The 281496-nt window shown below is 40.1% G+C and overlaps 18 protein-coding genes across 32 annotated transcripts in view; 10 read left to right on the top strand and 8 right to left on the bottom strand.

Moving 5' to 3' along the window:
• LOC112553607 overlaps positions 1-17188 on the bottom strand; it is a 20575-nt gene extending 3387 nt beyond the window's left edge. Inside the window, 10 exon segments of the mRNA XM_025220949.1 lie at positions 4014-4090; positions 4092-4161; positions 4163-4518; positions 4520-4682; positions 5166-5287; positions 5582-5687; positions 8726-8850; positions 9547-9636; positions 15299-15442; positions 16725-17188. Of these exon segments, the coding sequence (XP_025076734.1) occupies positions 4014-4090; positions 4092-4161; positions 4163-4518; positions 4520-4682; positions 5166-5287; positions 5582-5687; positions 8726-8850; positions 9547-9636; positions 15299-15442; positions 16725-16757 (1286 nt within the window). The 5' untranslated portion in view covers positions 16758-17188.
• A 186-nt stretch (positions 17189-17374) lies between these two features.
• LOC112554050 (ubiquitin-conjugating enzyme E2 R2-like) lies at positions 17375-25786 on the top strand. Its single transcript, XM_025221630.1, has 5 exons — positions 17375-17696; positions 19699-19785; positions 20931-21028; positions 22230-22364; positions 23344-25786. The coding sequence occupies exons 1-5, from the start codon at positions 17520-17522 to the stop codon at positions 23552-23554; spliced, it is 708 nt and encodes a 235-aa protein (XP_025077415.1). The 5' UTR covers positions 17375-17519; the 3' UTR covers positions 23555-25786.
• Positions 25787-27125: 1339 nt separating this feature from the next.
• LOC112554049 (methyl-CpG-binding domain protein 2-like) lies at positions 27126-31555 on the bottom strand. The gene is made up of 5 exons (XM_025221629.1): positions 31375-31555; positions 30434-30591; positions 29714-29856; positions 27974-28064; positions 27126-27845 (listed from the first exon to the last, which is right to left on the bottom strand). Exons 1-5 carry the CDS (start codon positions 31461-31463, stop codon positions 27586-27588), a joined length of 741 nt encoding a protein of 246 aa, XP_025077414.1. The 5' UTR covers positions 31464-31555; the 3' UTR covers positions 27126-27585.
• Positions 31556-37971: 6416 nt separating this feature from the next.
• On the top strand, positions 37972-41684 carry LOC112554723. The gene has a single exon (XM_025222704.1). The coding sequence runs from the start codon at positions 38197-38199 to the stop codon at positions 39448-39450; it is 1254 nt and encodes a 417-aa protein (XP_025078489.1). The 5' UTR covers positions 37972-38196; the 3' UTR covers positions 39451-41684.
• Positions 41685-44600: 2916 nt separating this feature from the next.
• Positions 44601-71784, top strand: LOC112553663 (flap endonuclease GEN homolog 1-like). 5 transcript variants are annotated; one of them, XR_003097094.1, is made up of 14 exons: positions 44957-45051; positions 50668-50904; positions 51687-51867; positions 55113-55202; positions 56172-56258; positions 58450-58643; positions 58839-58945; positions 59263-59447; positions 62028-62233; positions 62712-62773; positions 64093-64266; positions 64649-64928; positions 65773-66115; positions 71205-71784. XR_003097094.1 is itself a non-coding variant. In XM_025221023.1 (12 exons), the coding sequence occupies exons 2-12, from the start codon at positions 50741-50743 to the stop codon at positions 64744-64746; spliced, it is 1548 nt and encodes a 515-aa protein (XP_025076808.1). In that variant the 5' UTR covers positions 44601-44914; positions 50668-50740; the 3' UTR covers positions 64747-65344. The 5 variants fall into 5 exon arrangements, 2 of the variants coding, with proteins under 2 accessions (XP_025076808.1, XP_025076806.1); XR_003097093.1 differs by lacking the exon at positions 71205-71784 and having other exon boundaries at positions 64649-64923; positions 65773-69261; XR_003097092.1 differs by lacking the exon at positions 71205-71784 and having other exon boundaries at positions 65773-69261.
• LOC112553606 (survival motor neuron protein 1-like) lies at positions 68566-84196 on the bottom strand. The gene is made up of 9 exons (XM_025220947.1): positions 84164-84196; positions 83498-83554; positions 81689-81763; positions 81182-81292; positions 78578-78811; positions 71791-71967; positions 70045-70113; positions 69518-69643; positions 68566-68825 (listed from the first exon to the last, which is right to left on the bottom strand). Exons 1-9 carry the CDS (start codon positions 84194-84196, stop codon positions 68760-68762), a joined length of 948 nt encoding a protein of 315 aa, XP_025076732.1. The 3' UTR covers positions 68566-68759.
• An 878-nt stretch (positions 84197-85074) lies between these two features.
• On the top strand, positions 85075-102366 carry LOC112553665 (SURP and G-patch domain-containing protein 1-like). The gene is made up of 14 exons (XM_025221029.1): positions 85075-85342; positions 88003-88178; positions 89271-89354; positions 89754-89802; positions 91101-91195; positions 91607-91730; positions 94312-94430; positions 97194-97382; positions 97728-97822; positions 98262-98436; positions 99085-99182; positions 99841-99995; positions 100617-100746; positions 101483-102366. The coding sequence occupies exons 5-14, from the start codon at positions 91150-91152 to the stop codon at positions 101507-101509; spliced, it is 1158 nt and encodes a 385-aa protein (XP_025076814.1). The 5' UTR covers positions 85075-85342; positions 88003-88178; positions 89271-89354; positions 89754-89802; positions 91101-91149; the 3' UTR covers positions 101510-102366.
• Positions 102367-102583: 217 nt separating this feature from the next.
• LOC112553664 (adenosine kinase-like) lies at positions 102584-131716 on the bottom strand. 5 transcript variants are annotated; one of them, XM_025221028.1, is made up of 6 exons: positions 131615-131716; positions 129956-130228; positions 106400-106495; positions 105939-106045; positions 104442-104581; positions 102584-102775 (listed from the first exon to the last, which is right to left on the bottom strand). In XM_025221028.1, exons 2-6 carry the CDS (start codon positions 130205-130207, stop codon positions 102639-102641), a joined length of 732 nt encoding a protein of 243 aa, XP_025076813.1. In that variant the 5' UTR covers positions 130208-130228; positions 131615-131716; the 3' UTR covers positions 102584-102638. The 5 variants fall into 5 exon arrangements, with proteins under 5 accessions (XP_025076813.1, XP_025076809.1, XP_025076811.1 ...); XM_025221024.1 differs by lacking the exons at positions 102584-102775; positions 104442-104581; positions 105939-106045; positions 106400-106495 and adding an exon at positions 108480-114626 and having other exon boundaries at positions 131615-131710; XM_025221026.1 differs by lacking the exons at positions 102584-102775; positions 104442-104581; positions 105939-106045; ... (1 more) ...; positions 129956-130228; positions 131615-131716 and adding exons at positions 108480-114626; positions 121383-123459; positions 123616-123665.
• A 47-nt stretch (positions 131717-131763) lies between these two features.
• LOC112553667 (transmembrane 6 superfamily member 1-like) lies at positions 131764-143410 on the top strand. The gene is made up of 9 exons (XM_025221030.1): positions 131764-131897; positions 135493-135720; positions 135962-136163; positions 136835-136917; positions 137464-137573; positions 138322-138432; positions 140806-140895; positions 141300-141419; positions 143108-143410. The coding sequence occupies exons 2-9, from the start codon at positions 135522-135524 to the stop codon at positions 143345-143347; spliced, it is 1155 nt and encodes a 384-aa protein (XP_025076815.1). The 5' UTR covers positions 131764-131897; positions 135493-135521; the 3' UTR covers positions 143348-143410.
• A 6169-nt stretch (positions 143411-149579) lies between these two features.
• On the top strand, positions 149580-153527 carry LOC112553662. Of its 2 annotated transcripts, XM_025221020.1 has the most exons (4): positions 149580-150045; positions 150849-151010; positions 152233-152333; positions 152770-153527. In XM_025221020.1, exons 1-3 carry the CDS (start codon positions 149902-149904, stop codon positions 152284-152286), a joined length of 360 nt encoding a protein of 119 aa, XP_025076805.1. In that variant the 5' UTR covers positions 149580-149901; the 3' UTR covers positions 152287-152333; positions 152770-153527. The 2 variants fall into 2 exon arrangements, with proteins under 2 accessions (XP_025076805.1, XP_025076804.1); XM_025221019.1 differs by lacking the exon at positions 152770-153527 and having other exon boundaries at positions 149582-150045; positions 152233-152555.
• Positions 153361-158947, bottom strand: LOC112553660 (cAMP-regulated phosphoprotein 19-like). Of its 2 annotated transcripts, none has more exons than XM_025221017.1 (3): positions 158787-158947; positions 156127-156243; positions 153361-155557 (listed from the first exon to the last, which is right to left on the bottom strand). In XM_025221017.1, exons 1-3 carry the CDS (start codon positions 158943-158945, stop codon positions 155369-155371), a joined length of 465 nt encoding a protein of 154 aa, XP_025076802.1. In that variant the 5' UTR covers positions 158946-158947; the 3' UTR covers positions 153361-155368. The 2 variants fall into 2 exon arrangements, with proteins under 2 accessions (XP_025076802.1, XP_025076803.1); XM_025221018.1 differs by having other exon boundaries at positions 158811-158946.
• A 28-nt stretch (positions 158948-158975) lies between these two features.
• Positions 158976-167733, top strand: LOC112553659 (GPI ethanolamine phosphate transferase 3-like). The gene is given in 7 exon segments (XM_025221016.1): positions 158976-159392; positions 159395-159887; positions 161386-161545; positions 161708-161850; positions 163143-163813; positions 166003-166397; positions 167041-167733. Coding segments are annotated over 7 exon segments (2331 nt in total). The 5' UTR covers positions 158976-159127; the 3' UTR covers positions 167245-167733.
• Positions 167734-170710: 2977 nt separating this feature from the next.
• Positions 170711-174163, bottom strand: LOC112554300 (neugrin-like). Its single transcript, XM_025222028.1, has 3 exons — positions 173844-174163; positions 171653-171874; positions 170711-171318 (listed from the first exon to the last, which is right to left on the bottom strand). The coding sequence occupies exons 1-3, from the start codon at positions 174083-174085 to the stop codon at positions 170859-170861; spliced, it is 924 nt and encodes a 307-aa protein (XP_025077813.1). The 5' UTR covers positions 174086-174163; the 3' UTR covers positions 170711-170858.
• LOC112554299 (m7GpppN-mRNA hydrolase-like) lies at positions 174139-184123 on the top strand. 4 transcript variants are annotated; one of them, XM_025222025.1, is made up of 9 exons: positions 174139-174313; positions 174546-174697; positions 176312-176439; positions 177236-177334; positions 177583-177735; positions 178306-178418; positions 180567-180825; positions 181492-181540; positions 181771-184123. In XM_025222025.1, the coding sequence occupies exons 1-9, from the start codon at positions 174234-174236 to the stop codon at positions 181896-181898; spliced, it is 1161 nt and encodes a 386-aa protein (XP_025077810.1). In that variant the 5' UTR covers positions 174139-174233; the 3' UTR covers positions 181899-184123. The 4 variants fall into 4 exon arrangements, with proteins under 4 accessions (XP_025077810.1, XP_025077811.1, XP_025077812.1 ...); XM_025222026.1 differs by having other exon boundaries at positions 181421-181540; positions 183273-183409; XM_025222027.1 differs by having other exon boundaries at positions 181421-181540; positions 181771-181885.
• Positions 184124-185265: 1142 nt separating this feature from the next.
• On the bottom strand, positions 185266-203150 carry LOC112554301 (coiled-coil domain-containing protein 112-like). The gene is given in 15 exon segments (XM_025222029.1): positions 185266-185382; positions 188576-188700; positions 192186-192275; positions 192634-192783; positions 193439-193534; positions 194045-194185; positions 194942-195091; positions 195864-195950; positions 199160-199243; positions 199246-199351; positions 199666-199741; positions 201611-201700; positions 202346-202467; positions 202664-202761; positions 203093-203150. Coding segments are annotated over 15 exon segments (1464 nt in total). The 5' UTR covers positions 203114-203150; the 3' UTR covers positions 185266-185354.
• Positions 203151-203278: 128 nt separating this feature from the next.
• LOC112554297 (peptide-N(4)-(N-acetyl-beta-glucosaminyl)asparagine amidase-like) lies at positions 203279-212047 on the top strand. The gene is made up of 6 exons (XM_025222022.1): positions 203279-203555; positions 203943-204063; positions 204494-204708; positions 208466-209651; positions 210313-210423; positions 210887-212047. Exons 1-6 carry the CDS (start codon positions 203334-203336, stop codon positions 211057-211059), a joined length of 2028 nt encoding a protein of 675 aa, XP_025077807.1. The 5' UTR covers positions 203279-203333; the 3' UTR covers positions 211060-212047.
• Positions 212048-215248: 3201 nt separating this feature from the next.
• LOC112554298 lies at positions 215249-228976 on the bottom strand. Its single transcript, XM_025222023.1, has 11 exons — positions 228802-228976; positions 227955-228048; positions 227444-227552; positions 226435-226536; positions 226023-226087; positions 225121-225195; positions 222866-223041; positions 222489-222711; positions 220459-220604; positions 216750-216918; positions 215249-216025 (listed from the first exon to the last, which is right to left on the bottom strand). The coding sequence occupies exons 1-11, from the start codon at positions 228843-228845 to the stop codon at positions 215960-215962; spliced, it is 1269 nt and encodes a 422-aa protein (XP_025077808.1). The 5' UTR covers positions 228846-228976; the 3' UTR covers positions 215249-215959.
• Positions 228977-229148: 172 nt separating this feature from the next.
• On the top strand, positions 229149-273921 carry LOC112554296 (probable ATP-dependent RNA helicase DHX34). Of its 2 annotated transcripts, XM_025222020.1 has the most exons (29): positions 229149-229884; positions 230733-230818; positions 231427-231558; positions 231713-231804; positions 236688-236825; positions 237131-237265; positions 237585-237639; positions 238053-238120; positions 242119-242268; positions 244167-244295; positions 244851-245006; positions 245520-245627; positions 246060-246156; positions 247834-247981; positions 248368-248434; positions 251403-251510; positions 251720-251806; positions 256856-256930; positions 258036-258146; positions 258949-259104; positions 260793-260885; positions 261773-261919; positions 262089-262234; positions 262443-262556; positions 264566-264687; positions 265400-265567; positions 266192-266300; positions 267269-267426; positions 272424-273921. In XM_025222020.1, exons 1-29 carry the CDS (start codon positions 229340-229342, stop codon positions 272603-272605), a joined length of 3882 nt encoding a protein of 1293 aa, XP_025077805.1. In that variant the 5' UTR covers positions 229149-229339; the 3' UTR covers positions 272606-273921. The 2 variants fall into 2 exon arrangements, 1 of the variants encoding a protein (XP_025077805.1); XR_003097230.1 differs by lacking the exon at positions 272424-273921 and having other exon boundaries at positions 265400-265536; positions 267269-267408.
• Positions 273922-281496: the final 7575 nt, after the last annotated feature.

Here is a 281496-nt window from a genome sequence, read left to right as displayed (position 1 = left end):
TTTGTTGCACCGAGACGCATAAAAATTTTATTACAACAAACAACTATAACAAGAGCTAATAAAACAGATCACCGAATAACTATTCTGCGAATTTTTGTTTTTGCATAGCCCGACGCTGAGTGGGGGTCCTCTGTTTTTTGTTTTTTTCAATTCTACAATGGTAAAGTTAACTCACATACTAGAAATTAGCAAACGCAAAATCACCGCACTATTAACCCAACCAAACTCAACACTTGTTGGCATCTCCAAAACAAAATAGATTGCTGACCCACCCCCTAACCCCCCCACCCCCAACACAAATCAATAGATGATTATGTTGTTTTAAAAAACCCAAATCTATTATATTACTTTTTCAGGTAAAGGAAAAGAAATATTATGGTCGTTGTGCGTTGTCAGTACAGTCCACAGAGTCAGTAGTTGGAGCTGGATGAATGTGTATTCATAAGTGTCTTGTAACTACATGTGACAGAAATCTTATTGGGGGGCCCCATGTCTGCAATCATGACCCACGAGGGGCGGGGAGGCTTCCTTATCACCAACATTAAAAAGTATTGCGACCCAATACCCCAGGGGGAAAATTCCCCCCCTGGGCTGAGCACGCATGCCCGGACAGAAGCATCTATAAAACACATTCACACACAGTTGTGGGTACACTCCATCAATGATAGGATTTAAACCAGGACAAAGCAACATCATTCGAATGCCAAAAGAGTGCTGACAGATCTGTGTAAGTATAGACTGATCTACAATATCACAATACAAGCTGACCAAGCTAACAAGGCCAGAAATGGACACTTTTCATCATCAGCCACTAAAAGTTACATCATTTACAACTTAGAAGTGCAAATAAGTACCATGGCCCTTTCTATAATCGACAGGAGAATTAAGGAGATGATTTGCTCCACCGTGCACAATAAGCTGGAAGAATGATCTTCTCCAAACCTTAGACAGAAAGACAGTTTGAAATGGTCTGGTAAACTGTTTCCAAGCTGTTTATGATCTAAAGTAGTTCTTTATTTATAAGTGGACAATCAATAGCCACTTGAACTCGAGAGGAAAGTGCCCGAGACATGAGCAGAAGCATTAATCACAAATATCCCTGGACCTGCTGGCAGACGATTTCTTTCAGACAGTTTACGCAAAAACGAGCATTAGACGACATAGCTTCCTAGTTTATTCACATTTCAGTATTAAATACTAAAAACGAGCAAGTTTAGACAAACATGGGTTCCAGTTTTATTCACATTCTTTGTTACGACGCGAGACTAACAGTGGATCACTTCGCAAGAGGCCAGTCTGAGCTGAGTCTCGGCAGAACAGACTCCGTCCAATAAATAGACGTCCATTGGCAATTTAATGATATAGTTATATATTACAATTGGTCAAGCAGAGAAGATGGAATAGGCATGGAGTTCATCGTTTTGGGGCTATACTCAGACAAAGTTCCTACACAAGCTGTTACTAACTGGTTCAAAGCCACTAACGTAGGATCATTTGTTTAAACTGTATCTGACACAATGAGTTGATGCACCATGACTTTTAGTGACTAAAGACCGGTTATTAGGCACAGTCACAGCATCACTACGGTTGTCAATCAACACTATTAGCTGTTTGCACCATTTTGGGGCTGTCACATCATCACTAGCCTGATGGAGCACATGCACAAATGTAGCTCATTCAGCCCTTGGATGTCGAGACTCTGTAGAAGCATACAGTGACAAACATAAAATACACTTGTGTGAAAAGCAACCAGCATTAGACCCAAAATATTATAAGTATGTTGGGACCTTGATGGAGCATGAGAAGATTTATAAGCATGTTACCCTGAGTACAAATGTAGCATGCTTTGATTATCCTCAACCAAATTAGGCTTGACTGTAATCAGGAGAAGATCATCTGTCTCAACCATTGTTGAATGACCCTGAATATCATAACAAAGACATCGCTGTAGCGTTCGTTTGGCCAGCGTTCTGACGTGCCCTACACAGAACTGTTTTTGATTAATTTACAAAGATACGTTGGTAGATTTCAATAAAGCCTTTCAACCAAAACCAGATTATAATTAAATTGGCAAAACTAACTAAAGTATCGATATATGTCTCTTCAACAGCAACTGGGCATTATCCAAGGCATAAGTTCAATGCAAGTCTGTTTTTAAGAGCACAAGCCTTTCTGCTTAATATGGTGCCCAACCTTTTTTTGCACGAGGGCTGGACTGACATATATAAAATCTCACGGCCAGAACATGCGTTTTTCTGTTGAATCCCGACGTTAAAAAATTTATGTGATGTGTGTTGGTTAAAATGAGTGGGCGGTAGGTTGGGCACCCCTTGGTCTAATGTTAGCCTTCACCTTCTTTCTTTATCCTATTTTTTATTACTTCTACCTAGTTACACCAAATCTATGCCATGCCCAAATATAAAAGCCAACATTTCAGAGATTTGTTGGGTTTGTTAATGACGATGCTTGTCTACTACAGGGTGTCCCACATCAGGGCTGACCTTCAAAATGCTGAATAACTCTGAAACATTGTGATGTAACCACCACTCAACCAGGTTCAACAAATATTCCTTATGGAAATGCAAATTTCATAAAAAGCGTAGCAGGCGTCGCGGTATGGCAGCACATTAGCAGCAGTGGCCCAAGCACAGATTAATGAGAATATCTGACTAATAAAAATACCCCCAACCTGCGCATTTGGGACAGACTAAGAACCTTCGCAGTATTGTCAGAATGATAATGAAAACAACCAGACAGAGAAAGCAACGAAACAGATCTTAGACAAATATAGAAGCGGTACTAAGCATAAACAGAAACAGCTGCCTTACACCTACCAAAAGAGCTCATGAAATACAATACTTTCATCAGTGCGTAACATTGGTGGCTAGCTATCTCAATTCCAGTACTAATATAATTTAAATCTTACCAGTAATAAAGACTTAAAAAAAAAAACTAAACACTCCAGGGAAAGAGGTAGTCAATCATCTAAAGCCTAGATTAAAAGTAACACTAAAATAATACCCCAAAAGCTAAATAAAATATAGAATAGAACAACATAAAGGGATTTCGTAACAACATAGTTCACCAACACACGGCAGACTTGACAGGCTCCCTAGGAAACTGAGAACAAGTGACAAACAGCAGGTAAAGAGCACCAACCAAAAACACAGTTCAGCAAACTTGGCAAATCTCCCTGACAACAGGAACAATGAGGGCACTAGCAATAGTAGACAACATCTCCAGCATCACAAAACAAAACAAATGAACCTTCTCTCCTATACCCACAATCCCCCAAGATTCCCATCCCCCACAGTAAAATCACCTCTGGGTAGAAGCACTTTCCCTTCCAAAATCAACAACTCCTGACACTGATGTTGCTAGCAGTGACATGAACAGTAAATCCAGATGGGAAGGAGTATGAGAGCTACTACCAAAACAACTTTAGGTTGCTTGGCCCCACAAGCCCTAATCAAAGTAATCAAAATGCCATATCTGTAAACTAAAAATATCCAGATGTGCAGGAAGTATGAGAGTTACTGCCACAACAATTTAGTTGCCTGGTCACACAAGGCCCTATAGAAATATGTGAAGCATCACCTCACCTGATAATTTTTTCCAGATAACAACACCAGAAAACGAATAAAGAAGTAGAAATAACCAAGATATATCCGTGTCGTGTCTTTTTTACTTCAGGAAAACACTTATAGAGAAATGAGACAGCTTTTAAATGCAGCATTGCTATCCCCATAACCTAACTGTTGGTAAATGAAAAGAAAAAAAAAACCACTTGATACGTTTTCCAGGCGCTGTAGCAAGGATCAAAGAGTTGCATCTCGTTTTAGTTTAATAATAGTTCAGGATAGAGTACTCATTGTCATAATAATAAGGTGATTTATACTTTGCATTTACAAAAAAACCAACCCTGATGTGCTTTACAAGTAAAAGTAATTGGGAAAAAAAAAAAAAGCATCTCTTTAACAATGAGCAACTGTAAAAAAAGCTGTGAAACTGACTTAGACTGGTTAAAGGTCCCTGCAAGTTTCTCCATCTTGATGTGAGCATACTCCTTCAACAGCCCCTTCTTTCTTAACTGTCTGCACATGCTCAATTAGTTGAGTGATATTCAGTCCACCTTTGTCTGGCATGTGAATGGAGTCATCCGATGTTGGAACCTGAGGAGAGAGGCCGTTTTTTGCGAGGCAGGTCTCTTATCTGGCCATCGGGAGAATCATCATGAGTTGAGATTCCGACAAGCGCTTCCGAGATTCTAAATTGTGGCGAGCTGTGGATGATTTCCTCTTTTTAGCCTCCTATATAACCATCCTCTTTGTCTTTGCCTGAAAATAGGTAATCATCTTCATCCTTCTCCTTTTCTCTGTCCTCGTGATTGTGCTTTTCATTAACGGTATCCTTGGAGCTCTCCGAGTCCAGGTCACTGATGTGTAGATCGGTGTCGCTGGACATGCTGTGTGAGACAGAACTAGAAGAGCCTCGAGTGCAGGAGCAGCGTAAATCTTTGCCTCATAAAGTAAGTGTCCAGATCTGGCTGCTGATTGTACAACACTTGCTGACAAAGTTCCAGCCACACTGAGTGCACTGAGGTTTGTACTCCACCAAGACTGCAGGGCAACACCTCTTTAGGAATATACAGACTGAGCTCTTGAAGACTGACAGTATAAAACCTGCAAGAGATCAACACATATTTACTTCCATTGTTTCAAACTAAAGAACCATGCTTTGACTCAGTCTGGGTACCCAGACCTACAGATTACTCATCTTTAAAATACTGCTTTATAGAGAAAATTTTAATTTAAAATTAACTACAATAGTAAATATAGAACCAAAAACTTTTTAAGCTTTGCAAGGGTACAATACTTTCAGAAAGTTAAATCTTTAAATCTAAATAATGCTGAGCAAGAATAAAAATCATTCAATCAACAAACATTGTTAGAAAACAATTTTTGGATACACATTTGATTATCAAAAATATATTTTATTTCACTTGTAGTAAATATACATGAAAGAGGACCACTGGAGAAGTCAAAAGACAGTGGGTTTCTTTTTTAATTTATCTTACATTATCAAGTAAAAAAGGAAATAATTAAAATATATGCTGCCCTTTTTTGTGTAAAGACTAACCAGAACCTTCTCGTGTAGCACCATGCACAAGACTCACCCGATCCCTAAGTTTCTCTTTCACAAACAAGCGCAGGATCTTGAAGGGAGCTTTGAACCATAAAGAGCTGTGACAATCAGGACACGTTTTCAGACGAGCAGGATATGCCCCCTGTCACAGTAGATCACATTCTTCTTAAGATAAAATTATTTTTAATATCAGATGATAAACAGTTTCCTGCTCAAAGTTAGTGAAATCTAGTCACTTTAAAGATGCAGTTATAACAAATACGAAAGGCAAGGTTTGCGTTCATGCAAGTTCTGAAAACCTTTCTCTCTTGCTAGCCCCCATCACACACACACAGAGTAGAAGAGTTACTCAGACCTCCATGTAATCTCTAAAATGACATTAATTCTATGCAGTAAATAAAAAGCAGTCAACAAAACTCTTTGCAACTATTCTCACCTTAAGCAGTGACAAAATCTTTATGCTGAGTTCATAGTCAAAGTTTGCATACTTGGAGTCTGTCATATCATAAATGAATACAAGGCCATTGCGCTGGGTTTCATAACTGTAATCACACACACAAAAACCAAGGTTATCAACATTCCACTTTCTTCCTTTTGCATTTAAGGAATCCTGCTTGTCAGACCAGATATTTCTGTAGTTATCAAAAGGGCTATTTTTTCGTGCTTTCTTTGGTGCCCCCGAGTTTTTCTTCCAGTGTGGTTTTTACTTTCATGATATAAAATAAAAGAAGTGCACATGCAAAATGCTACCCATCTGGAGTGCATGGGAACAGAGCAATTGAGTATGCATGATCAGGATGGCCTCCTCAGAACTGCTTAATGAGCTATTGACAAATGTCTATAAAAATAATTTCTTCTGTTATAAAAGACACTAAGCAAAAGCAACTTCAAACATTTTGGTAAGAAAACATCTGTATACTGAATACGCAGGTCAACATTGAAATTATTACTGACTCCTAATCTGTAGTATCTTGTAAGCTGAACACGAAATATGACCATGAAACACTTGTATTGGCTCTCATTTTGAAGAGTTGTTATAGTTCATTTTCATGTTTCACCGTGTAAGTGTATCCAGTAGGACTGTCTATCTATTCCTCTTCGGCATTAGGTTTCACACAAGGCCTCAAACAGGTCCGCCACCGATGTTGACTGGCTGAAACCCGCTCCAGGTGAGCCCTTTCCTTTCATCTCCCTTTCCACTGTTCTTCTCCAAGTTTCCTTTGGGCGACCTCATTTTCTTCGGCCGTCTGTAGTCCATCGTAGGCGACTCTGGAAGAGGTCTGCTGTCTGCTGCCAATCCATCGCCAATGCCTTTGTGAACTTGCATGGTGATGGACTCGTTTTTCAGGTGGAGTTCTTCGTTGGTGATGGTATTTGGCATGAGAAGATGTTAAGTACGCACCTGAGGCATCTGTTTTGTGGAAGACATCAAGTCTGTTACTGATGGTTTTGGGTCATCTTCCATGATTCTGATCCGTAAAGGAGGGGTGCTGATCACATTTGACTTGAAGATTCTCAGCTTGATCTTCTGGCTGATGTTTTTGCCTTCCATGTGGCTCCTGAGTGAGGCGAAGGCGTGGTGGCTTTCGCCAGTCGGTCCTCGAATCTCCACCTCCACATCCCCGGTGTTTGCCATTTTTGACCCAAGATATGTGAAACTGTCAACTTCCTCAGTCTCTTCTCCATTTAGTTTGGTGCTGTCTTGGACTCTGGCGTTCACTCTCATACTTTTCGTTTCTTTGTGCTGACCTTCAAGCCAAGGTATCCAGCTGTTTCTGAGAAGGCCTTTTGTTTTTTTTCCTGCATGTCTTGGTGGCGGTGTGACAGCAGGCAATGTCATCAGCAAAGTCCAAGTCTTCCAGCGTGTTATTGCTGTCATAGTCATGGTCCATCTGATCCCTCTCCTCTCACTGTCAGTGGAAGTCTTCATGATCCAGTCCATGGCCAGGATGAAGAGGAACGGCGACAGAATGCAGCCCTGCTTCACCCAGTTCTGACTTTAAAGGGGTCTGGGAGCAGGGACTCCGTAATGCCTCAGGATCTTCCATAAGGACTTGCGGTGAATGCTGTCAAAAGCCTTCTCCAGGTCAATGAAATTGATGAACAGCGGTGTGTTCCACTCATTGCTCTGCTCAAGAATCTGTCACAGAATGAAGATGTGTTCAGAGCAGGATCGCCCAGGGCGAAATCCTGCTTGTTGTGGTCGGAGGTCTTTCTCAAGAGTTGCCGTCAGTCTTGACAAAACAATCTTGCTGAAGACCTTGCTGGTGAGGGAAAGAAGTGTTATGACCCTCCAATTATTGCAGTAGTAGGACTGTAACAACATCCTAAATAAGCCTAGAATGTCATATTGCATCACATTGCATAATACAATTATGCACACATTATCCAGAGTTTATTGCATCATTTTCTGATGAAATGCAGTACTACTGTCAGGCAAATGCTGAAGTAAGCTGATGTCAGCAATGTACTATATATGGTGCGGACAGAGCCAAGCAACCACACAAATGACTGTTACTTTTTCTTGGTTCCTCCTCTTTCCGATGAGATAACAAAGGTCTACTCCAACATTCCATCTGCATTGAGGCCAGTTCCACATAGTGAGGGACTTCCTATTCCAGAACCTCCAGCAGAATATTCTCTTGATTCAGCTGATGAGGACGAGGGTGAAACAACCTGTTCTCCTGGTCAGTTAGCATGCAGTGATCCAGATTTCCACTGTGGTGCATCATCGACCCCACACAGAATAATGCAAGAAGAACTAAATGGTTCCTGATTTGGACTTATCCAAGAACAAGGCAGAATTGCTAGGTTAGAACTCCAACAATGGAATCTTCTAGAAGATGATATAATTACTTTATATGAAATGCTTTTCACCTAGTGTCTACAACCTTTCTTGGGAATGTTAGGGCAGAAAACTACTAGGAACTAGTAGAAGACATGCTGATGCAGCATCAGAAACTTGGCTGCAATGTGTCTCTAAAGATCCACTTCATTCCCATCTGGATTTCTTTCCTGACAACTGTGGTGTGGTTAGTGATGAACACTGCCAACATTTTCATCAAGATAGCAGGTAAAATTGTGGACTACCATGCTGGCTGACTACTGCTGGACACTCCCCACAGATGCTCCCGAGCAGATGTACAAGAGATAGGGAAAGAAATCTTTACATGTATTAACCAGAGGTCAATTACTATCAGCATGCATTTCGTGATGTACACAATATTTATTTCAGATTACAAAAAAAAAAAAAAAAAAGCTAGAGCCAATTGGCCATTTTGATTGTCATATTCGTGTTGAGCACACAAAAATTGATAAGAAATGACTTACTTTATTTCAGTAATATGAGTTTTGTAAAAATTTGTTGACTGGTGATATCTGTGTGTACTATAAATGGACTGATCAAAAAGTCATGTTGTGTCACTGTGGATCGTGTTTTACACAACTTTTTCCTTAAGCATTGATAATAGTCATTCATTTCTGTGTCTTTCATGCCCATTGCAGTGCATTTTTTGCTGAACTGGAAGATCTAAGTATCTTGCAAAGCGTTCTGCTCAGCCATTAGTAAACAAAGCCTAACCTTTCTAAAGCAGCATCTAATTGGTAGATAAGCCCTTTGAGCACTATCTGGTGACTGGTTTGGGATGGGTGATGAAGTCGTGCTGTGAAGAGAGCAAGTCCAGCACCAGATTTGTCGCGACCAGGCTGCCAGTAACCCAAATATGTACAGCACAAATAACATTCCTCAAAAATACATATAAATGGTTTACAAATAATACTATCTTCTATGAGCAAAATTTAAAAGCAGATTACAAGAATAATAATGATAATCTTCCCACCATCAAGGTGGAAAATTTATACTTATAACAAAGAGAACACCACACATACAAAATAACATTTATGCAATTTTTCAGAACAGAGACTTACAGTGACTCTGTCCTGACCATGAATGTGCATAATGTGTGTCTATATTTACTTTTCATACTACGTATATGAGTAGGTGTGTCTATTGTGAATGAAGTTAGTGATTCCATTTATGTGGCTAGGGCTGTCTATCCCTTCTGTAAACCACTCCGAGAAATCATTAGAAAACCACTATAAAAATGTTCATTAATCTGCCCACCATTAAGGTATGCTTAAAGTACTTTAAAAAAAGAGCCTATCATACACAAAATAATAACTGCTAGGAGCACAAGGTCTTCAACTCTGGAATCAAGGAAGTATGGCAGATCAAAATTCACGACTGTCTATAATTATACTCTACAAGCAGCTTCCAAACAAAAAGAATTTCTCTGTTCTGAATCATTTCTCTGTATAAAATGTGCAAGCAGCTTACAAGAATGGTGATTTTCTCTGTTGTGAATCATAACTGTTAATACACACAATGTACGAGCAGCTTACAAGTATAGTGAATTTCTCTGTTCTGACTTCCCGCTGAAGCAGCTTGTCAGCTGGATCTATATGTTGTAGGTCTTCTCGCTCTCTTGTTGTCTGTGGGATAAAATCAACACATTAAGCTAATCAGACTTTGTTGTTTACTTAACATTACATGTACACAATATCATATATACATCAATAATGTGTTGACAGCATTAATCAAGCAATATTTCTTTTCAACAGTTATTTGAATTATTGCAAAACCACTGTAAACTATCTATCTATTCCTCTTTGTGCATCAGGTTGCACATAAGGCCTCAACCAGAGTCCGCCACCGATGTCGATCGGCTGAAACACGCTCTAGGTGACCCCATGTCCAGCCCTTTCCTTTCATCTCCCTTTCCACTGTTCTTCTCCAAGTTTCCTTTGGGCGGCCTCGTTTTCTTCGGCCGTCTGGAGTCCATCGTAGGGCGACTCTGGAAAGGTCTGCTGTCTGCTGGCGGAGCACATGTCCAATCCATCGCCAACGCCTTCGTTGAACCTGCGTGGTGATGGACTCGGTTTCAGTTCTTCGGTGGAGTTCTTCGTTGGTGATGGTGTTTGGCCAAAAGATGTTAAGTATGCGCCTGAGCATCTGTTTTGGAAGACGTCAAGCTTGTTACTGATGGTTTTGGTCATCTTCCAAGATTCTGATCCGTAAAGGAGGGTGCTGATCACATTTGACTTGAAGATTCTCAGCTTGATCTTCTGGGCTGATGTTTTTTGCCTTCCATGTGCTCCTGAGTGAGGCAAAGGCCTGACTGGCTTTCGCCAGTCGGGCTCGAATCTCCACCTCCGCATCCCCAGGTTTGACATTTTGGACCCAAGATAGGTGAAACTGTCAACTTCCTCAATCTCTTCTCCATTTAGTTTGATGCTGTCTTGGACTCTGGCGTTCACTCTCATACTGTTAGTCTTTTTTGTGCTGACCTTCAAGCCAAGGTTTCCAGCTGTTTCTGAGAAGGCCTTTGTTTTTCCTGCATGTCTTGGTGGCGGTGTGACAGCAGGGCAATGTCATCAGCAAAGTCCAAGTCTTCCAGTGCTGTTGGCTGTCATAGTCATGGTCCATCTGAGCCCTCTCCTCTCGCTGTCGGTGGAAGTCTTCATGATCCAGTCCATGGCCAGGATGAAGAGGAACGGCGACAGAATGCAGCCCTGCTTCACCCCGGTACTGACGTTGAAGGGTCTGTGAGCTCCGTGTCACAGACAACCTGGGATTTGAAATCGCTGTACAGCATTGCAATGACCTGAACAAGTTTTGCAGGGACTCCGTAATGCCTCAGGATCTTCCATAAGGACTCGCGGTGGATGCTGTTCAAAAGCCTTCTCCAGGTCGATGAAATTGATGTACAGCGGTGTGTTCCATTCGTTGCTCTGCTCCAGAATCTGTCGCAGAATGAAGATGTGTTCGGAGCAGGATCGCCCAGGGCGAAATCCTGCTTGCTGTGGTCGGAGGTCTTTCTCAAGAGTTGCCGTCAGTCTGACAAAACAATCTTGCTGAAGACCTTGCTGGTGAGGGAAAGAAGTGTTATGCCCCTCCAATTATTGCAGTCTCCAAGATCTCCTTTCTTGGGTAACTGAAGATGAGCCCTGTCTTCCACGCAACAGGGACCTGCCCTGATTCCCAAATTTGCCTGAAGATTTCAGTCAGCTTGGGAGCTGTCACATTCACGTCTGCTTTCAACATCTCTGCTGTTATTCCATCTGCCCCTGGTGCTTTGCCGCTCTTCATTGTCTTGACTGCTGCTGTCACTTCTTCCAGGCTTGGTGGGTCTGTGCAGATGTCAAGGTCTATAGCTGCTGGCTGGATGTCTGCAAGCTGAGGGGATCTGGTCTGTTCAGAACCGACTCAAAATGTTCCTTCCAGCGCTGTAGTTTTCCTGCCTCCCCTCGACGACATTACCGTTCACGTCTTTCACTGGCACATCACTGTTCTTAAACCCGTTGTTTAGCTGTTTGTTTATCTTGTACAGTGTCTTCAGGTCATTTTTACTTGCTGCATTTTCTGCTTCATCTGCCAGTTTCTCTATGTGATATCTTTTGTCGGTTCTTGTCATCCTCTTTACCTCTTTGTTCAGTTTTGCATATCTTTGTCTGTGTTGTTCCTTCAGGCGTTCAGATCTGGTGCTGTTGATTCTTTGTTTGGCTGACTTCTCTCTTCTATCTTCTTCCATGTCTTCTCTGATCCACTGTTCTTTCTTTTTCCGTTGGAAGCCCAGTATTTTCTCTCCTGATTCCTGTAAGACTCGATTGAAGTCGTCTAAGGTCATCTCTTGTTGGTCTCCTAGGCCTGGAACCTGTTCTTTACTTCCATAGCAAAGGCCCTTTCGGTGGCTGGATTTTTTAGTTTGCCGGAGTCCACTCTCTGCTGACGTGCCTGTTTTCCTCGTGATCGACGCAGCTTCAGAGAAACTGTGGCTATCACAAGAGTGTGGTCACTGGCAATGTCTGCTCCTCTGTAGGCTCTAACATCTTGAAGTGAGCTCCTCCATTTTCGGTTGATGATGACATGGTCTATCTGGTTCTTTGTGATCCCATCTGGTGATGTCCATGTTGCCTTGTGGATGTCTTTGTGTGGGAAGAGTGTGCTCCAATCAGTAGGTTGTTTTCTTCACAAAAGTCTGCCAGTCTCTCTCCGTTGTCATTGATGCTTCCGATTCCATGTTTGCCCATGACATGCTCCCTGCAGGTGTTGTCACTTCCCACCTTGGCATTGAGATCGCCGATGATGAGCAACATGTCGTGGGCTGGAACGCTTTCTGAGGCTGCCTGGAGCTGATCGTAAAAAGCATCCTTGTCTTCTGCCTCAGAGTCATTTGTTGGTGCATAGCAGGCTAGCACTGTCAGCTTGGTGTACTTGGAATGGAATCTTGCTCTCAAAAGCCTGGTCCATAAGGCTTCCATTCCAGCAGTGCCTTTTCCGTTTTCTTGTTGAGGAGTAGAGCTACTCCTTCAGAGTGCTGAGCGTCTGATCTTCCTGAGAACAAGATGGTATGTCCTGACGCTAGTCTCCTCTTTCCCGTGCCGGTCCATCTGACCTCACTGACTCCCAGGATGTCCAAGTTGTAGTTGTCAAACTCCTTGACTAATTGGAGCATCCTGCCAGTCTGGTACAAGGTCTGGACGTTCCAGCACCCACCCTCAACTTCTGCCTCGGCTTCAGTAAATCCGCTGTCGGGGCGCCAGCTCCCTTTCGGGTTTGGCTGTCGTCCGTCATTAGTCCAGTCTCCTGGTGTGCTTCATTACCTTCGCCATCTGTGACGAGTTCTCTGGTTTTAGTTTCTGTAACAGGATTTTTTTTACATGGTGGGGTTGTTAGCCCTACCACAACCTATTTTACCTCTAGGTGAGGTGTCCACCTTAGTCGCCTCTTACGACATGCCTGGCTGGATGGCAGGGACCCTATTCTTGCAATGCTTGCTAGGCAAGCATACCCCGGGGTCCCACAGGGGACCACTGTAAACACTTTTTATAATTATACTAAACTAAACGTAGCCCGATCAGCAAATCCAAATGTTACTAACTTCTATGTATATATGTGTGTGTGTGCGCAAGTGCACACACGCATGCAGAGGTACGTGGCTTATGTGTCCAAATGCAGGTGTGCATGCTGTTGACCAACCACAGTTCTACATTTCTGTAGTGTTCAGCAGATATGAGGTTCCACTTGTTAATCTTTATTGCTGGAAGTTGGTGAAAGTTTGATAAAAATACTTTAAAATTATTTCTATGACTTTTTTTCTTTTCTTTTTTTGCATTTCAGTTCTTGCACTGCCTTATTCCTGTAAAGCATGGAGTTTAGCAATGCACTGAGATGCCAAGCAATATAAGCATATGTTTTATTTTCTGCGACTTATCTTTATAAATTTATGTAGTCACAAACATGTCTGAAAACACAATTTTATAGGCAAACTGGTCAAGTGTAGCCTGTTTATAATGTCATTTTAGCTAAAATTGTCTTAGTATGACTGGATTTCAAAGGCCAACTATACTAATGTAATGCTCTCATCAAGCGTGGACTTAATTCTCTGATCTTTTATCTACAATCCTGCCTCCACATCCACCATTTCACTGAAACTGCAACTACAAATCACAGCTACAGCTAGTAGTATAACTGAGCTGTAATGACTACATCTATACTGGCAGCACTCACTTCGAAAACACATTGAATTATTTGTTTCGAAACCATCATTATTCTTATATCTGTGTGTTTATTATATTATAAGTGCCTTTAGTCTGGCTGATACTGGAAAAAAGCACTATACAAATGTGCTATTTAGACCACCGCCTTGATATTTTTGTCATTACTAAGACAAGGCTTAAACAGAAAGACAACGACAGCATGTGTGTCAATCTAACTCCAGTGGGCTACTGCCTGAAATTGTTCCCCCGTCCTACACTGCTATTATCTACAAATCATCACTTGCCAAATACTTGTCTTTTACTACTGCTTTATCGCTCTCACTTATCTCTTTTGAATGTTTGCAAGTCTCTTTTTCTGCTTTTTATTGCTCAATGTACCCGTTCTGCATCTATAGACCCCTTACGAGTGCTGATGACACAACTGTACTGCTCCACTTCACCGGCTAACTCTCACTTTGCTACCAACACCATAGAAGCCCGAATTATTAATGTCAAGGACTGGATGGTAACAAATAAACTTAAACTCAACGATGATAAAATGAAAGCTCTCCTATGTTTGAGAAGAAGAAATTCATCTCCACTCGTTTGTCCACCAAATCACATCAAGGTGCACGAAACCAACATCACTTTTATATTATCCGTCAGGAATCTGGGATTCATTGTCACTTCAGACATGACTCTTGCAAAATAAGTCACAGCTATCTGTCAGTCTGTCTATTATGAGCTACGTAAGATCAGCGCCATCTGTCACATTCTGTCTATGCGTGCTACCAACACTCTTGCCTGTATTTGTTTTATCCAGGCTTGATTACTGCAACTTCTTGCTTGTTGGCTGTCCTGCATACCTTCTTCACAAACTCCAGAAAGTACAGAACTCTGCTGCATGTCTGGTGCTTAGAGTTAGGAAATGGGACCACACACTCCTCTCCGTTTTCTGCACAGGCTACCCTTTCGTTCTCGCATCCACTACAAACTGTCCGTGCTATGTTTTAATTTCTTTGCTGGCAGCTGCCCTGATTATTTTTCTGGACTTCTCTTCCCTTACATCCCAGTTACACAACTCCGCTCCTCATCTGACAATCGTCTCCTTACTCTTCCTGTCACAACAACATATGGCCAGAGGATTTTTAGTCATTGTGCAGCCAAGCAATGGAACTCTCTCCCTTTCCATCTCCCCCACCTACCCACTGATGAATCCTTTAAACGTGCACTGAAAACGCACCTCTTTCATAAAAATTACTCCTAACACTCTTTCCCACAATGCTAGTCATTTTTCACACCCTTCCCTGCTCATCTTAATCATGATACTCTCAGTTCTTGTTATTTTGTTCCTGTTTGTATTTTCTGTACTTGTTTGTATTCATCATTAGTCCTGTTGTTTATTCTTTCTTAGTTCATATGTTATTTGTTTTCCTGTCCTTTGTATGCTGTCCATGTCTTATTCTTGTTCTTGGGCACTAAGAGCATGCTCCTTAGGGGTGTGAATATGCGCTTTACAAATTTTACATCTGCACACATCTCATGACCAAAGCAAACTAGTTCAAAAACACATTATGAAGTGTCTCTAAAATAATATATTATAAATAGTACACACCTCGTGAGCAACAAACAGTTCACATGCCCTTTTGAGATCAAACTTTCTTGCCATCAAAAACTTGACAGCAGAAGGCCATGACACAGGATCCTTGCATTGTATCAGTCTCTCATTGTTCACTGCTTCCAAAAACTGCTTAACCAGCTGCAAATAAAATTATGATTCACAAATATTCTTTGTTTTCTTGGTATTTATGATATCCTCTTACCAAAGCTTGAAATGCAACAGCTTATAAGAATTTCTATCCCCTACTACAACTTGTCCACCCTATTATCCCTTCTCCCCTACGCTCCTATCTCTGTGTTAATGTTCTTGTATTATTAACAGGTGCATGTTCATGTATGTATTTTGTACTTTTTGTATCTTGAGCACAGCATGTGGTTCACCATCTCTTGAGAATTTGAAAAGATGAATCTAAACTCTCCTTCCACTTCCTTTATCTCCCCTGATTAATCAGATGTTTATTTCTTTTTTGCTGGCAATGGAAGTTTTCCTTTTATAACCCAAGCAGTCTTAAATCATCTGGCACCAACTTGAACACACTAATCACCAAGCTATGGAAGGGAAGGCAGTGTGCACAGATTGTGTAAGTGTGCAGTATCCAAGTTGTTTGAAATACTGATATCATCCAATTTTACAACAAAAAACCACAAAAATAATAATCTCACGTTATGACACTTTAGCGCACCTGAATAAGTTTCAGAACTAGCCAGGGACAAAAATTAGCTGACATTTTACTTACTTCTTTTACTAAAGCTTATTGCAACAACACAGCACAAAAAGTCCAAATAAAGATTTATAAGCTCTTTCCCATTTCACCACTTTAAACAGCTCAATCTATGTTAATACTATGAAACTGTTATCAGAACTATGTTTCTGTGAACTATGTTTACAAAATAAACAGCTAACAATCTGATACAATCATGTCATTAATTATATAACTTTCTCTGATCCACTAACAACTTGGAATCATGTTGACATTCATTTTAATTGGAGAATTTTCTTAAAATTCGAAATTTCAGTAAAAGACTATTGGGCTAAAAACTTTGCAGCCAGAGTAATACAAAATGTCGTTTCAGTATGAATGCTATTTTCTGTCTCTAAATCATTCAGTATTTTTAACCGACAATCAGACCACGGTCGCTTGATGATACTATACACAGACTTTTTCCTTTCATGAAATCTCTTGTACCTACTTTAGATTTGTTTCCAATTCAGTCTACGCAGTTTACCAAACATCGGTGACAGTAATCCAGGGAGGCGGCTGAAGAGAATAACCTGGGGTGAAAATCTGTGAAGCTCTGGCCTTACCCGGTAAATTTAAAGTTACCATGATGCAATGTCATCGTTTACACTGAAAACTGCCAGAGCCGTTTAAAATATTCATAACAAGTCCCTGTCTCAAATATTAATTGTAAGTACCTACCGTTTCCTCTTCTTCGGTCAATCGGCCTGCCATCGCTTACATCGGAAATCGCTAATGTCAACACGTTAATGCGGACTGGCCACAGACTTTGTAACTGTTTATCACCGAGCAAATGGAACATCGACACAGAGAAATTTTACGATTTATGTCTTCAGTTTTGTGCAATGAAGCACACACACACACACACAAAATAATAATACATCCTTAATTATAACACTGAAAGTGCGACTAAAACTTGCAAGTATGAAAGTGATCCAACACCTCGATCGTTGTATCTAAAAGAAACTCTTCTCAGAAACAACTGTACTGCTTTTTCTAGAAACTGTTGTGTCGCTGTCATCGTGAAGATAACGTACATAAATTAGAATAGTTAACACTGTGCTTATTTAATCACGAACTAATGTCCATTACACGTCCATGATTTAATGACACGCAAAGTGAACAATCTCCCAGAAGAAATTCCAAACCAATTTTTTGTCGACTTTTTTTTTTTTTAATGTCGCAAATATTCGTAATGTTTTTTTTTTACTCTTTGATAGGAAAATTTTGTAGAGACGACGAAAATGCCCTTGAATTATCATTGCAATGCTTATTGTAATAATGTTGATAAACGCTCATGCTTTTTACGTCTGCTGTTGAGAGACGACTAACCTGTGACGTCAGACTACAAACGCCATATTGAGGTGCGCATCGCAAGTTCACAAACAATACCCTTCCTTTTTTTTCTTGATTTTCATTTCTTCTCAGGACCCAAAGAAGGCTTACAACTGACAAGGTGCCAAGAGGGTGTCAAAAATGGCACAGAGTCCAGCGGGAGGTGCTGTAAAGGCTTTGCAGCTGGAACTAAAAAAGATTCAAGCCGAGCCTGTTGAGGGGTTTCAAGTCAAGTTGATCAATGACGACAATATTTTTGAGTGGGAAGTCGCAATATTTGGACCTCCAGGCACGCTTTATGAGGGTGGATATTTCAAGGTACATAACATCATAAGTCTAAACTCCATGTGAGGGTTTTAAACTTATAAACAGTGTCACGTGAATACATTATACGGTTTTTTCTTTGTTGCTGCATCATGTTTTTCATTGTTTACATCTTGATCATGAATACATCACGCATGTATCACTGGAATTGGAATTACTTTAATGAAATCTCTATCAGGAATTATTACTGGTTTGTACGATATATTTTTCTAGCATCCGTTTGTTTGTTGTTTTTTTTTTTAATAGCCGGATTGTTTTTCCCCATCTCTATCGGACTTGCGTACAGAGAGATCTAATTATCGAGCATTCTCCGTTTGTTACATAGTTTCACTTCATTGAAATTCTTCTGTTGAGATTAAAATAACAAACAGTATTAATATATTTTCTGTATGCCTCTCCAAAGGAGTTAAACTTGTTACCAAACGGTCCATATTATGTACATTTAGCACTAAAAACTCCTTAATCCAACTATCATCACCAACACTGATCATTCTCTGTCATGTTTATGTTTTACACCTGCATATTCAAAGGTAGAAAATGTATGCAGTTGCAGTATCATTATACCTTGAAACAGAGTTCGCAGGGTTCTTACATAGAGAAATGTTGCCGTAAGGCCTTACAAGTCCTTATATTTGCCATGCGGTCCTTACAATTCCTCACACACATCCTTACATTTTCTCTGTGACCCTTACAAGTCCTTATATCCATAAAATATTACCACAGATTTATTTTTCATGCCTCTTATAAATCCACAAATTTATTTTCGGAGTCGACTTTGGCGCAAAATACAGACAACTCTTCGTCTCACCGCTATTTTAATCACACAACTGCCAAGTCTTTTTCACGACAAGAACTTACGTTTCGCGAGATTTTAGTCTTGACGGCTGACCACATTTCTTTGTCTTCAAAAAAATTTCAAAAAATGCCGGGGAAGTCTTCTTTTCAGGAGAACTGGCTAAAGGAAGAAAAATATAAAGACTGGTTGATAAAAGACTCTAAAGATAAACATTGTGTATAATGTGCTACCTGCGGAATATCCTTGAATCTTTAGTCAATGGACGAAAGTGTTTTGAAGAAGCACATTCTTACTGATAGACACAAGAAGCGCATGAAAGTATTTCTGGAAGATGCGTTCGTGTTACGGATTACTTTCATATAATAAGAATGCTTAAATAATATCTCAAAGTTAAAAAAAGTTATGCTTGACAGTTTTGACTCATTCCATCTTTTGTTCAACATTAGGATCACACTCTCACCGAAAAAAGTTTTTTTTTATCTGAGACATTTTTCTTTCCCTTTTTTTAAAAAAAAATGGGCATATTCTACCTATCTCCTTTTGTCCTGCATCCTTTGTGTTTATCCACTGTTTTCCTTGTAGATATCTTAGTCTTCCATAATAACCAGTCATTCAGACAGTGCCAATACTCAAAACAGGAAATCCATTTTGAGAAATTACACTACAGTATGTTTGCCAGAAGGTGGTCAAAGTAAAGTATATTTATAATCTTATCAGGGTTTGTTGTACATGTGTAAAATTGTTAGTTGTAAGACACTAGAATTGAAGCATCGAAGGTTAAAATACCTTCTGAGGCAAGAAATTTGCATTCAGAGGCAATGCTTTCACCACATTTAGCTCTTTCTCAGGTTTATGGGAAAAAAGCTCTGTAGTGTCTGTTAAGTATTTTAACCATTATCACTTCATTGTGAAGACTTTTTGTCCCTTAGCCATTACTTGATGTCTATATAATGATCAACAGTTTGCTTACTAATGTTATTTTAGGCCAAAAGCTTGCACAGAGTACACACTATGATGCAAGATCATAGAATTGTTAAAGTTATAATGACGTTACGTCCTGAGGGAAAACGATATATGTGTAATAAGCTGTTGCAAGAATTTAACAAGGAAAACCGATATAATGATGGGCTTAGACTTGTCACTATTTGTCAAGCACACATGGAGCTCTGACTAATCCTGATGTCATTATTTGTCATGCAGGCACACATGAAGTTCCCAGCTGACTATCCTTACTCTCCACCCAGTGTTCGCTTTATCACAAAAATGTGGCATCCTAACGTTTATGAGGTAAGGTGCTTTTCAGTAAACCTACGAAGGCAGAATGAGCAGATACACAATTCTTTTGTGCACCATATTTGAGCATACTGTTTGGACTAAATGATTGGTAATAGATGCAGTGACTGAGGTCAAAATGACTCCTTTTAAAAGAACAACTACTCTTATTGCATTCTGCTATTTACTGGGACTGTTTATACACATTACTCAAATCAGAAATTTTAACTTGGTCTTGACAATCGATTCTGCCCATTCTGGCAAATCCATTTCTGTTAAAATGTTTTTATTGCTGTTTACAAATTGACATAAAACAGCTTAAGTGATTGATGAAAGTACATTACCATTTTCATCATCAGACAACAGTTTACCAAATAGTTTATCATCTCAAATAAGAACTAGAAATAATGGAAGCTTGCTGCTACTTTACAGCTTAGAGAAAAGCTTTGTGATTCACTGCTTACAGACAATGCACACAACCCTACACAGTGAACCCTGGCATAAAATTATATAAAAATTTCAAATAACACCAAGGCATATCCTGCACATCAGGTAGAACAGATGGTACATAACCTGGGTACAGTACTTGAATACTTAAATAATAAAGATATATTTTGAAGGAGAATTCAAGCTAAACATTTTAACAATAGGCATAAGTATAACAATTATAAGTATCAATGATTGCACTGAAGTAATAATAAGTGGGAATTTATAAAGCACAATATCTCAGCCAAAGGCGGACTCATTACACTGAACAAAAGCAGAAAATAGTAACAGAGCTGTAGAACAAATAACTGTGAGAACTCACTGTATTCCGATAGTAAAGGGCAATCGCTGTAGGTTTAATGGTAACAACTCCAAAGTGCATACAAAGTCATTGCAGAAGACTAACCCTTACAGAAGATTGTTCCACAATCGTCCAAAAGGTTGCATTCTAACCTAACCTGTATTGGTTACAAGCATTGAGTAGTGTTCCATTCAGTTTCTGACTTCCATACACAGGTCTACATATTAGGAAAAAACTTCTACATATATTCCTCCTGTGTAGGTATTATTTTCTCATCTTGTTTTTGTAGCATTGCGATTTACATATTACAAGCGCTTGTCTTTGGACGCAGCCACCATTTAAATGATAATGTTGTGTTTTGTTTTTTGCGTAGAATGGTGAGGTTTGCATTTCCATCTTGCATCCTCCTGTTGACGACCCTCAGAGTGGAGAGCTACCATCAGAACGGTGGAATCCCACACAAACTGTGAGGTCAGGACTAGTAGTTTTATGCAAGGTGGATGGTAATTTACAGACAGTGCAGTATCAGCTAAATTGTTTAATACATTAACTAAATTATATTAATACAGTGGAACCTCGGTTAGCGAACGCCTCGGATAGCGAATATTTCAGATAACGAACAAAAATTTCGTTAAAAGTTTGTCTCTGATATTGAACAAAATTTCAGATAACAAACAGCCACGTGACCGACCAGCATGTCATCATTCGCGCTCAAGACACAGTTACGATCGGTCGTTCCTTATCTATGCGCATCCTTCTTATTTAGTGATTTTTGTGCTTTATTTTAATAAGATAATCCTCAATCATGGCTCTAAAGAAGATTAAGAGCAATTAATAGTAGTGAGGTAATGACAAGGAAGCGGCCAACAAATGAATTGAAAAAGGAAACGATTTCAAAGTATGAAGGTGGCATGCGTCTGTCGGATATGTGATGTCGTATTACTAAAGAGTTTTACAAAAAAGTCAGAAGGAACAGACACTGGACAAGTTTTTTCCTTTAACCTCAAAGCTACAGAAAAGGGAAGTCACAGCCGATTTTATAATGTCACGTGTGCTCATGGAGGGGGAATCAAAGCAGTAATTCCACCCCTTCCTCCCCTCACCTGCTTCCAACCACGTCGTCAATACGGCAAGTGTTCTGATGTTTAAATGCTTTCGTTAATGTTTTTATGTTTATTTAACTCCATTTATATTGCATTATAACTGTTCTCATTAAAACAAATACCTATATAGCCTGTAACTTTCAAATATTAGCAAGTCAACAGGGACTGGGAACCAATTAAATCTATTTCCTTTATTTCTTATGGAAAAAAATTGTTTCGGATAACGAACAGCTTTCCAGAACGGATTAAGTTCGTTAACCGAGGTTCCACTGTACTTTGTAGCGTTCCCTAGAGGTTTAAGAAAGTATTGTAGATAAAGCATTGAAAGGCCTTGTAACTGTAGACATGTTTCAACTTTATTCTTGACTGTGCAAAACTTGTTTATTCTTATTGCTTCACATTTGCCCATCACAAGCAGGCATTCTACAATTACAGATCCTGGTTGGTATGTAGCACACCTTTCAGTTCCCAGAGTGCTTCAGTATACATTTATTTACATATAAAACTTACCATTGTCATCCTGGGTGCACAGTGTTAATAGTACACATTTGTTGCTTTGCCATCTGCAGGACAATACTTCTGAGTATTATCTCTCTTCTAAATGAGCCCAACACATTTTCACCAGCTAATGTTGATGCATCTGTCATGTTTCGCAAGTGGAAAGACTCCAAAGGCAAAGAAAAGGAATACGAAAATATTATCCGGTAATAGAGCAGTTTTTTTTTTCTTTTTCCTTTTTTGCTACTAATTTCTGTCTCTCTCTTTCTCCCTTTCCTTCACTTACACCCACGAAAGAGCTATGATTTTTTTTCTGTTGTGATAAATGTTGTGACATTATTAACAAACGAGTCCTAAAATTTCATTGCATTACTAGAAGCTGTAATAAATAAGTTCTTATTTTTTTACTGTCTGTTCTGTCATAAAGCTTCATGATAAAGAGCAAAGGTACAGTAAAATCTCCTTATTAAGAACTTTCGTACTGCAGCCCCATTTCATGAACACATTTTGCTATGACCAGTCCTGCTTCGTTGCTATCTCTCTACCAACACACGTCACTTGCGCTTCATTGATGGCCCTTTGCATAATTCACATTTATAAAAATAAGATTCTTGTGATGGACTGACTGTGATTTATTTCAACCTTCTGCAGAAATCAGGTTAAAAAATATAAATAATAAATGTTAACAACTCATCATTGTCTACCACAGTAACTGTGTTTTGATCGCTTATCTGGAGAGTTAGTTCCCTTATAAATCTTCACTCATGACTGACAAGTATTATGATGATGTTTTACGAGCTTTATTAAAACATTTAAATAAATGAACTTGAATTTATAGGTGTTTGAAGTTATAGTTCCTAGAATAAAAGCAGATTAACCTGATAGGATCCTGCTCAGTTGTGTCCCAATTTTGGTGAGTTTTAATAGGGAGGTTTTAATACACAAGTTTCACAGACTGAAATGCAAAATATTTTGGCACTAGATGAAAGTTGCAAAAGTATTGTCTAAGCTGAGCCAGTAGAATAGCCAGAAACTATGAGTGGTTAAATAGTGTCAAATTCGTTATTAACTATATACTTGTTGGTAATTTCAGTATCTATTTGGTTTAGCGGGGTTTTATTAGACTAGATTCTCTGTATTTGATTTTATGAGTTTACACAAAGGTTTGCTGTGTATTGTGTGCAGAAAGCAAGTGCAGGCAACCAAGGAGGAAGCAGAAAGAGACGGAGTAAAAGTGCCCATGACACTTCAAGAGTACTGTGTCAGCAGTCGCCCTCCACAGGACAATCAGGTGGATGCTGACTTCTATGATGATGATGACTATGTAGATGATGTGGAAGATGAAGAAATGTATCAAGATGAGGATGACATGGATTCAGGCAATGAGGAATGCTGATGATATTCCAGTTTGGTTTATTCAAGCAGAGTGGACAAGTTTCTTAAACAACCATTGTGCATGTCTGGGCCATTTTATTCCACATAAACAATTCCAAAGGATGGGAATGGAAAGTGGTGTGTATGCTCACACCCGAAGTGCAGCATTCAAGATGATTGGGATTCTTTCTACAGCAAGTCACTTTGGATGAAATGATGAGAGCTGGCTCCAGCTGCCTGGCTCATCTTGTCAGAGGGAGGTCATTCATATCGCCGTGCATTTCTGGTTAAGGAAGATACATTTCATTTTAAACAGACAAAAATGCTTCACTGCTTGAAGATCTTTTTTCTTCTAATAGCTTTTAATTTTTGCACAGTGATGATTTTCTGTCTTGATTCTGTAAAACATAATGCAGCTTTAGTAAGTTGATTTTTAAAATAAAAATTGAGTCTATTATCTCTAGAAAAATAATTTCAACAGCATTGGGTATGTTGAAGTGTTTGTAATGTAGATAAATTAGCATTGGGTTTTAGTAAGTGCTTAAAAATAAACACAGGGGACACTATTAATAGTCCTGAAATGACTATGTCCCTTGTGCTAGTGTGAAGTATGAATTGTTTGGTTTGCAAGTTGATTGGTAAGAGTGAATGGGGTCAGTGTTTTAAATCAGTTTTGAAATTTGTTTTGACATCCAATAGAATGACTAAATCTGTCTTGCTGTGTTTGTTGTTGGTCTTTGTGCATTAAACTTGTTTGTTCATCAATTCCTTGCTGGCCCATAGAGTGGATGCTTCCTGCATTGCAGATGGAGTGATGCTTATTAACATTAACTGCTACCTTGATGTACACAAAATTCATTCTTTCTGACAAAAATCATAAGTAAACAACAGAGGGGAGCAAAACTAAGTTTGAAAAATACAAAAAAGTTTCCTTCCTGCATCCCTCTTTATACATCACTTTCTGGTAAATCCAAACAAATTCCTTATATCTACTTTATCTATCTTGTAAACAGTTATACAAACCAAAAGATAATCTAAATGTGGTGATGGAAATTCCTTGAGGACTGATCTTTGCACTAGTTAATGTAAAAATTGCCATCTGCAGAGTAAGAAATATCTTCTGCAACAATTCATTTTGTGGTTATTTAGCAGTGTTGCATCTGGACCATGTCAGCTCGTCCACCTTGATCTTTATCCACCCTTTATGCTTAGTTAAGGAATTTGCAGAGCTAATATGGAGTTCTATCCCATTATGGATTGTTTTTGTGTAAAGATTGATTTAAGTCACCATATTTGGATACATGCTACAGCAAGTCGACATAAGAAGGTTTACAGTATATTTCCAGAGTTGAAATTTTAACTTGGAGTTTTAGAAACTTTTCCCATGTATGCAGTAATGAAAAGGACTTCAGTAAAAATTTGTCTGTAAAAGTCATTCTATAACATCACTGGGCACAAGCAGATTGTGTGGCCACCATTATGTGGTGATGATTTCATTTAATATCACCAAGGATCACTTGCCAAATAATGTTGAAGGTGGGGTAAATTTAAGGAGTATATAAGGTATCTTCACTGTCATTCCACCCAATGTAGTTTATAATATATAATACATTGATAATGGCTTGTTACAACTTGCAGTGATGACTGCAGTATCCTCTTTGATTTCAGGGATATAGTATGTGGTAATATTATCATGTTGCAGCCTTATTCTCTGTTCCTGTCCTTTGGTCCGTGGGATGTGTAGCATGGTCTTCTCAGCTGCATTATTATTTTCCTATTTCTCATTATGCCTGCATGAGAGTATTATCATCCATTTGCTTCATCTTTTAAAATCAGTAATGTCTGCATGAGTCAGTGGTTGATCTGTTGTAGTTGTGTTCTAAGTTGGTATCTGTTCATCTCATGCATACCTGATGTTGCCAACAAATGTGACATAATAGCATTTCCTCATATCATTTATACATCATGTGATCTGATTGTGTAGCATTTGTTCACTTTGCGTGTTATGTTGCCACATGGCTGATGTTTTGGGGTTTTTTTTCATTCAACTTGTACATTTTATAAGATATTGTGTGTGGTCCACTTTCCCGTCAGAGCTGCCTGTTTTATAGCTTGGATATATTTGTTGTTATTATAATGGGAAGGTTGGGTTTTGAGTGGTTGTGGACAGAAAGTTGAGCTTTTTAAAGTATATTCAACAAACCACCCATCCCCCACCAACAATTTTTATATTAAAACTTTTTGTTAATAATAAGATTTGAGAAGGAATTCCATTTAATGTAGTGTGCATGCACATTATCCTTGACCTTTGAGGTTAGTGTACAAAACACTTATTTTTAATCAGTATTTTACAAATGTGGTTGGGAGGTTTTGCATCTCTCTGATAATTTGACATATCTGGTTTGTCACAGTGATAGAAACACTTAAGCATCTTGTCTGGGCAATCCTTAATGCAAGACCTCTACTAATTGAGTTTTTAATGCTTAGACTGATTTCATGCTTCCTTAACTGGGTTTGTAGATTATAATTTGGATTTTTTCAAGGCTTTTTTTTTCCCCCCTTCAGAAATCCATGCTGTTCCTCATTTTCTCTTTTCATGACATATAATGATGTGCAAGTGGTTTCACAGTTGAGTTAAAACACAAAAGTAGTTCACAGCAGCTCATCTTTCCATTTATGAAAGTGCCTATAAAAGAACAAAGGGTTTGTAAATGTAGTTTTCGCAACTAGAAAAGAGATGGTGGCAGGTAAACTGCTACGTTCAAGAAGAATGTTCCAGATATCAGCATCCATCTTTGTAGTGCATGCTTCATTCATCATCAACTGCCAACTTTTGGAAATGGAGTCTGGTGAATTCTCCTAGGGAAAGTAATGAAGTGCAAAGAAATTTTCCTGGGTTGAAGACTAATTCATAGGACTGGCAGAAATATACCTCCATCTTCTTTGCCAGATCTAGAATAAAGTGACATATCACATTTAGATCAATATGAGCACTTAGTATTTATTTGATGCTAAAATCAGATTTTATTCTAGTTCTTGCTGATTCACCTAATCCACATTGCTATTATGAGCAATCAGTGGTATCTGCCATAGCTGTTTTCTTTTAAAATCTATACGAAAACTTACTCTAAAATGACATATTGATAACAGAATAAGTAGAGAAATAACATTTACAGTCATAAAAGTCATTTATTCTGCTCTTTAATTCTAGTTCACCTTAATATGCAAGAAGTGGAATGAAAGAAAAAGTTGTTCTTGCTGGTCTTTATCATAAATTTTGCATATAATGCAAATTAGATATTAAAAATTTAATGGGATTATCCAGAATAAAGGCACAAAGTTATATATGTGCAGAAACCTAAATGGTTAAAGGTAAAAACTTAGAAACATGACAAAATCTTGTCATTTTTGGTTTACGGTTTAATTTTCTAAATGCAGGGAAAAATGTAAAACCACAGTGTCTGGACAAAGTTTAAAAAGCTGCAGTCTCCACAGGGTTCCCACTGACAGATTCAGATATTTGCAAACATTTTCATTGCACTGAAATATAGCAGGAGGCATGACAAATGATCAAATATACAGAATACAAAAACTTTATCTTTCAGTTGAGTTTATTACCAACTACCTCAGCCAAAAAAATACAAACACTAAATTGCAAATGTCATCCATATTGCTTTCTATTACACATGCACACGTACAGGCACACACACAGTTTCAGCATTTAAAAAAGAAATTTTCAGACATGCTATTAGAGGTTGGCAGGGAAGGGCAAGGGGGACTTGTGTTTTACACAAAGCCAGCAACTAAGGCTATATCATGGCAAAGCAGCCTGCCTTGTAAACAGATGCCACATGCAGAACAAGAACAATGTGCTGAAATGAGACCTGAACCCAGGGTAGCCAATACTCTATGGTGACAGCTGCCAAACTGCCTTTCCTATGGGAGGAATGCTAAGCACATCTATTAACTTTAATAAAACACCTGTAAAATCAAGCCTCTTTGAAAAACAAGAAATTGCTTTCCACTGTTTTTCCATCCCATAATTACACTGTCTTAACAGCTGACACCTTCATCTTTGAGAGCATCCTGTAAACGACGCCGAGCTTCAAGGACTCGCTGTTCTTGTCGCTGAATGTCCTCATCAGAGACTAACATTTGTTGTATGTGAGGCTGACTAGCATCAATGTTGACCCCAGGATTTTTCTGAATAGCTGTGCGACTACTGCTCTGACCTGTCACTGGCACAGCATTCAGATGCAGGGCAGCTGAGATGCTCTGGAGAACACTCTCGGTAGCAAGCTCTGGACCAACACCTGCAGCAAACCATCATCAGTTCACTCTTTTTCTGTTACATTTTTACATATCAACAAATATGACTGCGTGTCATTTAAGCCAGCGTAATAAAATGAAATCTGCTATTTGTAGGCTGAAGACTGCTTACCATTCATGTTACGAGGTAATTCCATACACTCAATTTCTTCTTCATTGCTGTCACAGGCTCGCAGACCCTGCAGACGTTTCTCCCAAAACAACTGTAACACAATCACCAGCACCTGTTAGCTTTCCCTTCTTCTCCACCTAATCCTATACTTTTAATGCAGATTTCACTGGTATAAGTTATGTGACCTTGACCTAATATCCTGATTTGTGCTAATAAGCATTTTCAAAAAAAAAAAATCATAAAAACTAAGAAGATATAATTATAACTAAAGTTCAAAGTTGAAATAAATGTTTCTAACTCAGCCTACCTTAACAAAGCATGTTCTGGCAAATCCAAAGATTGGACACATCTAAATGGCATTTCCATAATATATATTTTGGACACATGGTTAACAAATTGTATTATACAGCATTGTCCAGTACTATATGCAATAGATTATGATAGTCCCATAACATATAAAACTGAAAACAAACCACGATGATGCAAAGAAAGAGTATGAAAAAAGGCTACAAAATGATTTTTTTTAATTACTAGCTATTTTCACGTGCCCTTTTGGAAAAGTAAAAATTACAAATCTTCAAATTAATGTCTTGTGTCAAGAGATTAATGCCATTCGTTGATTTACCCTGAAAGATTTTGTCCCTGCTTTGTTGATGTAGTTTCCAAGTAAAAAAATAATGACAGATTAACTGCTGAAGGTGTTGCACACACATGTATACACTAATGGAAATGAGCATGGCTGTCCAATACATGAATGGAATCTGAATTTATACAATTTAAATGCAAAAATAACATAAAAATTGCAACCCTTTTAATGGTAAATATATACTATTGGGTTTTTTTTTTAATTTTGTCAAAAAAATTGCTGAACAGCATCAAGAGTATATATGCATAATGTTGCTCCTGAATGCCAAAGAACTGTGGTGGTACAGCCTGTCTGCTGGTCAAATTGACTCGGTGCTGGTTTGGAAAGAACAAGAACCCCTTTTATGCTGCTGACGTGGAGAAATTAATAACTGATTCCCATGCTAAGTGTTATATATGGGTCAGCAAAACTGATTAGTGTGTATTTATGTGCATACACATGCATCTGTGTGTAATTGCCTGGTGTTCAGTCACTGATCACAAGATTACCAAAAAAATCAAAGTGAAAATAATGTATTTACCTCTACTCCCAACCCCCTCCCAAACTGCCAAAAATAAACCACCACACATTCTCGTGTAGGGTCACTGAACTTGTATTTTATATGCAATTACTGGATATCTTGTTCATCCGAGTTTTACATATTTTATACCTCCAGTAACTGCCAACTTTTTTAGCTCTTTGAAAAGTTACAACCACTGTTTTCCAGACCAAGAAGAAATATGGTAAAAAGCCTTGCCTAAATACAGCCTTCACCACATGGCTTACCGTTCTTCACATTCATTCCCCTACTTGCACATTTGTAACATCAAACATGTCTACTAATTAATACCTACTTCTTTAATAAATCTTTCATAATCAAGCGCACTGTTCTGCTCACTCCTCAGTCTTTTATCTTCATCCACATACTTTGTTGATTTGTTTCATGACACTTGTACTTCCCATATGATGGACTGTCAGTTTCATTGGTGATATTCAATTGTTGTTATTAAAATTGTCCATTACTACTATTAAACAGTGAATCTTAAAAGTTTGGATTCAGCATATCTAGAGATACTAAAATAGAGACTCTACAATTCTGCATGTCAAGCACCCACCTGTCGAGGCTGCTCCTGAACACCATGTTTAAGGTCTGTCTTTGTTTTGCTTTCTGGGCGATTTCTGATTACAGTCACTGGCTGTTTGAAAATGGAGGCTGTCTGGCGTATAGGCAGCACCAAACTGGTGTCTAACCGCATGCCTGCAATGTGTTAAGTTTCCAGATGTTGTGAGTCATTAAAGAGATGCATTTTGTCCTGCTAGCACAGTATGCTAATTAGCAATTGTCAATCAGTTGACAAGGGGGTTAATTGTTATTATCACTGCAAGGCAGCCAGCCCTGCCACATGCAGAGAAAAAGTCAGCCTTCACTATGTTGGTGACAGGTGCTAACTGTTGTGTCACTGGAACACCCTAATCAGGTGACAAAATTTGATATGTAAGAAGCTAAATTTTCATGGAATGCATATATGCTAAGACAGCTACAACATTGATAAACATGGAGAAAGAAATGAAAGTGTGTTTTATGTCGTTCACGAAAACATTAGTTTAGATATACATTCAAAACAACACTGTCTATGCTATGTCTCCAGCCCATTCCACTTCCTGAAAGGAAGAAAGTTGTTGGTTTTTTGTTTTATTTTATTTTTTAAGATAGAACTTCATGTCAAGAAAAGCCTGTGTCCAAAAGAAGGAGGTTCTATGTTAATGTTTTAACAATGGTATTATTATTTAACTTTAGTCATACACCTAATACAAGACCTTTGATTTATGCTTACCTCTTGCAAAGTCAAAAGGGGAGCCTTTCTGACGCTTGCTTTTACGCACAGCACTATAGATGATACGCCCTGTCCGAAAATCAAATGCACTCAGATCAAAAGCATCACCAAGAAGGCGAGCTAGCTGAGGTTTGCTCCTTATCTTCTTTCCATCAGGACTGGAAAAAAAATGACGTTTTACAGTCTATAATTTTCAGTTGTCTGTTGTGTACTTCCTTGTGTTTCAAAAACATGTCTTCTTAAAAAGGTTCCTAATAAATTGAAGTGTAATTAATAAAAACTTAGGATTTCTTTCCCACCAATGTACTATTTAAGAATTAAAGCCTTGATTCAATTCAATATTTACGAGGGGTAAAATAAGCAGCTGAGCGCTTTTTTCCATTTAGCCCTCGCCCTTTACAGGGAACGAAATTAACTAAATAAATGAATTAATTAAGCATTAGAAAAAATTGAATAAACATAAAGAAGGGTGGATATTTACAAGGTGATGGTTAAGAATATATATTTACAAGGTCACCTGGAATTGAAGGAATCTCTAGATCCTTAACTGCAACAAGCCTTATACAAAAGTATGTAAGGGATGTATGTGCTGCAAGTGTAAAATAACACGATTTAAAAATGACGTGTTTTATATGTATCGTCCTGTTATTCGTGTGGTGCGTTACTCTGGGAGTTACATAAACAGTGAATATTATGGCGGTGACGTCCAGTTTCCGTAATAATTTACTTAGTTTCATTGGTTGATGTTACACACAAAAAGAAAATTTGTTTGCTTTGTGACATGATGAAGACTAGGTCAACACAAAACAATATGTAATTATCTTACAAGATTTTGTATTTGGTTAAAAAAAACAAAAAACAACAACAAAATTCCTGTGTCAGCCTGAAGTATCTCACTGCTAAATTGCTACTACGGCCACATATTACACAATACTTCTCACCTATAATAATACACATCTGTTTTACCAGCAGACAGACCAGATTGTCTTACAACTTCTTCTCTTTTCCATCCATGCGGTAAAGCAGACATTGTCCAGTGAGAGAAAAGGCTTCTGAAACTTGTACACAGGTCCGCGTCTCAAAGAAAGCGACTGGCGACTGCAGGCACAAGCGCACAAGCGCGCCGTGTGAGAACTTGGCCACGTGAGAATCAAACCGTTTGAGTTGTCAGTAGGTGTGGCCACCAACACCACGTACTTGGCCTCAGCGTGTTATTATTAAATATATATTAAATACAGAGGTTCAGGTAAGGTAAAAAAATAAATAATAATCTTCGCAAGGATTTTTTTTAAATAGGCGGCTGTTAGTGTTTGAATAACGTTAGAGTCTGTTGATAATATTTGCCGTTAATAATCGTCATCGATGATCGATTCGTCTTGTGGCCCTTTGGTGTTGGGGCCTTGATTGATGGAGCGACTGGACTCAGGCTGTGAGGCTACACGGTCTTGGAGCTAGTAGGGAGTGTTCCTGCTCTCTAAAATGACCCCGCCACCAGTATGGAGTGTTCATGCTCTCTAGAGGCTAGAATGACCTCCGCCACCATCGAGTGTTCATGCTCTCTAGAATGACCCCCGCCACCAGCCCACCACCATGGAGTGTTCATACTCTCTAAAATGCCCCCTACACCAGTATAAAGGGTTCCTACTCTCTAGAATGACTTTCGCCACCAGTATGGAGTGTTCCTACTCTCTAGAACAGGGATCACCAACCTTTTTGACACTGCAGAACTACTTGTTTGATACAAACTAACTGGGGCGAGCTGCACACCTTCAATGATGACAATAATTAATAATAAAGACGTATCTGAAGAGACTGTATGATCACTTTATTGTTATTGATTTCTCAGTAAATATTAATAATAAATGACAAAAATATATTTTAAATGCAACATTATTTGGTGCTATTTTTGAAACATGCCCCGTGGGCGACACACCTGGTCCGTGCGGGCACCGTCGTGTTGGCTACCCCTGCTCTAGAAGGACCCAGTTTTTTCAAAAGACTTGCAGTGTTCCAAACATTCTCTGTTTTCACTAATTCTGAGCACAACAAGTCATTGTCTTCAGTGACAAAATATTCATATTTCTTTTATGAAAAATCCATTGGAAAATGGAGGGAGCAAATTTCAACATTCATAATAGCCATAATCTCAAAATGGCTGAAAATTGCAATTTTCGTCAAATTTCATTGCCGTGTCTTGTCTTAGTGGTTATTTATGTTGCAGTAATAAATTTAGAGAGGGCCTGCGTGACAGAAGAGTTGTCTGTCATCCATGTGAAAGTACTTGCGAATGGCTTATTGTAAGTGAAGTGTGTGGTGCACGAATGTTGTGTTTCTCCTGGCAAACACAGGTACAGTCCTCAAGTCCCCGTCGTTCTGCTGATCATATACTACTCACAAAAATGAGGAAGATGTTTGGCTTTTTTGTTTTGTTTTTGTTTATCGTGGAGGTTGGCAAACTTCATGCTGATAGTGAAAGAGTTTCACATTCTTGTTCCCTCAGTATCTTTTTTGAGGGGGGCGGCAGTACCCCTGGCCCTCCTGGTTCGTACGCCAATGTAAGGGTCAGTTGCACCTTTGGAGTACGGAATATAAATTGAAGCTGGTGGGAAGCTAAAGCACTGTGAAATGAACTGGAAAATGTTGTGCGATCTACACTTGTTTGGCTGTTACTGCTTTTGTTTGGCTGTGTCCTACAAATACTTTAAAATGCATGGACATCACGGAAAAATAAAATGCAAGTGTACCGATGAACCAAACCTTCCACCTCACAAAATATATGCACCATGCACGTTCAAACCATGGGTGGTGTGAGTACGTTCACCGATTATTCAGCAGCAAGTGTTAGAGTTAGGTAAATGGGGAGAAATGGGTAGGGTTAAAACAAACATGCCCCCAAGATGTTTGAAACGATTCCAGAGAACAAGTAGCACAGAGCAACCTTCTCAGTCAGGACGGCCCCGAAGGACGGATCACCATGACGACCAGCTTATAAGGCTGACCGATCTGCACAGCAAGAATCTCTGAGAATGAGCACGTGGCATGTCAGTGGCTCTCCGATGGCCTTGAGAGATATCTCTCTCCATGGCAGAACCACTCTTCATCTTATTCATGGACCTCTGAGTGGCATCCAAGAAACAAAGATTGTGTAGCGTCTCCTTGTGTCGGCTTTGCAGGCCATGGGGTCAGTCGTCAGCACCACTCCCATGGTGAAGGTGAGGTGACCGACTTCTTGCAGCAAATTCAGCAGCTTGAGTGGATGTCACCTTCATCTGACATGTGGCTGTCATGGGCCTGAGACGCCTCATTCAGCCCAGCCACTCACTGGCAGTCACAGTCACAGTCACGGTCACAGTCACAGTCGGTCACAGCCAGTCACAGTCACAGTCACAGTCACAGTCAGTCACGGTCACAGTCACAGTCACAGACACAGTCAGTCACGGTCACGGTCATGGTCACAGTCACAGTCACAGTCACAGTCTCAGTCTCAGTCACAGTCAGTCACAGTCACAATCAGTCACGGTCATGGTCACAGTCACAGTCTCAGTCTCAGTCTCAGTCTCAGTCAGTTACAGTCTCAGTCTCAGTCTCAGTCACAGTCAGTCACAGTCACAGTCTCAGTCAGTCACAATCACAGTCACAGTCACAGTCTCAGTCTCAGTCTCAGTCTCAGTCAGTCACAGTCTCAGTCTCAGTCTCAGTCTCAGTCACAGTCAGTCACAGTCACAGTCTCAGTCAGTCACAATCACAGTCAGTCACAGACAGTCACAGTCACAGTCAGCCACAGGCACAGGCACAGTCTCAGTCAGTCACAGACAGTCACAGTCACAGTCACAGTCTCAGTCATTCACAGTCACAGTCTCAGTCAGTCACAGTCTCAGTCACAGTCAGTCACAGTCACAGTCTCAGTCAGTCACAGTCACAGTCAGCCACAGTCACAGTCACAGTCTCAGTCACAGTCAGTCACAGTCAGTCACAGTCACAGTCTCAGTCAGTCACAGTCACAGTCAGCCACAGTCACAGGCACAGTCTCAGTCAGTCACAGTCACAGTCAGTCACAGACAGTCACAGTCACAGTCAGCCACAGTCACAGGCACAGTCTCAGTCTGTCACAGTCAGCCACAGTCACAGACAGTCACAGTCACAGTCAGGCACATGGCCCATCGGCTCCAGTTCTTGCAGCAGCAGTGCCGGCCATCCTGACTGTAGTGACACGTGTTCATTCTAGGCGAGACAGGCTGACTCTAGGATTTGTGGGGCTGGCGGGGGAGGGGTGGGTCACTGCCTGTCTTTCGGTTGACACACACACACATATATCTGTGTACAAACAATGGCTAACTATATGAACATGTCTAGAAACACGTCTGCGCACACTGACGCAAGGACACATAATTTAGCATTTGTGTAGATGCACATAAACATCTGCACTCGAGCGTTGGCATCCACGCACACAATCTATACATGCATATACGCACACTTGTAAACTCGCAAGTATACACACAGAGTGTGCACACAATATACATATAACTGCTCTGAAAAAGCAACATCGTAACAGGAGACTGTGCAGTAAATGATGTCTGGAGGTCAGCGATGTACTGGACTGACTCCTGCTCGTCTGGTACACGTGGCACAGACCGTGTGAATGGGGAAAGCAAGCTGACGAAAGGAGAGACGAGGACAAGAAAGTTGGTCACAATGTGTGGGACTGTGTGTCGGTCACAATGTGTGGGACTGTGTGTCGGTCACAATGTGTGGGACTGTGTGTCGGTCACAATGTGTGGGACTGTGTGTCGGTCACAATGTGTGAGACTGTGTGTCGGTCACAATGTGTGGGACTGTGTGTCGGTCACAATGTGTGAGACTGTGTGTCGGTCACAATGTGTGGGATTAATGTCACCTGCCTCTCTGCATACACCTGCCAAAAAAAAAAAAAAAGAGAGAGAGAAAGTTCCTACAGCGTTCTCCCTCAAGTTACTGTGCGTGTATATATATATAGATAGATGAAGAAGACAAAAATAATAAAATATAAGCAAAGAAGGGAGGTCAGAGTACAGCCAGTGAGATAAACACACCATCATCTACTCGCTCGTCACAAGCGAGGATTGCTGTAGAATATCTGCAACTCATCCCATCACGTGACCCGACAAGCCACGCCCCTGCAGGCAGGGTGGCTCCTGGTGTCGACAGCAGAACGTTTGTCTGGCACCGCAGTCAGCAGACTAAACTCAGTACCCGCCCTCACCCCACCTACCCACCTCCTTCCGGTGTGTAAAAGCACCCCGTTGTACCGCCACGCTCTCCATCAAGCGAGGGCAAGAAAGCAGTCGGTGCTGTCAGGTGCCGATACCTGGGGAGGGACTTGAATGCTGAGTTCACTCATTCCTCTGTGACCTTCAGGTCTGAGGCATATTTTCTTCTGTCAGCCATAAACGTTCCTGTCTAACAGTACACTTCAAACTCGTGGGGAGCCCCAGGTAGTCCCCGCAGCACACGGGATTCAGTTGTAGAGAAACTGGTGGCCAGGAGGTGATGAAGGAATGCAGCTTCACTTCCGACATCTTATTTATCCTTGAATATTTCTTCTTCCTGTTGTCCTAAGTAGATTTTTGAAACTTTTCGATCTTCAGATTTTGTCGTGTGTGTTCTCTTGTACATCTCTGATGCTATTATGCATGTTACAGCCCACTACACTGAATATCGTGTGTGTGTGTGAGTGAGAGAGGTGCTAGGCACAGAGGAGGCTGACTGACATATCCCATCATCTTCACCCCGAATTCCATCCGCGTCCATAAAGGCAGCAGCAGAAACAGGTTTGTGTCAGCAGCAGTCGCTGTACTGAACACAACGGAGCGCCCCCTGTGTGCAGCTGCACGTCATCGAGTGGTGGGCCGATATGCGTGCGTGCGTGCGACGGCGGATCTTGCGTGGATGTTGGGCGCATGTTGGGTGGATGTTGGGTGGATCTGGCGGATCCAGAGCCGGTGCTAGGGACATAGGGAGGGGGGTGAGCAGGAGCCGCCAAAAGAGGCCCCACTAATGACATTCCCCCGAGGCCCCGCGGAGCCCCGCGTACTCCTGACGCTGGGTCTGGCGGATGCCGCTTGACCCGTGATGTAGGGGACACGACAACACGTGACTATCTTGTGATACACCATTCACATCCTTAATGCAAACATTTCCTAATTACTTGTCCGTCTTATTTATTCCTGTGTACTTCCTTACACCTTCATTTATTTTAATTCAAGGCAGCGGTGTATCACCCCACTGACCCCGAGACCCCACAGTCGCTAGTTTCGTTTTCGCTCCAGCTCCCATCATCTTGGTGGGGGGGGGAGGCAAGTGGGGCTCCAGTGGGATGTCAGACGGAAGATACGAAACTGGATGGTTGCTAGGGGCCCTGAGTGCAGAGCAAGCGGTAAAAGTGTTAACCTGTTTGACCTTTCCGCAGTGCACGCTACATTAGCTTTTTTAGAGAGCAAGCAGCATCCACCCTGGTTAACCGACACCTCTGGTGATGACCTTCACAGACACACCGCCAGCACCACACAGCCTGCAGCACACCTGTCGTGAACCAAGAGGGTGGGGAGTGGGAGGAAGTGAGGGATGAATGCACACAGTGGCGCCACCTACAGCTGAACATGTGTGGGTAGCGGGTAGCGGGGTACTTCCCGCCTGCAAGGCGTTTGTGTGAAGTGCTAACAGCGTGCGCGGTCTGTGTGGGGGGATGGGGAGGGGCGGGGACACAGAGTTAGTACCCCTGTGACATCATTTTCAGACTTGAAGCAAGAGGTTCACGTGGATTGTTCCAGTAGATGTAAAACTGATGTCAGACAAGCGGAAACCGATGAGCACGTGAGAGCACGTGCAGGTTGGAGCAGACGATCACTGCATAGCTACGTCAGCGACTTACGCTCCTCCTGGTGTCATTCTACGTGCGCGTGCTTGTGTGTCACCAGTCTGTGTGAAATGACAGTGTAGGTGTGCAGTTACCAGCAGTCTCTGTGTGAAATGTCAGTGTAGGTGTGCAGTTACCAGCAGTCTCTGTGTGAAATGTCAGTGTAGGTGTGCAGTTACCAGCAGTCTCTGTGTGAAATGACAGTGTAGGTGTGCAGTTGCCAGCAGTCTCTGTGTGAAATGTCAGTGTAGGTGTGCTGACTGCAGTTACCAGCAGTCTCTGTGTGAAATGACAGTGTAGGTGTGCTGACTGCAGTTACCAGCAGTCTCTGTGTGAAATGACAGTGTAGGTGTGCAGTTACCAGCAGTCTCTGTGTGAAATGACAGTGTAGGTGTGCTGACTGCAGTTACCAGCAGTCTCTGTGTGAAATGACAGTGTAGGTGTGCAGTTGCCAGCAGTCTCTGTGTGAAATGACAGTGTAGGTGTGCAGTTGCCAGCAGTCTGTGTGAAATGACAGTGTAGGTGTGCTGACTGCAGTTACCAGCAGTCTGTGTGAAATGACAGTGTAGGTGTGCTAACTGCAGTTACCAGCAGTCTCTGTGTGAAATGACAGTGTAGGTGTGCTGACTGCAGTTACCAGCAGTCTCTGTGTGAAATGTCAGTGTAGGTGTGCTGACTGCAGTTGCCAGCAGTCTCTGTGTGAAATGTCAGTGTAGGTGTGCAGTTGCCAGCTAGTAACAGACATACTAGTTTTGGAGTGATCACGTTTTCCCCATTCTTTGTTGTTGTACGACTCAGCCCTCCTTCCACCACCACCACTACCACCAACAACACCACCAACACCCCAGAACATAAGGCAGTCAGATGGGGCATGCGGCATGGTGTAGTCACCGCCACAGTTACTGAGGGGAAGTGTGTTCTCACCCAGTTCAAAGTGGCGACAGTGTGTACAATGAGAGGGTCTTTCCCACACATACCTCCAACTGTGAAGAAGCTGCAGCTCTGTCTGATACTCGGCACTTTGATTATCGTGCTTAACATCATCGTGCGTCACACCTCACTCGTTTCATCTCCCGCAAGAGAGAGCTGTCTGTCGGCACTCATCGTTATGCAGGCGTCAGGAACAGCCGACAGCGAGACCAGCAGACAACCGGCGCTCTCTGGGCACAGGAACCACGTGACTGCCCGACATGAGCATCTGACGTTAACGAACCCCATTGCTCATCACCACCATCGGACGTCACAAAGGCAAGTCACCACAGCTCACCCACATGTAACTTCATCACACCCCCTGACCGTCCATCATTGGTCAGTGAATCCCTCAACGCATCTTGAAAGTCTGGGGTCCGACAGACAGTTACATAAACTCACTCCGTCCTCTCGGCTGGACACGCGACTTGATGGCCATCTTCGAGCCTTTGCGACCCGGCTGAGTGCCAGGAACCGCCGCATCACGCGCGATATCGTCGCGACCTTTTCGGCGGCCATGACTGAGGCGTCCTTGACCTTCTTTCTCTACAGTGGCAGTCTGCTGGGCTCGTGGCGCCATCACGGTCTCGTGCCCTGGGATGATGACGTGGACATGGCTGTGCCCCGCTGGCAGGCTCAGGCCGTGTACCGCGCTCTGGGCCGCCTTAAGCCACTCTATTATCTCGACGTCCGCCAAAAGACTCGTTGGAAGCTGTACTCCATCCATTCGCACCCCATCCACCTGGCCACGTGGAGCTGGCCCTTCGTCGACATCAGCTTCTACGAGTCCAACAGCAGTCACGTGTGGGACCATGACCCCGCCTACCTGGCCTTCACCTTCCCCATCAAAGACGTGTTTCCGCTGTGCCAACGGCCGTTCCTGGACTTGCTGTTGCCCGCACCTAGAGACACGGAAGCCGTGCTGAGCCGCACCTTCAACCTTGCCATCTGTAAGGTGGGCAGGTACGACCACCGCACCGAGTCCATCAGGACTGGCGACAGCGACCTGGCTTCCGTGCCGTGTGAGCAACTGCAGAACGTCTTCCCTTTCGTCAGGAGGCAGGCTGCTGTAGGCGGGCATGGAGGTTGTAACGAGAGTCTCGTTTTGGATGGAGCTGTGCTAGCCTGGAGTTTGCTTGACAGTACACGGTGTTGAGCGCGGATGGAAGTGTGCTCGTCTGAAGTCTGACAGTACACGGTGTTGAGCACGGATGGAAGTGTGCTCGTCTGATGTCTGACAGCACACGGTGTTGAGCAAGGCTTGGATATTTAGAGTCTGTACTAAAGCCTCTCTAAACAAATAATCAGAGGTCCGAGAAGAGGAGAGTAGGATGGGTGTAGGGGATGTTAGGGACTGTAGTCATTGTAAGGCGCTAAAAGTTTTATGGTCAACGCAGTGGTTTTCATGTAAAGTGTTTCTACCTCAGTACCTACCAGCTGTCTTTAGCATCCTTCTTACTCTTTTCCTATGTGTCCCTTTTTGTTGCATTCCTTCCTCTCTCTCTTAGTCTTTCCACCTCTACATCTAAGTGCGTGCACATGTGTGTAAAGGAGAATTTTGCAGACATGTGTGTGTCAGCGGCAGGGATGGCATACGTGCGTACGTACGTGCGTCACTTGCCATTGTCATCAAGCTGAAAAGTTCCCAGGGCTCAGAAGCTGGAACACGCGCTGTATCTATCTAATGTGTATATGTGTATGTGTGTGTGAACTAACTTGTAACAAGACTATTTTTAGGGTCTGTTTTATACGTTTCCAGATGAAAGTATATCACTCTATGCAATATTTTGAAATAAATTTCGTCAAACTCAGGATCATTGGCTCTGGTTTAGACATGTGCAAGCTTCTTGCTTCATATTTAGCATATGATTACTTCCATTATGAACTATCTGGTATTCACATCGACGCTGTAAACCCCGCATGCCAGAGAGATTAGGTGAGTCCGTCTTTATTGCACATTACATCTCGAGAGGTTAGAGTGATTTCGTCTGTCTTTACTATACATCTCCAGAGATTGAGTTCGTCTTTCTTTACTATATATTACATCTCGAGAGGTTAGCGAGTTCTCCTCTTTAAAGACGTTTCATATCGAGAGGTTAAATTTGATTTGAAGAAGCTGCAAGGCCCAAAGGTTGAAGAAATCTTCAATACTTCCGTTGGAGGAAAATTTGTGGCACTGAACATGATGAGTTGTGACGTAGACTCTCGCCGGAAACACTACAGCTGTGTGACCTCAACCGTGCAGGAAGTGCTTGTGCAGCAAAGGAAGAAGAAACAGTCCTGGGTCACGAAAGATAACCTACACCTCTATGATCAAAGGATGAGATTGAAGAAACAGAGGAAAGGTAGCCTAAACGCAGCTTTCGAGTACAAAGCAGTGAATTCTGACATTAGCAAATGGATAAAGGCAGGGAGGAAGAAAGAGCAGTATGCAGTCTGAAGCAATTACCTGGCGTTGACAACGTGCCAGGTGAGCTCCTCAACCAGGGCAGGAATGAAACAATAGCAGTCGCAGCTCAGTGTCAGAGAGTCTGGGCATTAAAAGAATGGACCAAAGAATGAGTGCAATCACTATCCCTATCCCCATCCAGAGAAAGTAAACAAAAATCAAAACCATAAGCCTAATTATCCACCATAGCAAAGTAACGCGAAGTATCTCATTAATACTACTGGATTACTCATTACTAGCTTGCTAGCAGACCAGGCTGGCTTGACACCAGGACGGAAGACAGGTCACCAGATCTTTCACTGTCGCATGTGGTAGAGAAGCATCTTCGCCATCAACGGGACCACTATCACAACGTCCTTTACTTTAAAGAGTCTGGTGCGAAGGGTTATGGCATGTGATGTTAGCATTCAAAATCTTGTACAAGTCATGGAAGTGCTGTGTAAGTGCTCAACGAGTGCATTACTGCTGGATGACCAAACAGAAGCTTTTCTACTCTCGCACTACAGTAGGTGCAGGTCAAGGGTGCCCCCTACCACCAGTGCGACTCACCTTAACATAGATATAGGTAAACGACAAATATATCAAGGAAAGAATCTGCATATATTGCAAGTCCTAACCTATCACGGCTGCATAAGAGTTTAGTCACAAAATTAAGTACTACCTAATTTAAGATCACTTTTACAGATTTCAACAGTGAGTACATTATACATTCTTGTAGCATTTAAGTCTTATCTGCTCAGGACTTAACACCACAACAACATCCAGGGAAACTGTCAGGTTCCTTTGGAAGAGCACTCCAGAAAACAGCAAACAATCACTCTTTGCCTCGGCCCTAACTGTGGATAGGTGTCACAGACAGTGTTCCGACAAGAGTGAGAGTGGGCGCCCTGTCCAGTAAGAGCTGAGCAAATTAAATTAAGACAATAAACAAGAGCAATAAACAGATGTGTGGCCCCAGGGCCAGAAGGGAGCAGATTGGCATTAGTGCCGTGCAGGTCGGGGATGCTTCCATAGCCTTTGCTGACTGTGTACGGGACCTAGGGCTGTTTATTGATGCATAGCTCTCCATGTGCAACCATGTCAGTTCTGTTGTGGCTAAGTCCTACTACTTTTTGAGGACTTTAGGTAGACTACGGCCCATGCTGACTCAAGCTGCTGCCAACTCACTTGCTGTGGCTACCATCACATCACGATTGGACTACTGTAACAGTGCATTGTGGGGTATACCTGCTACTCAGTTGGATCGACTCCAAAGAGTTCAAAACACAGCTGCCATGATTGTCACCCGTGCAAAGTCGTCCACTGAGCACATCACAACTATCCTACAGAGCCTTCACTGGCTCCCAATGAACAACAAGCGCATTGACCACAAAGTACTTTCCATTGCTCAGTCCTGCATGTCTAAAACTGCTCCTGACTATTTGCAAGAGATAGTTCCTCCGTACCAGCCGTCACGTGGCCTGCACTCAGGCTCCCAGTCACACTTCTGTCTCCCTGCAGTGACAGACACCAACAAGAAGCGCACTGGAGCCAGGGCCTTCAAACACGCGGCACCTAAGCTGTGGAATGCTCTGCCATCGTCACTCTCCACCATCACCTCACCAACCACGTTTCGCAAAAGACTGAAAACCCATCTGTTTCTTTCAAATCAGTCTTAAACTACCATGCAACACTTCTGTCTTTATTTTTACTTTTCTGGTGTTTTATATATTTGTTCACTTTATCTTTTTCTTCTTTTTTTATTTTTTTTTTCTTTTTGTTTGTTGCTGCGCAATGAGCATTCTTCTGAATGGATACCTGCGCATTACAAATAGCCATCATCATCATCATCATCATCATCATCATCAGATCTCAAGAGTGCAATAAAATAAGCATCTTGCATATCAAGCATTGGGCCTTGAAGACAGAAAACAAGCGTCGTCTGCTACTGTTGTTCACTGTCCTTGTTGAATATGTCATTATTATAGATGTAACATGATTCTTTTAAGATATATAGTTTTAAGTAAATATGTCAGACAAATTATTTGTATAAAAGGATGCGACACATGTTGTAATGTGTTTATTTTCATTCAAGTTCTAGACAAACAGTTAAAAATGAAAGAGTGGATGATGGCCCCGAATTCAGACATTCACTACCTCAGAAAATCAAGTTTGATTTTCCATTTCTGACGCTTTTTATAAAGTAATGATTAAAATCTTTGCATCAGTGGTTTTATGTTGATAAAAATGACAGGTGATAAAATGTGTGCGTTTTGAGGCTGCTGCGATGAAATGCTTAAATTACTGAAGCGCCCACCGCAGTCTCATCAGGGCGGCTGGCGGTGGCCTCTGGATGAGGGTTGCTTTACAATAAAACAACTTTATTATTCACAACGGAAATTTCAGTTGAATGCTTTTTAAAAAGTCACAGATTGGTCTAGAACTAACAGGCTGATGTTGACATCCAAGTCTAGTAGGCACTTTACGAGGAGATGGGGCAGGACCGTGTTGAAGGCGCTGGAAAAGTCCATGAACAGGACCCGAACTCAGGTGCAAGAGGTGTCCAAGTATTGTAGGATAACATCTAAAGAAGTGTGAGTGGCTTGTAGGCAAACTGCGGAGGATGCAGGCGATCAGTGGATCACTCCACAGTGGAGGTTATCAAACTTCCCACAACCCTCTCCAAACACTAATTGGCCACAACAGTGTGTGTGTGTGTGCTGACACTATTACCATTACTAGTTATCTACTAACTACTTGCATTTAATTCCTTGCTGTACCTTTATCTATGGCTGAACTAGAACACTTTTATTATGTAATCATTTCTGGTTATGGTGTTTATTTGTTTGTGTACTGTGTATTTTGTTTTGGTCGGGCCCACGAAAATGTTGGCTAATGGCACTGGTTAAGGACTGTCAAACTCCATTTACAGGCAGTCAAGTCCAAACTGCTTCCGTTCGTCGAATCATAGCCGTTTGTCCAAATAATCTGCAAGGCCCGCATTCTAACATGTATTCAATGGCGATTAGGACATCACAGGCTCGACAGATGACGTTATAACTACAGAGACACACTTTAACAAACTGCATGTGTACTTTATGGGTCCACCCCTTTGTACACTGATCTCAAATAAGGACACACATTTTAACGACAGCTACAGGTGTTCAGCCTATTTTTATTTTTTTTACGCTGACATGACGGCAGTTTCTTTAAAAAAAAAAATACCGAAAACTATACCTGTAGTGCAAGACTGAGAAACAAACAAACAATAATGCTTCTGTTTGAAGCAGAAAGGGTTAATTGTACTCGATCTTTCCACGTGGACAAATGCGTCTAATAATAATTGCAGCTATATGTATGTTTTCGTGATTTCTCAACTCTCTCGATCTTTAATTCCATATAGTATTAAAGGATGAGTCATCCAACTCATTTTTTCCCCAACCTACCCCAACACTCTTCTCCGTACCCTGACAGCCTGTTTACCCATTCCCTACCCGACACCAAAGCAAGATTTTCGTTGTCCCGTGTAGACATGACGTATATATATAATATGACATGTCATAACTATATACTCGCGCGCGTGTTCGCGTCCTCATTAGTCACATGCAGTTAATTACAGTGTTTGTTTGCTCTACTTAGAAAATACACGAGAAACAACGCTGCGGCATTTGAAAATGATGTATATATAATGAATGTCGTTTGCCGATAATGTTTCGACAACAATTATTTGGCAGTAACAACAAATTAATGTTGAGACATTGCACGTCGTCATCAACCAACACCGGCAAAGGTCAAGGCCATAAATTGGGGTGAAGGTCATATGCATGCATAATTCTGTGACGTCGCGCGCCACAAGGTAGATTGGTTTGTGTGTCTCGTATCGACAGAAGTGCAAATATAGTCAGCCTCTACGGTCTGTGTTACTTGTTTAACCTGTATGTTGCCCCCAAAGTCAAATGGCAACTAATCCTGCAAAGATGGGGAAACGTTGTTGTAAACAACCCGTCACCTTGCGTGCACGACGGGAAAGCAAATTATTGTTATGACACTGTGTGGCTACCATATATAGCGACAGCAGACCGCCACCTATTTACATATATTGATGTGCCAAGCAAAGAGTGCTCAGGATATACTCCAAGAATTGCGTGATTGCTGTTTACTAATCAAATACAGATACCTACAACTAGGTGAGGTCAGTCTTTAGAGATATTCTGTCACTCGTCATTCCCTACATGTTCTGTCTGAGAGGATCTATTTAGCTATGTCATGTACACATGCGCCACTGCCATAAAGGGCCGAGACTTTGTTTTGAACATCGTTGAACTTTCAGTGAGTATTTACATTTTCTTCAAACACCAGCCACAGCGGTCGTCTAAACAATTGTTCTTGCTAATCTTGGTGCTCAAATGATCAGTATTCATACGATCCGTGATCAATTAATGATCAATGATTGATTAGTGATCAAAAGAGATTTTCACTTCTGCGCTCAACATGTCTTCTTTCTTTTTATTTATTTTGACCTCCGAACGGAAAAATGTTGTCAATTACAAATGCAATTGTTTAACAAAGCTCAGTTTTAAGGCCCACGACAAGGATAAGTGTGCTGATGTTTGCCGCGAGGTGACCGACAGCTATAGATATGCCTGTACGTGTGACCACTGTACAGTTACAGTACAGACGACGGTCACTGCGCTATTTATAGACTGGCATCACCTGTAGCTAGTCCAGTGCCACAACCGCCCATCGGTCTGTGTTGCACCGCCAATTACCTTTTAAAACATTACATATATAGATATTACTGAGGTAGCCCGATTGCTCCGGTGCACTCGAGAAAAGTCTACACCAAGATATTTGCCAAAGATACGATGCACTTTACCGATATCATAAATTATGTTGACATATTCTCCTATAAACTTCATTTCAATGACATCAGTGACGATTGAGCACATAAATGTAAAAAATACATAAATAATAAATGTGCAAGTACATGCCATCCCTTGCGAGAATGTACTGTTGTTGTTCCCGTGTGAGAGAGAAAAAAAAACACGTACGCCATGCATACAGCGATCAAGATCGAGTGTGAGTGCATACGACCTGTACTTGGGTGTTAGTGTGTGCATACGACCTGTACTTGGGTGTTAGTGTGAGTGCATACGACCTGTACCTGGGTGTTAGTGTGAGTGCATACGACCTGTACCTGGGTGTTAGTGTGAGTGCATACCACCTGTACCTGGGTGTTAGTGTGTGTGCATACGACCTGTACTTGGGTGTTAGTGTGTGTGCATACGACCTGTACTTGGGTGTTAGTGTGAGTGCATACGACCTGTACCTGGGTGTTAGTGTGTGTGCATACGACCTGTACTTGGGTGTTAGTGTGTGTGCATACGACCTGTACTTGGGTGTTAGTGTGTGTGCATACGACCTGTACCTGGGTGTTAGTGTGAGTGCATACGACCTGTACTTGGGTGTTAGTGTGTGTGCATACGACCTGTACTTGGGTGTTTAAGAGAGAGTGGCTGTTGTATGTGAGTGTGTGCACGTACGACCTGTACTTGTGGGTTTAAGAGAGAGGGAGTGTTGTGTGTGTGCATACGACCTGTACGTGGGTGTTTGAGAAAAGGAATTGCGTCAGAGTGTGTGTACGTGTATACGATCAACTGTTCGTGGATGTTTAAGAGAGAGAGAGCTAGGGAGGTGTGTGTGAGAGAGTGTGTGTGCACGACCTTATATGGAAAAATTGCTGTTAAAATAATGGTTGGCTGGTAGCTAGACAACAGCCCCCATTCAGCCAAAAAAGAAAATGAGAGAAGAAGTATTCCTCTAAGAACTGTGGTAAAACTGCTTTGTGGAGGAAATAAGGAAAAACAATTCTTGAGTATGGCAAATTCTCTGGCATTATGAAAAATGTGCTGTCTGCTGAAATAGTATAGCACCCGAAGGAATTAATTACATGGAGATATTATACTACAATGCATCATTAGACTCTAGATTATTAACCCCCACCCCTTCTTTTCTTACAGAGATACTCAAGTATACTTGCAATTAGTCCTTTCCACACCCTGTAGGCTTCCCACATATGCCCTGTGCTTGTCCACACCCTCTCTAGGCTTTCTACATATGCCCTGTACTTTTGTGAATATGACCTCTCCTCTACAGATCTTCAGATAGTCTTACACTGGTATTTGTGTGCAGCTAAAGGATGATAATGATCCCAATCTACAAGATGAAACAGTTTGTTTTGAGTGGATGATGTGATGAAACAGTTTGTTTTGTTCTTTGCTATAAAGTATCACTGCCTAAGATTTTAGTGATTCAAAGAAACTGTTACACACACTCCAGAAAAATGCATGCAAACCAGGGCATTCTTTAGTTTCCAGATTTTGAAAATTTCATTCAAAATCACCAACTGTTTTTGAACGTTGAATTTCTTTCAAAATCACCAAATGTTTTTTTGCATAAAACTGCACCTGGGCACCCCCTGTGGGACCCCGGGGTATGCTTGCCTAGCAAGCATTGTAAGAATAGGGTCCCTGCCATCCAGCCAGGCATGTTGTAAGAGGCGACTAAGGTGGACACCTCACGTAAAGGTAAATTAGGTTGTAGTAGGGCTAACAACCCCACCATGTAAAAAAAAAATGACTGTTACTGAAACTAACATCAGAGAATTTGTCACGGATGGCGAAGGTAATGAAGCACACCAGGAGACTGGACTTATGATGGACGACAGCCAAACCCGAAAGGGAGCTGGCGCCCCAACAGGGGATTTACTGAAGCCTAGGCAAAAGTTGAGGGTGGGGTGCTGGAACATCCAGACCTTGTACCAGACTGGCAGGATGCACCAACTAGTCAAGGAGTTTGACAACTACAACTTGGACATCCTGGGAGTCATGAGCTTGCTATGCACCAACAAATGACTCCGAGGCAGAAGACAAGGATGCTTTTTACGATCAGCTCCAGGAAGCCTCAGAGAGCGTTCGACCCCACAATATGCTGCTCATCATCAGTGATCTCAATGCCAAGGTGGGAAGTGACAACACCTGCAGGGAGCATGTCATGGGCAAACATGGAATTGGTACCATCAATGACAACGGAGAGAGACTGGCAGGCTTTTGTGAAGAAAACAACCTACTGATTGGAGGCACACTCTTCCAACACAAAGACATCCACAAGGCAACGTGGACATCACCAGATGGGATCACAAAGAACCAGATAGACCATGTCATCATCAATCAAAAATGGAGGAGCTCACTTCAAGTTGTCAGAGCCTACAGAGGAGCAGACATTGCCAGTGACCACACTCTTGTGATAGCCACAGTTTCTCTGAAGCTACGTCGATCACAAGGAAAACAGACACGTCAGCAGAGAGTGGACTCCGGCAAACTGAAAAATCCAGCCACCAAACGGGCCTTTGCTATGGAAGTAAAGAACAGGTTCCAGGCACTAGGAGACCAACAAGAGATGACCTTAGACGACTTCAATCGAGTCTTACAGGAAACAGGAGAGAAAATACTGGGCTTCCAACGGAAGATGACAGAACAGTGGATCAGAGAAGAGACATGGAAGAAGATAGACGAGAGAAAGTCAGCCAAACAAAAAATCAACAGCACTAGATCTGAACGCCTGAAGGAACAACACAGACAAAGATATACAAAACTAAACAAAGAGGTCAAGAGGATGACAAAAACAGACAAAAGAGACTACATAGAGAAAATGGCAGATGAAGCTGAATTAGCAGCAAGAAAAAAATGACCTGAAGACACTGTACAAGATAAACAAACAGCTAAACAACGGGTTTAAGAACAGTGATGTGCCAGTGAAAGACATGAGCAGTAATGTTATAGAGGGAGAGGCAGGAAAACTACAGCGCTGGAGAGAGCATTTTGAGTCAGTTCTGAACAGACCAGATCTCCCTCAGCTTGCAGACATCCAGCCAGCAGCTATAGACCTTGACATCTGCACAGACCTGCCTACCCTGGAAGAACTGACAGCAGCAGTTAAGACAATGAAGAGCGGCAAAGCACCAGGGGCAGATGGAATAACAGCAGGGATGTTGAAAGCAGATGTGAGTGAATATGACAGCTCCCATGCTGACTGAAATTTCAGGCAAGTTTGGGAACTGGGGCAGCTCCCTGATGCATGGAAGACAGGGCTCATCTTCAAGTTACCCAAGAAAGGAGATCTTGGAGACTGCAACAATTGGAGGGGCATAACACTTCTTTCCCTCACCAGCAAGGTCTTTAGCAAGATTGTTTTGTCAAGACTGACGGTAACCCTTGAGAAAGACCTCCGACCACAGCAAGCAGGATTTCGCCCTAGGCGATCCTGCTCTGAACACACAACCTTGGCTTGAAGGTCAGCACAAAAAAAAACTAACAGTATGATAGTGAACGCCAGAGTCCAAGACAGCATCAAACTAAATGGAGAAGAGATTGAGGAAGTTGACAGTTTCTCCTATCTTGGGTCCAAAATGTCAAACACTGGGGATGTGGAGGTGGAGATTCGAGCCCGACTGGCAAAAGCCAGCCAGGCCTTCGCCTCACTCAGGAGCACATGGAAGGCAACAAAAATCAGTAAGAAGATCAAGCTGAGAATCTTCAAGTCAAATGTGATCAGCACCCTCCTTTACGGATCAGAATCATGGAAGATGACCAAAACCATCAGTAACAGACTTGACGTCTTCCAAACCAGATGCCTCAGGCGCATACTTAACATCTTTTGGTCAAATACCATCACCAACAAAGAACTCCACCAAAGAACTGAAACCGAGTCCATCACCACGCAGATTCAACAAAAGCGTTGGCGATGGATTGGACACGTGCTCCGCCAGCAGACAGCAGACCTCTCCAGAGTCGCCCTACGATGAAAACGAGGCCGCCCCAAAGGAAACTTGGAGAAGAACAGTGGAAAGGGAGATGAAAGGAAATGGGGTCACCTGGAGTGGGTTTCAGCCAATCAACATTGGTGGCGGACTCTGGTTGAGGCCTTATGTGCAACCTGATGCACGAAGAGGAATCGATAGATAGCACCTGGGCACAGTCCTCAGTTCGCACACATCATCACCTTTCACCCATCAAATTCTACAAAAATAATTGTTTTTTACCAAGAAAACCACCAAAAACCAAAAACTGACATGCCTCCCAGATTCACCCCAGCCCAACACACAATATTTTCCAAGCCCCAGTTCCTAGACTGAGCCTTTCAAATAACACTAACCCTAAACCAAAGCATTGAGGTGTAGTTTCCATAAAGTACATTTTTACCCACAAACACAAATGCTAACATATAGACACACACGCACACAAAAGATAACTGCATCATGGGCACATCCTGACATCACTTTGTTGCCATGGAGAGAGACACAATAACCCTTGACGGGTCATCACTTTAAATGTGCAACTGTTCAATGCAGAATTTGATGAGAGACTTTAACAAGAAAGGCTGAAGACAGATGTGCAGGCAGCAGGATTCAGACATTTATAAGTGATCGAAATGCTTGCAACTTTTTTTGTAGGTATATCATTTAGCCAGATTTGAATGTAAAACTTGCAAGATAAACATAGCTGAATATAAATGTAAAGATCTTTATCACAGCATTTTAATGGCATATAATTGCATTATGTAATAAAAAGAGATTTTTTTACAGTTGCTTTTTCATGAGTGTCTATGCTTAATGTCAGAAATGAGGAAGTATCACATTAGCCAACAGCAAGACAAAATCCCAGCAATAACATCACATCAGGAAGATACTCCAGTATTAACATTCAGATATCCTCCAGCATGTTATTTTTATTATTTTGCCCCCCTTCAAAATAAATTGTCCCTTAATATACTTAAGCATGCATTGAAAGATATTATTACATACTTCCTAGAAGAAAAAGAACAGATATATTTGTCTATTTTTAAACCCTTTGTATTTAAAAAAATTGAAATCTTCATTTTTCACAGATGTAGTTGGAAAGATTTCCAAGATCTGTTGACACACACACACAAGGAGAAGACTGATACTGTTGATGTGCAGATGGGGGTGACAGGGTTGTGGGACTTGTTGGGTGGTGGGGAGGAGCTGGAGTTGACCGACTGCAGTGGGGAGACCTGGGCAGTGGACTTGACTGCTTGGATGGTCCATGCCCATGCTGCAAGCTTTAAGGCAAAGGGTGTCAGTGGAGAATATGTCATGATGATGTAAGTTTCATTAAGGCCAGGCCAATGGATGTCAAGAATATATTCAGCTATTTAAATTTTGTGTAGATGAAGCCAAGAATAGATGTTAAGAATATGCTATGTAAGTTTTACATAGGTCAATCCAAAGGTGTATGTGGAGAATGTCATAATGCTATGTGAGTTTTCCTTATGCCATACTTCATATGCTCCTCATTTAGTTTTCAGTGTTTCCTGTTAAAATCTTAGTTTATACCTTATTGCGGGAAAAGGTTATGGTTCTACCTTAGAGCAGGAAAGAATGGTCCAAGCTTGCGTGAGGGGTTGTCCAGCTGTTCATTCTCTGCTAATTGCTTCTATCTGAGGTGACAAGTACCCTCACCTCCCTTCACCAAATTGAATCCATTCTTCCCTGCTGGGTGGTGGAAGCTAGACCTGCTCACCTCACCTCTTAATAATGACAAATGTCTTTTTTTAGCTCAATCCATTAGTTGATTTCTCTTTAGGTAGCTGTATACCTCCTTTATCAATTCAATGTAAACTGTAATAGCCTGTCTGTGTTGACTCCACAAACTACACTGAATTATTATAATGCCCTCATTGGTCAATTTTATCTTTCAGAGTATCCCTATCCCTGGCTGTCTTAATGTGGTCTGTTTTGTTGTCCAGTAGCATGGGGTCATTCCTGTGTTGGTAGAGTAGGATGTGTTAAATGGGTACTCTTGTTATAAGAGATTTTTGTCCCACATAAATATTTATATGTAGGTGTATGATTTATCATGCAGTAACAATTTTTTCCTTTTTAGAACTGTTCTTCATCGGGCTCTTGGCCTGATGAAATGTGGTATTCGTCCAGTATTTGTAATGGATGGACAGTTTGCCCCAGCTATCAAAGAGGATACGCTGCAGCATCGTAGTCTGAAAATGAAAGACTGCACTAAAGAAAACCCTACTGACAGGTCATCCATGAGTCATGCAAATATCAAGGTAATGACCAGCGGCCTTACTTCTCTCTGAATAATTTTGTGAACTTTTCTTTATTCCTTTCTAAAGAACATCAAAAGCAACAGCTTTGCACTTCTCCTCTCCCTTGGCAATATTTTCTGTAGTAGTCCAGTTAATGTCCTGAAAACTTGATGATGGTGACCCAAACTCCATTCTACCCTGCAAGTTTGCAAAAAATTGAAGATACATATGTGACTGTTGTGTGATGAAGGACAGAAAGTCCCGACTTGTTTTACTACTGTCCAGCATAGACAGTCCCAATATGTTTTGCTACTGTCTGTCCAACACAAATGATGTGTGAGAAAAGAGGGTTGTGCCATAAAGAAAGTAAATATGATCCACAACTAGAGATAACTTGAGAGTACTTTTAGGGGAGTTCTGTCCTGTCACAGAGTGTGGCAAGAAATGGGGTTGAGGAGATAATGAATTGAATTTCACATGCTTATAACTGGAGTATATGAAGCTTAGTCTAATAATAATCAGCACAAGAAGAAGGCTTGTACAGTGCAGTATCTCAGCATGCAGCTGGGCTCTCCACACTTCACAGCACAAGGCCATGAACACACACAGAGTAGACATCACTTGGCCACGAATATGCAATACAATCAATAGGGGAAGGGTGTAAAAATAGTTCTCTTTCTCTCACCACACATACAGAGTAGACAGCTATGCAGGACTGCTGCAAAAATGGAGTCACTAAGAGGTATTTCCAAAAGAAGAAAGTCTTTAATGCTTTCCCAGAAATTGGAACAGGTTGAATGGTTCAGACTGAGAACAGCAGCGAGTTGCACAGTTCGGGTACAGTGTAAGAGAAGGATTGGTCACCAGCCCTTTTGGTATGATTTGTTGGTAATTGTAGGATAGTGTGGTCTTCCAGGGAAGGAAGGTATCTTGAAGAGCAGCCCCACCTTTGACATATCACAGCCAGCTTGTAATCAACTCCATCTTGAACAGGCAACCATGAAAGTACAGAGAAGAGGTGTTACACATTCTTGATTTGAGAACAATTTGTTACTGTCTATTCAAGATTTCACATCTGTGATGCAGCATTCTAGCCTGTCAATACTGTTGTCATTGTCAGAGCTGTAGCATGAGGCAGACAGCTGTGTCATCAGCAAATGAGTGGTTGGAAACTGCATGACAATTAGTAAGGAAAATGGGTGGTTTGGTGTACATGATCATAGACATGCTGCACAGTCCTCTTGTTTTGATAATGTTCAATAACACTGGTTAACAAAGTTTTACAAAAGTTGTGTTACTAAAATAAAATTAATCATTTCTTATCAATTTTTATGTGCTCAACACAAATATGACAAAAATGCAATATTGGTTCTAGTTTTATTTTCAGTCTGCAATAATTATTGTGTACATCACGAAATATGTGCTAATAGTAACTGACCTCTGATTGATACCTGTAAACAATCAAGTCATAGACTACGTCTTAGATGTCTTTGCCTGTCCCTTGTACATCTGATGGGGAGCATCTGTGGGGAGTGTCCAGCAGCAGTCACTCAGCATGGTAGTGCACAATTTTCTCTGCTATCTTTTTTTCATTGTTGCACTATCTTGATGAAAACGTTGGCAGTGTTCATCACTAACCACACCACAGTTGTCAGGAAGGAAATCCAGATGGGAATGAAGTGGATCTTTAGAGACACATTGCAGCCAAGTTTCTGATGCTGCATCAGCATGTCTTCTACTAGTTCCTTGTAGTTTTCGCTGCTTTAAGTTATCACACGTCTCTGTCATGTGGACAGCATGCGCTACTGGAATAAATGGAAGACGGTTTCCATTGTGCAGAAGCACAGCCTGAAGACTCAGTTTGGAAGAGTCTACAAACAGTCTCCATTCTTGTGGGTCATGAGTGATTTCTAAGGCATTCATAAGGCCCTCCCTCAATATCGGAGCAGAATACATTACCTTCCTTTGTGAAGAAAGGCTTCAACTGCTGGTGGCGCTTTTGATATGAAGTAATTGTGACATCTTCTAGAAGATTCCATTGTTAGAGTCTTGAACCTAGCAATTCTGTCTTGTTCTTGGATAAGTCCTAATCATGAACCAGGTCATTGAGTTCTTCCTGTGTTGTTCTGTGTTAGGGTTGATGATGCACCACAGCGAAAATCTGGATCACTGCATGCTGACTGACCAGGAGAAGCACACGTCCAGTCACCCTCGTCCTCATCAGTTAAATGAAGAGAAAATTCTGCTGGAGGTTTTGGAATAGGAATCCCTCACCATGTGAAACTGGTCTCAATGCAGACAGAATGTTGGGGTGGACTATTCTGGACTTCTTTTGCTTCATCATCTCACTGGAAGAGAAGGAACCAAGCAGAAGTAACAAGTCATTTGTGTGATTGCTTGGCTCCCTCCACACTATGGGGACCACAAACAGCATTGATAGTCTTTTGCCATTCAAGCGCTTGTGAAAGCTGTGTCACATGTAGCACAGCTGAGCATATTTGCAGGGCCCAAGGCTTGTCATGGTCGCCAATCTTGCATCCAAAGCAAAGATGATATGCCTTCTTCCCTTGAAATGTGATACTTTTCTTCTGGTTGGCAAGTGTCACTTCCCCACAAATACAGCAAAACTTGTCCACAATATTAATGCACTTTGGAGGCGTTAGTGTTGTGTATTGTAACTAAATGGATAAATAACAGATTATGTAACAGTAACTTAAACTGTAACCTACAAAGTCTGAAATATTTTAAATGCTTAGCCTTTGTGACTGGGCTTTATATATAGTAAACTGTGACATCAGCTTACTTCAGCAGCCGCCTGGCAGTAGTACTGCGTTACATCATAAAATGATGCAATAAACTGTGGATGACGTGTGCATGACAGTATTATGCAATGTCATGCAATATGGTGTCAGTCTAAGCTTATTTAGGATGTCCTTACAGTCCTACAGGAGACATTTTCAGGTCAAACATAGGCAATTAACTATATCAAATATCTTAAAAACTAGAGCCAATAAAAAATGTTCATGGTCATATTCATTCAGCACACCAAGATACTTCAGATTAGGACCTTTTTAAGTCAGTAATAATTTCAGTGTTGACTACTGTAATCTGATCTTTGTTCTTCACTATCAACAATATTTGGCTAGAAGTAGAAAACAAGAACGTCTAACAAGCAGTGCATCTAAAGCCCAGCGATATTTCAGAAAGTGTTAAGAGGCAGCATGTTAAGTGTCTTTTGATCAGTTGATGGTGTCCTGCTGTTGCAGTGTCAACGTTTGTTGGAATCCCTAGGCCTGCCAGTAATAGCAAGCATGGGGGAAGCTGAGAAGACTTGTGCTTATCTCAATCAGAAAGGGGTAAATATTTATATAATCTAACCCCTAAATATCTCTCTAACCTCAAACTACCCACCAAGTGGATGGCTTGTTAAAGTGAGCTCTTGTAAGTCATGAAGTGTGATTACTATCAAGGAGCCATAGTCTTGAAAGAATATTATTAGTTGTTTTACTTGATCTTTAACAAAATTTTTTTGAGTGGATGGGATGTCAGAAATTTTGCTGTGCACTGTTTTGTATGGGTTTAAAACAAATTAGCAATTGAATAAAGCATCTTGGATGCAGAATAATCATTGAAATCTGTTAAATTACTTAAAGTCATTTCAATCTCTAGTGACATTTTGTTGGTGGGGATGGGGAATAAGTTTGCAAAAAAAATTGAAATAAAAATTGTTTGTTGTCATCTTTCATAGTTATTGCGTATGCATGTTTGTTAAGTATTATCAATGTATTTACAATCTCCAGCAAGCTCTTGAGTTTTCTCTCGATGCCATAGGAGACAAGGATTACATAGGACAAGTTATCATTCTCATCATTATCATCATCATGAAGTAACATCTGTGATAAAGCCCACTGCTCCACTGATAAAGGGAAGCAGTCCGGTGGCGCAATGGTTAGCGCTGTTAGCGCCTGTCACCAATACAGTGAAGGTTGCAACCCTGAGTTCATTTCTCGTCTCGGGCACGCTGATCTTTCTCTGCACGTGGCATCTGTTTACAGGGCTGGCTGCTTGCCGTAATATAGCGTTAGCTGCTGACACGGCGTAAAACACCAATTCTCCCCCCAACTGATAAAGGATATAGTCAGATATGGAGTCATGTTTACTGGCAGGTAGATAGACTGTAAATGAAAGTTAGTTTTCCGTGCAACTACTGTCGTCAGTGTACTTTTATTTTTGTAGTTTTGTGCTCATTTTTCCTTAATTTTGAACAGAATTTTTCGGTAAGTTGACTTCAGTTGTTCAACTGTTGTTATTGACTTCTCTTTCAGATCGTTGATGCCTGTCTCTCTGATGACAGTGATGCCTTCTTATACGGTGCAAAAACAATCTACAGGCGCTTTAACTTGGACCAGAAGGTAAACTATGACTCTCAAGCTTTTGCCTATTATTGTGCATGTTGAAGTGAAATGATAAGTGGGGAAATAGAAGACATCTGAAATTCTAATTAAACAGCTGAAATCAAATGAGTTTTGTCAATAAAGCACAACCAGAAGTTTCATTGGTACGACAGGCCCCATAAAATCAATAGGTGTGATGAGAGACCAAAACTAATGCCTTTATAAGACATACTTCAGCTCATGCATTTTCAACAGGCAATGATTTTCAAAAATTCTTTTTCCTAAATAAGCTAAGCTCTAAAGCAATAGTATTGAACTGTTATCCTGAAAATCTACAATTATTAGTTTGAAGGTAGATGTTAATGAGAAAGTGACCACAGACAGCAACCACTAGAGGGCAAGACTTTGGGAAGGACTGCTCTTTCCTTGTCTCACAAAGTATCACACACACTTCTTTGATCCAGCATACCTTCATTCAAAGAGAAAGATGGCAGGGTTTGTGCATCAAGATGAAATTATACTGTTACAGGAGAGAAATTGCTGTCTAAAATGGTACTGTATGTTAAAGTCTATTTTAATATTCTCCGGTATGAATTGTCTATTTCCTTTCCTTTTTGTTTATTGTTGATGTGTTTACAAGTTTTAACAGTTAGGGTTACAGATGTTACTCTTCTTAAAGTGTTACTTGTTTGTGTTGCAAAATAATGAATGTTCTTTCTCACATTAATAAAATTTTAAAGAGATCCAAATTCTTGATAGATCAGTTAATTCCATTCAGTCGTCATAATATCAGGAAATCACTCAAATTAACCCAGTGAATTATAACCTGCACTCACTCTTGATTTCATGTTGGCTAAAAGATTATCGTTTTGTTAGCAATAATTGGCAATCAACATTTATAACAATATTGAGTGGACATTGGGTGATAATTGGGTATAGCACATTTAACTTATTCAGTATCGAACGAATCAACACAACTGAGCTGTAGCTATGAAGACATTTGCATCTGAGGTTGTGAACTGTATAGGAAGAGTTAAATCTTTTTCATCCACATTTTTCTGTATAAAGTGTCTAGTTCCCTCTGAGCAAAGTGTCATTGCAGACTGCATAACTCCTCTTTTCACCCAGTTTCATTACTGCAGCTTTATAATAATAGTGTGCCAGAGGGAGGTGGGGTTGTGCTTCCTGTTATGAAGTCTTTTCACAGTGAAAGATGAATTTGGCATTCATAAAACTTCTCATATTTTTATTTCAGCATGATTATTATTTTTTGTTATATGTGATAAAAATAATGTAACACAGTTTTGAGGTTTTGTTGGGTAAATGTTGGGATGCATACAGTTAACAGAAATCACCGTTGGTTTTTGTGAGTAAAGTGGTTTCACTGTTGTTACAGTGAATTATAACCTGCACAATATTTTCCTTTTTTCTTCTTCATGAAAAGGTATGAGTATGCCCACAGATAATGTAGGTTTGTGCTATGATGAGTATGACTGTGGATAATGCAGGCTTGTGCTATAAGGAATATGCCTATCAATAATACAAATTTGATGTGAAAAGATTATACTAATAGTGTGTGTTTTTCTTTTCACTCAACTACTTTATTTTTTAAACCAAATTATGTAGATTTATGTGTGTGTGTATTAAATGCATATTTTATTTACAGCTTTAACATCCTAATCTGTTTTGTTTTTTATGAAATTCCTTTTGTCCTTTTATCACGCATGATAGTATTAGGGTAAGGATTAAATTGTTCAAAAATCCATCTTCATCCTTTGCATACTAAAATCTGCTGGATATTTCATCCTCTCTGATGAATTAAGCCAGCATATGCTCAGTCTGATATAATCTGTAGTGTTTAAAAAAATTGATTTTATTCTGGTTTTACTATATTTATTTCAACTATATTTTTGAAAAATAGTTGGATATCTACATGTGCATTTACTCAAAATCAGTGAGAGCCAAGAGGCAAGTTAAAGTCAAGTTGCTTAGGCCAGCAAGAGATCAGCCAGGAATGGACCATTGAATAAATTCTGGCTGGGGTCATCCTTTCTATTAGAAAAGGCATGCCCAGGTAAAGAAAAAGGAAGATGTTCAGAGCAGAAATTAAATGAATAATCTGATGTTCTTGAGAGATTAGTTCTGAAATAACATTCCAAAAGGGAGGTGATCAGAACAGAACCAGCCTGAGTGTTTCATTCCAATGTAGACTGCAGAATGCTACAGAATGTGCGACATTGAGAGCAGCCTAAATCTCCAGCGCTCTGATTTGGTTGTGTTGGGGCTTCTCAGCGGCTGTGATTACAGCAAAGGCGTAGAAGGCATTGGAGCTAAGAAAGCATACAATCTCATCTGTAGCATGAAAGAAAACCAGCAAGCAGGACAGGAAGATGTTCTTTCCAGGTGACAATTTTATTCCATTTAAATGTTTAATGTCACAAAAAATGACAAAGTTTTCTTCCTTTCTTTCTACCTGTCTGTCCATGTAGCTATCTTTCATCTAACATATAAATTTATTGAAATATTCTTTATGTCCAGGGCAGTGTCTTCCAGAAGACTGTATGCTAGGCATATATTTCAGTTTACAACTGTTCACAGAATTGTTAACTGGAGAAGCAATGAAGAACTTGAGAAGATGGTTGAGAAACAGAGGCTGCTAATGGAGCTCAAGAAGCCAGCACACTGCAGCATCTGTCGCCACCAAGGTGAGGGAAACAGGTTTTAATAATATATTGTATATCACATCATGTTACATTGACTTGCTGTTTTGCATTTTACTGAAACTTTCCCTTGTTTCCAGTTTTCTACAATGAAAATTTAGGATAATTTCTGAGGTAAAAATTCAACTGAAAATCCAAACTGCATTTCCAAAACTTGATGACTCTGCTGAAAAGGCACTCATGGTAACTTAACGAATTAACAGTGTGTAGTGGTCATCTCAAAATCTTTATGATGTTTCTTTCATGGGACAAATTAACGATGTGCAATTGTCATCTCAGAATTTTGATGATGTTTCTTTCAGGTGACAAGCAGCATCATTTAAGCAGTGGATGCAGCATTTGTGGTACCAAATTGTTATGCTTGCCAGAGCCTCGCCGGGACTGTAGTTGTTTGTATCACCAGCTGGTCAGTGAGGTAACTCCATACAAACTAGAGCTTGACGCCAGGAGAAGAGCACTGAAGAATGCTGATTTTCCTGACAAAAAGGTCAAGCATTATGGGATGTGAGAATGCCAACATTACCAGAGCCTGAAACACAGCTTGTACAACATAAAATAATAATACGAAGAAGATTTATACAGCACATTTCCCCAGAAGTAGGCGAGCTCGAAGCGCTTTAGAAGTTTTAAAGGGCAGGAGGTAGTGATGCCTTATATGCTAGAGAAGGGCATCACTATCAGCAATTGTACACACATGCACATCGAACATCAGTCATCATTGTACAAACACGTGCACAGTGACTATCACAATTAGCAATCATACAAAATCATGCATCATGAACATCACAAGCAGCAATCATAAAAACACATGCACAGTGAATAACACATATGGCAATCGTAGAAAATTACATTCACAGAAAATCAGGGCCGTGCTTAGGGGCAGGCAGACAAGGCATTTGCCTATCACCCTGCGCTTTGATAGTCATCAGGGGCCCATTGCTTTCGATTAAAACCGCGGTGTCGAGGGTCTCACTCATGCCCTATGCGCCATCCCCATGGGGGCTAAGAACGGGCCTGGTGAGCATCACAATGAATCGTACAAACACACACGCACAGTGAACATTGGCAGGAATATAAAAGAGAGGAGAAGGTAGTGGGGTAAACCTAGTGGGTATTTCTGAATGAGATGGATTTTAAGTCCAGACCAGAAAGCATGTAGCATCTCCTCTAGGGTGAGAAAGAGGCAGGGCATTCCCAATTACTTTTTAATTGGGGCCAGCAAAAGACAATGAGTGACAGCCAAGCCTCTCCAGTCTGCATATATGGAACAGAGAGAAAACTGGCCTGAGCCACTCAGTCCGCATTGCTATTACCAGTTCTCTAGCCACTGGGAATGATGGCAGGGACCCATTGTGTAGCTTGCTCTGAAGCTCTGTTACTCGCTTTGTATATATTTTGGACAGTTCCCACATCCAAACTACAGTTGCTGGTATCACCAGACTGTAAACCTCTCTTCTTGGCCTACATTCAGTCCCTATGGCAATGCCACTGGGACACTCTGGGCCAGAATAAATTATATGCCACTCCGACCACCTGCCTTCATGCCATCCTGTGAGGCGGGAGGAGGTGGTCCTTGCTAGATAAAAGTTAGGACACACCTATGCCATGCAAGGACACCTTGTACGAGGTGAACTCCCCACTCGCTTGTCCATGGTGTAGGGGAAGTTTTAGTGTGGTACATATTATGATTGATTGTCCTGAACTCCAGATTATCTGTCGACAGTTTTTTTTTTTTACAGAAAATTCTTTGTTTTCTTTGTTCAGGTCCGGCCCATTGAAAGCAGTCTTTACTTTTTTAAGGATTATAGGACTTTACCATCAAAATTAAGAAATTTTGTGACCTGATGATTGTTTTCTCTTGACTTTTGGTTTGTTGGTGGCCTTTTTGGGCTTCACTCCATTTTACACTTGACCAGGTCGTTTATGTGTTATTTATTTTTTGCGTTGACTTTTTAAAAAGAATGTTATGGTTATTTCACTCAGGAGGTGTTTTCCCTAAACAGTAGTCACGGTTGGGCAGTTCAAGGCTGGCTATTATAAACGCAGCTGGCATGAGAAAGGTACAGTCCTGGGAGCTGTTCGACCCCTACCCTTTACAAAGATATAACTCAGTACACAAGGGATAGTCCTGGGAGCTGTTCGATCCCTACCCTCAACAAAGAAAGACATAACTTGGTACACTACAAGAGTGCTACATATTCTTTGATCAGCACAACATCAGGCTCCAGCAACTATAATTAACAGTGTAAAAAAACAGTTTCAAGTGTGAATTCTATTATTCATTGTTAACAATCAACCGTAGAAAAGAAACTTTCTTTTAGGACGTGTTGACAATTACAGATATTAATAAGTAATAATTAGAGATAATAGTAAGGATTGTGACCCTATGCTCCACTGGGGGCGAAAAGGAATAAGAAGAAGTAAGGATTGACTGATGTGTAATGAGAAATCTTTTTCTACATTTATCATGCATTTTTATTAGTTACTGTTGCATAAATTTAGTTAATATAATTGAATGTATACAGGCGTGAAAAGAGGCAGAGTTAGTAGTCTTGTTTTTGTGAAGTAAACAAATGTGCAACTGTCCAGACAACTACGTGAACGTGAATGTTTGTGACAGCGTTTTGTGCTTGTTTGTACTCAGTTGTAACGACTACATTACAGCCTATTTCCCCACTCCCCCTGGTCTCTTGTGAAGTGCATCGAGCTTGTCTACATGTAGGAAAATACACCATACAAATCTTATTATTATTCAGACAGCACAAAGAATATGACATGTAAAGAACATGATGGTTATATGCACTTTATAAAAAAAAGTTCATCCTACTCTCTTGCACAGATGCATACATAAACATATCAGTAAACAACACATTTGTAAATAGCATATTACAACACTAAGTTACAGATCGTGTGGATTATTCAATGACTAGAAAATCCAAGTACACTTTAATTTTTGTCAAGAATATTTATTATCTTTTTTTATAAAGTTGATGGCAACTACTTGTGGCTACTATGCATTTAAATGTTATACACATTAAAGATATTAAGATGATTGTGTGTTTTACAGCTGATGGAGGAATTTTTAAACGAAGACAGTGAGCTGGGCCATGACTTTTGTGTTCAGTTGTCACTTCCCGACTGGGAGAGACTTGCTGAGGCATTAGGACAGCACTTTAATATGAATCATGAACAAATGATGAAGAAGATGATACCAGTGCTGGCCCACATGCACTTGCATGATACTCTGCCCTATACCAACACTTCTCCTAAACAGTCAGTATAATGGGCTATTCATCCCTTGCTTCAGAAAATAAATTTTAACTGTTCCAAGTAGCATTTTTGTTGACAGGGTGGAATGAATAATACAGCCAGGCCTTCTTGTGAAAAAAGTAGGTACTGGAAGTTGTGGTGGTGGTTTTTGTCTATGTAATCATTTGCACAGCTACAAGGTACTGGAGAAGAGATGTCAGATGGGTCATGTCTTCATATTGCTGAGACTGCAGTTTAATTCTAGATGCTTCTGAATTAAGTGGGAAATAAATGTAAGCTTCAGTGAAATTATGTGAAGTTGAATAATCTCTAGTCACCTTGACTGTTTTGACGCGAGATTCACATGCTTACATAGGTTTTGTTATGTGCATTTTACTTGCAAAATCTGCTCTTATGTTTTTATCAAGCATTGACCTTTCTTTCTCCTTTTCCCTGGAGATGTCTGCAGATTTTAACATTGCTGTTTCTCCATGTGCAACAGGATTTTAAAGAGCTGTATAAGGAAAAGGGTGCCCTGTTACCAGATACACTGGCAACGGTTTGGTAAGCATTGTGCAGTTTAAGTAATGTTGATACATGCTGTGCAGTTTAGGTCATGATAAGTATTGTACAGTTTAAGTCATGTTGAACTTTCTGACCACACACCTTGCATTCTTAGATGCCCCTACTTCCCCACCCCATTTCCATACACAATGCAGAGCAACACCAAACTAAAGGACACTTTGGAATGCGTTCAAGAACAGGATCTGATAATTGTCAGTATTTTGTTGTAAAGCTATCATCACATTAACCCAGTACATAGTGAAAGTACATGATCAACTTAATTTGTGTCTTCCACCATGTGTATTATTTCACCAACCCAGGTTGTCACTAGCACAAGAATTCTCCCTTAAAAAAATGTCTTTCTCTTATAAGGTGCCAAACATTGCTGTTCTTACAATGTGTCATGTGCACTTTGACCATTTTATGTCACCAATCTTTCTTGCCAGAACACAATGGACGACCATGCCAGTCAACACAAGCACACACTGATGCTGTACAGTCACATAGACTGAATGTAGGCCAGAATACAATGAACAGTTTTGACATATATCCTGGCAGTCAACACAAATATACACTAATCCTCATCATTCCATTTATAGATGGATCTGTAATCACTTAATGAACCATGCATATTTTCATCATTATTTCCAATTCTAAATTGTGCTTTGTGCAACTCAGCATTCAACAGTACTATTTATACTATTTAAATGCTAGTTACTATCAGATTAAAGTGAAATGTCAGCTAACATGATGATTAAATAGAAAAGAGAAATATGTTGCATGCCTTTTATTGATACAATACAATATAATCATGGCAAAATGAAAAGTCACAAAGTTTTGTATAGTGCTTTGGTTAGACTTTCCTGGTAATGAGAAGAAGTAGAATCAATAACCTAGAGAAATATACACATCGTGATTGCCAGCTTTACGTGCCATACAATCTATAACTGCAAATAACTGTAAGGGATTGTCAAATATAAAGCAAATGCCAGTTTGTCTTTTGCTAAAATTGATGTTGGATGGATTGATCAAGACAGTGAGGTCAGCTATTTTGAACTCACATATGCAGAATTTCCTCAACACTTTGACATTTCCATTTTAACCTTTAGTGCCTTCAGAGTTTGAGAGGGCACTTTTTCTTAATCCCCATGAATGTCAGAGACTTTTATTTCACTGCTGAACTTTTGTGTTTACAGATTTTAACAAATGACACTCACTTCCTTGTTTCTTGAAATCATGACTGTATCTTCATACGATCCAAATTATTTTCTAACTCTATGAGAAGTGATCCAACTCTTATTGAACTTGTATGTCTGCAGACTTTGACAAGTGGAGCCCAGTTCCCTCCCCACAGGTTGACCTTCAGCTAACCCCTAAAGCTGCAGACAGCAAGGCTGACCCATACATTATTGATGTGTCACGGACAGTGTTCAGTAAGAGATACCCTGAAATGGTCACTTTGTTTGACTCCACTCCGGTCAAGAGAAAAAGAGGTAACTTGAGAGTCAGTGTCCACATGGCATCAGTGTCCACAAGCATAAATAGCCTTCCTCTTGTAGCTCTGTGTCATACACAAAATTTTTGCAGGCAGTGAGCTGTTATCTGTTTGCAATAATGCTATCTGGCAGGAAGGTATGTCAAATGATGTTAACCGATGCATCCTGCATCATAATTATATAGAGTAAATGCAAACCTAGTCAATTATCAAATGCAGTAAGAACTTATTAAAACTCAATAGATGTACACTGTAATAATCATGGTTAAAACATGCACTCTTTTCTCACCTCATCATACTAAATAGTTATGGTGATGGTGGGGGGCAAGGCACTCTAATACATGTCTACCACTGCTACTTTTACTTCATGTCTTTCCAAGGGAGAATACCATTCACCCCATCCTGTCGTGAGCAGAAAGAAGAGTCAACAGGTGCTAAGAAAAAGCTGATCTTTAATGAGGGGGAGAGTGTCAACTAAGCATCAGATTACCTGGAGCTCTAGTCTCCCATGCAAAGGCAGCCAAAATGACATCATATTTTTCATCCCCAAGCACAGGCAGCCAAACATCCGACACTTGCAGTTCCCTTCAGCAGCAGCTTTTCTCTTGCATCATGAGAAAATAGAATTGGGCCACAGATGGAAAATAATTTGAAAGTGAGGTATTACTTAAAGATTATGTACTTGTTAATTTGGTTGACATCAATTTATGGTAGTGTTTGTGGTGAAAAGTGTTTATTGGGAGTACTTATGCAGAGTTGTATGCTGGGACTGTCGAATTGCTTTACTACTAGAGTACTAATATTCAAGAGTCGATAAATGAGAACCATGCAGTATTGGAGCATCCACAAACCATCATTTGCAATGTAGAGTGGCATCCTGTCAGCCCTTCCTGCCTGTTTTGACATCCACAGACCAAACACCCCAGCTGACATTTTTCAGTGGTAAGTAAAGGTGCGGACACACGAGAAGCCAAAAGCGGCTTCGCAAGCTTGGCTTTCGAAGCGGCGCTTTTCCGAGCCCGCTAGCGGGCTGCTTGATAAGCCGGCTTGAGGGGGGCCGCTGGTCACACACACGAACGCTGTTTCGGTCTTAAATTGTTTGTGCCTATATTTAGGCCGTCTCGAGTCCCATAGCTCGCTATGGGAGTTAATTAATTCGATCAAATGAAAGGTCTGGTCCTCGCTGAGGCTCGCCAGAGGCCCTGTTGCTTTCACAGCCATGTGGAAACGCGTGGAAAAGTAGAACAGGTTCTAAAGCGCGAAGCAGGCCGCAAGCTAAAGCCAAGCAGGCTTACGAAGCCGCTTTGGGGATAGCTTGCAGTGGTGGTCACACGGCAAGCAGGAAAAGCAGGGTTGCTTCGGAAAAGTTTCGCGCTTTTTGCTTCTCGTGTGCCCGCCGCTTAACTCTCCATTTCAATTACTAATAAATCAGTTTTGGTTACTTAGAGCTGTACATGAAATATAAAGCAGGTAAACTTACAGACATTACACTTGGATGTTACAGAGTAGGCTGTTTAAAGTACAGCCAGGATGACATTTGCCAGAGACAAGATTTGTACAAAAACAATTTATCACCTAATTTACCCAACATATGAGCAAGTTTGTGCTGTGCAATCTTCAAACAGAATATTAACTGTACTATTACTAATCCCAATCGCATGCCACGCGGATCACATGTTAATAGTATTAACAGTTGTATTTGATATTAAAGCATATTTGACACTTGGTTGGTGGTGATGGATGCACCCATCATCACTTGCATGAAGTGGGACTGATTCCACTGCCAGCAAGGACTCATGGAGAAACGGAATACATCAGTACTGATATTCTGCTGCCAACGACCTACAGTAAGTCTCTTGTGGTAGAGACCTAGATCACATTTGTTCCACTTGATGTGTACAGGTTTTTTGGACTGCCTGCATTATTTTGTACTACATGGTTTACAATAAAGTGAAAAATTACTCCAAAATTGAAAACATATGCCATTAAATTGTTAAATGAATAACCATTTTAAATCCAGCAGCACAATCTGTAGCATACCCCAAGTGAAGGGGAATGTTACTTAAAATCAAGCATGTACTGCAAGTGGCCAAATGATTTACTACAGTGTATACTGCAAGTGGCAAAATCATTGACAACATACTAGCTGTTGCAAGATTGCTTACGCAACACTGTTTATGGTAGAACTGTTGAAACTACATGTTATGTCAGTGTTCTGTGAAAGAGTAATGAAGGTGAAGGTAAGAAATATGAGATTTCTTTTTCCTGCCATATATCAGGAGGGTGAAGGTGAATATGAACTCTGATTTTTTATCAGCAGTTGTATTTTCATAAGGCAACTGTATCTTAATCAAATGGCAATTGAACACAAAGTTTTTGGAGAAAATCAATTACTAATTTTGAAGTTCAATTTATACTCAACACATTTTTTTTAAAAATGTGCCTGCAGGAGGAAGAACACAGCTAGATGAGTTGCAGTTAGCATTTTTTGCTTATTCTATGTGAAAATGTAGAGGTCATGTTCTTTCATTTAGACAATGGTGACAAGCTGTGTGGTGAGTGTTCATTAGATCTAGGTAGGCTTCTGAATGGCTTTCTCTTATTCTTTCAAGATCTTTATGAGTGTCAACACACATGTACAAAATGTTGTCAAAATCAATGTAAGTTCTCCCCATCTGTTTTCTCTCACAATCAGAATATCAGCTGCATACTCGTATCTGTATTTTATCTGACAGGGTTTTTTATAACTCAGGTACTGTGTGTCCACATCACAAAATTTAGAGTAACTGCCATTCTGCTGACACACTCCAAAATCTTAAAGCTATTTCGTCATAGTTTCAAGACCTAAAGCACATATCTCAAAATATTGGCTTTTTATTTTTTTTTGGTTTACTTTTTGATACTTCGCTATTTTTAAATTCACATACTTTATAAGTTTTTGGAAATTGTTGCATACAGTGCATTTGGCCTTGTCATGATACCCATAGCGATGTCACAGCCACTTCAGATTGATTGGTTGTTTACCTTTAGAGCTGTTCCAGTAATACAGATTGTATAATGGCAAGAAATGATCTAATAGTAATACAATTCAAAGGATAAATAGCCACAAGGGGTTGAACTAAATGACCTTCTATATTACTGGTTACTAGGATAGTAGAGGCATTATTCTTGATGCCTGTCTGCCAGCATTCTGTCATTGGCAATAGTCTTCACTTTTAACATTGTTGATGTTCTAAGTTGAATTTTCCTTCATGAAAAGGTCAGCCATTTACATGCTGAACTTAATACCAATAACTCAGTCCAACTATCCACCCATCATCGGATACATGCTAGGATATGAACCAAGATGGTTCAACTGTATGGCTTTTTTTTTCAGAAGTTGGGGACGGAAGGATGTTATTGACAGAAATGCATAGTTTGGCATTTCATTTGCTTACATTCGTTGATAGCTGAAATTTAAAAATGATCACAAACCTTTCTGTTTTTACACTTTCAATGGCATTGGAAAAAGTGTCTGTAATTTTAACAACCCTTGCAAACCCTGTACACATTATTGCTAGGCAAGGTTATCATTTAAATTTCATTAACACATATTCTATTAGTTGAAAGTTATTATAGTTTAACTTTGGTAGCCCATTGAAAACTTCATTAGAGTTTTACTAGTGTGATGGTATTATGGCTGTGGCTTTGAAGAGACAGTTTGACTACACTCTGGTCAGCATGCAGTGGGTAGCATTCTGAACAAGTGGCACATCCTAAAATTCTTTTCAATCTCTTGTAATCTTGCCCCATCTAACTTGAGGTCTTGACACTAGACAAACATCATCATTATCCATTGTATAAACTTTTAAGTGAGCTTTGTTTATTCTTCTCAACCTTATCACCAGTCCCTGGCATTACTGGAAATATCTGCAAAACTGTCCCTTTTAAAATTATGTAGGATCTTGTTTAACTGAGAATTTTCTTGTTTTCAATGTAGACATTTTCTGTGCTTTTCAAAATGATTTTACAAGACATCTTTAAAATACACCATGTTATGTACCTTTGACTTTTCACAAAATGGAGTACGTGATCATGCCTTCATTAATGGTGGCTTGTGGAGTTTTAAATGATGACGTCATCATCGTTTTAATGTTGTTTGTAGAAATGATCATGTTTGTCAGTATTCTTGTCTGTGATAGCATGTTTTATTGTAAGGCTTGATAAGGAGCTTCTTTGTGTGACAAATGCACTCTAACTATACTCCATTTGGTTGAGTCATTCAAAGCATGTTTGCTACTTCTGATGCTGAAATACATGCAGTTGAAATTCATTTATTAACAATCTGGCATGAGCACACACACACAAACACACGTTCCCGTCTCATTCCCCAAATTTACTACTGGCATGCTGGGGCATTCACTAGTCCCCACTCTCTGCTAGTTGCAAGACACACTGGTCATGTGTGGATCCATAAAGTGATGCTTGTTCACATGCTGCCGCACTTGTTCACTATCTATGTGTCATTGACGCTGAAGATGCACTTGCTGTGTAATCATGTTTGCAGTAGCGTAGTCCCTGAAGATACAAAAATCAGAATGGTGAAGAAACATAAGGACTTGTAGCAACAGGACATTGTTGAAACAAATGTGCTTAATAAAAATTACACCTGGTTACGGGGAAAAAAAAAACAAAAAGCAATCCTCACTTCATCTCTTATGGTAAATTTTAATATACTTTAAAATTATGACACGTCTATTTTCAGGACTATTTAAAATAGGAAGTCTAAAGTTTTAAATGAGTTGTCTTTTGTACAAATTTTTTAAAAAAATGATAAGAAAAAAAAAACCCAACTGATCTTGAAAGTTTTTTGGTCCACAACCAGAACTATCATTGTAATCACTGTAAATGCATTATATATCTGTTTGCTGTTGTACTGTTTGTCAGCACTTTGAGGAACACCAGCCAGCATTGATTAACAATTGTGAGAGATAATAAAGCTTTTTCTGTATTATTTTTGTATTTTCTCTTCTATGTTAAGTGTGTACTCCTATCCACTTTCATGTTTCATGAAACAAACCACCAGTTTGACATGCAACTCATGTCTTCAAAGTTTAAAAATATGCCTTTCCGACTCTCTAGCTGCTGTCCAATGTTTTCTGCAAGTCTGCTAGTCATTCTTGTATTTTGGTGTACTCACATTTAATGATCTGGGTCACTCTCTGGTGTTTAGAATCCTGCACTAGATTCTCTGTTAACAAGTATCTTACCTGATAATATCCCGTGTGATATCCACTCATGTACCATGCAAGTAACATGCTGCACAGAGCTTCATTTTCATCCTCAACAACATCCTGCAGCATTGGTGGTGGAGGAGGAGGCACCATCATTGGTGGCTGAAAAGATCCAGAGAATACTGCTAAATTTGGCAAACAGCTACATTACCGTTCATCTAGAGAGGATGAAAACTCTGTTGTTATTAGTCTGAATTTTAAACAATGGGAATCCTTCATACATGCAGCAGATGTTTTTTACACTTACTTTTCCTCAAGACCTGTTAAGGATTGTGTTCTAAATGCTGCAGTTATCTATTTCTTTCACCCACTTCATAAAGTCCTATAGGTGTGTATCCCTGACCATGCAAAATATCTACTCCTTTTCTCTTATCCCCATCCAACTCACTTAACCACCTATACATATCCTGTCACCCCCATATCCCCCGACTCCCATTCTCTCTCTTGCACACCAGACAAACACCTCATAAAGGCAGAGTTTGAGAAGTTTGAGAAGGACTTACAACTGATGAGGCACATCCACCCCCAAATGCTGGATGGGAGAACCCTCCAAATGGGCCAAAGGGTGGAACCTGAAAATACAAGGAGGACCATGGCAATAGGAACTACACACCCAACAAAAATATAAAAATGATTTTCTTTGAAGGAAGCAAACTTTGAGAAATCTACAATATGCAGCTGAGTAGACACAGTAGTAGCTAGTGTAGCTAGTAGAAGTATCCTGAAATTTGTTGTCCTGTCTTCTAACATTGCCAGCTTGTTCCTTTTTTATACACTTTCTTCTAACTACCCCATCCATCCATCCATCCCCCCCCCCTAATTCACCACTCTCATGTTAAAGACACTTTTTCCTCCCCTAGAACACTTCAAATGTCTTAGTAGGAAAACTTTCAGCAGTATTAGCCTTTGTGACAACTCATTTACTTAATAGTTTAATGTAACTACCAAAGTGCCAAAACCCCAGCCAGGGTGTAGTGAGTTTTGAAGGCTAACCCAAACTAAAAAAATCATTTTAAAAATAGCTAGGTTTAGATCTTTACAATATGCTAACTGCCCTAGTCTATACAAATAACACTATTTCATTCAAAAAATGCCCTCTTTTAATATCACAATCATTTCATTTTTGTAGAAAGTTATTACCTCCTTTCACAGCTATTCACAAAAGTAGGCTTACTATTATGGCAATATATTAGTGAACATCAAAGCCTTAACACTGCCTGCAGCATTTAGTGAGGGTAGGTCAACATTTATGCATTATTCTTAGCACTGTAGTCTATTAACATGCAAACAACTTTAAGTTTTTATTTGGATGAGCCTTTAAATTATTCACAACATAAGGATGCTAGTTATCTTGGAATACATGAAAATACCATAGTGCCAAAAGCTATTTTTTTTAAACTAAAAGAAATAGAACAAAAGAAGCTTATACAAAATAATAAAAAAAATCAACTGTTTCTACCTTCATCTATCATGCATGAAAGTGCACTTGTTGTCAATTCCAAAAAAGTGAGGTACATCTAATGGAATGTTTAAAATCTTTTACCCACTACGAAATGCAGACTATGATAGTCTAGTCCAGTAGGCCGTAAACTTGAACAGTCATATAAGTAGAAACAAACAAACATTACTCTAGGTGATGAAAATCAACTACTGCATTTAATAGGTACCACCCTCATCCAACGTCACGAGACAGTCGCTGACATGGAACCCTCAGGGAAAGAGAAAGCGAGGAAGGCCGAGAAACACCTGGAGACGGGACCTCACCGCCGACACCAAGCTCACCGGACTCGGATGGGGGCAACTGGTGACGGTAGCCCAGGACAGGAGGCGTTGGAGGACTGTCGTCGATGGCCTATGCACCAGGAGGTGCGAAGGGCCTAACTAACTAACCCTCTGTGGTTTAGTGCTTAATCTTTGACTTGCTGGCTATTGCCATTTTTACAGAGAAAGGAAATTTCTTAACTTTCTGTCAGTCATTTATAGTCTAATACAGAAAGTTGTTTGAGAACACCTCTGACAGCATAATTACTAATTTTATCCATAAATGGACGTCCATGATGTGTAAACAATAGTCTGTCCCATATGCACTATGCTGCTACAAAATACATGTCATAAATGTGCACAAGAGAGCGAGTAAGAATGAAGTTTTACTCATTTTTACTGCAACAGTATATTTATCCTGAACTGAGCAACACAGCTACAGCTGTCATGAAAAAGCCTCCATTTTTGTGATCTTGTTTAGCCCTCACCCCTGGAAACATTGGTGGTGCTGGAGGTAGATTACTGCTGCCCAAGTGCGAAAAACCAGGCCAGTTCCAGACATTAGAGCTAGTATGAGCCGACTTATGACTTGCTGAATCTTGTTTTCCACTCTTTGTGCCTCTGTTACTGCAAGCACTGTGTCTGGACGTGTCCATGCTATCTGTCTGGTTAAAAAAAAAATACAGAGTACTGGTAGGTGAATTTAACATTATGTATTTATTTTGACATAAAATAAACAGTATTCTTAACTTGAAATATAAGGACAGGAGAGATACAATACAAAACATCTTTATTAATCCTTTGCAGGAAATTATTTGATTCAACGTGTGTACCAATCTGTTCAGATTGTAATATAACAGGGTTCCCAGGGATCAGGGATGGTGCCAAAAAAGGACCTTAAAAGGACCTTAAAAGTACCTTTCATGCATTCGTAAGGACCTAAGTGACAGTCATCAATGCTTAAGTTTTTCTCTTGTGTGGTCGGAAAGATGTATTATTTATGAATCTGTGGTCTTCTCTATGTTCTCAAATACATGTATTTCTAGTAATAAATAATCAAAGAGTTAATTTTGATGCCTGTCTGCCATATTTAGATTAGATAACTTAAAAAGTGTCCTTAGCGTGCTGATAAACACACCGTTAATGTTCCAAGTTTTTTAGAAATCTAAGTAATAATAATTGCAAAACATGAAAGCCATTCTTTGGTGTAATACAAAAAGTCAGTTCATGTCTCTCTCTCGCACACACACTCTAACGGGAAGAGAGAGAGAAATAGAGCTATGCACAGTAGTACTAGAAGATCAAAGTTCAAGAAAGTGTAAGTTTCTAAAGGCCTTTTGAAAAAAGAGTGTTTTTTGCGAATACGGAAGGGCAACTAGTGTTGTACAGATGTGTAGACCAAACATGCGGCGAAAATCGTCGTATTTTGTGCCAAAGTCAACTCCGGAAATAAATTTGTGGTAATATTTTATCGATAAAAGGACTTAAAAGGGTCACAGAGAAAATGTAAGGACCTGTGTGAGAATTTGAAAGGACCGCATGGCAAATAAAAGGACTTAAAAGGCCTTTCGGCGAAAATTCAATATAAAAGGACTTAAAAGGACCTTGCAAGGACCTGGGAACCCTGTATAATAGTGAACAAAGCCAGGTGCACAATATATTGCCAGGCACTAGCTGGAGAGTTACAGCCAATAATAATGACTTATACAGCACCTTTCCATGGACTTGCTCAGTACGCTTTACATAAATATATATAGACTAAATATTACATAAACAAATCAACAACCATGTACCCATATTCACAAATAACAGACACACCTACTCATACACAAAGTAAATTACAAACACATGCATGCTCAAGGTCTGGACAGGGTCACGGGAAGTCATTCTGAAAAGATGCGTCTTAAGTTTAGACTTAAAGGTGGTCAGCATCAGAGTGTCAAAGGCTGATGGATAATTTATTCCAAGTTGATGGGCCTTGGTAGGAGACATTCATCTTTGTTTTAGTGGGACTCGCAGAAGCTTTGTGTCAAAGATGAGCGAAGAAGTCGTGCAGGTGTACAGATGGCAGTGAGTTTGGAGAGGGACTGAGGAACAGTCCCAGAAATGGCAGTCAAAGTGGAAAGTTTGTAAGCTATACGGTCTACAACTGGCAGCTAGTAAAGAAAGCGTATGATAGGTAATGTATGTTCGTATCTAGATGGTCTGCAGATGAGGCGAGCAGCGTTATTCTGGATCCTTTGAAATCTGTCAAGAAGATACGTGGGAATTTCAGCTGAAAGAGAATTACAATAGTCCATCCTTGGTACCACTAAGGCACAGATTAGAATTTTAGTTGCATCAGTGGTGAGATAATGACAAAAGGTACTGATCTTATGAATTTAAAGGTAAGCAATTCTGCAGACATGGGAAATATGCTGATGAAAAGTCAAACTCTGATTGAAAATGACACCCAAGCTGCGGACGGAGGTGGAGAAAGAAACAGCTGAGATGCTTATTGACAGAGACTGAGGGAAAGAAGGATGACTAAGAAATTTCTCTAGACATGTTAGTAGCAGTTCAATCTTGTCGTCACTCAGTTACAGTCTGTTTTTAAGCATCAGTATTCAGCTAAGGTGTCTATTTAGAAAGAACCAAACAACCAGCTTAAATAACTGTTTTTCATTAACCAGCTAGTACCAGCAAGTACCAGCAACATGAGGTGGGTTGGCTATGTTTTACGACCTGCCACAACCAAGGCCACATCACAGCAACATAATCTTACTTTAAAAAGTTTAGGGGCAAAGCTCTTGATACAACCACAAAATCTTAATAAAAGCCAACTCAAGCAAAAATGATGTAAAAAAATGAGTAAAGTGTAAAGAAAGCGTTGTGCCCCAAAAAGACAACCAACAAATCAAAACCCACAGCAAAAACTATCAGACCACAAAACGCTTAAATCTTATGATAAAGCCCTATTCTTCTTAAAAAATGCAAAAAAAAAAAACCAACAACAAAAAAACCTGCCAATGGGACTGACTTAAACAAGAACAAAGAAAATGCTGTAAAAAAAACTGCTGGCGGATACTCTGGAGTTCAGGACAAGTATTTAAAACACGTACTACACTAAAATTTCCTTAACACCACAGGCAGATTGGTGATGATTCACCTTGTAAAAGGTGCGATTACATGGCAAACGTGTGTCCTGAACGTAGTCTAGTCAGAACTACCTCCTCCCACCGCACACGACAGCACAAAAGTAGGCGGTCGGAAAAACAGGGACGGATGGCATGTCATTTATTTTGGTTCAGTGGCGTTGCAACAGGGACTGAACGTAGGCTGAGAAGATAGATTTACAGTCCGATGACACCAGCGAGTTAATTTTCCAGCAAACTGACATGCAGCCTTGGCAGCCCAGCCCATTTGTTTGTGTTTAACGTAGTGCCAGCAACTAAGGCTATTTCACAGCGACAAAAGGTAATCTTACCTTAAAAAGTTTAGGGACAACCCCCCCACCTCCTCCCGAGTGATAAAACCATTAAATTCTTCAAAACCAACATCAGAAGTAAACAATAATGTAAAAGAGTGGATAAAGTGTAAAAAAGGAGTGTAAAAAACTGCCGGTGGATACTCTGGAGCTCAGGACAAACAAAACATGTACCACATTAAAACTTCCCCTACACCATGGACAAACTGGTGGCGGTTCACCTTGTAAGAAGTGTCCTTGCATGGAATAGGTGTGTCCTAACTTTAATCTAGCAAGGACTACCTCCTCCTGCCTCACAGGATGGCACGAAGGTAAGTGGTCAGAAAGGGTAAGATGGCATGTAGTTTATTTTGGCCCAGTGTCCAGGTGGCGCTGCCATAGGGACTGAATGCAGCCCGAGAAGATAGGTTTGCAATCTGATGATACCAGCAAGTGTAATTCCCCAGGAGACTGACATGCAGCCTGGTTTGCTCGAACATTGCCTGAGATACCAGCATGGCTAGGAGCCCAAATAAAAGCAATGTAATTGTTACAATGAATGAGTGCTGCATGAATTTTATGAAAATTGGACCATGAGAGGGTGGTCAAAACTGTTGGAAATAAGAGGTAGGAGAGTAGAGAGAGAGTCTGAAATAATCAAAAAACTGTACTCCAAAGAGCAGTGAACATGCTGCAAGGTAAGCAAGATGGCGTTAAGTTCCGCAGTGAAAATTGAACAGCCATCCGCCAGTTGGATTGAAGCAGTCTGTTGTAGTTGGCTGGACGGAACTGCTGCTGTAGCGACAGGGCCACCCCTTGGGACTTTAGAACCATTTGTAAAGTTAGAACAGAATCCAGGATAGAAAGAAGTTCCTAAAAGCGTTGGAGAAAAATGAGGTCGTTAGTGTCCTCTTTTTCAAAAGCTGTAAGATCATGCCAAATCTCTGGAACAGGAAGGGTCCAAGGAGGAGCTGGTAGTAGAGAGAGAGAGGCTCTACCTGTTCAATATCTACTCTGGCAGCTTGTAAGTGAGGTGAGATATGGAGTGATAATGGCTTTTGTTCCTTGGTACGAATGGCAAAGAGGGCAGCACGCTGAGGTCCTAAAACAGCAGGGTACGCAGGGTTTCCAGGATAAACTTTTAAACGACAGACAGGATAGCATGAGTTTCAGACGACGGACAGAAAGTGGAGGCTGACCAGCTTCTGGGTACAAACTCTGTACAAGAGTGGTGTGGAAGGCACCCACACAGATCCGGACCCCTTGATGGTGAATAGGATCAAGAATTTTGAGGTAGGACTTTCGAGCAGAGCCAGAGATGATGAATCCATACTCTACCTAGGGATGGACCAGGGCACAAAGCAGGACCATATGGTCTGCTCCCAAGCTGACATGGCCAACTTCTCGGAGAATGTCCAAGGCTTTCTGACAAGAAAGGCGTAGAGATTTGATATGAGAAAAAAAGACAGTTTACAGTCAAAGATGACCCCAAGGAATTTTACTTCCTGGACCACTTTGAGTACCATGCCATTAACAGAAATAGATGGGTTTGGAAACATACCTCACAGTTTGCAGAAATGGATGCATACTGACTTCGTAAGAGAAAATTGGAAGCCATTTTCTGTCTACCATCTTTGTACAGCGTTTACGCACAGCTGAAGCCGGCATTCGAGGCATGGTAGGGATCGGCCTTTAATGCTGAGAGCAAAGTCATCTACATATAACGTCATCTACATATAACGAGGCCCCCAAACCTGGACAGACAGATTTTAAGATTGAATCTATTTTAATATTGGAGAAAAAACGCTGCCCTGAGGGATCCCCATTTCCTGCTCCTGAGGATCAGACTGGGTAGACCCCATTTGCACTTGAAAGAGGCTGTGTGAAAGAAAATTCGAGATGAAGAGTAGCACACGGCCCCGGAAGCCAAGGGAGTGGAGGTCCAACAGAATACCTTGCTTCCAGGTAGTGTCGTATGCCTTCTCCAAATCAGAAAACACTCCTAAAACATGTTCTTTGTCGACAAATGCATCCCTGACAAAAGTTTTAAAACTGACCATATGGTCCAGGGTGCTACAGCATTTTCTGAAGCCACACTGCAGGTTGGAGAGGAGACCTCGAGACTTGAGATGCCAGATGAGCCGGGCATTCACCATGAGTTCTAGAGTTTTGCACAGACAACTAGTAAGAGCGACAGGACGGTAAGAGTTGTTAGTTGAAGTAGCGCAACAGTGATGGTATAAAAAGAGAGATTCTGACCCGCAAATACCCAACCTCAATGAAGTAAGCTATTTTGGGCAAACAGAAAGTTAGGAAAAGTGCATTTGTAGGAATAGACTTCCCGTCCTTCTTCAGTGCATTGCTGAGACTTCCTGGCATACCAGTTCTGACTTTATGTCAAGTTCTGACATCCCAGCAAAGTCAGAGCAATGAATGGCCCCTCTGAAGACTTAAGGGATCGGTGCAGAGTTACTTTTATGGGTTGGTCGATGAACTGTTTCCCATCCCATCAGTGCAGGGCCTTTGAAGCTTTCTGATTTGCACACTGGACAAAAAATTTCCCAAGTGCAAACATTTAATAAAAGAAAAACTAGAAGAAATGTTCTTTAAACCTTTAACGACAGTAAAAGGTGAGAGGGAAAAAAGCGCCCTCTACTACAAGATGGGGCCAGGCCCCCCTCAACCTTCTTTCTCACGCTCTCTCTCTCACCTCATCATCTGAAGATTCATTCTCTCGTATGCATTTTCCCAAGGTTTTTTTTTGGTGCCATAATTGACAGAATAGGGTTTGTTCTTTATGCTCACCACCCACCATGGAGTTGAACCAGGGTATGCGACAGAGCAGTACCATGTAAAGCACTTCGAGCAGAGTTGCACCAGGGATACAGAAGAAATATATTCTGGCCTTCTGAGTATGAAGACCAGATTGATCCCAGCCACAGGCTTCTAGCAAAGCCAGGGCAGTAGACAACCAGCCGGTTGATTGGCATGGACCGCACCAACCTCCCATCTAGAAGTCCAGGCCAAAGAGGTGTGTTGATATGATGGGCTGCAACCAATCAGGAACCTCAACCTCCAGGATTCCATCTTCCCCCAACATGGGTCGACCTGTACACCAAGCGCAGCGGGCCTAAAGGAGGCCCTAGAGAAAAACTGTGTCAAAAGAAAGGCATGATAAGAAAAAGGCAGGAGAGACCAGTGAAGAAAGAAGATAGGAAAGATAAAACTAAAGTAAGTGTTACAGTGAGATGTTTGTTTAGAAAAAGAATACAGATGAAAGGGCCACGTAAGGGAGAAAAGGAAAAGCATAAGAGAAAAGAGTGGGCCAGCTTAGTTACCCAGCCAAAGATAGGCACCCTGTTGAAGACTGTCCTTCAAGGCACCTTGGAGAGTGGTTGACACCGCGGTGGTCAGAGGAAGAACTGACTTACGAAGGTCAAAGACTGGACTGATCATCCTGTACAGGACCTGCTGACAATCGCCCACTATCGGAAAGAGTGGCGGGCCGTCAGCTGCCTCGTATACCCTTGTAATCCCCCCAACCATAGCTACGTCAAGGGACGACTGACTTACTACTTCCAATGTTCTTTTTTAACTCTTAAATGCAGCTTCAACCAATTGAAACTACTTGTCTCTTTTCTGCTCCACATTCTCCAAGCTCTCTTCAAATGATGCAGCTTCTAAAGAGCTAAACAAATACAGACTTGGCAAATTTTCTCACACTTATTACTTTCTTTAGTTACTCCTTGTTACTTCTTAATGAGCATTGGTCTGCAAATTACTTTATTTACTAGCATAATAGTACCAAGCACCTCCTCTTGCTAACTTACTTCGCTTGCAGACACTGTGTTGTTTTCATGGTGCTTTGGTCTATGTTTTTTACTGCCAGAACTACTGCTTGGTATTAAATCTTCCAAACTCTGTTCCTCTTCATTGCCATAGCCAAGGTAGCGCACTACACATGTCCTGTGTTCAGCGTTGATAGATATAATTCGTGCTTCATACACCTCACCATCCTGTGTATATACAGCTTGACAGTAGTCACCCACTGCCCATCCATTGACCTATAAAAAGAATGGGAAGAACAATTCATTAAACATGCAGGTGCTAGCATTAATGCGATATCTCAAAGTTTAGGCAAACAAAGATAGCATAAAGACAATGTTTGTTTGTTTATAATGCCATGGCAGCAACTGAGGCCATATCACAGCAACAAAAAGTAATCTTAGCTTTAAAAGTCTAGCGACAAAACCCCTAGAAATATTAACCAAAATGCATAAAAGAATGGGTTGTAGTAGTACAACACAATAATGGTTCGAGTTCTGAGAAAAAAAAAACACTTCACAAATATCATGTGATACAGAACACTTTGAAAAGTCAGCAGAAGATGAGACTGGAAATGATGAGCAAAACCCTTTACTAATGAACCACAATGATATAGAATTTGCTGAGCTATAGTAAATAAAATAGAAAATGTGGTAACTTGAAAGATAACAAAGCCTGTGGCCTTGTTCATCTCAAACAAATTTGTAAAAGCTGCTAATAGATTGCTCATTAAGTCATTTAACTTGACACTCTGGAGCCATAGTCTCATCGGGCCGCTAGGTCACTTAGGGGCCATCAAAGGTCCGCACACCCTTTATGTGCGGCAAAGGCTGAGAAATGTCTCGTCTTTTGACTGCGCTAATGGGTGATGATGATGTAGAAGTTTTATAACGCGCTAGTATCCGCATCACAAAGGTGATTCCAGCCTTAAGTGTAGAGACGGCCCTTGGTGCCTGTAACTCACGTGGGGCTCACTAAACATGGCTGCTGTATACTCGATGCTGTGTGACGTGGACAAAAATCTTCGCAGAAACAAAATATTTCGTCATCAAACTAATCCCATGGGATGATGTAGCCCTCTATCAACGATTAAGATTTTGATGTAATGACATCCTGGAGATTGTCGAAGACATACAAGTGGACAGTAATTACAAATCGGGGGCACAATGTCACACCTACATTGCAAGTGTGTCTGGCCCTTCGTTTATATGTAACGGGTGCCTTTCAGAATGTGTATGTGTGGTGTGTGGGTGTGGTCTGTGTTATCTCTGTGTGTGTGTGGTCTGTGTTATCTGTGTGTGTGTGTAGTGTATGTGTGTGTGCTGATCTAGCAGGTGTCTCCCAAAGAACGGCTGGCCGCAGTATTAACCGAGTCACAAGAAACTGAAAAAAATCCAAAGCCTCCAGTGACAGTTGCTTAGTTTTGACACAAGTGACGCTGTCACTAGGGACAGTCTTTGAAGGCATATCTACACAAATAATAACAAGTAGGAAGTACCTGTACACAACTGCTTGATATAAGGAGCAGTGTACACTGATGCAGCTTCTAATACACGTTGTACAGTGCATCAGTCGAGTCAACATGTATCAGGCTAGTCAGTATATTTGTCCAGTTCGCCTTCTCGGCTTTTTATATGGCGGTATATTATCTTCGTCTCTCTTCCCTTCTGTTGCTGACAATGACATAAACATAGACATGTGTGGCCTATTTCACCTGAATTCTAACGGTACAAATAAACAAAGGTATGCAGTACCACTGTTGTCATTTTATCTACAGACTAAGGACTTCGTACGTTGTACTCACGAGCATTTCTCACAAACACTCGGTTCTTTTTAGTCATTAAGACGCCTGCTAGTCGCTGTCATGACACTGATCTTGTTGCCTTCTCAAATACTATTTGTAACAAAAACTGAAAATTACGGAAACATATCAAATGAATTTTACTATAACATAATACTGCATATAAATTGCACACAAAATGCAGCGTATTTCAGCTTGTCGTCAAGAGCACGATGTGAAAAGATGTTAAACTGTCCGCCGCAGATTGCTGTGGAAAACCCGCGCGTGTACTACAAGTTGGTTCGCGCATGCGCACACGTGGAGTTCCCTAGGTATTCCCTCAAGGTCGGGGTGTGGACGGCCCGATTGCTGACCTGTGGTCAAACAGGGGACTTGTCTCGCACGTGTGGCACTGGCTTCGCGGCCGGCCAGCTCTTGGGGAGTTAGAGGTTAGCGACGAGGAAAATGTCGATGCGATGTGACTATGGCCCCTGGTCTGGGAAAATGCCAAAGGATTAATCAAAATATTATTATTAAAAAAAAACAAAAGAGTGATCAAGCCGACCCACGGAAAACTCTGCAAGAAATAGCTAAAACAACCTGTGAACACATTCATGAAAATGTTATATTTAGGATGTTTTTACACTGATGATACTCAACAACACACAAATTTCTCTCAGAAATGCAGATTTCTACTTAAAAGTATGCAACTACTTTTGGCAACTTTAGAAAGTAAAATTATGCATCAGCAGAAAATTTATAGACATGTCTTCAGTTAATGTCAAATGAAACTACAATTAACTGCCGACCATGGCAACTACTGCCATACTTGCTTCTTCCTTGACTTCTTCTTTTTTTTCTTCTTCTTTTGATGAGTCTGCATCTGGGCCTTATGTACGTCCAGAAGAGAGGTGTCGCCTGTGCGCTCTGCTAGCTTAGCCTGAAACAAAGATGAACTTTAACAATGCAGCAGAATCAATAGTGACGAAATTAATTACACCAAAATTCCACACACACACACATATGCTCATCTACATTTTTACACGGTCTGGTAGTTTTGTAAATTGTACAACCTATGGTGTGGGGTAGAAAACCAAGTAATTAAAATGTTTTCATAATATTATATTTCTCCCTTCTATTCTGCAATATACTTGGAAAATATGTTTGATGTCATGCTCAGCACTTATGATAGCATCCAAATGGTCTGGACTGAAATATTTTGGCCGCTGTTCATTTGATGTTGAATACTAATGACAAAGATGATAATTGCTGTTTACCAAAATATGAAGTCTTATCTGCAGAGGTGCAGCAGTCACCTCTATCAAAGTATTCTTACCTTCAGAGGTGCAACAGCTGCGTCATATGCTGCAATCAGGGCTGTGTCATCCCATATGTCACTGTCACAATCCTCCTGCCAAAACAAATCCCATAACTTCAAATGCATCAAAGATGACACATCATCATAGATCTACATAAAGTATCTAAGACAACACATCATCACAAATCTACAAGAACTGAGCCTCCTTACTTTGCGAAAAATGAAGAACAATGTCTAGCCAGCATTGTGGTGTGTGCATGAAAAACAGTGAATCTGCCAAATGTTGAATAAATTCTATAGGCAAACGCTGTTTTTCAACAGAAACCTTTAAGAAAACTATTTGATTCAGGAGAAAAAGATGTGTATTAATAGCTAGAATCTGATACATGTTTGGCAGATCATTCATTCTGCCGACATACACTACAATATCTTTATCTTGCGCTAACTTATAACAAAATTTAAAAACATGTCGACTTCATCAATACTAAAACAAATCAACTATTGGCACCAGCTAGCACAATGCTGAAGTGATGAGGATGAAGGTTATATCAAAAAGATGTGAGATGAGCAGTTCCTGCATGCCTGTTGAAACCATCTGGGTAGTCATGCATAACAGGCATGTCAAACTGAATGTCCCCCAAGGGATACATGGGTCACATTTGTGTTGTCACGAGGGCCGCACGCAACAACTAATTCAAGTCATTTAATACAAATTATCACAAAATATTTTTATTACATTAACTTAGAAACATACAATGTGCATACAAATGGTTTTGTGGCTAGCCTCATTCACAAATCCAAAGTAACGAAGTAGTTTCACAAAAGAAAAAAGACTTGAAACAGCAACATAGACTTGGATGCAACAGTAACAAATACAGTGTACAAAATTAGCACAGTTCAAAATGAACATTTATTTATGACTATTTTTTGTTTAGCGTTTTGTCTTGAGGCTTGTCACCTTGTTTTAATGACAATTTTTGCTATGTCTTCGCAGTTTTGACTTTCATCTGAGATGAGAGGTGTTGATCAGTCAGTCTTGCTCTTTTTGAAGTGTTGATTTCATGAAAGAAAATAACTGTTCATACATAGAACGAAACATTCCATAATCCTTGTGGAATTATAAGGACCGCATGGTCAATATAAGGACAGGTTCCCAGGGATGGTGCCAAGTAAGGACCTTTCATGCATTTGTAAGGACCTAAGTGACAGTAATCAACGCTTAAGTTTTTCTTGTGTATGATCGGAAAGAGGTATTATTTATGAATCTTTGGTCTTCTCTATGTTTTGAAATACATGTATTACTATTCTAGTAATAAATAATTAAAGAGTTAATTTTGATGCCCATCTGCCATACTTAGATAACTTAAAAAGTCTCTTTAGCGCACTGATAACATACACCGTTAATGTTAATGTTCCAAGTTTTCTAGAAATCTAAGTAATAATAATTGCAAGACTTGAAAGCCATTCTTTGGTGTAATAAAAAAGTCAGTTCATGTCTCTCTCACACACTCAAAAGGGGAGAGAGAGAGAAATAGAGCTATGCACAGTACTAATGGATCAAGGCTCTGGTTCAAGAAAGAGATAAGTTTCTAAAGACCTTTTGAAAGAAGAGTGTGTTTTTTGCAAATAGGGAGGGGCAACTAGTGTAGTACAGATGTGTAGACCTTTGGTTATTTTTTAAATTAAGGTGACTACAAGGAATGCAAAGGCTTGGAGGATCAGATGAGGAATGAAAAGGGTGTGGTCCGTCTGATTTTGAGCGGGCTTGGGAGGTTCTTGATTATGAAAGTAATGTGTAACGCAAACGCATGTATCTTCCCGAAATACTTTCATGCGCTTCTTGTGTCTATCAGTAAGCATGTGCTTCTTCAAAGCACTTTCGCCCTTTGACAAAAGACTCAAGGATATTTCGCAGGCAGAACATCGTGCACAATGTTTATCTTTAGAGTCTTTCATCAATCAGTCTTCATATTTTTCTTCCTTTAGCCAGTTCTCCTGAAAAGAACACTTCCCTGGCATTTTTTGAATCGTCGAGAAGACAAAGAAATGTGGTCATCCATCAAGACTAAAATCTTCCAAAACGTGAGTAAAGTTCTCATCATGAACGAGACTTGCCAGTCGTGTGATTAAAATAGCGGTGAGGCAAAGAATCGTCTGTATTTTGCGCCAAAGTTGACTCCAAAAATAAATTTGTGGATTTATAAGAGGCACGAAAAATAAATCTGTGGTAATATTTTATGGATATAAGGACTTGTAAGGGTCACAGAGAAAATGTAAGGACGTGTGTGAGGAATTGTAAGGACCGCATGGCAAATATAAGGACTTATAGGGCCTTATGGCGAAAAATCCCAACGAAAGGACTTGTAAGGATAGGTAAGGACCCTGCGAACCCTGATTACATCTCTACACTGGCACATACCCCCTCTTTTCTTGCACAAGGGCTCTTATGCTTATCAACAAGTCACCCTAGATCTTAATTGGGGCAATTGTTACTTCTCCATTTAAGTTACCACATGACACTCCCATGCTAAAATGGAAATCCTTGATTTCACTCAATTTGGAGACGTAACAATGCTCACAATTACTTCATCTTATTTAGTTTGCTGAATAAATCAAAACACCTACATCAGGGGATACTGGTAGAAAATTCAAATCTACTTCCCGTACACAGATTGCCTTTAATCTAGAGACTAACCTCTCTCTATTTCACTCCCATCCCCCCACCCCTTGCTAGACTGGGATGTTTTATAGGGTTAAAGTCTGTCCCTTGGCATTAGTTTTTATGGGTAGCACTCAAAGTATTACACGTCCGTGGGTAAAAGTTTTCTGTTCAGGCGCATCAATAGGAATTCCCCAAATCAGAGTGTTAGTCGAATTTCTAAATTTACACCGCCAGTTAGCTATTTCGGATATAGTCGTAAATTCGCGGGACGCGCTAGTTTTACCGGCAGATAGCTAATATGGCTTACGTGTTTTTTTGGGAGGGACCTAAGTTAAGCGTTCGACATGAAATCCATCCCTGATCTGTGGTATCCATCTGGTCCTTCAAAACTTCACTCCGTGCTACCATGGACGTGTATTCGTGGTGCTACTTCATGGTACGATGTATACTTTACTGAGCAATGTGACAGAAGTGAACTGTAATACTCTTTTTCCAAGTAACAAATAATAAAATTATAAACAAAATGAAATGTATTCATAGTCATCAAGTACAGAACATTTCCATTTAAGCTAAAGGCTTTAATTTTGAAAATGTAATTGCTGACTACCTCGTTTCCCCGCTGAAACAATACAGCGCCGCTTTCATCCCCGCCATCTTTACCGCTTGGCTGGCCACAGGAGAAAGGTCGTTGTGGATTCGTCAAGAGCTGAGAGTCTCGGCCAATCACAGTCGCTGTCCTTTCCCAGTTGCTCGGTAGCTGCCAGCGGAAGTTGTGTTTGTGTGTGTGACACACGTTATTTTACTTGCAATCCTTTTTATTATGCACTATTCATTATTTTAGGCCACAGTCGCAAATGGCTGATTTTAACAACAGATTTCAGAATAGTCACGAACAGTTCATCGAAGAAAGAAAGAAAAGAATTCAAGAGAAACTTGGTCGCGGCCCAAAATAAACTGGGATCGTCATCAAGCATAGCCTCAAATTTAAGCGGTCAAAGGTTTTCCTTACAGTAAGTATCCCTCTTGCCTTTTCTTTATTGTTTATTTACCTTATTGATGTGCTGGTACTGAAGTATATTTATAATTCTCTTTGCTGCTATGATGTAGCTTGGTGGTACATCGCTAATTGTCTGGGGGAGCGGACAACGTAGTGGTTAAGGCAACGGCGTCTAGAGACAGAAGTGGGCACACTTAATTGATGGTTCGATACCCGTGTGATGCAGCATCCTTCGCCCCAACGCACCCATCCCAGCTGACCCAGCTGTGAAGTCAGAGCCAAACTGTATCAAAACGCACAGAATTATTTAACAGTGTTGATAAAATATTACGTAGAACTGTAGTTTGAAATACAGATCCAGACGATATTCAAGTAATTTAAAGTAGGTACCGGCACGGAAAATTAATTTTTTGTTAAATGAGTAATTTTTTAATGTTCACATGGAAGTACAAGAATTGAATTATCTATTTGATGGGTCGCCGAGCCTTTTAACGTAGGGGGTGGTTTACATTTTGTCATCGGCCGTAGATCATACACAAAGATATAAATTACATGACGTACATAAATATCGTTTCAACCACTCATTACTTAGCCCTTACACTCATGCCAACCATTCTTTGTTTGCCCCCTCTCTCTCTTACTTACATATACAGCTCACGCGCATATACACACATATACGCACTCGCTCACACTCTACTCACATAGAAACCATTTTTCATTTGCCCTCTCTTATCTTCCACACCTACACCTGCGCTTGCATGCACTCACACACACATTATTAGGCCATCGGCCCCAGCCTGCTTTACATTTTGGCCAGTCCTATGAGTCCAACCACTTGGGGTCATGTTGTTTGTCCAGTACTTCCAACGTTCTTGTTGTGCCTCTTTAGGGCATAAAAAATTAACATGGCTACATTTCTGATATCGTTTATTTCCCCTCTAGACAGCAACACAGCCAACGTCATCTGCTGGCATCCACTGGGTATCAGGGTGCAAGATACTTGGCCCTGATATTAACATAGGTTTGACACTGTATCCACTGGGTATCAGGGGTGTAAGATACCCGGCCCTGATATCGGCATAGCTTTGACAATGTAGCAGAAAGTGTTCCTCATCTTCCGTTTTGTATTGGCACAAAGTGCAGTTTGTGATCAAAGTGTTAGAATATCTATTACAGTGGCGTAGGAAGATGTTCGGCGTTGGGGGGGCAAACTCCCTGCTGACAGTGAACGGCGTTCGCACTCGCACGGTGATGACCGTCTCCTCTCTACGTTCCCCTACCTTTCTTCTGTTCTTTGCTCTTTGTGAGGAATTACGTCTCAAATATTGGGGGGGGGGGGCAAAAGGATATTCCTGCCCCCCCTGTATTTTCCTTGGGGGGGCGGCTGCCCCCCTGCTTCCTACGCCACTGTATTATTAATGTTTATTTTGCTAATTCCTAGTCTAAATTGTATTAGAGTATTTCTGAACTTTTTTATGGCTAACACTGAAAGATATCTTTCTGGTTCAAATTCCTTTTCAAACTGTCTGTAGGATGAGTACCTATCACTCGTCTGCATTTTTGTACAAAGTTATCTTTCAGTCTTTGTTTGAGCAGTAAGATAACAAGAAAATAAAAGACTTTGTATGAGAAGTTTAAATATTACAAAATCATCAATTTTACAGGCAGAAAAATTAAAAATTTTAGGGATAACGAGCTTAAACAGCTGTTTCTAATCTACTAGACAAAGTGGGTTCAAATTTGAAACACTGATAGAAAACTTATGTCTGTTAATCTACATTAATTTATATTCATTATAGAAGTGAGTAGTGGTTAAAAATGAAGAGTAAGTATTTAATATGTGCTTGGGACACCCAACTCTTCTTGGTCAACCGAAGCTTTTACTTGATGTTGATGAGAGAAAGAACACACACAAGCGCAATTCCAAGTAAAAAAATAAGTTAATACCCCCAAAAAATTGTATGGGTAATACAGTCACCCTCTCCCCCTTTTAATTAAAGTAGGTGCTATTTTTTCATGTTTTCAAAAAATAACAATTTTGGAAAAATGTAAATGTACAAAACCTATTAAAAACCCACAACTCAGGTCCCACATTGCGACATAAAAAACTTTAAACTGGATATTTAGTTCATAATTTTGATATTTTTAGGTGAAATTTGTGTTGCTTCTCTTCGTATGTGACTGCTAAGACAAGCAGAAATGTCACAAAATAAATTACATTTAACACAAGCATTTATCAAATTAGTGTTCAAATGAATATTCACTTAAGTACTTCTGTATATATGCATCAATGTGTCCTGCTGCCTTTGAGTAGGCAGTCCGGTGGCGTAACAGTTAACGCCTGTCACCAGTACGGTGAAGGTTGACTGTCCTGGGTTCAGCTCTCGGTCGCGTTTTTCTTTCTTTACAAGTGGCATCTGTTTACAGGGCTGGCTGCCTTCTGAGACATGCAGGTGCCTGTATCATGGGATCATACAATCCTGCTTACTGGATGAACCTGTAGCTTGTTATGCTTAAGTACAAAATTCTGCAAAATTTTAATTAATCGTCCCACTTCATCTCACTTTAGTTTTAAAAAGAAGGTGAAGGTTATAATGGGTAGAATAGGCATGAAAATGTTGACACTCCCATGCTGAAACTTAGTAAAAAGATCCTTGTCTTTAATTACATTAGTGTAGGAAAACGCCCAGGCTGTGCTGTAACAGACACCACTGCCTCCAAAGTTATCAAGAAAGAGGCAGATTCCCCACCAGCCAGTACAAGCACTCCCTGTGTCTCAGCTACACTCTTTTCCAACGATGGTAACTTCTTGCAGCGCTTCAAACAGCTACAGGAGATACAGGCTGCAGGTGAGGATGTTATTTTTCTTGAAAGAGATAACAATGACACAGAAACAAAATTAACAATCCTTACAGAAATGCTGGCCTTGAGTGCAGGTGAGGACATTACAATATTTAGGCGATAATAATGACACATTAATAATCTTTACACTTACAGTAATATAGATGACAGTGACTTTAACAATCCTTTTACTTACAGTAATAGAGATGCAGGCTGTAGGTGAGGATGTCATAATATTTTCATGTGACGATGATAGATTAACAATCCTTTTGCTTACAGTAATGCAGGTGAAAATGCCAATAAAAGATTCTTCCATTTTCAAAAGATAACTGATAATAATATAGTCGCTGTGTTAAGGATTCTTATAGAAACTGATGCAGGCTTCAGAAAAGCTTTGTTTTTACTTTTTCATCTGTTTGAGCAGAAGACAGTATTTTGTGTTGTACTGACAGTCATTTGAATTGTAAATTTTATGTTCCAAATTATAAAAGTCATAATATCTGGTTTAAGTTATAGCAAATCTAGATAAGTTAATAAAGTAGTTGTGCAATATCTCGTTTAATATTTTGACACTAATGACATTGAGAGATATGCTTTGTGAATCTGGTCATATTCAGCAACTTGGTGGCATCTTACACCAGTTCAGTAGTCTTCTGATAATGCATCTTACACCAATTCCATAGTTTTCTGATTATGGTTCTGTCGCAACACTTTTCCAAACTAACGTAACCCACATGAAAATTCATTAGTGTGATTGATGATTAGATCATAACATGTGTTATACATCATTAAAAGCTTAGGATCCATGTGGGTAGAGGTGTGCTTTCCCATTGATGATTCTGTGGGGCTTGACATGCTGACAAGTGGGGGGCACAAAGGCAGTAAATTTTTTTTTTAAAAATGTTTCTTATATCAGTATTAGTGAAATTAGCTGGCTAAGGGAGGCGCGCAGGCGTACCTTTATTCATTCTTGGGTGGGTGGGGCGTTACAAGTAAAAGGTTGAGAAACGCGGCAGTAAAGAAACCAGAAATCTTTTTGTCATTTTTAACCCTTTTGTTGCATTGCATAATTTTCAGTAACTGTGTGCTTTTATCTGCAGGAGCACCACAACCAGTAAAAGCTGTAAAAACAGAATCTTCCAATGAGCGTTTGTCTCTGCCACAGGCTGCAGTCACAGCTTTAGGTAAGAAGGTGTGTGCATAGGTGCAGCCCCAGTGTTACAGCATTTAGGTTTTTTTGTGCATTTGAGTCTGTAGAGATGAAAATATGTCGTCAGTTATGGCCTCATGTTTTTCAAATTGTAATAGCTTTGTTCTGTTCACTTGATTTGTAAATAATGAAAAAAAGTATACATGTGTGAGAGAAAATTACCTGTAGCTTTAATAGTTGTGTAATCATGTGGAATTTGCATGATTGCAACTTTAAACAGGTTGTTCATTAGTTATGCAATCTGTCGACATTGCAACAAGAGACAAGGCAATGCCGTTTGTTATTTTGTGCATAGTTTTTTGTAGTCTTTGGCTTAAACACTGCATGCTGCTTTCCTGCTGCTTCTCATGGTTTGATACTGTCTTTGTGGCAGGAGCAGCAAAAGAAGGCCTGAAGGATGACAGCAAATCAGGGATATCTTTGTAAGTTTGACTATAACAGACAAATGATCCTTGATTCTGAGAGAAAATTGCAGGTGTTGGAGTTTCATCATCAAGTGTTTTTATCCACTTTCATTGTCAGACATTTTACAACATTAAAAGCCAGAATTTGCTGTTTTTGATTTTCATCGTGGCAGTCATACATCTAAACCCATAATTTTATTTCAGGTTTTTTGTAGTTTACGACCTACAACAAATGCAAAAATGTGCTCTAAAATTTCCGTTCTTCTTACTAACACCTCAAGCTCCTCTTCAGTGCTTTCGAAATCACAAAAAGAAAAGAAACTTGAACTAAATAGGCTGCTGGCTTGTTCAGAAGCTGCCTCAACTGAAGTATAGGACTGAAGTCAGTCTGGTTTGCAGCTAGTCATCTGCACTTTATACTAGTATGGCTGACAAATGAGGTACAGAAATAGCAGTTGTTGAAAGTGCAATCTTAGAGAACTTTGCTGTGCTTTTGCTGAATACAGATGACCTAAGCTTTAAATATTTTCCAGATGCATAAATCACTGAGAAAACAGGAGCCTGATATTTAGAGTCTGTGACTCATATAATAGGTACTTTGCATGGGAATGTTTAGTGAAGGACAAATATCTAGGTTTCTTTAGTTGCCATATTGTTACCATGTGACCCAGTTGTTGGACAGGACAAGCTTTTTGTTTTCATACTGTTTTCTTTTATCTTTTCCATACTTTGTTCAGCTGACATTTCACATGGGCATGCTGACATAACATTTTGGAACTGAGGGCTGCTGACCTAAGTTATCCCATTCTTTTACTGTGGGTTGCTGAACCTAATCTATCCCATTAACGGAAACACAATGTAAAATGTGATCAGCATGACACCAGTGTGATGTAGTATCACTTTCCCTTGTTCCAGCTCACATTAATAACAATCTAAAATGCATACTCTGCAGACTGCTGTACACAAAATGCTGTAATATACTGATTGGATATATTTTGCCATATTGTATCAATATCTGTTAAAAAAAAATTTGAACCATTTCATGAATGGTCTATAATGTCAGCCTTTAAAATTACAACTTTGTAAAATAATCAGACATACTTATTTTCTGTTCTTTTGGAGCTTGTCATGACCTGTTTGCCCCAGCCACAAATTAGTTCTTTGCCATAGATGGGAGCTTGCACAGATCTATAGTCTTGGCATTAATAAAGGCAGAGTGATTGCCTGTGCTGAATGCAGGTCAATGTGCGCAAGAAATAAGGAAAGAATCTGCTTAAGATGACTTTTACAAACAGATGCATTTTCTTCCTGTACAGTGCCCTTTCACGGAGTACAAAGCCAAAGTCCACCCCGCCCAGGCCAGCCATGACTGTGGCAGACGCGTTCAGAAATGAAGAACATGAAGCTCCTGGTAAGTAGCTGTTTGAAAGGTTTATGTGCCAAATTGTCATTTCAGAGACGTTTAACTTGTAGAGAAAAGTCTACCTTTAGATCTTCAATCTGATGCTCTGCCAACTGAGCTATTGCCACATCCTTATAACCCACCACCACTTTGTCCTTTTGTATGCAGCAGTGTTCTTACAGAAATCTTATCTCAAAGTTGAATGCGCCAATATCAAGGTCGATCTCCCTTCCCATTTCTTAAAAAACACAGAAAAAACCATTTTATCTGCAAACCCGAGACCTTTGTGCCCATGTGGAGTTGGCTTCTGCTGCTTGGTGCTCACCCTTCCACAAGTTTGCAAATGTGAGCTAGGGCTTCTATGATATCATCAGTCACAAATGACAGAGCTCCACTAGGTTCTGATAGTCTTCCTTAAAGTCTCTCCACCAGAAGATGAAGACACCCTGAGCGCCATTGAGAACCTGGCACAGGAGGTGGCGTGCTGGGGACAGGAGGCAGAACAAAAGGCAGCAGCTGAACATCGCAGCAACCCATTGTACTGGTACATGCAACTTATGCTACTTGTTCATTTGTTTTTGTTATTATTATCTGTTTCATTCTAACTTCGTAATGCTGGTGCCAGCAAAGCCTCATTCCCCTTCCCTCCTCCTATTTTAAACTTGAGTAGTTAATAGTTCCAGTCAAGGCTTCTGCTAAGTGGTCATTCAACTTGTGGGTTGATGTTGGCCAAAACTTTTCCACTCACGCTTCTCATTCCTAAATAGCTAGATCCTGGTCACTTACCGGACTTCATCTGGATGGCTGACTTGGACCTCATAGATATGCTTACTCCTGTGTGGGTAGTTCTGTCCACTCCCACATTCTATCCTCCCTTCCACAAAGACAGTCACATACTGACGTCCTCCCTCTGTGCTGCTAAGCAGTGGAACTCTCTTCCTCATCACATTTGCCACTCGAACTCCAAGGCTTTTCGCTCTCTGAAAACATATCTGTTCACAAAAATACTATCCCTGAATTACTATTCTTAACTCCCTGGCAATACTGTCATGCTAACCATCATATAGCAACTCCATCTGACACTGTTTATAGTATCTACATCCCTTCATATCTTCATCCATTGCTTTACATTCTACTCTTGTACCTCATCTTGATGTTGTTCAGTGTGTCTGTATGCACCTCACTGTCCCCTGGCTGTTATCTTTCATTTATCATGACTGGTCTGCACATCTATATTGGTCGTGATGCTGTGCGTTATAAGTTCACATTATTATTATCATCACATCTCTCTAGATAACCATCTCACTCTTATGTTGGTAAATTTTGGTCACTACTTTTCCAATTATCTATGCCAGTGGTTCACAAAGTATTTCGGACCGCGGACCACTTTACTTAAGTAAAAAATATGGCGGACCACCAAGGCCTAAAAATCACTCTGTACTATGAATTTCAAATTTAAATTGCCGCATTTGTTTCATTACAATTCAAAACTAAATGTCCTTCTGTGACAGTAGTATACAGGTAGTCCTCGACTTACGACGGGGATCCGTTCTTAACGCGGCATCGTAAACCGAATTTCGACGTAAGTCGGATCATACGTTCATACAGTACTGTACCATAAGAACAGTACAGTACTGCAAACACTTAGCCTATCCAAACACCTGTCTTAACACAGTACCCTACATAATTATCAATAAACATGAGTACAGTAAAATATTGTGCAGTACAGTACGCTTTGTTATCACTGTGGCTTTCATAGGAGCAGATGCTGTCACGTGTTCAAGGATGCGGTCTTTATCCTGGATAATCGTAGCGACAGTCGAACGACTAAGTCCTAATGACCTGCTAATTTCTGTTGCTGTTTCCCCTTCTCAGACTGCCTTATGATATCCACTTTCACCTCCATGGTGATGGCCTTCCTTTTCTTTGATGCGCTGACCTAGTAAGTCGGAATGAGCGTCGTAACCACGAAACGACATAACTCGAGACCGTCGTAACCCAAGGACTACCTGTAGTAATAAGTTGACATAAAACTACGTACCTCGTTCTTTGTACTTAAAATGTTAAAGCGAGGAATGCATCACTTTATACATCACTTTGCTGACATATGACGACTGTCAGCCGCGGACCACCTGACTTACAGCAGTCCGGTGGCGCAACGGTTAGCGCCTGTCACCAATTCAGTGAAGGTTGGCTGCCCTGAGTTCATTTCTTGTCTCGGGCACGCTGTTCTTTCTCTGCAAGTGGCATCTGTTTACAGGGCTGGCTGCTTGCCGTAATATAGCCTCAGTTGCTGGCACAGTGTAAAACGCCAATTTCCCCCCACCCCCACCACCTGACTTATGCCCACGGACCACTAGTGGTCTGCAGACCACACTTTGAGAACCACTGATCTATGCAGTTGACTCCTATGTAGGTAGATTTTAGTCACTGAATTGACTCCTTCTAGATGACCAGTACTCATCTTTCTAGATAACCACCTCACTCCTGTGTAGATCTTTTAGCAACAAGATACAACTCCATCCACTGTCACCAGTTCTGGGACTTGAACAGGTGCTACATGGGCATAAAAGAAGATTAAACTGACTGCTTAAACCTCTCTTTATGATAGACTTTGGTATATCTGATCAGATGTGTTTACCATTATAATTTGTTTGGAGAGGTTTATAGCATTATCATAGTCTTCAGGCAGTGCCCAAGTCTTTCAATGACATGCAGAGAGGGTGTAAGCATAGGTGTATTGGGGTCCTGGTGACGTACAGAGAGGGTTAGTATAGGTGTATTTTGCAGTCTGGGTAACATAGTGTGAGTACGTGTATTGGGGCATAGGTGACATACAGAAAGGGTGTAAGTACATGTGTATTGGAGTCTGGGTGACATACAGAGATTAAAGTACAGGTGTATTGGGGTCTGGGTGACATACAGAGAATAAAGTACATGTGTATTGGAGTCTGGGTGACATACAGAGAATAAAGTACATGTGTATTGGAGTCTGGGTGACATACAGAGAATAAAGTACATGTGTATTGGAGTCTGGGTGACATACAGAGAATAAAGTACATGTGTATTGGAGTCTGGGTGACATACAGAGAATAAAGTACATGTGTATTGGGGTCTGGATGCAGGTGGCTTAAGGACAGCAGCAGTGACACCTACAAATATTATCAGTGGCGTGTGGAGAAGTTGAAACAGAGAATCAAAGAAGAGGGCAATGATGCTGATACTGAGGATGGACCTTCTTTTGGTGAGGACATAATGTATACAGTTCTTTCTTTCAACATATCAAGGGCCAGTTACATTGAGGATAGATATTTACTATTTTCACGTTCTTACTACTATTTTCTCATGTAAATTGCTCAGTCAGCTTAGTTCATAGCATTGTGTGGGAGAGAGGAAGTGTGTGTGAGAGACTGTTTTAACATGTACATTTACATTATCTCTTTTATATCATGTATATGTGTATATTATTGCTAGTATGAGCACCATCTTGAATTGCCCTTGGGGATCAACAAAGTTGTGTTATTCAGTCAGCATTATTAATCTACTCACCTCATGAGTTTTGAAGGACAAAAAGTAAAATATGATAGATATTTCAAATTAGAAACAAGTGATGATAGGTTCTTTTTCATGCTAAAACAAAATTCAGGGTGTCACAACAAAAAGAGGTATTTTTTTCCTTGTGCAAACTCAGTGTAGGATGTAGAGAGCTATATTTTTAGTGTACAGTCCTTGCGTTTGTGATGATCTTTGGATTTTCTTTGGTGATATAGGTTTAAACTTTGTTTACAAAGATTCCAGACAATAGAATTTCCTTTAGATTTAAAAGTGCACATAGTGGCATTAACAAATAAGTGTCAGCTGTGTGATTGTGCACATTTATCAGACCAATGATTTTATTGGCATCATTTTGCCAAAGTAGAGCTTTCCATGGATTCTGGACAGATTACAATTCTATAGCAATTGTGATTGCAGCAGTAAGAATTAGTTTAAAACAGTTTTTCAGACCCATGACAAACTTAGTTTGGTGTTGCTTGTGTTTGAAAACGTTTGCAAACAGTGACATAAAAGCTATGCCTTTCTACAAAGTTTGGTAAATGCAAATTTTATATTGCTCTTTATTAAAATTTCAAAATACCAAGTTTCTTTGTGATGATAGTGTAAAGGTCTGGATGTAGGTCCTGCTGCGCAATGAATAACTTTTCTAACATACACTCATCAAGCATTCGCCCTCACGACTATTTACAACACATTCACTCAATAAAGATACTTTAGTATGAATTAAAAGAATATAATTAAACAAAAGAGTATATATATATAAGAATAGTTTACAAGTATTGTTAGGCATAATCTTAAAACGTAGCTCTTTTGGTGTGTTTCTTCTCGTTAGTGTTCATCACAATAATAATTCCACGTTCACTGTTCACAAGTTCACAATTCACAATTTCAGTGTTCATCAGTCCCTACTTCACTCCAAGTCTAACCACGCTGGCATAAACTTCCAATGCACTATATATTCTCAATACATCGACTATAAATTCTCCAAGTCCCGCGGACACGTTAGCGTCTCTACAAGGTGGACTCTCCGTCGGCCACTCACTAGCCTGCCACCCGGAAAAGTAAAGTTTTTTTCTCTGTACCAGACTGCCTAGTTTCTTCCTTCTGGTGGGCGTATCTCTGGTCACCCTTCTTCCTTGAACATGTAAGCAGGGTCTAAAGACATTACTGAAGGGGGCGTTGGTCGCCTTGGGCAATGCCTGGCTATAGCTGGTCAGTAAGGGGTCCGACTGTTACACCGTTATCTCCCCTGGCTGTATGTGAATCACGGCTGCTTACGCTAGAAGTTTTCGCCTCCCCAGCTGGACACCAGTGCTAAATAGGGCAGCTAGACAGCTGTTGCGGAAGTTGGGGCCGATGTGGTGCCAGCTTGCCCAGTTCGCGGCTGCTTGTTCCTACACTAATTACTATAATCAAACTTCTTTAAAAAGTAGAAAATACGTTTTCTACAGATAGTCATCACGAAACCTTTTCTCACTTCACATTAAAGCAATAGTAGTCAGAGTTACACAATATTAAAAATTAGATTTGTACAGCACATTTTCCCACTTTAAATTAGGCTCGTGGCACTTACAAAAAGCATAATATACAAAAACATACAAATACAGATTCAAAATAAAAGCAGTGTTCTTACAAAGACAAAATATGACAAGTTAACAAAATACTGAACAACACAACATTAAAATAGCAAAGTAAGCCAAGGCATGGTGGAGAAAAGTAAATTTGAGAACTTGGTCTGAAGTTGTGAATACACTTCCTGTAGCACCTGGTTGGCCATTCCTGGCACTGAGGATCAATCAAAGCATTAGCCAACAGAATGATGATGTAAGAAATTCATGGAGCACCATGACACACAAAAAAACATTTCATTGGGAGCTCAGTTGACATTGCTGGTATGCAGTTCCAAAATCTAATCACTGCAAAATTTAGCAGTTAAGTACATGGCTAAGTGAAGATTTCGTGGTCCGTGAATGAGAACAAGTTCAATAGGCAGTGAAATGGAGACCAGTTATCCCTTAAAATGAAAATCTTCTGGCAAAATGACCAAACCAAAGAATAGGCAGAATCGACTGTTTGTGGAAAAAGTTGTTGATTGGTGAAAGGATAATGCAGGCACAGAACAACATAGATAAAAAGCTCAACAAAAAACACACATGAAAAGGAGACACCAACCTTTATACAGAAGAGATGAGACAAAACAAAGCAGTCCCTTCAAGTCAGTTAAGCAAAGTGACACTGCACTGTGTAAATGAATAGCCCAGGGCCAGTGACTTACTAGTTATATTTGATTTCAGTTTTTTTGTATAAAGAATATTTTATAACGTTTAAACCATTAATCTTATGTGCATGTATTGGTGCACAAAGAAGTTTCCAGAGCCTACGTTTCATAACATATGAGTTGTTGTCTCTTACCCTGACCTTTCCCTAAATATCTGCTGCCTGAACCATGAAGAGGAAAACAGAGAAAGGGTACGTCGCAAAAAGAAGAGTCGTTGGGGCAGTGAGAGGGATTCCCAGCTTATACAGTCGATCCCTGTTACTCCTGCAGCGGCTGTGGCTGGCAGGTCAGGTCTTGCTGCGCCTGGTGTTGTCACCAACGTCCAGCTTGGTCAGGGAGCTATTGTCAAACCACTGCATCCAGGTACAAATCTGCAGGCCATACAAACTTTTGACATAGTCTTTCGTTGCCATCACTTTCACTCACAGATCATGGTCTTCTCATCTGTTTATTCATAAGAAGCGTTTACTTATTACAATTACATTATGTCAGATCTTTCAGTGTGTGATAAATCTTCTTAGTGGTTTTATGACAAAACTGATCGCTGGAACATTCAAAAGGAAAACAATGGCAATGAGAAGAATTGTTTAAGACATAATTTTTTGTGAGGATAGTCATAAAGTATGAAAGTGTGTAAGAATTATGTTAATATTTCTGGGTTTAACCATTTAGTGTGTGTTCAGAGTTATATTTCTTGGTTTTAACTAGGAGGTCATCCTACTCTGCAAGATTTTGCACGACGTATGGTTGGGAGTGATACAATCAATGAAGAGCAGCTTAAGCAGATCCGGGAGCAGAGAGAAGTACTGTCACATTTTTCCTTCCACTACACCCTTGACCTCTCTCTTTTAAAACTTTTTGTAATTTTGTCTTCTAAGAATTTTTCAGGTCATTTTTTTTCATGCTCCCCCATTTCTCACAACGCCCACAGTTGTAAATAGATTTGTACAGCACTGTTACCTCAATATGTTTCATTTAGCATGGTGAAGTGCATACAAACCATGAGTAGTAGTTTTTTCTTTTTCTCACCATTGAACCAGAACTTGAGGAATAGAGACTTGTAGCCCTGCAACATGATATATTTAGCCAGTCGAGTGAACGGCTTTCTGCTTTGGAGATTGTGAAACACTTTTGTTGTCACTTCAGAAACTGTTAGTAGTTTATTGTTAAACAGTTTATAAAAGACTGGTCAATTATTCGTTTACAGTGTATTGACATCCCTGTTATGGGACTATATTGCAGATGAACATGATGTATGAGCTTATCATTGCCCAGAAGAAGGCCAAGGAAGCCTCACTGATGACAGAGATAGGTGGACTAAAGGTCAAGCCCAAATATCAGTATGACTCTGATGAGGACACAGAGGGTGGTACATGGGAGCACAAGAAACGTCAGGTGGAGATGGAGGCCACCAGAGGTATTTTTTTACCCCAATATTGTGTACATAAAATAGTCAAACAAAAGTACTGGTGCTTCTTTCATTTGTTAAAAAAGAAAAAGGCACCATCCGGGTGATTTCAATTTAATGCTTGTAAATATGCAATTATATCTGTGATTTGAATTTTGTCATTTACATGGCAATACAATCTTTAAATCATGAAAGATGGTAAAGAGTTGTTAAGGCAATATATTTCACAGATAAATTATGAAAACTATGCATTTTCGTATTTTTTTATGCAAGTACAAAAAAACAGGGTTCATGCTTAAAGTTGGACAAGTTTTGGGAAAATGGGACACCATGCATGTGAGCAGCTTTTTCTAACAAAAAAAAAAATGAAAATCCATTACCAGAAAAAAAAAATTCAGTCCAAATGAACTGTAGCAATTGTCACCTAATCTAGATACTGAAGGCTGTTACTGTTATTTTAAGATTAGTCTCTCATCAGTATCAGTCAGAAGTGTATTCTTTGATGCCGCCAGTAAATGTTGACGTTAAAGTAGCTCTGGACAAGTCGGAGAGCTTGGGAAGAGCATGGACAAAGTCAGGAATTGTGTATTTCACACTAGCATGAACCCTGGGGAAAGCAAACATCTTTTCCATTGCCATGTTGTCACTGTATGACAGAGTATGCTGAAAAGCTGACAGAGGCAGGGCGAGGCAAGCATTTTATTGGAGACTTCTTACCACCAGAGGAGTTGGAACGCTTCATGGAGACATTCAAGGTAAGTTTTTGCTCCATTGATACATAATAATAAACACATGATTTGTATAGAGTATACAAAATGAGGGCTAACAGCACCCTCCTTATGAGTTAGTGCTCATTTCCATTTATTTTATTGGCTATAAGCCCAGGGGGCATTTTTAGCTTGAGACAAGAGTGAGACATGGACAACATACAAAGGATGGGAGGATAAACAATAGTACTGATGACTTAAAAAACATGACTAATAAAAAACAAATATGGAAAATGCAAAGAGGAAGAACTAAGGGTTCCAGGATTCTCCAGAAGAAAACAAGTTGGGAAGGTTGAAGATGGACTAGCATTGTGGACTGTTGTCAGGCGTAATACTCCTCAAGCAACGTGTCTTGAGTACACATTTAAAGGATTCAATGATGGTTAGTTAGGTGGCATGTCAGGGCATGTCAATTGATACATTTCAGTAGGACAAAACTGTTGACATAATATTAATATTTTAAAATTTAAATCACAATCAGTTTATAACTCCAAAGCCGAACATAAAGTGTTATCAGTTAATGATTTTGCAATTTTGGGGGGTTATCATTTATTTGATTAAAGAATCATTTATTTTCTCCTAAATAACATTATATATTATAAGTATTTACAAGCTGGAAACTTCAGTGTTGACATTTGATTGACAGGCTCTGAAGGAGGGGCGTGAGCCTGATTACTCTGACTACAAGGAGTTCAAGCTGACATGTGAAAACATTGGCTACCAGATGATGCTTAAGCTGGGCTGGAAGGAGGGTGAAGGGTTGGGGTCAGAAGCTCAGGGTATTACAGCTCCTGTTAACAAGTGAGTACATCAGGGTTAGTGACTACATCAAGGTTAGTATCTGGGCTAATAAGTTCATCAGAATTATCAAGTACATTGGCTTGGAGCCTGGTTTGTGTATAATCTTATTTGGATGCTCCTTCCTGAGATCTTAATGTTCTTGTTACATTATCTGCAGTCCCCAGCATTATGTCTGACTTGGAGCACTTCTAGTTGGTTTTAATCTCCAGAATGTCCATATAAAATAATATCAGATAGCCATATCATCAAAGAAAGTACATTTTTGTAACATTTTTACTTCTCTGGAGATTATAAACTCTTCTGGAAAAAATAATAGAATTGGAAAAAAACAAAAGTGCATCAAATTTTTATTTTAAAAAATTGGGGTGGGAAACTCATTTCACATTTTTATATTTGAAAATGGGGTTTATATATTTGCTTTTATTCTTGTTGTCTTACAAGAGAAAGTGTTTGCATGTCCTTTAAATAGCATTCCATATTTCGCTGACACTAGCATTCCATTTAGTAAATAGTGTAAGGTGTGCATTGTTTTGTTTTTTTTTTTTTGTTCTTTTTTTTTTTTTTTTTTAAAGATGCGAAAACTAAAACACAAATGAGATGGATAACTTTCCCATCAAACAGGGGCAACGTATCTCATGATGGCCGTGGACTGGGAGTAGAGAGGCCTGCAGAACTGTCCAAAGATGATGATGAATACGAAGCATACAGAAAGCGCATGATGCTTGCGTACAGGTTCAGACCCAACCCTTTGGTAAGTATAGAGCCTTTACAACATACTACTTCAAGCAGAAAAACCAGCAGGTTTATACCTAAACCTCAGGTGACGTAGCTATAAAATAAATTTATCGTTACTGCAGAGTGAGAAAGGCACAAAGGGGGAAACCCTGTGTACCCTTAAAATGAGTGCTATACACCAGATGTGATCCAGAAAGCTGTCTTTACTGTATGCACCAGATGAAACCCACTAGGTACTTTAGTGTGTACACATTAGTTGAGTAAAAGGAATGCAGGCTGGAGCCCAGCCTTCTGTTAAACAGAGTCTTAGTTGAAAGTAGTGCTTTGGAATATTATTCTGAGACCATGTTTAGACCATATATCTGAATACCTGAAAAATAACGTTTTGTGTCTAGACTGCAGCGGTCACACAAACATGCACCTTGTTTTATAGTGCATGATAGGATCTTTTGCCCTGATACAGTAGTCATGCATACATACACACATTAATGCAGATGCCCCATTTCATTGCTAGTACAAGCACATATTTTGGGAACATCCCCATGAAGTGCTGACCTTACTTCTCATTCCTTTGCCTGGGAGGACTAGCGAAGCCACTATATTTTCAACTGTTTGTTAGACTTGTGGAAATAATTACTTGCATGTTGGTTTGTTTACCCCCCATTGAAAATTCAGTAGAAGTATTGAAATGTGTGGACCATTTTGAAAATGCACAGCATGAATGTAACATGCTCTTTTGTTGTGTGTTGTAGAACAACCCAAGACGTCCTTATTACTAACTGGCTGGTGATGGCAACAATGAAGGTGGTTCCTTGTATCCTGTGACTCCTTGTTAACGGCACCACTGTTCTTATAACTGCGCTCATAGACATTTTCATGTCTTAAGATATTTTAGGAAGCTGTTTTAGAAATCTGATTTTTACAATTTGTGATGGCATAGCCAGTTGCCTCATTTATCAAATTTTACAGTTTAAATCAATTGAGCTTCATGCCTTGAGATTTTTATTTAAGTACTTGCACAGTTTGTGCATTTATGTTGATGTGCATGGTGACAAGATGTTTTTAGCATTTTATTGGGGAAAGTTTTTAGAAACAACATAAATAGCACATTTATTTTTCATTATCACATCATTTTTTTTGCATGAAACATTTTATTGGCAGCCATTTTAGCAGACTTCTATTGTTCCCTACTTGAACCTATTTGATGTTGAATGTAATGCTTAATTTTAAAGGTTTTAATGTTAAGGTTGAAAAGGGTAGTCAGTTTGCAAACTGTAAATGACAACAAAAAGTATAAGTTGTAGATGAGGGCACAAAACTTTGTTCAGCTGTGGTTTAGTAATTTTTGTTAAGAGCATCCCATGTGTATTTCATGGTTATTTAGTATTATTACTAACCCTGTTTACTGCATCTGTCCATGGCCGAGTACTATTGATAATAATTTTACTTCTACAGTCTGTAGAAGGTACCAAAACCAGTTGATCTCTTTTTGTAAGCCCTTGCATTGAAAAATGTTCCTTTTCTAATAAAGAAACTTAAGAAACACTTGTGAGGCATTTAGGCCAGTAGCGGCCAGTTTCGCTACAATGGCGAGTGTACTGAGCATATGAATAAAGCTGGCCATAGGCATGCAGAACTTTTGTTACCATGCCAGTTTGTATGTGTGTGGATGTGCGGGCGGGCATATGTTTAAGACAGGAGGCATGGGGAGAAGTGATGATTGAAACACATTCTATGTTTAAAGGTTTGTGTAGTTCCTTACATTTCAGCCTCTTCCATGAGTGATGTATTGGTCTTTGCACCACTTCAACCTCTCAGTTTGACAACAATATAAAACTTAAGTAACTAAGCAGTTGTGTCTCAAATCAAAATTTTATTCACAAGGAAGTCGTGGCTGTAATGACAAATTTAGTACCAGAATGTTGGTGCCCGTTTACGAGGGTCTTTGACACCCATTAGCTGTTTAATATCATCCTCAAATGTTGACAGAGCTGGTTTAAAGGTAACCTTTTTAAGATCGTCAGCTTTAGTGTCCCAGTCTTGTTCTGAAAACAGCAATAAACAGCATTACAAAACTAAAAATATCATCATATGCATTAAAAAGAAAAAAGAAAAGAAACCCTGACATCAGAAATGTACACTGAGATGCCTACAATTACATCAAACAGTTGTATTTGTGACCTAACATCTTTTTTAATTACGCAGGTATGTGTAACCAGGGAAATGGTTAAACCACTGGCATCCAAACTGGGAGGTGCGCTTGGTTCAATATCTAAGTGGCAAACTTCAACCACACACACACACACTCCCAGTTGACCTAGCTGTTGGGAATAGGTAACTCCAAAAAGAGGGAGGCGCAGGGTTGGGAGACCCAGACTGACATGGAGGAGATCGGTCCACAGTGATGTGGAGGCAGCTGGCATGACATGATCCAAACTGGAAAGGGACACCCAGAACCGGATCCGTAGTTGCAGCCCTATGCTCCACCAGAGCGATTAGGAACAAGAAGATGAAATTCCTAAAAGGTTTTGGAAAGGCAATGAGGAAGAGGAGCTAAGGTTAGGGGACAACTTTTACCTTTTTAACCAGGTAGTCTACCACAGAATGCATCCTTGGTTATAACGTATCCTGACATTAAAACCAATACTGCAACTGCTTGCTTATTGCCTGCAGCTTCTAATGTGATTGTGTAGCCTAAAACTATGTCTCCAAAGCACTGTACACTACCCCTGTCTGGTACACCATGCAGTGTAGCATATCCACAGAAACAAATGGAAAAGCTGGTTTAGCATACAAGTGCCCATCCACTGGCTTGCTTTTTTCTCATGCAGGCTGCTGGTTGAAATGCCGGCTTTCTTCTGGGTACAATCTGACATCTCTGCTGGCAGTGCTTTGACTTGAGAGCTCACACTGAGCTCGTGTACTTTTTTCAACTGCCTCCACCAAACCCTTTCCTGCCAGATTAGTACCTTCCATTTTATTAAAAGGAGAGGGGGCTCTTGTGCTGAGCACCATCAGAAGACAGCACTGTTTGTGCTGCACTCTGCACCAAAACAAACTTTTGCTGACCAAATAACCTTCAGCTAATGTCTCTACCAGCTTCTGCCACACGTGTATTTCAACATAAGTGTGGTATTCACTCAGATTTGGGGAAATAAAATCACTTCCATTCTTCAACTACTGGCAATTCATCCCTATAGTGATGCCGACTACCACTTGTTAAGCTAGACCACAAGAATATTTCGGCAGGGGGATCAGGTTAGCAGCTGACAAGGCTCACCAACAGTACCTGTATTAGCGGCCTACAGATGATATAGATTATAATACCTGTCTTAGCAGCCTACAGATGATAAAGATCATAGTACCTGTCTTAGCGGCCTACAGATGATACACAGCCATATAGATCATAATGACACATCTTAGCACCCTACAGATGATATAAAGCCACATAGATCATGATGCCTGTCTTAGCAGCCTACAGATGATAACAGAGCCATATAGATCATAATACCCTCTTTATGTCACCACCCTCTCGTCTCACCCAACATTTCGCTGGATGGATGGCGGTAAGATGATGTTGGGGCTGTTTTTGTTTTTTGACAACTATACTGCTATGATTGTGCTTGCATTTGAACATATTTTGATGTGTAACTGCAATTCTTGTTATCTGGGAAGACAGTTTTTTAGCAATAAGCTGCTCTCATCATCCACCTGTATAAGCACTTTTCATGACCATATCCTCTGTTTCATCTTCAGCTATCTTGGAAAGAGGGATAATTCGCCCAGAACGAAGTGACACACGTATTCTCTGGCCCTCCTCTGTGAAGCGCCACTGGACTTTGGTTGCTTTACTGAAGAAAACAAAAAAGAAATGTGGTCTTAATATTCTATCATGACAGAATATGAAAAAAGACATCCTACTTTATATTTTACAAAGGTCTTGAGATCAGTTAATAATCACCTTGACAACTTGTTCCTTTTGGATCTTGGCCATCACACACTAAGAACTTCTGCCAGTTAAAGCATGGATAGCTAAAAATAAACTTGTTAATACATGTAACGAGACAAATTGTCACAAAGAGTGGGGTTAGGGCTATAGTGTGGGTTTACACATCTGTTCTTTTCTCTAGAAATGACGTAACTTTTCTTTAGAATTGATGTAACACACGCAAGAGACTCCTGATAGCTGTGAAGCGTGATTGGTTGTGGTGTGACATGTGACTGACCAACTGAATGCATGTTGCCCTGGAAAGATCTAAATGCAAGCTCAGCGCTTTCCGCTAGAGACTTTTGGGGAGAAGACATCAAAGTGAATTCGCAGTTCAAGTTTTCACAATCTCGTGTTCTACCATTAGCCTCAGACGACAAAAAATCTTGAGGAAATAAGGACACAACCCAAGAGAGCGATTTAAGCCTGCACAGACGCACCTGCACGTACCAGGAGAGCAACTTTCGACCTAAATGTCGACGTGATTTGGTGGGGGTATCGACAGTGTGTTAGACCGGGTGACAGAAATCATACCTCCTATCAAATCCATGGACTCCTGCCCCATAGTTTACGACATATATTAATCTTTGAGCACCAATTGGGGTCTACACTAACATTCTCTAGTGCAGTAATCTCACTTGCTCAGTCACAAACGCTGATCCAAAACTAATGCACAGATTGTGGCTGGGTTTGTTTGAAGCCAATAAGCTGCCACAATGGTGCTAGTAATTCAATACTGCCTCAGTATTTCGAATGCAACTTTATCGTGTACACTTTTATTTTCTTAATTTCAAAACTGAGAAGGTGGTTGTCAATGTATTCATATTCCATGAGGCTGGCTTATATGACACTACGAGTGGTCAGATGACTGGGTGGTGGCTTCAGCAAGTTCTGTAACCATGCAAGCATGGTCTACCCAGTAGTTACAAATCTTGGTACCAGCACAGTACACTTATCTTGCAAGCCTGTTTTTGTCGTGGTTTCCATTTTCCTTCATTTTTGTAAATAATAGTTTTTTTTATAAAAAAGATTGTGTTCATGCTACGAATGCTGTTTTATGTCCTGCTAAAAGTATTAAAACTGATCTTTTCTCCCTTGTGTTACTACTGAGGAACACCTACCACCGGACTGCCAATTAAGTAAATAAACTAGATTTCAGATTTGAAAACATTTTTCTGCAGGGCATTCTCTTAGGTATGCAAACCATAGTCAAAACTTACCTGTCAGAGGGGTCAACAAGTGCAACTTCTGATGTTACAAGTAGTGGTTTTTCTTCTTTCATCATTGAACCAGGTTTGGTGCTGGTGCGTCCAACCCAACGATATTTCTTAACAACCAGGTAACACATAGGGAGGAATCAGTTACCACTGACATGATCATCTTTGCTTGACATATATACAAAGTAAAATTTATTATTCAAAATTAATGTTTATAAACAAAATACTCTGTTAATACTAAATGCATAAATTACACTTCAATGCTGGAGATAAAAAAATCCTATAGATAACACTGTCAGGCATTAAATATAGGCTTTACAAAAGGTGTTTTAAAAAATTATTTCACTTAAATTCTAAAATGAATACATGATGCAGTTGTTTACAAAAATTTGGGTTTCAAGGTTTTAAATTTCAGTAGTCAGATTGTAAGATACCTAATTGTGTTAGACTAAAGTGTCACCTACACAATTGAGGCCCTCCACGTAGACCCAGTTGCGCTCTTTGATTATACAGTTAATGATGCCTTGCTTCCCCTTGTCTGGTCCTGTCAACACTTCCACCTGTCGAACATCACACCATGTCTTTCATTCAGCATCTTTTTTTCTTCCTCTCCCAATTTTTTTTTTCTATCCTCCTTAGTAACAACAAAAAAAGTGTCCATCTCCCCCACTTTGGCATACTTGCACAGTCTACCACATAACTTCTTAAATGTTATCTTTATCTGTTCTTTGAACTGTGCTAAATGAGCTGATAATTTAGAAAAACGATGAAGGCTCCTGCTGCAACAAGAAAGATGTGATTTATGTTCAAGAATTTTCCGACAGGAACAATCCTCAAAACATTTGATGCAAATATAGATATAGGATGGAGGTGTAATGGGACTTCAACTGATTTTGAATGTTGCAAGGATTGTCAATAAGGCTATAAGTCTAGGTGAGCACATTTCCCAGCATCATTAGTCATGTGCACATTATCAAATGCTGGTGCTGAGAGATTATCAACTTAACCTGCTATATACAGTGTTACAGCATGGAACATCCATTGGCACATGGAATGTACATACTTTACATTAGTGCAGATAAGTTCAACAGCTCATCTACGAGCTAAGTGGTACCAATGGGACATGGTGGGACTGTCAGTGCTCAGATGGACAGGATTTGGAGAAACAACAACGGACAACAGCCACAAACTGTGGTACAGTGGGGAAGGTACCAGACATGAGTACATGGGCTTCCTCATGCACAGGAAGGTGGCCAGAGCTGTCATCAGCTGTACACCTGTATCCTGCAGGCTGATCTCCATCTGTGTCTCAGCTAATAATAAAGGCGAATTTCTATAGCATCATATTCCAGCCCTATGAGCAAGTCCTACAATGTCACCATTGTCCAAGTATACATTCCAACTTCCACCCACGACCGTGGAAGAGTTCTACCAACAACTAGATAAGGTTGTGAAGGCAGTTCTGAAAAAGGACATCCTTGTTGTACTGGGTGACTGAAACACCAAGGTCAGCCCAGATAATGCACATCACAGCATGTAGCATATATCATGTCATGTAATTGGCATAATGTTAATAATATGTGTTATGTTATGTCTTATGTAAGTTTTATCATGGGCCCCACTTAGCTCATGGCCAATGTTTCAAAATTACTGTTTACATGCTTAGCACAACCCCATGATTGGTTGTCAACATGCTGAATTTTAATTTACAAAAAATAACAACACAAATTACTCTCTTCTCTCATTTTATAACTAAAGCAGTCTGGTGATATACTTTTGTGATGGCATTTCAAACCAATGGAACCATATGTAACCGAGAGGTGGGGGGCGTCTTGGTGTGAGGTGTAGACTTTTTCCCATGCACTCAATCGGATGCAGGAATAGTGCCAGCAAGTGTTGCATCCATTATTCTTCACAGCTTGACCAGTAATGCCATGCCTGCGTCTCTTCTCACGTCAATCTTGTTTTCTTGTCATTAATACTATAACAGGCTCCTCTTCTCATGTCAATGTAGTTTTCACATCATTACAACTATGACGTGGCTCCCCTTCCCATGACAATAAATAAGTGGGGAGCAACACAGCAAAGTTTGTCTCCCCTTTAACAGTGGCATCTCATGATATCCTTTGACCAGATCCACTAAATGCAATGAGCACTGATCAAAACATACAGCTCTAGTGCTTGAGTGCGTGAGAGGGAGACCTTACTTATTTAGAGGATGCACATGCATGATTGTCTGCAAGGCCAGCATCTAACAACTATCCTTTGATGGACCTCACTAAGCAGACAGAGAGGGACAGTGCAAGTCTAAGTAAGCTCTTGGGAGAACCCAAAGACACAGACCTTGAACTAGCAGCAATTCCTGAACACCCCTTTCTGCTGGACCAAGTGTTTCACTATTTTACTAAACTGACACCATGAACTGAATAAGCTTCATTCAAATGAAGTGGTACCTCTAAAGTTGACAATAAAATAATGTTTGCAAGAAAATTCATTGCTAGGAAGTGATGTGTGCTCATACTGCTATATAAACAGGATACTTAATTCTTTCAATTTTGTGCCCATTGTGAGCATGATTTTATTTACAGAGTTTAAACACACGAAATAAATACTTCTAGATTAAAATTAAAGCATTAACACACTGTAACAGCAACAAGTAGATGCAATTCTTTCACCCTTTTTAAGATGGCAGTTTTTAAGTGAGCATGACATTTGATATGGTCATACTTCAAATATCATAAGTAAGTACTAAATGTTGTACACTATAACATGACAACAAGTCAGCACATACTTCACTACAGCTGATTTATCTCACAATCCCATAAAATGTAGCAGCCATCAAATCTGCCAGCATACATACTGTCTTGCTCATGAAAATCCTGCCATCAAATATAGTCATAATTCAGTTTCCATGCACTAAGTAGAGATAAAAAAAAATGTTAACTTTAAAAATGTTCAAAGGTAAGTATCTGATGGTTGCTTACACAGGTGTATGACTTTAGCAACATTTTACACAGTCACAAGTAAGCATGGGCCGGCAAACAGGATTTACAGCTTTGGCTAGCATGTAACTGCTCTGTCAGGGCAGCATGTAACCAATCGCTCTAAGGCTCAAGACAGACCACTGTCCGTCTGTAGGTTATCCTTTACTTTGTCTGCCTAGTTATCTACAAACTGAACTGAATTCATCCATTGCAGTCAAAACATTAATGCTCACCCATGCTACATTCTAAACAGCCAGCAACATCAAAACAGGAACGCTGGCAGTCTAGGCAAGCTTAACATCAACAATGTAACTATCCTATACAACTGTTACTGCAATGCAACAATTGCATTGAGAAAAAAAAAGCACACATCTAAAAACACTTTTAGAACTACTACAACCAACAGAAGGTAGAATTTAGAAAAATAATCCAGATAATTTATCATAAAATCTTTTCTTTAAAATAGTACTTATTCCACATCTTTTAGAAATATGATTCCATTGCAAGTTTTGGGCAATACACTTGCACAAATGAGCTTGGAATAAGTACTGTTTCAATGAACATCCATTCCTCTTTTAAAATCACTGACGGGCATTCCTTCATAAAGAATTCTTTCTTTATAAGACAGAAATGATGGGAGCGCCTTATCAACTGATCAAGCAAAATATCATCTGCAGCACTCAAATACACGATCAAACTGACAGTCTCAACAAGATGGATTCACCCCAAATAACTAATAAAACAGAAAACTCCCAGAATAGAGGGATATATATTTGTATATACAAAACAACCGGGATATTCATCCACCTTTGACTTTTGCCAAAGTCTGACAGTAACCCTCTTCCTCACCTACATGCACCTGGGCCAGGTGAGGTCAGCAGGTGCACCCAAGTCTCTGCCAAAATCTTAATGAGTAAGATGAGTGAAAATCAATGATAATGTTCACTACCAATGTTTGTGATGAGGAACACAGCCAAAACCAATCATATAACATTTGTCAGAGAAAAAAAAAAAAAAAAATCAAAAATATTTGATATTTACACTAGACACAGCTTTTACTGTTTGGAGTCGGCTCAATCAAAATTAAAGCAAATGGGTTTAGCTCTGATGAACATGCGCATGCATGCACACACAAACATATGGATCTTTCAATAAAACAATAGCAGCCAAGTATGCATGTCTTAACATCCCCCTTATCTGACTAGAGTCAGGGAGCACATAAAAAAGTATAATAAAACACTCTCTTTTCAAAAATGCAGCAGTTAAGGTTGGTTTCAGTAACTGATGTTGCCTATCACATAACATTTGATAGTCCAGACTGAAATAATACTAATCATGATGATGAAGAGCTCTTGTAAAATGAAATATATCAACATCAAGCAATATTGTGCTGATAATGGCTACTATCTCTCCCTGACCCATCTGGCATCTGCAGCAGAATCTTAAAGTGCAGAAGAACAAGAAGCATCTGATCTATCTACACCAACTAGTGTAATGGTCTTTTGTCTGAAACACTTTACCTGTTGAGACCAAGAACAACCAGCATTTATGATCTGTTATCTAAAACACAACTCTCTGACTTTGCAATGATCATTCTGAACCTCCCCTATCCCATTTGGACTTTCAAAAGCAGTATCTGTTGATGAATGTTTTTACTCAGACTGATTTAAATATTAATACAAAACACCAGTCATGAAGTATACAGTGATCACAGAAAGTGCAATATCCATTGCAAGTTACATAGACTGCCTAAAAGCACATTTATTGCAGGTAGCTTGAAGAATGAAGAATATAAAACAACATTCAAATGATCACTGCCAATCTTTTGAGAGAGCGAAAAGCTGAAGAATGCTGAATATGAAAAAATAATAATAATATAACAGGGCAAAACGCGGTAACAGGTTTTTAATATATCACAGTTCAGCAAACACATTCTGTCACTTTATCTTTTCCTACAAACAGCACATATTTCCTTTTCTTTTCATCTAAAAGTCAAGATTCAAACATGCACTAACCACAACCCATGATCATTTCAATATTTTTCCATAGAATGGAACATGTATCTAGGAAAACTACATGGTGAATTTGTTAGTGAAAACACTAAGCTAACACTGAGCCAGCAAATTGGATATCATGGCTGGCTAACCGACTGTTTTCTAACAATATGAAAATAGAGAATAGAAAATGGCATTCAGCGAACGTCAACTGTTCTCGTCTACACTCATGAAAATATATTCCTATTACTTCAGGCTTCAGCCAGAAATTTGTAGATGGCTAGTAGTGGATGCTTTCCACTAAATGATTCCCCCTCCTTAGTGTTCCCAACAGTCCCTCCAATACAGTTAGGGCTGGCTGTCCTGGATTCAGTTCTCATCTCAGGCATGTTCTTTCTCTGCATGTTTCATCTGTTTACAGGGCTAGCTGCCTTGCTCCGTGTAACCAACCTCCCACACACAATAGTCTCTCAATGTATGCACCCCTATTTTCTTAGTGTCTTCCACAGTCCCTCAATGTGTGCCACCTCCCTAATCCTTCAAGGTGCCCCAACCCTCCCTAGTGTCATCTGTAGTCCCTCCATATGCCCCATCTACCAGTGTCCTCCATGGTCCCTTAATGTGCCCCCACCTCTCTAGTGTCACCCATAGTATCTTAGCATGCCCTCAGCTCTCTAATGTCTTCAATGGACAACTGCTGCCACTGCCTGTACAAATGTTTGTAGACAAATTTTACAGAATCCTTGTTGGTACCACTACTGCTAGGTTTTACTCTTTTGATAAACCAGAAATCTAAGTTTCTGACAACAACCAGTCCCAACATCTCTAAAACAGCAGTGTAACACCTTTACTGCTGATAAAGTGTCTTTCTTCTATTTAGAGCAAGGACCAAATGTGTTGCCCTTTTTTTTAACTAATGCTCTAGAACAACCACACAATACATGATCCACAGAGGCTCTACATGATGGCACATACAGAGAAACTGATAGGATGAAAGCAAGGACCACCTCAAGACCTTAACACCTGCCAACAAGTGTTCACAGGACCATATGACTATTCACAATGCCATTTTTGGTCACCACATATCATGTCACAAGGGAAAAGAATGAACAAACACTTTATAAACAGTAACTGCATTTCTTGTTAATGATGCACTTATTAAGACTAAATGATCCACCAGAATATCTCATAATAAAAACTGTCTCCAGCAGTAGCTGGATACTCTGACACACACCTTAACATACCAGTGTTCACAGGTACATGTCATACATGAAGAGTCACAAACTGTGCAAAAGATGTAAAGGTAGTCTGGTAACTTACAGCTGTAAGTAAGGTGTTCCCTAGGACAAGCTTTTGTGAGGGTTGTGCCAAACTCTCTACCTTGCTGCCTTCCCTTCCCTCACCCTCGACAGAGTCAATACCATTCAACAGATGGGTCAATAGGAAGTACACCGCATCCCACTGGTAACAAACTGGGAGCGTGCATGACACAATATTTCAACACTACTGCTTTAAGCACTTATGAGGCTTTTCACACAAACTGTGAAGGGTTCTCAGGAAACAGGTGCTAATTACGATAAAGTAACAATCTTTAGTACCAAATCACCAGGAGACATTTAACTTGCGAGGGGGTAACAGATGAGCTTCTGCTGGAGAAATACTAAGAACTCAAATTGTAACAAACTGTTATAGCTCATCATCACACTAATCCTGTAACACAGTTTGCCATGCTACAGTTCTTATTTATTTCACCAAATGTCACTGTTTTATATTTCATCTTACTGATGGTCTTTATACAGCTCATTGTGCTACAGGTCACACTGCCACCATTAATGCTGTTGTTCAAGCTACTTGTTTACCATTTGACAGTTCAACAAGCTATAGTTTTCCAGCTATATCTAATAAGCAATATTCATTGTATAAAAGAAAATATTTAAAATAATTGAAATGAACTACAGTCTATAGACTGTTAAATTTTTTAAAAATTATATAAAAAGTTCTCAATAAAAATAATGTAGCAAATTGCATGGTAGTTTCCAGGACTTTCTAGCTAATTTCAAATCACTAATTCCTATCTGTGTGTATGTTTGTGGGGCAGCTGGGGGATGGGAAGTATTTCAATGAAACAACACACAAGAAATCTTCTACTTTAAAACACTAATAGATAATATAACAGCAAATTAAAGTTCTTTTTTTACACTATGAAAATAGTTCATTAAAAGTAATTCCTAAAGACTGAGCAATTAGTCTCCTTCTGATGACAAGATTCTGCTTGCTTTCTAAGATAAGTACTCACAATAAGAGCCTGGACACTAACCCTGATGTTCACAGACGCTAAACGTCAAGGCTACAAAACCATGAAATCAAGGAAGCACATAGACTTTGTCAAGGCTACAGTTGCTGCAAGCGTTGCCAGCACACATTAAACTAATCACTCTATGAAGGTTTATTTCTTGCAAAATGAAGGCAGTCATTCACTCATAATTAAATTATATTTTGTAATAAGCACAATCATTTGTAAGGGAAAAAAAACTACATTCTAATCAGCCTTTCAACTAAAATGTCCAGGCTGTTTGGCAAACAAATAGATCAGATGGGTAAGGGTCTCTTTCACAGGAAAGGTGTATTCCACAACAGTCTTGCTTCAGGCGAACTTACTAAGGATAGTCAGGGACAGGAGGAAATGTGCAGCCATAGTTCTGTAAAACAACCCTGGCAGCATAAGACCCACACTGCAGGCATTCCTCCAATGGCCGCTGCTGAACTAGCTGTGAAAGAAATCCCCCTACAAAAGCATCACCACATCCATTGGTATCTTTAATGAGCTCATGATCAATTGGAGTAACAGGTACTTCTCTTAAAGTCCTTCCAAAGGCCACAATTGTTGAATCTTTTCCCTGGGTGAAAACCACAATTCTTGGCTTGGAGGCATTGGCTTTTGGAAGAGCAGCAGTCTTCAATGCTATCTCTTTGATGTCAGTGGTGTTAAACCCCGCCCTGCTGGAGAACTCTGCAGCTTCATCACCATTGCCAAACAGAATGTCCACATACTGCATGATGCCCAAAGATGGGTCAGCGAAATGTTTGGCAAGGAAGGTGGCATGCAGGTTCATGACCAGCATCTTCTGCCGCAGAGAACAATGACGGGCAATGCTAAGAACGGCTTTGGGGCTAACTGGCAACACAAAGCCTCCAACATAGCAGACACGGGCCTTCTCCACATAGCTCCAGTTGTCTTCTTGGTGCAGAAATTCTTCTGTAAAAAGCTCTGCTGCCCCCAGCTCTGTGACCAGTGAGCGGTCTTCACCTGTGATGATGGCACCACAGATGCCAGTCCTCCTGTCTTTGTGCACTTGGTAGCAGACCTTCACACCTACTTCAGCAGCCTTCTCTTCTAGAATGTGGCGGAAATAATCATCCCCAACACCACCAAAGAATGTGGTACTATGACGTCGCTGAAGCAGCCACTGTGCAACCCTTATGCTGTTCTGAGTGGCCCCCCCAGCAATGTAGGTAGGGTTGTAGTTCTGCACCATGTCATGAAACATTGCCTGATGCTCACAAGTTGCCAGAATAGCATTATTTGGCTTAAGATTGTAACGCTGCAGGAAGATGGTGTCAGTATAGATAGTAATGTCCAGCAGGGGATTACCCAGACCTAACAACACTCCCTCCCCAATGCCTGAGTGACTGGCAGCTGTGCTAAAGAACATCTGCAATAGACAAAGAGACAAGAGTTAATATGATAACATATAGATAGTACTATATAAAAAGTACAATAAAGTACAAATTTGTATCACAAAAAAGAACATATTCTCAAAACAAAGCACAGAGAATAATAAGACTTAAGGCTCCTCGGGCACATAGGTGCATACTGCCATGATCAGATTATTTAAACAACTCTTTTTAAATTTTGTTTCTCTCTATCCTTTTAAAGACATATTACAACTACAATATTTGTTAAAAGTAGATGATGTAAAAACAAATATGAGACTACATGCAAGCTCACGTAAAAGAGTCATGCTATCTGAAAACAGAGCAAATGTAAAATATACTACTCACAAAAAGTTAAGGACTAGCTGTAGTTTTGTGTAGGGAATGTACATTAGAGTCTGTAGTGAAATAAAGAACTGTGGAATGAGCTGGAAACTGTGATGTGGGTTTGAATGACCCATAGCTGTTTTCTCTTAGTGCTTTTGTCCCACAGTACTTTCAAAATGAATGAAAACTACAGAAAATAAATTAAAATGTCAATCTTTACAGGTGAACTTCACGCATAAAGTGCGCATCTTGTGAGGCAATAATGTGAGCACTGCTCACCAGCTGTTTAGCAGCAAGGAGATGAAAATGGAGTAAAGAAACCCTGATCCCCACAAAGATGTCTGATAAATGGGAATTGTGGCTGGGTGGGCCCTATGATGGCTTCAGGACAGCATATCTAGCCATCTGATGCAACTGGATTGTGGCTGGGCTCCAGGATAGCTCCATATCCATATGATGTCTGAGGAAAAGCAGTTCTCTTATTCAGTGGCTGTTGGAACGATTTTTGATGAGTAGCAGTGAACAATGCCCTCAATCTGGATGACCCCAAATGACAGAACATCACAACAACCAGAACATAAGGCTGACAGTCTGCACAACAGAACCATCACTGCAGAATACCTGAGAACTAAGCAGGGATGACAGCACATCAATATCACAGCCAGCAGAATTGCTGCTATCTGACAGATACTCTGCCATCTTCTTGTCTGCTGGCAAAGATAGCAGAAAAAGCGCCCTCACTGATGAGTCCAGGTTTACTCTTGTCCACAAGGATGGCAGCAGCAGCAACACAAGAACGATTTATCAATGTCTGTGCTAGCAAGCATGTTCATCATGGTAGTGTCAGTGTTAGCAAGAATCTTTGTCAGGGTAGTGTCAGTGTTAGCAAGAATCTTTGTCAGGGTAGTGTCAGTGTTAGCAAGAATCTTTGTCATGGTACTGTCGGTGTTACCAGGCATCTTCATCAGGGCAGTGGCTCTCTAAAGCAGTGGTTCTCAAAGTGTGGTCCACTAGTGGTCCACAGACATAAGTCAGGTGGTCCGCGGCTGACAGTCGTCATATGTCAACAAAGTGATGTTTAAAGTGATGCATTCCTCACATTAACATTTTACTTACAAATAACAAGGTAGTTTTATGTCAACTTATTGCTATACTACTGTCACAGAAGGACATTTAGTTTTGAATTAAAATGAAACAAATGCGGCAATTTAAATTTGAAATTCATAGTACAGACTGATTTTTAGGCCTTGGTGGTCCGCCATATTTTTTACTTAAGTAAAGTGGTCCACGGTCCGAAAAACTTTGAGAACCACTGCTCTAAAGGTCTTAGGAGAGATCCATTTTCATAGCAGAACCTCTCTTGGTCTCATTTTTGATACTGTGGTACAGAAACAAGATAGTGCAGCCTCTCAGCATGGCAGTTTTACGGGCATTGGTCCAGGTTCCATGCTATTGTGGTGACCAACAGCAAACTCAGCAGCCTGACTGGCCATCATGTTTATATGGCTCTCAATGGTGCATGTCTGGGACATCCTAGGATGCTGTGTTAATGCCAAACACCTCAGGTATTCCAGGTCTTGCATAAGGAGTGGCTGGCCATCTCTCATTGGACTCTAGTGACACCCAGTCTATGCCAGAAAGATGTAGCAGCAAATGGCAAAGTACTAAGACAGCTCCTAGGATTTTTGTTTTAATTCAGAGGAGGGCTTAACTGTCAACACACGTATCTTAGAACTGGTTTAGAAAGGAAATTTTTCTCATCCTTTACTGTCAAATGATGAATTTCAAATATGTTACAGCACAAAAGGTCACACTTGTTGCAGTTGGTTTCTGTTATTTCCTCTCTGGCCTGTAACTTTTCATGAGAAGTATGATATAAAATGAGCTACTAGTACATGGAAAGGCAACACAAAATATAAAACCCACAAACATGTGCAATGTCTATATTGTTTAACAAGCGAAAATTTAAATCTAAATAGGTTTTATAGACATGCTTCTTCCCTGAATGAGGCTTGTGTCTAGTACATGACAACAGCAAAAAAAAAGAACAAAGCTGGCCGAGCTATAAATCATACTACAAAGAGCAGTTCTTTGCCACAAGATAAAACAAACAAGCAGCAGTGAAACTGAACCCTGTCACAAATAGATACATGCCTCAAATTACAGGAAGACACATATATCACCTCACAGAAACTCACATCAATTCACAGTAAGGCATATCAACTTACAGGAAGACACATGCACAAACTCACAATAAGACACATGCACCAACTTACAGACATTTCAACAAACTCATGGGCTGAGGGGGAGAAAGATACAGTTGATGTTTTACAGTTTGATTAGCAACCTTCATTTTCAGGCACACTGTTTATGTACTAGCCCAAGTACAAAAGTGACATTTAAGGAAAGACTTGTCATTTTTGTCTTAGATTTGTCCCCCTTCTTACTGGATTTCTTTTCTTTAGGCACAAGACAGTGTAATAAAAAAAAAAAAAAATTAGAAACCACATGAACCTTTCTATGTGGATTCACTGTAGTGCTGTGTCAGTAACTGATTTTACCAAGAATAACAATAGAAGAGATGGATGTGTTTTACGCTGAGCCAGCAACTAAGACTTATCACAGTAAGGCAGCCAGATGCCACGTGCAGAGAAAGAACAGCTTGCCCGAGATGAGAGCTGAACCCAGGACAGCCAACCTTTACTGCATTGGTGACAGGCGCTAACTGTTGTGCCACTGGACCGCCCAAACAATAGAAGAGAACACAATACTGAAGTCAGCACACTGTTTTAAGCTTGAACTTCTTTTTTGGGGTAAAAGACAACTCTTTCACAAATCAGCAGCTTTATAACTCTGTATTATGACAACTCTAGTCTGCTAAGTTATAAGGATTTCTCTTTAATGAATTCAAAATTTACTGCTCAAGGTTTGTTTGATTTTTGACACATTACTTTATCAACATTATCCATTATCCTGGCTGCTCTTGAATCCTGACATTTTTTTTTTAACTAGAATCTTAATCTTAAGTGGAACGAAGTGTGTTACTTAGGAAGTATGCATTTCAACGAGCCTTACTTATTAGGGCTCATATTCATGGACACTGCCAAATCACCCATGGCTAAAACTGCCCCAACATGGGCAGGGAACAACTGATTAAGTTACCTCAAGAAGCAGACTAACTGCCAAGTCAAAAGACACCCAGATGAAATTAACTAACCAACCAGATAGTGAGAATTTGCAATAAGGGATTTCCCTGCTCATACATGATTTTGCTGTTGTTGGTTGGTGTTTAATGCCGTGCCAGCAACTACGGCTATATCACGGCATACATGAGTCAAAGGGCGATGCATGATACAAGATGAAAAACTTTTTTCAATGGAAAAAGCAAGCAAGACACTATAGAAAGTCTTAATTTGGACAAGATGATGCCCATCAAGCGAGTATTATATGACAAAAAACAAGTTATTGGCGAAAGAAAACTCAACTTCCACAGTGCGGCAGGCTACTATGTCCTATACGGGCTCTAACTGGAATCCAGTGAAGAAAATTAGAAAACTTTCTTTACACAAAAACCACAGGTTTCAGTTTAAAAAAGACGCACCGTCAAACAACTAACGGCTTACTCTAACCTCTTGACAGCCGAATGATCGTCGTCTGCTGAACGTTCTGAATGTTACACACTGGATGATAGAGCCATCAGCCGAGTATTATTTGATTATTTGAACTCCGAGTTCACAAAAGTGAAATTGCAGTAACCATGATGTACGCACCCAGGTGTCAAGTGCCAGTGAACTTTGCTCCGCGCTCTTGCACTTCATACCTTTCATGACCGTGCCAGGTGAGGCGACAACAACAAAGCAGGTCATCAGCAAACATGTTTATGTGAGGTAAACTAAGGTGACCACACATTTCTGGGGCGAAAGCGGGACGCGCGCCGATGATGGTGTCGTCACCGTCAAAAAACGCCGAAAAAAGTGATTTTTAAAGACAACCGGGACATTTGATGGACTTGCCAGAAAGACAGAAAGCGGGACATTGGGCGTCCCGCCCGATTAGCAGGCGGCACACGAGGTCAAAAGCGGGACGTCTGGTCACCTTAGGTAAACACCATTGTCAGCTGTCTCGTAGCTCCGTGTCACGCAGTCCAGCCGCCTTGTATTAGCAAAACGTCAACTGCACAAAGGTGAACTAAAGATGGTGGCACCCTCATATCATTTCACCGCGCGGTGTTTCATTCTTCTGTTTGTGCAAGTGTACCTGTCGCATATTTCTGTAGTTTTTCTGAATATAATTATTTCAACAGAAAAAGCTTGTAGTGTCATTTGGTTTGGGATCTGGCGGCCATTCAGGCTGCTCTGTTCACGACCTGAGGATTTTACAAGCTCTTCTCGATCACGAGAGCAGAATAGAACTGTCAGCCATGAGAGCAGAGGGCGGAGATACAGAGTGCACAGGGACCGTGTGGGCCGTGGTGGTGGTGTGAGTACTGACCGACTTTCTATCACCGCACACCACTAACCTATTTCCGACCAATCGCATTTGAGAAACATGACCTCATGGCGTTGACCTTTGCTCTCCCATCCGCCCACTGGCTGGATGCCGTATGACGTCAGCATATGGATTACCGTCCTGGTGACCGGCGCACAGAGACGAGAGGCAAGTTTGCCCAAGATAAATATTTCACACTCGTGCGCCTGCACTTTCCACGAGGGTTTCAGCAGAAAGTGTACAGTAGATGGCAGCGGCAACTGTTACGTGCCACTCGGGGGTACCACCCCCCACCCCAAGCAACCTTTGGCACACATCAGAAAGAAGGTCATCTATAAATAGGTCTCGACCTAGCTCAGCAACATTTGTCCTCTGTGTGCTCCACAAGACACAGCCCAGTGAGCAGTCAGCCTACAGACAGCACAAGTCAGCACAGACATGTCGGTCAGCAACACAGTCTACCATCCAGTCTATCCTTCCACCTGTAGCAGCCTCAGTCATTAATCGTGGTAGTGGAGATAAAACCAAGAAACAACCAACGTCTGTTTAACAATGCACAAGTAGTCCTTAAACAATAATTATATGGTGGCTTTATACTGCACAAAGGTCACATCATTGTGGTGGCCACATACTGCACAAAGGTCACATCATTGCAGTAGCTATATACTGTAAATGGGTCAGATCATTGTGGTGGCTATATACTGCACAAAAGTCAGATCATTGTAGTAGCTATATACAGTAACTGGGTCAGATCATTGTGGTGGCTATATACTGCACAAAGGTCAGATCATTGTGGTGGCTATATACTGTAACTGGGTCAGATCATTGTGGTGGCTTTATACTGCACAAAAGTCAGATCATTGTATGGTGTAAAATATACTGTAAAATGGGTCAGGTCATTGTGGTGGCTATATACTGTAAAATGGGTCAGATCATTGTGGTGGCTATATACTGTAAATGGATCAGATCATTGTGGTGGCTATATACTGTAAAATGGGTCAGATCATTGTGGTGGCTATATACTGTAAATGGATCAGATCATTGTGGTGGCTATATACTGCACAAAAGTCAGATCATTGTAGTAGCTATATACAGTAACTGGGTCAGATCATTGTGGTGGCTATATACTGCACAAAGGTCAGATCATTGTGGTGGCTTTATACTGCACAAAAGTCAGATCATTGTATGGTGTAAAATATACTGTAAAATGGGTCAGGTCATTGTGGTGGCTATATACTGTAAAATGGGTCAGATAATTGTGGTGGCTATATACTGTAAATGGATCAGATCATTGTGGTGGCTATATACTGCACAAAAGTCAGATCATTGTAGTAGCTATATACTGCACAAAGGTCAGATCATTGTGGTGGCTATATACTGTAAATGGGTCAGGTCATTGTGGTGGCTATATACTGTAAACAGATCAGATCATTGTAGTAGCTATATACTGTAAATGGGTCAGATCATTGTAGTAGCTATATGCTGTAAATGGGTCAGATCATTGTAGTAGCTATATACTGCACAACAGGTCACATTGTAGTGGCTAAACTGTATGACAGATCATATTGTAGTAGCTATATACTGTACAACAGTGGCTAAATACTGTAAACAGATCAGATCATTGTAGTGGCTACGTACTGTACAACAGGTCACATTGTGGTGGCTATATACTGTACAACAGTGGCTAAATACTGTAAACAGATCAGATCATTGTAGTGGCTACATACTGTACAACTGTGGTTATACTGTAGAGCAGGTCAGATCATTCAGCTTTGTCAGACAAAATACGAACAAGAAGATAGCCGTCAGAAAGTCAAATTGCCACGAACGGGACACAAGAACATAATTAAAGGATGCGGGAATAAAACAAGATAAGGTTGACAAATGACAAATGTGAGTTGAAGTAAACAGCAAATGTAAGAAATGGAAAACTCTCTCACCTTGTCTGAGGATAGCGGGTGTTGGCACAAAGCCGAGAGAAGCTCATCATTCCAGCGCAGTGTGGGGAGTGGTGAGGCCACAGCACTGCAGGCGCCATTGCAGGTGTCTGTCGGCAGCCTTCAGTCGCCATCCTACAAACTATCCTATAGCCAGCTGACACTGTGTCTCCATTTCCTTCACAAGCCGCCATAGCGCCTGCCTTTTGTTGTTGTTGACCTCTTATAACGCCGACCTCCCAAGCCCGCAAGCCACGCAGCTTTTCTACCCAAGAGCCGCTAACCTGCTTACAATAAGACACACTTGTCCTGCAGGTTGTTAAGGAGTCCATCAGCGGTCTCTACCATCATCATCCCAGTTCATCCAAGGCATTTGTTGCCCACCCACCACCACCACGCTGAGACTGCCCGACACTCAGCAGACGACACAGTATGGAGCCAAGCCATGACAAGGTGATCAAAGTAGCATCTGTGATGTCCGCCCAACACAAAGGCTTTCTGTCACACAAAGAGCTGGCTGGCAAGGTGGTGCACTACTTGCTAAACCTAGCTGTGAAGATTTAGCAAGAGAATAAACAAGAGGAAAAGTGCGGTGTGTGGCGACACAAGAGGCCGAGTGCTGGTGTGTGGCCAAAGAGCCGCAGCCACTACTGACCCACATACCCTGCAGCTGGCACGGGCTTGGCATCTGTCCAAGTGGAGCTGATTATAAAGTGTGTCAATGCATGGCCACAAACGGGGACAGACGCCAGCACCGCACACGTGAATACACAATGCCATCTCTCCCCGCACAAACGCCCGCCCATCGTCCCCTCCCCTTCTCCCCAACACACACACATATACAGTTAACTTGACCCATTTTTTCTGCTTAACCTTTTAGTTACACAATAACCACACCCAGCACAGCCAGAACCTTTCAGGGTTGGGTCAAGGTGGTCACCAGTATAGAAACCAAACATTTATTTATAATGCCACATTAACACATTCAATATTATATGTTCTTAATTGTATACATCAGTAACTTAATGAAACATTTTCATGCATGTGATGAAAACGTTTGGTAAACACATTTGCCCATTCACTATCAACTAGTTGAAACTTCCTCCCTTATGTGATACACCAGCAGTCAACAATCTGTCACGTGCCCTTGAAACACTCTTGTTCAAGGGACATCTGCACTTTCAGGCTAGAAATTTTAGTACAGCTATTGTTCCATATCACCTGCAGCTTTCACTTGTTATACAATTTCTGTACATATTGTTCAGTTGTCTTTATATATAAGCTCCTATTGCTAATGTACTTGATTAGGGCTCAGAGCATGACACTAATGTTGTCTAACTACTTTTTGCTGGTTGAGCAGATGCTGCATTTTTTCTCTCTCTCTTGTAACTCAGATGCTGATTAAAAGTTCAGCCTTAGTGTTTTGTCAAACTATAAAATACATTCCTCACACATTGAAGAGACATGCCACATCAAATTGGAAGAAACAATGAAATAAACCCACATGCAGCTATCACCACAAGCACAAGCCATTGTGTAAATGCAATAATGTTACTCTTCTGCAGATAAAGACCTGCCACTAAAGTAGCCTATTTATTATTTAATGATTTGGCTGTTCTCAATAAAAGAAAATGAGAATAGCCAAGTAAATTCAAAAAATCTGAGTGAATAATCACTTTCTGTTCTTGGGATCAAAGCCTAAAAATAATATCAGGCCATAAGGTCAAAACAGCAATGTTACAAAAGTACACAGGTATATCTTAACTATTCTCTCAAATCTCTCACCAGCAGTAGTATTTTGACAACAGTAGTGTGTGTACCTAATTAACTATTCTCTCACAAGTAGTAGTACCTTGACGTCAGTGTGTGTACCTAATTAACTATTCTCTCACAAGTAGTAGTACCTTGACGTCAGTGTGTGTACCTAATTAACTATTCTCTCACAAGTAGTAGTACCTTGACGTCAGTGTGTGTACCTAATTAACTATTCTCTCACAAGTAGTAGTACCTTGACGTCAGTGTGTGTACCTAATTAACTATTCTCTCACAAGTAGTAGTACCTTGACGTCAGTGTGTGTACCTAATTAACTATTCTCTCAAAAGTTGTAGTACCTTGATGTCAGTGTGTGTACCTAATTAACTATTCTCTCACAAGTAGTAGTACCTTGACGTCAGTGTGTTTACCTAATTAACTATTCTCTCACAAGTAGTAGTACCTTGACGTCAGTGTGTATACCTAATTAACTATTCTCTCAAATCTCTCACTAGCAGTAGTAGTACCTCAATGTGTGTACTTTTGCAACACCACTGTTTTGATCTCTTTCTGCAAACAGTGATGTAAAAGTGGGGTTTTTTGAACAAAAGAACTTGAACATGTTCTGTTCTACACGTACCTTGCGTGCCCCAAGAAGTACTGGTAATAAAAAAAATTACTGAAACTAGCCACTTAACATGTTTGCTAAGAAATGATGTGCACTTGAAGGTGAATAAAGGAACAAAACACACATGTACACAGTGTCCTGTCATTACTGGTGAGGAGGGGGAAGAGATAAGGAGTTATTCATGTTACTCACCACAACCAATGAGAGATACATGATTCAACAATGCTCCCAATTTCAAAAACACTTGTCTCTCAAAAAACCATAGCAAAATATATGTTAGTTTTTTAGCTGCTCCTGTCTTCTGACCCCTAAAGCTGTTGCGTGCCAGACGTTTTAACAAGGCCAGACACTTCTTGGTGACACCTGGCATCATTTCCCATGATATTTTCTAGTTCATGAGGGATATAAAGTCAGGTCTTTCTTCTATCACAAGTCGTCTGCTCAGTGCTGCCATTCGCAGATAGAAGATCCCTTCTATAATAAGTAATACAGCATCAAACTTTTTTTCTCAAACTTAGTCTCACTTTAAATTCTCACATGGTGGACTTCACTATGTTGTATAGTCGTGAGTACCTTCTCGCACTCTCTCTTACTTCGGCGACCCTCCATTATAATACTTCCACCTTTCCAACTAATATCCTACCTCAAGACTCGACCGTCCATCAGAAAAAAAAAAAAAGCGAAAGAGAGGTAAGAGAGGAGGAGTTCAGCGCCGGCTGAGGAAATACGGTCTAAACCACAAATGTCAATCTCCACCACTACTACACCTAAGCACCAAACGAGGTACAAATGGTGGGAAAAAGATAGGTGACCTAAATTTTAATGAGAATTTTCCTTTGTCAAAGAGCGGGCGACTTTCACTAGAAACGAAAAAATGTGACAAGTAAATGTGTTGGTCACTTAAATGTGCAGTCGGTCTGCAACAAGGCTGTGGACATTCATGATTTAGTGTTGGATAATGACTTTGATGTATTTTTCTTGTCAGAGACATGGTTAAAAGAGATAGGTGATGAATCAGTAATCAAGACCTTACGCCACAGGGTTATACATTTGCACAAAATCCCAGGAGTGGTAGGAGTGGAGGTGGAGTTGGAGTTTAATTTAAAGTACATTTGAAATTTACAGTGCTGAAGAGACAAACACAGTACAGGTCCTTTGAGTACATAACAGCAAGACTGACATTAGCCAAGCAGACATTAGAGATCATTTGTTTGTATAGACCTCCTCCATCGAAAAAGAATCAGCTTTCCGATTCTCTGTTTCATGAGGAATTTACTATGCTGCTGGACAGTTTACTCACAAAGGAGAAGATTCTTATTTTGGGGGATGTAAATGTTCACTTTGATAGACCTCAAGATAGTGATGTGAAGCGGTTGATTGAGGCTTTAGATAGCCGTGGTCTTTGTCAGCTGATTGATAAACCAACTCATAGACTTGGACACATTCTTGACTGGGTTATCACTTGTGCGCCATCAGAGTCACTGGTCAAGTCAGCTGTTGTCGAGGATTTTTTGCTTTCAGACCATTTTGTGCAGTCCTTGGTGACTGATCTTTCTCGACCAAGGCGTAGAAAGACATCTGTTTTGTGTAGAAATTTGAAGATTGACCTGAACGCTTTCAAAGAAGACCTGCTTCAGTCAAAGTTGTTATTAGATCCTCCCACAGATGTTGATGGGTTAGCAGAGTTATATAATCAGACTTTACTAGAGCTGCTTGATAAGCATGCGCCTGCAGTCAGCAAAATTGTTGTAGATAGACCAGATTGTGCGTGGTTTTGTGAGGGGTTAGTGAAGCCAAGAAACAGAGACAGGCTGGCAGAGAAAAAGTGGAGGAAGACCAAACTTGAGATTGACAGACAGCTGTATAAGTTAGCCAGAAATAAATATGTTTGTGCTGTAAAAAAGGCTAAATCGCTATTCGTGCAGGAGCAGCTAGAGGCTGCGAGTGGAAATCTCAGAAAGACTTTTGACATTGTGAACAGCTTGATGGGTAAGAACGGAACTAGTCCGGTTCTTCCTGAGGTGGATGTCAAGTCAGCTGCTGATCAGCTGTCTTCCTTCTTTGTCAATAAGATAACGGAAATTAGTGCTGGACTTGAGAGTGCAGCTTGTGAGTTGCCAGAGTGTGAGGAAGATTATTCTGTGCCATTTGCTGGTGTTCCGCTGACTTCTTTTACGTGTATTGATGAGAGTTACTTGAGGAAACTTGTAGCGAGATCAACTAAAACTTCATGTGCCGTGGATCCTGTACCAACTAAATTTATTCTTCAACTTCTGGACATTTTATTTCCTGTCATCTTGGACATTATTAATGCCAGTTTGAGAGCAGGATGTGTTCCACGGTGTTTTAAACAGGCTGTTGTGAAGCCCTTGTTGAAAACAGCGAACCTGAATCCCTCCGACTGTAAAAACTATCGTCCAGTGTCAAATTTATCATATATTTCCAAGCTACTGGAGAGGGTGGTTGCAGAGCAGCTTATGACCCATTTTATTACTTATGGCTGCCTAGATAAATTTCAGTCAGCGTATCGTCCTGGCTTCAGCATAGAAACTGCTCTTCTTCATGTGACCAATGACATTCTTTGTAGTGTCAACTCTGGCAACTTAGTGCTGTTAGTATTACTCGACCTGAGTAGTGCGTTTGACACCATCAACCACCGCCTGCTGCTCCAGAGATTGTCGTCAGAGGCTGGTATCCACGGCGCTGCACTGCAGTGGATTGACTCCTATCTTGCCGAGAGATCTCAGAGAGTGATTGTCGGCTCTGCAAGCTCTGAGGCAGTTCCTCTGGTGTGTGGCGTACCACAGGGATCCGTTCTGGGTCCATTCTTATTTTCAGTATATACTTCACAGCTTGGACGGGTAATTGAACGCTTTCAGATGGGACGTCAGTTCTTTGCGGACGATACACAGATTCTGAACAGTTTCCCCCCACCCCCACCCCCCCGACCCGGCAGTGGCTAGGGTTGCGCTTCAACGACTTGAATCTTGTTGTGTTGCGGTGAAGGCGTGGATGACCAGGAATCGTCTTGAACTCAACGACGACAAGACAGAAGCGTTACTGTGTGGCCCCAGGCCCAGAAGGGAGCAGATTGGCATTAGTGCCGTGCAGGTCGTTGACGCCTCCATAGACTTTGCTGACTGTGTACGGGACCTAGGGCTGTTTATTGATGCAGAGCTCTCCATGTGCAACCATGTCAGTTCTGTTGTGGCTATGTCCTACTACTTTTTGAGGACTTTAGGTAGACTATGGCCCATGCTGACTCAAGCTGCTGCCAACTCACTTGCTGTGGCTACCATCACATCACGATTGGATTACTGTAACAGTGCATTGTGGGGTATACCTGCTACTCGGTTGGATCGACTCCAAAGAGTTCAAAACACAGCCGCCAGGATTGTCACCCGTGCAAAGTCGTCCACTGAGCACATCACCCCTATCCTACACTGGCTCCCAATGAACAAGCGCATTGACCACAAAGTACTTTCCATTGCTCAGTCCTGCATGTCTAAAACTGCTCCTGACTATTTGCAAGAAATAGTTCCTCCGTACCAGCCGTCACGTAGCCTGCGCTCAGGCTCCCAGTCACGCTTCTGTCTCCCTGCAGTGGAAGACACCAACAAGAAGCGCACTGGAGCCAGGGCCTTCAAACACGCGGCACCTAAGCTGTGGAATGCTCTGCCATCGTCACTCTCCACCATCACCTCACCAACCACGTTTCACAAAAGACTGAAGACCCATCTGTTTATTTAAGACAGACTTAAACAACCAAGCAACACTTCTGTCTTTATTTTTACTTTTCTGGTGTTTTATATATTTGTTCACTTTATCTTTTTCTTCTTTTTTTGTTTTTTGCTGCGCAATGAGCATTCTTCTGAATGGATACCTGAGCATTATAAATAGACATCATCATCATCATCATCATCAAAGTGTCGGTGGTATGGGCACTAGCCTTTGGGTCTAGTTCCAGCCCCTACCAGATACTGTTGCAAACCTCAGAGACTGGTGTGTCTAACTCGGTCATCTCCAAGCAGCAGGAGGTTCAAGACGATTGAGATGGTGTGAGATTGCAGGCAAAATTGTTTTCCCTACTGCGAATAATGCAGGAAAAAATTAGCCAATCAGAAAGCATTCACAGATGTTGGGGGAAAAATAGATATAGTATGAATGGTATAGCTTTGTCTAATCTTTGGCGAAGTTGTTGTAGGGCAGTGGTGATTATGAGGGGAAGATTATTATATTATGTAGAAAAGTTATCAGTCAGCTCCCCTTACTGAACTCTTTGGACTATTGAAAGAAACATAAAAATAAGTAGCTAACATGAAGTCCTGGATGTTCCAAAACAGACTACAACTGAATGATGACAAGATTGAACTGCTACTTTCTTGCCCAGAGAAATTTCTTAGTCATCCTTCTCTTCCTCAGTCTCTGTCTTTAAACAGCTAAACTATTCCTTTTTCTACCTCCATCCACAGCCTGGGTGTCATTCTCGATTAGAGTTTGACTTTTCATCAGCATATTTCCCATGTCTGCAGAATTGCTTACCTTGAACTTCATAGGATCAGTACCATTCGTCATTATTTGATCACCGATGCTAATAAAGCTCTAATCTGTGCCTTTGTGCTATCAAGGATGGACTATTGTAATTCTCTTTTAGCTTAAATTTCCAAGTAACTTCTTGACAGACTTCAAAGGATCTGGAATAACGCTGCTTGCCATGATCTTGCTTTGATTAGCCAAAGTTTTCTTGCATATTAGTAAAAAAGATAACCATCCTCCCTGCTGTGGTTGGGTTTGGCGAACCATGAATGTCACAGCATATTTTCTGTGCACTCTGATCAACTAAAATTTTTTGTCTCAGTTCAATATGGGAAAAATAATTCTGAACACCACAGTCCTTGGACCAGTGTTGCTGCTTAATGATCAATTTATTGATAAAGAAGGCAAACTGTGACAAGGACAGCAAGTGCAGAAAAGACTGAGTGACAAGTCTCCCCCTTGTTTGTTATCCTCCCTAGATTTTGTTTCCTTTTAGTTCCATGCCCCGGTACACTCATATTGCACTTTGTGTATATATTCACGTGTGTGCATATATATTCATGAATACATGTGTAATATATAGATTTGGATGTATATTTGTATCTATACATGTTGTAGGGTGGTGTCTGTACTGTGTACTTGTGAGTATATGCATTTATTGTACTGTTCATGTGTATGCACGAGTTCATATACTGTATATATATATTGTACTGTTTGTGTATGTGTACAGTGTTCCCTCGCTACTTCGCGGTTCATATATCGCGGATTCACTACTTCGCGGTTTTTTTTTTGAATGAAGTATCGATCGATATTTTTGTGCTGGGAATTATCGTTCTACAAAATACCATAGATACTTCGACAGGAAAAAGACGAAAAATGTAGCTATATTTGTATTTCTATTAAAATACCATGGTTATTTTGTAGATAGAAAGAAAGAAATAATTGTGTATGAGAAATCCATTGCTATGCGTAAGCGACGAGCCATGATTGTTATCTCCCATCTCGCAGCCAGTTCGCATCAGTTTTTTGGGTTTCTTTGAGTACAGTTATAATTTTTTTACACTTATTTGTTATTGTGCTGCATTAATACCATGATTACTATATTACTTTACACTCACATGATATTGTTTTACATGTATATATTATTATTGCATGTATGTCCCTATTTCGCGGAAATTCGTTTATCGCGGCTGATCATAGCACCTATCCCCGCGATAAACGAGGGAACACTGTATTCATGAGTGTGTTGCGCCTACACTATGGTGGCTTATCCAGCCATGTACCTGATGGTGCGGTCTGTTTGTCTCTCTATGTTTCTTTTCTTGTCTGTGTGTGGCATTTCATTTTCCTTCCATCAATGAATATTTTAATCATTTTCTTTCAAGCCGTTCATTTTGTTTTGCTTTTGGTTTTCACTTACTGGTTGTTCCATTGGCTATAGACTAAACACGGCTGAGCAGGTGACTGTGCGTCCAAGGATGGTGGGGGAGGAGGAAAACGATTACGCAACAAACCCTAACCCAACTCCACCCTCTTGTTACCCTTGAAGCACATGGTTTTGTCGTTCCCTGTAATGACAGGTGTGTATACAAGCAAGCAAACACTCACACACCCTCCTGAGTACAAAAATATGTCAACAGAAGGAAGAAGTTTACTAACCCTGTCACCCTTGAAGACAGTCCATTCTTCATCTGCTATAGGTTCAATAAGAACAGGTTTATGGAATTTGTTGGGAAGGTTTTCAGACTTTGCAGCATCTGTCCAAGGTCTGTTTTCATCATAATACCATCTTTTCTTTCGAACTTCCCTCCATCCTTGGACAGGCTTGTACACTGCAACCCCTGTAGCTTTTGCAATTTCCCGTTGGACATATTTCTTAAAATAACTAAAGGCAACAGGAGTCAGCCTCATCTTGGGCCTATGTAGACAGACCTGCACACAGCATCACACATGGCTCTTACTTCCTGATTTTGCCAAAGTGTGAAAATTTTGAGAATATCTTTTACATCAGTTCAATCATTTTATCTTTAAACATAATTGGTTTCATCTTCAATACCTGAAATCAATCCATTTTAGAATAATAGACAAGGAATTATATTAAAGAAAACAAAGTCGAAAGATAAATACTCAAGTAAAATCAGAAATAATATCTGTTGTTCTTATGATACTCAAATAATAAGTTCCAGCAAATACCATGTGGTTTAAAAAGTGAAATGAATTACAACTGACTCCATTCACTCTTGGAATATTCAATCAGTAACACTTGATCCTGTATAACCACAGAAATGATCAACTAAGATTCTTGAAAAAGTGAGTAAAAACGAGGTCATAAAAGATATACTATACAAGCTGCCTCCCTCTCTGCCTTAAAGATTTTTGTGCTGTTTGGAGTATGTTAGTTCTCTAAGATAGTTCAATGTTTGGATTTTTTTCTTTTTAACTGAATTGAATTATTATCAGTTTTTGTCTTTATTATTAGTAAAAGACTGATTTTCAATAGCAAAATTGATAGCAATAAAGATAAGAATTTTTAGAGTAGGGGGGAGGGGAGAGATGTGAGCACCATTTAGGAAAAAAAGTACTGTAAGGCTTCTTTTGGCTTTATCATGAACGTCATAGTAGGGAGAAAAAAGAAGCACCAATCCAAAGTAGCAAAAATGTAGAAACTGTTTGGATCTACAATCCCCATACTATTTTGGATTTTCTGTTGAAATTAGCTTCAGTACAAAATTGGTATGAACAGAAAATGCTACATTTTAAGAAAAGTTTATTTTATAAATAATCAGATGTTGTTTTCATATTATTTAACTGTGTTACATTTTTGTACTATAAATTCCTAATCACAAATTCCAATCCTGTATTAAGAACAAGACTTTTTTCATTTTTACCAAGCGATTCCTTAAAAGAGGCCCAAGCAGAGTGTCTCCATAGTCTTTTTTTTCCATTAAAAAAAATAATACATTCTCAATTAGTGAGGGGGAAATGACAGAGAAGCGAACACGTTAGTAGGCTCCATGTCATGGTCGTGTTGCGATGGTTGTCACACACAGTCTGTTACAAACACAGCCACATGTAACCTACACTGATCTGTGACGGAGAATGTCTATGCTTTGTAAAGACATTTAACGTTGTAAACAGGAATATGGTCAGCAAGTATAATGATTACTGTGACATTGTGCATGGGTTCGGTGCATGTACAACCAAAATTTGCCTTCCTAGTATAAGAATGTCCGTGACAGTCGAAAGGACGATTCATGGTGCTAACATCAATCTCCTTAAGACTGCTTATTGTTAACGTAAATTGGAGGAAAAACTTACTTTAATCAGAAGGTAAATCCCTGTTCTGAAATGGTGCAGATGCGCGTGCTAGAGGCTGGCTGCAGGAAGTAGCCAAATGAGAATTGAATAATTTGAAGATGAAGATAGAGAGTGAGGACAAACACAATCTTGAACCTGATAACAAACTTCTCTTATAACACTCTCAGCATTATTAGGTGACCCACCAACATATTACTACCTGCGGGGCTCGGCACATCTAATCTTTGTACGTAACTCTGATATTTCACCACTTCCCTTAGGCGGATTATTTATTCATTTTGTGGTGAGTATAATTCTCGCTGTTCTTCCTCAGTTTGAGAAAATAACTGTCAAACGAAGCAGCTGGTAATTGCTGGATTTTAAATGTTTGTTAATATGATCTGAAAGAGAATGCAACGTCACCCTTTTTGTGTTTTTCAAGAAGGGAAATTTCTAGGCTAAATGACAACAATAAATAAAAATAAATTTACAAATGGAATGCATGCTGTTGGTCCCTATTAAGCTGTTTAATGTGGCGTTTTGAAAATTTGCTGGTCAAGGATTACACGGTGGCTAGTGTGTTCAGTTCTTTCCTTGCTACTCCTTGAGGAGCATAGGGCCGCCCTCTCCAGCACTCCCGGTTATGGGCACACACCCCCTCATTCAGTTGGTCCTATGTGGTTCCAACGTCCTTTGCCTCACTTTCTACTGTTCTTTTCCAAGTCTGCTTTGGTCTCCCATCTCTCCTCTTCCCCAGAAGGTTCCAATCAAGTGCCTGCTTGGCAATGGTGTCAACTGGTTTGCATATAGGGTGTGTCCTATCCAGCCCCATTTGCGCTTTAATGCATATGCTCAGTCTCTATTACCGAAAGGACACTTGTGTGCTACCACTACAACCATGATGATTACTCAGTGGCGTGTGAAGATATTCAGCTTTTATTTTTGTTGGGTGGAGGGGGGGGGGCAAACTTCATGCTGAAAGTGAACAATGTTCACATTCTTGTCTCCTCAGTATCTTTTTTGAAGGGGGCAGCTACTTCCCTGGTTCCTACGCCACTGTTACTTTTGTGGTCTATAAGATTGGACACTGAAGTGACAAATAAGTGGGGGTTTAACCTACCCCCACTACCTTTAATAAGGGTCAGTCATTTCCCCCCAAGAGCATTTCTCCCCACAATCAAAAGTCAGATCTTCCCAGGTAGGTCCATTTTGTCCCAACACCAAAATGTCAAATCATATCAAGCCCAAGCGACGACTTGATCACCTATGAAACAAGTAGCTATTAATGTCAAATATTACCAAAAGAGCCATAGAGTATTTAAACAATATAGACAGGCAAGTTCAGCTGCCTATTTTAAGCAATATCATGCAAATAAGTTTAGCCACCATTTTGCATAACAAAAATGTTTGTTTGGCAATACAAATGCAGAGAATGTATCTTACAATGGCTAATAAACCTGATTTAATCCTTAAAATGAAAAATTTTGTTATTTTATTGTGAAGTTGTATTTTGACTTTTTTTTCTTCTTATTATTATTATTGTAAGCAGAGACATCGCTGATTGGGTAGTCTTTTAGCTTGAAGTGCATTGTACTACAATAGTGCACCCGCACTTCTGTTGTCAGGTTCATTTTTAGCCCCCGCAGGGCCCGAGGCTTAGGGGACGTGCGGTGCCCTCGATGCCATGATCACCACGGTTTTAGTTGGGATTTAAAAGACACTTTTTTCCCCACAGGCCAAGTTACCATATTAAGCAAAAGTGTGGGCCTTAAGCAGATGCCTCGTCTGCCCGCCCCTAAGCACGGTCATGACTGTCGTCTGTTGTGAAAGCCACTTGAAAAAATGTTGAAGTGCTAGTTACAAACATTATACCTGGAGAAGAATGTCTCCACTGCACCAAAGCATATTACATTTTTTTCTTATTGCTACATCATTAATATTTTTCTAGTGCAGGCACTGAGTTTGGTTACAGAACAGACCACTCCATGATTACGTTTACTCTACAGATTTAGTGAATAGACAATGCATAGAACCTTATGTAAATGTTATTATTCTCTCCTTAAGGATACCAGTTATGTAGTACAGTTATGTAGATACAATAAATAATGTTATTGACAGAGTTATAGAGCAATATGCTGTACTTCCATATCATAGAGATAGTATGATAAATGTAATCAACAAAGAATTACAACTATTTCTGACAGTCTTTTCTTAGCTGTTCTACTTATAGAAATAAGGGGTGAAAGTATAGCTTATGCATCAATGAAGAAAAGAACGAGGGGAGAACTATAAAGCAATCTGAAAAGAGACATTGACAAATTAAACAGTAAAATAAACAAAGATCATGAGGAATGGGGGAAAAATAAATCAGATGACATCAGACCTAAAGGTCATTAGAAATTAGAAAATGGAAGGAGTATAGGTGCAATCAAGAGATGGTCGTTTGATGGAGAGGAATTAAACAAGTATTTTTGTAATCTTGAGAAAAGAAATTACATTAACAAAAAGATTATGAAACTTATAAAGGAATGCAGTAAACGATTTTTGGAAATTTGTTTTGAATTCTTGGCTAAAAAGAATCATCATACACATGGGTAGATTAGCTATTCTAAAATCACTTATTTTAACTAAGCTGATTTATTTGTGGATATTACTTCCAAATCCCTCAGACCAGGATGTTAAAGATCTACAGCAGTTATAAAACATGTTGGGGATAAGGACCTGACCAAATAACTAGGCAAACTTTAGTGAAATCTGTGCACAAAGAAGGCCTAAGTATGCCGTATACCTAATGTGGAACAATATATGAAAGCTATTAAAATCTCCTGGGTCAGAAGATTTCTACTGTGTTAAACCTGATAATGCTGGCAAAACCAATACAATTCAATAACAATTAAACTTGGCAACAAAGTTATTGGTGTAAAAAAACTGGCTTCAAAAAGGCTTATACTTTTCACATTTTTATAATGAAGCTGGTTGTCTGTCTCATGAAGAACTAATGAGAAAATATGATGCTAGAATAGACAAAATTACATTGATTGGTTTAGAACAATTAAAACAGTTAAAACATGTACCCAATCAACAGCCATTACAATTAACAATAACTTAGCATTTGAAACACCAAAGTCACTAAAGGTATTATATTCTGTGAAGAAAGGATCTAAATGCTTTTATGATATTCTACCTTGGAATAGGGAAGGGCATAAATGCTGTAGCAAATGGGAAAATAAATTGAATAAATAACTGTCATGGGAAAACATTTTTAGTAAAGTACAGTACAGAACAAATGTGAAGTTATAATGGTTTCAGAGCAGAATTGTACATAGAATCTTGGGCACAAATTCTTTAACTATGTGGGGATGGAGAATAATAACTGTACTTTTGTAAAGAAGAAAAATTGAACATTCTGGCACTGCAAAATAGTCAAATCCTTTTGAAAAAATTTGGAAGAAAATACTGTCTGAGAGATATCAGAATGGATGCAGTTTAAATGTATCAGTGTATTGTGTTACTGGGGTTTGATAAGTGTTTAAAAACACACTGGAACTATTATACTCAATGGAAAATGTTTTTGTATTCAAGTGTGTAAAGTGGGGAAAATATTACCAACTTTAAAAACATGTGTTAAACATCTAAATGCAAGATGTAAGATAGATTTAATACATAAATTACTATGTTGAGTGCATGAAATTTACGAAGTGCCTGAAATAAAGAGGGGAATGGAAGTTTTTTAAAAATCATACATTATGTATTATTAATATTAATAGGGTAGGGTATGATGAGAGGCTGATGAAAGATTCCATGTACATTCCCAGGGATGTGATTTTTTCTGTGCGTCCACTAAATTTACAAATGTTATTGTGTGTTGTAAAGCAAGTGACAGGATGAAAAGATGTTCAGCATTCAACATCAGGCAATATCAGGAATAATGACTCTGTTGGGTCCTCTTTCGGTATTCTTGACATCACTGCTGGCAATACCTCTTGCCTATATCTGTAATCAGCTCAGCACAATGAAGGACCCTGTGGTCATGTTAATTATTGGTGCTGTGGCACTAGTAACAGTAGCAGCCACACCCTACTTTCTCATGAGAAATAAACCACAACGAACTGACAACTTCTTCTATGGTGAGCTGATGAATGACAACATTTTAAACATTTCTTTTTCTGAAATACCAGTTACTGAAAGCTTAAAGATATCTTGAGGCATGCATTTGTATGGACGCTGAAGCATATTTGTCACATGATATATACCAGCTTTAGACATACTTTCATTACAGATGCAATGTGTACTATCAAAGATGAAATACAGAAATGCAGATGTTTGTTTTTCAGTACATGTTATATTGTGTGCCATCCTTTTTTTCAGTGCTTAGTATATTCACTTTTGCATCTGTTATTGACTTGGTCATTGCCCTCGAGAATGATGGCCTCATTGCAAACTTCATGGAGTTCTACTTACGTGATGGAGAGCCATACCTAAAAACTGCCCATGGCACTATGATTTCTTACTGGGATGGAATAGCACACTATGCCATGTATCTTATGATTTTGGCTGCACAGTCATGGAAGTGAGTATACTGTTAGTGTTTGTGCATATCAGTAGTTTGTGTACATGGTTAGGTTTCCTTATAGACTTTAAAATACATAAAGGTGTGCATCTGAACGTGAATGTTTGTGTATATGTTGGTGCATACATGCAGATATGACAAGATCTATTTGAAACTCCAAATTATAAATATATAAGGATAATTGGTATTTATAAACACCACCATGAACTAGATAGATCACACACACTCAATTATATGTAATCGATATGACAAAATGCATTTGAAACTCCCAATTATCGATATATGTAGTATATATTCTAGTAAAGGAAATGATACATAGATACATTTGAAACTCAACATCATAAATATATGTAATAGTTATTCTACTAAGAAGCCTGCTTGCTAACGTCAGATTGTGTCCCTTGAAATGAGAATATGCAGACAGTGCAACATCTGATGGTTGCATATCAGATAGCACCAGAGTCCTTTAAATAAAATGAAGATTTTATATGCAAAGTAAAATATTTAATAGTTCCCATTTTTTAAACTTTGTTTCCTGCAATATTTTTTAGTTTCATTACAACAACTCCAGCACTGGTGTATGTAGTTTACATCTGGTGAGAGTGAGATTGGTAAGTTTTTCCTCTAACAAAAGTTTTGATCTAATTTATTGTTTGCTGCCATTTGAACAGCCAGAGTTACCGTGACGTAGGCCTCTACTGGGCTGCCTCCATTGGCCATAGCATGCTGATCTTGATGCCTGGCATATTTATGGGTAATAATTTTTCTCAGATCACCCCAACTTTTTTCTTGCTATCTTTGTTTGCTTTCTTGCTATTTTCCTTTGTAAGGAATATTTTCTAACATTTACATTTATGACAACTTGAATCTGAAAGAAGTTAGCCAAACTCTTGATTAAAAAATACTTTTTTAAACAGCATAAATACATCCATGAAAAATGGAGATATGAAATTTTTTATGCATTTTTAATTGCTTTTACTTTTACTTTGGTTCTGTGACGTGAGATTTTATCTTATTCTGGTGTCTTTGACATAGAAGTAGGATTTCACATTGAAGGAGACACAGCATGGTCTAACAACCTGCAAAAAAATCAGATACAACAGGAAGATCACTATTTTGACAATGTTTGTAACCTTCTAACAGGTTATTTCACAGTTTATCTATTAATAGTTTGAAATGACTCTCTTTGACATCATTTGATCTCACTAAGTAATTTATATCAAGCATATAAATTAGGCTGAAAAAAATAAGCAAAAAAGGAAAGAGAATGCTAAATTCTTTGTTGTGTCTCTTCCATCAGGCAGCCATGGAATGCGATGGCCATGTCTCCTCAATCTGCCATATATTGTTGTACCATTTTACTATGGGGCAAGATTTCTGCTACAGGGAAGAGCACATGAAGGTCGACAGGTACAAATTGCAGACCTTAAACTTGAAACCAATATTGGTCACCTCCTTTCAGTAGTGCAGATATCTGATTGAGTTAATCGCTTACTGTCTCCCACCTCCTCCAACTCCATTTCTCTTACCTCCCCCCCCCCCATCTCTTACCTCCTCCATCTTTTAGCTCTCTTATCTCCCTTTCTCACTCCTGGCCATTCTGTGCATCTCGTTGCTCATTTTTCTTCCCTCTTAATTTTATTAACTGCTTAAATGCTCTTTTACTCCATTTTTATTCTTTGCAGCTTGCTCTTTGCTTCTCATTACTCTTGTATTCTCTTTCTGTATCGTTATACTTTTTTCTTTCCTTGCTCTTTTTATTTTTCTCTTCCTCATTTTATCTTTAGTTTCCTTTTCACTCAACCTTTTTTGTCATGCCTTTGAAATTCATGTTCTCAAACTAGTCCTTTTTTTAAAAGTCTGAGATACATCATTACACAGTTCTTAGAAAACTTTAATTTTAAACAATTTGTTTGTGTTAAACATAGTTTGATGCTGCCATATGCTCCTCGTGGAGTAACAAGGACTAAATTAAACATAGTTTGATGAGTTATCTACAGGTTTTTGTTTTGTTTTGACTAAGATTTTTGAGTAATGCTGTAAGGAATCATTTGCATCTTCTTTGTTCCATGTTGAATGACAATAATTTACATCTAGAATTTTTCATCTTTATGCAACTGAATGTCAGTGACTTTTCACCCTGTTTTGCTGTTCACAGGTTAAAGAAAAGACCAACATGCAACATGCCAGCTTATGGCGCCGTCCAGCTGATATTTTTTTCATCATCTTTTTCATGGCTGCAATCTGCTTAGCAGTTTTGAGGTTTATTGTAAGTAAGAGCTGATACTTGCAAGGATTTAATACATCTATATCTGTGACATTTTAAATGTGGATCATGATAAAAGTAACTGAATTCAGTTTAAGCAATCTATTTGTGGGACATTTTGCATGCAGATCATAATGAAGGTAACTAAATTAAATTTACAGGAGTTGCACATGGTGCAGAGAACTTGACACTACTATATTTTTCCCTCAAGATTTTGACACTGACCTGTCCTACGCATTTTTAAACTTCCCCACACAGTTGACGACTATCAAATCTTGACCTGAATTAAGTGTTTTCACTAGTTATTCTGCCTAACAAAAAAACCTACATATAAATCCCAATCCCTAACCTTAAGCTTAATACCAGTTTCTCTTATGTACACTTGTAGAATTTACAAGTTGAAACATATATGCAGGCACATGTGCACACACACAAGCTCTCCATAACAAGAAAAAAGTAAAACTCAACAGTCCTAAGGGATTTCTTGTTGTTTTATACTTGTAGACATCTGTCACCTAAGTCAGGGTTAAAGTCACATACACCCACCACTGTGTTTAAATTCTTGTTTTCCAGTCCAAAAGAGTTAGCATTAGAAAATAAGATAAGACTATTTATTCCAGAGAGCGATTAGATGCAGCTCTATATGGAAGCTAATAACAAAGCAAAATACCACAACACATTCATATCTGCTCCACCTAATAGACTCTGTTACCATAATGGCTTATACTTACAATGATATACCTTCATTCACATGCAGTAGCCTTAAAAAATCGGAAACGAAGACCAGCCTCAGTCTGCTGATCTTGCATACAGGTTCACAGAATCAGCAGCCCAGTGGAAATTGATGAAACTCTTGACAGACATGCCTGTTAAACAGAGTCTGAAGATTACTCTGGGCTGACCCAATATCTTTGGAATAGGTGTATACAAAACAATTCATTATGATTAAGGGAGGACCATGCTGCTCTTGTCCTTTTCTGATAACCTGGTTTAAAAACATATAAACAAGAAGGACAGCACACTCTTTCTATATGGGATCTATAAATAGCTGAAGGAATCTCTAGGAGACAGATAAACACTTCATCTTCTGGAGAAGGAATAGCCAGGCAGATAACTGTCTCTATCATTGAGGGGAGCACATGGATAGACGCAGCAGCTGACAGGGCCCACCACTCTTCCCTATTTTGGGTGATGTATAGGACGACCAGTCCTGTCTTTCACATTTGTAAGCCAGTTCTTCCTCTGCCACAATGGCATTGACAACCCTCCAAGATGCCTTGAAGGACAGTCTTCGACAGGGTGTTGTGCAGGGTCACATGGCCAAAGAAGTCCATCTTACATCGCCTCACTGTGTAAAGTAGAGGTTCCTGGTGTCCTATGAGTGTGGCCATCTTGTTTTGTACAATTTGTTGGTTCTGTGTTCTCTGTATGAGATCCAGAACAGTCTCAGGTACTTGTCCTTGAATGCCTGGATTCTCCTGTCCATTTCAGCAATCAGAGTCCATGTGTCACATCCTTAGAGCAGGATAGGTACTACCAGGGATTTGTACAGATTCTGCTTGGTAGTGAACCTTATCTTATGGCTATGCCAGATCCTATCTAGTCTAGCCATCGCCGCTGTTGCTGTCGTGATCCTGATGTCGATATCTGACGAGCTGCTGTCCTGGGAGAGGGTGCTTCCCAAGTACCTGAAGCTTTGAGCTGTGCCCAGTTCACATAAAATTTTGCTTTGCAGTTGCCATTGACTATAATTTTGTTATTTTCAGTTCTTGTCTCCAGGAACAGGCACTGTTGAGCCTTTCTCATAATAGACTTATGTACAAATGTTAAGATTTGGAACACAATCACATGTTGTTTCACTTTCATTACGCTGGTCTTGTTTCATATTAATTGTTAATGTATACTTAGTTTAGTCCCTCCACCTTGTGGGTGCACGGCTTTAAACACAAACAAATCCACCTTGTGCAAAGAATATGAGAGATGGGAATTAGAGCTAACATTTATTTTTGGTGCATGTTTAATCTCCAAAGGTCTGGCATTTGCATCTCATTTTTATTCATTGTGACCTTCATAATTAAAACAGTCAAAAAAAAAAAAAATTTGCTAGATTATGAAAGCTATTCATATAACTCAGGCCTTTTTAAAGCTTTGAACATATGAACAATTTTAAGAGAAAAGGGCAGAGAATTCCAGACTTTATTGAGAAGTTTAGAGAGTTCCATCCAGGCAGCATCAGTAATAAAATAGAGCAGTCTTTTTTTTTCAAGGATTGTATGATGTGTTTGTGGACTGTACATGAAGTGGCAGGCTGCTGAAGGATTGTATGAAGTGTTGTACTGTAATGTACATCAAGTGGATGTTCATGTTATGTGGCAGGCAGCTCTTGGAGGTAGTGTGCAGGTGGCTCAGCAGTACCGTGACCAACTAGAGCCATACCTGGCTGACAATGCTTATCCCAAGGTGCAGGTATGTCAGAGATCTACACCTATTACATGCTTCATGCCAACTTTCAACAGACATAATATCTTATGATTTCTGTTTCTCTCCCTTGCTTATCAAAATTCGGCAATGACCACCACACCAAAGGTGACTGCATTGCGTACATGGTAGAAACTAAATGTATATTCTGGCTTTCTAATATGCCATCTTTAAGTAATTTTTAATGGTTTTCATTTATGCATTGTACTAGATATTATTTCCAAATAATGTTACTAAAATTCAGGTGTAGAAAAAAGTTGATATGTGCCTTGATAGATTCTATGCATGTGCATGCGGCTTAAGAACATCTGAATCCTAGCATGCATTATAGATAGCTTGAGCTTGCACCCTTTGTTACAAAACTGACAAATATTATGGTGGGCATTTTGCAGATGATGGTGTACCTGTTTTATTTCCTGCCTTATTATGTAGCTGCAGTGTACGGTCTTGTTTGGCCTGAAAATACTTGGATGTTGGACTTGTCACTGATACATGCTGGTGCAGCTGCACAGGTACATAACTGTGTGAATGTGAGGCTAAGTACTAATGTGCAGGTACATTGTCATGTGGTAACTTAAATGGGGAAGTAACAATTGACCCAGTTAGTGTCTAGGGCAGCGGTTCTCAACCTTTTACTTGTGACGCCCCCCTGACGAACAAAGGTATGTCCGCACGCCCCCCTTAGCCAGCAATGTAAGCTAATTTCACTAATACCAGCATAAGAAACTTTAAAAAAAATGACCACCTTCGTGCCCCCCTTGTAAGCACGTCGCACCCCCACCAGGGGGGCGCGCCCCACAGGTTGAGAACCGCTGGTCTAGGGTGGCTTGTTAACAAGCCCAAGGACCCTTAAGTAAGAAAAAGGGGGAGTATGTGCCAGTGTAGAGGTGTTGTATGCTGTAGGAGCGCAGAAGTGTTGTAAGTGGGAGACATCCCTAAGTGGTTAGAGTAAACCAAGCGCGACCAGCCAGCTGGTAGTGGTGTCAATAAAGTCAATGAAGTGAGTGACACCTCTGGGGCTCACACACCCGTCCACCAGGTTAGTCACCTGTCCACCACACCATTGCAGGCGGGGCAGAGCATCAGTAGCGTGGTCGTTCTCTTGTCGATGTTGGCTACTTGATTGGTTGGTGAGTGAGTGACCATTGGCATCCCTCGGTGTGTGTGACATGCGAATGCGCAAAGTAAACAGGGAATGGAAGAACCAGAACCACGTCGAGTTTTGTGTTCGGGGAACAGCAGGGGTGGGGGCTCGAGAGCGATGTGGTAAACTGTGTGATCGACGTGTGAGTATTGTACGTGGTGTTCCCCTGCAACTTTGTGTGGGTAGTGAGAATTGAGTTTAATTCTTGCTGATGTGGCCGGTTTCCCGGGGACAATATTCACATTTCTGCTAAAACCCAGGAATACTGCAACATACATAACTAGGGGAATGTGAGGCTACTACTGATGTATAGGTACATAACTGAATGTGAGGCTAGGTACTGATGTACAGGTACATAACTGTGAATATGAGGCTGGTTCTAATGGAACTGGGGCTTATGTACGTGGATTGTTACTTGTGTGGGCGTACTTATATGTCGTGTGTACATGCACATTTTGTGTAGAGCTGGTAAGATTTAAAGAAATGTGGTTTGGGTACATAGTGGATTTATACTTAGTTAATGTGTTCTGGCTTATAAAAGAACATATGAAAGTCTGACTTGAATGTCTAGTTTGTGGGAAGTTTTATGTATTTTGTATGAATTTATGTGGCATTTATTTGAAGTTGATTTAATGTTTATCTTGTTTACTGTTGTTTGAGATTCAAGAGTGCTAACATTTAAAATGATAGTGCCTTACACCTGCAGGTCATGTGTCTTCTCAAGTAACTGATACTAACAGTTAAACAGTGCTAACAATATAAACAGATAAATAAATCAGCAGACATCATAAGATCTGCTTTGAACACTCCAGAGCAAAGTCGCTTGCCTTTGATGCAGTCCAGCTTGTGTTGTTTCACATAGAGATTAAGAAATTTATGTCCTTAATCTCATCTAACAAGGCATAGAAGTGTACTAGTAATTGCACTGGGCAATTCAGGAGCATGCAGGCTTATATCATCAAGAAACAGTGGACTAGAAATAATTGCTGATAAATTTGGTTATGCAGAAAAGTGTTGAACTATGTATTTCCCAATATGCAAATTTCTTTTTTTCAGGGTCAGTTTGCTCACATTGGGTCATCATTTCACTACCGTACTCCTTATGTGCATCGAGTACCGCAGGGTGGACGAGCTCGATTTCTCTTTTGGCTGATCAATGGAGCATTGTTCCTTGTGCCTCAGCTGTTTGCTTACAGATGTCTCAATTTTCCTAATTTCTTCTCCCCCAAAACTGTTTCCAGCAATAAAAATGAAAATTCAGTTGTCCATGCAAACCCTACAAAAAAGTTAAACTAGACCCTACAAGACTGTGGAATTGTTAAAATAAATTATCTATTACATAAAGTATAAGATATACCACTTTTTTGTTTATTTCTGTTTCTAAGAGATTGGGGTTGTTTGTTTTTTTTCCTCTCGTGTTTTTGTCTTTACTGAAGGACTATTTCTTTCTCAGGATTTGCATATTCAAGAAGTCTATGCCAAGTTTTGTTCTTGCCAGCATAATTTTGTAACCTATGAATTCATGCAAAATCTTGCATATGCCTGCATTTATGCAGATGCAAGAGAAACATAAACTTAACAATCTAGCAGGGTGTTCGACATAAATACATGGGGCCATCACTGGCCTTTTGAAGTGAGTGTGTAGTTGGTGTCTAGTATGTGGTGTGTAGTTGTGTCTGACAGGGTTTACCTGTCTAGGTGAAGCATTTTCTTGAGAGTTAAAGATTTTTTCATGTTCTATTTCACTGGCTCTGAATCCTGAGTTCTTTAAAGATAGATAAGACCAAACAGTATAATAACCTTCAATCTTTCACTTGTTCTTAAAGCTGTATTGCTTTTAGATTTGAATGCTGACAAATACTTTAATTTGTCTTTTAGTGCCATACTTTTTTTTTCTTAATTCTTTACTCTCTTGTCAGCTGTTTTCACAGGCATTCATGCCATCCAATCCAGCAACCTGCTATTCTGTCCCTTTGTCATTGTTTGCCAAGAACCATCCAGCTACTCTCAGTTCTTGTTATTTGGTTCCTCTTTGTGTTTTCTTTATTTGATTTTATTTTTCATTAGTACGGTTGTTTATTCTTTTATAGTTCATAAATTGTTTGTTTTCCTGTTCCTCGCATGCTGTCCATGTTTCGTTCTTGTTCTTAGGCACTAAGAGCAGGCTCCTTAGGAGTGTGAGTATGCACTTTTGCATTTATTATTATCCAATCCAGCAACATGCTATTCTGTCTTTTTAGCTGACATTGTTTGCAAAGAGCAAGTGGAGACTAGAGCAGTGGTTCTCAAAGTGTGGTCCATGGGCATAAGTCAGGTGGTCCGCGGCTGACAGTCATATGTCAGCAAAGTGATGTTTAAAGTGATTCCTCGCATTACCATTTTAATTACAAATAAGGAGGTATACATAGTTTTATGTCAACTTATTACTATACTACTGTCACAGAAGTACATTTAGTTTTGAATTGTAATGAAACAAATGCGGCAATTTAAATTTGAAATTCATAGTACAGAGTGATTTTTAGGCCTTGGTGGTCCGCCATATTTTTCACTTAAGTAAAGTGGTCCGCGGTCTGAAATACTTTGAGAACCACTGGTCTAGAGGACACATTCTAAGTACTCTTTCATCTTTACAAAACTCTCTGTTCAGATACTAAGAGATGGTCTGAGTTTGTTCTTTTTTTACTGAGCTTATTATTTGAAGTTTTTACTGACTGGAATAGAACATCAACCTCTCAGGCTGATATTGAATGTCAGTGTGATGATGAACAGTTCATATTCTTGTGAATGAGTGTGTTCACAGTGCATATGGAAATACTCTTTGACATAGTAAATGTTTTATTAATAGTGTAGACATCATTTACTAGAATGAAATTGCTACTGTCAAGATATTCGTGTTGCTCATTGGCAAGAAGTATTTTTGTAAGTGCCTTATATCTTCCATCTTTGTTTCACAAGAAAGATACTTTTATGTGCATTTTTATTTACGTTTATTTATGAAAGCATAGCACTTGTGTCTCCTGTTTTATTCACTATTTCTTCAGTTTTTTTGTTGTTGGGTTTGTTTGTTTCATTTTTTTTTTGGAGTAGAGGTTGAGTGTGGAGGAAGCACATAGATTTACTTAAATGACCTCAGTGGCATAAATGACTTTAATTCGTATTTGTAACTGATGTCTTTGAAAGCTGCAGAAACAATACAATAAGTTATTTCAAATACATGTTTTTAAAGCATCGCTTTAATGTTAAGTCCAATGACATAACACTGAGATCTTTTTCATAAAGCTAGTAGAAGTTTGGATGTGTAAAGGCTGTTTGTTACAGACATTGTCGACTTATTTGCCCAGATTTTTGGAATTACTATGTTCCAGCCAATTAACTACAGTCATTTGAAAAAAATGTTGTGTTTACATTAGTCAATATGTTGCATTTTCCTCTCACGACAAAACCGATCTCCTGCATAAATTAGTTTAAATATTTAAAAATTATTTTCATGCATTTGACAATTCAATACTATGTAAGATAATAGGAGAGAAAATGTTTGCATTTGTATTGTAAATGTTGATCAAAAGTTGAAAGCAATGCATTTAGCATCACTTTTTATGGTGGTCAGGTTTATCACAATTTACACATAAACAGCAGACAATATCAGAAAGTATTATGTCTGTCGTTTTAAATTTGAGTCACTTGTTTTGCCTCTGCTAGTCAAAAGATTATGACAGCTGTGGTACATTTAACAGGAATAATGACAGTTGTGATACATTAACCAGGGATTAGGACAGCTATGGTACAGTAACCAGTGATACTGGCAGCTGCGATGTTAATCAGATATGACAGTTGTACATTAACCAAAGATCAAATTAACCAGAGATCGTGACATTAACCAGCAATAGTGACAGCTCTGTTACATCAATAGGAGATCATGGTGCATCTGATCAGGCTCAGGTGATGAGCTTGTCATTGTGTTATGGTGCTCCATTCCAGTCTAAATCTGGATACTATTGTGCCTTATAATACATAAGTTTGCTTGCTACAGTCTCAATTATGTTACCCCAGGTGCAATGTGTATATCAGTGAACAGCGTATTTCAGACCAGGCTTAACACCATATTAGAGCTGATGGCAAGGATGAGTGCTTTCTATAACACTCTTTGGGGGTTATTATGCATTTTTTTATATCTATATGGTTATCGCAGGTGAATTATAAAAATTATTGTTGTTGTTAAATAGAAACATAAACACTTTCACATTCAGAATATTTTTACAGATTTATACTCATGTTTACAGGTATTAGTTTTTTACAAAATTTGTATTGTTTAAAATGTTTTATACCTGCTAGTCACCTAAACTATATTATAATAAAATCAGATTATTTTATTGTTGCACAGAAAATGTTTTTGGTCACAATACAGTAAATACAAAATATGAGCAGAGGACCTTAGAATTGTGATATTACATGTGGTGATGTGGCAGAGTGTCACAAAAAAGTTCAGGCATTATGGCAGATGTCAGCCTACATTTAATTATTACTAACGATGCATTAATTTTTTAACTTACAAGTATATTTATAGTTATGATTCATTTCTCTCGTAAGTTACCATCTGGCAGTTTAAGTACATAGCAGAGATAGCTGGCCACACAAGTTTGTGATCTTAGTTTGGTCTTTCAAATGCTACTACTACTAATAATAATGTTGTTGCCAGCGTCGTCTCAGGCACGCTGTTCTTTCTCTACATGTGGCATCTGTTTACAGTGCTAGCTGCTTTTGTGGCTGACTCAGCATAACACAACATAGAGAAAGCGTTACCAAAAAAAAAGTCTGTTACACGCGGATAAGAAAAAGGTCTATATACAAGAATATAAACAAAATGCACGCACACACTGCGGCATGTACAGGGAAATTTCTCTCATGTGGCCTTCAGTCAGTGCGGATGATAAGATTGGAGGAGAATTGTTGTTCGGTCTTCTTTTCCATTCCTTGATGATGATTGATGATGGATGGATGATGATGCGCAGGTATCCATTCAGAAGAATGCTCTTTGCGCAGAAATTCCTTCCGTGAACTCTGCGATCCGACGTCCAGGCGCTGGCTGTCATGTAGCGATTCACGGTTCAAATTTCCAACCTTGTTTTATTCATTCAAGCGCAGGTAGAACTGCATGTTCACGCACAGATAGAATGGCGGAACGTTCTGGGGAAGCCGCGTGACGTGTGACGTAAAGCCACGTTATGACATCCCATCGTGACGCAGTAAGAATTGTAGATTTTCTTTTGGACGTAGACTCTTAATGTTTGAGGGGGCGAACCGTGGATGTGATGTGGACCATAACATTTCCTCCAGGTAGGGATTACTATTATGTAGGTAGTCAGCGTCACCTTATCTATCTAGCTCGTAAGGGCCTGGCTGGTCAAACAAGTACGGGGCAAAATTAAGGTAGCGCTACGTTTCCCCGGCATTCAGCGGAGATCTGTGAACGAGGACAGATGTCCGAAGGGTTAGCGATACCTTTACAACGGACGCTAACACCTGTCCTATGCCGGGGAAGTTGTAAACTGTATGTAGACTGTAGATACTGTATCCGGACTGACCAGGTTCCTCGCTAAGGCTAACACCGCGGCCCCTAGAGCCAAGTTACTCCAGTTCCTCTTAGGTGTTTTCAGGGAAGAGAACGGAAGTTCCTATTGTGAATTTCTCACTAAAAATTCTAGCTCTCGTTCGTCGGGTGGGTTGTCTAATCTCTACCTCGTGTTGTGTCTCCCCCCCCCTCCCAATCCGCTACACACCCGCACTCAGCCGACCTTGGAATCCACAAAAGATCTGCTTTCCTTTCTCAGACAAAAGTGTCTTTTCTTTGGTGCGTCGTTCAACTCCACGGATCTTCACGTGTGTTCTCTGCTGTTCACGGACAACGCAAAGCTCTCTCTAGTGAGACACTTCTTCACGTGTGTTCTCTCTGCTGTGTGACAACTACAAGGACAACACAAAGCTCTCTCTAGTGAGACACGTTAAATTCATCTATTCCACACGACGAGGACATAGCACGACACGCTAGCAGTCGTTTGGACTGACACGCTCACACAGGTAAATATAAGTTCTAAGATTTATTTACATAATCTACACATACAACTACTGTACATGTATCTATTCTAACCTACCTACCGAGCCTACTAAAACTCAGCACCTAACTCCCTGGGGTAGGGAAAGAGGGTGGGGGGAGTTGAAAATACCAGATAGTCGACCTGTGGAAGTTTCGTGGATTCAGCGTACTGTTTATACTCAGGTATCAGGTAAGTCAAAGTAAGGATACATAGCATTTGTCAGTCAGCCGCATCGCTAGATGAGTACCCGTCACCCTGCGATGACACCGAACCATCTACACCGAGACACAGGCCGAAAGAGTGAGAGAGACAGGGCTGTGATGAGATGGCGAGAGATACCTGGGTGTGACTGTATAGACAGCAGCATCCTGCTTCGCGAAAAGACGACATCGCTACCGGGGGGCCCATGTACCCTGATCGTAAGTTTCCGGTGGACGACGGCCCAGTTAATTGTAAGAGCGTTTCAAACTTTATTGCGTCTATTTTCCAGTGATGAACTTTTCACAATATATTACAAGAATATTGTTGTATAGAAGACGAGAGGAAAGGTAATCTGAGTTCACAAACTGATATTAATTGCTCCCGGGCTTGGCTCTTTATTCGCGTCCAACAGTTATATAACACGTGACTTATATATATTGTGCCTGGTGTCGACATTGATATTGTGACTTTATCTAAGTATGTGTCACAATGCTCCGTAGCAGTGACAATAAGAATTTAAAGATATATTTTGATTGCTTAATTTGAATATAATAATGTGCGAACTTCTCACACTTATTTACTGTCAAGTGATGAAATTTAAAAAAGGTTACTAGGAACACTTCTCAAAGTCGTTGGCGTCTGCAGATCAGTTATTTTCTCTCTGATACATAGCTTGTCGTGAGAACTGCAGCAAGAGCCTGTTTGTCGATATTTTCTCACTTGTGTAAAAGAGGCGTAATACGTGCTTTACAAAAGCACAACAACGTAAACAGGCGTAGACTAACGAACATACATATATACCTATAAACATCGGCCACATTACCTTAAGGTAAGAATGAATTAAAGTATACGTGTCGCCTGTTGAGGTGATGACCATTGTGCCGTATGTTGCCCTCGTATCACGTACGACGTACGTGTCACCTGTTGAGGAGAACAATATAGCAACAATCACATCAACAACGAGCGATAAGGGATGGTGACGTGTACATAGCAACAATCACATCAACAACGAGCGATGAGGGATGGTGACGTGTACATAGCAACAATCACATCAACAACGAGCGATGAGGGATGGTGACGTGTACATAGCAACAATCACATCAACAACGAGCGATGAGGGATGGTGACGTGTACATAGCAACAATCGCATCAACCATGGACGTGCATTGATGGACTGCTGTCTGTAAACCGAGACTTACTCTTGGCCTCTTGCGAAGTCGGTATCACTGTTTGTCTCGGCGAGCCATAACGAAGAATGTGAATAAACCGGAAGCGATGTCGTCTAATGCCACGCTTTTTTAGTAAACTGGGGAAAAAAATCGTCTGCCAGCAGTCCAGGGATAATAGTTCGTGCATCAACAATGAGTGATGAGGGTTGGTTACGAGAACAAGCAACAACCGCCTGTGACACACGCACACCTTCAGCCAATGAAATTTAGCGTTTTATAGGCTGTAGGATCATTTCTGTTGCGTGGGACGCTCAATGGCTGCCGATAAGGAAAGGTGTTTTTAAGTATTCACAGAGAATTACGGATTATATGTCTTTGCCCCTGTAACATGGAGTCCAAAAGGAAAGAACCCGAACCGAACCTGTCAAATGTTGACGAGCTGCTACTGCAGCTAGAATCGACAGATCTCACGGAAGAAGAATCAGATGAGCTTTTGAGAGAAGCTTACAGAGTTAACAGAAAACTGAAGAAGGTTAATCTGGCTAAAACATATCATCTCTTTCGAAAATGTTCGTCTTTTTTGTGTCAGCCATATATATGTATAGCCTCTGCCACAAATCAGTGTCAGAGATGTACATTTCGCCGATGTTATACTAAATAAAGTTTATTTGTTACTTATCATGGTTTACTCGGAGTTATTAATACATTTTTATCCAAGTTCCACAGTTGCATGACTTTGTTTAGGAAATATATGCATAGTGTTCTGATTACTCATTGGTTTTTTATTACCACTATGCAAACTCTAGTTTAATTGTTCATAGAAGCAAAAACGTTCTGCACATGTGTTTTTTGTTGTTGTTGTTTTGTGCAGCCATTAACACTTGTGTGAAAAATTTAATTTTCTCTAAATTTAAGTACCATTCACATTATCATTCATGCATGCTCCAAGCATTCTTCTTCCTTGCAGGAAGGTGCACTTTTGGTTTTATCTATCATAATCAAGTTCACATTATTTCTTATGTCTGCAACAATTTTTTTATGGATGTTAATGAAGTGTGCATATGTGAACTTAGACTGACCAAATGTGTATGAGAAAGATGACCTCCTCCAAAGTGGATTAAAGGCTGCTGTTTATACATGTGCCGTTATATGTTAAAAAGTAAATGTTCCTTTGTCTGCGATCATAAGACCCTGACAAGTCTCATTAACCTTACTAAAGTGAATAAGCAAATGCAGGTGGCACCTACACACTGTCTTGAAACACTTGCTTACAGATGTTTTCGTAAGAGCAATTTTATCAAATCTATGATGTATCATATTTTGATTTTGTAATAGATACTCCAGCACCAAGAAGAAAATATTAGATGTGAGACTAACAACTCCATTGCCAGCAGAAAGGCATCAGGGAGGTCACAGTCAGCAAAGCTACCACCAATAAGCAAAAGTGAGGCTGGATTTATGCATGTCTTCATTGAGAAATCTGCAGCTGATCAACAAGTGAGTAAAACTGTTGTGTGTATAGCACTGTCAGCTCTTAATAGTGCGTGTGTGTGTGTGTGAGAGAGAGAGTCAGACCAAGATCCCAGCACAAACAAAATGATCTGTATTAATGCAAGGGACATCATAAAGATTTGCTAGATCAGTGATGCCCAACCTTTTTCGGCCTGCGGGCCATACACATTTCCGACACGCGTGTCACGGGCCGCTTCACCGCACAAATCCAAAAAAGAAAAAAAATAGAGCAGATACCATTTTTATTAGAAACAAGTTGTTCTTACCATTAATTATGTAGTAATTAGTGGGATATTTGAAGTTGTTTTCCCGAAACCAACTTCTGAATGTCTGGCTGCATCGTAGAGACACCAAGTCGGAGCACTGAATCGAAATGTTCGTCCATCGAAAAAAAGATTGAGAGATGCCCCTACGTAGGGATAAATACTTCTTCTTCCCATTTGTTCGGTTTTTTTTAGGTCTTTTTTTATTACTAACATGCTGATTTCCTGCACTGTGGGCAGAAGTTTCGCGGGCCGGATGGCACCACGTCGAGGGCCGGATATGGCCCGCGGGCCGTAGGTTGGGCATCCCTGTGCTAGATTATGTTCTTGTACAGAGATATTACATGCAAAGCAAAGTGAGATAAAAAAAAAATGAGTAAGGTACCAGTTAGCATAAGTTTCATGTATAGCAGACAATTTTACTGCTGTTGCATATGTTGGTTCTAGAATCTCTTGCCAGTGATATAAAATTTCAGAAATTGGTTTCCCATCTGTGAATATCTGCTGGAGTTAATTGTCACTTAGAAAACCATGCATCCAGTTTATCACAAGGGGCTAAACACTGACCCTAACATTGAAAAACAGAAGTATTACTTCTACAGCTAGTAATAGTAATATAATAAAAGTTTGAGTTTTTTTTAGTGCACATCACCACTGTGAAGGTGATTTCAGTACATTTCACATTGAAACTGAGGCAAAAGCATAGTTAGGGCTATTTTAGGTTGATGTAATCTACCAAACAGAGTAATCTGTAGTTAATTGAAATTGAGGACTTGTTGTAGAGTAAAGCATGTAGAATAAGCAGTTTGTAGTTAGATGCCTATAATAAATTACAAACACAAACAGAAAGGTATCATGCCAAAGGACATTTTTGAAATCAGTGTAAAAGTGAAGTTTAGTTGAAAATAAAATAATTGTTATGCTTGTTTGTTGATGTGTTTAAGAGTAAAACTACTGGAGCCCATTCAGGGAAGATGAAGGCAGAAGTCAACTGCTAGAATGACCAGCTTCACAATTTAATCGTTTTATTGTCATAATCTACATAGTAAGTTTCACTATCTCATGCAGGATCTTGCAGATATTTTTATTATAAAAGTGTGTTTAGACAATCTTTAAAACACAAATGCGTCACTGTTGAATGGCTGCAAGTTAAATAATGATGTGTTCACTGTAGCAGTATTGGTGACTGGAAAACTATAAGAAAATAGATTAAAAAAAGTTACAATTTTGTCTCCAGATACAGTAAACTTTAATCTTTGTAACTGTATATGTCTGATCTAGTCACTTCTTTCACTGAATGAACATGAACATGACCATTTGTATTCAAAATATTTTTTGGGGGTGGGTGGGTTAAAAAATTATTTATCTTATCTGTTTTTCTTTTTAATCTCTTTTCAGTTAAGTCTATTATTTATGCTTAGAAAACCACATTACTCAATGGTTGACCAAGAAACTTAGTGTAATTGATGTACATGTTCCAGGATATTTTTTTGTGCCAGCTTGTCACAGACAAGTGATACAGTGCACTGCTTTCAGGTAAAAGTTGTGAGTGCTTGGTACCTGAGTCAACATGTTTTGGCCACAAACAGGTCTGGCCACACATGCAAAAGTCAGATTGTGTAAAAGAGTAAGTGTTCATGTTATTTTTGTTCAAAAGTATACTATGTTGAAGAAGGGGAGTTGGCTCTATTCCAGTCACCTGGCAAGTTTTGCACTCCAAGTTGAGCCACAAGTTTCACAAAGCTGAATTATTTGAGGAAAGTGGAAAACTGTACCTTTCCTGAAAGGTGTAGTGAATATAACCTTTTTCATGTTTTCTAATTATTTGTAAACAACTTTTTTATATCGTAATTTATTTCACTGGAACAGGTCTTTTTTTTCCTTTTTAAAAGGCAGCTTTTAATTTCATATACCCTTGTTTTATAAATGCAGTCTAGTTTATAGTCAGGATGAGATGAAGAGCCAGATCAACAGACTTTGTCATTAAACCATCTCGGAGATAGGACAACCATCTCAGAGACAGGATGACTTGTTTGACAGTGTATAAGCATACAGGTACACAAAGAGCACTATTTACAGAGAAAACATTTATTTCAGGACATTTCATCTTTATATTCATACAGTACAGTTCCTAGAAGGCTGGTGGCCCATATCTTGACAAATATCGGCAAATAATGCAATGCCTGTCCATTTGTTTAGTGTACACCATGCAGTGACCAATAAATGGCTGCCACTGTCATTTCATGAAGGAATTTGAACTATTTCTTGGGTAATAGCAAAATCTTACTGTGATTATACTTAATAAATTAGCCATCATGCAGGATTTATCTATCAGAAAAATACCAAATTCTCTCTGCTGACTTGTCTAAGAACTAATTCATACTTCATGCTTTTACATGCTACTTACACTTAACAGATTATAATACCAAAACACATTTCTTGGCAGTAACACATCATTACCATGTGAAAATGTTTGCACGTTACTGATGAGAAAACATAATTCATTTCATGCTGAAAATAAATGACTAAATGATAACAAGACTGCTGTCCATAAGCAACCCGAAACAATTCTTCAAACTAAAAGAAAAGGAAAAAAAACAGAAACACTGGCTACTGCATAAACAAAGTGGACATGTTACTTTAACCCTCAATTGTCATGGCTGATAAGTCTAAACAAAACGTGGATTAATAAATGACTAATATGCCAACCACAATCCCTTATTTCATTAACAGGTAAACCAATGGTGATACTGGCATCAAATAGTATAAAAAGATCTATTTTTCATGATGTAGTACTACAAGCATGTATGCTACGTGATAAACAGAAAATGTGAAATAGTCTCTCTAATGGTCATTTCTGATTTGTTCTTGTATACTTAATAAACCTTCATCAATGTTTCAATAACACCAAAGGATATCAAGAGTGAAAGTGGGGAAATGGAGGTGACACCAATGACAGTCTACTTCAACTTGCATGTTTATAGTCATTACTCTTATATTTGCAAAGCTAGGAAGAGCTTGTCAAATAAGTTCTACCAAAGTGTTATGACATGCAAAAATTAAAAAATGCAACGATAGTCAGGTGTTCAGCAAAGTTGGATAAGGACTGTCGCAGAATTTGGTGGGTTTTTTTTTTAAATAACCAGAAGCCCAATAGGATTGATAACAGCACGGTGGTTGATCAAGAGAGATTTTTATGGAATTAACAGCACAATCTGAAGAAAGATTAAGAATTTGATGAGATATTTACTATAGTGTTGCAAACTCTGGCTTCAGTCTGCTTTCCTTGACTAAAAACACAAGTCCAAGTCATCTAGCCAAATCTATTGATTATATCTGAAGATCTAGTCAGCAGACAACTCCATTCCTGTCTCTATACTTTCTGGTTTGTGAAAACAAAAAATCCCTAATCAAACACACAACAGATGTAATAATGCAGACATCATACATCGGAGCATATCAATTTGAAAATATCAACAGTCTGCAAACAGGCAAAAACTCTTGTTGACTCTTACACTTATAAACATTGTGTCTAGGATATACAAGCAACCATGACCACTCTAACAAAAATACTAAAATATACCTTTAAAGTAATGCAAAAACTCATGATTCAATAAGTCCAAGGCAATGACAGTACCTAGGTAGTGAACACATTCAGCCCATTATCTGCCAACGTGTGGTCCAAACTTAAGTACCCCTCTTTCAGGTATGGAGTGATGCACACAATGACCTAAGGTTTCCAGGGTTTTTAAGTTTGCCAAATGATGCACAGTGCACACAAGTGCTGATGCTAGGCATCTTTCTCCTGACAAGTCCTCCAACTATATCATGGGGTTGGAGGAGATGTGCACAAAACAAGGGAGTGAGTAACAAATGCACAACACAATTTGATGACTTTTCATGACTTTTGTGTAACTTTCCCAATACTGAGAACCATTAAAACAAGTGAAACAGAAAATAAAGTACTTTAGTAAAGGGTCATCTTTTCCACTGACAACAAAGTTCAGCCCTGCTAACGGAGTATTGGGTGCAACAAGGAGGAAGGGTTTTGTTGAGAATTGAGGCAGGTGGTGAGGAAAGTCACGAGAGAGCGCCAGAGGCAAGTTTGCTCTGTACAATTGAAGGCTTTCGGGGAGGAAGATCCTCTGGTGTGGGTATGCCCTCCCCAATGGATTCTTGCAAGAGTATCTTTTCCTGGGGTGGCAGAGGCTTCTTGGGGTTGTTCATAGCTGCCTTGGCCATGTTATAGTCACCAGAGTCAAAGTACTTCTGCACAAGAAAAAAAAAAAAAAGGAAATCACAAACCTGGTAAGCAGCTCTGATGTACATAGCACCCTGACAAAGACTAAGTGCAGTCCTTTCAAGTCTGTTTTATGCAGAAGGGACAACTTGTATATATAGACATTTGTGCCAGCAACAGCACATTTACAAAAAGGTCATTTGAGCAACCCTGACAAAACTCTGGGTGAAACCTCTGGCAAAACTTCTGCTGCACTCTTTCTATCTGTTCGCAGACCTATTTCTGTGCGAAAGATAATGAAATTGTCAGCCACAGCCGTTAGTATTTGTAAATATTCCTCAACATATGCTTCCCACAAGCAATTCTGGAGATCAGTAAAATGGCTCTGGCTGAGGGGCCAGGGATGTCTAAACAAACCAGCATGGCATCTCGGCCACTTGTTTCCCGCAACATTTTTACTGTTACAGCAAATGTGGGCAATCTGCAGTCAGTTAAGGTGCCAATGCTTACAATGATATGAAACCCTCAACTGTTGATACTGTGCTGGTACTGAATATAGCTCATAACATCACACAGTCACTGCACCCTCAACACTCACCCCTTTCTGAATAAGACGCTTGTGAAGAATAGCTGGACCACCACCCCTCAAGTTAGGGTATTTGGCTTTTAACTTTTCCTCTTCCTTTTGTTCTAGAGTCTTTTTCTCTTGGATGACCTAAGTGTTAAGAGAGAAACATAGAGACATCACAGTCACAATGTTTTACATACAAGCCTAGGCTGTGTTCCTCAAAAGCCAACTGTTTTAAAGTTTCTCATAAAGATATGGATACCAAAGATAAACACTATTTTGAAAAGAATAAACTCCTGACTACTTCACATTTTTCTTTTCTACTTTTCACAATGTGGAAGTCCATGATGCATATGGTAAACAAAATAATTTAATAACTCCCCCCCATTCCAGAAGAAGCACCAGACACAAGCCTAAAACAAATAAATAACAAATTCTGCTCTCCAGTTAACTAGATGTAGCTAGCAAACATTCTTCATCATCTGACCCCCTTTTTTTTTTTGTTGTTGTTGTAAAATGCAAGGAGTCTGTTAAAACTGTTAGGGTTTTTACTCCGCCCTCTAATACCCTGACAAAAAATATTGGAGGTCTTATAAGAAGTAGAAAAATCATAATTTGTTAATATTCCTTGACCTTTATCACCAATGTTTTTATGTACATAAAAATATGTAACTGGTGTTTGATAACACGTTGAAGTACATGTATCTCCTTTTATGTTTGTTTCATTACAAAAAAATTGCATATAAGACCTCCCACCTAAACTCTTGTACATTTTCAAATTTTCTTTATGCACTTAGGAGCTCTCTTGTATGATTCATGCACATTTCTGAGCAACAGAAAACCATGCAAAATACTTTAAAGTGTGCAGTAGTTTTGTTTTAAGCAGCAGGATTATGTTATTTTCTTGGTTCTTCAATGTAGGGAAAATCTTGCGGATCATACCAAGAACAAAAAAAAATCATGAAAGTACTTTGACACAGTATAGCGTACTGATTTTAGACAATCAAAATCAAAAATCAAATCAAAACAGACTTTATTGTCTGCCCAGTTACATACCCATACAGACATTTAACAAACAGTTAGGAGTAAAAGTGAGGAGTAAACACCAGCCAAAATTTGTTCATATGAAATTACGTTAATATAAATTGTTAATTTATCTTCTGATATCACTGACAGAAGTGGTTGATGCCAGAGCTTTAAGTGCATGTTAATGGGGCACCCTCAGAAAACTGAGACTACTTCCATGACAACAGAATGATAAGAAAACAATGAAAATAAGAATTCTGATGCTTTAAATAGTTATCTACTTGGATCTGGGGAATGAGTTCAATCATGACATTTGAAAGCATATAGAACTGGGATTAGCCTTTCCCAGCACCATTCTACAAATTTCTCTCTACTTGTGCCACCACAAACAATATTCTACAAATTTTTCTCTACTCACAGTCACATCATCATAAACAGTATTCTATAGATTTCTCTCTATTCATACCAGTACAAACAGTATTCTATAGATTTATCAACTCATATCACTACAAACAGTATTTTATAGATTTTTCTCTACTCATACAAACAGTCTGAGCTGTCTGTCTGCTACAAATCAACACACACTAGTCTGTACCTCTGGTTTGTTAGTCATCAACCTCCAACATTAATTTGCAAGACTAACAAGCTGAACATGTCAGGTAAACTCTACCACAGCAAGTGCCATGATTGTGAGCAGGCTTATGTGAGGAGAACAGAGAAAACTGAAACCAGGACTAAAAGAATGTTTAGGGGGGGAGGCCAAAATAGTGGGTGTCTGCTTCCCAGATAATCTCATTATCTTGGTCCACCAGGCTTGGTGGTTCCACAGAAGTGTGAAGGAAGCTACTTACATTATAGTTGCAAAACCATCCCTCAAAAGAGATCGAGGGCAACACTAAATGCTGGCAGTCTACAACATTGTTTTTGAGGCAGATGCCTCCACTTCATCTCAGAGAGGACACTGAACTCGCTTCTTGCTGAAGGAGTGTGAATACATGGTGATGGTTGGTTGTGTGTTTTACACTGGGCCAGCAGCTAAGGCCATATCACAGAGAATACATGGCAAGACCTCCAGTGAGTTCTTCTTCTTTCTTCAGTATAATGGTCTGGTTTTCCTTCTACATGTATCTCACATCGGACTTTTATTTGATGTGCCCGACAATAGCCCTTAATAAGTCAAATCCTTTTATAAAATCTAAATAACTCTGTAATATATTTTTACAGACCCTTATAATGTAAGGTTACATCATTTATAATCTGACATCTAAATCACACAAGTCCTCTTCTAAATAAATGTATTGCCAGGTATTTTTCTGACGTAAACATTCTAATTCTTTCTACTTAGTTTTCCTGTCAGCTCGTACCATGTAGTATTGTAGTATGTAGCAACAACTAACAAACCGTTCAACTCTGACAACAAACGTCAAGCTTGAGAACTTCTTAACACAACTGTATGATGCAAACTCAATGCATGTTTTTGACCACAGAACACTAACGAACTCGAAACACAATTTGTTTTCTTGTACTTATGTCGACTGTTTGTAAACTAAAGGATGTATGTGATGTCGGTATTGTGTCAACATGTGTTGAGTGTACATGACTGAGGAAGGTGCATGACTATTTACGCATGAATCAGTTTTATGTATCTTCACTACGCAACGTACTTCTTTTTTTGTATCATCACTTGCCAGTTGACTGCTGTCGTCGGTGGTGAGGGCTGGTGAGAGGGCTGAAGTGTCTAGAGATGCCATGTCCAGTGTCAGTGTCGACCTCGCAGGACCAAACACCGTCTGTGGCGGCAAGATGGCGGCACGTGACGTCATGACAAGCCGACCAATCACCAGCGCCCTGGTCAGCCAACATGGCGGCGCCCACAGCTCAACAACAATCATTTGTCTCTAACCTCGTTCTGCTTACATTTCGTTGCTTTCTGTCAGCAACACTTTACACAATACTTTTTGCTCATAATCTGCGTTCCGAGACGAGTTAATATTTCTATAGCACGATGAAATCAGGATATTTCAGACTTGGAATGGTTCTATTTTGTCTGTCGACATTCGTGATGGGGTTATTCATTTTTACAAAAGGATTTTTGCTTACGCGGACAGTCATACTACAAAATAGCTCATGCGCGGTTGATTTTGCAACGCGCGACGATCACATTCTTGCTTTCAATGGTTGCTGGATGCATGCTCGATTTAAACGAGCGGTGATTATTATCGTTGATGCTTTAAAATATGATTTCTTGGCGTATGATTCATCTTACACTGGTGATGTGTACCTTACAAAAATAAATTTCGTACTGTGCGTTCTTTGGTAAATCGTCAGCCATATAACGCACGCTTGTACAAGTTCATTGCAGACCCTCCTACCACGACTCTGCAGCGCCTCAAGGGCTTGACTACGGGAAGCCTACCAACGTTCGTTGATGCTGGCTCAAACTTTGCCAGTTCGGAAATAGTGGAAGACAACATTATTGATCAATTGGTCCGGCTGAATAAAAAGATAACATTCATGGGTGATGATACATGGGAAAGACTTTTCCCTGGTAGGTTTAAGAAATCCTATTCTTTTCCATCCTTCAATGTCAAAGATTTGAACACAGTTGATGATGGCATATTAAAGTTGTTGCCATCAGAACTTCAGGAGATGGACTGGGATGTAATTATTGCACATTTTTTGGGAGTTGACCACTGCGGGCATCGCTTTGGACCGAATCATCCAGCCATGGCAGAGAAACTGACTCAGATGGACCAGATGATCAGGTGCAGTATGCGGTCACAGTAAAATGGCCTTGACCCCCACTATCAGTATAAATGTACATTCTTTTCATGATAAATGTTTGTCATAGAAAAAGCTACATGTTAAGGAACAAGAAAAGAACACAAAAATCATCCCATAAAGCAGTGGTTCTCAAAGTGTGGTCCACGGGCATAGGTCAGGTGGTCTGCAGCTGACAGTCATCACATGTCAGCAAAGTGATGTTTAAAGTGATGCATTCCTCGCATTAACATTTTAATTACAAATAACGAGGCAGTTTTGTGTCAACTTATTGCTATACTACTGTCACAAAAGGACATTTAGTTTTGAATTAAAATGAAACAAATGCGGCAATTTAAATTTGAAATTCATAGTACAGAGTGATCTTTAGGCCTTGGTGGTCCGCCATATTTTTTACTTAAGTAAAGTGGTCCTAGGTCCAAAATACTTTGAGAACCACTGCCATAAAGGATCACTGATCACTTTAACCAAAACTCACATTGCTTCAGCCATGTCAGCCTCACCTGAGTCAGATCGACGCCTGTTTGTTGTTTATTTTTTGTTACTCCTCGAGGAGCATAGGGCCAAAACAACACCTTGCCAGTGGACCCAGTTTTGGGCAGCCTCCCTCAATGGGGCCTATGTGGCTTCAACGTCCTTTGCCTCGCTCTCTGCTGTTCTTTTCCAACAGATCGACCCCTTCTTCTTTTCTTCTTCCTATTTCCCCCAACTGGAGCATAGGGCCGCAACCAAGATCGACCCCTGCCATGACCAAATCATCCGACTGAAGGCCACATCGTCTCAACACCAAAAGTCAATTCAACCTCTGCCTGGAAGCAGAATGAATAAACTGTTACCAGAACAACCACATATGGTCACTGGATTTTTAGTTATTGTGTTGCAAAACAATGCAGCTCTTTTCCCTTCCGTATCTGCTATCTACCCACCATTAAATCCTTTAAATGTGCATGAAAAACACATCTGTTCCATAAGCATTACTTGTTCCACCAATTAACGTAAATGTCAATAGGTGTTATAATAGTCAATTGACTAGTTCACCTGCTTGTCTTCCTCTATGGATTTACGACACTATCCTTACTGTTCCACAATTCCTTTTTGTGTCTTATGTCTTTTATTACTTCTCACCATAGTTGTTTCTCCTTCTGTCCTTTGCACTCTGTCCATATTTCTAACTTTCCTTATGTGCTAAAAGCTCCTTCGTAAGCATATTTATGTGCTATGTAAATCACGCTTGTTATTATAATGTGTGGGACTATTCTGTGTGTAACACACCTTGGAAAACAGACAAAATTTAATTAGGTTTTCTGAGGGAATCTTGTATTTTCATTTATAAAGCACTGAAAAATGATGCAAGGATAAAAATACAAAATGGTATTAAAATATTTAAAGAAATAACTAGAGAACACAAGAATTTGTCTTTGATAAAAAATTAGTAATGCTAAATATTGTCAAAAGGTATTTTTTCAACATTTTGATTGACAGAAATGTGACAAGGCAGCTGAGTGAGGACACAGTACTGTTTGTTCTTGGTGACCACGGGATGACTGTCACTGGTGATCATGGAGGGGATAGTGAGGATGAACTGACTGCTGGGCTCTTCATCTATAGCCCAGCAAAAATAACTTCGTCACAGCCAGTGCAGGTAAAGGTGAACAGCATAATTGGATGTTCTCATTTTAAACAAAGATTTGTTAATTTGAAAGTTTTTATGCTTAATTTCTTAGGTGATGTTTTTGAAACTTCTTGACGCATTATCTTTTAGAAATACATGTGTTGTCAATACTTTTCAATACTTGCATTGCAGGGTGTGATTACGCATCAGACAGACTTTGTACCTACGCTGTCGCTCCTTATTGGCATTCCCATACCTTTCTCAAGCTTGGGCTCCCTAATTACAGACCTTTTCAATCACTGCCCATGGTGGGAAACCAAAGATAATCCTGTCAGGCAGGTATGCTGGAGAAACTTTGATTAGATTCCGGTCAGTAATGAAGGTTTATTTTGTGACAGTAATATTATAGAGATAACTGATGTGTTTAATTTTATTTGAAATAAGTCTTTGTAAATCTCCTTGACAAGTATTTGAAATTACTGTGCAATGTATATGTTGATGCGCTTAAAATGCTGACATGAGCACAAAATTTTTCTCCAGTAGCTAGTAGGTAGAATCCTCAATCAATGGTAAAAAGAATATTTTCATAGTGTTTCACGATTATTGTTTTTCCCATTGATTGAGGGTTGTACATTCCAGACATGGTAATCTTAAAGTTTGCTGCCTTTACAATCCACAATCTACTGACTGACTTAGTGATATTCAGAATGTATGGATTTTTATTTTTACTAGGTGTTTCATACAGTAAAAGCTTTACATCTGACTGCCCAGCAGATGTTCGTTACATCTCTGAATATGCTGGTGTTTCATCTGATTTGCCTGAGAGCACATTTCATTCTGTCACTGTTCTGCTCAAAAAGGCTGATAATGAGCTTCAGGCACTAATGACAAGTGTTGCATCAGGAGACCCAACCAAAGATGTGCTAAGCAGGCTGCAACATCTGCAGATGCAGTACCAAACATATCTGACTCAAGTGCGCCAAATGTGCCAAGATGTGTGGGCCAGATTTGACATGACATCGATGCTAGTTGGCATTCTGACAATGACCATTGCTGCACTGGCTGAGCTTGCTTTCTTGATGCATTGGACAAAAGATACAGACCAAACTCCCCACTTCCTATACCTAGTAATAGTGGGTTTGGCAGTGCATGTGGTTTACTATATGCTGCACACCCTGTTGCTGATGCAGACAGTACTGCCTCTGCTAAGCTTGGCCCTGGTTTTGACATTGCTGCTGTGTCTTAGCATCACACTGGGCAAAAAGATTATTGAAGTTTCCAGACAACTTACATGGAGTGACAGAACTGATAATTTTGTGGCCATGACTATTTTGTGCCTGTGCTGTCTAATATACTTTTCAAATAGCTTTGTAGTTTATGAAGATGTGACCCAGCACTTCCTGGCTCAGTCTCTCTTGTGGTATATTGCATTTAGAACTATGCTTGGTTTCATCAAAACCAGTGATCCAAATGCTAAAAGGCCTCTTACAAAGATTGTCAAAAAAGGCAAAACCTCATCGCTTGTTGACATTTTGGAAATCCTCACCCAGCCAGCAGCAGCAATGTTCTTTGTCACCTGTGCATGTTCGGTGCTGCTGCGGCTTACAGCATTTTTTCGTTCTTGCAGAGAGGAGCAGTGGGCATGCAAGCCATCTGTTCTGCAAGTTCTGCCATCATCAACAGGTGAAGCCACTCGGTATAAAAACCAGCGATACTTTTTTAGTGCAGGTTGTTTGCTGGCAACTCTTTGGTTTATTCGGAAGTGGATGCTACATTATGGCAATTTAAATGGAGACAGGGTTAATGTGCTAGGCATGAAGTTTATAATGCCTCTGGGAGGTGTGTGCTGTGCTCTGTACTGGGCAGTGCAAGCTCTGCCTCAGAAAGAACTGGATGCTTTGGCAGGCTGGCAGCAATGCCTAATGGCTCAACTAGTTTATGCTTGTGTCATCCTTCACATGATTATGGTGTTAGCTCAACCTGTGTTTGTGTATATCTGGCACCCATCTCCTGCAAACACCATATCTCCTCCCAGCTCAAGAGGAATTTCGTTCACCATCCCATTTGTATATAGACACCTGCGAGAAAACTGGAATAATAGAGATGAGGAAGACAGAACGGCAGCTGCCTATGGACTTGGCTCAGTATACAGTTGCAGTGTTTGGGCACTGGCTGCAAGCGTCTTTCTGCTGCTTGTGCTTCTGCTGGGTGAAGAAGCTTCACCAGGCCTCTGCTTGGCGGTGATCATCATGTTCTTCTTCCTGGAGCTCACATCCGCCTATGGGACTAGTAACAAAGGTATCATTGTAAAATATTTATGGCTAAGTCTTTTCTCATTTTCCAATTGTTTTCTCCCCTTTGCTGCAAACACATTTATGTGGTGGCTTTAGTTTTATGTGATTTTTGTAAACCTACTTCTATGTAACTTAGATAAGTGTGTTAATTTTCTTTTAAAAAAAGTAATTCTTTTAATATATATGTCATGGATGTGGCTGTCACCAGAGCAACACACACAACACGTCCTCGCGCATTCTTTCACACAATAGATAAAGATCTGCCCATGGGCTGCTCATTGCTTTACTGACAGAGGTCTAGTTTGTTGCTTATCACACTAGCCTTCCTAATCCACTGGTCAACACAAATAATAATAGTTTTACACAGCAACAAGTTATCACATTTATATCTTCACTGAATCATAAGTCATAAATCATAATCATAACTGCAGTTAACCATCCTGATTTTGCATGAACTCTATGCATGTAAAACTCAAATCAACTATTTGACACAGCCAGCAAGAAAACACGGTCAAGTGGCTAGAATACTCAGGTTGCAAATCAAACCACGCTAGCACATACAAGACTCAGGGTGCACAGCACTGCTACTAAATACCAATGTCCCACTCTACCAGTTCGTTTCTCAAAGTTTCTCAGTCTTCTTAAACAGTTAAAACATTTTCTCACCCTGATAATTCAGCTAATGAGTAGGAAAGTCTTACTGTTCACGCTACGTGGTTGACGATGGTGCCCAGTCACTTGGCACCTGCTCCGCTGTAGTCAGGTGTCTCCTGAACTTTCTCACACCGGCTCCCGCCTCCTCGCTCCCCGCACACAGCAGTAGAGTTGCTGAAGATAGGCCTTTACACCCGGCGCTCCAGTCGTTGTAGACCTCTCTGGCTGTTTGGGATGATGGTGGAGTTCCTCTACTCAACCACTATCCATCTAGTTGCGCTGCTCCAGTCGTGCTGGTGTCGTCATCGTCGTTGCGCCGACTCCGGCTGTCAAACCTTGCCGTCTCGAACCCGGCACCTCACTCCCCGCTCACTGCAGTAGAATCTGGTCTCCGCATACAGTCGTAGAGTTTCTTGGAGACTCTGCAGCGTCTCCGGTCCCACTCGTTTCTTGAAGGCCGTGCCGAGTCTCCCCTCAGTAGTCCACGACAGACAATAGTGGCGTCACACCTCGCTCCAGCTAGCAACTTCCAAACAGCCTCTTTACTTTTACACCGTGGTCTGTGTTAATCCAAACCGCCGCCCCCCCCCCCTACCCGGCTTTCAACCGTCGTCTATGTATACTCCCCCTGTCACACTGCACTCGGGTGAGCACTTCATGCCTTGCATGTGAGGTCCAAAACTCACGTGGGATCCAGAATTCACGTGGCCCACAATTTTTTACATGGTAGAGGGGTAACACACAGGGCTGGCTATGCCACCCCCGTCCCCCTCCCTCTATCCCTTTACCGTCACAGTATAAAGCATTTCTAAAAGCCCGAATAGTTTTAAGGCTTTTTCTGAAGTTACCTATAAACAGATTTGAAAAAAGCCTTCAGACAGGATTCCAGGAAAACCCTATCACTCTCCCCACTCAACACCCTAAGGCAGCGGTTCTCAACCTGTGGGGCGCGCCCCCCGTTTGAGAACCGCGGCCCTAAGGTTTTCCATCTTTGACTAAATATTTGGAGTTTAGCCAGAGGGAGGAAGACAGTATAAACTGACAAAACTTTTGGGGATAGAGCCACAAAGATGAAGATAGTACAAAACCACAAAACTTTGAGGGTGGAACCAGTGGGATGAGACAGTGCAAAACCAAAATGCACCCTTCAGCAAACCATAGTGCTGAGTATCCAGCACAAATGGCCCTACTTATCAGTCTCATATTTTATGGATTGACCATCAGACCATGTAAATGTTAATGGAAAGAACAAAGAGGCTAGTGAGGCTGTCATAGAATGGCAAAAGCAGACAATTTCTCTTACATCCTGTTCTCTTCCCTTCTTATTTTATGTAAAGGGTAATCACCTAATGTCACTCTTTTCCCCAAATCAGGAATGTATTTTTGTTTCAATAGAGTCCATTAAATAAGAGTCCTCCATTCTATATGCCTAGTTCTGATGCCTTCAAGTGTCAACCAAATTTTTCATGTGATATTTGTTAGAATTAATGATAGCAGATTATCAGATGATTATAAACTCTGTCTGGTCGTATTTTGCAGGTGATAAACAGATACCAGTCTCCTTGCTGACAGTGGTTGGACATGGTGTGCTGTCATCTACATTTTTCTTTGCCACAGGGCATCAGGCCACCATTCCATCTATCCGCTTTGAATCTGCTTTCACTGGTTTCCACGGTGATTTTTCCAGCAACATTCTGCCAGCAGCTCTAATCACTCTCAATACATTTGCAGCACCACTTTTGTTTACAGTATTGTCTCCTCTGCTGCTGTTTTGGAAATATCTGGAGGGTCCCGTGAAGAGGTGGATTAGTGTCCCTCAAAGAACAAGTATTTCTAAGTGGAAGGGAGATTTTCACTTATATGATGATGGCCTGCTGCTAAGAAAAAATCTTTTCATCAGCTTATCTCGTATGCTCTTCTTCAGCTTTGCCAAGGTAGGTCCTGCTGCTGTTGTTTCAAAGGCTGAACTTTAACTTTACAGCTGTAAAAAAATTTATTTGACTCAAAAATGGGTGGTGAGGAGCACAAGTGGTGATAGCTACCGTCATGATTATGCTTTGCTAATTGCTTCCATCAGACCCTACAAGTACCTTATCACCTTTGAGATAAACCATTTTTTCCTGATATTGGGCAGAAGTTTGGCTTTAAAAGTTACATTTACAATCTTGAATCTTTTCATCATACAGCAGTTTATTATAAATCATAATAAATTTCCTCATAGTTATTTTTAAGTCACAGTTGAAATCATTGTTATCTGTGACAGGATTCAAATGGACATAAAATATTTTGTAAACTATCGCTTCATTTAAACTCTAAATTGATGTATAATTTGTAAGACATAGTTGGCTATATTTGCGGCCTTATGCTCCACTGGGGGTGATTAGGAACAAGAAGAAGAAATTGGCTACGTAACTATCAAAATTTGTGAAACACAGTGTGAATTCAAATCACAGGATATTTGGAACAGCTAGTTTCTTAATTTTTCTTTTCATTTTAGATTTTCTAGTTTTCTAGCCCTAATTCTTTGTTAACAAAATTGTGTTGTCTTTTGTTCAATGAATTTCATTGTTGCTACAGGTCTTGGCAGCAGCATGTGCTGCAGTTATCCACCGGCGCCATCTAATGGTATGGAAGATCTTTGCCCCACGGTTTATTTTTGAGGCAGCAGCCATGCTTGTGACAACTTTTGTGCTTATGCTTATGTATTTGTTTGTTCTTCATGTCGACCACAAGATTACGAGACTTGTCAAATCACTTGAAGACCAAGAGAGACAGCATTAAAAAGACTTTACGAGAATTGGTAGAGTCTTTAGGAAAATTTTTCAAAACAAGCATAGGGATGAGAGTTAATGCACCACCATCAGCAGCTGCCTCCACAGCTACCTGCCAGGAGGAATAAACTGCTGCAATCTAAATGCAAAATGTTCAAAAGTGCTTCCAGGCAACGCTGTACAGTTAATATCTATACTCATGTCAACATAAAAACTTCTGGAATCTTCTCTTGAAAAGCCTGTGTGTCAGTCAGCATTTGCAACATATTCTTACTCTGTTTATTGACATTTTACACAGAAATATTTGAATGAATAGCCAAGCTCATTTCTAAAACTATTAATGTATCTAATCAGAACAGGCAGTTATATATATATTTAATTATCATATTATTTTCTTACAAGAAATGTACATTTTGCATACATTTAATTATCATATTATTACTGAGATATGTAATTGGAGTCATTCATGCGGAAATAAACATACACTTAGACCACCTCAGGATCTCTTTGTTGCTTACAAAAAAATATCTTTCTATTACTTCAACATTTTAGCTGTGCCATGGACCAGCCTGTGTTGGATGGACAAAGCTGTATTACCATAGGTGAGTAGACAAGGTTAGGGCTGGCCTGTGTTGGATCCAAACTTGATGTAAGATGTCAAGTAAGAAGGAAAGAGCCATACTACTGTAGGTGGGTACACAAGGTTAAAGACAACCGTTCTCAAGTTCAGAGAGACCAGTGTTTTTATGAAGGGCATGAGAACAACTCTGCCTTGCTTTGCTTAACTTCATTTAATCTAGGTAATGCCTCTCTGAATTAATTTCCACTCTCACAAGATTTCTCACCAATCATATGCTGATGATAGGCAACTGTACTGCTCCACTCCCTGGGTGAGTCTTACTCCTCTACTAGCAGCATAGAAGTCTGTATTAATGAAGTCAAAAATTGGATGGTAACAAACTTAAACTCAATGAGAAACTGGAAGCCCTCCTATGCTCAAGAAGAAGAAATCCATCTTCACTCGTTTGTCCATCGAATCACATCAAGGGGTGCAAAACCAACATCATCTTTGTCTCCTCCATCAGGAACCTGGCATTTATTGTCACTGCAGACATGACTCTTCATAAACAAGTTACAGCTGTCTGGCAGTCTGCCTATTATGATAAAATAAGTTACAACTGTCTGCCAGTCTGCTTTTTATGAAAAATAACTTACAGCTGTCTGCCTATTATAAACAAGTTACAGCTGTCTATCAGTCTATGATAATAAACAAGTCACAGCTGTCAGTCGATTATAATAGACAAGTCACAGCTGTGTGTCAGTCTATTATGATAAGTTAAAACTCATCTGCCTGTTACGATAGGTAAGTTATAGCTGCCTCAGTCTATTCTGAGCTATGTAAGATCAGTGCCATCCGTCACATTCTATGCACGCTATAACACTTTTGTCTGTGTGTAACCCAGACTTGTTTACTACAACTCCTTGCTTGCTGGCTGCCCTGCATACCTTCTTCACCAACACCAGAAAGTACAGAACTCTGCTGTACATTTGGTGCTTAGAGCTTGGAAACGGGACCACAACACCCTCTCATTTTCTGTACTGGCTTCCCTTTCATTCTCGCAGCCAGTACAAGCTGTCTGTGCTGTGTTTAAATTTCTTTTCTGGATCCTGCCCTGATTATTTCTCTCAACTTCCCTTACGTCCCAGCTGGACAACTCCGCTCCTCGACTGATGATCATCTCCTTACTCTTCTTGTCACCAGAACAACATATGGCCACAGGATGTTTAGTTATTGTGCAGCAAAACAGTGAAACTCTCTCTTTCCATATCCCCCACCTACCCACTATTGAATCCTTTACATGTGCACTGAAAACGCATCTCTTCCTTAAGTATTACTCCTAACAACAGTCCACACGTTAGTCCTTTTTTAGATCCTTCCCCCCATTTCCGCTTATTGCTACTTTCCTGCTCGTCTTCCTCTTGCAAAATCATGATTCTCACAGTCCTTGTTACTTGGACCCTCTACGTTTTTTTTTATTTGTTGTCATTACTGTTGTTTGTTCTTCCGTCATTCACATTTGCTTGTTCTTCTGTCCCTCATATAGTGCCCATGTCTCGTCCTTAAGCACTAAGAGCATGCTCCTTATGAGTGTGTGAGTATGCGATATATAAATTTTGTATTTATTATTATTATCTAGAAATGAAGGAATGAAAAAATGTGACTGAGTAGTTTATGCAATCAAATATGTTAAGGGCTCACCTGCTTATTTGAGTCATGTAAAATGTTCATGACCATTAACTTTACGCTGAAGACAGATGTCTCATGACTGTTGATTGTAATATAAGCATTTCAGAACTGCACACTAGGTCAGAATGGCAAGAAACTACATGCATGACCCCAGGTGGTGTTTAACTGCCTGCCTTGGAAAGTGTGTCCTTGTGTTTCTTCCCCTCTCCTCACCATCACTGATTTGATAATTTTGTTCAACACCAGTCACAGCCATCACTAGGTCCTAGTTGGTCCTTTGCCTTGGTCAGGTGACATCACCTTCAATGACCCCAGAGTGCACCCTAACATCTGGTACATGACAAGGACTCTGTCAACTCAGCAGATATAAGCCTGTATCCTAGTTACCCATGCCCATGCAAGTTGAATTAACTTTTGTAGAACGTAGTCGCAGAGTACAGTCAGACACAGCCCTAACCTAGCTTGCTGTGCATGTAAATGATTATCAGTTAGAAGGAAGAACACTCAGACCGGGGACTGATCTCATATTGCACTGATCATAGATCAAGAGAGTGAAAGAAAAGTGTAAATATGTATAAATGTAATTGAATTCACTGAACTGTTCAATTGAAGATTTTAGGCTGAAATGAAGTGTTTATAATTTTGACTCACCAAGGTGTATGTGCCATGTGTTTCACACCCCTCCCTTTTCTGTTCATCCGTCCACCTGTAGTTTCCATGCTGTGTTTGGTGTATGTTTCAAATGTGTTTTAAATATTGATAGGAATTGAATTCTGTTAGAAAGGTATGTTTCATATTTTACATAAGTCCTTCATCCAGGAAACTAATATGAACTAAACAGCCAAAAAAGGAATCGTCTTTGTTGGACATGGCAGTTCTTGTCTCCATTGTTTCTGTGCATGTTGTAAGCTATCTGTTCCTGCACATGAAGAGGGCAGTTCTTTTCTCTTTCTATTGCTGTGCATGATGGTAGTCTTTTTCTTTATCATTTCTGCCCCACTGCAGCTTCCATCCACTGACATCACTTTGTGAAGATGCTCTCAGCCAAAAATAATGCAAGTCAACACCTATTTCAATAAGTGAGGATAGTATTAAATGGAATCTGTGAAGAAAAATTATTGTCTATTTATATAACAAGTCAAGGTTATATCAATCTATTTTTGAAAGGTATACGTACAGTACATGCATACTTACACATTTCTGAAAAATCTAGCAAGAATCAAATGTGTTCTGTTTACTCCTTCATTTTTATTGAAGATGAAGTGAAATTACCCACAATGAATCACTTCATGACTTTGGAAAATATGTACATGTTTACAAAATTGTACCTGCTGAGACATGCACACTACACTTTGAGAAAAAAGTAAAAAAAGAACTCATGCATGATGACTATGCTCTGTCAAACTAGTTGAGTCCATCAAGAGGCTTAGAATGTCTATCACCGTGTGACAGCTTAAACCTGTCAGAATTTTCGATTTTGTATCCAAAATAAGAAAGTCTTTAATATGTTTTTGCACTAGATTTTGTTGCTGCTTACTCTGCTGGTGACAGATGTTCTTCTCTTGCTGTCTTTCTGGGACTGATGCAGCCACAATGGCCTCAAATGCACCTAGTTTTCTTTTTCTCTGCTGAGTGTTTGAACATATTCTTTGTTCTGCTTGACAAGGTCTTGGAAGATGACTGGCTCCTGCCGCATTAATCATTAGTGGGACTTGATTGAGGGAATGCTGGTAGGAGCCAACATCTACTGGACCTCCTTGTAGCTGCAGCGTATCTTTCAGTTGCTGCCAGTTTCTCAGGACATTCTTGTCATGTTTCACAATATCTTCTTGGGACCTGAAACAAAGACCACATGGCAGGTGCAATAAAAAAACATTAGCTTTTACAATTGTTTTACAGACCATTAAAAAAAGCATCAATGTTTGGCAATAGCCAAATCAATGTTTTCAATCATATTAGGAAAAAAATACACAGTTTTAATATCTTCTGATGCTGGATACAACTTTGATATCCTCTGACTGCAGCATTCATTGTGATTAAAGAAAGATGGTACCTTTGATTACATAAAAATATGCACTCGTACTTTCATCATACCTGCAGCTTAACCCAAGTCTACACAACTAATATAAATAATATTTTGTGTTTTAACATGCACTGTCATAGTTCATACCGAGGCAGGTATCGGCTCTTGAGAAGTAGGATGACACCTTTCTTGGTGACAGGAAAATGCTCCGCTAAGATTTCTGGAGTCCACTCGTCTGGAAACTGCTGGTTCAGATAGCATATTTGCTCTTTGGCTGCCCATGTTAGTAAGTTGACTTCGCGACGCTCTTTGAAATACTTGCGCTGTATTATTTTCTTTTTCAGCCATTCTTGCTGGCGTTTGAGTCCACTTAAGTCAGGAGAAAGAAATGAAATTTCTGAAAGCCATTGTAAGACTTTGTCTCTTTTACATTATGATGGTGACAATCTACCATGATAGAGTTACATACAGTGATCAAGATGTTAATTCAGATGAATTATGAAAATATCAAACATATACTATAAGGCTATCAAGAAGCTTTGTCATTCAAGTCTTTAGTTTAGTCCTTGTTACTCCTCGAGGAGCATAGGGCCTCAATTCAAGTCTTTGCATGATGGTAAAAGAAGGATTTAACTAGGTGCCGTGACCACTGCTATCAAGAACAGTCTACACAATGCTAGTCCTTTTTAACCCCCTTTCCCCTTTATTGCTACTTCCCTACTCATCTTCCTCTGTGGAATCATGACACTATACAAGTTCTTGTGTTCTTGTTTCAAGTGCTAAAAGTACGCTCCTTATGAGTGCGAGTACCACAGACGTGTATAGGTGGACTGCTGTCTGTCTGTCGAGACCAACACTTAGCCGCTTGCGAAGTTCTCCGCTGTTAGTCTTGGCGGGCTTAAACAATAAATGTGACTAAACCGGAGGCTTTGTACTCACCTGCCTTGTTTTAGTAGTTAACTGGAAAAAATTGTCTGCCAGCAGTCCCAGTAATACAAGTTCGTGGTGAGTACAAATGTATGTACTATATAGTTCTACTTCAAGCAATTTTTATTTGAGTATGTGTTTGGTAAACACTTTGCATTTTAGGTACAAATTCATCAAACAGAAGGGAATAGAGGTGAGTAGATTAAAGAGAGGTGAACTGTGTGCTTTAACAGAATGACTGGTATTAATTTCTTATTTTTACATCCACTAAAATTAGGCCTAGCAGATAAGCACTGATTGTGTGCCCCTTAAGTAAAGTGTTTGTGATTGTTTTGTAGGGGGTGTGCATATGTGAAGTCCTTGGATTGTCAGCATCATTGATCTAGATCATATCATTCATATAAACTGTGTGTGTACATGATTTTTTTTGGTTAATTGTACAAAGAATGTGCATTAACATTTGAAATGTGCCAATGTGATCTGGTGTCCATTCCTAATAAAGGGCAACTGATATTAGGAGAAAGCATACAAAAGCAGGCAACTAAATTGCTAGAAGAATGTAGAAATTTGTCGTATTCCAATAGACTGAAGTAATTAAGACTCCCCTCTCTGATGGGAAGAATCAGGGGAGACTTTATTCTGATGTTTAAGATATTTCATGGTTGTGATGACATGTATATGTATTTTTCTTCTTACCACAAACTAAGATTTCTAGAAATTTTGATAAAAATGTTTATAATCAGACATCGAGAATGTAGAACTACTAAACACAAAATGACCTAATGTTATTTTTCACAAAGAGTTGCTGCTAACTGAAACTCACTTCCAGCAAAAATGTTGATGGCCCCACAACAAAAGTCAATTTGTCCCAGCTAGGTCCATTTCGTCCCAAGACTGAAAAGTCAAATCAACCCAAACCCAAATAACGAATCGATCACTGATGAAACAAGTAGCTATTAACGTTAAATATTATCAAAAGATATGCCTGCCTATTTTATGTGATAAGTTCTACTATTTTACTTTAAACTCCTTGCAATATACATGATATCTTACAATGTAAACGTAATTTTCTTTGATTTTGTCATTTTATTGTAAACTTTTATTTTGACCTTTTTAGACGAAATGGACCTAACTGGGACAAATTGACTTTTGTGAGGCGAAATGACCGGCTTCCCGCTAATATGGAATATGCACCAAATCTGAATACCTTCAAGAACTGTATCGGTAAATTTATGGATATTTTAGAGTTTTGTGGATAATAAAGTATGTTTGTGACACACGGACCCTGCCAGGGCACATTAAACAGTCCGCAACGCATAGACAATGATAGCCCTTCCCTACTGCTGCTACTAATTTTCACAGTTTAAAGCCCCTTAATTAATCAGCTTCATACGCTAAATTCAACTTCTACCTTTGTATGAGAGTTTCGGTGTCTCTTCTTAATTGTTTTCCAGAAGTCAAGATTCGACCTTCGCGATTAAAGAAATCTTCGATAGCTTCCACATTTTCAAGTTCATCTTTAACAGCAAAATGGTCAGCTTTGCTGATCTGGAATGACACTCCTTTGCCTCTCCCTCTACTGTAGGGAGATTTCGAGAAAAAAGTGACAAGTTTAGGCAAAGTTTGTACAAGATTTCTGAGATTAAGTGCCATGTCTCACATGGGTTTCACCACGAACTTCAGGGACGTGCACAGGCCGCCATGTTGGGCAGTGAGAGTTGTCGGCCCTGACTATGGCTGCCCGTGCAGTCGCCACACACTTGCATGACCCGTGTCTTTGTCAACGATGTTACTCTAAATAATGGATAAACCACAACAATCAGATGCATCATTTGCTCAGACAACTGATATTCCGAGTTATGTCCTAGATGATTTGTGCAGGTCTGTGCCCAATCTCAGTCTTATATTCACAAGTTATCGGTATGGAGAGGGATGACGAACTATCAACATTTGCCAAAATGCTGCCTCAGTACAACGTAAAACGTAGTTTTTGCTTTATTGTTTTTATTTACATGTGTTTAATGCTTGTACTTTTTCAGATTTAAACAAATCACAACTCATTTATTTAGGCAACGTTTCCCTTTGGTAATTCTTGCTAATTAATCCTCTTCAGCCGATTTATTATCAACCTGCCTGACGAAGAGCAACAAGATTTTATACGTATTTTCTTTGCCATTGAACAAGCGCACTGGTTCTATTTGGACTTTTACTGTTCAGAACGACCAGAGCTAAAAAATTGTGGAATCAAAGAATTTTCTCTGCAAAGTATCCTTCTATTCTTATCATGCCGTTCAAAGTGTTCAGTATTTTCCTTCCTCTAGTGTCTATTTCCTCATAAATAAATATTTGCATTTATTAGTTGCCTTACAGCATCTGCAACAGGAAGAGTTTTCAACAGCACTGCCAACTTGTTCAACTGGGATATATTTTGGATGCAATCTAGGCTGTTATGAACATGTGGACCAATCTAGGAAGGGCTTTTCAGCAAGGGTGAATGCTGTTGTCGCACATCTGAAGAGGGAAAACAGAAGAGCGTGGTGCTTTGTTGTGATTGCCAAACAGTCTTTGGGGGAGGGGGAAACCTTTCTTTTCATTAAACACCTTATATGGTCACTAGTCCACTCAACCTAGGATTACAGACAGACAAATGTTCTAAAACAACACCTCAGCATCTTTTGATATTATCAAGATAAAGAGAAAGAGCAGAGTGCAGACTCTTGATGGATTTGGTTGACTTAAAGAACTATATAGTATGACCTGTCTTCAGCTTGCTGTGGTCCTGGGTGTTGTCTGTTAATGGGGTTTCTGGGACCGGACAACTTACCACTTTTAAGAATCCAAGTATTTGTCTCTGCGAAATGCCAGCAGTTCACCTTATGATCTGTTTTACAACCACCTGCTACTTTTGGAGTCTATCTGTGCAGTTAATTGATAACCACTGATCATTAGATGTGATAAACCAGTGAATTCAAAACAAGTCTCTTGTTTTGTGGCCATGTGTAGGTGCCACATGTGATAGGATGAGGAAGAAAACACAAGCTTGCAGATTCCTACAGTTTCCTTGCACTTTCCTCTTTTAAGATTACCTTCTTGATTTTTTTTGTTAGGCTTATAAGTAAAATATGTTGCATGTCTTGAAGTTGTTAGGTATATATGTAGTCACTAATTTCATCCCCAGTTCATAGACTTTTATTGTTGTTAAATTACTAGCTTATATATTTAATATATCTAGAAGTTGTTAGGATTGCATATTTAATATGTTACATATCTAGACGTTGGCGTTACATTAACCCTTCATATCAAGCAGCACTTTTTGTGTGTGAGGGGTGTTTTATCAAATGACAGCTGACCAGTGTGTTTCATTTGACACACTTGTTTACATACAATACTTCAGCAAAGGAATGTTGTACTGTTAAGGACAGAGATAACTAGCAGCTTTTGTCACTAGTGGTTGAGTCAACACTCGGTAGTGGTCATGTCATGTGTGGTTGAGTTGAAGTGGTCAATCTGACCAACCTCTTGAATGCACTTCAGAAACCATGATCATAAATGGCTGATGAATATCTTATTAAATACCTAGGTGTTAAGGAGAAGGAACGTTAACTGGTAAGTTCTTGTACTTGTGTTGATATTTGCTCTGTGTGAGACCTGTGGATTATTTCTGTTATTGTTAGTGGAAACATTAACTGATTTCTACATTCATTCTAGGCAGCAACCCTAACCCTGATGGATGAGTGATTCTTTGTTCCTCTTCCAATTCTGTCATCTGTTTGACATTAAAAAAATATGTTATTATTGAAAACAATAAAAATTTCTAATATTGCCTGTCACCAGTGTTTGTGCTTCTGAATGTTTCTCAAAACCTTAACTGTTGATCAGTATTAAGGCACATTCCAGCCCTGAAGATTTATGCTGCGGAGCATGAGAAGTACCTTGAAGAATGGCGTGCATACAAGATGGCTGTCCCCACCTATGGTGCTATTCTTCTGACTCCAGATTTTAAACATGTAAGGTTCCTGTGACAGTTGTTAGTTACTCTGCTTTAACACATCAGTTAACCTTGTAATACAGATGTCAGTTATTTTACTGTAACTCGTCAGATAACCTTTAATACAGATGCAAGGAATATCATTGTTTGAACAGTCAGAATGACAGCATAGGAGACGACTTTAATATGTAAGTCATAAGTCCCCACACTGCTTCCCTAAAATTGGAGGTCTGGCATTCATCTTTGAACTACAATACTGATATTCTGTAGATTTGTTTTATTTATAATATTGTGGTACAATCCACTCAAGAGAAGGTCTAGGAGAAAAAAAATCATGTTAACAAATTTTTTGTGTTTGCAAAAAAAAAATCATTAAGTTGGCAAAATGGTTAGTGTCATAAAAGCATATGAATTATAATAAAACACAGTAGGTGACACAGTATGCATCCTAGAAATGAACAGCACTTTGTCGTGTTCTTGACTTTGCAGTGTTGATCATTGTGTTGTGTTGCAAAAGTCTTACAGCATTAGTAAAAGTTTTGTGCTAGTTTACCACTCCTGCTATTAAATGAGATGTTTTTTTGGTTGTGTTCTTTGTAGCAATATTTGACAAGACATTTATTCAAGCTGAATAACCTTTTAAATATATGAACTTGCCCATGTTAGTCATTTTAAAATAGTAGAACAAAACAATTTTTTAGATAGGAAAATGCACAGCAACCCTGTCATAGGACATATTTAAGCATCAGGTGAAATGTTTTATGAAGCAGTCATTTGTAAAAGGGATGTTCACATAATGTATTTTCTGTGCTCAGTGCCTGCTTGCTCAGGGTTTCTTTACAAAGTCTAGCTGGGGCTTTCCAAAGGGCAAAGTCAATGAAGCTGAATCTCCTGTTGAATGTGCGATTCGTGAGGTGAGCAGTTTTTATTCATCAAGGATTTTTATTGCCAGGTTGTCAAAGTGCACAGCATCATCATGGTTTTCTGTATTAACCATGCAAGGTCATTGATAGCCCTTTGTATCATTTTTACTGTCAGAAAGAAGTAGAGAATGTGTGACCATTATCTTAAAAGATAGTCTTTCAAACAAGAAATATGAAAATACAGCATAACAGATGTTTCAAGAGGCCTGCATAAGTTATGTTTCTGACGATTTTTTCAGGTATTTGAAGAGACGGGCTTGGATGTTAAATCACTCATCAAAGCAGACCAGTATGTTGAAACTCGTATGAATGACCAGCTGATTCGACTGTTTATCATCCCTGGTGTTGCCCATGATACAAGGTTTCAGCCACAAACACGAAAAGAGATTCGGGTACGTGTGTTAACATGAATGTGAATATGACTTTGTCTGACATGGACAAGTTCTCTGACCACATTTCTAACTTACAGATGTTTCTGCCTTACAGTCTTAATGAGGAGGAGGTGGATCATAATGACAATACTTTATGCTTAGTACTTAAATTAGTAATTACATGGTGTGTGTAGTCTTGTACATAGTTGACTTTTGCTAAATGGCTTAGCCTAAGATCTTAAGGCCATCTGTACATGGTATTAAAGAACCTACTAAATGGAAGATGCTGCTCTCAGACTGCTTATGACTATTTTTGCCACATGAATTGCTTTTTGAACTTAGTAGAAAATATATGTTTTATGCCATCACTCAGGCATTTTATATGCCACCCAGTTTTGACACTGTCACTGGGGATAACTGAAATCCCATGAAAACTGAAAATAACCAGGTATAGACTGAGAAGGTTAGACTAAGGATCAATTAAGAAATGGCTATATCATACTAAATTAACCATAGTATTTATATGATATCGTTAGCTATGGTTTTTCTCTGCGTATAAAATTTAAAGTAATTTCAATATGGTTCTGTCAGGAACTGAAGTGGTTCCCAGTCGATGCTCTTCCTATCCATAAGCGGGATACTACAGCTAAAATACAGCTGAACATGGGAGCCAACAGTTTCTTCATGGTCATACCATTTATTAAGTGAGTCACAGAGGACATGATTCAGGGTTGCACTATTTATTAACTGCACACATAATGATCATACCAATTATTATAAAAGTTACAGAAATCATGATACGTGGTCAGCCATTTATCATGTAGGGGTAGGAGTTCTTTCTTCTGGGGACAGATTTCCATCTTCAGAAAAAATCTCAGGACAGAATTGGGATGGAAAGTAAAATTTAAAATTTTGACTGATTACCAAGGGGCATGACTATGAATCACAGAGCGATAATTCATCATATCAAACAATACCATATGCCAGGGGTAATAGATTTCACTTAAGTCCAATGCGGAAACGGATGTTGCTGGATTTATAAAAATTTGATTATGCGGTTTGTCATCCAAAATGCGAATCTTTAACAAAGACAACTTTTCCATAGCTCTCAAAGTTGACGATACTGGCAATAAATGGAGGTGGGAATGGCTTCTCGAAGAAGATACTGCAAAAAGAAAATTTGAAACTTGGCTTCGTAAGATCGGTGTTTGTGGGGAAGCTTGGTGGGTGCTATTACTAGTATATTTCCCTTCGTTATTTCTAAGAATTGGGTAATATTAATACAGTTTTTAGTGGAATAACAAATTGTGAAGTGTAAATCATAGTTAATGTTCAGTATTGTTGAAATGCACATTAACACCGAACACACTCCCCAAGTTATGATTGCCCATTGGGATTTATAAAGTTAGTCACTTGTCAATATTGTGAACCATCGAAGGCATTGTATGGCTTGTAATATGTGTGTTAAAACAGTGAAACACATTTGTGACCATATATATCATATAATGTTATATGCTATGCAACTCAAAAAGTTTTCAGTCCCAGCAAAATTTGTGGCTCCCACCCATGATTATGTTAGTGACAGAGGAAATGATTCTAATTTGCAAGGGTGTGTGGATAAGCAATCCATGAAGGTTGTGTGCAGAAAAGCAGTCCATGAATGTGGTATGTAAATAAGCATCCATGAATGTGGTGTGTGAATAAGCATATATGAATGTGGTGTGTGTATAAGCATAAATGTGTGTGGAAGGTGGTGCAGGAATGTGAAGGAAAGAAAGCAAAAGAGACTGTGTACAGGTCTCTTGTTGAGAGAATCCTCTCATTTAACATCGCTGCCTGGTATGGTTACCTCCTCGTCAAAGACAAGGCAAGGCTGGCCAGAGTCATCCACCAGGCAAATAAAATTATTGGTAAATCACAACTGCCATTTTCTGACTTGTACCTTCATGCAGTCAGAAAGATGGCATACAACATCATTTCGGACCCAACGCACCCTCTCCATCCCAACTTCCAGCTGTTGCCCTCAGGCAGGCGCTATAAAGTGCCACGTGTACGAAAAGCTGCCTACCAGAGGTCCTTCGTGCCAGCAGCCATCACCATCCTAAATAAAGGCACAAGGACTCAGGAGGAATCAAACACAGTCTGAAGAGAAGAGGGTGCTGACATCCATTATCAGCCATCACCTTGTTGAATGTGCGCTCCCTTTCGAACAAACAAGACGAGCTCTCTGCGCTCAATCTAAATAATGATATGCAGGGATTTGTGTCGCAGGCCAATAGATGACATAGATTACAATTTGTAATGTTTGCCTGCAGGTGATGAACAGATAGTAGTTATTATGTGTGCGTTAGATGTCTGTATGAGTATGTATGCCTGCCCATGTGAGCAAAAGAAAAATTTCTGTCTTGGGTCTCCTAGACAGACAATAAAGTCTGATTTGATTTGGTTTTGAAAATCTATTAGAAGAACAAGATTACTCATTTATTACTGTTAAAAACATTTTGTAACCTTAGAAAACTTGAGAAGCCATGTGATGAAAACCAATTATAAAAATAGAAATCTGCTTAGAGTGTTACACATTTTAATCATGACTCCTTGTGTTAAAATCTGGAAATAATATTGCAATATGTATGATATTTAAGCAAAATAAAATGGGAGGGGAGATTAATAGATGCTATTCATGTTAGATTTGACTACTTCATAATTATAAGTAGCTGAAATATGAGAATTTTTTTTAATTACTGTCTGTGAACAACTGTCTTGTACATGCACACCTATTTTGCCTGTGCATCTTGTGCACTGGCAGAGGGCTCATACATGTGCATTGATCATGCCTGCTTGTATGTTGACAGAGGTCTTCGTCGATGGATCAGTAAAGCATCAGGCCAGCACCATCCAGACAAAGCCGGATCCGATAGTAAAAGCAGGGGAACCAAGGGGGAAGAAGGACATGATGGAAAACAGAAACGTCAACAGAACAGGCCTGGCCCACAGGGCGACGCACCCACAGCTAGAGAACTGCCAAGTGGTAAACAGAATCAAACAGCCAGAAGTGCACCAGAAAAACTCAAGAAGCCTGAGCAATCACAACAAAAACAGTTTCAGATACTGGTGAGTATGAAGGATGGATGGGGCATAAATATGTAGGTATTGAGACACGCATGAAATTGGTTATAGTTATGTAAGCAACATTGCGTAGAGATGTGCATGAACAAGTGCATAGTTGTGTGCATAGTTGGGTGTGGAGACATGCATGAACATATGGGTGTTGTGACTGTGAACATGTGGGTGTGGTGACATGCATAGTTGTATGCATGAACATATATGGAATCATGCATAAACATGTGGGTGTGGAACTATGCTTAACAGTGGGTATAGTTATGTGTGCAAACATGGATATGGAGACATGTATAAATGTGTTGGTATAGACCTATGCACAAACATGCGGGTGTGGTGACTGGACATGAACATGTGGGTGTGGAACTAAGCATGAGATTGGTTATAGTTATGCATGCAAACATGCGGGTGTGGAACCATGCATAAACATGGTATAGTTGTGTAAATGAACATGTGGAGTAACTGTAACGTGTGGTATGATTGTGTGTATGAAGTGACTGCATGAACATGTGAAGTGACAGTGCATTTAGAACCATGCATAATGCATAAACATGCAGTCTTGAGGCATGTCATATATTTTTTCTTCCAGAATTGTGCAGGCATACAAGAATTTCAGTGTTCCAAAATACACCAGGCAGATTTAATTTGTCTATATTCCAGGTGCGTGGGGCAAGTGTAAAGAAGAGCCAAGAAGAAGATTCCAAGACAGGTGATCTTGTAAACAACATTTTCTTTTCTTGCTGCTGTTCCTTCTGTTAAGGTTTGTAAAGAGTTTTGAAAGTGTGGAAGAGATTTTGAAAAATGGAAAACAATCTTCCAAAAGTGAGAAGATTTTGGAATTTTGCCAGTAAACTCAGATTTACATTGTTTCAATGGGCATCTTTTTGATTGGTGTATACATTTATTTTCTCACCCTGATATAACATTTGTTGCTGACAGGAACCATCCAACCCTCTGACCAAAATCTGAACACCTCCTGTCTTGGAACACTTTTTGTCCAGTCTTCCTTTGCTTGTGATGAGTGGACATTTTCCCATTATTTTTGCAGTGTTATTTTCAAACTGTAAAGTGTGATTTGTTTTTATTGGTGTAGCCGGAGAGACCATTCTTCTGGTCTCCTATGTTCGTTAAGTCAACAGTACTTGTGTGTAACCAAAAAGAAGTGAGCATTGTCACCTTATCCAAAAAGTAAATTCTTGAGGATGGAGTCTTTTCTAGGGAATTATAAAATTTGGTAATACTTAAGAAGCTTATGAAAATTAGTACAAATTAAGTTGCGATATAGCAATGGGTTATGGCTGCAAAGAAACAGATTTTCCTAACGTAGTTGTGTAATGGACTAGGGCAATGTCCTCGACTGATTTGAAATACTTAAAGACAATCTTTATTATCTGTACCAGGACAAATTTTTCTTTTGCTCGCAAAAATAAGTTATAAATGTAAACATAAGATATATATATATATAACATACCCATATAATGACATTTAACACGTGCACACCTATACCCACTCACACTTACATGTAAACTTCATCCAATGCATGAACACCTCTCATTTCTAGACTTGGTCCTATCAAGGATCAATGAAGCACTGTCAATCTTCAAATATATGAGTGGTGATAAAAGTGAAAAATGATCAAATTGGAAAAATGATTCCTATCCTTGTGACAGATTAGTCAGTGGTGGTAAGGGAGATAATAAAAAGTGTGACATCTGTATTGGACAGTCACACAGTTGTCTCACTGCAGGCCCATCAAATCACGATGCTACTAAACAAACATCATCTGGAAAATTATGACAGGCTTCAACAGTACAGCCATCAGGAGAGAGTTTTTGGCATTTCTTAAGATGAGAGTTTCTTTTAACCTGAAGATGAAAACCCTGATCAGTCAACAGGTCTAGGCGAGAATTTATGAGTATCTTAATGTAAGAGTACATGTACCAGGAGCCTATGTGGACACATGACAATGCTACAATTTTGCTAACCATTCCCTTCGGTTTCCCACCTTAGGCTCTCTTGTCTTGGTTTTGTATGTCAGTTGAGCTCGGCTGGGTTTGTGCAGATCAGAAATAATCTTTCATGATGATGTTGATAGCACTGTAGAATAAGCTCTTTTCAACACAAACCTGCCAGTAAAATGTATGGACAATGCCACTATCATTTCTGTCCTGCCCCTATGCCTATCCATCTTAGATTGAGTGGTCAGTTGAAATCATGTTACATTTGTGTAGACTAAAGACTTTGGTTTTGTTTCTTAAGATGATGATTTTTTTTTGTTTTTGCACTCTACCTACTACTATCACATAATTTGTATAAATGAAGTCCCTAAGGCCCTTTAGAGTTTGCAAATTTATTTTAAAAAAGTTATCATCACAAACATCATGTCATTCACTGGCCTCTTATGACTATCATGCTTAAAATAAATGTTTGTAACTTCCTAGGGAAGTCCAAGACAAAATATGACAAGACTGGCAATGGAGGCAAACTGCGTTTGGATGAATTCCATTCTAAGGCTCTTCTAAACTTCAAGTTTGATGTGGAAAGTGTCATGGGTTGCCTGCAGTGGTGAAAATAAACACAACATGTAAAAACGTACTGAATCAAACTTCAAAATGGTCATACTGCCATGTGGATGCATGTTGCTAGACAAGCAGCATGTGACTCAGTGTGTGCAATGATACAAACATTAACAAATATGCACGTTATAGCAAACCAGTCATGTACAGAAAAAAATGATGCCTTCTTATTAAGTAGTTTGAAAACTTTACAATGGATCTCGATAGGTAAAAATTATTTGAGAAAGAATGTATGTCATGGAGGAAATTTTGGAGTTCTTGAATATTTAGTAAATCTTGAACAAGTTTAGTAGTATATTCCTTGCTACACCTCGAGGAGCATAGGGCCGCTACACATGTAGAGAGTATTTTGGCAGTGCCAGCAACATATGACTACCTGAGGTCAATGTTTGCAAAGATGCAGTCAAACACAGCCTATTTTGTAAAATTAGACTAAGCTTTTCATCAAACAGCACAGTTTGTGATAGTACATTAAAAATTCTCAGTCAAAGTTGCAAGGGTTAATATGCTTACAGGACTTCAAGAATGCTTGTGACCAGCGCATGTAACTCTGCATGTAGGTTATGGTGTGGAGGGTTGCATCTGTATGTGCCATCTTCCGTTGCAATTATGTTGACAAAATTACTGTATAGTTTTCTTTCTTAAGTGCAAGTGATGTTTTGGTGTGAAATGTGGACCTGTGCACTTTACTAAATATACTTGTTATTGGAATTACATGCAGTCTCAGTAGTATTTTTTTCAGTTGTGCTATGGAGAGGAATAAAAGAGGGACTGAACGTGGGTTAGGTAAATTTTTCTATTGTTGACAGAAATTGTCATTAAAGAAAAATATGCCAACTTCAGGGCTGATTCACTCCTGTACATACTGTAAATAATTTAACATCTTTAGTAAACAAAACTTAAGGAACACTATCGTTTGAGTTGAAGCAAGTGCCTTGCATTTGATGCCCATAATTTATATTTCACAGAACTGTAATATTAAGCGTAACATACAAGTTACAGGCCCTCTGCTTGGCAGGTTTGCAAAGACAATATTATATACATGACCCTAAGCGGCATATGTTCTTCAGATGTGGGTCAACATGTTTGCCCCCTGTAGTGAAGTGATAGACCTGTACTAGTTGCCTGCCTTGCTAGCTGCTGGATCCTCGGGTAAACTACAGACAGCCATTATCGGAAATTTCAGCGGTGGTCCACAGTGGTCACCATCTAGCCAGTGTGTGACGCAGTCCAAGAGTGTGACAAGACCATTGTCTGCGTTTGTCAGGGCAGGGATTTTCTGTCCTTGATTCCGCAGAAGATGCCTCACAAACCTTGACACATCTGACATTATATGAATGAAGAATTCTGAGTCTGTGACCACCATGCCTGTATTTTCTGCGAGTAGATTAGAACTTTAATCCATGATGAAGGACTTGTAGGTTGGACCCTGACTTTTCACAGCTTATGGTAACAATTTAGTGACAATTATTATTTAGAAAGTGAGGTCAGGTTATAGTCCTGAGCCCTTAATTTGTAAATATTTTAGGATCTTAGTGTAAAAGTGTGCAAGTAGATTCTTTTTCGTGTTATGTAAAATGATTGTTGTAGAATTTATTGGAATGATTTGCTGGCTATGTAATTTGAAGTGAATCTATTGTGTTTGAATATGGACCCACCCTTGATGGCATTCTGTTATCCTGTTCCTTGGTCCAGAAAACAATAAACTATGACCTGGACAATAAGGCAATTATTGTTGAAAGAATACGCAATTGTCATAGGTGCATGTAGCTGTTGACATGTAGATATTTATGTTGTGACAATGTAAAAGTGAAACACATAACAACATATAAACATTAAAAATAGCCAGACACAAAAAAATGACATCCTGTTTTGTTTTTTTCTTAACCTACACATTCTCAGATACATAACCAAATCCTCTTCAATAGCCAGTTGCTCTTTGTACTACTACTGTTTCCGCCAGCTGGGAATGGCCCTTCAAAGAAAATGATTGAAACCAATAAGTACACCTTGTAAAATGCAAGAATGTTATTTTTCAAGTTAATCCTGGAGGTCTGTAATTCAGGCATGTCTTAACATGGGAAACAAAGTTTTCAGAAGAGTACTAGAAGCTTTAAAAAAAGGATGTAAGAATTGAATGCAAACTAAAATTGCTATGACGAGCAGTTAATATTGATCACAATAACAAACACCTCACTGGGGGATTTAAGAATATCCTTTTTCAATAAATCCTGGTTCCCAATTTATGTGTATAGTTTGAGAAAGACAATAGCATTGAGCTGCATCCAATGTAAAAATGTTTTGTTTGGCAAAATCTTAGCAGCTACGTTTCAGTCAGTGGCAGCCTGTAAGACCACTATCTGATGCTTTAGTATTAAGATCCTTTTCACCTCTTTCCAGTCTCAACGTTTTTGATTGACCTTAAGTTTTCTACCAACCATTCTTTTCCTAAAGGATGATCTAAATCATGCTGCCATGCTGTGATTGTTCTATCTATCTAATCCTCTTCGTGCATCAGGTTGCACATAAGGCCTCTGTTCTTCTCCAAGTTTCCTTTGGGCGGCCTCGTTTTCTTCCTCCGTCTGGAGTCCATCGCAGGGCGACTGTGGAGAGGTCTGCTGTCTGCTGGTGGAGCACATGTCCAATCCATCGCCAACGCCTTCGTTGAACCTGCGTGGTGATGGACTCGGTTTCAGTTCTTCGGTGGAGTTCTTCGTTGGTGATGGTATTTGGCTATCATCAACATTAAAAGTATTGAGAGATTCCAGGTGAGTAATGTAAGTATGCGCCTGAGCGATCTGTTTTGGAAGACATCAAGTCTGTTACTGATGGTTTTGGTCATCTTCCATGATTCTGATCCGTAGAGGAGGGTGCTGATGACATTTGACTTGAAGATTCTCAGCTTGATCTTCTGGCTGATGTTTTTTGCCTTCCATGTGCTCCTGAGTGAGGTGAAGGCCTGGCTGGCTTTAGCCAGTCGGCTCGAATCTCCACCTCCACATCCCCAGTGTTTGACATTTTGGACCCAAGATAGGTGAAAACTGTCAACTTCCTCAATCTCTTCTCCATTTAGTTTGATGCTTTCTTGGACTGTTGCATTCACTCTCATACTGTTAGTTTTCTTTGCACTGACCTTCAAGCCAAGGTTTCCAGCTGATTCTGAGAAGGCAGATTGTTCTTACAGGAAACTTTATTTGTTATTCGTGTTTATTTTTAACGAGAAATATTCATGGTGTAAAAGAAGAAATTGGTGCATTTAACAGCGAAATCAATCATCTACTGTTACATTGCTTGAAATTGTTTTCCTGCCGAAAAAAATAAAATAGAAAAGGTAAAAAAAGATTTTAATGCTACAATAGTCTTTTAATACACTAGTCAATACTGAAATCATTATTGACTTAAAAAGGTCCCACTCTGTAATATCTTGGTGTGCTGAACATGAATAATGCCTCCAAAGTGCGTTAATACCGGGGACAGTGTTTGCTGTATTTGTGGGGAAGTGACACTTGCCAACCAGAAGAAAAGTATCACATTTCAAGGGAAGAAGGCAAATCATCTTTGCTTTGGATGCAAGATTGGCGACCATGACAAGCCTTGGGCCCTGCAGATATGCTGTGCTACATGTGACACAGCTTTCACAAGCGCTTGAATGGCAAAAGACTATCAATGCTGTTTGTGGTCCCCATAGTGTGGAGGGAGCCAAGCAATCACACAAATGACTTGTTACTTCTGCTTGGTTCCTTCTCTTTCCAGTCAGATGATGAAGCAAAAGAAGTCCAGAATAGTCCACCCCAACATTCTGTCTGCATTGAGACCAGTTTCACATGGTGAGGGATTCCTATTCCAAAACCTCCAGCAGAATTTTCTCTTCATTTAACTGATGAGGACGAGGGTGACTTGACGTGTGCTTCTCCTGGTCAGTCAGCATGCAGTGATCCAGATTTTCACTGTGGTGCATCTCCAACCCCAACACAGAACAACACAGGAAGAACTCAATGGCCTGGTTTATGATTAGGACTTATCCAAGAACAAGACAGAATTGCTAGGTTCAAGACTCTAACAATGGAATCTTCTAGAAGATGTCACAATTACTTCATATCAAAAGCGCCACCAGCAGTTGAAGCTTTTCTTCACAAAGGAAGGTAATGTATTCTGCTCCGATATTGAGGGAGGGCCTTATGAATGCCTTAGAAATCACTCATGACCCACAAGAATGGAGACTGTTTGTAGACTTCCAAACTGAGTCTTGAGGCTGTGCTTCTGCACAATGGAAACCGTCTTCCATTTATTCCAGTAGCGCATGCTGTCCACATGACAGAGACGTGTGATAACTTAAAGCAGCGAAAACTACAAGGAACTAGTAGAAGACATGCTGATGCAGCATCAGAAACTTGGCTGCAATGTGTCTCTAAAGATCCACTTCATTCCCATCTGGATTTCCTTCCTGACAACTGTGGTGTGGTTAGTGATGAACACTGCCAACGTTTTCATCAAGATAGTGCAACAATGAAAAAAAGATAGCAGGGAAAATTGTGCACTACCATGCTGGCTGACTACTGCTGGACACTCCCCACAGATGCTTCTTAACAGCTGTACAAGAGACAGGCAAAGACTAAGGCATAGTCTATGACTTGATTGTTTACAGGGGGTCAATTACTATTAGCATGCATTTCGTGATGTACACAATAATTATTGCAGATTACAACAAAACTAAAGCCAATTTTGCATTTTGTTTATCATACGCCTGTTGAGCACATAAACATTGATAAGAAATAATTAATTATATTTCAATAACATGACTTTTGTAAAAAATTTATTGACCAGTGATGCGGACAGTTGTGAGTAGTTTTCATTGAAAGGTTATAATCAGCTTAGCAAAGTGATCAGTTAGAATGAGTTGTGTGCTTAGTACAATTATATTAGTATAGTTAGATCAGAACATAGTTATGTGTTGAAACAATTATTTCCCTCTGACAAATGAAATTGCACACTTTAAAAAAAAAGCATGTTTTTCACAAGTCATAAAATGTATTATCTTGTGCAGACAAAAAACTCCCTAATTATGGCATCCTGATTGAGTAAAACCTATCGCTGTCTCCACCTCTCACATTTTTAAATGGAGTCAAAAAATGATTGCTGACAGTGACCAGCAAAACAAGACTACTCACCGATGTGGCATGTGAAGCACCCTACCGCCACTGCTTGGTTCTTTACTTTTAACACGGGCCTCCCAGCCTGATGTTGGCTGCAGAAGACGATTGGGATCCCTCTCAACGTGAGGCTCCACCTGCAACTTACAACATGGCATAGATGATATTCGTGTGGAGAAGTAATTTTACAACTTTGATTATTACTATTATTATTTGAAACATGGCATAGCATGTTATTCATGTACAGAAGTGGTTTTACACATTCAATTATTATTACTATTATTATTTAAAACATGGCAGATAATAAAAAGTTGTATTGTCAGGGTTTTACATTAGATAATAATTAGATTGTATTTCAGACAAAGAAATTTGCACAGAATATGTAAGAAAGTCAGATCTCCTGACTATACATCTTTAAAGCTTTCTGACCATTTTGTGCAAACAATCCAGTAAGTTGTAGAATATTTCACCAAGTTTGCCAGCCTATCCCAGTTTGCCAATCTAAGACAACAACTGTCTGTTACTAACAATCCCAGCCTAATTTTAGAACAAGGAAGAGATTCACCCCAGCATTGTTCATCAGTGTCCATTAACTTGTATTCAGCAGATTAGATGTCGTCAGTTCTGCTATAGAAATTATAATATCTATAGATGTCAGGGCAGTTCCACACTTTACAAATTCACTTCTTCAGATTAGATGCAAGGGCATTTCTACAGATTCATGTTACAGTAATTCCATTCTATAAATGTCAGAGCTGTTCCACTCTATAGACTAGATTTCAGGACAGTTTCATTCTATAAATTAGATGGGTATCAAGAATACAGTTGTGTAAATTGAAGGGAGCATTAACCAATGGAGTTCACTCTTGCAAGCATGTGTGAGTGAACGAGAGTGTATTGCTGAAGGTGCGGACACACCAGAAGCCAAAAGCGGCTTCGCAAGCTTGGCTTTCGAAGCAGCGCTTTTCCGAGCCCGCTTGCGGGCTGCTTGATAAGCCGGCTTGAGGGGGGCCGCTGGTCACACACACGAACGCTGTTTCAGTCTTAAATTGTTTGTGCCTATATTTAGGCCGTCTCGAGTCCCATAGCTCGCTATGGGAGTTAATTAATTCGATCAAATGAACGGTCTGGTCCTCGCTGACGCTCGCCAGAGGCCCTGTTGCTTTCACAGCCATGTGGAAACGCGTGGAAAAGTAGAACAGGTTCTAAAGCGCGAAGCAGGCCGCAAGCTGAAGCCAAGCAGGCTTACGAAGCCGCTTTGGGGATAGCTTGCAGTGTTGGTCACACGGCAAGCAGGAAAAGCAGGGTTGCTTCGGAAAAGTTTCGCGCTTTTTGCTTCTCGTGTGCCCGCTGCTTTACATGACCAGCAAAACAAAATTACTCACCAATGTGGCATGTGTATGAGAAGAAGAGAAGATCAGGTCAGTGTTAAATGAGTGTATTCCTTGTTACTCCTTGAGGAGCATAGGGCTGCAACAACATCTTGCCAACAAACCTGGTTTTGGGCAGTCCCCCCCTCAGTTCGGCCCAGGTGGTTCCGACTTCCTTTGCCTCACTCTCTACTGTTCTTTTCCAAGTCTGCTTTGGTCTCCCAACTCTCTTCTTCCCCTAAGGGTTCAAGTTCCTGCATGGCAACAGTGTCAGCTGGTTTGCCTCAGGGTGTGTTCTATCCAGCCTCACTTGTGCTTTGTCATGTCTTCGCTAGGATAATGCTCGGGAGTTCCAGATGGTCTGGAGGGTGTTAAAAGCATGCCTGGCCTTGCTGATGTGGCTTTTGATGTCAATGTCTGCTCCACCATCCTTGTTGACAATGCTCCCCAGATACGTGAAGCAATCTGTTTCTAGGATGTTCTCTCCTTGTTGGATTGGGAGTTCCTGTTTGTTATTGCTCCTCATCACTTCAGTCTTCTTTCAGTTGACCTTTAAGCCAGTCTTCTCCGCTTCTTCTGTTAGCTTACAGGAGATCTCTCAGAAAAGGGGAGACCAGCAGTGTGGATGCACCTGTTAATTGTAAGCTTGCAGTATACCTAGTGCAGCACAACAGCGCTTGTTACTGCAACCGACTGGACGCAGGTAGTGAATAGAAAGTGAGTTGGGATGGTGCCACAATCGCAGACTGTGATGCTCATGGCAGGGGGTAAGTAACGAGGTTGCAGTGTGAGCAGTGGTAAGTCAAAGTGACCGCCTGTCTGTCATGTTAATTGTTATCCTATGTTATTTGTTTGTTTTCCTGTCCCTCGTATGCTGTCCATGTTTCATTCTTGTTCTTAAGCGCTAAGAGCATACTTAGGAGTGTGAGTATGCGCTAGACAAATTTTGCAACAACAACAATAATAATTATTATTTGCTAGTAGCGATTGGATGTAGCTATGTAGCAGAATGGTTGGAAGTGAGTGTGTAGTATGCTTGACCAATCACAGGAGAGGATGATCCTCGCAGATAGAGATTTAACATTGTGACTGGCAAGGAATCGTGGTCTTCGCACTGAATGTTGGAGGAGGAAGGTTGCAGTAGAGATCTGCTCAAGGCTGTTCAGATTCTTCGCTGTGAGTTTGTCTTGGAACCGTGACAGCTCCAGCACAACTGACTCAAGCCGCATAGACCAACTCTATCAGAGTGTTCAACACTTCATCACCAGTACATGTAGCTGATTGGCTGCAGACAGTAGAGGCTGAGACTGGTGGATAAGTGTTGGTCCCTCATTAGGTGCGGTTAAGTTCTGATCGCAGTCCCATCTACAGGCAAAAGGAAGAGCCACGTGGTGCACACGGCGGTGCCAGAGTCTCAGTGCTCATGAAAGGAGCCGCAACATTCGACAAAGTCATATCAATGAATTCTCAGATGTCAAGAACATCAGCGGGTCCTCCATGTCACAAGAGACTTTTGTGTGAAGAGATAAGTGGCAAGTGTGTGTCAAATGAACGTAGTGCATTGTGTGTAGTAGTTATGATAGTGACTCATGCTATCTGGATAAGGGTTAGCAGTTAGGGAATTGTAAAGGGACTCTTAAAGAACAAGTCATATTCGAAATCTGAAGTGTTGTATCTTTTGTAAATGGATTTGTAAAACTCTTGATCATTAATAACTTTCTTCATACACTAAACTGCCTTCAGTTTGCCACTGGTGATGTTTAGTGGAGGCTCGGAGTTGACTGAATCTTCACTAGCAATTTAGTGTAAGTGTTCACGTACACGTAAATCTTAGTGTGAGACGGCAGAGGTATCGAGAGTGTAATTAGCCTGAGGCATCGGAATTGCAATCCTCTGGCCATCATCATGTACCCATTCCCCATCAATCCCTGAGGTTAACGACAAGCAGGGCCATGCTTAGGGGCAGGCGGACGAGGCATCTGCCTAAGGCCCCGCGCTTTTGATTGATATGGTAACTAGGCATATGGAAGTGTAGTCAGCCGTGGCGTGAGGGCCCCGCACATGCCCTTTGCCTCGGGCCCCGCGGGGGCTAAGAACGGGCCTGACGACAAGATATATGGGGGGCAATTCCTCCCTATAAACTAGATATGTAGGGAGTTTCATTACATGCATCAAATATTGGGGCATATATTATTCTACACATTACTTAATGGGAAGTTTTATTCTACACATCGGATGTTCTGTCACCCTCACCTGACTCCTTAGCTCTCCAGTTGCTTTTCTTTGGCTCTCAAAGCATTCTCTTTTTCTGCCTCTTTGGCTAACTTTTGTTGCAGTTGCTGTTGATCCTGTGAAGGGGAAAATTTTGTAAAATCCTTATTTTGATAAAGTAAAAAATTGTCAGGACTAAACCTTTCAGCAATCATGGTGTTAAGTATGGAGAAAATTAAGATAATTATCCTTTTGATCCTAAAAATGTCCAATCCTATCAAGTTCTGCTCTTATCCAGACCCAACATATTACAGCTAATCCTTTCTAATCCCATAGATTTCACGAAAGTTATTATCCTGTGATCTGAAATCTCTCAACATATAAAATTCAAATTAGGCATGACTGATTGTACCAATACAAGACAAAAATCATCATTTAACTGATCCTAATTAAGAAATTGTGATTAACAAGATTATTACAAAATCACAAACTTACTCGGGTGCGAAATTTGACAATTTCTCTGGCTGACAGCTGACGCCTGCATTCTTCCTCTTGTCTCCTCCATAACTCCTCTTGCTGTCTTAGAAATTCCTCCTCCTGTTCTCGCTGCTTTCTGAATTCTTCCACCTGGACTCTCACCTCTGCCTAAACAGACAGAAAACATGGACAACTCTCACTTAGTCTGCACACAGAAAAAAATAGTGAACTCTCACTTGAGTGCCCAGAGAATGTTGTTCAACAAGCCTATTCCTATTATTGTCTCCTCAGCTGTATCTACAGATCATTTGTAACATCCTCCAGCTGCTGTCTTTTATCAAACAATTTAATCTCACTTAGAGAACAATTGGTGGTATGCTTTACCACATGTGGTTCACAATCCATTCTTCTTTCATCTCTAGAAAATATGTCTAATTTTGTTTCAACAAAAAAACTATCTTTATTTTTTTTTCTTTCATCAGATATTCACTCTTGCCAAATTATATTAAAATCAATACTATTAGGGCTTTATTTCTGAGGTGCCTGGTAGTACAGTGGTTAAAACACTCACTTGTTGCCACTAGGTTCAGATCTTGTATTGGGCCACTTTATAAATGACACCTATTTGCAGGACTGGCTGTCAAGGGTTTTCGCCAGGTACCCTGGTTTTCTTCCTCATCTTCCACTCAAAGCACAAAATCAGCTCTAGGTGGAAGCACTTTCCTGCCAAAGCAAGCAACTAACTAATGGATTCTCTTTTAGGCTTTGTAAAATGTTTTGACCAGGTGTTTGTTGCAAAAACCAGTGTCTGTGGGTGTCATACCTGACGTTTACGTTCTTCCTCTGCTTTTTTCACTTTGGCAAGCTCTTTTCTCATCTTCCTCTCTTCTTGAATGGCCTTCTCCAGCTCCTTGTGAACCTGGTGCACAAGAAAATGTTGGGTTAATAATAATGCAATGAACTTATATAGCACCATATCCCAGTCCTATTGGCAGGCTCATGGTGCTTTACAGAAATACAGACACACACAGACATACAACACATACATACAACATAGAATGCTATATGAGATAAAAGATATGTAGCCAGAAACTACTTCTCGTTGTATATTCCAAACTTCTGTCCAAGAATAATATGCTAGAAGCATGTTGAAACACAGTAACCTTCAATCATATAATCCAGCTTGTTGTAAAGTCTCAACTCAACATTTTTACTTCCCCAGCACAAAATATTTGTCACATGCAGACTATTTTTGTGAAACAAGTTTGTTGCCTAAAAAGATAAGAGAAACTCTGTAGGTCAAGACCTAAACAGTTGATCTGACTATGAGTCAGGATATTTAACAGTGATAGTGTGTGTGTGTGAATACTGATGTATATGCACACAAAAATATAAGTCAGTTTCAGTGACATGGCAACATGCAAAATACCTTCCAAGCATTCAGCTTTGAGAATCGCTCTTTTTTCTCTGCATCAATGATCTCCTGTAACCTTTGCTTGCTTTTTTCATCTTCTTTATCTTCACTGTCTTGGCCATCACGTGCCTTGGACAACAAGTCTTCCTTGACCTCCTATGACAGATTGGAAGGTTATATGTATTCTACAGATCATGACATCTTACTAGCTTGTACAAAATGTAGTTCATTTGTGATTGATGTCACCTTTGGAGTATTAGTTTGTGTGCTGCTGTTAGTTGCCTTTTGGAATAATGTGAAATAAGTCATTTATAATGTGAGAAGATATGCTTTTGCAGTGCATCTAAATGTTATCACACAAAAACCTATTTTGTAGAATGTAAGTGAATTGGTTCTGTAGCACACAGATTTTTCACACACAGTTTAAATGCATATGGTATGGAGACCAGCACTGAAAAGAGCAAAGTTATGGTCAATGGCAGCAGCAAAGCAGAGATCTCCATGAACGGGTGCAGCTCCAAGGACAGCAGCCCCACGCCAGATATCCACATCAGGATCGGGACACCAACTGTGGCAATGGTTAGGCTAGATCTGGCATAGCCATAAGATAAGGTTTACTACTAAGTACAAGCTGTACAAATCCCTAGTAGTGCCGATCCTGATCTACGGATGTGACACGTGGACTCTGCTCGTTGACAGAAAGGAGAATCCAGGCATTTCAGAACAAGTGCCTGAGGAGGATGCCCTGGATCTCATACAGAGAACACAAAGCCAATGACACCAAGTCAAGCAATGTAAGCTGACCTTTCGTCATGTGACTCGGTACAACCCCCTGTCATCTTTAGTTAAGGCAACCATTGAATAAGCCAGTGCCATCATCTTCAGCTAAGACAACCATTAAATATCTCTTACCTCCCTCTTTGTCCTCCAGTTCTTGATGATGTCTTTCTTGCGTTCATTGAGGAAAAGATATTCCTGGTACCACGTCTCATGTTCCCGAATCTCGTCTTCTGTCTTAGTCAGAAGCATGCCCTTAAGATGGTCCAGGAACACTATTCGCCCCTAGTTTACATAGCGTGGTACACAACACAAATCACTATTACACTATTTGCCCCCAGTCAACATAGTGTTATACATAATACAAATCACTACGTAACATTTCTTGATTTGCATGCACTTTGTAAGTCATCTATAAGCGCTTTTCACCTTGGAAAACATGAGTGACATTGCAAAATTCAGCGACTTTTTACAATTTCTTGTTAGCCATCTTACCACTTGTCTTCAAAAATAAACTATTCACAACTGAAAATCATATGTTTTGAATGACAGCCTTAAACTTTCAAGTGAACTTGAAACACTAGTTACTTTTTGGAGGTATAAGTATTATCTAGAATTTGTATATATTGTATATAATTCATGCCAATGACAAATTTCCAATATGATTAGTATGATGCATTACCTACTTTTCCAGCTGCAGTTAAACGTGAATAGGTAACACTTTTCATAAAATGCACAATGAAACAGTTATGAATAAAAAATTAGATAACATATTAAGTGACTAATTCTTGGTTATTAAAGTTTACATGTATTGATTTAACATTTCTTACTTTATATTTGTCACAGAATTTGACAAATTTTCCCTGGTTATACTCATCAGACTATAAGCAAAATTTATATAATTAATGGTAGGTTATTCAGGTTTGTTTTTAAGCATTTGCTTTAACGTTTTTTATTTTATATTTGTTGCAGAATTTCATAAATGTTCCATGGTCACACATCAAAATATAAAAGAAAAGTATAACGTTAATGGTAGGTATAGAGGTTTGTTTCTTACTTTATATTTGTTGCGGACTTTCATAAATGTTCCATGGTCATACTCATCCCAGCCACCTCTATGTCCACCTGATTGCTCAACAAATTTCTGTAACCCATAAAAGAGCCGCATGACACCCATTACCAGGTTCACTGCATGGACTTGGTGTGTGTGGGTGTGTAAGAGAAAGAGCATGTGTGTGCATGTGTAGATGTGCGTGTATACATATATGTATATAGATCAACATCTAAACTAACAAGGCAAATACCACCCGAAAGAATGAGCATTCAATCTTCCCTTGACTGGTACCAGTTAACACGACCAGCACAACACTTTGTCAAACAGTCAGCCAATGAACATTATTTCTTAAGTCAAAAAATAATGTAAAATCTGGTCCAAATTATGACATCACAGAGGTATATCTCTGAGCTGCTAGCAGTCTGCTAAGACCAGCGCTTAGCCTTTGACTAAGTTGTTGGCTAACTCTGCCTGGAAACCCCCCGGGTAACCTGCCAGTCCCAAGCCCAGATGAAGAAGGAGGGTTGGGTGTGGCACTAGCAACCCCACCCTGTAAAAAGACCTCTGCTACAGAAACCACAAATACAACACAAGCATAACAAAAGACTGGACAGGAAGATCCCTCTTTGGAAGGGCCTATGACGCATGTTGGTGAAAGCCCTCAGGTGGAGGCAGCTGGTATGACATGGTCCCAACTGGAAAGGGACACCCAGAACCGTGTCTAATGGTGTGGTGTAGTTGTGGCTCTATGCTCCACTGGAAATGATTAGGAAGAAGAAGTTGTTGGCTGTCAGGTTTTGCTGAGACATTTGACAACCAATACCTCATTGAAATTCTAAATGTCAGACCTCATATATCATCCTCTTCATGCTCATATCTCCTTCTTCATACTAACAATAAAATAGGAGGTGAATTAGACCAGGGGCCTCATTCTAAAAGGCAATGTGAAAAATGTGTCTGTGAACAGTCCACAGATATATATATGAGTGGTTAGAGTTGGTCATCTGATAACATTCTTTTCTTTTAGCCTGTTAATGACTGTGGAATTTTTATACTGTTAACCACAAATACCATTTTACCATTAATTTTAAAAATGCACACACTAGAAAATGCAATACTTATAATATTAAAACATGAAAATCAGTGTAATTAACATGTACCACAAATTACAATGACAAACATAGTAATGTTACAAAAGATACGAAGAGTCTGTATCGCAAGATTTGGTCAGATATCCTCATAAATCAGAAATAAAACTGAGAACATACTATTTTGACTAGGCCCACATTCTGTTATTGTTACAAAAGTCAAGATTTTTCAGGCCACAAAAAATCTGATAACTGCCGAGCACATAAGTTACATACAAGCTTTGCATGAACTCTACATGAAAATCTTGAACAACAACTGCAACTGTCTCTAACTTTCTCGTCATTCAATCTTGGACAAAAGAAGCTTTCTTGGCAATGGAGCTGTATTCCGTGCAGCTGTTAAATGCTGAGAATGTGATGGAGCTTGTGTATGATGTGCCTATCCTCCCCAGAATATTCTTGCTCCATATACATTTTCTGAGTCCATCAAGTTCCTCACCCAGTTGTATCAGAAAGATTTGCCATTTGTGACTTTTTCCATGTTGCCACTCGGGGTTTAGATAGTCCAAACAATGTAGGCATTCAAGGCGCTGATATCCACCATGATGTAGAAGATTACCATAGACCATCTTCTTGTCTTTCATTTCTGTGTAACCCTGAACCAGTTGGTCCCTTATGTTGACGCCACCTTTTGTCTTGTTGTAGTCCAAAATCAACTGAGGCTTTCTCTACCGTGGTGTTGGCAACATCTGGTTCAGCATGAGAAGTGCTAAAATTTTAAGTAACTACTACCTTGCCATTCTTTAGGCAATAAAAAGCCAGCATTCCATGATCATAAAAAGAGTGAAGTATTTGTTTGTCTTCCTTTTGTTTCTGTAAGAGCAAGTGGAATCTCTTTTCTGGTTTTACGAATGGTCCCCAGTAAGGTAAGCTTCTTATGTAGAATAAAGGAAGAAGTTTCTCTCTCAGCCAAAAGCTTGTGAAGAAGCTGTCACTTGTTAAGTTCCTTCCACTATTTTCCAACCCAGAGATAATGTCCAACACAACTCTTTCACCCTTGTTTTGTTCTTTTGGGTGATCAGGTCTTCTTCCCGTGTATACTTGGCAATTGTAAACATACGACGTGGTGTCACAGAAGACCCACTTTTTTTTAAAACCATATTTCTCTGGCTTGCTGGGAACGTATTGTTTGAAAGGACATCTGCCCCTAAAGATGACTAATTGTTTGTCAACAATCAGATTTTCTGACAGTCCGTAACATTCTTTCAAGTTATCTACCCAAACATCAAATATTTCAGAGATTGATTTTCATTGGGTCATCTTTGACATCACTCAGGAACATCCATCAAATTAAAGCACTCTCAAATAAAGGAATCTAGCTTTGGGCATCGCTTTTGGAAAAATAGCTCTTCCATGCTTCTTGCTCTACAACTGTTCTCTCGGTTCATCCTGAGCTTTATAGATGCCAGCCCAAATCACTACACCCATAAAGCACTCTAATTCATCGTTAGTCATCTTCTTCCAGTTTTAATCATAAACTAGTTCACCCTCCTTGTTCATCCATTTTATAATGATGTTACAAATCGCTACTATCATCATCGTACAATAAGGAAGCAACTTTTGTAGAGTCCACCACTACATGAGGCATTTTCTAGACTGAAGAAAGAGGGGAAATGAACACCAAAATAGGCTCTAAATGAACGGCATGAGAAATTCGACATTGAGGTAAGAAGTAACATGAGGTCAGGCATACACAGGGAAGGTGAGGGGCAAATCTGGATGACATGATGTTTGAATGTTTGATACTTGGAATTCATCTGTAAGCATACTGCATACGGACCCCACCGGTGGTCAACGATAGAATCTTAATTTTCACTACGATTTTTACAGATATTTAAAAATTAATTTCATCCACAATAAGTCCACCACTAAAGTGTAAAAATCAAAATATTTCAAAATGTTGAGATAAACGATTCAAGTTTTATAAATAGCAAAACTTCAGTTGGGGTCTGTATGGACCCCAGCAGTTAATAATGATTATGACTACAAATTCAGAAGCGACTGGAAATGTACAAACTGACATTATTTTGACAGGCCAGCTGGAAATGTGCAGATGACACCCTCACAGTCAGTAAAACAAAAATACCTTTAAACTAACCCTCACCACTTAAACTAACAGGCAAATGTCTATTTTTGTAAGAGTTGTATGACCTCAAATGCTGCAACTTCTGGCGGCAAGTCCTTTGTGATATCTCTGGCACTGGCTATATTTTGTTGGTTGACAACAGCATGTAGTATTGTATGGTCTGATGTTCGCACATTTCAGACCACGCCAAAAACTTTCGCTCCAATGCATTCAGCTCCTGATATGTAGCACGTTCTTCTCGCAGCAGCTCTTCATACCTGGTTCATGGGGGTAAAAAAACATGCTTTTGCTGGTGAGAGAGATGTGTTTGTGTATATATAAACATTCATATGATCACATATCTATATATATGTGTGTGTGGTGATATATATATATATGATAATACAGGTAAATATACACCAGCCCAATAACAATTTGCTCTCTCGCTCATTGTCTTACTTGCACTGTCACACACTCTCTTCTCCATCATATTCATGTTACTTTATGCATTCAAAAAAGAAGAGCTCTTTACTTGCACCTCTGTTTATCTTATTGAGGCTATTTCGTACATTCAAAGAGAAGTGCTCCTTACTTGCACTTCTGCTCATCTTTGAAGGAATTAATAGATCTTTCAATTTCCTCCATGACTCTCTTGAGTTTCTCAACAACTAGAACAAAGATATAAAAATAGAATATAGTACATTTATTAATCCAAGTGCATGTCACACAACATCCAACGAAATATCCAGCTCATTCTGTGCATGATTCTCTGCACAATCTTGATATGTTATCAGGCTCACTGCATGGTCTTGGTATTAACAGGCACACTGGGTGGTCTTAGCATTACCATGATCATTGTCTTGGAGTTAGCAGGATAATTGCATGGTCTTCATGTAAAAAACATATGACAACTTTATTCATCCACAAAGGCAATTCCAAAAATAAAATTAGAGGCAGCTCTATATGGAAGCACATCAACAAAAAATGGTAAAATGGGTGAAGAGAAATCATGTGCAATTCAAGGTCCCAAGTACTCACACATCCAAGAACTACAAGAGGCAGATCAACAATAGCCCTATGGGGAAAGATTGGCACAAGGAACAGCCTTACATTACACCAATGCAGCAAGGTCTACAAACTGAGGCATGTGCTGAAACACTACAAGAGGAACAATGTGGGACTGGCCTTAGAGCAGTGGTTCTTAACTTTTTTTGAGGTACCAAACCCACAAGCTTTATATGCACATTCACCGAACCCTTCTTTAGTTTCATATGCACATTCACCGAACCCTTCTTTAGTGTCATCACGAATTGCGGGTGTGTCCTGACCTCCGGTGGTGGAGGCTCCGCCGAACCCCTGAGACCAACTCACCGAACCCCAAGGGTTCGATCGAACCCAGGTTAAGAACCACTGCCCTAGAGAGACAACAATAGACAAAAGCCACAAACTGTGGCATAGCCAGGAAGAAACTAAACACAAACAGAGGATGAGCTTCCTCATACAGAGAAGTGGTTACAGCAATTTTCAGTTGCACATCCATCTCAGGCAGGCTGGTCTTCATCCACATATCTGCCAGACCCCAACAATATCACAATTTTCCAAGTTTACACTCTGACCATGAACGTGTTTGATGGACTGATGTCTGTATACCGAGACTCACTTTTGGCCTCTTGCGAAGTGATCTGCTGTTAGTCTCGGCGAGCCGTAACAAAGAATGTGAATAAGCCGGAAGCTATGTCGTTTAATGCCTCGTTTTAGCAGTTAACTGGAAAAAATCATCTCCCAGCACTCCAGGGATATTATTTCGTGCTCTGACCTCCATGCATGAAGACCACACGGTGCTGGAATTTTATGAATATCTAGGAGTATTAAAGGTAATAATGAGAAAGAATATCCTCATTATACTCAGCAACTGGAATGCCAAAGTCAGCCCACATGCACTCTGACAGTGGGTAGGAACAGCAGGCAGAGTTGGGGAACATGAACAAACAGGGGTCTAAGGCTTCTTGAGTTCACACAGAGATAAGACTCACCCTAGCCTCCATCCTCACCAAGCTAGCATCCTCAGATGGGTCGATACAAAAATCAGATCAACTACATCCTGCTGTAAAAGCACTTCAGATATGACATCGGCCAAATAAGGTCTAATAAGGCCAAAAGAAGGTCACATTCTGGTGTGAGTTTGATGCTAGTTAGTTCTTTCTGAAATCAGGCCAAATCAGAATATATGCTATCCTAAATAAAGTGGACTGTGATGTAGACATTCTCACCAAAAATGTTAAAGAGGTGTTACTTTCAGCAGATGAACAGATGTTGAATAGAGGAGGAAGAAGCAAGCGTTGGTCACAAATGATAATCTAGATCTTTGTGACTGCAGAAGAGCTTAAAGAAGACAAAAAAGTAATTCTGAAGCAGCAGCTAAACACACAGTAGCCAACAGTAAGTCCTAAGCTTAACCAGGTCCATTCTGATTAAGTGTCTGGTGCTGTAGTAAGTACCCATGAATAAAGTGTAAAGTTTCTGTGTTTCTTACTAACATTCTGGTGTGGGTTTGATGCTAGTCAGTTCTTTCCGAAATCCCTTGACCATGTGACTCATCCTTGACAGCTGCTGGCACATTTGAAGGTCTGCAAGACAGCATACACATCACTAGCAAGATGTATTGTTATTATTATTATTGAGACCTCCCACATCACTAGTAAGATGTATCATTACCAAGAGAACACACACATTACTAGCAAGATGTATTATTACCAAAAGAACACACACAGCTCATATCACTAGCAAGATGTACCACTACCAACTCAGTGCACACTCCTCATATCACTAGTAAGATGTATCATTACCAATACAACACACAAAACTCATATCACTAGCAAGATGTATTATTGCAAAGACAGTATATGTCATATAAGCCAGTATACACTCCATAGAAAATGCAACAAATCCAAAAGACGAGTTCAGTCTCACTGTAACAACAAATGAGCCCACCACATGCAAAAGTTCACTGATCAACAAAGGTCAAGCGTACATAAAGCCCACACAAGTGCACCAATCATGAACTCTGCACATTGGAAAGGAAATGAAGCCACCAACATAGAAGAGGCACCACATTCCAAATGCATGATGGCATGCCCGTCAAAATCACAAGTTCAGCACGAGGAAGACAAAAATACAAGAGAGCCCTGCCCCTCTAGTCAGTTAGGCAAAGAGACATCACTCTATTCTGGTAATATAACTGAATGTTGTAAAATAATTAAATGTTCCCTTACAATCTTCATTTCTCTCTTCCAGAAGTTTGGCCTCTATTTCTTCAAGTGATGCAAAGTCTTTACGAAAATCTGACCGCTTGCTGAATATGTGAGTTGCTCTTTCTCGCTCTATGGCCTGGATCCTATTAAAAATATAAGAAAATGTAAGAAAGACATTTCCACTTTTAACCTTCAGATTTAGCTTTATTTAAAACTACATGTGGTTAAATATTGATGGAAAAGTGTATATTTCAAGGATCCAGTTACAATTTCAGAAAATCTGTGCATATGTTTAGAAATATGTCCTTACTGTTGATCCCTTTAACAAATAGAACTTACTGAATGTTCAGCCTGCGAATCTCACTTATCAGTTCTGATTTTCTTTTTTGTTCAACCTTCATTTTAGAAGCTTCACACTCATTGGGAAAACATGCCTCCTGCAAAATGAAAGAATCAACAGATTAAAATCTGTTTAAATGCTAACTGAATTAGCAAGAAGGTGTTGTAAAGATAATAGTACAAATATTCAATTAAATACTGTATTTTAAATAAGATGCCAGTACTATATAATAGTATCAATAAATTAAACATATACTGTGTTATAAATAAGATGCTGGTACTAGACAGTCTAAAGCCTGTCATAAAGACTGAATACACATGTGTAGCTGTACGAATGCCGAACACATTGTAAAACTTTGTGCTTTTGATTTCTTCCTCGTGAACAAATAGTTTCTAACTCACTCGATGTATTTATTAAATGATTACTACCATAGTGCCGCGGGTCGCCATTTTGACGCCAAGTATATTAAAAAAGCGAATTAAGAAACAATTATAAACAACTTATTACATAAGTGTAATTATATTGAATCATAATAATGATCTTAATTAAAATACATATTTTAAGTGTTTTCAATTTATGAATTATTTTTGAAACATAAGCATTTTACTTTGACGCCACATTCAGGTATTTGCAGATGTTATGGTGGCTTGAGCTTCACATCCAGTGACGATGGCTTTTTCTGGCAATGCTGTGCACCAGCTTTTAACAAACAACAGCAAAGATGATTTTCTCTCAGCATCAGAATTGTTGCTTCGACTTGCAAACAACGTTCTAGAAAACCCAAACGATGTGAAATATAGACGGATACGTGTTGGAAATCCCCTTGTTCAGTCTAAGCTCTTGCCCGTGGTGGGAGGCATGGAATGTCTCTTTGATATGGGCTTTGTGGAGGTAATAATTAGCTTGGTTCTTCCAGTTGTTGCTATAGTTATTATGAACTCAGTACAAAGAAATATTACACAAGAGGCATACAATAATAAGACAAATGTAGAAGATTATACACCGCTCCTAGTGCTAAGTCAGTAAAAAAAAAAAAAAATTCTCTTGCTTTCTATTTAGTAAATAACAGCTGTGAATCTATAGTTTTACTGCTGGCGGAGGTGAAAAGTTGGCAAAAATCTATATCATCCATGTGGTTATTAAGAAACTACTCAACTGGTTAAATGATCAGGTATGCAGATCTCATGGCATAAGAATCTGTGACTCATGTCAACCTGCAATCATATCAGATCTGGTATGGCAAGCTATTAAAAATTGTTTCTATATTTTATTCATTAGGATGGTGAATACCTAACGCTGCCTGCAAACAACAACCTAAGGGCTGTGCAGCAGATAAGGGATGAGATTTCAGTCCTTTGTCAAAGGGTTCGAAGGGCAGAGGATGACAGCTCATCAAATGGTAAAGGCAGATGATAAATCTTCCTTTTTTTCCAAATTAAGCCATGTTTTGTCTTGTTAAGAAGAAGTGTTTGGCATTCTATAGTATTATTAGATGACAAGTCATCTCTAACATATCCCAGGTTATATGTTGTTTCTAGCAATGGCCCAGATCACATATAATCTCTAGAATATCCCAGATTACATATTGTCTCCAGCATCAGCCCAGATACATGTCATCTCTAGCATTGAGGGTTAGACTGGATCAGTACCTCAAGGATTAAATTGGATCATCCATAGAGCATGCAGACCTTCATTCCTTAACCTGTGCAATTAAATACACTATCCTCCTTAATCATGGGTAATATTGGCTTGTTTTCAAGCACTTTATTTGCTAATTAGTGTAAAGCATTAGAAATGCCATGTTTTAAAATTTAATAACATTTGTCTAGGACCTTCCAGGCAACGACAAGAGGAACCTTTCATGCCAAGCTTAGCACAAAATTTTGAAGATTCACAGCAGAGAACAATGGCTGCAGCAGCTTCATCTCTTTCAGCTATGTCCTCCACTTTATCTTCTTCAGCTACTCCCACAGCCCAAGCTTCCCTTGTTGCAGCAGGTGCTCCAGTACAAGAACAGCGAATACAGACAATAGATGATCTCAAGGTAGAAAGTAGAGTGACCTTAATCACCTTTGGAGGTAGAATTCTTATTATATTGTTAGTAAGATATTTCACAACAAGAAAAGCAGCATGAAAATTTGAGCTTAAAAACAAACTTTTAAAGGAATATCATTAAAGTACAGCTACTTGTTGTATTAAAAGTATTCAGCTTCAAATCTTGATTTTAAAAGAAGATGTAAGGGAAATTGATTTATACCCTTTTGCAGCTCAGGTCTATGCAAGACTGATAACACTTAGTTCAAGTTACTAATGTTTCAATGTAATGTAACGCAAGATATAAGACTGATATTTCAGTGTAACTTAAAGGCCAGACTTTTTTTAATCCAGCAGGAAGGAACAGGTTTGACCCAAGTGAGGTAAGGTGACTTCTTCATCTGGCCAGACAAGTAGGCAGTGCTGACTACCCCTAGGTATTGCTGCATTTGTCTTTCTCACCCTACCAGTACTTGTGTTGGGGGTTGAAAACAGAAATGAGGGAAAAGAAAGCTGAGGAGAAGCAGCTTGCAGCATACTGTCATGGTGAAGATACACTATCTTCTCCATTGTGGAATAAAAAAGGGGGGGAGAGAGAGGGAGAAACAAAAAGGAGAGAAGGATGAACAGCTGAAATGCCACAAACCAAAAGGCAACCAAATTTTAAACTTACTTTATTGCTTTTGTTTCCCTTTTTTTTTTCAGTTCTTATTTAAAGCGGGGATGATAATATTTAACATTTTCTATTCGTCCCCACTGGTGACCAGCATACAGTGCTTCATCTTGGTTTGAGTATAATGTTCGCACGTTAAAATTTTAGAATGAATTGATAACAATAATAATAAAGTTGATTTGTATGGCACTTTTCCCCACCATTAAAGGCAGGCTCAAAGCACTTTACTAAAAAGAAAAACACAAGAATATTGTAAATGAATGCTGGTCTCAAAAACAGTAAGTTTTGGTGTTCTTATTTACACTCCCATCCTGCTAGCACTGGACTTTGAAGCTGATCTTTGCAAAGGAAGGATTGGCATAAGCAGTGTCTTGAATTTTAAGTGTAGGTCAGTAGAAAAAAAAAATTCATTGGACTACCGAATTTGAAGTTTTAGTGCAACACAGTTAAGAAGAGAGCACAGTCCTGGTACTGAAGAAACGAAGTTTTGCACGTTTCGGAGCAGTTCAGTGACATGCCGCGCGATGAAGTCAGAGAGAGAGAGAGATGAATGAAAGTAACACAATTACATTTACACACAGACTTCACAGACAGTGATACAGATTATGCGCAACAGCTTTGTTGATACAACACACATGAGGAGGGATAGATCCCAAATCTAATCTACTTCGGCTAGAACATGTAGCCCGCGCCCAGTCAAACGTAAAGGTCCGTGGTTTGTGAAAATGGAAAACGGCATGGTCCACAATGCCAGAATAGTTAAAAGTGTCAGGGAAGGAGGCGCAAGATCCTGTACAGTCAAAATTCCAAAGCAAGGTGGCAAAACGAACAGGAGACAGAAGCCATTAGTGGAAGATATCTATTGTAAGAAATGACGCAGCACAAGCACTGAAAAACAATCTGTAACAGAGGTGAACATCCCAACAAATATCACAGATGAGAAGGAGAAACCAAAACTCCACATAGATCCATAGATGAGACAAAATCACAGAGAGCTTATGAGCCTAGTCCAGGGATGGCGAACCTTTTTCAGTCCGAGTGCCAGTTATTTCAATTTCAAAGCAATAAAAATTGCTGCGTGCCAAGTCGGTCTACTTAATGACGCCGCTATAAAAACAAAGTGCTACAGCCAGTAACCAGTAAGTTTGCTGCGCAGAAAAAATAAAGCTGCTTAGTATAAAATTATAAATTATAAAATAATACTTATTTATTCAACGTTATTATCCTGACCTACAGATTTTGAAGTCTTGGGGCAGGCTATTATGATAATTTGAAATTTTTAAAAAATCCATCAGCGTTGTCGTGTGCCGCACAAAATCGTTTCGCGTGCCACCTTGGGCACGCGTGCCATAGGTTCGCCATCCTGGCCTAGTCCCCTCCAGCCAGTTAGGTGAAGGGACATCACTCTTAGTAATGCTTTAGTTTAGACACTAGGTACTTGTAAGTTGTGCTATTTGAATACAGATAAAAACACACGAAATACTAACAAAAACAAGGGTGCTCAGCGGCAGCTCTAACTTTGTGACCATATATGTAGTCATGGGCTACAAGCTGTTTCTCCACAGCCTTCACCTTACCCTGTTCTCAATGTCTGCTGCAAGTACTGGTGAGACGACAAAGATGCAAGCAGCAATGCCTAGGGTTAGTTGGCACTGCATGTGACTGCCACCCCACATATATTTGGGGCCAAATAAAGCAATTAGTGAAGACTAACTGCCTGTCATCTCCACCCCACATATTTTTGTGGCCAGATAAAGCAAATAGTAAAGACTGACCTCATGTAGTTGTCAGCACTGTGAGTTCTACCTCCCCCCACCTGCATCAAACCAGTTCTTTCCTGTCCTTAGGTAAAGTTCAGCATTTAAGATACAAGACTGTTATTTTAATGTAACTTAATGCAAGATACAAGCCAAGGTCTTTTTAATAAAATTGAGGAAGCCACCTCAAATATAATCATGTTCATATTCCTATATATTTGACCAAACATCTGTGTTCCATTGTAAACCCCCCTGGAGTGCATAAAATGGTCACCGCTCAATTTGAGCAAGTTGATTTGATCATGCATGAGCCTATTTGACCATGACCTTTAGTCAATTTGTTCACAACCCAAGGTTGATTCGACCACAGCCCTCAGTTTCACCGCTGGCCTCAGCTGATTTGACCACCAAGTACAGAAGTTACTATGCGGTGTAATGAGACATTCATTGCCTGTATGTAAATAAAACTTTTTTTTTTCTATAGTCATGTGATATACCTAGGTTGTCTGCCATTATCAAATAGATGCTGTTCAAAGTAATGTAGCGCACTGCCTTTTGTGTATGTCCATCCTCCTAACCTGTATGCTCCAGCTCTAATGTGATGTCTTTTCAATGGAAGCACACACTTCTCCTAGCTTGTTACGTGAACTCAACTTCAAAACGTGTTTTAGCACTGATGCTTTTATGTTAGATTCAGGCATAAGGAAAACTTATCTTTTAAATAAAAGTGTAAAGCATTAGAAGAAGATGTTAGAAAAGGCTGATTTATGTTGACTTGGATCCACACTTTTTCTCTCACCCACACACACATAATGATAATAATAATACACTTATTTCAAGGCTGAATTGTTGCATAGATGATTTGGTTGACTCGACTAAGGGCTGTAACAAATCGACTACAGGTCGAAGTCAAATCGACTTATGTCATGGTTAAATTGACAGATGGTCGAACTGGCAAATGGTCGAATCGACTGGTCCCCTGTAAAGCATTTTCTATAGAAAATACTGGTAAACACTGTTGGGGGGAAAAAAAAACCAGTTTTTGTCATGTAGCCCTCACCATGATGTAGCCTTAGCTTCTGGCAGTGTGTAAAACACTACAAACAATCATTGAGCTGTAGTCCTTGCCGTGATATAACCTTAGTTGTTTGCATGGTGTAAAACACTATAAACAAATATTGAGGTGCTGCAGCCATGTGTTTTTGTCTTTCAGAGTTTGCTGTGATCAAATGTAATTTTTTGTGTGGCACTGTTAGCATCAGTTTCAGTTAGATTTGCTGTTAATGTTTCTTTGCTTTCACTAAATACTGAAGTGCTTTATATATCTGATTTGACAGAGGAGTGAATCTGCCTTCTTTGCAAGATTGCAGTCTGGCATGTCTCAGGTTCTTCTTTACGAAGACCCTTTGCTTCAGGACAAGGCAAGAGCTCTTGTCCCTACAGCCAGACTTATGCAGGAGGCTGAAGTTCGTCTGCAAGAATGTAGATCTGAAGACCCATCCAGTTCATTGGATGTAAAGGATTGCTTGGTGTTGGAGTTGCTTAACTGGTTCAAAAAATCATTCTTTATATGGGTTGATTGCTTGCCTTGTGAGAAGTGTGGTGGTAGCACCCATCATGCAGGAAGTTCTGTTCCTACTGAAGAGGAAGCTTTGTGGGGAGGGTCTCGCGTGGAAAAGCATCAGTGCGACACTTGCAATGCCTTTACACGTTTTCCACGTTATAATCATCCTGCAAAACTCCTTGAGACAAGAAGAGGACGGTGTGGGGAATGGGCCAACTGTTTCACACTATGTTGTCGAGCTTTGAGGTTGGAAGCCCGTTATGTGTTGGATTGGACAGATCATGTTTGGACAGAGGTGTATTCTCAGTCGCAGAGGCGTTGGGTGCACTGTGACCCATGTGAAAATGTCTGCGACAAACCGCTTCTTTATGAAGAGGGCTGGGGCAAGAAGCTAACTTATGTAATAGGTTTTTCTAAAGATGACATACAAGATGTGACATGGAGGTACTCAGCAAAACACCAAGAGGTACTCGCTCGTAGAAATAGTTGTCGTGAATCCTGGCTTATCAACACCATCCATCAGCTTTTCAACAAAATGCTGCAGACAATGTCAGAATCCAGGAAACAGGAGATGTTGCACAGGCTGGTTGTAGAACTTGTTGAGTTCATGACGCCAAAAGCTGCAGCTAATCAGAGTTTGCAAGGTCGCACTACTGGCTCTCTTGCCTGGAGGCTGGCTCGTGGGGAGCTGGGCACACCTGAGCCAGCAAAGAAGTTTCAATACGTGTTTCGACTGTTGGAAGATGAAAAACACAGTGAAAGGGTGTACATTAAGTACAGCTGTGCTAAAGATATTTACATAAGGGAGTCGCAGTCTGGCTCCACTAAGCACTGGTATTCTTGTACCTACAACACCAGATTTATTTTTCGTAAAGAGGAGAGTGACTGGAAGATGGTTTATCTGGCACGAGAAGATAATTCATCGTCAGCTGAAATATCTTGGAAATTTGATCTTTCAGGTGAACATCAACATTCACATATTGATCAGTATTTTTACATATACAATCTAACATCAGCTTTAGACCTTAGTCTTAGGACAGTCATTCTTTGATGTTTACATTATCCTCTAATGCAGTGATGCCCAACCTTTTTCGGCCTGCGGGCCATATCCATTTCGAACAGCCGTGTCGCGGGCCACTTCACCGCAAAATTAAAAAAAAAAAAAAATAGAGCAGATACCATTTTTTATTAGAAAAAAGTTGTACTTACCATTAATTATGTAGTAATTAGTGGGATATTTGAAGTTGTTTTCCCGAAACCAACTTCTGAATGTCCGGCCTCATCGTAGAGACACCAAGTCGGAGCACTGAATCGAAAATGTTCATCCATCGAAAAAAAGATTGGGAAATGCCCCTACGTGGGGATTAATACTTCTTCCCTTTTTTCTTTTTTCGGGTTTTTTTTTTATATTACTAACATGCGGATTTCCTGCACTGTGGGCAGAAGTTTCGCGGGCGGATGGCACCGCATCACGGGCCGGATATGGCCCGCGGGCTGTAGGTTGGGCATCCCTGCTCTAATGCAATTCCATCATGTTAACATGCGGTTTGTCTATAAATAGGCATTAAATTATCACATATAACTTGAAATTGAGTGCTGTTAATAATTTTATGACTTCAGGAGAAGATCTGTGCATCAGCCGGTTGGAGTTGAGAGCCCCAAGTGCAACATATGAGAATGGTGTCGTGTCTTGGCGGCTATGTGCTGATGGGCAGTGCTTCACAGTCCCTGGTAAGTTGTAGCTTGCATTCCTTTGATACACTGGTACAGTGCTTGTCTCACTTTTACTAGCTGTAGAAAAAATATTTCTTTGTACAGTCATTGTCACAGGCATCGTGTGATTGGTTGCTTTGTTATATGGACAGGGCATGGAAGATATTCCACCAGCATCACTTTGTCTTTAGCATGTCTCATTTTTCTGCACTCCAACATGTACTAGTCACATTTTCTGTTTGAAAAGATATAGATGAAAAGATATACTATTATTAAATATTATCATTAAAAGTATTAAAAAAGTATAGATTACCAGACTTCTCAACAAACATTTAATGGCATTAAAATGTAGTTTGCTTAAATTTTTGCGAAACCTACTTGCTTTATTGTTATCATTCAGAGTGTTCATCATTAAAGTTTTGATTGAAATTATTTGTTGGTAAATAGTTATCACAAAATTCAATTTTGTGTGTGTGTGCAGGGCCACAGTTAAACAACTTTCAGAGTTTTGATCTTCACCGCAGCCAAACCTTGGTTCTAACTGCAGTTTTGACTGGAGGACGGGGAGATGTTGCTTGGCAACATACTCAGCTCTTTCGCCAGGGTGTTGATGATGCAGAATTTCCCTTTCAGATTGTTCTGCATTTGAGTTAAGAATCTAAGATTTTACCTTTATCCTGTTTTTGAGCAGTGTTCCCAAGTTGACTGCACAATTTGCAACATGTTCTGAGATATGGTGTAAACGACATCAATTTGTACTCTGCATACATAAAGACAAGCTATAAGTTAGCAGGCAATGCCATTAGATGAATTTGTCTCTTCAAAGCCACAACCACACATCATGAGGTTCGCCATTTTGAGCAAGAAGTTTATCCAGCCTATAACTCGCCAGTGTGGGACAGTTTGCTTCTACCAGTTTACCCTTCTGATTGAGTGCCTTCCCTTGAAAAGCCTTAGATGGCGATTACCACAATGTATGGGCAAGGGAAAAGAGATTCATGTTTTGAATGTGGCATTTAGACTTGCCTGTTTGGACTATATTGCTGTATATTTTGTTTCATGAATTTGCTTGTGATATTGGGGTGTGACCATGACATAGCATTATGGCATGTTTGCTTGCAGTTTATTGCTTCATATTTTGATGGAATGTTTTGATTTGTTTATGGTTATGATGAGGTCAGTATGTTAGGTTGAACACGGACATGTAGAGGTGGACTTCTGTCTGTCTGCTGAGACCAACGCCTAGCCTCTTGTAAAGTTCTCTGCTGTTGGTCTTGGCAAGCTTAAACAATAAATGGGAATAAACTGGAAGCTTTGTATGCACCAACTTCGCTGTAGTAGTAATCTGGAAAAAAAAAAAATTGTCTGCAAGCAGTCCAGTAATGCAAGTTTGTGGTTGGACTATATTGCTACATATTTTGATGGAATGTTTTTATTTGTTTATGGTTGTGGTGAGGTCAGTATGTTTCCAGTATCTGAGGCCATTATAACAGTAATGTCTTCCAGTCCTCCATCCCCCCACCTTTCCATCCAGTAACCAAAGCCTTGACACAAGGAAGTCGATTCAGTTCTTACTCTGTATGAAACTCGGATAACTACACTACCATCTAATAAATGACGGTCTTTGATCACTTGATGTCCACTGAATGAGATTGTATTATTCTGTTAATAATGCCCTGGCGATTCGTCTTTTTTGTTTTCTTTAACTCAAAACAGGTCACGACTGTGAAAACAAACATTAACAATCAATATGCTTAACCTGTTGTGAGTTAAGGCCCTTGTTACTAGAGATTTCCTATATATTTTCCCATTGTCTGAGGCCCTGATCGTTGAATTGTTTTATTTTCCAGTACTGAGGCCCTGACGAATATTTGTTATTCATTGCCTGAAGTTGATAAGTGGTTATAATAAGTGACTTATAGTAAGAGCATATCCATTAGTTGAGGTTTAGTGACTTTTATTCAAGGATTTTTTGTAGCTTTTGAATAATTATTTTAGGTCCAAGAAACTTGGCTCTTTATGACATGCAGATAATGCATTTAACTTGTGGATGCAAACTTTTTCCCCCAGGGCATTAGTTAAGGTGACCAGACGTCCCGCTTTTGACCTCGTGTCCCGCTGCTGATCGGGCGGGACACCCAATGTCCTGCTTTCTGGCCTTCTGGCAAGTCCATCAAATGTCCCGGTTGTCTTTAAAAATCACTTTTTTCGGCGTTCTTTGACAGTGACAACATCATCGGCACGTGTCCCGCTTTCGCCCCCGAAACGTCTGGTCACCTTACATTAGTTCTTTTTTTGGCTTACACTAAAATGGTTTGCCTGCTTGAACACATTCTTGGCATTTAATGGTCCTTTAATGGATTTTTAAAAATACAAACAAAATTCCAAAAAATAAAAAGATACCACATGCAGAGAAAGCACAACGTGCCTGAGACAAAAGCCAAACCCAGGACAACCAGTCCTAACTGTATTGGTGACAGGCGCTAACTATTTTGCCACCGGCACAAGCATGCTATAGTGAATTTACACAAGTTTATAACATGATACTGATTGGCCAACTTGGAGCAAATAAGTCTTCAGCATTCTCACTTACGCACAGAAATGTCTTAAGGATATCTTTTTTCATGACGCCTCTTGATCACACAGGTCAAAGAACTATATAATAAATAGAAGGGGATAAATTTCTCTTTAAAGTCATTGAATCATTTGTTGTAGATAGTTTGATGACTTTCTTGTCATCTTTCAACTAAAATGTCTGTAAGGTAAATCTAGCATAACAAGGCCCAAATAATATACAAAATCTGTCTTGGTCAGCATTTGTTTTCATTTTCTTTTAAGCAAAAGCGAAAAGAAAAGGCAGGAAAAAAACTAACATTTTGAGGGGCGCAGTTTCAAAAAGTTGATGATTATCGTAACAAAACTGTAAACCTAAAATGTCTAAAACAACCAAGACTTATTTTTCATTCTAATCTCAGCACTTGCTGACCTGAAATTGGGTCACCTGAGGTAAGTACCAGAGGGCGTAAGATTCCTTTCGTGATGCCACAAGACGTACGGTAGTCATTGTTCAGTCCAGGCTGACCCATCACGAACCGGAAATCAAAGCTGACCTGAGGGGTGGCCATGTCCAGTCCAGGGTATGACTGTCACTCAGTTTTCCCCCCACAAATAAGAAGCAAGACAACGGCTACTCTCAGGCTCTAATCAAGAAGTAGCAGAGACATGAAGAACAGACAACATTTTGTGGCAGATTGAAAAGCAGTGCCGGTGACGGTGCATTTGTGAACCGGAAGCTTGAACCTTCCACATGGCATCATTCTCTGCCACAGGGCCACCCAGTTGTAGCAGGCCGATGCGACTGACCCGATCCGTTTGCAGACCTGCAGGATGTATCGTCTCAGCTAGCATTCCACCCATGTAAGAAGTCTGTAAAGAGAGTCGATAACCAAAGCTCTTCCAGAAAAAGGAAGTCTTTAGGTGGTGAAGGTCAAAGGGAGAATTTGTTTGCCACTGACCTTCAGTCTCACCACAATATGGCAGACATAGAGTGGTGGTGGCGCTCTATCCATGACGTCAGACTTTGCCATCACCACAGCTGACATGGCCTGCTGCAGTGACATCACAAACCTCTACAACCAGTGTTGTCTTAGTAACCTTTGGCTGCTGGTAGCTGTGGCAGAGACTGTCAACCAGCAAGTGAACGACGGTGGCAGTAAAGAGGAAAACTTGGCACTCCCACCAACAACTGATCAACGGTCGGCTGTCTCCTCTACCCATCACTTGGAACAGCCCCCTACCCTCATCTGACACCAGGGTAACAGGCAACTGTCTCAGCAATGGCGAAAGACATGACAAAGATAGGAAGTAAATGATGCATGTGTAACCATGACTTGTGTATCCTTGCTTCCCGATCCTGTTTGTTGATGTAGGATGCTGTTTGTTGATGTACTCCTGACATCACAGTGGCACATCAGACACTGTCATTTAGTAAACAGCAAAACTTCCTCTGCACTTTGAAATTTATAGCAATATTTGCAGGGAGTAGAGAATCATCTACAGAAAACTATGTTGTATTGGGTCAAACTAGTTTCACCACAAGGTCTTCACACTTTTGACATGCACTACCCCAGCCTGCCTGCTACTGCTGTCCTTTAAGTCACTACAATCCATCTTTTGTAACTAGGTCCTGATGGAGGAGTTCATGGCATCTACAAACATATCTACACACATGCTACACACAGATATGTTTGCACGTGTACAAATAAACTCAGAAGCCCAAACTACTTTTTACCAGCCAAAGCTGTTTCATTTGCTCATCCTGTCAAAGTCCATGAAAGAATAATTCTGGGAGCTTTTAGGCCTGAACTGCACACACAGCCAATTCGATGATTTAAAAAACATTGTATAAGCTGACGTGACCGAAGACCGTTAAGGGCATCAACACTCGACATCAAACCATAAGTAGCCTACCCTCGGCATAAAGTAAAGGCAGCATGCATCATTCTCCACCATTGTCCACGTAGGTAGTGGACAGCCGACGAGAAGTGTACGTGTCTGTCCCATAATGAACAACCTTCAAGTACATAAATATAAAGTTTATATTAATGTATAAAACCTTACAGGTAGAAACTAAAGTGTCAAATAGCACGCGCTAACTTTAAACTTCAAGACAATCCTTATGAACTACAGCTTTAACCTTCTTGGTTAATGTGTGTTCGGTCCACAGGGTCAAACCAGGTAGGACTGACCCTGCTTGCTCATCTGAAGTCATCAGAGGGTTGTGTAAATACAGATTGTCTACAACACAACAACAGACAGAATATACTTGAGCCAATAAAAGCAGCAACTTAAAAATATACTGTGTATTTCCTGTATGTCAACTACACATTTCTTTGTAATAAAGAGTAAGTGAGCGAGCAGGCTAGAGAGAGAGAGATGATGGAGGTCATCATATGACACGGAGAGTCTCAGGTCATCACAGAAATCTGGGGAACAGATTTAAATAATGATGATTTATCTTGCGGAGAGACTGAAACTGAGTAAAGGATGTTTGGGGTTGACAGCCTTCGGTCACTAGCACCCGCTAGTCCACACCTGCCCCTCCACCCCCATCATTACACAAAGCCTGGGTACTCTTCACTCCCTGGGTGGTGTGTCAGTGAAGGTGTCAAAAGTCAAGTTCCTGGTATTCATTACACATACTGAGCAACAGGACAGTAGGTTACTCACTACAATATGAGTCTTTGAACCAAACGAGAACATTCCAGAATCCTAATTCACTCCAGAAGTTAGGCTGCACATCTTCAAAGTGGCAAACCATCTGATGTAACTGATATAGTTCTCAGGTGCTGATTCACTTGCCTTCCCCTTTATATCTGACACTTTGTCATCATATGGTAATCTACATTTTGGCTGCAACCTCCCTGTTACGCATTATGATTTACCAAACTTCTGCAAGTCCAACATCCTTTATATTGTAATATCTGACAGTCTGCAGAGGTGGCCACTGTCTATATGGTAATCTATATTCTGGCTGAACCCTTCTTGTTATGCATTATGGTTTTCCAAATATCTTCTCCAAGTGCAGCACCCAGTCTTCAAGACCACAGCTGGCAGGTGGCTGTTTAAAAAAAAAAAAAAGGCGGGGTATTAACTAGACCATCTGATGATCACTTTATCATCTATTTCAGTGGTTCTCAAAGTATTTCGGACCGCGGACCACTTTACTTAAGTAAAAAATATGGCGGACCACCAAGCCCTAAAAATCACTCTGTACTATGAATTTCAAATTTAAATTGCCGCATTTGTTTCATTACAATTCAAAACTAAATGTCCTTTTGTGACAGTAGTATAGTAACAAGTTGACATAAAACTATGTACCCTGTTCTTTGTAATTAAAATGTTAATGCGAGGAATGCATCACTTTAAACATCACTTTGCTGACATATGACGACTGTCAGCTGCGGATCACCTGACTCATGCCCGTGGACCACACTTTGAGAACCACTGATCTATCTGAAGCTGTAAGGGTTCAACTTAAAGGTGATCACATAACCTAGCAGAGAATGATGTCCCTTGACCTAGATGGCTAGAGGGGAGTAGCTCTCCGTCACTTTTCGTCTTTTCCTTTTAATTGGAATGAAGTTTTGTGTGCAATATTGAGGTAAAGTGCTAGATAAATCAACTTTTTCATATTATTAACAAAATTCATACTCGCACTTTGTACACCGGTCTGAATATTTATCAACAATATAAAGTCATACAAATACATCAGTAATACATAAACCTCTCCAACCAGCCATTGCAACTTCAAGAGTTCTGTAATTTATATTTAAATAAAATACCTTCAGACTGCTAGGTTCCTCAAAATCTGGTGCACCAATGATGTTAGCAAGAGTAACCTCTCCTTGCTTTGGATATGAAGGAGGAATTGCAAGGGAGCAAACAACGTTGCCTCCTTTTCCCATGATGACACGCAGAATATTTTCCTTCTGAATCCAGTCCACTGCAAATCTGGAAATAAAGCAGATAAAATCAAGTTATGCTTTGTAAACAGATTTTGAACAATGCTAACAGTTCTCAGGGTCTTGAAGAGAACATTGGTCAGATTTATCAGTACAGGTAATGTCTTGTCAGATATGTCCATACAGGTAAGTTAATTTCTGTCAAAATGTCAATAGTGTCATGTTCAGCATATCATAAATTGGATGTTTTGTGCCCTACACTAAGAGTGGATCACTCATCAGGTATTGATAAGGGTACACTACTGTTTATTTTAACATTTTTATTTCTTTACACCTAGTGGCAACCATGTGAATTAATCAATGTGTATATTATTCATAGCTCAGAATAGTTGTAGAAATAATTGCAATTACTATCGGATTGAAATATTTTGTAATATCGAGACACTAGAATGGATGTGCAGACATGCATGCATGCACCACATACACCCATTCCCTCACAAAACAAAATAGCCTACAAGTGAAAGTTCTTAACCTTAAAGCAAAAACAACACACACATGCCAGCATTCCCCCACAATCCACACACATATCACACCCAAGGGTAATTGCCTTAGGTTGTGTGGAAATTTCATGTCAATGTTTTGGAAAATGAATTCATTAGATGGACAAAGACCGTCATTTCCCAGATTCAGAGTGTGAAAACAAAAGTCTCCATAACTTCATCCTTCTCTTCTTTACATTCTATTTTTCTTCTTTTTGAGAATACATTCAGCCCTAACTATAACAGTATGTTCAGATAGAAGCCTTTTCACCTCACCTTTCTCAAACCCTATAGCAAGTACAGTAACACGCTCAGTGTAGGTGAGCTCAATGTTCATGCTGACGAAAATAACCGTCCATATACCAAAAACCAAAAGGATCACAGATCTGCTTGATGTCTGTTCACCAAGTCAGTCACCAAGCCCACTCACATAAAAAAAAATCATATCATGGACTGGGTGGTGCACAGACCTGTAGATTTATGTCATACGCATGGTTACTGTCCGGATGTGCTTTCATTATCATTGATTTCAAGATCATTATTGTGTGCGGTTTGATCTGTCAGTCAATCAGCACTGACACCAGTGTTTCACACTCTGCGCCATCTTCGTGACATGGACATGTTTACGTTTCATGACGACTTGGGAACCAAAGTAGCCCCTCAACCTCTGCTGACAGGCTTGTGACCCTTGTTCACTCCATGCTGGAAGCCCATGCTCCTGCTGTGTGTACCCACGTTCATCCCAACGTACACCATGATACCCCAGCACATGCTCCTGCTGTGTGTACATTAACGAGCTGAGAGGTTGTGGTGTAGGTCTGGATTGACTGTTCATAAACAGATGCTAAATGCTGCCAAGAGTGTAGTCATCCACCTTGTGTATTCGGTCAAAGCTACATTCCTTCATGCTCACATCAGTACTTGTTCATCGTGTAGGAGCCTATTTAGGATGTGCAACCATCTATTGGGCTGCACGAACAGGCCACAACTGCCTACAATCATGGCACCTGCTTTACTGTCTGAGGCCTTCAGCAAGTTTTTTTGTCTACAAGATTCTTGACATTCAAGCTAAACTTGATCAACTGCCTATGCACCCTTCAACTCTTGCTGACCACGTGGATGATCTGGCAAGGCCAGAGTGTTCCTTTGCTTTCTTTCAGCCGATCTCAGAAAGTGAGCTTAGGACCATCATACTTCAGTCAAACCCAACAACTCATCCACTGGATCCAGTTCCCACCCCACTATTGGTAGACTATCTTGACGTCCTACTCCCTGCCCTCACAGAAATAGTAAATGATTGCTTGTCCTCTGGCATCTTCCCATCTACCTTCAAAATAGCCTCAGTGAAACCGCTGTTAAAAAACCCTACCCTTGACATCAACATGCTAAACAGTCTCAAACTTACCATTTCTTACCAAAATCCTCGAGAAAGCATTTCTCGAGCAACTTCTATCCTATCTTAACTCTGAAAATTTGATTTCTCCATCACAGTCTGCTTATTGCCCTTTTCCTAGCACTGAGACTGCCCTGCTTATGGTGACAACCATTTTGTCTTCTCTGAGTAGAGGTGAATCTCATTTCTCCATATTAGACCTGTCTGGTGTCTTTGATACTATAGATCACACTACTCTCATTCATAGACTCGGTACTCTCAATGGCATCTCAAGCTTCCTGCTCAAGACTCGCACATTATATCCCTCCCTCCCACAAAGACAGTCAAATATAGACTATGGGCGTCCTCCCTCTGAGCTGCTAAGCAGTGGAACTTTCTTCCACATCACATTCACCATTATCATTATTGGTCTGTGCAAAGAGTGCAATCTATCTTGGTCATGATAATGCGTGTTATGTTCGCATTATTATTATCATTCTTAAGTACTGGTCAGGTGAGAAAGACGTTTGATTGCTAGGGTAGTCGGCAGTGCCCCACCCACCTGTCGGGATAGTAATTGGAGACAACTGACCACTAGCTGTCAGCACCGGGTATACTGCTACCTCCCCTTGCATGGGTGAAACTATTTTCTTCCAAAGGTCTGAAGAAGTTCCACCTTTAATTACCACTAGGTGACAGGTAGACATGTTTTTACTCAGTTAGATGTAAAGGTAACAGTAAAATATCCATGTAGCTTAATGTCTATAGGGCAGGGAACTATGTGGTGCACCATGTCTAGGGCATGGTATATGAAGTGGAGATAACCCTCTCATTCCTCCATCTTGTACTTTCCCACCCCAGTAAGTCAACCAATGTCTTTTAGTTGACCTCAACTGATAAGTATGTCAAAATATAATGTCTTGTTATTATGGTACATACCCTGACAATTCAGCAACCCCCCAATGTGCTGCATTAAGACACACACTCTCTTCTTTAACAGAATTATTTTGATACTTTGTCAGGCTGCAAGGAAAAAGTGATTCCAAGCTGTTGTACATGCAAAGGTTAAAGGAGGTTGCAATCTCATGTAAACACATGGTTATGAGCCTAAAAAAAGTGAGAAACTTTCTGAAAAAAACAATCTTCAAAATATGAAAATAAATATAAATACTATGATTCAACGCTCTAAATAAAAATAATGATAAGTTTATAACTTTATAGAAAGTTATATCTATAAAAGTTAAAAATTCCCCTCTAGTCACTAATTTTTAAGATCTAAGTATAATTACTGAGGATTTCTTTGATATTGAGGGACTGTGCAGTCTTGGTAATTTCTAATGTCTTGCATTTGTGCATACAGGTCAGCACAGTCATGTAGAATTTACTTCATGGCAAGATGGAAAAGTAATGCTTTGGACTGAGCCTAGATACGCTCTTATTCCTAAATCCAAATACCATATTCAGCCAGAATACTCCAGAATACTGGATATTTTTATAACATGCCTGCTCCTTATCTGAACCACTATTCAGCTCACTATAATCTATAATCCCTGTGTCAGGGAGAGTTGGAATGAAAGCCTGAACATCATCATTCTGTACATAAATGTAAAACCCCTTTATGAAAAGCATGTAAATATTCCTTCTTGCCAACAAAAAAATAAAGCCAAAGAGAACTTACCTATTACGGAGTCTGTGGACTTCAGAAAGGAGTGGAATATGGGAAAACCAACGAGTCTTGATTGCCAGCACCAGACTAGACAGATCGTCCCATCCTAGTTTCTTCTCTTGCCACAGATCACCAATGTCAAGACTTTCCATGTCACTCTGCAACCAGTCCCAGTCCTCAGTACTCCAAAGTGTTCATATTTTTCAGTATTATTTTGTTCTACAATGAAACACTCTGCTATGTTTCTTTCTTACTAGAGTACAATCGTTGTCCTTGTCATCACTAAATACAAGCTTTAAGTCTGACATCATGGTCCCTCCATCAACGATAGACACCGGTGACTGCAACTGAGCATTAGACTGGCAAGCAGCCTTGGCGGTCTGGTCGACCAGGCAATGTTTGGGTAAGTCTGCGATTTCTGTGTTCCTTGAATGTGGGTCAATGTACTTGCTCCTGCACTGAAATGACTGAGCTGTGTTGGTCTAACCCTAACACAGACCAATGTTGCTTGCCTGCCTAGGTAGCCCCTGGACCTGTGGTGAACTACAGCCATCTTGGCAAAATCTTAGTGGTGGTCCACAGTGCTCATTGTCCAGCTAGCATGTGACATGGTCCAAGAGACATCACTCGAGACCATCATCTAAGTTTGTAAATAAAGCTGAGAAATCCCATGTCAGAAAGAACCTTCTGTTATTAGTCCTGTGACACCTTGTAAGTTGTAAACCTGTGACCTCCACAGTAGACAGTATACTACACTGTATGTTCTGTCAATAAACAGCCTGCTGTGACCTCCACACCTGTATGTATTGTCAGTAGACTAAGCCTGTGACCTCCACATCTGTGTGTTCTGTTAGTAACAGCCTGCTGTGACCTCCACACCTGTATGTTCTGTCAGTAGACCAAGAAATTAATCCATGGTAAAGGACTCGAATGTCCAGCCCTGATCTTTTACAGCATAGTGGCTTATTGGCCGCAATGGTTTATAGGAAAGTGAGGATGTTAAAGTTACAGATCTGACTTCTTGATTTCTAAATATTCTGGGATTTAAGATTCTAGGGCAGGAATGGGCAGAGTGATGTCACAGAAGACCCAGATTTTTTTATATCATATTTCTTTGGCTTGCTAGGAACATTTTGTTTAAAAGGATAACTGCCCCCAAAGGTGACTAATTGTTCGTCAACAGGAAGATTTTCTGACAGTCCGTAACATTCTTTCAAGTTATCTACCCAAACATCAAATATTTCAGAGATTGATTTTCATTGGGTCATCTTTGACATCGCTCAGAAACATCCATCAAATTAAAGCACTCTCAAATAAAGGAATCTAGCTTTGGGCATCGCTTTTGGAAAAATAGCTCTTCCATGCTTCTTGCTCTACAACTGTTCTCTCGGTTCATCCTGAGCTTTATAGATGCCAGCCCAAATCACTACACTCATAAAGCACTCTAATTCATCATTAGTCATCTTCTTCCAGTTTTAATCATAAACTAGTTCACCCTCCTTGTTCATCCATTTTATAATGATGTTACAAATCGCTACTATCATCATCGTACAATAAGGAAGCAACTTTTGTAGAGTCCACCACTACACGAGGCATTTTCTAGACTGAAGAAAGAGGGAAAATGAACACCAAAATAGGCTCTAAATGAACGGCATGCGAAATTCGACATTGAGGTAAGAAGTAACATGAGGTCAGGCACACACAAGGGAAGGCGAGGGGAAAAATTTTGATGTTTATTTCTTGGAATTCATACATAAGCATGAGGCATTTATATCCAGGGTCCATATGGACCCCACCGATGGTCAACAATAGAATTTTAATTTGCGCTAACAATTTTGCAGATATTTGAAAATTCATTTCATCCATCACTAAAATGTAAAAGTCAAGAAATTTCAGAATAATCAGATAAACGGCTTGAGTTATATAAATAGTGAAACTTCGGTTGGCATCAGTATGGACTTAAGCGGCCATTAGAGGTTTAAAAAAAAAAAAACAGCAAAAAACAAAACAAAACAAAAAAAAAATCCTGCATGCAGGCTTACCTTGACATCGGCAATGTAAACACATCCTAAGGCATCTGTTTTAAATGTCAAAGTGATGGTCAACATAGGAACCATGTTCTTCTCAAAGTCTTCATCAATCCCCTGAGTCATTTTGAGATCTTGTGATGGACATGGGGAGAATTTTAGCACAATTTTTTCTGGACCAACAACCTGACACTCTACTCTACCTAACTCTTGTATTGTGGCATCACACTTTTGCAACCTGCAAGGACAGACAATGTACACTTTTAGTAGCACATATGCTAACAGTTAACCTTACTGTAATGCTTACTTTACCATCACAGTCTTTCTGTAATGTTTACTTTGAAATCAGTCTTACTGTAACACTTCAACATCAGTCCTACTGTAAAGCTTACTTCTCTATGTGCTCTCTGTCTCTTTTCTCCTCCTCATTATCCCACATCTGATCCAAGAGAAGTAAATTCCTTTTCTTGTTGGCAATCTTCATTTGTAGCTGCTCAACAGCCTGCTCTGCATCCAGCAACTTCATCTGACATTGAAGCTGCAGGTTTTGTGTATGTCTGACTTTCTCCTGTTTAGAAGTCAGTGATTTCATCTTAGAAGATTATTCAGTTTCTAGTCTGACTAGTTTGCTCAGCTTATAGAAAATCTAGCAGTGAAGCAGAAGAAGAAGAAGAAAAAAAAAAAAAAAGCCAACTACAATCATATTATTTGTTTTATACCTTTTAATTACTAAATGTAGCAAGTGCGTGCGTGCGTGCGTGCGTGCGTGCGTGCGTGCGTGCGCGCGTGTGTGTGTGCGCGTGTATATGTGTGCATGTTTTTTTTTAGTGTGTGTGTAAGAAAACTCTGGTCACTAGCAGTAAAGGGGAATCCACCTTTTAGGAACTCACTGACCTACCAAAGAAATGAAACTGTTCAAATGCTTTTGTGCCTCCCGCAGAACAAGAGCAATTTAGTGATTGCTGCCAGTGTCTCGGTGTGTGACTCACCCAGTCAACAGGGACTGAAGAACATCCTGCAAGGAAGGAGAAAGAGGTCCCTATATGGCGCAGTCTTAACAGCTTTTCATGTTCTTTATATGGGGCAATGAAACGACACTCTCTCTATGACGCCACCCTTACCAAGGGAAAGATAAAGGCTGAGGGAGTTAACTCCTACAGCAAATTCTGATGGTAACATGGTGTCACTGGGAAAATCACAAGTTTTAAACCAAAGATCCAAAATGACCCACCAGTTGAAGGGTATCAGCTGTCGTCTTGTCAGGAAAGATGGGTGCCTACAAACCCAGAGACAGGACCATGGGAAAAAAAGAATATGCTGGATCAGTCAATGCACAAATTGACAACAACTGCACATGGTTTCAGCAAAAGTGTACCACTGGAGCCAAATCATTAGCCACTCACCCACCATCGCTTTCATTAGCACCACTCCTCACAACAGTCCATATAAACACTTCCATTAACTAGTGCAGTCTCTCACTTTTTTCCTAATGACTTGTCCGCCTTGCTCGTTTCCCTCTGCAGATTAATTTCACTCGCTGTCGTCACTATTTGTTATCCCATTCCTCTTCGATTTCGGTCTTTTAGTACTTCATCAGGACTCCTGTTCATCCTCAGGTTCTTTCATGCATCAGCAGGATCACTATCAGACCTTCATAGACTTTAGAGAGGTTTTTGACAGAGCCTGGCACAATGGGCCATGTTATTTTCCATGTCATGGAAAAATTCAACATAACAAATGTCTCATCCAAGTCATCAAAATGCTGTATAATAGCTAAACAAGCGCAGTACTGCTGGAGAACCAATTAGGAGCTTTCTTTCACAGGACAGTAGGTGTCTATCAAGGGTAACCCTATGACCTATGCTATTAAGCATTTTTCTGGAGAACATCAAGCATGAAATCCTCCACAGCCAGCACACTTCCATTTTCATCAGTGGAAGGTTGATTTGCAACCTACGCTTTGCAGACAATCTGATAGCAGGTATTGACTGCAAAACCTTATTAATAAGAGACTGACAGATAGTTCAAAAACATGGAATGGAGACCAACAATGACAAGAGTAAACTCATGGCCATTGGAGATAGAAAAGCCAATAATTATTCGAAAGGTATGGCTCGAAAAGATAAACAGTTTTAGGTACTTGGGAGCCACCCTCTCACAAGATGCCAGCTCCACGACAGATATTTATATCAAATCGCAACAGCAACAGACAGACTGGACAAAGTCTGGTGCAGCCATAACGTCAGGTTTATTATGAAGTACAATCTGTACAGGTCAGTGGGTTATGGATGTGAAACATGGACTCTGCTTGTCAAAATGGTGAGGAGAATCTAAGCAACAAAAGAAGTCTCTGGATCTTGTACAGAGAACATAAAACCAATGACTTTGTACAAAGAATGATTTCCACATTCATAGGATGTCAAATAAATGATACATCAAAAACAAGAAATAAAAACCCAAACCACCTAATTTATGTAACATATATCAAATGTAAGCTCAATTATGAAACATACTTTTGTTTTTCCGGTATGTAATTCTGGCAAGTGATTCACCTGATATGGTTCCAGAAAAGTCAAATATCTTACTCAGATAAGAATAATCTGCTTTGTTATTTTCAACAAGAAACAATTATTGACCCAACCCTGACCTCCAGCTCCTCGCAAACTGCCCTCTTCCTGCTGTCCTCGCAGATCTCTCTCTTCACTTTCTGCATATCTTCAACCTGGAAACCGGTCAAACATACAAAGAATGAATAAACCCAAGATAAAATTATGCAGTACTGTCTAAGCCCAAAGTATCCATGCAAGAGAATATGCTAAAGCCCTAAAAATACACACTTTAAAATTTTTATACAAATATTTTTTCAGGGTGTCTTGTTAGCAGTATAAGAAAAAGTACATAGTAACTACATAATCCACTGGTTATTTGATTATTTGTCTACTGCAGGGATGCACAACCTACGGCCCGCGGGCCATATCCGCCCCTCGACGCGGTGCCATCCGGCCCACGAAACTTCTGCCCACAGTGCAGGAAATCGGCATGTTAGTAATAAAAGAAGACCTTAAAAAAACGAAAAAAAGGAAGAAGAAGTATTTATCCCCACGTAGGGGCGTCTCTCAATCTTTTTTTCGATGGACGAACATTTCGATTCAGTGCTCTGATTTGGTGTCTCTACGATGCAGCCGGACATTCAGAAGTTGGTTTCGGGAAAACAACTTCAAATATCCCACTAATTAGTACATAATTAATGGTAAGTACAACTTGTTTCTAATAAAAAATGGTATCTGCTCTATTTTTTTTTCCTTTTTGTATTTTTGCGGAGAAGTGGCCCGCGACACGGCTGTCTGAAATGGATATGGCCCGCAGGCCGAAAAAGGTTGGGCATCACTGGTCTACTGGATATTATATTTTGGTATATAATGCATGTGTTAACGCAATGCTCTGAATGCCAGTTTCTGTAGTGCTGACTGCATGCAGTCTCATGAATGATTCAGATGCACATCTTGCTTGAGTGTCTTATCTTCAGAAAGGGACTAACCCAATACTCACCAGTCCTTCCAGAATGTGTATTTTCTCTCTCAGCAATTTCTTCTGCTGCTCATACACACTGAGACCTGCATACACCCACACAATAACCTGATGGTGAGCTCAGCTTCAATTATGTTTCTTTTCACATTAATAGTCAGACTTCCATCAGTCTAGACATGGACATTCACAGACATGGCTAGTAGCATGTTGCAAATACAATGCATAAAGGTGGTACTTAAAATGTTTTATAACAATTATGACATATCAAAGAGAGTAATTTGGTCTTTTACATTATGGAATTACAAAGTGGTATAGGCTGCACAAAATGGATTATAATGACTGGCATCCTGGCAAGGAAGCAAAATTACTATAGTCACAGCTAATCTTAAATTAAACTTCACTAAAATATTGACAATTGAAGCAATGAGCAAACCTTGTACAACAATTGCATTTAACTGCATTATCCCCTCCCTTTGTTTCTCTGCTTCTTGTTTAGCATCTCGCAAAATATCTTTTGCCTTTTGCAGTTCTGTGTCTGTGGCCAGAAATTCAAATTTTCTTATTTATCTCAAAGAGATGGCCTCTCACCAGCTCACTCATGCATGCAGACACAGGAATTTTATGTAAAATGACAGAGAAAAAGGAAGATCACAATAATCATAGACAATATAAACATTTTTATAAGTTATTCTCTCATATTAATCACTCATTTTTCACAAAAAACTCAATCAGCTGCAAACAAAGTGAACAATTCTTATTTTGTTGTTTAAATAAGCAACAAGATATTTTCAGTGGCAAAATCATTGCAGTAATGGATATGGCCAAAAGAAGTCTCCCAGTACTTAAAAGAAGTGTTGCAACATACTCTAAGCAACTTTGACAATAACATTACTTTTAAACTGTTCTTTAGATCAGTTAAAATAAGCATCTATCAGGTGTAAATGCCACTAGGCAACTTAACCAGTGCCCAGACCAAGTAGACCACACTAATTCAAGTCAAAAGACAACTTCACTGCCGATAAGAAAATACGCTAATCACATCAACCATTGTTAACCGAGCTATGTGTTGTTCAAGCCCTGTATGTAAGTAAAAACTGTTGTTTTCAATGGTAGCAGCTGAGTCATCTTAAAGAAAATATTTTTCATAATCAAGCAAACTCTTCTGCTCTCTTCTCAGTTCTTCATTCTCATCTATGCATTTTGTTCATATTTGCCATGGTGTCATCCATTTGCTGACACTTGTGCTTCTTTTTTGGAGTATACAATCAGTCTGTAGTCTTAAGATTACAGCAGATTGAGCTCACCTTCAAACAAGCTCTACAAATTCTATTATTTTTATTCTTATCTATTATTATATTTTAGCAGCGGTCAATTTGGTCTAGGCAAAAGTGGAGTTGTCTGTTTCCTATCTACAGAAATATTTATGTCCTATGCCCTTTGACCTGCATCTGACACTAGCATAGGCCACTGCGTCCTGTGTGCAGATAGGCACTGCATCAGGTGGTTCTTAGTCAGTATTTCGCAGAAGTTGTCCTTAAGCTCTGTTGTTTTCTGCAGAACAAATTAATATGGCATTGTCACTTCTGAAAGAAACATTATATGGAACCAAATCAAAGTTATGTAAGGTAATGAGTGCAGTGAAAAAAAAAAAAAATTCTTTACTTTGTAGAGTTTTGGCTGTACTTGACTAGTTATCGTAACAGTGGCGTAGGAAGATGATCACTTCATGCTGACAGTGAATGATGTTCACATTCTTGCCCCTGCAGCTTCCACCCCTTTCCTGCCTCCCCCCTCCCCCAGTTCCTACGCTGCTGTGCAAGTTTAAACAATCCAAAGAAACACAAGACCACTGCACTTGTTAAAAAAATAAATAAAAACTCGATATCACCAAAAAACTGGTAAAAACTTGGTTGTATAGGCAGGAACTATGGTGAATTCAATTGATAGTAGTACCTTCTGAAGTTCTCTAAGCATGAATGACGTTTGTTCAGCATCAACTGAGACATTGCAGACCTCAAACTTCTTCTCTGACATCTCTGATAACAGCCTAGACATGGGGGCACATGAAATGAATATCCCTTGCAGACAGAGTTGAATATATTGCAAAGATAAAAAAATATGAGACTAAAAATAGACATGTAATATGAGAACATGTCCAAAGGAAAGCAGTAAGAATGTATACATGACTGATAGCAGTGTATTCTCTTAATTCCATAGTTATGTCTACATAAAATTGCCAGATAAGATGAAACTAATATATTCCTGTATATAATGATTGTTTTCTAATGAATTGCACCCAAGCTAATATATAAATGAGAGGCAGGAGTGAAAGTGGAGATTTGTTTGAATGTCTGTGTGAGAGATGGATTGATAGATAAAGGAAAATGTGAGTGCAGGAGAAAGTGCGGGAGAGTGTTATTGTTATATTTAAAGTAAATTTAAATGATTGCACTGTAATAATATGTATATCAAAGTCTTCTGGCATGCTCATTATAATAAAAAGAAGATGGGTTTGCTTAACAGGCCATGGAAAAGGTCTGAGAAGTGCCAATTCTTACAAATACTACTATACTACTTTCTGTTATAGTCAATTTTACTCTTTTAATTTTAAAGGCCTTATCAGTTAAATTTTTTTATGTTTCACTATTAGGGTAAAGAAAATTAATCTAAATTACAATGTGCTATTGTCATCTGCTTGACATTGTCTACTGCTCACTGCTCGCTGAGCTCTACTGAAACTAGATCTTCATGACAGATTATTTCATTGTTATCGTAATCGTACGCCTCTTTGAAAAGTTACTTTTTGGAAGTCTCCAGAACGGCGATAATTTCCTTCTGATCCATTACTGCTTTATCCTCGCTGTCGCGTAGTATTGTCAGTAATCTGCCCAGTTAGTGAACGAACTTATATCGCCGTCTATGGTTAGTATGAGGAAATTCGTGTTTCCCGCTCAAGTCAACCAACACTAGACGTCTAGAGTGACACTAATAAATACTGTTATACACTTACACTTACAAACAAAACTTTCTTCTTAAGACATAAATTATCTAAATTGGCGTGGTTACTTGAATTTTAACCTTAGTAAATTATAAACTTAAACAGTTTCTTCAAACTTGATTTTTATTTGATTTGATCGTGGGAAGAGAGTGACCTCCCCTCTACTGGTGGTTTCAGTACGACGTGAGGCCACACGCTTGTACTTAAACATTATTTTAGTAAATCAAGGTCCGTGCTTAGACTTCTATAATAAAGTGTCATGTGCAGAAAGGAAATGTGCGTTGTACGCACGGTCGTACCACGGTGACGTTAGTGTAATGAAAAAAAAAGCGTAATAACAATGTGTGATTCTACTTCGACTTCTCATTTTCATAAACAAAAAAAGAACAGACGAGAGGCACCGGAGAGCAACGAAAACCATTCAAAAAGCAAGAAGCAAGAGAGGAAATGCGATTCCACTTCTAAGAGAGGAGACAGAAACAAGCGAAAAGAAAAGAGAAAGAGAGATGCGAGTCGTGATAGTTATGAAGAGCCAGAACAAACTCGTGTTCAGGATGCTGATGCAGACAGACATCGCACAGGAAGGAAACACAAGGATCGAAAACACCAACGTCATAAAAGAGAGGAAAGGGAATCGCAAGAAATGGAAAACATTCGTAGTCAGATTTCATCACCTGTTAGAAAAACTGCAATAGACGATAATTTTGAAGGTACAGACAAGAAGTATCGCGAATCGACAATACCTTTTAAAAGTGATGCAAAGTCTTCGCCGAAGTCCTCTGGTCTGAGTGAAGAAAACGAATATCAGGATTACAACTTTGATTTTGCGAAGTACAAACACTCTTTGAACAGAATATTCTTCCGAGATAAGGACATGATCCAAAGGTGATCAAACATTTATATATTATATATTTGTTTTTTTGCTTCTGCTGACGATACAGCTGAGCATTCAACTTGTTTAATTCTTATTAACTTGGTGCTACACATCTGCCAGTAGATACATGCAGGCTATGGCTTCCTACAAATTTCAATAATAATTTTCTGAGTGTGAGTGTTGCAGGTTTTTTTTTTTTTTTTTAAGAGCTATAAAAGGGAGTCACAGAAGAGAATAACTAGATTAAATGCATTAACTGAAGTGCATTTGAAAATCACAGAAGCAAGGAGAGAGATTGTTCAGAAAATGAGAGAATGTAAGTGATTGTTACTTTCAAGTTCGACAGAAATTGTCTTTCAGTTTCTTTTATTGGTGACACAGCAATAATGTATGAAGATGTAACAAGATACATGTGCAGACTATACTAATCTAATTGGTCAGGAGTGCCTACACATCTGCGATCATTACATTGGCACCTTCTCTAATTCACCAGATATCCTGATATCCCTTAGTTATAGGCATATTGTTATTGACAACTAACTGGTTTGATCGAATAAATGAGCTATGAACATTTCACTTCCTTTCTGGTATAGCTGATTTTATAGTGCAGCCATATAACTTGTAAATTTTTTAAAAAGTTAAACAGGAATTATTTTATCATAAAACAATCTCATGTAAGGAGAATAATTACAAAATATAACCAGTATCTCATCTATGATATTTGTTTGTTCTAACCATCAAACAAACCTTGTGAATTTTTTATATGGTTGGGTTAGTATAGCCATGTCTAGCAATGATCATATGATCATAAAAACATTGTGTCCAGGTTAGTTCCAAATTTCATATTTATTGTTTTCAGAGGATCAAAAGAATATGAAGATTTCTGGGCATTTCTTGAAAAGTATCTGCAATATCAAAAGAAGAAACATCAAGAGAGTGTTGCAGGTAGCACTTCTTTTACTGCAGAGTTGCACTTTGTGCCTGAGGTCTTATTTATATCGTGTAAATGTCTGCAAAACACCACATTTATATGCTTGATGTATACTGTCTTTTGATTTTCAGACCATCAGAAAAACTATGTCCTCTATATATGTTCAATAGTAAGTATATGGGTAACCTTCAAGGCAGGAGAAATGAAAGTGTGGGATATGACTGTATTTGCATGTAATTGACAACAAAAATGACAACTTTTTTTCAAACACTTTGGTGTAGGGCTTTTTTACACAGATCACAGGATAGCTTTGCTAACATCGTCATGTCATGGACTGTCTTTTGGCAGACTTTGAAATGTAGTAAGCATTGAAAGTTACTCACAATTTTCTGTTTATCTGCAGTGGTGTACTTCTTTGATATGCTATTTATACTAATTAATAATAGAGTTTGTAAAGCATGTTTGCTTGGAGTTTGTGTGCAAAAGACTATAAACCAATCGACAGTCAACCCTAAGACAAACAAACAGACGCATCAGCAAATGCCTGAAAATCTGGCAAACATGACCAAAGGGGATGAAGATCTGTACACTTTTTTAAGGTTATTCTTTGATTTTATTTTAGGTTCTGCAAAAGTATCGCATGCAATACCAGGAACATTGAATATACCCAACAAGTATGACTGTCTGTACCGGATTAACTTGAGTCTTATAAGCCGTGATGTGGAAGATTTTATCAAGAAAGGCCGACTTGTGGGTAAGGAGAAAGTTGCTACTTTGTTTTAAAGACAAGGAAAGGATGTAAAGTGTATATGTTTTGAACTTTTTCACATATCTGAACAGGGTCTATCAGAGGTTTAGAAGAAAGGAAGAATATCTTCTGAGATGCTGAAATTCGAAATTTATTTCAGATTATGATGTGGACCAAGAATTAACTCGAGAGCATGTCAGACAGTTCCATGGCATTCTGCAGCATTATCTAGACTTCACACAGAAACAAAAGGTATAGTCTGCCATTTGCCATCTAGTCAGACTCCTACTTTACAAGATCATTGCCTAGACCTTTTGAGCCCTGTTCTTTACAAATGGTTAGATCACCTAAGCCTTACCAAACTCGTTCTTCTTTACAAGGATTGCATTTCATAGACCAGGGGTGGGCAAATAGCGGCCCGCGGGGCGCATGCGGCCCGCCAAGTGGTTCTCTGCGGCCCGCAGAAGCCCTTTGGCAACACAAAAAAAATATTACCGAAAACAAGTTACGCTTAGTCCCTTCCCACGCCTGCTGCGTACGTAATGGCCGGCCTTGAACTGTCTCGCCTGTTACACCTGAGTTACGAAGCGGCCTGACCAACTTAGGAAGGTCATGACCAGACAGTGCGGGAGGGGGGATGTAGACGCGCCGTTAGGTAAGGTGACCACACGTTTATGGAGCGAAAGCGGGACGCATGCTGATTATGGTGTCGTCACCTACAAAGAGCACCGGAGAAAGCGAAAAGCGGGGTGGGGGTGGGGTGAGGGGTAGTAAACTAAGAGACAAATTTGAAATTATTAATCAAACTAGGAAGTCTGGTCCCACTGGTGGAGGAGGGGGGCAAATAAAGGTTGAGACTAACCATGGTGTGGGAACAGACAAAGGACAGTTTCTGGAACGTTCGACTGGGACAGGATAAATAGTGTAGTTTTGAGTGGTACAAGGCCTTTGAGTTGTGGAAGTGAGAGTGGAAAGAAGGCAGCTGGCCAATCATTTCCGTTATTTCCTGCAAAAATGTCTGGTAAAAAACGTAAAATTGAGAACGAAGGTCGTGTTTTTAATGAAGAATGGACTCACAAATATTTCTTCACATATTCTGAACAGAAAGCAGTATGCTTTTGTATTCAATTACAAGGTGCGGCCATTGGACTAGTCATGACCCAGCAATGCGGCCCTCGCAACAAAAAAGTTTGCCCACCCCTGTCATAGACCTTACTACAAAGAATGTGCAATAGGTCAGGTGTTGAGTGGAAGTTTCTTAGTTGCAGCAGGTATTGAATACATTTCATAAGAGGTGTCAGGTAGGAGTTTTTTTTTAAGTTACAGCAGGTACTGAATACATTTCTTAGAGGTGTGCTGGAAATGTATGTAAGGTAGCTTGAGCAATAGCATCCTTCAATCCCCTTTCCCCTTCCTGCCAGAAAAAAATACTACCTTTCTCATGTTTGTTGGGTCCTTATCTGTCCTTACATTTAAACTTTTCTAAGTATAAGTCATTATGTTAACAACATATTACCACAAACCCATTTTGCAAATATCTTCAAATCCACATTTGTTCATGTTAAGATCTGTTGTTATAGTTGATATTCCACTTCTACCCACTCCCCTCACCTTGCAAGCGGTCCGGTGGCGCAACAGTTAGCGCCTGTCACCAATACAGTGAAGGCTGGCTGCCCAGAGTTCAGTTCTCGTCTCGGGCACGCTGTTCTTTCTCTGCACGTGGCATCTGTTTACAGGGCTGGCTGCCTTGCCGTAATATTGCCTCAGTTGCTGACACGGTGTAAAACACCAATCCCCCCCCCCACCTCACCTTGCATGTGTGTGAGTGCATATACAAGCACACTATCGAAATATACAAATACACTATCTAAATAAACAAATACTATTCAAATACACAAACATACACAAATACTAGCTAAATACGCTATCTAAATTGTCATGTGGGGAAGTAACTATCGCCCCAGTTAAGGTCTAGGGTGGCTTGTTGACAAGCTGAGGGTCCTTAGGTGAGGAAAGGGGGTTGTACGTGCCAGTGTAGAGGTGTTGTATGCTGTAGGAGTGCAAAGGTGTTATAAGTGGGAGACAGCCCTAAGCGGCTAGAATAAGCCAAGCGTGACCAGCCAGCTGGCAGAGGTGTCAATAAAGTCAACAAAGAGAGTGACACCTCTGAGGCTCACACACCTGTCCACTAGGTTGACGAGGAGGTGGGTTAGTCACCTGTCCACCATGCCACTGCATGCAGGGCAGAGCTTTAGAAGCGTGGCCGTTCTCTTGTCGATGTTGGCTACTTGATTGGTTGGTGAGTGAGTGACCAATGACATCCCTCAGTGTATGTGACATGTGAATGCGCAAGGTAAAATAGGGAATGGGGGGGGACCAGCAAGACACTTCTCAGCACAACGTCAAAGTGGACCGAGCAACTGATCAGCAGCCGAAGTGACTTCAGCATCTCTAAGGTCAACTTCGCTTGTACCACAAGACTGGGTCTTAAGCCAAGACTCGGGAGGAAGGATGCTTGGGTTAAAGGGATACTCAAGGCTTGTGATAAGGCTTTGGCGACGGTCAAACGTTTCAAACATATATTTAGTAATAATTACAGAGCATGAGAGCAATACAGGACGAAATAAAGGATTCGTTTCTCACTGAATTACCACTTATTAGCACTATTTCGGTTGCTGATGTTTATAAAAATCGAAAAAATCCAGTGAAATCGACCATTGTGTCCTTCCGCCGAGTAACTACGATAGCTTTCAGAGATGGAAGACTAGTCTCCTTATGACGTCAGTCTCTGACAGGAAGTGTCTGTGGTCATTGGGAAGACTTTGTGTTAGATTAGTGATATCCAAACAAAGCATTTGTCAATGAAATGCTTGGCGCATAATACGTCCCACTCTTTGGGCTCCCAAAGCTTTTTTGTATTGGGATCGAGCCTTTTTATTGGTATTACCCGCTCTTTTTATATCGCCTTGTCTTTAGGAAAGTGATGAAAAGAAAATTTTGACTCTTTTTCCATCTTTTCGTGGCAATCGGGTGCAGCACATTCTCGAGGCATGGTTCTCACTACGGAAACCACGTCATAGGGTCACGTGACGGAGAATGAGATTTTGTGGAAGCAAAAAAAGAGTCCCATGTAATTTCTCTTATTAAACACAACATTCTACTAAAAACCTTCAATATTTTCCACATGAACACACATATAAATAGACGAGATTCAAATTGATCCTACTCTTTACATTTACATTCTAAGCAGTTTTATTTTGCCTTTAGAATTTTAAAGAACCTTGAGCAAAGGGGTGAGTCAGTGACGAACAACTGTCAGTACTGCCTGCTGTCGCCGTGGAAATCAAAGGGCTTCGTAACCAGCTTGCACTACCTGTGAGAGGTAGACATTTGACGCCAAGGCCAGAAGTCGTTGTTCTCAAGGGAGGAGAATGTCTGCTGTGTTCACCACACTCTAAAGAGCCGAAGAACCTTGTTTGGAGGTGGTGTTCATTCAGTGGCTGTACATTTCATTGCAGTCGTCAGAGACATCACATGCTTGTCCCTGGACTGGGACAGGCTCGACTCTGTGTCGCTGGGAGAGCAGTCGTCGCTCTCTGACGTATTTGGCAGATCGAGCAGAAAGGACGACAGACAGGCAGAGCAACACATTCGAGGGAAAGTCATCAGAGTGTTGTAACTGAAGTATTGGTCTCCACCCAACCATCATTGTGAACCCACAATAACAAGAACAGCTTTAACATCAGAGCTAAGTTGATGCGCATGTGAGAGTGGATGGTAGAGATAGAGAGAGGTAACAGCACTGGAAAAGTGGAAGCACGCTTAGCACGGATAGCACTGGGACTTCCCTTAGACAAGTCTTTACATCGTATGTATTCATATGTTTTATGTTCATTAAATCCTTCTGTACATTACATCACACGTCGAGTTTTGTGTTTGGGCAACAGCAGGGTTGGGGGCTCGTGAGCCGCATGATAAAGTGTGTGATTCACGTTTGAGTATTGTACATATGGTTCCCTGCAACTTTATGTTGACGTGGGTAGTGAGAATTAAGTCTAATTCTCGCACACGTGCCTGGTTCTCTGGGGCCAGTATTTGCGTTCTGATAAAACCGCATGAATCCTGCAGCACAAATACACAAACACACTATCCAAGTGTACAAATACGCTATCCAAATGCACAAACACACTATCCACAGACACACTATCCAAATACACAAACACTATCCAAGTATACAAATACACAAAGATACTCTACAAATACACTAATCAAACATTTTATACAAATACTACAAACACACTATCCAAGTATACAAACACACTATCCAAATGCATACACACAGTCCAAACAAACACACTATCCAGATACAAAAACAGGCACTTAAGGGAGCAACAAGGAATAAACTAAACTTGGGCCATAAAGATCTCTAAAATGTTTGGGGTCTTGCAGCTTTTCCAAGTCAAAGCAAATTCAGGGTTTGGTAGAGTGGTATTTTGCCTGCAGCTTTAGGTTTGTTTATACAAGCTTACGGTTACTGCATTTGTTGGTGCCTGGCTTTGACCTTGTTTTGGCTACTGTGTGTATGTGTGCACACCTTGCTTGAGACTGTTGCCAACTTGATTTATACCAGACTGGCAAATAGGCATCATGAATAACTTACTGTCCTAACAGTCTAGTAGTAACCAGCAATATGGAATACAGAGAAGATTAAAGATTTGTAGTACTACTGTTACGGACTTTTTAAAAATTGTTGATTAAATGCTAGTTGATAATTTCTCACTATGATACAGCCTGAAGAATTAACAATTAAGCAAGCTAATAACCAACCCCTAATGGGCTGTATATTTGAAACATGAAGGCATTAATACTATAGTTTAGGACCTTATAAATGTGTAAAAGGTCCTTTTAACATTCTTATTTGGTATCAGAGGGGTCCCTAGGATCCCTGCCTTCCACTTTTGCAAAAATTAAAGAGGGTTTGCGCATGTGAGTGGGCTTGTGCAAAGAGTGTCAATTAAATAAAAGGAAGAGAGATTATGTTTTGATATTGCTAAATGTCTCACAAAGGACGGAGTGAAATATAACAGGTAGAACACACTGCACAATGACATTCATGCCGTATGGTACTGTTTTAGTTTCAGAAGTTGAAAAAGATTAAGCGTGATCAGAAGAACCTTCCTATTTACCAATACTGTGAACAAATCATTGCCACCATCCATCAGCACCAAGTAGTGGTTGTTGCTGGAGACACTGGCTGTGGAAAATCTACACAGGTATGTCGTACTGCTATTTATCCTATGCTCTGTGCTGTATCTAATGTTATTGGTCATTTGCTATGTGCTGTGTCTAGTGTTGCTAGTCATTGTGTACTGTGTCTAGTGTTAATAGTCATTCATTGTGTGCTATGTCTAGTATTGTCATTCACTGAAGGAGATTACAAAGATCTCATCTTCTGTGATGTCCCACTCCCCACATAACAGGATAGAGTTTGATAGGTACAAGGACATTGCTTCATTTGTCATAAGACATGCAACTGTAAAAGAGATAACAGGATGCTGTACACAACACTATTTTACAGGTTCCTCAGTACCTTTTGGAAGCAGGGTTTACAAAGATAGCCTGTACCCAGCCTCGTCGCATAGCCTGCATCTCGCTTGCCAAGCGTGTTAGCTATGAGACTCTGAATGAGTATGGTTCTCAAGTAGCCTTTCAGGTATGATCTGAGTCTGGTTTTTATTCTCTTTTAAGCACTGTCTTAATGACATGCCTGGTTCTTGCATTATCACACCAATTCACAAGTTACTGTCTCCATAGCTTTTATTTGAACATGACAGCTGCTGTAATGGAAATAACCCTTGATGTATGTCCACCAGCCTAGTAGAATGAAGTAAATGATCCAGGGGAAAAAATTCATGCTGTAGAATAGAAAAAGTCGCTGAGCATCTTTTGAGGCATGGCATATGAAAAAGTCAATGACGCTAGAAATTCTTACTTTAGGTTTTGCTGCTACAATTTGTTATGTTTCTTGACAGGTTCGGTTTGAGAAATCTAAAACAAGTGCAACAAGAATTCTTTTCCTCACAGAAGGTGAATTTTTTTTTTTTATGGTGTGTAGTGTATCATTCTTTCGGCATAGGCATCACCATGGAGTTTGAGTATACTAAACTAAATTTGTGAACAGTATGATGTTGGACTAGTAACGTCTAAAGCATATAGGGTAAAGTGTCAGAGAAAGACAAAAGATCATCTTTACAACATTTCACTTCTCCCTTTTGCATCTTATCTACCCAGTGCTGCACACACACACTATAGGAGTGAAAAGTATGTTGATGTCTGGTACATCCATGCTGATATAAGTTGTGTTATGTTTTGTTGGCACATTGATGTCTGCTAGGTCAATACTGGTGTAAATTGTGTTACGTTTGGTTGGCACACTGATGTCTGCTATGTCAACACTTGTATAAGATGTGTTATGTTTTGTTACCACATTTACTTTATAGGTCTTCTGTTGCGCCAGATGTCAACAGACTCACTTTTGTCACAGTACAGTGTCATTGTCATTGATGAGGTAAGTCAAAGACATATTTCTACTTACACACACATGTATATAGTTTATATTACTATGTGCAAGACATGCTATGCCTTTGTAGTAACAATCTATAGTTGTCGTCATTTTATGCTTGGGGGTGGTACTATGGGGTTGAGCCTGCAAGATTTCAGATCTCTGACAGAGGGACCTCTACTCACAATGCTCATGTAGTCTCACGTAATATCTGAATATGTTGCAAGCTATTAGCGTGTCACAGGCTGTCAGTCTGCATACCAGAACAGGTCACCTGACAGATAAACCTCTATTCATGATGGTCATGTATGTTTCACTTATGATGGTCTTGTACATTTCTTCAGACATGAATTCAGTCTTAATAAAAGTGCACTTTAACAACTGACGACATTCACTGGTCCTTTACTGGAAAAATATTCATGTTATCATTGTTATTAATAGTTATTTATGAAAACTGAATGGAAAAACGTGCTTTAAGAAAAAGAATTGATTTATTAGCCAAGTGACATTGCATAAGGAATTTGACTTGATAGTCACCACTTAATTGACATATACTGATCACACTCGCACCCATAATTGCAGATTCGACTGCTGGCACTGTTGTTATAAAGACTCATATTTATTTGCATAGTATATTGTACTACACAAAATAGAAGAGTGTATATTTGAAGTGTCAGAAGAAGTAGGTGATTTACCTTTGATGATTTTTGGTTACCTAAATGATAGTACAGGATCAGAAATCTTAAGCAGATTTGGTAATGTTCATCTACAAATAATGATGTTATATGCAGAAAATGGTGTATTTTCTTTATGATGCATTTAATCCAGAGAAGGAGCAGTGTCATAAATGGAAAGACTATTATTGTATTGCTTATATTATTTGTATCGATTTAAATATTCTGCCTGTGCACTTTTTCATGATAAGTACAGTGAGTCTTTGTTATCTTACCATTTCAGAGGGGGCTGAGGCCCTACTGAATAATGAAATTGATCAGTCACACTAGATGAAGTTGATGTAAACTATGCTTAGTGTACAGCTGGTTTCCTGAGCTTCTGTGTGGGATGTAGTTCAGATTGTGGTGGATTTACATTTTTTTAATGTGAAAATACAGCAGAATTATAACCTAAATGCAAGTAAAACTTGTGAGATATTTCACTTGTGATGTTTTGCACACTGCAGTGTAACTTCTTTCCATAATTATGTAACCTGCTTGTCATGAGTGTTGGGCGGTCCGGTGGCGCAATGGTTAGCATCTGTCACCAATATAGTGAGGGTTGGCTGTCCTCGGTTTAGCTGTCTTCTTGGGCACGCTGTTCTTTATCTGCATGTGGTTACAGGGCTGGCTGCCTTAGTTGCTGGCTTGGTGAAAAACATCAATCCCCCCCGATTTGTCGTTTTGTTTTTGTTTTTTTCGTTCGCCTGTTACACTTGGAGACCAGCTCTTGAGATGAGACTGGTGGTCTTCTGTAGAGTCTCCACTGGCCCGTACAGCTTGTTGTGCAGGGTCTCCGACTGTGGCCACGTCTCTTCCCTCAGAGTACGGAGGTTCCTACAGTCCTGTAGGATGTGTTCTGCAGTCTGGTCTGCTTCTCCACATGGGCATCTCGGGGACGGCACGAGGTGCAACTTCCTGTGTAAGTGGTGAAGCAGCCTGTTGTGCCCGGTCCTGAGGCGGAAAATAGCGACCTGGTCCGGTCTGGACAGCTGATGGTAACTGTCCAGTGGTTGCTGTGGCCTGTACAGAGACTTAATGATGGTTTTCATCTCTGACATGTTGACTGCATTGTCTTCTTGCTCGTCCTCTGCACCCAACAGCCATCCTGTCAGCTTCCTCATTTCCATCTATCCCGCAGTGTGATGGGATCCACTGTAGGGCTGTTCTGAGGCACTTGATGTTTAGCAGCGCGGCTTCCAGGTCTGGCAGTTTGTTGTTGTTGACTGCCTGCAGCACAGACAGAGCATCGGTCAGGAAGAGGACCTGGCTGTCATGGTCTGCTCTGCTGCTGATGTTTGCTGCGTGGACTAGGGCTTCTACTTCTCTATAAGTTTGTACAGTGGAGGCCAGTTGGTATTGCTGCTGCCTGCCACTGTCCATTTGGGAACTGGATGTACACGCCAGCCCCTCCCCTCTGGATAGCGTCTGTGGCTGACCCGTCTGTGTAGGCCCTTATCCATGATTCCTGGGGGTACCTTTCTTCTAGCATGGCTAGCGTCAGGGCTCTCTTGCTCACGTCGCTATGCTCATCCTTTGTTGTGAGGTGAGGAACTGTGGTGCAGATGGTAATGTTCCCTGTTCTGTCTTTCCAAGGAGGAGGATCGATGGAGAGAGTCGGTAACTGGGCCTGTGCAGGAAGCTTTGTTTGATATTTTCTGTATAGTGCCTGCGTCTCTCGCACAAAGTTGGATCTTTTCAGCCTTCCCGAGGACAGTTGTTTCTGTCTGGCACTCATCAGGTGGTCTTCACTGTGCCTGTACTTGGTGGCCTGCACGAGCGCTTTGCATTCCCTTCTCTTGTTTAATGGGGGTATGCCTGTTATCTGCTCCATCTTGTCTATTGGCGTAGATCTCATGGCGCCTGTTATGACTCTCAGTGCTTGGTTCTGCACCTTGTCCAAAGTCTGATGTTGTGACTTGGCTGCTGTCATCCAGGTGCTTGATCCGTACTCTAGGTGTGGTCTTACAGTACCTTGGTACACGGTCTTCAGGATCTTTTCGTTGGCGCCCCAGTGTGTTCCTGCCAGCTTTCTCATGATGTTCAGCTTTCTTCTGGCTTTTGCTTCTGCGTCCAGGATGTGTTGCTTCCATGTCAATCTTTTGTCAAAAGTGACTCCCAGGTACGTCTGCTGGTCTTCAAGTGTCAGTGGAGAGTCTCCCAACTTTAGTCTGCCAGCTTGCGCTTTGGTGGAGAGAGAGAAAAGAGTGGCTGTTGTCTTGTCACGGTTGATGGTAACGCACCAGTTGTCTGCCCAGGCTGTCACTTTGTCTAGTGCAAACTGCATCCTGTAGGTTGCTGTTGTTGCATACTCTTCTGAGCACCATATGACCAGGTCATCTGCATACAGTGCTGCTTGGACTCCCTTTGGAAGCAATACCAGGTCGTTGATGAAGAGTATGAATAAGGTCGGCGAGAGTACTCCCCCCTGTGGTACTCTGTGCCGTAGCAGCACCTTACGGCCACAGTGTCCGTCTACAAGCACCCTGGCTCTTCGGTTGTGCAAGTAGGACTTGATCCACCGATACATGTTGCCGCTGATGTAGCTTCGCTGGAGCTTGACCAGGAGTCCATCCTTCCAGACCTTGTCGAAAGCCTTCTGCATATCAATGAAGATCGCTAGGGTGACCTTCTGGGCTTGGAAAGCATCCTCAATGACCTGCGCTAGGTGCGTTGTCTGATCTTCGGTGCTTCTGTATCTTCTGAAGCCTGCTTGCTCTGGGATGATGATGCTTTCAGATTCCAGGTACCACTGCAGGCGTTGGTTGATGATGCGCTCTATGGTCTTGCAGACGCAGCTTATCAGGCTGATGGGGCGGTAGCTCAAGATTCGCGACTTGTTCTTCCCTTTTTTCAGAACAGGGATCATCCTGGCTTCTTTCCAGCACTGAGGTACCTGGCCTTCTCTCCAGCTAAGGTTGAAAATGTCCAGTAGTTTAGTGAGGGCTGTGCGGCCAAGGTGTTACAGCATCTCATTCGTTATGTTGTCTGGACCTGGAGATTTTTTTTCTTCAGCTGTTTGATGGCATTCTTCAGTTCTTGGATGGTGATACCGATTTGTCATGAGAGTTGATCCAGTTTGTAGATATCCTGTTTGTATGAGATAAAGACCAAAATTTAAAATCGTGTTGAAACAAATGTTCTAGGTTGTGGTTTACTTTATTTTGGGTTCTGAATGAAGTATCTTGGGTAAGAATACAGCTTAACAAGTATCTGTCATATTACCTCCATTTTTTTCTATAAATTAGAAGCACCAGAAGCATAGTAGTTGACCTGTTTGATGTATTGCAGGTTCATGAACGTCACATCCACACCGACTTTCTGCTTGGTGTTCTGAAGTGTCTGTTAAAACTGCGTTCTGACTTGAAGCTGGTTTTGATGTCAGCAACCATCAATATTTCTCTGTTCTCAGCATACTTTGATGGAGCGCCTGTTATTAAGGCTAGTGGAATACTTTGTTTTTGTGTGTCGTAAACTCTGTGGGGGAGTCCATAGATCTGGTAGGAGTATGATTTCTGCCACCCCGGCTGTTCACACCGTCGACACCCCCACCAAATCACGTCGACATTTCACTGCATGCGCTTGTACTAACTTGCTGCTTCACACTCTATAATTAGCTTTTCGAGCCCCCAGCATGCATCACCCCAATGAAAACACAACTCAAGGCAATTTAGTATGTTTAAGAGATTATTATAATTTACCAAAACATAGAAGGGAATGCACAAGAATAAGTAAATTTGTAATACGTTGTTTCCCTAACTTAGCTCGTTCTCTAGGTCGGCCCGTTTACCTACCTACACTCCTACTACTTATATAGATAACTAGTGAGCCAGATCTAACCTTAACTGACACACACACCACTGCACACACACTCTCCCTGTACAATCCTCATGCATACGCCACTTAGCTGTGTCCAAATGCCTTTGTTGCTTGACATCTTAGTCCCTGCAGCACACATACACAGTTGTCACTGGTTATGCGTTGACTATTATCGTTGGGATAGCTTTCTCGCTGCGTTGCAGAAGAAAATAACGTCCTAAGACTTCGGTCGACTGCTGTTAGGTACACGACGAGAATGTTGCAAAGAAAGTTGGGATGATTCCGCAATGAATCGTCCCCGTGCACCCTGTGCACCTTGAGCGGACGCCAGTAGACCTGATATTCCTCACTTGAACTTCAGTGTTGATGTGGTGTCCACAGCAACTTGTCTGTTGTGTTGTTTGGAAGGACGAAGGTTGCTTCCCTGTACACGCAAGTACGTCTGCAGGTACGGAGATGAAGATTGGGACGATTCCTTACATGAATCGTCCCTGTGCACCTTGTACACTTGGAAATGGACACTTGTAGGCCTGACGTTCCTCTCATGAATGTCAGCACCAGTGTGGTGTCCACAGCAACTTGTCCGTTGTGCTGTTTGGAAGGACGAAGGTTGCTTCCCCGAGATGAAGATTGGGACTATTCCTTACATGAATTGTCCCCGTTCACCTTGTACACTTGGAAACGGACACTTGTAGGCCTGACGTTTCTCTCATGAATGTCAGCACAGATGTGGTGTCCACAGCACTTGTCCGTTATGTTGTCGTGTAGGATATAAGTTGCTTCTCGGTGAGCGCAAGTGCGTTTGCGCGGCTTTAGTCGCTCTTTCGGGATGGATTCCTATTCCCTCAAGACTGTCCGTCGTCCGAGGCCAATGGAGGATCACAGAGAAGCGAAGACTTGAACGCACAAATTACTTTCATGTCCTCTCCCCTCAAAAGTCCCTATCAAAAACCGCTTCTTTCCGTCGAAAAGAGCTGAGTTTGCATCTCAATCTTGTGGAAAACACTGAGCTGGCATCTAGATCTTTCTGTCAACATGCTTCCATTCGTCAATCAAGCCACATGACACACTACAGCCAATCACACCTCACAGCCACCACAAGCCTAAGCTCCCATCCGCACCCACGTAAATGACATAATCTTTAGAGAGAAGTTATGTCATTCCTAAAGTAAAAGCAGATGTGCAAACCCACACTACAGCCCTACCCCCACTCTTTTGTGACATTGTGATTGGTTTCATTTTTTTTTAAACCTTTTGTTTTAATGTTTGCTTGCTAGGGTTACTAAAGTTGTATGCATAGATGACCTATTTACACCATATGCCATGGTGCAGTATTTCAGTATTTGACATCACAGTTGGTAGGCTTATAGGTTGTGTGTAACTTAGACAAAGGCCAGACAATTTTTTAAAATCCAAGAGAAGTGGCAGAGAACAGAAGAGTGATATACCTCACTATAAGTGAAAATAAATAGCCACAAAACTTCTTGAGAATTAAGTTAAAAAAAAGGAACTTTTGATAGGTTCCTGGGCGTTTGTACCCTATAGAGATGGAGTACTGTCCCTTCAACAAGGCCAATGAAATGTATGCAAGACCAGAGCGTCTTGACCCTACTCCATATATTCGCATAATGCAGAGAATTGACTCTAAGGTCAGTGGCACTTGTGTTTCAGCATATATCTACATCTTCAGTTTCCATCTCCTTATTTAGAAGTTTTGCTGTAGATTCTTTTTAATCCTTGTGTGATTCTGCTTGTAAATAAATCAAGCCTGTAAACATTTTATGCCAGTAAATGATGTTAACTTAATTGTTACCTGTAGATAACTGTATCCAGAATTGGTCATTGTCAGTGCTGGGTTGGTCCTTGTCTGTGTTGTGTTGGTCTTTATGTTGTATTGGTCCATTTTGTTCTTGCTTGTGTTGTTGGTCCTTGTTTGCCTTTGTGTTGAACTGGTCCTTGATTGGGTTGATAATGTGCTGGTCTTTGTTTGTCCTTGCCTGTATTGTGTTGGTCTTTGTCTATGTCTGTTGGCCCTTGTTTGCATTCGTTTGTATTATGTTGGTCCTTTTCTGTGTTGTGCTGGTTTTTTGCATTGGTCCTTGTCTGTGTAGTTGGTCCTTGTTTGTGTTGAACCTTATTTGCATTGGTCCTTGCCTAATTGTACATTTTGTTGTCACGGTCACCCATCTGTATATGACAAGCAGTATTCAGCCAGTGAGCGAGGCGACATGCTCATTTTCCTGAGTGGAATGACAGAAATTATGACAGTGGTGGAGGCAGCACGGATGTATAGCCAGCAGGTCAAAAGATGGATCGTCCTTCCACTGCATAGTGCTTTATCTGTGGAAGAGCAAGAAAAGGTCAGTAACTCAGTAATGTGGTTTTAGGAATATTTCCAGTTTTATGCTTTCTCTCCCAAGAATGATCATTAATTTTTATATTTCCATGAAACATTTCAGTGGGTGGAAATTTGATTGGGTTAGATGTTTGTATGCATGGTTTGTAGAGTTTACATAATTTCACATAATTATAATACTTAAAGTGATGGAAGACAACTGTGACAGTCAGTTAATCATATCAATGACGCATCATCACTTATACATTTTGGCATCTAATTATGGTTTGTTGCTGCACCCCAACTTATAATTTGCTTTTTGGCTTAGACAATGTTCCACTGGAAAAAAATGAAGTCTTGACTTGCACATCATTTCAAAAAATATTGACAGTGACCAGAGAAATTGCTAATTGCTTTGGTATTTCTTTTTATGTAGGGAATTCTTTCTGTTAAGCTTTGTGAAAAGGGTGATGGGAGAGAAATAAAATACCATATCTAGTACGGTCTCCAGCACGTTAATAAAGACTTTTAATTTTAGGTCTTTGATTATCCACCGGAAGGAGTGAGAAAATGTATTGTTTCAACAAACATAGCTGAGACTTCAGTCACCATTGATGGAGTTCGCTTTGTTGTGGATTCTGGAAAAGTATGTTTCAACATTTCAGTTGAAGTGTTCAGTTCTTTAGTTTGAGTTTGGTGAATTTTTGTATAGATATTATTTTCACCTTTATTCCAACTGACCCTGTGCTAGGAACATTCTGCCCTTTACCCTCAGCCAGGCTATCTCTTTAACCAGTTTCAAAATGCAGCTTAAAACTTCCTCTTCAAATCACTTCCAGCATCTTAATAGTGCCTTATATGACTGATTAATTTAACTGATTAATGGGATCATTGTGCTGTGCAAGTCTTCTCAACTGGCTTTTTTATTTGTTTATTGTTGGATTTGGAACCTAATGATCCATTGCGGTAATAAGTAATTTTACACATAAATAAATATGTTGGATTGTGACCAAAGCTGAAGTATTAAATTGAGAAAACTTTCTTTGTCAGTCTTTTTTTTTATTTATTTACTGCACAGGTGAAGGAGATGAGTTTTGACCCAAAGTACAAGATGCAGCGTTTGAAAGAATTCTGGATCAGCCGTGCTAGTGCTGAACAGCGAAAAGGAAGAGCAGGTAAAGCAAAGGAAGGAACATCATAGCAAAGTGATGTGTACGCTTATACCTGCTACGGAAGCTTCGGTCTTTCTCTGTCAGCCCAGTCATTCTCACTCGGTTCTATAAGTCCTTCGTTGAGAGTCTTATCACCTTTTCTTTCACATCTTGGTTTCACAACCTCTCCGTAGGGAACAGGAACAGCCTTGTCTCCCTTGTTAAGATCTGTTCCAAAAATCACCGAAAGCAAGCAGAGGGATTTAGCCCTCTTAAATAAGCAGCAAATCCTTAGGACGGCATCTCGTATCCTCACTATTCCTGGTCATGTGTTGGCGAGTGAGTTCTCACTTCTGCGGTCTGGTCGTAGATAGGCTGTACCGGTAAGTCGAACGAACCGTTACCGTAACTCGTTCATTCCGCGAGCCATCCACTTCTTCAATTCCACTAGCTGTGATGATGTGTCAGCCTGAGGTGACCCTGTGCGGGGTGCCCACTGAACCTCCTGTTGCTGTGTTACTGTATGAGTGGGTGTGTGTGCACATGTGTGTGTATGTCGCCAGAATCTATTCCCTTTAATCTCTTACATAATCTTCCCTCTAGTGTGCAGGCGTGTCATCATACCTGTAATTGCCCTTGCGGATTAATAAAGTTGTATTGTATTGTACACACACAGACACACATATATTAGTTTTAGTTCAGTGTATTCCTTGTTACTTCTCGAGGGGCATAGGGTCGCAACAACACCTTGCCAGTGGACCCAGTTTTGGGCAGCCCCTCTCAGTTTGGCCTATGTGGTTCCAGCGTCCTTTGCCTCACTCTCTACTCTTCTTTTCCAAGTCTGTTTTGGTCTCCCAACTCTCCTCTTCCCCTGAGAGGGTCCAGTCAAGTGCCTGCCTGCAATGGTATCAGCTGGTTTGTGCAGGGTGTGTCCTATCCAGGCCCATTTAAGCTTTTTGATGTCTTGGCTAGCAGCGTTCTGGTTGGTTCTTTTCCACAGACTGCTGTTGGAGATCTTTTCAGGCCATCTTATTCCCAGAATATGGCGTAGGCATCGGTTGATAAAGGTCTGGAGCTTCTTCTTGTTGGTATTTGTCACTCTTCATTTTTCAGAACCATACAGTAGGACTGCCTTCACATTGGTGTAGAACAGTGGTTCTCAAAGTGTGGTCCGCGGACCACGAGTGGTCCGTGGGCATAAGTCAGGTGCCGCGCTGACAATCGTCCATATGTTGATGTTTAGAGTGATGCATTCCTCGCACTGAACGAGGTCTTTATGCCATAGGGAAACAAGAGGCAATTCATAGTACAGACTGTGGCCTTGGTGGTCCGCCATACTTTTTACTTAGGCCGCCATGTTGAGAAGATGCAGGTCTTACTGCGGAAGGATAATGGTCGGGAGTTCCAGATGTGGCATAGGCTGTTGAAAGCATGCCTGGCTTTGATGATGCAACTTTAGATGTCATCGACCGCTCCACTGTTCTTGTTGACAATGCTCCCCAGATACGTGAAGCGGTCTGTTTCCAGGATGTCCTCTCCTTGAAGTTGATTGGGAGTTCCTGTTTATATGTATGTGTGTGTACATCACTTTGTGATTGGAATAAAGCTGATGATTGATACATTGCCTAACATAAGATGGAACATTTATTGTTGTCCTGTGTGTCATGAATGACCTTGAGCTGTACATGCATGGCTGTGCAGGGCGGACAGGACCAGGTGTTTGTTTTCGCCTTTATGCAGAATCAGACTATGATGCTTTCCAGGCATACACCACCCCAGAGATACAGCGTGTACCCCTAGATTCACTTATCTTGCAACTTGTCTCCATGGGTTTAACAAATGTTCGCAAGTGAGTCATTTTTTTCCTCAAAACTTTCAAAAACCTAGCCCTACGTAACTAGAACAACAATAATTCACATTAATTTATAAAGAGTATTTCTTAAGACAATCGCATTAAAAAAAAAAAAAAATAACTGTGAAAACTAGTGTACATTAGACATAAGTTAGCATCTTTTTTCCTGTGATAGCACAAAGTCAAACGGTTTTGATTGGGTAACACCATAGCATATTCACAAAGGTTTTCTGATTGGTCAACACTATAGCATATACAAGAAGCTCATCATGTGCTTGTCAATAGCTTTGCAGGTGTGGTCTTTTGTCTTTATAAGTGTCAGATATATACTGACAGGCTCTCATTAATTATGATCTTTTTACATACTAAATATTTGTTGACAGATTCCCATTCATTGAACCTCCAGACATATCCAGCATTGAAAACTCGATCAGCTATCTCAAGGAGCAGGTAAACTGTGATATATACACTTTTTGATTCCCCCCTCCCCTTTAAAGGAGAAGGAATCATTTACAATTAGCTTAACTGATGTATTGATCTGTGGTATTCTAGAAATGAAATTTTACATGTGCATGAAATATGCAAGTGGTTGATTCATGATGTGTAGGAACGATGACAACACAGAAACAAATAAAGGGTTAAGGAAACCCCCTGACCTTACATATGTAAAAGATGTTACAAGCTTCACTTGTGACCTCTTACAACCATCACTTATCTTGTGACCTGACAGTTGTAAGCGAGAGATGTTGCAGGCTTCTCTTGTGACCTCATATTTGTAGAAGAGAAAGGTTACAATCCTCACTTATCTTGTGACCTTACAGTTCTAGGAGAAAGAGGTTACAGCCCTCTCTTATCTATCTACAACTGGATAAGCCTGGTCCTGCAAAGCATTCAGTAACATCTGTGAACAAGGCTTGCATTGATTTAACTGCCTTCAGAGCTGATGTCTTGGCATTGAAATTTGAAAGAGTCAACACTAGTCACTGTCTACAGTGACCCACTCTGTTCTGTTTTGGACTGCTACAATTTTCTCACCACCCATTTCATCACTTATCGCCCCTCCATGCCTGGCCTCTCTTCTGAAGTGAGAAATGCTAGGAAGGCAAGATGACATGCTGAACACCTGTGGAGGAGAACCAGCTTAACAGTGCACAAGAGTCTTTTCTTTGATTAAGGGAGAGAACAAAGTGCCTGATCATTACTGCAAAATTAACTTACACCAATTAGAAACTGGAGCATTCTTCTTTGAGCAGAAAACTGTTTCAAATAGTTGGTAGCATCTTTGGCAAATACAGTGCCTTGTCACCCTTACTGTGCACCATTCCAGCCACAAAACTGCCAATTGCGTTGTGGAAAAAGTCAACGCCATCAAGATGAGCCTTGACTACTTGTCAGCTGGTCCCAGCTTGAGCCCACTTTGCAGATTTTGCACCAGTAACGGAAAAACACATCAGAGACGTCATCATTAACATGTCAATGAAACATGGATCGTGTTCCCACCACCGTCTTGTTTGAGTGCCTTGACATCACAGACATCAATCATTCCCTTTCTGCTGGCTCTGTTCCTCCCTCTTTCACTCCGCTATTAAAGACGTCTAACCTCGACCCTAATGACCTAAAGAGCTATTGTCCAGTCTCCAACCTTCCTTTCTTATCCAAGATCCTGGATCAAAACGCATACAGTCTCTTAGAATCATTTCAGTTGGCCTGCTGACAGCACCATTTGACTAACACTGCTCTGATATGGGTGGCGAATGACTTATTCGCTGCTTGCGAATGGTCATATACAAGTCCTATCGCCTGATCTGTCCATTGCTATCAACACTTTAGACCATCACATTTTCCTACAGCGGCTTCATGCAACCTTTGGCCTTTCTGGCACATTCCTAGGTTGGTTCCACTCGTATCTGTTAGCTTGCACCCAGTCTGTTAGTGTCCATGGCTCTGCTGTGCTTGATGTAGTGCCTCAGGGTTTGATCCTCAGGCCTCTCCTGTTTACTGCCTATGTCCAGCCACTTGGCCCTGTGATCTGCCACTTTGGCTTGCAGTATCAAATGTACATTGAAGATAATCGGTTTCTGGCATCTTGCCCAACCTGCCAACTCCACAGTCTATTCACTAGCACTCCATTTTGTCAAACGCTGGATGCTGGCAAACAAATTAAAGCTCAATGGGGAAAAAAACTGAAGTCATCCTGATAGCCTCTGCACATATATCTGCCTCCATCTATATCACTCACTGTCTCCGGATCCACCGCTTTCTCCCAGTCTTTCAGAAATCATTGCATCGTTGTCCTTTGAGAATCATGTCCTTTCAGTTTGCAAATCCATCTTTCTCAAACTGCACAGGATTGACTGCATCAGATATCTTCTCTCTGTTACCTCCACCAAGCAGCATTTATGTTGTCCAGGCTTGACTACTGTAATTCTCTGTTCATAAATCTTTCTGGCTGCCTGCTTGACAAGCTCCATAGAGCTCAGAACTATGCTTCCCGCATTGTACTCCACAAGTGGAAGGCTGATCATGCCACACTGCTTCTGCGCGATCTCCACTGACTGCCAGTTCGAGCTTATGTCAAATTCAAGATCGCCATGTTTTTCTATCATGTTGTTCTTGGCCTTGCCCCAATCTATCTATCTGAGCTTGTGTTGTAATACCAGCCTCAGAGATCAGTCTGTTCAGCCCACTCTGGTTTACTCTATTCCAGGTATCAGACTGGAGGTGTTCAGTTGTCACCGTTTCTCCTTCTCCAGCCTCCGCCGGCATAAAACACAAAACCAACCAATCCAGCTTCGATATTTGGAATGACCTGCCTCCACCTCTCCACACAGTGGAGTAGTTACATGCCTTCTGATCTGGACTTAAAACATATCTCTTTCGGAAACACCTACTATCATGTGAATCATGTTGTTCTTTCTCTCTCCCCACCCCACACAAGCTCCTATTTCTGCGTTTTTTTATGTTCTTGTATTGTTAACTGGTGCATGTTTGTGTGTGCATGTTGTGGTTGTTTGTACGTGATTGTGATGTTTATATCACACAGCTTCTTTCCCCTTCCCCTGGTCTCTTGTGAAATGTATCCAGCTATATAAATCCTATTATTATTATTACTAATATCTCATGACCTTATAGTTGCAAAAGAAAGAAGTTAGAGACCTCACCTGTGTACAAAGGAAGGGCATACTACTTACAGTTGTAGGAGAGAGATAAAAGTTACAACTCTCACTTATCTCGACCTGACAGTTACAGGAAAGAGAGAGGTTACAGCCCTCACTTATTCTGGGACCTTATGGTTGTGAAAGAGAGAGATTGGACAGCCCTCACTTATATTGTAGCCAGTTTTTGTTGGGGCAGTGTCAGCCAGCACATTTGGTAAAAATAAAAATAAAAAAGATTTTGACATTATTCTCTTCTATAGGGAGCACTGGCAAGCGATGAGAGCTTGACGCCTATTGGACAGATGCTAGCCATGTTGCCAGTGGATGTGGTCTTTGGCAAGATGCTCATAATGGGCTCCATTTTTCACGTGAGAGACATAACATGCAGTCTTGCTATTTTTCTTTTGAATGTGCAGTTTTGTATTGTCAGTGTTGTGCAGATGGTGGGATGCCTGCTCTTTTCTCTTTTTTCTAGTCCTCTAGGAAAATGTCTAAGCAGTGGTACTTGGTGAGTGTATGAAAGCAGAGGTGTAAGATTCTAGGCAGTTGATTGCATGAAAGGATTGTGATGTTGCAGATGACTGATCCAGTGCTGTCAGTAGCTGCAGCCTTGAGTGTTCAGTCTCCGTTCACCAGCAAAGCCCATGTTGACCATGATGGCATTGTAAGTTTTTGGTTAGTTTATACCAGTATTGTTCATTTGCTTTTGATTACCGTAAATTTTGGTCTGTTGAGTGCACCTATATACAACCCGCACCCACAAAATAAAAAAAATCCACTTTATTGACAAATAGGCTGAACTGGTTTATTAGTCATATCATAGGCATTTCATCATGTTTTCGGCATGATGAGGGTGTGTACTCGAGCAAATAATCTGAATGTTTTAATTGTATGCAGCTTTGATATAAATATCTGAACAGTTGACACCGTAACGATGTGAACAGTTGATACTTTAACATGGAGCTCATCAAAAATGAATGAACAGTAAACACAATATTTTTAGTTTCAGAGAAGCTAAGAATAGACAATGATGTGATTCTTCTGGAATTGGGAAAAGCTCCAAACAAGCTGCATCACTGTTTAAGCTGCAGGGTTGAAAGCTTGTGGGGAGTTTATTCCTTTGAGGAGCATAGGGACGCAACAACACCTTGCCAGCGGACCCGGTTTTGGGCAGCCTCCTGCAGTTGGGGGGGATGTTGTGGCTTATAATCTAAAATTTAGGGTACACTGACTGCTGTTTAGGTCATTTTATACCAATATGGTTCACTTGCTTTTGATTATTTTCTAGCCACATATCTAGTACAGTCTCATTCAATGTTTGTGCATGTTTGCTAACAACCAGCTGTGAATGAAAGATGACTATAGGAATGTGGAATACTTCTTCTCAGTCAAGCATGAAGACAGCAATATAATATATAATATTAATTTAGGAATGACAGGTTGTTACTGGTCTTTTCAGTCCTAAGTATGAAGACTGGAATATCTATCTATCTATTCCTCTTTGTGCATCAGGTTGCACATAAGGCCTCAACCAGAGTCCGCCACCGATGTCGATCGGCTGAAACCCGCTCTAGGTGACCCCATGTCCAGCCCTTTCCTTTCATCTCCCTTTCCACTGTTCTTCTCCAAGTTTCCTTTGGGCGGCCTCGTTTTCTTCGGCCGTCTGGAGTCCATCGTAGGGCGACTCTGGAAAGGTCTGCTGTCTGCTGGCGGAGCACATGTCCAATCCATCGCCAACGCCTTCGTTGAACCTGCGTGGTGATGGACTCGGTTTCACTTCTTCGGTGGAGTTCTTCGTTGGTGATGGTGTTTGGCCACAAGATGTTAAGTATGCGCCTGAGGCATCTGTTTTGGAAGACGTCAAGCTTGTTACTGATGGTTTTGGTCATCTTCCAAGATTCTGATCCGTAAAGGAGGGTGCTGATGACATTTGACTTGAAGATTCTCAGCTTGATCTTCTGGCTGATGTTTTTTGCCTTCCATGTGCTCCTGAGTGAGGCAAAGGCCTGACTGGCTTTTGCCAGTCGGGCTCGAATCTCCACCTCCGCATCCCCAGTGTTTGACATTTTGGACCCAAGATAGGTGAAACTGTCAACTTCCTCAATCTCTTCTCCATTTAGTTTGATGCTGTCTTGGACTCTGGCGTTCACTCTCATACTGTTAGTCTTTTTTGTGCTGACCTTCAAGCCAAGGTTTCCAGCTGTTTCTGAGAAGGCCTTTGTTTTTTCCTGCATGTCTTGGTGGCGGTGTGACAGCAGGGCAATGTCATCAGCAAAGTCCAAGTCTTCCAGTGCTGTTGTTGCTGTCATAGTCATGGTCCATCTGAGCCCTCTCCTCTCGCTGTCGGTGGAAGTCTTCATGATCCAGTCCATGGCCAGGATGAAGAGGAACGGCGACAGAATGCAGCCCTGCTTCACCCCGGTACTGACGTTGAAGGGGTCTGTGAGCTCCGTGTCACAGACAACCTGGGATTTGAAATCGCTGTACAGCATTGCAATGACCTGAACAAGTTTTACAGGGACTCCGTAATGCCTCAGGATCTTCCATAAGGACTCTTGGTGGATGCTGTCAAAAGCCTTCTCCAGGTCGATGAAATTGATGTACAGCGGTGTGTTCCATTCGTTGCTCTGCTCCAGAATCTGTCGCAGAATGAAGATGTGTTCGGAGCAGGATCGCCCAGGGCGAAATCCTGCTTGCTGTGGTCGGAGGTCTTTCTCAAGAGTTGCCGTCAGTCTTGACAAAACAATCTTGCTGAAGACCTTGCTGGTGAGGGAAAGAAGTGTTATGCCCCTCCAATTATTGCAGTCTCCAAGATCTCCTTTCTTGGGTAACTTGAAGATGAGCCCTGTCTTCCACGCAACAGGGACCTGCCCTGATTCCCAAATTTGCCTGAAGATTTCCGTCAGCTTGGGAGCTGTCACATTCACATCTGCTTTCAACATCTCTGCTGTTATTCCATCTGCCCCTGGTGCTTTGCCGCTCTTCATTGTCTTGACTGCTGCTGTCACTTCTTCCAGGCTTGGTGGGTCTGTGCAGATGTCAAGGTCTATAGCTGCTGGCTGGATGTCTGCAAGCTGAGGGGGATCTGGTCTGTTCAGAACCGACTCAGAATGTTCCTCCAGCGCTGTAGTTTTCCTGCCTCTCCCTCGATGACAATTACCGTTCACGTCTTTTCACTGGCACATCACTGTTCTTAAACCCGTTGTTTAGCTGTTTGTTTATCTTGTACAGTGTCTTCAGGTCATTTTTACTTGCTGCATTTTCTGCTTCATCTGCCAGTTTCTCTATGTAGTCTCTTTTGTCGGTTCTTGCCATCCTCTTTACTTCTTTGTTAAGTTTTGTATATCTTTGTCTGAGTTGTTCCTTCAGGCGTTCCGATCTGGTGCTGTTGATTCTTTGTTTGGCTGACTTCCTCTCTTCTATCTTCTTCCATGTCTCTTCTCTGATCCACTGTTCTTTCTTTTTCCTTTGGAAGCCCAGTATTTTCTCTCCTGATTCCTGTAAGACTCGATTGAAGTCGTCTAAGGTCATCTCTTGTTGGTCTCCTAGTGCCTGGAACCTGTTCTTTACTTCCATAGCAAAGGCCCTTTCGGTGGCTGGATTTTTTAGTTTGCCGGAGTCCACTCTCTGCTGACGTGCCTGTTTTCCTCGTGATCGACGCAGCTTCAGAGAAACTGCGGCTATCACAAGAGTGTGGTCACTGGCAATGTCTGCTCCTCTGTAGGCTCTAACATCTTGAAGTGAGCTCCTCCATTTTCGGTTGATGATGACATGGTCTATCTGGTTCTTTGTGATCCATCTGGTGATGTCCATGTTGCCTTGTGGATGTCTTTGTGTGGGAAGAGTGTGCCTCCAATCAGTAGGTTGTTTTCTTCACAAAAGTCTGCCAGTCTCTCTCCGTTGTCATTGATGGTTCCGATTCCATGTTTGCCCATGACACGCTCCCTGCAGGTGTTGTCACTTCCCACCTTGGCATTGAGATCGCCGATGATGAGCAACATGTCGTGGGCTGGAACGCTTTCTGAGGCTGCCTAGAGCTGATCGTAAAAAGCATCCTTGTCTTCTGCCTCAGAGTCATTTGTTGGTGCATAGCAAGCTAGCACTGTCAGCTTGGTGTACTTTTAATGGAATCTTGCTCTCAAAAGCCTGGGTCCATAAGGCTTCCATTCCAGCAGTGCCTTTTCCGTTTTCTTGTTGAGGAGTAGAGCTACTCCTTCAGAGTGCTGAGCATCTGATCTTCCTGAGAACAAGATGGTATGTCCTGACGCTAGTCTCCTCTTTCCCGTGCCGGTCCATCTGACCTCACTGACTCCCAGGATGTCCAAGTTGTAGTTGTCAAACTCCTTGACTAATTGGAGCATCCTGCCAGTCTGGTACAAGGTCTGGACGTTCCAGCACCCCACCCTCAACTTTTGCCTCGGCTTCAGTAAATGGTTTTTGGTGGAGTTCTTCGTTGGTGATGATGTTTGGCCAAAAGATGTTAAGTATGCGCCTGAGGCATCTGTTTTGGAAGACTGCAAGCTTGTTACTGATGGTTTTGGTCATCTTCCATGATTCTGATCCGTAAAGGAGGGTGCTGATCACATTTGACTTGAAGATTCTCAGCTTGATCTTCTGACTGATGTTTTTTGTCTTGCATGTGCTCCTGAGTGAGGCAAAGGCCTGGCTGGCTTTTGCCAGTCGGGCTCGAATCTCCACCTCTGCATCCCCGGTGTTTGACATTTTGGACCCAAGATAGGTGAAACTGTGAACTGGTGGTGGAAGTCTTCATGATCCAGTCCATGGCCAGGATGAAGAGGAATGGCGACAGAATGCAGCCCTGTTTCACCCCAGTACTGACGTTGAAGGGGTCTGTGAGCACCGTGTCACAGACAACCTGGGATTTGAAATTGCTGTACAGCATTGCAATGACCTGAACAAGTTTTGCAGGGACTCCGTAATGCCTCAGGATCTTCCATAAGGACTCTTGGTGAATGCTGTCAAAAGCCTTCTCCAGGTTGATGAAATTGATGTACAGAGGTGTGTTCCACTCATTGCTCTGCTCAAGAATCTGTCACAGAATGAAGATGTGTTCAGAGCAGGATCGCCCAGGGCGAAATCCTGCTTGCTGTGGTTGGAGGTCTTTCTCAAGAGTTGCAGTTAGTCTTGACAAAACAATCTTGCTGAAGACCTTGCTGGTGAGGGAAAGAAGTGTTATGCCCCTCCAATTATTGCAGTCTCCAAGATCTCCTTTCTTGGATAACTTGAAGATGAGCCCTGTCTTCCACGCATCAGGGAAGCGGTCCGGTGGCGCAAAACTAAACAAAGAGGTAAAGAAGATGACTAAAACCGACAAAAGAGTCTACATAGAGACATTGGCAGCTGAAGCTGAAATAGCAGCAAGGAAAAATGACCTGAAGACACTGTACAAGATAAACAAACAGCTAAACAACGGGTTTAAGAACAGTGATGTGCCAGTGAAAGACATGAGCGGTAATGTTATAGAGGGAGAAGACTGGAATATAGGAATATCGATATAATATTAATATAGGAATGGCAGGCTGTTACTGATCTTCTCAGTCCAAGCATGAACACAGGAGCCACAAGACCCGGAAAATATTTAAAGTACAAGCATTAATATAGGAATGCAATGTTGTTGCTGATCTTACTCATATCAGTGGGAACTTCCAGCCTGTAATACCAAAGGTCATTATTTACGTTCTTTATTGACCAGGCTGCCCGCAGAGCTCTTGAGTCAGATCACGGAGACCCGCTGACTCTACTGAATGCTTTTGACGAGTGGATTCAGGTGAGGTGAACTTCATGCTGCATGTCACTGAAAAGGCTGTAGTGTATGCTTCATTAACGCACTCACTTGCAACTCTAGTTACTTTTGAACAAGATAGAAAACACTAATAAAAATCTGACTTTAAGAAATAAACACAATACCAGAAAAATAATCAACAAACAAAATGATGAGCCTGATGTCCAGCATACATTAAAACACACAGTACTCCCTCTTTTACAATAAAAGTCTCACTACAATTCACTTTTGTAGCAAGTCCACTTGAAGCCTCCACCATAAAGGTTAAAACTCCAATGAAATAAAACCAAAACATCAGTCTTTTTCCGGTTGCTGCCCATCTGGAAGTCCGTCAAGGTCCAGAACACCAATATACCAAGAAAACAGATAAAAGGGGAAAAAACCTGAACAGAAAAATACAATCCTTAAAATTGTATAATTGATGCCAATAATCACACATTCTTGCTACACAAAGACAAACAACAAGGATAGCCTCAGTCTATTGGTCCTGCATGCAGGCACACATAACTGGCAACCCGACTCTAGTGAGTTGTGGAAGGTATTGCTTTGTGTACGAATGGTGTCTTGTGTGTGTCATTTGTTCCATGTCACCTGAAGTAGAAAAAAGATGTCATATATAAGAGAAAAGCAGTTGCTCTCAAAATGGTAAAGTGATCATGAAAATGATGGTCTTCATCCACCATCTTCTTTATAAATCTCTCAGTGACATTCCTCTGAATTTGTGTCTTTTCAATTCGATTCACCTACAAATCTGTTCATCCTGATTGTCATCTGCGGGGGCTCATTGAGCGTTGGGTTGTGTATGTGTGTAATACATCGTGCGTATGCAAGGTAAGCGTACATTCGTCTTATTACACTAACAAGAGGTGACAGAACTCTCCTGATAGGGCATGCCTATCATCCCATAGATCTTTGGACACTTGAAAATGTCTCCTTGTTATAGAGAGTGTGCAGGTCACACTTGGATGAAGGTATCAGAAATATTAAAACAGGTTCAAACTGGATTAGACTAATGTTAATAGCCTTTCGGAATTTTAAATTGCATGCTTTCTGAATAGAGTAGAACTGAATCAGTTTATATTTTAAACAGGTTAAGGCTGAGGGACGTGGGACGCGCAAGTGGTGCCGAAGACGATGCTTGGAGGAGCAGAGATTTTACGAAATGACAAAACTCAAAAAACAGTTTCAACAACTCCTGCAGGTTTGGGAATATAAATTTATGTTAAAGTGTTGTAATGGAACAATGTTGTAGTCATGGATTTATTAGAAATTTCCACATGTTATCATAAAAAGAAAGTACAGTCTCTCAGCGTTCACAAATTTCATTTCTTTCTTAGCAGTAACAGTGACAGCAGCTACAGATGTATTTCTTTCTCAATTGTGACAGCAACTACAAATATGATTCTTTCTCAGCAGTAACAGTGACAGTGACAGCAACTACAGATGTGCTGCTTTCTCAGCTGTGACAGCAACTACAAATATGTTTCTTTCTCAACAATTACAGTGACAGCAACTAGAAGTATGTTTCTTTCTCAACAATTACAGTGACAGCAACTAGAAGTATGTTTCTTTCTCAACAATTACAGTGACAGCAACTAGAAGTATGTTTCTTTCTCAACAATTACAGTGACAGCAACTAGAAGTATGTTTCTTTCTCAACAATTACAGTGACAGCAACTAGAAGTATGTTTCTTTCTCAACAAGGACAGTGACAGCAACTATGAGTATGTTTCTTTCTCAACAAGGACAGTGACAGCAACTAGAAGTATGTTTCTTTCTCAACAATTACAGTGACAGCAACTATGAGTATGTTTCTTTCTCAACAGTAATCAACACCTGGGACATAACACTGTTCTCCCACACCTATCTTAACAACAACAGTAATGAACACCTCCTATAAATCTCTTGTAAAACACATCTTACAGTAGAATGCCATAAATCTTCTTGTAAAACATTTCACACTAGCACTAGCCATAGCTCATCTTGTTAAACACTTGTTACAGGATCACCATCTTTTGGATCGAGGTGGTGATCAAAGGCAATTCTTGACCAGTGAAGAACGTCGTCTGCAACATGGGGAAAGAAAACGTTTAAACCAACTTCAGCGTCAGCTGCAGCAGAAAAGAAAAAAGTGTAGAGTCCTTCGCATGGAAGATGAGGTCAGGGTTTGTTTGTTTGTTTTATGCCGTGCTAGCAACTATGGCTATATCACTTCAAAAAGTAGTTGCAATTTTAAAGGTTTGGGAAAAAAAACTTCCTAATTTTTATAAACATGATATATTTTTAAAGGTCAACATAATAAGTAACCAAAATGTTAAAAAGGGTGGGAAAGCATTAAAAGGGGTGTTGAAGCCCAACAAGGTTACTATCACACCAAAAACAAAACATATAAAAATTTTTAATTTGATAATAGAGCCCTATTTTCTTTAAAAAGGAAAAGATTGCCGCCGATGGGACAGACCTAAATAAGGAAAATAAAGATTTTTCTGTAAAAAACTAACAATGAATAGTCTGAAGCTTCGGAGAGATAATCAAAAAGTGTAGAACAGTAAAATTTTCACTACACCAGGGACAAACAGGTGGCGATTCACCTCGTAAGAGGTGTCCTTGCGTGGCATAGTTGTGTCCTGTCCTTAATCTTGTAAGAACTACCTCCTCCTGTCTCGTAGGGCGGCAAGAAGGTAGGCGGTCGGAAAGGCAGAGAAGGGTGGCATATAACTTGTTTTGGTCCAGAGTGTCCCAGTGGCGTTGCCATAAGGACTGAATGTAGGTCAGGAAATAGTGTTACTCATTGATGATTGAAGAATCAGTAAAGTTAATGTCACCATGATCAGGGGGCGCTACTCTGTGGTTTGACCCTGGCTCACTTTTGTCCTGTACGTTTTGACTTGTTTTGGATTTTTACGTGAATTCTGCTTCCTTCAGCTCGTGCATGAATGGACATAAGTGGTATTGCAATACGTCTGACTGTGTGAGGTATCGTATACCTGTATGTGAGTGTCCTGTACAGAAGAATTTTACCGCGACCATTCAACATGGCGATGCAACCGTTAGTTCGTTCTACACTGGTATCATCCAGAGATTCTAGACTCAAGAGAATATATCAGAAACTGACTACATTTGAGGCATACCAAGACTCTCTGAATGACAAAATCACATTTCTTCAATGACTGAGTGTCGCCCCAACCAAGCGGATCTATACAGTCCCACACCATGGCTGACTGAGAGAGAGATCTGCCCATGGACAGGATATTCGTGGATCTGCCAAAGATTGTGATACCTGTTTCGTCTTGATTTGATTTCTGCTTACATCAACTTGTGCACAGATGGACACAAATGATACTGCGTTGCGTCTGACTGTGTGCGGAGCGTTGTATTTTTGTGGGCACATCTGGTAGTTTCTGCGGCAGACCACCATGCCATTTATTCACAAAACAACAACAAAAAAACAAAAAACGGTTGACTCTTCCATGATCATCAGTACTCTTCAAACGATATTCTTTTTTCCTGTATGTGCATTACTGGCTTCCTGTTGTATGGATGTCATGTGGTAGATCATTCTACGCTACAATTTTTTTTTTTTTCCTTTATCTATATAAATGTCTGTATAAGTATGGATCGTCATATTATATGTGTTCGTGAGCTAAAGAAAATTTTCTGTTGTGGGTTTCCACGACAGACAATAAAGTTTGATTTGATTTGATTTGATTATGACTGAAGTGTTAGTACTGCTGCTGCATTCATGACAAGTGTCCTGTTAATGCTACCATGGTTCATGTCAGAAGTGTCAGTACCATCAGCGTCACCAAGTGTGCCATACTTTTTAACTGTTGCTATGGTTTGTCAGGAATATGCAGTTAGTGATCAGGAAGAGGATGATCGGGGCTCTGATATCAGAGATTTGGAGTTTCGTCTGTCACACAACTTGAATCAGTTACAGGTAGGTAATATGTTGCCTGAGTAACATTTGTCATTTCTTAAAATTGGGCAGTGGTGTTATTATAATCTTGTTAAACTATTTTAATCTTTAAATAGAGTGCTGAGTGCACTCAAATTACAACGGTGTCTGAAAAACAAACAAGAGCATATGAAAAAAACAAATTCTTCTCTTGCTACCAATGTTGCTTATATCGGTGAAGATCTTTCCACTAGGCAAGGTCATGGTGAGCATAGAACCTTGATAGACCCAAGGCCTTATACAAGAGCATAATTATAATCTGTAACAGTAACATATACAGCTAACCCTCCTCATTAAGACCTTCGATATTGTGAATTCTTCTTAGATACATCCCAAAATATTTTTATGGCTTTATTTCGATAGATAAACATCACTGCTATTATGACTCTCTTGTAGTAAGACAAGTTAATTCTTGTACGTCTGCCAGGCATTTGCCGTTTGAAAAATGTACCCCTACTGTTATTTATAATCAGCTTCATCGTGAAGCTTGTACGGTTTCTTATGAAACTGAGTCATGAAATTGGCACAATTGAGTTAAAAAATGGTATTTTTTGATACTAACAATCTTTGTAAAAGTATTTTTAAATAGCTTATTTGGTTTGAATAGGTCATTGGACTGCTAGGTGGCACTCTAATGTGAATGGGACCAGTTTAATCTTATCATGTGGCCCAATGCCCTTGTGTTATATTAAAGTAATAAAGGTATACATTGTATGGTCAAAATCTTCTCATGCATTCAACATTTGAGACCATAATGAATGCCTTCACTTGACGATGTATTGTGATATATTGTGTGCTGCTGGCTGAGTATAGTCAGTGACTTACTGCATCATGTTGTGAAGTGCTGTAACATGCTGTTGCTGTAACAGGAGACAGCAAATCACAGCCGTAGCTTCACATTGCAAGACATTAACCTGCTGAAGATCATCCTGTCTAGTGGCATCTACCCACAAATAGCTATTGCTGATGACTGCAACTCCTTTAAAGGAGACTCAGACCAGGCCTTCCACACCAAGGTGAGCTGTGACAACTTGTGGGCTCACTTTCATTTGGTGTTGTAATGAGAGCACCCTGACTGGTGTTCTAGTGTTAAAACCATGGGCACTCTGGCTTTTGTACGTACCCATAGATTTCCTGACAAAATGATTAGATTTATATATGACTGGATTTTATTTCATCCCACAGAGCAAGCCCTTTGTTCTTCTGCACCCCACCAGCATATTTGCCAACCACTCCAATCTCCTGAAGCCAGCAGAAGTGCCTGAGAAACATGCTGGTCATATAGACCTGAAAGGGCATCTGAGCACTAAGCATGAGTTGTTGGCATATGGGTGAGATCTCTTATTAGACCATCTTGTGCAAATCAGCTACATAAAAGCTGAATCCTCAAGACATACCTGTATTATTACATAATTGTCAACTTGCAAACAAGCACTATGAAACAGTACAGTAATGAGCAAGAACATCTAAGAACAAAGAGTATTTTACAATAAATTTCATGTGTTATGGTGTAAACAAATCCTTGTTCTCTTTGTCAAGGTCACTGCTAGAAACCAATGGCAAACCTTATTTGGTTAACTGTATGCGAGTGCCAGCCCTGCAGACAGTTACGCTCTTTGCTACTGCTATTGATACTAATACAGATTGTACAAGGTCAGTTTTTATACATGATCTAGTTAGAGATCTGGCTTATTAACCCAATCCAGTAAATAGACCTGTTGCCAAGGGGTTTATGTGTAACGTGTCACTGAATATGTACATATTGAGTGCAGTGTGGGTGAGTCATCTGCTTTAGATATATATATACTGAGTGTATTATGTGGTGTGTTTAAATTAGAAAACAGTGACTGGCTGGTATGTGTCTTTTTGGCAGTATGTGTTATACCTATTCGGGTTACTAAAAATAGATTATGACGTCACGCAGCAGAGCATCATGGGATTGCTTTGCGGGCAAACACTGTACGTTGTTCTTTCTGTTTACGCTTCGGCGACTGACAAAGAGCGAAATTTTTTATATTAATCTCTGAAACAATGCTGAAAACAGGAGGAACTAAGCACTGCTGTTGGTGTTTATGTAAATCTGACTCCAGATATCCAGAGCGGTTACCGGAGGGGACATTTTTTATTTCATTTCCAAAGCCTGGTAAGACCAGTGACAACATGACCCATGCAGTGGGAAAGACAACGGCAAGTTCAAGACTGAGAAAGCAAAGCGCTGGCAGTTTTTATGTGGGCGATCTGATTTCCAAAATGTGGAGAAAATAACCAGGAGCACATATATCTGCTCTCTGCATTTTCGTGGTAGAAAAGGCCCAACATCTGAGAGCGACGAACCAATATTAGCGACGCTTACAGACGAGGAAACAACAGCGACAGGGAGGTAACAGGATGGCTCCAGCGCAACGTGGTGACCAACCTGCACATTATCAACGGCACAAATGAGAAGAAAACTGGTCCATCTAGGCGTTTTACCCCCAAAAGAGAAACTGTTCATTACACTTCTGAGGCTGCGAAAAGGACTTTCACTGAAAATGATTGCCTACATGTTTGTCACATCTGAATCGCTTGAGAGCAAATTTTTATCACATGGATTCATTTTATGTTCCTACACTTCAAGTCTATGAATGCCCCATGTTCCCAACAAAGGATATAGATAAAACATCTTTGCCAAGAGTGTTTAGACAGTTTAAAAATGTCAGATACTCTGTAGACTGCACACATTTCTTTTGTCAGACACCCAGGATTATGGGCAGCAAGGCAATGTGTATTCCTCTTACAAGCACCACACCACAATGAAAGGACTGATTGCAGTCATCCCTAAAGGTGCTGCATGTTTTGTTGATATATTTGACAAATGTGGCATTCTACAACACATTGAACAAGGAGATGTTTTGCTTGTGGACAAAGGGTTTAAAGTGTAGGATTTGCTTTTGTCGAGACAGGCTACTATAAAAATCCCTGCATTTCTAGGTAAGCGAGCTAGCCTGTCTGCAGAACAGGAGATGGATACAAGGAGGGTAGCCAAGGCACGAATTCATGTAGAACGCTTTAATGAAAGACTGAAAGAGTTCATGCTTCTCAGTAAAACTATCCCCCTAAACCTCAGTTGTGTTGCCTCCCAAATGGTTTTTCTTGGATGCTGTTTGGTAAATTTTCAGAGTAGCTTTTGTATTTAAAAGCAAATGAAATGCTAATGTACCATATAGATTGGTCAAAGATAGAAATGTGGGAGTATTTTTACCAAAAACAGACTGAAAAGAATTTTTGGTGTTAAACTGATGGTCATCCTATCAATTCATTCAGGGGCATATGACAGAAAAGTATTGTAAATAAATCTGTATAGTAATTAATATTATAGGTTACAACTACTGTTCTGCTTCATAGTAAACAAAGAGAAAATAAAAAATCAAAACCGCATTTTTTACACGTTCACGTTTTGTTTTTTTTGAACAATAAATGCACAGCAACGCATTCGCTGCAAACGCTGGTGTAGTACATGTGGGGAATATATTTGTCCGCTTTGCATTCCCAGAAGCCCTTGCGCGGCTAGATCGTGACGTCATCTGTGGAAAGCGCCATTGATTGGTGTGTTCAAGCAAGTTGCTGGATGTTTGTCTCAAAGATGATTGGTCAAAAATGGTTTTGTGGGCTTGTTTTTTCAGGCTAGTGTGTGATGAATGGCTGGAAATTCACTTACCAGATGCAGAGTCTGCAGACCAGGTGATATCCAGCATTGTCAGTCTGAGAGCCACATGGCAAAGCCTACTGCAGCTACGGCTAGAGGGTGAATAGTGATGATGTGTGTTATAACTACAGGGTGAATAGTGATGTTATATGTTACAGCTACAGCTAGAGGGTGAATGGTGATGATGTATGTTACAGCTACAGGGTGAATAGTGATGATGTGTGTTACAGCTAGAGGGTGAATAGTGATGATGTGTGTTACAGCTACAGGGTGAATAGTGATGTTATATGCTACAGCTACAGGGTGAATAGTGATGTTATATGTTACAGCTACAGCTAGAGGGTGAATAGTGATGATGTGTGTTACAACTACTGGGTGAATAGTGATGTTATATGTCACAGCTATGGCTAGAGGGTGAATAGGGATGATGTGTGTTACAGCTAAGGCTAGAGGGTGAATGGTAGTGTTGTGTTATTTCTTTCTGGAGGGTGAATATTGATATGTGTTTACATCTGTGGCTAGGGGGTGAATAGTGATGTTACCTGTGACAGCTACAGCTAGATTGTGAATAGTGATGTGTGTTACAGTTCCTTGACAGCAGGCACTTGATAAATATTTGAATCAAGTTAGTTTGTTATGGTTGATAATTGTTGGTTTATTGCTAGAAATGCTAGAAAGTGGCATCTTCAGGTTAAAAGCCATAAATTTTTGGGGACATTTCTGTAGTTGTTATTTTGTTGCATTTCTGTGATATTTCTATGATATTGACGTTAACTGATTTTGCTTCTCATTTTGGGGCATGTGTCAATAGATACTTTTCAAAGCTTGGATGAAGACAGAAACATCAGCCCACGTGCACGGCAGCTGGAACAGCTGTTGGCCCGGAAGCTAGCCGAGTTTTTGGACAGCTGCATCCCATACACACTTCGCCGCATTTTAACTGCAGAGGTGCAACACATGTACATAGGACCAGGCAACAGTCAGTACCGACAACTTGATAGTGACAAAGGGATATGCTGACATGACAATGCATTTGCCCACAACCAGAGTGATGAAAGGGAAAAAAAAACCCCAAAAACACTCAGTAAAAAAAATCTTGTTAGTAGACTAGTGCTAACATGCAGAGGGAGGCGAAATTTTCAGTACTCTAAATATTGATGTTAAATATTTTATTATCAGTCCCACTTCAACACTGCTTGCATCCACCAAATCTTCAGCACTCAGGTGGGTGGGTGGTCATGATGTCAAACTGGGATGCTGATGTTCTTAGTGGACAGGAAAGCTAATGTTCTTGATGAATAGGACAGTTGATATGAATGAACAGGACAGTTACTGTTCTTAATGAGCAGGAAAGTTATTGTTCCTTAATGAACAAGATATTTGTTGAAATTTACACTTTTGTTCTGGATAGATTTGTCAGATAGGTCACACCCTCAGAACCCTTAAATTCTATTGCTATAGCTTTTACACATATGTATTCATCCACTGCTGCTCTACACTAGCATTAACACTGATGCCGACTGCTGTTTAATGCTGTTGCCAGACTGCCACCAGACAGCATTTAATTTGCTGAGCAAAGCTGTTTGTGCCATTTTGTATGCAGATAACAAAGCAACAGGGAAGTTAAATATCTTGAAGAAAGATCTCCACTTGAAGAAGGAACACCCCATCAAAGGTGGCGTTCAAGTAAATAGCTACCTGACCTTGAACTGGTGAGTATCACAGTAGTCATCAGCTTATGTCTTTATTACTATGCTAAAAGAATACAGTGTCTGCCACTGCCAAGTCTCACTTTGTTTATAGTTTACAGAACAGGAAACACTCATACTACTTATACAGTGTGTTCCACTTACAAGCTTACTAAGAGTCCATTGCATATTATGGAAATTAAAGCAAATAATAAGCATTGATGCTTGAGTCTAAGCCCATGAGGCAATAAATAGCTAATAACCTATTTCTGTTCTTTCCTAAAGCTTATGTGTAATTGTCTCCCCTTATTTCATTTTTATCACTAACCTGGGCAAAAAGGGGAGTCAGGATAATTTTTACTTCTTACTCTTCAAGCTGTGATTTTACTCTTAAATTTTGATCTGTCACTTTATTAAAGTCAAGCATCAGTGTAGCAAAATAAAGAAATACTTGTTCTGTGAATTTCCCGAAGTATGATTGGCTGACAGCTTATATTCAACAACAAGGGATAGGACATTTGGAGTGGAAGGAAAGATACGCATTTTGATGTTGCCAGTAACTCTCTGGGTTCTATTGCTCTTTCTCTGTGACCTTGTCATTTGCTTGTTTCTTGACCCCTCCCACCACTCTCTGTGACTTCATGGCTCGCTAACTTTCTCTCCCACACACCCACTCCTTCTCTTTCTCATTGGCTTCATTGCTTGTTTACTTTCTCTCTCTTTCTTTGTGACTTCATTGCTTCTGTGACTTCATTGCTTGTTTACTTTGGCCTAGAGTTGCCGAGTATAGAAATAGAATAAATATAGAAATAGAATGGGGAAGTCGTTATCACCAGTTAGATATGTTTCAGGGAATAGGGAAGTCTGGAGAGAATGCTGTGAAGAAGATTAGCATAGCTGAAAAACAAAAGCACTTTGTGTGGCCTTTAGTCATGTAACCTTTCTCAAAAGGAAATTTACATGAATTGTGTTTGTGCATATGTTGCTGTCAGCCTGCTAGATGAAGCATCAGCCAGTGTGTGGGAAGAGTATACAGCCCACATGCAGCGCCACTGGAAGTGCCCTCAGTGTGGTGAGAACATGGTTGTGTCTGTAACTGAGAGATTGCACCATGAAAGCACCTGCCAGCACCACATGTCTGCACCATCATGTGAGTCATCTTGCTTTTGGAACAATCTCATACTAATGAGTCATCTTTTGATATTTCTGGCCTTTAATGAGAGGGCCACAGTAGGTTAAGGTAGTCTTGTAAGATACCTAGCATTACATAAGAGGGCTGCAATATGTAGTCTTGTGAGATAAAGCAATGTTCATCACTCAGTCATTCATACCTTGATTGGTAGCGGCTGGGGAGGAAAAGTACATGAATAGATGCAGCAGCTAACAAGGCCCATCATTCTTGCCTATTTTGGGTGATAGTGAACAGGTCCTGTACATGACAACCAGTCCACTACTTCACGTTCTGAAGTTAGTTCTTCCTCTGGACACTGCAGTATTGACCATCCTCAAGAGTACCTTAAAGGACAGTCTTCATCAAGGTGTTGAGATTAGTCACTTGGCCAAACCAGACCAGCTTACACTGCTTGACTGGTGCAAGTTGAGATTACTGATGTCCTAGGAGTTTGGCAACTGTGCTTTGTAAAAACTCATTGGTTTTGTGTTCTTTTGTACGAGAGCTGGAGCAATCTCCTCAGGTACTTGGTCTTGAATGCCTGAATTGTTCTCTCCATATTGGCAAGCAGACTCCATTTTTCACATTCATAAAGCAGGTTTGACACTATGAGGAACGTACAGATTGTTCTTCATACTTTGAAATTGCTGTTTAGATCCTGATGCTTTTATCTGTTGTGAAGCTGATGTCTTTGGAGAGGGTTGATCCTAAGTACTTAAGTATCTGGTTTGGGTAGTTCTCTCCTCTGGCTTTGTCAGTGACCTTGATTTTACTCTTGGCAGCACTGAAGCCCTCCTATGATCGAGAAGAAGAAATCCATTTTGTTTGTCTACCAAATCACATCAAGATGGGCGAAACCAACATCACCTTTACGTCATCACTCAGGAATCTTGGATTTATTGTCACTTCAGACATGGCTCTTGCTAAACAAGTCACAGTTGTATGTCTGTTTGTCTATTATAATAAACAAGTCACAGCTGTCTGTCAATTATGATTGATAGACAAGTTACAGCTGTCTGTCAGTCTGTCTATTATGATAGGCAAGTTACAGCTGTCTGTCAGTCAGTCTGTCTATTATGATAGGCAAGTTACAGCTGTCTGTCAGTCACTCCTCTCTTTTGTTTTTGCGCTGGCTACCCTTTCATTCTTGCATCCAGTACAAACTGTCTGTGCTGTGTTTGATGGCTTCTGCCCTGATTATTTCTCTCATCTTCTCTTCCCTTACATCCCAGCTAGACAACTCTGCTGCTGGTCTGATGATCATCTCTTTACTCTTCCTGTCACCAGAACAACATATGGCCACAGGATGTTTAGTTATTGTGCAGCAAAACAATGAACTCTCTCCCTTTCCATATCCACCACCTACCCACTATTGAATCCTTCAAACATGCACTGAAAATGCACCTCTTCCATAAATATGACTCCTAACACCCTTTCCCACACTGCTAGTCTTTTTAACACCCTTCCCTGCTCGTCTTTATCATGATACTCTCAGCTCTGGTTGTTTGGTTCTTCTTTGAATTTTCTGCACTTATTTTTATACATAATTAGTACTGCTGTTTATTCTTTCTTAGTTCATGTGTTATACATTTGTTTTCCTGTCCCTCGTATGCTGTCATGTTTTGTTCTTAGGCACTAAGAGCATGCTCCTTAGGAGTGTATGTGCTTTACAAATTTTGCATTTACAGTCGGACCTCGATAAGTCGAACTCAAAGGGACCCGAAAAAAATTTGATTACAGAGTTTTCGAGTTAGAGAAAATGGCATAATAGGCGAAGGTTAATCAAGGACAATGTTTTTCCGGCTTAATAATGTATTATAACCGTTTATTATAATTATTATCGTTTTACATGGATGCATGTAGTACAGTACTGTACTATCGAACAGTACAATCAAACAGCTTACCTTTAGAGAAAAAAGTCTGTTACGACGCATCTTGCAAACATAGTTTGGAACAGTTTGTCTTTGAGGCATTGTTGCATCTGGTTGGTGATGACTCAAAATTCGACTAACGGAGGTTGGAAGCCAAAAAATCTTTGAGTTAAGGAGATCTAAAATACATTGGTCTTATGGAATTTGACCGGGAACTCACAATTAATTTGATATAGAGAGGTTTTCGACTTAGGGAAGATCGACTTATCGAGGTCCGACTGCATTCCATATTCATTCAAAGTGTCTGTCAATCTGTTGGCAAGGTCTTTTAGCTCTGTTTAGTGCCTGCTATCAGATCAGTGTCTTTAAAGTGTAGCTTACAAATCAGTCTTTCCACTAATGGAAATGGAGGTTTGGTGGTCATGGAGGGTTTCATGCATGATGTTCTCCAACAAGTGTTCATAGGCTTCTTACAAATCCTTACCTTTACATTGGTTCAAGTCCTTACTTGCTGTGCAGTTCTTATATATTGGCTGTGCAGTGGGGTGGAGCATTATCCAATGAATTGTAACAGATCATTAGGCACATGAGATATCTATAGTGGATGAATAGAATGACAGCACAGCTGTGAACACTAGGCACCGCGGTGGGGCAATACATCTTTTAGAGTTTCACACTGGTTGCCCTTTTCAGTGGTTCATTTGATCTTTACACTTGAATGAGCTTCAGTTCCACCAGCTATGCAAAACACTCATTGGTCCAATTGAAGGACCCACACTATGGAAAGGACCAATTGGAAATGTATTGGCTAGTTGTCCATCGTTTTCCCTTTCTGCAGAAGGATTTCGACCCGACGATTGTCTTGTTCCAGATATCGAAGTTGGCGAACTTTAGCAATGACCAAGCCTACCTCTGCAAAATGATCACAGCTATTACAAGTGAAAACATCAGTGACGATTTACTTGCAGGAAAAGCCTGGGTCCATGTCGATGGCCAGATGGTTGACAACTGCTAGCAGGACATGTCGGCAGTATGTGGCAGCAGTGCAACAGAGTAACGAACTGTATTCCCTGACACACTTCATTGTCTACTTGCTATTGGACCTACATGGTTGAGCATCAAGTGTTGCCCAAGATGCACTGACGGACCAAAGCATCTGCTTGAACAAATGAAGCTACAGAGTTTGTTGTCATCAGCCTGCAACGATTGTAACATGGCCCATATTGCAATGGAACGCATACTGGGCTCATTAGGAAAATGTTTTTCTGTCGATGCTTGGAAGTGACAATGAAGTCAATAGGAAGGCAGCAAGTGGTCATAATAAAGACCTTTTGCCATGCAAACTGGTTGGTCTCAACAGCAAGTCACAGGGTTTCGATATCCCAAACTAAAAGGAGAATGCTCAAACTTGCAAGACTTACTGTCATCAGTGGAGGAACTCACAATGGAACCACCTCTCACAAAGCACCTCTCAGATGAACTCCAGCAGCTTGTCACTCAGCTCTTTATCAGTCAGATACCTTGCCATTCTCAGGGATTTGAACGCTTTTGTCAGGACAAGTGAGTGATGCATCACATTCGGTGGGATGGATGCAAAGGATGGTTATGTTCAAGCTGTCAAGAGACTTTGTTGTCATGTCACACTAAGCAAGATTTTCATTTACCGCATGACTAGAAATGAAAACCGGTGTCTGTACTGTTTATAATTATTGTCTGACAGTGCAAGTGTTATCGCAAACTTATCTTTTCTCGCAGTTATTACATATCGAACTTTTGGCAAAAAAGGAAACATTTAGTTATGTGTTCCGCTTATTGCAGTTTTCTTTGTTTTGTATTTCTGAACTCAGCATAGCTGGTTGTGTACAAAACCCCAAATGTGCCTGTTGATCTGTGCAGTCTACACAGGTCCTTACATTTACATTAGTTGTACTCCTTATATCCGTACAGGTCATTACTTAAGATTGCCCTCTCCCTCTTCCCATCACATCCAGTTTAGTCACTTTACTGCCAAGTGTTACTTTTGCAGCCCTACCTACTTCTTTAAATTCATGGCAGTTATGATGGAACTCTGGTAGTTCAGTGGAGCCCCCAGTAGTGTAATGGTTAAAACACTTTATTACTGCTGCAGTGAGAGGTCCTTGGTTCAAATCTTGTCATTTGTCACTCTGTGACATGTGTTCCCAGGTCTGACTATCAGAGGTTTTCTTTGGATACTATTTCTTCTTCCCTCATCCTTCTCCCCTCATAGCATGAAATCTCTAGGTGGAAGCACTTTCTCACCAAGGCAACCAACCAGCCAGCCAGCCAGCCTTGTTCATTAATGAGAGGAGAGCAAAGCTGTAGCAGTTATAGTGGATTTGTAGTTGTTTGTACAATTGTGTGTACAGCAGTGGGATGTAAAGGAATGAGGACGATGAGTTCCAGGGAGATCATTGGGTGGGGAAGAAGGCTTGTTTCTGAAGGTGGCTTGTTCAATAGTTCAGCAAGATCAAGCAAGAGGGAAGCAGAGTGGAAGGTGACTTTGGCGGAGTGAGATCAAAATCAGGAGAAAGCAAGACTACAATTATTTCAGGGTTAAGTTTATCTCATAATATCAGATAACATTTTGACATTTTATATTCAAGCTTTCCCTGTTCTCTCCAGTTTTATTATTGATGTATTATTATACATTTATCAGTATATTATTATTATTGTGGTGAATTAGGATCGTCGAGACTGTTATTTTCAAGACCTCTATATGTACTAATATTTTAATATGATTTTTATGAGTATAAATATTTTAAACAATCAGAAACTATTTAAAATTACTAGTGTGATAGTGGCATATGAAATAGGAAAGTTTTGTTTTCATTAGTGTAAATGAGTGGTTATTTTATTTTGAATTAAAAAAAAAAAATTGGAGTTTATGTTTACAAATGTCGACATAAAGCAAACAGTAATAGTCCTGTTAGTCCAGACAATGGAAAATAGAACATATAAACAAGATCTCAAGCATATTTTTGATGGAGGAGACAGCACAGTTTCTTTAGCCCAAAAACACGGTGATAAGTGGGTTTTAAAATTATTACTATTTTTAAAAATTGAAAATTGTTTTTGTTTGAACAGTTGCTGGCTCATCAGAAGAAAAAGAAGACAAGCAGATGGCAAGTAATCCTTTCAGAAAACTGTTTTTTTGTGCAGAATGCCAAACACAGCTAAGTCTAACTGCCACAGAGATTCTTAGACACAAGAAATCTCATGCTGTGGAGAATGGAAGTGTGTTTGACACAAAAGCTGCCTTATCTTAGTGGACTGTGCCATGACTGTCATGCACACACCTTAAAATGCTTCAGATTGCCATATTCTGGATGATAATGCCATGTATGCCATATTGTATAGGACAGGGTATACTGTGTCATGAAGTCTTGCCTGATACACCGCCTCAAGATTGTGTGTCGAGGATCTGCAATAAGATGTGGAGTATATGGCACAGGCACCTTATGTGAAACTGGTTGAGCTGCTTGTCATGTCTGGTGTAGTCTAGATGGTCCAGGTCTTATTGGTGTAGAGTACAGTGGAGAAGACTTCTGCAGTAAAGGCTTTCAGTTTGAAAGTTGTTGCATGTCATTGAAAGATGGTCCATATGAGCTTGCATCTTGGACTTGGTACTGGCATGTAGGATACAGTCGTCAGTGAACAGTAGATTCATGATTCTGGTCACTTCCTGATTGAACAGTTTGCCATCCATTCTGTGTCATCTCTAGCCCCTCTTTGCAGTCACAGAAGCATCCATCATCATGACAGAGTGTTGAAGAGTGTTGAGGCAAACATGTAGCCCTGCTTGGTGCTGTTGGTGATAACAAAGGCCTTGGATTCCTCCATTATTGAGGACTGTGACCATCATCCTGTCATAGAAGTTAGAACTGTCGTACAAATCTTGTGAAATTGTTGCTTAAAACATACAGGACTGGTGGTTCCTCTGAATATCTCACAAATAATAATGATAATGATAAATATCTCACAAATGTCTGTACAAAGTTTATTAACCATCCGGTTTAAGTGTAATCCATAAAGATACAAAATTTTGTTGAGAATGGAATCTGTTGGTGATGGGCATTTTGCTGGTCAGCATCAACAAGGCACCCAGTAGGTGTTTCACTGCTGGTCATAGTCTTCACAGATTCTCCGCCCTCCTCCGTTCTAATAAATCATTGATCATAAAGCTTGTATGGATTGTCTGTGCACCAGACAATAACAAATTGTCTTTACTCACTAATTATTTTCAGATAGGTTCTGTTCATTGTAATTCTGAGCTCAAACATACCTGACATTCATGCTAAGGTCGTACTAGGGATTTTAACAAATGTAAATATTAGATGTTAGATCAATGAGAGTCAAATGCATGTGTAAACAGTAAAAACTGTTAGAGAAAACTTTTGTAATTCACTTACCTCTTTGGATACGAGCTGCTGAAAATGCTGTATTTTTTTTTTTTTTTGGCGTGTGTAAACAATATCAACATTTGGACTTCATGTATCTCTGTGTGCAAGCTTGTGAAAATGTTTTTAAATTTTGTCTACACCTGGATGATTAAGAAGTAAAAGTTATTTATGATTTACTTGAATATGCTGGTGTTTTTAATGAGCATACATTTCAATCCAAAGTAACCATTTGCACACATGATAGCTCTAGACAAAAAATAAATTAAAAAATGCCACGATCAACCAAACACTAAACAATGCAAACTTGAGATGTGAAAGGTTTTGTGGATTCCAAAAGACACTTAATTGGGGCTAACCAAAAAGATTAACAAAGACCGGTTCAACCAGTGTTACAAATGCACTCTTTTCCTCTCACAAACATATTTAAAAATAAATTATAAAAGGAATTATCAAGATGCAGAAATATTTATACTTTATTAAAATCAAATGCATAAATTTGTACACAAAAACCAGTTTAAAATTAAGTGGCGTCCACATAGATTAACAGTAAGTTCTTATTTTGGATTTTTCATGAACAAACCATCAATTTACTATGAAAGGAATGCACTTCCGCTAGAGATGATCAAACATGTTACACACATGCTGTATAATTATTCTAGAAAGGCTGCCTTCACATTTGGTCCACCAAAGACAATGAAAACAATAGGGTAATTTTCTGGGTAACTAGTCTATGGTCACCTTGCAGCAAAAAAAGAAAACTACAATTTTACTGATTACATGAACAGCCATGGTTGATCTCTACACAAATTCTTGACTTTATACAAGCAATTATTCATAATAGCATTTAACAGTACCAAAGTATACTTAAAGTGTGGGTGAGTGCGTGCATGTGTTTCAGTGTTCATACATCTGATGAGCTGCGTAGAGCAGATTTTGCCCAAAACAGCAGCTGTAATTTTAGCTTTGTGAAAGTAGGAAAATGCAAAAAATGTGTATAGAAAATAAACTTTTTAAAATTCACTATGCCCTTTCACAATGTGCAGAGTGTACTACAATGAATTATTTGACTGCTAGGAAAAATAAAGCAGTGCTGTGCAAAATAACTCCGCCGGGGAACCACTCGGGTAACCAGCTGGTCCCATGAAGGAGGAGAGCTGGGTGTGGGGCTAGCAACCCCACCCTGTAAAAAAACTAAACGCTGCAGAAACCGCAAGCATAGTAACTACAACTGGAGCCTGGATGGGAAGATCCCTCTTCAGATGGGCTTATGATGCGTGCTGGTGAAAGCCCTCGGGAAGCCAGCTCGCCGACCCATCTTCTCATGGCCAAGGCGAAAACCAGGATATGGACCTGGAACATCAGAACCCTATACGAGAGAGGTAAAGTAGCTCAGATAGCACAGGAGATGAAGCAATATAACATCAAGCTCCTCGGCCTGTGTGAGACAAGGTGGAATGGCAACGGTCAGACGAGACTTTCGCCACTGAGGACTGTCATGTACTTGGGACATGAAGACCCTAACCATGTCCACACAAGGAGTAGCTGTACTGATGACACCAAAGGCTGCAAGATCATTAACAGCATGAGAACCAGCTTCCCCACGACTCATGTCAGCCAGGTTCAACTCCAAAGGGAGAAAGAAAGATCACGATCATCCAGTGCTATGCACCTACCAACGCAGCTAAAGAAGAGGAAAAAGACTTTTACAACTCCCTACAAGCACTGGTTGATTGTACTCCAAAACAAGACCTGAAGATCATAATGGGAGCCATGGGTGCCAAAGTTGGAAATGACAACACAGACAAGGGACACATAATGGGAAAGCATGGTGTGGGCAACTGCAATGAGAATGGTGAGCTGCTCACATACTTCTGCCTGTTCAATGACCTTGTAGTCGGAGGCACAGTTTTTCCACACAAAACCATCCACAAGACCACCTGGACTTCACCAGATGGACATACAGAAAACCAGACTGATCACATCACCATGAATCGCCAGTTTAGAAGGAGCCTGCTGGATGTCAGAGTAAAGCGAGGTGCAGATGTAGCCACAGACCACCACCTGCTTGTGGCAACCATGAAGATAAAGCTGAGGTCTGTCCACGACACATCAGACAGACCGCACCACAAATTCAACGTGCAGTTTCTTAGACACTGTAGAAAGCAAAAAGAGTTCAACTGCGAAGTTAAAAACAAGGTTTGCGACACTGGAAGGACTCCTGGAAGAAACAGCGGCCAACTTCTGAACAGGATTACAAGAGACGTGGAAGACTGCTTGCACATGTGTTCTGGGACAGAAAGAAAAACAGCACAAGGAATGGCTGACTTTAGGGACCTGGCAAAAGATACAGGAAAGGAAAGAGCTGAAGCAGAAGATCAACCAATGTCAAGGCCAGCAGGAAAAAGAAGAGCTCAGAGCAAAGTATTTGGTGATAAACAGAAGTGAAGAAGAGTGCAAGGGACGACAAGAGGATGGCAGAAGAGGCAGAACAAGCAGCTGGGCAAAATAACACAAAGAAACTATACAAAATTACAAGAATTCTGTCAGGAAGGAAAAACACCAATGCATGCAGACCAATAAAGAATAAGAATGGCAGCGTCATCACCGGGGATGCAGAACAAAGATCTCGCTAGGTGGAATATTTTGAAGAAATACTTAACCGACCACCACCAAACAACAAGGCAGAAATCATCGAAGCCATCAAGTCCTTGAATTCTGGCAAGGCGGCAGGCCCAGATGGCATTCCTGCAGAAGCACTCAAGGCAGACCCAACAACTGCAGCAGAGATCCTACACCCCCTGCTAAAGAAAATTTGGGAACAGGAGCAAGTTCCAGCAGACTGGAAACTTGGCTTCCTAGTATAGCTACCCAAAAAAGGCGACCTGACACAGTGCAGCAATTGGCGAGGGATTAGGCTGTTGTCCATTCCTAGCAAGGTGTTGACCAGAATCATCCTGGACCAACTTAAGAATGCCCTAGACAAGAGACTCAGGCAAGAACAGGCAAGCTTTCAGCAGGGAAAATCATGCGCAGACCAAATTGCTACTCTACAAAATAGTATCAAACAGTCCATCGAATGGCAGTCACCACTATACATAAATTTTGTGGATTTTGAGAAGGCTTTTGACTCCCTAGACAGGGAAACCATCTGGAAACTTATGCAGCACTACGGATTTCCACCAAAATTCATTGCCATCATCCAGCAGCTGTATGAGGACTCGACATGCCAGATGATACACAACGGAAAGCTGACTGAAGTCTTCGCATTGAGGACTGGAGTGAGGCAAGGTTGTATGCTCTCACCGACAATCTTCCTGATTGTCACAGCCTGGATCATGAGAAGAACCTCTAACAGCAGTACAGGCGTTCAGTGGACCTTCGCCAGGCAACTTGAGGATGTCAACTTTGCGGATGACATCAGCCTGTTGTCCCACAAGCAGCAGTTTGAACAGACAAAGCTCACTCGGCTCGCAGAAGAAGCAGCAATGACTGGGTTACCATCAACATCAAGAAGATGGAGGTAATGCCGGTCAACAACAAGCAAGAAGCTCCACTCCAACTACATGGAGAATGTATTACAGAGTCTGACCGTTTCACATACCTTGGCAGCATAGTCAACATCGATGGAGGTACAGATGAAGATGTAAGAAGCCAAATAAATAAAGCCAGGCTTGCATTCCACACCCTACAACCTATCTGGAACTCCAAGGCTTTATCTCTACACACCAAGATCCACATCTTTAATACAAATGTAAAGTCAGTCCTTCTGTATGGATGGGAGACATGGCGAGTGACAAATGCCATCACTAACAAGATAAAGACATTGTCAACAGATGTCTGTGCCACATCCTCAACATCAGATGGCCCGAGAAGATCTCCAATGCAAACCTGTAGGAGAGAGCCAACAAAAAACCTGCCAGCCAAGACATAGAGAAGTGGAAGTGGGGATGGATTGGTCATACTTTACGAAAGCCAGCCGACAATTTAACAAGACAAGCTCTGGGCTGGAACCCACAGGAGAGGCGCAAGGTTGGGAGACCCAGACAAACATGGAGGAGATCGATCCACAGAGAGGCAGAGACAGCTGGCATGACATGGTCCCAACTGGAAAGGGATGCCCAGAACTGGATCCGATGGCGGGATGTGTTTGCGGCCCTATACTCCACTAGGGACGAATAGGAACAAGAAGAAGAAGCTGTGCAAAATATCTGTACATATCCCCATATTCTTCACAAAGCTATAAATGCAGAGATTTTCACAATTTGTAAGTACAGCATTAACTAAAATACAGTGACAACTTTAAAAAAAATGTTTAGGTTTTTTTTAAATAGAATAAGCTCTGTATTTGCTAATATGAATATCTGCATTTAAAAAAGAAATAAGACTAACAACATAGATTACATATTTGCAATAATCACTGGTTCCATGGGCCAAGTCCTGAGAACTTGAAGAAATCAAAGCCCTCAATAACAAAAGATTTGAGTGGCAACTGTAACATGTCAATTAGTTAATGTGTAGATGCGTATGCACACACAATTCTGCACACATTTCTGAATATAAACATTTGCATTTGCAAGTCTGATAAGGAAAAATATAAACAAAATGTTTACAAAACAAAAACTGATTACACACGCTGGACATTCCTGAATATTCGACAGGGAAGAAGGTAAAACAGCATATACTTAGCTCCAACCAGGAAATCTTGATTGTGAAAGGGAAATCCTAATGGTGACACAATGAAAAACAAGAAGACATGCTTTTGGCACCTACTTCTGTGTGCAGTGTAATGGAATTCCAAACTTTAGTAAGCAAGAACTTTGTCAAACAGTTGACCAGGGTAAACTGAAGATAAGCTGCAGGGGACTTTATGAGCACAAGCAGTGTGTGTGTGTGAGCGCCGATGCAGTTTCTGCAACCACATGCTATCCACTAACGAGTTTTTCATTCGACTGTCATAGCCGAGGACACATTTGTGTGTATGTCATTTTTCAGGGGTCTTGAACTGCTTGAATACCTTGATTTGAGCCCAATGGCTGAGGTCAATAAAGAGTCCAAGTGTCCAAGTGGCCACTTTCCTAACATACTCATAACAGCTTTTGTGACATTTTGCACCAAATTCAGTCAAAATACAGTGGTCACCTACTAATATATAGAAATATTGGGCAAATGTAATATTTAAAAATATGTAAAGGACTACAAAGGTTTTTTTTGCACAGTTTCACTGATTAAATGCTGTATGTAACTTTATGCATTAAATCTTGTACATGGATATTTATCTTATGTAAGAATTATGTATAGCTAATTCAAACTATGGATTCAAAATGAAAATAAATTAGGTAGAAATAATCAGATGTAAATCATTGCCTAAACCTGTTTTTAAATTGAACCCACATCTGGTAGCAAAGTAGAGAACAAAAGAGACAATCAAGCATTTAGTCATGAAACGATAGTACCGTCTTCAGAAAGTATTCCTTTTGACTAAAGAAGCTCATGCAGGAATATGAAGATGCATGCAATCTGACTGAAGAGAATAAGGTAGTTACTGGTTTTCCTGATCTTTGAGATTATTAATGTAAAAGATATATGGCTCCTGACTGCTGGATGCTACTTGAAGCAGTTTTATTGATAGGTCATGCTTGCATATTGATTTCTCCATTTTGCCAAGTGTTGACGAGTGAAACATGCAAATGTAACTGGTGTACATAGGCTGGCTGGTACCTGTACATTAATGTTGTATATATTCTTGTAGACTGATGGTGTATGAATATACTAAATTGAAGTAAAAATCACACCTATGCTTGCTTCTGCTTTTGTGTGAGCACTCCCTGACATTATACATTAGAGACCATTACCAGCAGATTTCCTAACTTCCAATGACTGCGTGATACCTACGATGGGGGAATGGGTGTTTTATGCCAAGCCAGCAACTAAGGCTATATCATGGCAAGGCAGTCAGCCATGTAAACAGATGCCACATGCAGAGAAGGAACAGCATGTCCGAGACGAGAGCTGAACCCAAGACAGCCAATCCTCACTGTGTTGGTGATATGCACTAACCGTTGTGCCACATGATACATAGGTTTTTTTTCTTCTCATCTCATTTAATAATAATAAACTAGGATTTATATAGCACATACTCACACTCCTATGGAGCTTGCTCTTAGCGCTTACAGCAGGAATTAGACATGGACAGCATATGAGGAACTAAAGAATAAACAATAGTACTGACAACAAATAGAAGTATAAAAAAACATACAGAGGCACCAAGTAAGAAAAACTGAGAAAATCGTGATTCTGCACAGGAAGACAAGTAGGAAAGTATCAAATGTGGAAAAGGAGGAGAATGAAGAGGACTAGCATGTTAGGAGTAATGCTCAAGGAAGAGGCATGTTTTCAGTGCAGATTTGAAGGATTTGATTGTAGGTAGGTGGTGGATAAAATGGCAAAAAAACAAAACAAATTAAACTGCAAGTTTTACAAGAATCCAACTTCCCTTTACACATCTATGTGATTGATTGCATACTAATGTTCTCATCTGCATTCCAAATAGAAGCACACTTGGTGATGTCTAAAATGTCTGCAAATATAAGGCCAGAGACCAACCTCATCTTTGGGAACACCTTCAAAGCAAACAAGTTTTCAATCACAAAAATATCAAACCAACAAAATGCCTGCTTACCAGTAAAAGAAATCAAAGCTGAACAAGTACCATTCAGAAAGGCAACCAGAAATCTGTAGTCCCATGCTGTATCCCAAACTCAGTTACTGCTTATCTTCCCAAAATCTCAAAACAATAAGTTATACCTGACGCACACAAAAAGAAAGAACATGAAAAAGTAAATGAAGATTCTTGGATTGAACTCTCCAGGTAAGAGCAGTTAATCATGGGTTAGGGTTAGTTAATGTACCCTGGTAAAGACACTTTTAAAATGTACTATTTATATTTTTGAAGCTTGGTTTTTGAAACACTTTGCAAAAAAGCACAGTCACAAGAATTTTATTTTTATAAACACATGATTTCTGGAAAAAGAATAATGGAGGGGGAGCCAATCATTTTGACAAACTATATCGTCCCAGCTGCATCAATCTACCTGTCAAATGACTACTGTCCCCCGTAACAAAATATTGTCCTGGCTACTTCAATCACCTGAGTTGAATGACTCTGCGATGACCATACCATCCCATGTAAGACAATATCGTCCTGGCTACATCAACCTTCTGCCTGAGTTGAATGACCATACCTTCCCAACACCTAAAGTCAATTTGACCCATGTCCAGACTAAATGAATCTCTGAACAGCGACATCTGTTTCATATTAACTGAAAGTCTGCATATGCATTTACTAAGAACCTCCAGACTAAAGAATAATGACCACAAAGGCTTTTAAAAAAATTGATGTAATAGAAAATCATATTTATGTGCCATTGTGAGACTTGAACCAAACATCTGCATGTACATTTAATACAAGCCTCTCAATTAAAAAAAATAACAAAGTTGAAAAAAGTCCCAGTGATTTAAAGAGAAAATCATGTTATGCGCCATTGTGAGATGTTCTCTGAATGTGTATCAAGTAGTGGCCATTTTTGTTTTGTAAGATGGTGGCTGAATTTGCTTAAACATGCATGGTCTTCTTAGTAATCTTCTTGTTTCTAATCCACCCCAATTATATATATTTATAAAGAATTATGTCTGAAAAATTTGTGGGTCATAACCATGAGGGGGTTATAAAAGAGAAGGTCTTAAAATGGAGGCTTTAC

Source organism: Pomacea canaliculata, linkage group LG13 (genome assembly GCF_003073045.1).
Source record: "Pomacea canaliculata isolate SZHN2017 linkage group LG13, ASM307304v1, whole genome shotgun sequence".
Lineage (NCBI taxonomy): Eukaryota > Metazoa > Mollusca > Gastropoda > Architaenioglossa > Ampullariidae > Pomacea > Pomacea canaliculata.
Note: the sequence above shows the minus strand (reverse complement) of the source record. Positions and strands in the feature narration are given on the sequence as shown.

What these genes read in the sequence shown, in the direction of transcription:
- LOC112554050 (XM_025221630.1), top strand. Translation starts at nt 17,520, where the DNA reads ATGGCACAGAGTCCAGCGGGAGGTGCTGTAAAGGCTTTGCAGCTGGAA. An exon ending in AATCCCACACAAACTGTGAG is followed by an intron (nt 21,029 to 22,229) that starts GTCAGGACTAGT and finishes TGCCATCTGCAG; the next exon opens with GACAATACTTCTGAGTATTA. An exon ending in GAATACGAAAATATTATCCG is followed by an intron (nt 22,365 to 23,343) that starts GTAATAGAGCAG and finishes TATTGTGTGCAG; the next exon opens with AAAGCAAGTGCAGGCAACCA.
- LOC112554049 (XM_025221629.1), bottom strand. Translation starts at nt 31,463, where the DNA reads ATGTCTGCTTTACCGCATGGATGGAAAAGAGAAGAAGTTGTAAGACAA. An exon ending in TTCAGGAGCAGCCTCGACAG is followed by an intron (nt 28,065 to 29,713) that starts GTGGGTGCTTGA and finishes ATTGTGTTACAG; the next exon opens with TTGTTTTGGGAGAAACGTCT. An exon ending in ATTACCTCGTAACATGAATG is followed by an intron (nt 27,846 to 27,973) that starts GTAAGCAGTCTT and finishes GGTTTGCTGCAG; the next exon opens with GTGTTGGTCCAGAGCTTGCT.
- LOC112554723 (XM_025222704.1), top strand. Translation starts at nt 38,197, where the DNA reads ATGCGGCATGGTGTAGTCACCGCCACAGTTACTGAGGGGAAGTGTGTT.
- LOC112553663 (XM_025221023.1), top strand. Translation starts at nt 50,741, where the DNA reads ATGGGGGTGACAGGGTTGTGGGACTTGTTGGGTGGTGGGGAGGAGCTG. An exon ending in TGAGTCATGCAAATATCAAG is followed by an intron (nt 51,868 to 55,112) that starts GTAATGACCAGC and finishes CTGCTGTTGCAG; the next exon opens with TGTCAACGTTTGTTGGAATC. An exon ending in GATACACTGGCAACGGTTTG is followed by an intron (nt 62,774 to 64,092) that starts GTAAGCATTGTG and finishes GTATGTCTGCAG; the next exon opens with ACTTTGACAAGTGGAGCCCA.
- LOC112553606 (XM_025220947.1), bottom strand. Translation starts at nt 84,196, where the DNA reads ATGGGAGTGTCATGTGGTAACTTAAATGGAGAA. An exon ending in CACCACCAATGTTTCCAGGG is followed by an intron (nt 70,114 to 71,790) that starts GTGAGGGCTAAA and finishes TTGTATTTTCAG; the next exon opens with GTTCCACCCTTTGGCCCATT. An exon ending in GTGGATGTGCCTCATCAGTT is followed by an intron (nt 69,644 to 70,044) that starts GTAAGTCCTTCT and finishes GGATCTTTTCAG; the next exon opens with CCACCAATGATGGTGCCTCC.
- LOC112553665 (XM_025221029.1), top strand. Translation starts at nt 91,150, where the DNA reads ATGACTGTGGCAGACGCGTTCAGAAATGAAGAACATGAAGCTCCTG. An exon ending in TGAAGAACATGAAGCTCCTG is followed by an intron (nt 91,196 to 91,606) that starts GTAAGTAGCTGT and finishes TCTTCCTTAAAG; the next exon opens with TCTCTCCACCAGAAGATGAA. An exon ending in CGCAGCAACCCATTGTACTG is followed by an intron (nt 91,731 to 94,311) that starts GTACATGCAACT and finishes GTCTGGATGCAG; the next exon opens with GTGGCTTAAGGACAGCAGCA.
- LOC112553664 (XM_025221024.1), bottom strand. Translation starts at nt 130,207, where the DNA reads ATGAGGCTGACTCCTGTTGCCTTTAGTTATTTTAAGAAATATGTCCAA. An exon ending in CTGTCTTCAAGGGTGACAGG is followed by an intron (nt 114,627 to 129,955) that starts GTTAGTAAACTT and finishes TGTCTATTGCAG; the next exon opens with ATGTTCTTTAGCACAGCTGC.
- LOC112553667 (XM_025221030.1), top strand. Translation starts at nt 135,522, where the DNA reads ATGACTCTGTTGGGTCCTCTTTCGGTATTCTTGACATCACTGCTGGCA. An exon ending in AACTGACAACTTCTTCTATG is followed by an intron (nt 135,721 to 135,961) that starts GTGAGCTGATGA and finishes CCTTTTTTTCAG; the next exon opens with TGCTTAGTATATTCACTTTT. An exon ending in TAGCAGTTTTGAGGTTTATT is followed by an intron (nt 138,433 to 140,805) that starts GTAAGTAAGAGC and finishes GTTATGTGGCAG; the next exon opens with GCAGCTCTTGGAGGTAGTGT.
- LOC112553662 (XM_025221020.1), top strand. Translation starts at nt 149,902, where the DNA reads ATGGAGTCCAAAAGGAAAGAACCCGAACCGAACCTGTCAAATGTTGAC. An exon ending in TTAACAGAAAACTGAAGAAG is followed by an intron (nt 150,046 to 150,848) that starts GTTAATCTGGCT and finishes ATTTTGTAATAG; the next exon opens with ATACTCCAGCACCAAGAAGA. An exon ending in AATCTGCAGCTGATCAACAA is followed by an intron (nt 151,011 to 152,232) that starts GTGAGTAAAACT and finishes GATGTGTTTAAG; the next exon opens with AGTAAAACTACTGGAGCCCA.
- LOC112553660 (XM_025221017.1), bottom strand. Translation starts at nt 158,945, where the DNA reads ATGACGTCACGTGCCGCCATCTTGCCGCCACAGACGGTGTTTGGTCCT. An exon ending in GTGATGATACAAAAAAAGAA is followed by an intron (nt 156,244 to 158,786) that starts GTACGTTGCGTA and finishes CTTAACACTTAG; the next exon opens with GTCATCCAAGAGAAAAAGAC. An exon ending in AGCGTCTTATTCAGAAAGGG is followed by an intron (nt 155,558 to 156,126) that starts GTGAGTGTTGAG and finishes TTTCTTGTGCAG; the next exon opens with AAGTACTTTGACTCTGGTGA.
- LOC112554300 (XM_025222028.1), bottom strand. Translation starts at nt 174,085, where the DNA reads ATGGCACTTAATCTCAGAAATCTTGTACAAACTTTGCCTAAACTTGTC. An exon ending in ACCGAAACTCTCATACAAAG is followed by an intron (nt 171,875 to 173,843) that starts GTAGAAGTTGAA and finishes TCCTGACTTAAG; the next exon opens with TGGACTCAAACGCCAGCAAG. An exon ending in AAGAGCCGATACCTGCCTCG is followed by an intron (nt 171,319 to 171,652) that starts GTATGAACTATG and finishes TCTTTGTTTCAG; the next exon opens with GTCCCAAGAAGATATTGTGA.
- LOC112554299 (XM_025222025.1), top strand. Translation starts at nt 174,234, where the DNA reads ATGGATAAACCACAACAATCAGATGCATCATTTGCTCAGACAACTGAT. An exon ending in GTCCTAGATGATTTGTGCAG is followed by an intron (nt 174,314 to 174,545) that starts GTCTGTGCCCAA and finishes AATCCTCTTCAG; the next exon opens with CCGATTTATTATCAACCTGC. An exon ending in AGAAGAAGATTCCAAGACAG is followed by an intron (nt 181,541 to 181,770) that starts GTGATCTTGTAA and finishes TGTTGCTGACAG; the next exon opens with GAACCATCCAACCCTCTGAC.
- LOC112554297 (XM_025222022.1), top strand. Translation starts at nt 203,334, where the DNA reads ATGGCTTTTTCTGGCAATGCTGTGCACCAGCTTTTAACAAACAACAGC. An exon ending in GGATGACAGCTCATCAAATG is followed by an intron (nt 204,064 to 204,493) that starts GTAAAGGCAGAT and finishes ACATTTGTCTAG; the next exon opens with GACCTTCCAGGCAACGACAA. An exon ending in AGACAATAGATGATCTCAAG is followed by an intron (nt 204,709 to 208,465) that starts GTAGAAAGTAGA and finishes CTGATTTGACAG; the next exon opens with AGGAGTGAATCTGCCTTCTT.
- LOC112554298 (XM_025222023.1), bottom strand. Translation starts at nt 228,845, where the DNA reads ATGGATCAGAAGGAAATTATCGCCGTTCTGGAGACTTCCAAAAA. An exon ending in GTTCTGGAGACTTCCAAAAA is followed by an intron (nt 228,049 to 228,801) that starts GTAACTTTTCAA and finishes CCCCATGTCTAG; the next exon opens with GCTGTTATCAGAGATGTCAG. An exon ending in AAATGCAATTGTTGTACAAG is followed by an intron (nt 226,088 to 226,434) that starts GTTTGCTCATTG and finishes GGGTGTATGCAG; the next exon opens with GTCTCAGTGTGTATGAGCAG.
- LOC112554296 (XM_025222020.1), top strand. Translation starts at nt 229,340, where the DNA reads ATGTGTGATTCTACTTCGACTTCTCATTTTCATAAACAAAAAAAGAAC. An exon ending in GATAAGGACATGATCCAAAG is followed by an intron (nt 229,885 to 230,732) that starts GTGATCAAACAT and finishes TATTGTTTTCAG; the next exon opens with AGGATCAAAAGAATATGAAG. An exon ending in ACCAGGCCTTCCACACCAAG is followed by an intron (nt 261,920 to 262,088) that starts GTGAGCTGTGAC and finishes TTCATCCCACAG; the next exon opens with AGCAAGCCCTTTGTTCTTCT.